Consider the following 288358-nt stretch of genomic DNA (forward strand, 5'->3'; position numbering starts at 1 on the left):
GGCATTTTGGTCTTTTCCTGTCAAAATTTGACAGGGAGGTATTTTGAAATACCTCATGTCAGTTTTTGGTTCGTTTTAGTCCTTTTGTTGATTTTATTTTAGGTTTCACTTTACGTTTTGACAGGTTACCAATTTTATTTCAATTTTATTTTTATTTTTATTTTTGCATTTTGGTCCTCAAAGAGGTCCAAAATTGCTTTTCAGTCCAGAACTCTTTTTTTTAAAATTGCATTTTAGTCCAAAATATTTGAAAATTCCATTTCAGTCCTTTTTTATTATTATTGCAGTTTAGTCCTTTTATTTTTCCTTTTTGCAGCAAGGTCCTTAAGTCCAAGACAGGTGTCATTTTCTCATTGGTTCAGAAGCACACATGGCAGCCTATAAAAGGCGCATTTACTGTACAAGTCAGAGGGAGATCCATTAATCACACACCAACTCATAAACACAAATCCAATTTTTCTCTCTCAGCAATTGAATCAAAAACAGAAAATTTCCCCAGAATTCCTCAAGAACACCAAGAACACAAAACCCTAACCGTTTCCAGAAACTCCAAAATTCATCAGAAATCAACGAATTTCACATCAATCCTCAGAGATTCGTGTGAATCTTCATCACTGGATTGAAGATTCTCCTGCAATTCTAAGTGCGAGCTCACATTGAAGCAAGCTCAAGCACTGATCACAGGGATTCTCTCACGCAGATCTAAGAAGCAAGAAGCAAGCTCAAGCACGTAATCACAGAGAGAGAAGTAGAGAAAGAATCGGAGAAGATGAATAAACAGAACCGGTAAACCGATTTATTTTCGGTCCAGAGAAAATCAAAGATTCGTCAAAGAACATTCAAGTTTTCCGAAGATTTTCCCTATCAAAAGTTTCAACCAAAACTCAGGTAAAACTCATCTTTCTCTTTAAAAAAATTATAATCACGGTTAAACCTGCTTGAAAACGAACAAACAGATCTAAAATTTCCAGAATCACAAAGATAAAATCATAACCGTAAATACCAAAACCTAGATCCATAAGGATCCAAGTTTTGAAAGCAAGAACAAGCACCAGAGAAGTGATAAACGACGAAACGATGTAGATCCTTAAAGATCTAAACGTTTTCTTTCAAAAAAGATCAAAAAATTAGTTTCAAAACCGCACGAAGATTTTCAGATCTACGTCGTTTCAAGCTGTGTTTGAGAAAATCTTTGCTGGATTCGTGTTTAGGGTTAAAGGACGAATCGTTTGATGTGAAAATCTTTGAATTCTGGAAAATTAGGTCGCCGGAAAGTGCATAGGCTCGCCGGAGAAGATGAAGTTTCCGGCGGACCTTCAAGGTCTCCGCCGTAGCTTCATCCTCACCGGCGGTGAGTTTAGAGAGAGGTGAGAGGTCTGAGAGAAGAGAGAAGTTTAGAGAGAGAAAGGGTTTGCAAAAAATAAAAAAACCGGTGCTAGTGCATTTATATAGGCAACTGAACCGGACCGGTTCAGGACCGGTCCAATCCCTTCAATCCTGAGCGTTGGATCTAGGGTTTCCCCCTTGGATCAATCCAACGCTCCCTGTGCATCCGGATCCTGTGGTTTTGGGCTTGGGCTTTATTCTTTGTTTTTTCTACGTTTTTGTTTTTTTTCTTGCTATTTGCACTGTTTTTTCTTGCTATCTGAACCTGTTGCTTGCTCACTTTTTTTTACAAAAAATTCCTAAAAATCCTAGTTGTTTCTTGATATATTTTTGGTATTTCTATGGTGTTTTGCATGTAAAAAAAAATGGTAAAATGGCATGAATTAATTCCCATGTGTTTTTACACTTTTGGTATTATTTTGGTTATGTTTTTTGTTCTTGACACTTTGATATGTGACATGAATAAATGATATCCAATCTTGTGATGAATATGCCTCTGGTCATGTGCTTTTTTTTGCTGTTTTTGGATATGATTTTGTAAATTTCTTGTTTTGCAAGCAACAAGTGTTTGTCTTAAGAAATAAAGTGTCAAATTCCTCTATGAATTTGGTGTGATACTTTGCTTGCATGTGTCTCTATTAATTTCATGTCATAGCTTGAAACAAAATCTCTTTCAAAATTGCCATGATGTGAGGATTATGAGTCACAAGCACATTTAGGTATCATATCAAAATTTTTTAGGTTTTTACCACTTTATTACTTTCTTTTTGCCATCCTTATGCAATTTCTTTTTGTTTATTTCCTACTATTTTGTGCTTTATGATTACTAACCATTTCATTTCATGTGCCATACATTTCATAGCATTTCACTATCTCCTCCACTTTCTTTAGCTTAGCATTTATTTTTGCAAATTTTAATTCATTCGGTGATGTAATTTGTTATCATTGGTTTGTAGCTTGGCAAAGAGGCCATAGAATGTATTTAGGCAATTTTTGTAATATGGACTATGGACACTATGGCGCACCGGCACGCACACACTCACCCTAGATGTATGGCTAGGATTGCATGGTTAGATGAATGCTTAGGTTTAAACACTTAGAGAAAATCCCACTTTTTCCAAAAAATATGCAAACAAATTCGCTTCAAATATTTTTCATAAAAAATGGAGTCAAAACTCCAACAATTTTTCACCTTTTATTTTCTTAATAAAATTCTCAACTAAATCTAATCATTTAGACCTTTTTGCAAAATCACTAAACAAACCCTCACTTTTTCATACTCTAATGCTCATGAAGCCTCTCAATCCCTTTCTTCAAAATCATTTTCAAAATTTAAAATCAAACGACCAAAACAAAAAACAACAAGTCTTTTTAGCAAGAACTACGCCGGTTTTGATCCCGTAAAACGGTACGTAGGCAAGGGACTTTAACCCCTCCAAGCCGAAATAAAATCAAATTCTACTTCTTCTCTTCCCCAATTCTTCACCCAAATAAAACTTCTTTTTTACAAGTAGGCAATAAAAATAAAAGCGTAGAAATAAGCTTAGGAGAACGGTTCTTATGGAGTACCATAATCGCTCCGGGTGCCTAATACCTTCCCGTAGCGAAAACGACCCCCGAACTTAGAATCTAAGGGTTTTTCTCAATTTTGCCCTTCCCAAGAAAAAATAGAGAATATCAAAGATTGAAAGGTTCAAGCCAAATTAATGACTTGACACCCGAAAATCGCGATAACACTTTGAAATTCTAAAAGATTCCATTCAAAAAAGTAAAAAAAACTTGAAAAAGTTCCTTTCCAAAACCGAAAATAGATCTTCAGATCTACGTTGATTCGAGCTTTGCATGCAAAATCTAGTGCCGGATTCATGTTTAGAACGAAAAAGGATGTTTAAAAGTGTAAAAAAAATTTGAATCGGAGCAAATTTTTTTTTCCGGCGGCGGCGCCGCCACCTTGAGGTGGCCGGCCACTGCGCCGGAAAACTTTTGCTCGCCGGAATTCTAGAGAGAAGTGAGAGCTTCTCTCACTAGGATGAGAGAAGAGAGAGAAGGAAGAGGAAGAAATGAAAAAAAACCGGTCCATAAGCCTTTTTATAAACAACTGAACCGGTCCGGTTTATTTCTGGTTCTTTCCCTTCATTCTGAACCTTTAGATCTAGGGTTTGGCTTTCTGGATCAATCTAAAGGTTCCTGTGCATCCAGATCCATTGGTTTTGGGCTTGGGTTTCTGTTTGTGGTTTTCTTTATTTTTTTTCCTTATTTCCTGCTATTTGCACCCTGTTGCTTGCTATCTGAACCCCACGCTTGCTCAAATTTTCTCATAAAAATTCCTAAAAATTTCTATGTGTTTCTTGATATGTTTCTGATACTTTTGTGATGTTTTTACATGTTAAAAAAAAATGATAAAAATATAGGTGTTATTTTCTTGATTAATTTGTTCTTTTTGGCTTAATTTTGTGAATTTCTTGCCATATTTTTCTTCATAAATTTTTGGCACATGTTATGAGCAATTAGTATGCAATTTTATGTTAAATGTGATGTTGATTTTATGATTGTGCTACTGTTTTGGTACGATTTGTGTGTTTCTTGCATTTCAAGCAACTTTTCTTCTCATTATGTCTTGGTTATTCTCATCATTTCTTTACCATTTCATTTCATATTCAATTGATTGCTTTTTCCTATCACTCATGTTACATTTTTCATCTTGTTTTGCTAACATTGTTGACTCATGTTTCACTCATCTCATAGCATCTCACCACATCATTCTCATTTCTATTAGATTAGGTTTTATTTCTTGCAATTTTTCCTTTTTTGTATTTCCAATGGTTATGTAATATTTTAGGCTAGTTTAAATTCATCTTTTAAATCCTTGCAAGACCATAGCATGTATTTAGGACTCGATGTAAAGGACTATGGACACTATAAGTGATGTACACCGACACAAGCACCGACACATGCACACATCCCATATGGATATTCTAGATGCATGATTAGGGAATGTATGTTTAGATGTATGCTTAGGTTTTACAACACTTAGACAAAAATCATTTTCCCAAAAAAATGTGAATAACCTCACTTGAAAACTTTTTATTTAAAATAGGAGTCAAAACTCCTCATTTTCCTTTTATTTTCTTAAGTAAAAATCTTAATGAATTTTAATCATACTTAGACCTTATTTTGCAAAATAACTAATTCCACCTCACATTTTCCAAATCTCATGCCCTTGAGGCCTCTCATCTCCATTCTTCAAAATTCCTCTTTTTCTTTTCAAACTTAAAATCAACCAACAAAAACAAAAACAATTTTCGAGAATGAACTACGTTTGGTTTTGATCCCTTAAAAGGGTACGTAGGCAATGAGTTAAAACTCCTCCAAGCCAAGTAAAATAAAATCTCAATCATCTTCTCTCCCCCATTCTTCACTCAAATAAAACTTCTTTTTTAATAAGTAGGCAATAAAAATAAAGCGTAGAAAAAAACTTAGGAGAAAGGTTCTTATGGAATACCATAATCGTTCCGGGTGCCTAACACCTTCCCGTAGCGAAAGCGACCCCCGAACTTAGACTCTAAGGGTTTTTCTCAATTTTGCCCTTCCCAAGAAAAAATAGAGAATATCAAAGATTGAAAGGTTCAAGCCTAATTAATGACTTGACACCCGAAAATCGCGATAACAATGTGGAGCTCAGGACATCAAATATTAGCAAAAGATTCCAGTAGTTCAACTAGAACTGAATTTGTTGATGCTACTCAGGCATTCAACAATGATAATATTGGTTCAAATCACAATGATGTGAAGGATGAGGAAGCAGAAAGCAGTGATAAGGAATATGATATTGTGTAGAAGGATATAAATTTTTTAAAAGACTCTTGGGCCAATTTAGAAGAGTTGGAGGCTAATGATGGTGATATAGGGGCAAATGTTCAGCTCGATATTGTAACAGCCCGATTTTTAGCTAGATTTATTTTAATTACTTTTATTATGTGTTTGTGTGTGATTATTCATCATTGGGTGTATTTTCATGGGTTTCCGTGTGGGAAGGGTATTTTAGTCATTTTGGACTTAGGGGTATTTTGTTCATTTTGTGAGAACGGGTAAAATTATATTTTTGGTGGGAATTACTTTTAGTGATTAGTGAGAATAGTTATTTCATTAAATTACTAGAGTAAATTGAGATTTTACCGTTTAGTGACCGTTAGTGATATTTTACCATTATTAGTTAAATATCGTTTGGAGTGTAGAAATATTTTTGGTTTGAATAGAAATGGGTTAAACCCACTAGAAACTAGGTTAAGCCCATTAAGGGTTATGACTAAGGAGTTGTCTTAGGAAAATATCCCTTCATTCATTTCTTAAGATATTTTCTAGAGAGAGGTAGAGAGAGAAAGTGGGAGAAGAGAAGAACAAGGGTTAGAGAGAAGAACTTGAAGAATTAAGGATTGGAGTGAACTTAGGAGCTAAATTGAAGCCTAAGTTGGGATTAATCTTCATCTAAGGTAAGGGGGTTAGTCTTTATCATAATCATTTAGTTAATTCTTTTTCTCTTGTTCTATGCATAATTGATTATGGGAATAAGTGATTATCATGAACCCAATCTTTGAAATTCGTGCTTATGTTGTAGAGGTTTGTTTTAATATGTTAATTTGATGTTAAATGAATTGTTGATGATGAAATTGCAAGTTCATGATGTATGAAAATGGGTAGTTTGTAAATTATGCTCAATTGGTGAATTATGCATGTTGTTGATGAATTGAGATATGTTTCATGATCAATAGATGTTGTTGTTGTTAAGTGATGTTATGGATGCTAATTCATGGCTTGGGTATGCATGATTCATAATTTTGTTGTTGAGAAATAAGTTGTTGTTGTTGGTTTGGTGAAAATGGATACTTATGTGTTTTGCTCAATTGTTGGATTGGGATATTGTGCGGTTGAATTGTGGTTGAATTCATGTCTAAATGAAGTGTTGTTGAAGTAGATATGTTGTTGTTGTTGAATGATATCATAAGTATTCCATTTTATGAAATAAGTTGTTTGTATTGGTGAAGTTATGCTAGATGATCATGTGAAGGACCAAAGTGAAATTTGATATACAAAGTTGTTGACTGAGTTGTCTATGTGGTTGGATGAGTTGAACTTGTTGGAATTTCTATTTTTATGTCGTAGTTGTGTTAGTCGAGTCGTTTGGGAAAAATTGGGGGTTTCGGGTGAAAATTCAGTTGTTAACCGTTTTGAAAAAATGAGTGTTGTGTAAGGCTTTGGAAAATGAATTTGGGAATGTTGAAACTTGAATTTTTCTGTACACTGATATAGGGCTAAGTGTCATGAACAAGTAGGTGAAAACGGCATCGAAAACGGATTAACGGTTTGATTTTTATGCGCGAAAACGTGAAAGTTGAATTCTGCATAGTCTGCTACTGTCAAAATCATGAAGCAATCTTACAAATCGTGAGGCGATTTTGACAGAAACAGCAAATTTTCTGCATAGCCTGATGTTGTCGAATCATGAAGTGATTTCGCAAATCATGAGGCGATTTTGACAGCAACATCAAATTTTTTCTGCTCAGTTTGATGCTGTCAAAATCATGAAGCGATCTTACGAATCATGAAGCGATTTTGGCAGTCTAGAAACCTTAAAAATGCAATTTTCTTCGATCCAATTGTTTCCAAACTTATTTCTAAGTATAGGGACTTTATCCTAATCATCTAGGGGTGTTTTTATGAAAGAATTAACCTTGTGAATAAGGGATCTAGTGAATCTTTGTGTCATATTGTCTTATGAATTGTTGTGACCATTCTTGTATGACTAAGTGAAGTTGTATGAATGAGTGATTATATTTTGGATATGATGTTTATCATGAGATATGTATGCTATCTTACTTAGAATGTAAGGAATGCTTGAATGGTGAAACTATATGTGATAGTTGATGTTGTATGGTTATATGTTGAATATGATATTTATCATGAGATGTTGTTTTCCCTATTACTTGGAATATGAGAATGCTTGAAATGGTGAAACTATATGTGATAGTTGATGTTGAATGACATTGTTGATTATTGATAATCATATTGATGTGTGATGGTGAATACTATGATTTAAATGTGTATGGACATGTTTTCTTGATAATGCAAATGATGTGGAGATGAACAATATAATTGGGTGTTGTCCTATATATTGTGGAGAAAATTGTGATTGTTGTCGCATTACGAGTCTTGTTACATGTCCATGCATCATAGTCGTGTAGTTGTAAAAGGGTTGAGCTCTTTTACTTCGGAGATTATGTAAGACGGGGGTGAACCCTTACATACGATGTTGAGTTGTTCCATCAGAGGTGACGACCTTTTGGAGATTTGGTACCACATGCATTTATGTGTCAATAAGTGCACATATCATGACATGAGTCTTATTTGATATTTGTGATTGGTGATTGTGAATGAATATTTGTGATTAATGATTATTCATGATACATGTAATTGGTGATTGTTCATGAAATGTGATTAATGATTATTCATGATAAATGTGATTGGTGTTTGTGAATGAATAATTGTGAATTGATAATTGTTCATATGATTGATTGATTATTGATGTGAGATATCGGGGTGTGATGTAAGTATTAATGTGTGATTATTAATGATCAAGTGCATTATGTTTAAATTGAAATATCCATGTTAACTGTTATTTGGATTATGATGATGTAATACTTACCCCTAGTGGATCTGTTATGGACCGTCTGCCTATCTGTATGTATGGGTAGACGTTGTGCAGGATTAGATGCTTGGTGAGTTTTGTGCTTGGTGGATATCGGGAGCTTTCTCCGATATCGGTGTTTAGATGTTTAGTCGGCTCTGATCAAGGCTTCGTTGTGTCGGTCTAGATTATCTTTTGTTTTGGATTATTTGTTATGATTGGAGATTTACCCGTTTGTTGGGATTTTTGAGATGCATCTATGTTGATGTAATTTATTGATTCTTGACATGTATATTTGGATTACTCTGGTTTATATTCCGCCGCGACTGTTGAGGTTTATATACATGTTTATTGGTTTTTGATTTTTGAATGTGGTGTAGCCTCTATTTCGTGAATAAATATATTATTCGCATGTTTAATTGCTTTAATAGAAATAAGAGTGTTACAGATATTATACCTATTAATGTTGTCCCTGAAGTTGCTGGTACAAGTAGATTGACAGGCAAGCTACCTATTTCCACTGTGGTGTCCAAACAAGCAGATGTTGCTAATCCAGTGGTTGATGATCAAGGCTTTCAAACAGTTACTAGTAAATCAACAAAGAAGATTAGAAAAAGATTGCCAATCAGAAGAGCTCAAAGCAGAAACCCTACATTACCATATCAAAGGTTGGTGCATCCAGACCTTTCAAATGAAGTGCCTATATTGGAATCTTAGAGGGTTGGCTAATTCTCCCACAAAATTAGCATTAAAAAAGTTACTTATTAAATTTAAACCTGAACTATGTTTTATAGCTGAACCTTGGATGTCTATATCCAACCTTTCCCCCTGATGGTTGCATAATCCTAGCCTTAAAGTTTGTGTAGTTAATAATAGAGGTCCTCTTCTTCCAAACATGTGGTGTCTGTGTTCCAACAACATTTTACCTACTATAGTTAGTATTGATGACCAACAAATCTCAATCCAAATTGATGTTAATGGCAAACCTTTTGGTATTACAACTGTTTATGCTTCTACCTGCTACATAAGTAGAAGAAGCCTTTGGTCAGCCATCTCACTTATTCATTCTCAACACAATATTCCCTGGAGTTGCATAGGTGACTTCAACACCATTTTAGGGTCCCATGAACATCAGGGCAAGAATGAACCTGCCAGATTGTCTATGACAGATTGGCATGAAAAATCAAAAGTGAAATGGCATTGTGAAGGGGATAGGAATACTTCATATTTTCATAGAGTGGCCAAGATCAGAAATGTTTCAAGTCACATAAATACCATGAAGAGTGGAGATATCACGATGAATGACCCTAAGTTAATTTCAGCACATGTTGTTATCCATTTTACAAATATGTTTACAAATAGTTCTAATATTATTCAAAATGGATTGATAGAAGAAGTTGTTCCAAACTAGATTACAAATAGAGTCAATAATATGTTGACTATGTTACCAACTCATGATGAGATTTCAAAAGTGGTTTTTAATTTAAACAAAAATAGTGCTCCAAGGCATGATGGTTTTGGAGCAATCTTTTTTCAAACTTACTGGGAAATAATCAAGCATGATATGTTTAAAGGTGTTATGCAGTTTTTTTTTACCTCTGGTTGGTTATTGCCCAATTTTAATGCTAATATAAATGCTCTTATTCCTAAAACTAACAATGCAGATACAGTGGAGCAGTTCAGACCAATAGCCATTGCAAATTTCAAATTTAAGGTGATTTCAAAGATACTTTTAGATAGACTTTCAGCTATTATGCTAGCTATTACATCAGTTCAACAAAGAGGATTCATAAAAGGGAGAAGTATTAAAGATTGCATTGTCTCACTTCTGAGGTGATCAATGTGCTACATAAGAAGACTTTGGGTGGAAACTTGGCACTTAAAGTAGACATGGAAAAGGTTTTTGATACAATTGATTGGAGTTTCTTGCTAAAGGTTTTGAAAACTTTTGGTTTCAATGAATTATTATGCAGTTGGATTAAAACCATTATGGAATCAGCTAAAATGTCAATTGCTATTAATGGGATACTTCATGGCTACTTCTCTTGTTCTAGGGGAGTCAGAGAAGGAGATCCACTCTCACCTCTTCTCTTTTTCCTTGTAGAAGAAGTTTTAAGTAGAATATCACAAAACTTGTCAGAGATGGTGAACTAAGGCTCATTCAGGTTTCTAGACATAACCCTACTTTCTCTCGCATATTGTATGCAGATGACATTATGGTTTTGTAAAAGTTCAGCTTCCAACATCAACAATCTCATTGATCTTTTCTTAAGATATGCTCAGGCATCTGGTCAACATGTGAACCCCCAAAAATCTTCTATTTTTTCTGGTTCTATTTCTCATCAAAGATTAATTCAAATTTCCAACTTGACTGGTTTCGGTATTGGTTCTTTGCCATTCACTTATCTAGTTGTGCCAATATTCAAAGGGAAGCTAAATCAACATATTTCCAACCTATTGCAGATAAGCTAAAACTCAAACTCTAAGCTTGGAAAGCATCTCTCTTATCTTTTGCAGGAAGAGTGCAATTAGTAAAGAGTGTGATTCATAGCATGATTTTACAGTGTATTTCGATATACTCTTGGCATGTTCAATTGATTAAAGATCTGGGAATGCTTAATCATTCCAATTGTTGAGGGCTTATGCCCTGTGAATGCTCGTTCATTCAAACGCGTTAAAATGGTACCACATGCATGTGTATTGTCGTATTTTTTGTTGAGTCGTAGCATTGTTGTCGTGTCATTGCATACGTCGTTGTTGTTGATTGAGTAGTAGTTGTTGTTGTTGGATGAAATTGCAAGATGTTGGTAATGTTGTTGATCTATGATATATATATATATATATATATATATATATATATATTGAAGTATTGTTGTTATTTAAATTGTTAAATTCAATTGATGAATTATATATCTATTATTGTTGTTTGTGAATCTCACCCCTTCTGCTTGGAAATGTTGCCCTTCGTATGGGTAACTTGCAGGTGATCTAGAGTAGTTGATTTCATTGCTGTTGTGAGTGGACTTTCCTCACATGTGTCGTAGGGCTCTGATACGTAACGGGATGGGGATTATATGTCGTTGTATTTTCATCATTCCTTATGTATCATTTTTGAACCTGTTGATGTTAATTTAATCTTTAAAGATAATTGTTGAGGTCATGTGCCAAAAATTTGTTGGAAGTTGTTTAATGTTGGGTTAATGGTGATTTACCTCCCTGTAATATAGCTCATTTTTGGTTTTCCCCCTGTAAAATATTTTTTTTGTTTGGAATACCCCCTTAATAGGTCATAAAAAAACGAAAAAATTCTTAAAAAAAAAAATAAAGTCGTGTTTTTATGACCTATTAGGGGGTTATTCCAAAAAACAAAAAATTTTACAGAGGGGTAAATAAAAAAAAAAATTTTACAGGGGAAAAACAAAAAATGACCTATATTACAGGGGGTAAAGCAACATTAACCCTTTAATATTTAAGATAATTTTCTGCTGCAATGTAATAGTTGTTATGTTGTTGAAGTTTAATAAATAGCATTCAATTCTATTTATGCACAATTGAAAGCAGTGTGACATTCCGTTAGTTGATTTAAACTCTGATTTTGTTTAATATTTACGTTGTTGGGTTAAAGGGGTGTTACACTTTTAGCTCGGTAATGCTTAATAATTTTATACCATAATAAATTCACAATAAAATAGGTAGACATACATATAATGAAATGTTTTTTTTTTTTTTTATAGGCAAACAGAGAGGTTAGGTATTAGGGAGAAGCTGAAACATCCCAACTAGGTTGGCACGCAACAGCAACTCCCATCCTTTACCACCTCTCTAATACGTAATATTATTAAAAAAAAGGGAAAAATTGTACAAAGGAGGGGGGACTAGGCCAATACCCTCAAAACAAAGTAGAAATAAAACAGAAAAAAAGACAGAAAAAGGCTACGGTAATCTATAGTTTGGCTGCCCATTTCTATCTCTAGTGAAATCAAATGACCATGAAACTGACATATCGTGGAACCAAGAAGTGTCTGGAAACTCATGCCCCAAAGAAGCCAAAGCGTCTGCACAACAATTTACATATCTCTAAATGCTATCCGGGAATCATTGTTGCCGATCCCACTAATGTTCCAAAAAATAATCTTCATTAAGAGGTTGGCAGAGGACCGTGTGAATGGGTTTTGGTTTGAAAATCTACCTTCTGCTTATTCAATTTTTTCTTTTGAGACTTGTAAAGCACGGAGGAAAAAGGACCTTCTATTGCAGCAGCCTTATCTAACCATGTTTTCATAAAATCCATTTATTTTCGTAAAGCCGGGTCTATATTTGCGTTAGGGTCTGCCGCTATAGAGGAGACATCTAAAGTCCGGACCGGTGTTAAAATTGGCTCATCATTAATAATTTCAGTACGAACAATTTCATCTGTAACATTATTAAGTTGCATACTGAAAGAATTTTGCGACAAAGTAGTGTTGTTTACCGTGGCTGCCTGAATAGGTACATCACTTGTCTTCTCCAAATTCTCTGCGTCATGAGTGCTCATGGATGTTTCTGCCACATGTTGTGCATATGAATTATCTACCTCTAGGGTCTCTTGTTGGACGTCCTCTGCCGTGAGTGTAATGTCTTGTTGAACGAGGACATGGAAGGGACAACCATGGCTGTATGATGTGGTGCTGGAGGTGGAGGCACATGTGCTGTCGGAATTGGTGGTGGAGACACCTCTGCTGTCGGTTCTGGAGGTGGAGGTACCTTTGCTGACATTGCTGGTGTCACATCTTGTTGAGGGCAAGCGAGTGCAAGAGAAGACCCTATGCTAGAAGGATTTTCAGTAGTAGGAATCCATGTTTGTTCCTTTGCTGTGCTGGTTTTTTCCCCTGTGCAACTGCTTATTTGTGAGCATTATTATCCTAATTGGCAGTGTGAACAAAAGTCAAGGAGCCACTCATAGGCCACCTCTACATTAAAAGAGTATCCTTCCCTTTCAACCGTAATTTCATAAAACATCTTGCGAGAAAAATCCGTATCGACTAAGATGCGAGCATAGTGTCCATAAAGTCTCTTGGACGTTGCATTATCATAATGAGCGGTGTGCCCACAACACTAGAAATTTCTCTTAACGTCCAATCCATCCACTACTCTTGTGGAAATTCCATCAAATGAATCCACACTTGAGCATGAGTATTCCTTTGCTTATTCATGTTAAAATCTTTGGTCCATTCGAATAATCTTAGAACCCCCGGCTTGAGATTTATGGTTCCTAAGGCCCACACCATGCGCAAGTCAGTATCACTAGCAAATGTGAATTAAAAATATTCCCTCCCTAGAGGTCTCATGCTCCATTCACCACACGTCTTCCACTGCTTTTGTAATTTGAGGTGAATATCCTTGGTTGTGTAGGGTTTGTCTCCCTTGCTTAGTGTAACGCCCACTTTCGTTTAATCGTTTATTAAATCGAGTTTAGGCAATTATATTATAATTATATAGTATATGCATGATTTTGATATGTTTTGATGAATTTTGATGATTTGATCGATGACGTGTTAAGTTATGAGTATTGAAGGATTTGATTATGATATGAGATTTATTTTATTGTTAAATAAAATAAAGATTTGAAAATAATATAAAGTATTTAGTTGAGGGCTGTTTTGATATTTTAGATAGTTTTGGGGGAGAAAGTGAGATAAGATAAGTTATTAGAAAAAGATATAAATAGGAGAAGACCAATATTTTAGAAACTCATTGTACGTGAAAACTTTTGGAAAAGGGAGAAAAAGCCAAGTCTAGAGGAACCAAGGTAGAGTGCTGCGATTTTCTTCATAACCAGGTAAGGGTGAGACTAATAATTCAATAATGTTAATTACTGTAATTCTGATGATTAGTTGACCAAGTTAGGATTGATTTAGAGAAGTTTTGGAATTAGGTCAAAGCCCTAAAAATTGATGATCAAACGGTAAAACTTGTTTAGATTGATGTAAGAACCGTCCTATAACCTTAGAACATGTTTAGGATGAATTCTAGAATCAAAATTAGGCTTTGAACCATGTTGTGTGAGGGATTTTTGAGAAAAACCCTAGTCTGCCCGTGCTTCTGTTCATCGCTCGCCACGGCGAGTGATGAACTTCATCGCTCGCCACGCGAGCCCCTTTCCTTCGCCTCGCGAGTTGTTTGGTTCAACTCGCCATGGCGAGCAACCTTCCTCGCCTCGCGAGCTTAGGCAGAGTGCATGTCATATTTCGTGTTTCGACCTTTTTAGTTGAATCTTGTATGCCTTTGAGTACCTGAACTTACCTAGTATTGATTAGGAATGAATGTAGGATCAGAGGGAACCCAGAACAAGCTTAGTTTGTGAGTTGAGTGGTGCTCGCCATGGCGAGTAAGTACTCTCGCCTCGCGAGTACAACCAGGATGAACTTGATTATGTGTTTCTGCGATCTGTGTCGCACTTTTTGGTCCAGAGTGAACCCCTAATTGGTAATGAAACCTTATGATAACGTTTAATGCAGTCTGTAAAGCTATTGAGTTAAGTTGATATTATTTGAGCATGATTAAGGTATTATGCAATATGTAAGATATAATTGAAATGATTATGATTCTAGTAAATTGTTGTTGATATATTGATATCTCCTTGCTGTTATGCGACTTGACTATGCTGCTGCTGTTATTTAACTGAGTATGCAATGTTTATATACGAATATAATGAAAATGATGACGTTTTGCATCAAGTTATTGAATGCACATGATTACGATGATTATGATGTTTTGTTCATATGTGTCCATGCATAGCATATCATTGAGCTTAGTCCTCACCACGAAAATTAGGAGCTTTGTCCTCCGCACGTTTTATAGGAGCTTTGTCCTCCGCACGATTAAAGTATATTAATACTTATGATGACGATTGGTACCACATGCATATAAGGAGTCTAGGAGCATTGTCACATTGTCATGATTAAGATGCCTTGTTGATAATGAATGGATATGTGATTATGTGATAAGTGTTATTTGATTATGTTATGTTGTTTATAATGATTGGATATATGATTACGTGATAACTGTTTAGCATTTATGCAAAGTTAATAATGGAATGATTGATGTTAATTATGATTCGCAATTACATTGATTAATGTTATTTTATTATGAAATCTCACCCCTTCTGCTTGAAAATGTTGCCCTTCGTATGGGTAACTTGCAGGTGATCGTGCTTAGTGTGCAGTTGCTTCGTGAGTTGGCCTTGCCTTCACTGTGTCGTCTAGGTCGCTCTGATACGTAACGGGATGGGGGTTTATGCCATAACATGCTTCATTCTTTTACGTGAACTGCTTATGTTTTGATAAACTCTTTTGAGATACTTATTGGGCCTGCGTGCCGAAAACGTTTATGATTTATGTTTATAATTTTCCGCTGCTATGTTAAAGATATTTGTGAAGGTTAAATCATTATTTAACTGTTTTGGATTACGTTTCTATGTGATATCCCGTTTATGGTTTTTACTCTGATAATTGTTTAAGAAATTTGTATATTGGGAAAACGGGGTGTTACAATTGGTATCAGAGCAGGTCGATCCGTCCGGTCAATTAGAGAGTCGTGTCGAGTCTTAGTAATATTTATATTACTATCTTATGCTGTTGTTGTGACTTTTGTAGAATATCCGAAATGGCTGGAAGGAATGATGCTGCGTTAGCTGCTGCTCTTCAAGCTGTTGCCCAAGCTGTGGGACAACAACCTAACGTGAATGCTGGTGCAAATGCTGAAGCTAGGATGTTGGAGACGTTCATGAAGAAGAACCCTCCGACTTTCAAAGGACGTTATGACCCTGATGGAGCCCAGACGTGGCTTAAGGAGATTGAGAGGATTTTCCGAGTTATGCAGTGCACTGAAGATCAGAAGGTGCGGTTTGGTACTCATCAGCTGGCCGATGAAGCTGATGACTGGTGGGTTGCTATTCTGCCTACCCTCGAGCAGGAAGGAGCTGTTGTGACTTGGGCTGTTTTCAGGAGAGAGTTCCTGAGAAGATACTTTCCGGAAGATGTTCGCGGGAAGAAAGAGATCGAATTCCTTGAGCTGAAGCAAGGAAATATGTCCGTGACAGAGTATGCTGCCAAGTTCGTGGAGCTGTCTAAGTTCTATCCGCACTATACTGCAGAGAATGCTGAGTTCTCGAGATGCATCAAGTTCGAGAACGGTTTGAGGCCCGACATCAAGAGGGCGATTGGATACCAGCAGCTGAGAGTTTTTCAGGATTTGGTTAACAGCTGCAGGATCTATGAGGAGGATACCAAGGCTCACTACAAGGTAGTGAATGAAAGGAAGGGCAAGGGACAGCAGAGTCGTCCTAAGCCGTACAGTGCCCCCGCTGACAAAGGGAAACAGAAGATGGTCGATGTTAGGCGGCCTAAGAAGAAGGATGCTGCAAAGATTGTGTGTTTCAATTGTGGTGAGAAAGGCCACAAGAGCAACGTCTGCCCTGAGGAAATCAAGAAGTGTGTCCGGTGTGGTAAGAAGGGTCATGTTGTAGCTGATTGCAACCGTACAGACATTGTTTGCTTTAATTGCAATGGAGAGGGTCACATTAGTTCACAGTGTACTCAGCCTAAGAGGGCGCCGACTACTGGTAGGGTCTTTGCTTTGACTGGGACTCAGACAGAGAATGAGGATCGTTTGATCAGAGGTACTTGCTATATTAATAATACTCCTTTAGTTGCTATTATTGATACTGGTGCTACGCATTGTTTTATTGCTTTCGATTGTGTTTCTGCTTTGGGTCTTGTTTTGTCTGATATGAATGGAGAGATGGTTGTCGAAACTCCAGCTAAGGGTTCGGTGACTACTTCTCTCGTATGTTTGAAATGTCCTTTGTCTATGTTTGGTCGTGATTTTGAAATGGATTTAGTTTGTCTACCTTTGAGTGGTATGGATGTGATTTTGGGTATGAACTGGTTAGAGTACAACCACGTTCTTATTAATTGTTTTAGCAAGTCAGTACATTTCTCTTCCGTCGAAGAGGAAAGTGGTGCAGAGTTTTTATCTACTAAGCAGCTGAAGCAACTGGAACGCGACGGTATCTTGATGTTTTCGTTAATGGCTACCTTATCTATTGAGAATCAAGCAGTGATTGACAGGTTACCGGTGGTGTGTGAATTTCCTGAAGTTTTTCCAGATGAGATTCCTGATGTGCCTCCAGAGAGAGAAGTTGAGTTTTCTATTGATCTTGTTCCTGGAACGAAGCCGGTCTCGATGGCACCTTATCGTATGTCTGCTTCTGAGTTATCTGAGTTGAAGAAACAGTTAGAAGACTTGCTTGAGAAGAAGTTTGTTAGACCAAGTGTTTCACCTTGGGGAGCGCCGGTTTTGCTAGTAAAGAAGAAAGATGGTAGAATGCGGTTGTGTATTGATTATCGGCAGTTGAACAAGGTAACTATCAAGAATAGGTATCCACTTCCGAGAATTGATGATTTGATGGATCAGCTAGTGGGTGCACGAGTTTTCAGCAAGATTGATTTGAGATCAGGCTATCACCAGATTAAAGTAAAAGACGAAGATATGCAGAAGACGGCTTTCAGAACGCGTTATGGTCACTATGAATATAAAGTTATGCCTTTCGGTGTGACCAATGCACCTGGAGTGTTTATGGAGTATATGAATCGCATCTTCCATGCATTTTTGGATCGGTTCGTAGTTGTGTTTATCGACGATATTTTGATCTACTCCAAGACTGAAGAAGAACATGCTGAGCATCTGAAGATTGTCTTACAAGTGTTGAAAGAGAAGAAGCTTTATGCTAAATTGTCTAAGTGTGAATTCTGGTTGAAAGAGGTGAGTTTCCTTGGCCATGTTATTTCCGGAGATGGTATTGCAGTGGATCCGTCTAAAGTTGAAGCGGTATCACAATGGGAGACTCCAAAGTCCGTTACTGAGATTAGAAGTTTCTTGGGTTTAGCTGGTTACTATAGAAGGTTTATTGAAGGGTTTTCTAAGTTAGCTCTTCCGCTAACGCAGTTGACTTGTAAAGGTAAAACTTTTGTGTGGGACGTTCATTGTGAGAAAAGTTTCGGTGAATTGAAGAAACGGTTGACGACTGCTCCAGTGTTAATTTTGCCGAAGTCGGATGAACCTTTTGTGGTTTATTGTGATGCGTCCAAGTTGGGTTTAGGAGGTGTACTTATGCAAGAAGGTAATGTGGTAGCTTATGCTTCAAGACAGTTGAGAGTTCATGAGAAGAATTATCCTACGCATGACCTCGAGTTGGCGGCTGTAGTCTTTGTATTGAAGATCTGGAGACATTATTTGTATGGTTCGAGGTTTGAGGTGTTTAGTGATCACAAGAGTTTGAAGTATTTGTTCGATCAGAAGGAATTGAATATGAGACAGCGAAGATGGCTCGAATTGTTGAAGGATTATGACTTTGGTTTGAATTATCATCCAGGTAAAGCTAATGTTGTTGCAGATGCCTTGAGTAGGAAGACATTGCATATGTCCGCCATGATGGTCAGAGAGTTCGAATTGCTTGAACAGTTCCGAGATATGAGTTTGGTTTGTGAATGGTCACCTCAGAGCGTGAAACTGGGTATGCTGAAGATTGATAGTGAATTTCTGAAAAGTATCAAGGAAGCACAGAAAGTTGATGTAAAGTTTGTGGACTTGTTGGTTGCTAGAGATCAGACTGAAGACAGTGATTTTAAAATCGATGATCAAGGTGTGTTGAGATTCCGAGGAAGAATTTGTATCCCAGACAATGAAGAGATTAAGAAGATGATTCTTGAAGAGAGTCATAGAAGTAGCTTGAGTATTCACCCGGGAGCTACGAAGATGTATCACGATTTAAAGAAGATTTTCTGGTGGTCTGGTTTGAAACGAGATGTGGCACAGTTTGTGTATTCCTGTTTAGTTTGTCAGAAGTCGAAAGTCGAGCATCAGAAACCCGCTGGGATGATGGTACCTTTAGACGTGCCAGAATGGAAATGGGATAGTATATCCATGGATTTTGTGACGAGTTTGCCAAATACTCCTAGAGGGAACGACGCAATTTGGGTTATTGTTGATAGATTGACGAAGTCGGCTCATTTTCTACCTATTAATATTAGCTTCCCTGTTGCCCAGTTGGCAGAGATTTACATCAAAGAGATTGTGAAGTTGCATGGTGTTCCTTCGAGCATTGTATCAGATAGAGATCCAAGATTTACTTCTAGATTTTGGAAAAGTTTGCAAGAGGCCTTGGGTTCGAAGTTGAGATTGAGTTCGGCGTATCATCCACAGACAGATGGTCAGTCGGAGAGAACAATTCAGTCGCTAGAGGATTTGTTGAGAATTTGTGTTCTTGAGCAGGGAGGAACTTGGGATAGTCATCTTCCGTTGATCGAGTTCACTTATATTAATAGTTATCATTCTAGTATTGGAATGGCACCGTTCGAGGCTTTGTATGGTCGGAGATGCAGAACTCCGTTGTGTTGGTTTGAATCAGGAGAAAGAGTGGTCTTAGGACCAGAGATTGTTCAGCAAACTACTGAGAAAGTTCAGATGATCCAAGAGAAAATGAAGGCGTCGCAGAGTCGACAAAAGAGTTATCATGATAAGCGTAGAAAAGATCTTGAGTTCCAAGAAGGAGACCACGTGTTTTTGAGAGTCACTCCTATGACTGGTGTAGGACGTGCTTTGAAGTCAAAGAAGTTGACCCCGAAGTTCATTGGTCCGTATCAGATATTGGAAAGAGTTGGAACGGTGGCTTACCGAGTGGGTTTACCGCCGCATCTTTCGAATTTGCACAACGTTTTCCATGTGTCGCAACTTCGAAAGTATGTTCCGGATCCATCTCATGTAATCCAAAGCGACGATGTGCAAATTAGAGACAACCTTACGGTAGAGACTTTGCCGTTGAGGATTGATGATCGTAAAGTGAAGACGTTGAGAGGCAAGGAGATACCTCTCGTGAGAGTTGTTTGGTCGGGAGCGACTGGTGAAAGCTTGACGTGGGAGCTTGAGAGTAAGATGCTGGAGTCTTATCCAGAGTTGTTTGCTTGAGGTAAATTTTCGAGGACGAAAATCCTTTAAGTGGGGGAGAGTTGTAACGCCCACTTTCGTTTAATCGTTTATTAAATCGAGTTTAGGCAATTATATTATAATTATATAGTATATGCATGATTTTGATATGTTTTGATGAATTTTGATGATTTGATCGATGACGTGTTAAGTTATGAGTATTGAAGGATTTGATTATGATATGAGATTTATTTTATTGTTAAATAAAATAAAGATTTGAAAATAATATAAAATATTTAGTTGAGGGCTGTTTTGATATTTTAGATAGTTTTGGGGGAGAAAGTGAGATAAGATAAGTTATTAGAAAAAGATATAAATAGGAGAAGACCAATATTTTAGAAACTCATTGTACGTGAAAACTTTTGGAAAAGGGAGAAAAAGCCAAGTCTAGAGGAACCAAGGTAGAGTGCTGCGATTTTCTTCATAACCAGGTAAGGGTGAGACTAATAATTCAATAATGTTAATTACTGTAATTCTGATGATTAGTTGACCAAGTTAGGATTGATTTAGAGAAGTTTTGGAATTAGGTCAAAGCCCTAAAAATTGATGATCAAACGGTAAAACTTGTTTAGATTGATGTAAGAACCGTCCTATAACCTTAGAACATGTTTAGGATGAATTCTGGAATCAAAATTAGGCTTTGAACCATGTTGTGTGAGGGATTTTTGAGAAAAACCCTAGTCTGCCCGTGCTTCTGTTCATCGCTCGCCACGGCGAGTGATGATCCTCGCCTCGCGAGTGATGAACTTCATCGCTCGCCACGCGAGCCCCTTTCCTTCGCCTCGCAAGTTGTTTGGTTCAACTCGCCATGGCGAGCAACCTTCCTCGCCTCGCGAGCTTAGGCAGAGTGCATGTCATATTTCGTGTTTCGACCTTTTTAGTTGAATCTTGTATGCCTTTGAGTACCTGAACTTACCTAGTATTGATTAGGAATGAATGTAGGATCAGAGGGAACCCAGAACAAGCTTAGTTTGTGAGTTGAGTGGTGCTCGCCATGGCGAGTAAGTACTCTCGCCTCGCGAGTACAACCAGGATGAACTTGATTATGTGTTTGTGCGATCTGTGTCGCACTTTTTGGTCCAGAGTGAACCCCTAATTGGTAATGAAACCTTATGATAACGTTTAATGCAGTCTGTAAAGCTATTGAGTTAAGTTGATATTATTTGAGCATGATTAAGGTATGATGCAATATGTAAGATATAATTGAAATGATTATGATTCTAGTAAATTGTTGTTGATATATTGATATCTCCTTGCTGTTATGCGACTTGACTATGCTGCTGCTGTTATTTAACTGAGTATGCAATGTTTATATATGAATATAATGAAAATGATGACGTTTTGCATCAAGTTATTGAATGCACATGATTACGATGATTATGATGTTTTGTTCATATGTGTCCATGCATAGCATATCATTGAGCTTAGTCCTCACCACGAAAATTAGGAGCTTTGTCCTCCGCACGTTTTATAGGAGCTTTGTCCTCCGCACGATTAAAGTATATTAATACTTATGATGACGATTGGTACCACATGCATATAAGGAGTCTAGGAGCATTGTCACATTGTCATGATTAAGATGCCTTGTTGATAATGAATGGATATGTGATTATGTGATAAGTGTTATTTGATTATGTTATGTTGTTTATAATGATTGGATATATGATTACGTGATAACTGTTTAGCATTTATGCAAAGTTAATAATGGAATGATTGATGTTAATTATGATTCGCAATTACATTGATTAATGTTATTTTATTATGAAATCTCACCCCTTCTGCTTGAAAATGTTGCCCTTCGTATGGGTAACTTGCAGGTGATCGTGCTTAGTGTGCAGTTGCTTCGTGAGTTGGCCTTGCCTTCACTGTGTCGTCTAGGTCGCTCTGATACGTAACGGGATGGGGTTTTATGCCATAACATGCTTCATTCTTTTACGTGAACTGCTTATGTTTTGATAAACTCTTTTGAGATACTTATTGGGCCTGCGTGCCGAAAACGTTTATGATTTATGTTTATAATTTTCCGCTGCTATGTTAAAGATATTTGTGAAGGTTAAATCATTATTTAACTGTTTTGGATTACGTTTCTATGTGATATCCCGTTTATGGTTTTTACTCTGATAATTGTTTAAGAAATTTGTATATTGGGAAAACGGGGTGTTACACTTAGTACCAATCGACCCCGTAGGTTATGCTTGCAAATCTCCAGGCCTTTTTCATAAATTTGCTGCGAAATTGTGATGCTCACAGACTCCCCTCGAATCAAAGGTTTAGACAAATTATCATTAGAGGAAGTCGTTGGTGCAGCTGTCAGTGCTTGCGCGAATGAGATACGTTGCACAGTTTTGGAAGGTGGAAGAGCCACCATTGCTGATGAAATTGGAGGAGCTGATGGTATAAATATAAACATAACTTAATTTATAAGCATTGCTTGTATAAATACTAGACCATATAAAAAATTAACTGTTAAGAAAAAATTGGTCAAACTAAAAATTATATTTTTACTAAATTCAACAAAATATTCTTTGGTCAATAAAAAATAGTTTTAAGTCAAAATATTTATGACAATTTATTTTTTTTGAACTCACATTTAAAAAAGTTAACTTTGGTCAAGATAATATCAACATTGTAATTATAGATATCCAATGAAACATGAAAGGATAAAGTTCAAATGTCATATATGATATTTGTAAAATGACCACTAAAACAACAATTAAAAATAATAATAATAATTTTCCATTTTATAATTTCTTAATCGAATAATTTTATTTAAAATCCTAATTTTTTTTAATGTTTTTATAAAAGAGTTTTTTAGGCTTAATACATTCCCCGGTCCCTTAACTTATTTTAATTTCTCAGTTTGGCCCTTAACTATTAAGTGTTTTTAATTTGGTCCCTTACGTCTTCTGCCGTTTACTCTTTTGGTCATCTCCGTTAGTTTTTAACCTTAAATATCTAAGGTGAAACAACATTAAAAGTAGTCCACTGTAGACCTAATTAATTTTATGAATTTTAACCATTTGATCTTTAAAAAAAAAAATAGGACCGTTAAATCATTCAAATTTATTGTATGTTACAGTGAACTATCAACACTTAATTTTGTTTCCTTTTCTTCATCTTCTTCCATCATCTCTTCATCATCTTCAACAATAACTTCATTAACCTTCATAAAAAACATCCAGAAATTCATCACCTTCAAATACAAATTCAATAAATCAATAATAAGTGTAAGGTAAAACGAAATGAAGAAATATTTTGTAGCAACACTTTTACTAAGCTTATTTGTTTAAGCTTTTCTTTGAAATCTCGAATAAGTAGTTTACTTTCAGCTTGGTAATGCTAAATAATTTTATACAATAATAAATTCACAATAAAATAGGTAGAAATTGAAACATACATGTCATGAAAAGTATAATAGGATCAAATACACATTATATTTGAAATTTTAATGCATAATCACTTATTACTAATAAATAATATAGTAATTTAGTACTTCATCAAATTAATTTGCGAATAAATTTTAGTTACAACATCAAAAATCTAACAAGTGCTCCTAAACAGAAGGATGATCTATCGAAAGTCATCAAGTACAAAAAGTTGTAATGTATTATTTATTATTGGTCAATTTAAAAATTGATTCGCATTGAAGTTATTTCCATCAAACTACACATGGTAATGAGTTGGTCGGTTAGTCCCTTGAATTTCACCATGGTTCTTCAAATGAAAAAATAAAATAAAGTTTCCACCTCTACTTGTTTGACTAGAAGTAAAGGGAAATAGATGGGTGTGATGTCATTTTTTTACCAACACAAGGATTACTTGAAGTAGTTAGCCGTATTCTAATTAGACACAAGACTTCCAAATTACATTAATCTCATAACACAAATCCTGACTAAATTGCCCTTCATTTACTCCATATCTCTGTAAAATATAATCCTCTCAGGAATATTTACAATATTATTTTTTTTAATAATCCAATAGTACTCCATACACAAGGTTATGAAACTTGCAATTTGTAAAAATAGGTCAATCAAATTAAAATCTAGCAGTATGGCAAGTAGGTGTAAAAGAGCGATATTCAACTTAAAAACAACATACTGAGTTTCAAATATCAATTAATGTTTCAATAGTATTCATTTTGTCTTTCTATTTTCATGTCTGTGTTTATATTTTGATGCACCCGTGCAATACCCGCAACTGAAAGAGACCAATGGACTTTTTCTACTCGTGAGATGGGGAGTAATTATCTATGAATTTAGCAAAGTCCTCATCAGACTTCTTCTCCATCTCATCCTCTTCCTCCCAATGCCTCTTCCTCATAGCAGCAAGGCTAATTTTGTGGACTTGGCTGAGTTTCTCCTTTTCTTCAACAAAGCTCTCCATTTCTTTGTCTTGGAGTTCCACAAATTTAAGCTTATTTAGTTGTTTTGTAAAATCTAGGATAATTTTTCAAGATGAAGCTGGGCAGAAAAAACTATTTTGGTATTTCGTTGATTTGATGATAAACTGTAGTATTATTGATGCAAGTATAAGTAAATGGAAGAAGAGGGGAATTTGAAGGCTATATAAGCTCTCAAATACAACATAATGATAATATAACATGGGAAATGTTTATAAGAATTATGATTTTGAGAGATGTATTTATAGGTTTAACTATGCCATGTTTTTTTATGATAACTTAACTCATAAGCATTGTTAAGATGCAATATTTTTTCAACATGACTTAATTTATAAGCATTGTTTGTATAAATACTACACCATATAAAAAATTAACAGTTAAGAAAAAATTGGTCAAACTAAAAATTATATTTTTACTAAATTCAACAAAGTATTCTTTGGTCAATAAAGAATAGTTTTTAGTCAAAATATTTATGACAATTTATTATTTTTGAACTCACATTTAAAAAAGTTAAGTTTGGTCAAGATAATATCAACATTGTAATTATAGATATCCGATTAAACATGAAAGGATAAAGTTCAAATGTCATATATGATATTTGTAAAATGACCACTAAAACAACAATTAAAAATAATAATAATAATTTTCCATTTCATAATTTATTAATCGAATAATTTTATTTAAAATCCTAATTTTTTTTAATGTTTTTATAAAAGAATTTTTTAGGCTTAATACATCCCCCGGTCCCTTAACTTATTTTAATTTCTCAGTTTGGTCCTTAACTATTAAGTGTTTTCAATTTGGTCCCTTACGTCTTCTGCCGTTTACTCTTTTGGTCATCTCCGTTAGTTTTTAACCTTAGATATCTAAGGTGAAACAACATTAAAAGTAGTCCACTGTAGACCTAATTAATTTTATGAATTTTAACCATTTGATCTTTTAAAAAAAAAATAGGACCGTTAAATCATTCAAATCTATTGTATGTTACAGTGAACTATCAACACTTAATTTTGTTTCCTTTTCTTCATCTTCTTCCATCATCTCTTCATCATCTTCAACAATAACTTCATTAATCTTCATAAAAAACATCCAGAAATTCATCACCTTCAAATACAAATTCAATAAATCAATAATAAGTGTAAGGTAAAACGAAATGAAGAAATATTTTGTAGCAACACTTTTACTAGGCTTATTTGTTTAAGCTTTTCTTTGAAATATCGAATAAATAGTTTACTTTCAGCTTGGTAATGCTAAATAATTTTATACAATAATAAATTCACAATAAAATAGGTAGAAATTGAGACATACATGTAATGAAAAGTATAAAAGGATCAAATACACATTATATTAGAAATTTTAATGCATAATCACTTATTACTAATAAATAATATATTAATTTAGTACTTCATCAGATTAATTTGGTAATAAATTTTAGTTACAACACCAAAAATCTAACAAGTGCTCCTAAACATAAGGATGATCTATCGAAAGTCATCAAGTACAAAAAGTTGTAATGTATTATTTATTATTGGTCAATTTAAAAATTGATTCGCATTGAAGTTATTTCCATCAAACTACACATGGTAATGAGTTGGTCGGTTAGTCCCTTGAATTTCACCATGGTTCTTCAAATGAAAAAAAATAAAGTTTCCACTTCTACTTGTTTGACTAGAAGTAAAGGGAAATAGATGGGTGTGATGTCATTTTTTTACCAACACAAGGATTACTTGAAGTAGTTAGCCGTATTCTAATTAGACACAAGACTTCCAAATTACATTAATCTCATAACACAAATCCTGACTAAATTGCCCTTCATTTACTCCATATCTCTGTAAAATATAATCCTCTCAGGAATATTTACAATATTATTTTTTTTAATAATCCAATAGTACTCCATACACAAGGTTATGAAACTTGCAATTTGTAAAAATAGGTCAATCAAATTAAAATCTAGCAGTATGGCAAGTAGGTGTAAAAGAGCGATATTCAACTTAAAAACAACATACTGAGTTACAAATATCAATTAATGTTTCAATAGTATTCATTTTGTCTTTCTATTTTCGTGTCTGTGTTTATATTTTGATGCACCCGTGCAATACCTGCAACTGAAAGAGACCAATGGACTTTTTCTACTCGTGAGATGGGGAGTAATTATCTATGAATTTAGCAAAGTCCTCATCAGACTTCTTCTCCATCTCATCCTCTTCCTCCCAATGCCTCTTCCTCATAGCAGCAAGGCTAATTTTGTGGACTTGGCTGAGTTTCTCCTTTTCTTCAACAAAGCTCTCCATTTCTTTGTCTTGGAGTTCCACAAATTTAAGCTTATTTAGTTGTTTTGTAAAATCTAGGATAATTTTTCAAGATGAAGTTGGGCAGAAAAAACTATTTTGGTATTTCGTTGATTTGATGATAAACTGTAGTATTATTGATGCAAGTATAAGTAAATGGAAGAAGAGGGGAATTTGAAGGCTATATAAGCTCTCAAATACAACATATTGATAATATAACATGGGAAATGTTTATAAGAATTATGATTTTGAGAGATGTATTTATAGGTTTAACTATGCCATGTTTTTTTAAGATAACTTAACTCATAAGCATTGTTAATATGCAATATTTTTTCAACATGACTTAATTTATAAGCATTGTTTGTATAAATACTACACCATATAAAAAATTAACTGTAACACCCCGACTTCCCAACAATTATATTAATAAATAAAATCAGAGTTAAATCAACAACGGAGTGTTACACCGCTTTTCAAAATTTCTTAAATAGGATATAAACTATTTAATAAAACATCCTTCATAAATAGTAATAATTTGCAGCGGAAAATATCTTTCAACGTTAAACAACTTCCAATAAATCCTTGGCACATGGCCTCAACAAAATATCTTTAATGATTAAAATCAATATCAACAGGTTCATAATGATACATAAGGAATGAAAACATGACAACGATATCCCATCCCGTTACGTATCAGAGCCCTAAGACACTTGAGCCACCACTTCTAATATTCTTCAATACCTGCAAGTTACCCATACGAAGGGCAACAATTCCAAGCAGAAGGGGTGAGATTCACAAACAATAATAATAGATATATATAAATCATCAACTTAATTAAATAACAGAATTAACAACATATACCCAATGACAGTATTCATACTTCTTCAATTTAAATAACACTTACTAATCCAATCAACAACAACGACACATCAGTATTTATCAACGACTACAACAACTCATTCAACAACACTCAACAACATCAACCACAACAACTCTCTCAACAACATCTACAACACCAACTCGCTCAACAACATCTACAACAACAACAACGTGGTACTAATTTCAACGGGTTGAATGACTAAGCATTCCGGGGCATAAGCCCCCAACAATTTGAATGACAAGGCATTCCAGGGCATGAGCCCTCAACAGTTGAATGACAAAGCATTCCAGGGCATAAGCCCTCAACAGTTGAATGACAAAGCATTCCAGGGCATAAGCCCTCAACAGTTGAATGACAAAGCATTCCAGGGCATAAGCCCTCAACAGATTCCTAATCATGAAGGACTCAACTTGTGTATATCAGCATACAACTCAACTACGACAACGACAACATAGGCAACGACAACGACCGTGCATAATAACTATGACTCACTCCCCAACTTGATCAACATCAACAACCTATGACTCCGTTACTTAGAACGACAACTCGCCACTTACAACTCGAACTAACACATTGTACATTCTAATTGAATGCAGTTAAGTATAAACCAACGATCATTAACAATCACAATCAATCAACAGCAACACAACAGTATACAACAGCGTGATATAACAATATCTTATACAATCCAACGATGTCTAGCATTTTCACATAATCCAAGTATTACTTATACAATTTTTATCACATTAATAACCTCAATTTACCCTATCCAGCTTCACAGTTCATCATTTAAATCCTATACATCTTTCATTGCTATCTCAAGGTTCAACTCACAGCCTCTCGTGCGACAAAGTCACATGAAATCCTAAACAACGCAGTCTGTCAAGCACTAGCTCGCGAGGCGAGAGCCTCTACTCGCCACGGCGAGTTAGGGTAAAACACTCTAGAATCCATTCTGACCCTATTCCGAGTTCAAATTCATTCTAAAACTTTGCCTAATCATTAAGGTACATGTTCAGGCCCTCACAAACACCTAAGGTTAAACTCACAGCTCAAAAACACAGAATCTTGCAAGCTCTCTGCCCACACTCGCCACGGCGAGTAAACTTGCTCGCTATGGCGAGCTGCGAAATGCAACTCGCGAGGCGAACAACTCCTGCTCGCGAGGCGAGCGATGATCTTCATCACTCGCTATGGCGAGGATCATCACTCGGGAGGCGAGCGATGAATAACAGTACGGCCAGGTTACAGTTTTTCTCAAAAATTCACCCAAACCCATTGTTCTAACCTTAAAACTGATTCTAAACATCAATATATGAAACATTTAAGGTCTGTTCATCATTTCTACATCAATTCACCCTAATTCCATCATTTAATCATCAATTCTCATCATAACCCTAATTCCCAATTCTCCAAATTTATTCATAACTTTTGTTAAAACATAATCAGAATCATATACACTAAAATTAATGTAAGTTAGCCTCACCCTTACCTTAGATAATCGAAATCGCAGCCCTTCTTGGTTCTCTTCCCTTTTCTTGACTTTTCTCCCTTTTCTCTGTTGTACGTAAAAACTGTTTCCCTCACTTCTATTTTCTAATTCTTTAATAAATATAATCTCCCAATATTCACTTTACTCCCCCTAAGTTTACTTAATTCTCGTATAACCCCCAAACTCCAATTAAATCCTATTTCTCACTTATTCTATTAAATAATAAAATAGTCATTTAATAAAATATACCACACCACAAAATCAACGTAAATCATTTAAAAATCATATAAAAGACTTTAAATCAACTAAAAATAATTAAATAAAAATGGGGCGTTACATTAACAGTTAAGAAAAAATTGGTCAAACTAAAAATTATATTTTTACTAAATTCAACAAAGTATTCTTTGGTCAATAAAGAATAGTTTTTAGTCAAAATATTTATGACAATTTATTTTTTTTGAACTCACATTTAAAAAAGTTAAGTTTGGTCAAGATAATATCAACATTGTAATTATAGATATCCGATTAAACATGAAAGGATAAAGTTCAAATGTCATATATGATATTTGTAAAATGACCACTAAAACAACAATTAAAAATAATAATAATAATTTTCCATTTCATAATTTCTTAATCGAATAATTTTATTTAAAATCCTAATTTTTTTTAATGTTTTTATAAAAGAATTTTTTAGGCTTAATACATCCCCCGGTCCCTTAACTTATTTTAATTTCTCAGTTTGGTCCTAAACTATTAAGTGTTTTCTGTAACACCCCGTTTTCCCAATATACAAATTTCATAAACAATTATCAGAGTAAAAACCATAAACGGGATATCACATAGAAACGTAATCCAAAAACAGTTAAATGATAATTTAACCTTCACAAATATCTTTAACATAGCAGCGGAAAATCATAATCAAAATTCGTAAAACGATTTGGCACGCAGGCCCAACAAGTATCTCAAAAGAGTTTATCAAAACATAAGCAGTTCACGTAAAAGAATGAAGCATGTTATAGCATATAACCCCATCCCGTTACGTATCAGAGCGACCTAGACGACACAGTGAGGCAAGGCCACTCACAGAAGCAACTGCACACTAAGCACGATCACCTGCAAGTTACCCATACGAAGGGCAACATTTTCAAGCAGAAGGGGTGAGATTTCATAATAAAATAACATTAATCAATGTAATTGCGAATCATAATTTAACATCATAATCATTCCATTATTAACTTTGCATAAATGCTAAACAGTTATCGCGTAATCATTATCCAATCATTATGAACAACATAACATAATCAATAAACACTTATCACGTAATCACATATTCAATCATTATCAACAAGGCATCTTAATCATGACAATGTGACAATGCTCCTAGACTCCTTATATGCATGTGGTACCAATCGTCATCATAAGTATTAATATACTTTAATCGTGCGGAGGACAAAGCTCCTATAAAACGTGCGGAGGACAAAGCTCCTAATTTTCGTGGTGAGGACTAAGCTCAATGATATGCTATGCATGGACTCTTAACAACAAAACACGTAATCAACGTAATCAACATGCATCCAATAATTTGGAGCTAAACTTTATCATATACTTATGCACTTAGTTAAACAACGGGAGCAGCATAAACAAGTCACATATCAAGATGATATTATTATATCAATAGCACATAAATTGCATTATTATCAAACCTTCATATCTTGCATGAATATACAATACATTAGTTCATATTCAATTAATATCATTATAACTTAAACAACTCTACAGGCTGCATTAAACGTCATCACTAGGTCTCATTACCAGTTAGGGGTTCACTCTTGATCAACAAGTGCGACACAGATCGCATAAACACATAAACAAGTTCATCCTGGTTGTACTCGCGAGGCGAGAGTACTTACTCGCCATGGCGAGCACCACTCAACTCACAAACTAAGCTTGTTCTGGGTTCCCTCTGATCCTACATTCATTCCTAATCAATACTAGGTATGTTCAGGTACTCAAAGGCATACAAGATTCAACTAAAAAGGTCGAAACACGAAATATGACATGCACTCTGCCTAAGCTCGCGAGGCGAGGAAAGGTTGCTCGCCATGGCGAGTTGCACCAAACAACTCGCGAGGCGAAGGAAAGGGGCTCGCGTGGCGAGCGATGAAGTTCATCACTCGCGAGGCGAGGATCATCCCTCGCCGTGGCGAGCGATGAACAGAAGCACGGGCAGACTAGGGTTTTTCTCAAAAATCCATCACACAACATGGTTCAAAGCCTAATTTTGATTGCAGAATTCATCCTAAACATATTCTAAGGTTAAAGGACGGTTTCTACATCAATCTACACAAGTTTTACCGTTTGATCATCAATTTTTAGGGTTCTGACCTAATTCCAAAACTTCTCTAAATCAATCCTAACTTTGTCAACTAATCATCAGAATTACAGTGATTAACATTATTGAATTATTAGTCTCACCCTTACCTGGTTATGAAGAAATCGCAGCTCTCTCTAGGCTCTTCTCCCTTCTAAGCTTTTTCTCCCTTTTCCAAAAGTTTTCACGTACAATGAGTTTCTAAAATATTAGGTCTTCTCCTATTTATACCTCTTTCTAATAACTTATCTTATCTCACTTTCTCCCCCAAAACTAACTAAAATATCAAAACAGCCCTCAACTAAATATTTTTCAAATCTTTATTTTATTTAACAATAAAATAAATTCTCTAATCTTATCAAATCCTCCAAAACTCATAACCTAACACGTCATCAATCAAATCACCAAAATCACCACAATTTATCAAAACATATCAAAATCATACATATATTATATAAATATAATATAATCACCTAAACTCGATTAAATAACGATTAAACGAAAGTGGGCGTTACAACTCTCCCCCACTTAAAAGATTTTCGTCCTCGAAAATTTACCTCAAACAAACAATTCTGGATAAGATTCCAGCATCTTACTCTCAAGCTCCCACGTCAAGCTTTCACCAGTCGCTCCCGACCAAACGACTCTCACGAGAGGTATCTCCTTGCCTCTCAACGTCTTCACTTTACGATCATCAATCCTCAACGGCAAAGTCACTACCGTAAGGTTGTCTCTAATTTGCACATCGTCGCTTTGGATTACATGAGATGGATCCGGAACATACTTTCGAAGTTGCGACACATGGAAAACGTTGTGCAAATTCGCAAGATGCGGTGGTAAACCCACTCGGTAAGCCACCGTTCCAACTCTTTCCAATATCTGATACGGACCAATGAACTTCGGGGTCAACTTCTTTGACTTCAAAGCACGACCTACACCAGTCATAGGGGTGACTCTCAAAAACACGTGGTCTCCTTCCTGAAATTCAAGATCTTTTCTACGCTTATCATGATAACTCTTTTGTCGACTCTGCGACGCCTTCATTTTCTCTTGGATCATCTGAACTTTCTCAGTAGTTTGCTGAACAATCTCTGGTCCTAAGACCACTCTTTCTCCTGATTCAAACCAACACAACGGAGTTCTGCATCTCCGACCATACAAAGCCTCGAACGGTGCCATTCCAATACTAGAATGATAACTATTATTATAAGTGAACTCGATCAACGGAAGATGACTATCCCAAGTTCCTCCTTGCTCAAGAACACAAATTCTCAACAAATCCTCTAGCGACTGAATTGTCCTCTCCGACTGACCATCTGTATGTGGATGATACGCCGAACTCAATCTCAACTTCGAACCCAAGGCCTCTTGCAAACTTTTCCAAAATCTAGAAGTAAATCTTGGATCTCTATCTGATACAATGCTCGAAGGAACACCATGCAGCTTCACAATCTCCTTGATATAAATCTCTGCCAACTGGGCAACAGGGAAACTAATATTAATCGGTAGAAAATGAGCTGACTTCGTCAACCTATCAACAATAACCCAAATTGCGTCGCTCCCTCTAGGAGTATTCGGCAAACTCGTCACAAAATCCATCGATATACTATCCCATTTCCATTCTGGCACGTCTAAAGGTACCATCATTCCAGCAGGTTTCTGATGCTCAACTTTCGACTTCTGACAAACTAAACAGGAATACACAAACTGTGCCACATCTCGTTTCAAACCAGACCACCAGAAAATCTTCTTTAAATCATGATACATCTTCGTAGCTCCCGGATGAATACTCAAGCTACTTCTATGACTCTCTTCAAGAATCATCTTCTTAATCTCTTCATTGTCTGGGATACAAATTCTTCCTCGGAATCTCAACACACCTTGATCATCGATTTTAAAATCACTGTCTTCAGTCTGATCTCTAGCAACCAACAAGTCCACAAACTTTACATCAACTTTCTGTGCTTCCTTGATACTTTTCAGAAATTCACTATCAATCTTCAGCATACCCAGTTTCACACTCTGAGGTGACCATTCGCAAACCAAACTCATATCTCTAAACTGTTCAAGCAATTCGAACTCTCTGACCATCATGGCGGACATATGCAATGTCTTCCTACTCAAGGCATCTGCAACAACATTAGCTTTACCTGGATGATAATTCAAGCCAAAGTCATAATCTTTCAACAATTCGAGCCATCTTCGCTGTCTCATATTCAATTCCTTCTGATCGAACAAATACTTCAAACTCTTGTGATCACTAAACACCTCAAATCTCGAACCATACAAGTAATGTCTCCATATTTTCAATACAAAGACTACGGCCGCCAACTCGAGATCATGCGTAGGATAATTCTTCTCATGAATTCTCAACTGTCTTGAAGCATAAGCTACCACTTTACCTTCTTGCATAAGTACACCTCCTAAACCCAACTTGGACGCATCACAATAAACCACAAAAGGTTCATCTGACTTCGGCAAAATTAACACTGGAGCAGTCGTCAAACGCTTCTTCAATTCACCGAAACTTTTCTCACAATGAACGTCCCACACAAAAGTTTTACCTTTACAAGTCAACTGCGTTAGCGGAAGAGCTAACTTAGAAAACCCTTCAATAAACCTTCTATAGTAACCAGCTAAACCCAAAAAGCTTCTAATTTCAGTAACGGACTTAGGAGTATCCCATTGCGATACAGCTTCGACTTTAGACGGATCCACAGCAATACCATCTCCGGAAATAACATGGCCTAGAAAACTCACTTCTTTCAACCAGAATTCACACTTAGACAATTTAGCATAAAGCTTCTTCTCTTTCAACACTTGCAAAACAATCTTCAGATGCTCAGCATGTTCTTCTTCAGTCTTGGAGTAAATCAAAATATCGTCGATAAACACAACCACGAACCGATCCAAAAATGCATGGAAGATGTGATTCATATACTCCATAAACACTCCAGGTGCATTGGTAACACCAAAAGGCATAACTTTATATTCATAGTGACCATATCGCGTTCTGAAAGCCGTCTTCTGCATATCTTCGTCTTTTACTTTAATCTGGTGATAGCCTGATCTCAAATCAATCTTGCTGAAAACTCGTGCACCCACTAGCTGATCCATCAAATCATCAATTCTCGGAAGTGGATACCTATTCTTGATAGTTACCTTGTTCAACTGTCGATAATCAATACACAACCGCATACTACCATCTTTCTTCTTTACTAGCAAAACCGGCGCTCCCCAAGGTGAAACACTTGGTCTAACAAACTTCTTCTCAAGCAAGTCTTCCAACTGTTTCTTCAACTCAGATAACTCAGAAGCAGACATACGATAAGGTGCCATCGAGACCGGCTTCGTTCCAGGAACAAGATCAATAGAAAACTCAACTTCTCTCTCTGGAGGCACATCAGGAATCTCATCTGGAAAAACTTCAGGAAATTCACACACCACCGGTAACCTGTCAATCACTGCTTGATTCTCAATAGACAAAGTAGCCATCAACGAAAACATCAAGATACCGTCGCGTTCCAGTTGCTTCAGCTGCTTAGTAGATAAAAACTCTGCACCACTTTCCTCTTCGACGGAAGAGAAATGTACTGACTTGCTAAAACAATTAATAAGAACGTGGTTGTACTCTAACCAGTTCATACCCAAAATCACATCCATACCACTCAAAGGTAGACAAACTAAATCCATTTCAAAATCACGACCAAACATAGACAAAGGACATTTCAAACATACGAGAGAAGTAGTCACCGAACCCTTAGCTGGAGTTTCGACAACCATCTCTCCATTCATATCAGACAAATCGAGACCCAAAGCAGAAACACAATTGAAAGCAATAAAACAATGCGTAGCACCAGTATCAATAATAGCAACTAAAGGAGTATTATTAATATAGCAAGTACCTCTGATCAAACGATCCTCATTCTCTGTCTGAGTCCCAGTCAAAGCAAAGACCCTACCAGTAGTCGGCGCCCTCTTAGGCTGAGTACACTGTGAACTAATGTGACCCTCTCCGTTGCAATTAAAGCAAACAATGTCAGTACGATTACAATCAGCTACAACATGACCTTTCTTGCCACACCGGACACACTTCTTGATTTCCTCAGGGCAGACGTTGCTTTTGTGGCCTCTCTCACCACAATTGAAACACACAATCTCTGCAGCATCCTTCTTCTTAGGCCGCCTAACATCGACCATCTTCTGTTTCCCTTTATCAGCAGGGGCACTGTACGGCTTAGGACGACTCTGCTGTCCCTTACCCTTTCTCTCATTCACTACCTTGTAGTGAGCCTTCGTATCCTCTTCGTAGATCCTGCAGCTATTAACCAAATCCTGAAAAACTCTCAGCTGTTGGTATCCAATCGCCCTCTTGATGTCGGGCCTCAGACCATTCTCGAACTTGATGCATCTCGAGAACTCAGCATTCTCAGCAGTATAGTGCGGGTAGAACTTAGACAGCTCCACGAACTTGGCAGCATACTCTGTCACGGACATATTTCCTTGCTTCAGCTCAAGGAATTCAATCTCTTTCTTCCCGCGAACATCTTCCGGAAAGTATCTTCTCAGGAACTCTCTCCTGAAAACAGCCCAAGTCACAACAGCTCCCTCCTGCCCAAGGGTAGGCAGAAGAGCAACCCACCAGTCATCAGCTTCCTCGGCTAGCTGATGAGTACCAAACCGCACCTTCTGATCTTCAGTGCACTGCATAACTCGGAAAATCCTCTCAATCTCCTTAAGCCACGTCTGGGCTCCATCAGGGTCATAACGTCCTTTGAAAGTCGGAGGGTTCTTCTTCATGAACGTCTCCAACATCCTAGCTTCAGCATTCGCACCAGCATTCACGTTAGGTTGTTGTCCCACAGCTTGGGCAACAGCTTGTAGAGCAGCAGCTAACGCAGCATCATTCCTTCCAGCCATTTCTGATATTCTACAAAAGTAGCAACAACAATATAAGATAGTAATATAAATATTACTAAGACTCGACACGACTCTCTAATTGACCGGACGGACCGACCTGCTCTGATACCAATTGTAACACCCCGTTTTCCCAATATACAAATTTCATAAACAATTATCAGAGTAAAAACCATAAACGGGATATCACATAGAAACGTAATCTAAAAACAGTTAAATGATAATTTAACCTTCACAAATATCTTTAACATAGCAGCGGAAAATCATAATCAAAATTCGTAAAACGATTTGGCAAGCAGGCCCAACAAGTATCTCAAAAGAGTTTATCAAAACATAAGCAGTTCACGTAAAAGAATGAAGCATGTTATAGCATATAACCCCATCCCGTTACGTATCAGAGCGACCTAGACGACACAGTGAGGCAAGGCCACTCACAGAAGCAACTGCACACTAAGCACGATCACCTGCAAGTTACCCATACGAAGGGCAACATTTTCAAACAGAAGGGGTGAGATTTCATAATAAAATAACATTAATCAATGTAATTGCGAATCATAATTTAACATCATAATCATTCCATTATTAACTTTGCATAAATGCTAAACAGTTATCGCGTAATCATTATCCAATCATTATGAACAACATAACATAATCAATAAACACTTATCACGTAATCACATATTCAATCATTATCAACAAGGCATCTTAATCATGACAATGTGACAATGCTCCTAGACTCCTTATATGCATGTGGTACCAATCGTCATCATAAGTATTAATATACTTTAATCGTGCGGAGGACAAAGCTCCTATAAAACGTGCGGAGGACAAAGCTCCTAATTTTCGTGGTGAGGACTAAGCTCAATGATATGCTATGCATGGACTCTTAACAACAAAACACGTAATCAACGTAATCAACATGCATCCAATAATTTGGAGCTAAACTTTATCATATACTTATGCACTTAGTTAAACAACGGGAGCAGCATAAACAAGTCACATATCAAGATGATATTATTATATCAATAGCACATAAATTGCATTATTATCAAACCTTCATATCTTGCATGAATATACAATACATTAGTTCATATTCAATTAATATCATTATAACTTAAACAACTCTACAGGCTGCATTAAACGTCATCACTAGGTCTCATTACCAGTTAGGGGTTCACTCTTGATCAACAAGTGCGACACAGATCGCATAAACACATAAACAAGTTCATCCTGGTTGTACTCGCGAGGCGAGAGTACTTACTCGCCATGGCGAGCACCACTCAACTCACAAACTAAGCTTGTTCTGGGTTCCCTCTGATCCTACATTCATTCCTAATCAATACTAGGTATGTTCAGGTACTCAAAGGCATACAAGATTCAACTAAAAAGGTCGAAACACGAAATATGACATGCACTCTGCCTAAGCTCGCGAGGCGAGGAAAGGTTGCTCGCCATGGCGAGTTGCACCAAACAACTCGCGAGGCGAAGGAAAGGGGCTCGCGTGGCGAGCGATGAAGTTCATCACTCGCGAGGCGAGGATCATCACTCGCCGTGGCGAGCGATGAACAGAAGCACGGGCAGACTAGGGTTTTTCTCAAAAATCCATCACACAACATGGTTCAAAGCCTAATTTTGATTGCAGAATTCATCCTAAACATATTCTAAGGTTAAAGGACGGTTTCTACATCAATCTAAACAAGTTTTACCGTTTGATCATCAATTTTTAGGGTTCTGACCTAATTCCAAAACTTCTCTAAATCAATCCTAACTTTGTCAACTAATCATCAGAATTACAGTGATTAACATTATTGAATTATTAGTCTCACCCTTACCTGGTTATGAAGAAATCGCAGCTCTCTCTAGGCTCTTCTCCCTTCTAAGCTTTTTCTCCCTTTTCCAAAAGTTTTCACGTACAATGAGTTTCTAAAATATTAGGTCTTCTCCTATTTATACCTCTTTCTAATAACTTATCTTATCTCACTTTCTCCCCCAAAACTATCTAAAATATCAAAACAGCCCTCAACTAAATATTTTTCAAATCTTTATTTTATTTAACAATAAAATAAATTCTCTAATCTTATCAAATCCTCCAAAACTCATAACCTAACACGTCATCAATCAAATCACCAAAATCACCACAATTTATCAAAACATATCAAAATCATACATATATTATATAAATATAATATAATCACCTAAACTCGATTAAATAACGATTAAACGAAAGTGGGCGTTACATTTTCCATTTGGTCCCTTACGTCTTCTGCCGTTTACTCTTTTGGTCATCTCCGTTAGTTTTTAACCTTAAATATCTAAGGTGAAACAACATTAAAAGTAGTCCACTGTAGAGCTAATTAATTTTATGAATTTTAACCATTTGATCTTTAAAAAAAAAAATAGGACCGTTAAATCATTCAAATCTATTGTATGTTACAGTGAACTATCAACATTTCATTTTGTTTCCTTTTCTTCATCTTCTTCCATCATCTCTTCATCATCTTCAACAATAACTTCATTAATCTTCATAAAAAACATCCAGAAATTCATCACCTTAAAATACAAATTCAATAAATCAATAATAAGTGTAAGGTAAAACGAAATGAAGAAATATTTTGTAGCAACACTTTTACTAGGTTTATTTGTTTAAGCTTTTCTTTGAAATATCGAATAAATAGTTTACTTTCAGCTTGGTAATGCTAAATAATTTTATACAATAATAAATTCACAATAAAATAGGTAGAAATTGAGACATACATGTAATGAAAAGTATAAAAGGATCAAATACACATTATATTAGAAATTTTAATGCATAATCACTTATTACTAATAAATAATATATTAATTTAGTACTTCAACAGATTAATTTGGTAATAAATTTTAGTTACAACACCAAAAATCTAACAAGTGCTCCTAAACATAAGGATGATCTATCGAAAGTCATCAAGTACAAAAAGTTGTAATGTATTATTTATTATTGGTCAATTTAAAAATTGATTCGCATTGAAGTTATTTCCATCAAACTACACATGGTAATGAGTTGGTCGGTTAGTCCCTTGAATTTCACCATGGTTCTTCAAATGAAAAAAATAAAGTTTCCACTTCTACTTGTTTGACTAGAAGTAAAGGGAAATAGATGGGTGTGATGTCATTTTTTTACCAACACAAGGATTACTTGAAGTAGTTAGCCGTATTCTAATTAGACACAAGACTTCCAAATTACATTAATCTCATAACATAAATCCTGACTAAATTGCCCTTCATTTACTCCATATCTCTGTAAAATATAATCCTCTCAGGAATATTTACAATATTATTTTTTTTAATAATCCAATAGTACTCCATACACAAGGTTATGAAACTTGCAATTTGTAAAAATAGGTCAATCAAATTAAAATCTAGCAGTATGGCAAGTAGGTGTAAAAGAGCGATATTCAACTTAAAAACAACATACTGAGTTACAAATATCAATTAATGTTTCAATAGTATTCATTTTGTCTTTCTATTTTCGTGTCTGTGTTTATATTTTGATGCACCCGTGCAATACCCGCAACTGAAAGAGACCAATGGACTTTTTCTACTCGTGAGATGGGGAGTAATTATCTATGAATTTAGCAAAGTCCTCATCAGACTTCTTCTCCATCTCATCCTCTTCCTCCCAATGCCTCTTCCTCATAGCAGCAAGGCTAATTTTGTGGACTTGGCTGAGTTTCTCCTTTTCTTCAACAAAGCTCTCCATTTCTTTGTCTTGGAGTTCCACAAATTTAAGCTTATTTAGTTGTTTTGTAAAATCTAGGATAATTTTTCAAGATGAAGCTGGGCAGAAAAAACTATTTTGGTATTTCATTGATTTGATGATAAACTGTAGTATTATTGATGCAAGTATAAGTAAATGGAAGAAGAGGGGAATTTGAAGGCTATATAAGCTCTCAAATACAACATAATGATCATATAACATGGGAAATGTTTATAAGAATTATGATTTTGAGAGATGTATTTATAGGTTTAACTATGCCATGTTTTTTTAAGATAACTTAACTCATAAGCATTGTTAATATGCAATATTTTTTCAACATGACTTAATTTATAAGCATTGTTTGTATAAATACTACACCATATAAAAAATTAACAGTTAAGAAAAAATTGGTCAAACTAAAAATTATATTTTTACTAAATTCAACAAAGTATTCTTTGGTCAATAAAGAATAGTTTTTAGTCAAAATATTTATGACAATTTATTTTTTTTGAACTCACATTTAAAAAGTTAAGTTTGGTCAAGATAATATCAACATTGTAATTATAGATATCCGATTAAACATGAAAGGATAAAGTTCAAATGTCATATATGATATTTGTAAAATGACCACTAAAACAACAATTAAAAATAATAATAATAATTTTCCATTTCATAATTTCTTAATCGAATAATTTTATTTAAAATCCTAATTTTTTTTAATGTTTTTATAAAAGAATTTTTTAGGCTTAATACATCCCCCGGTCCCTTAACTTATTTTAATTTCTCAGTTTGGTCCTTAACTATTAAGTGTTTTCAATTTGGTCCCTTACGTCTTCTGCCGTTTACTCTTTTGGTCATCTCCGTTAGTTTTTAACCTTAAATATCTAAGGTGAAACAACATTAAAAGTAGTCCACTGTAGACCTAATTAATTTTATGAATTTTAACCATTTGATCTTTTAAAAAAAAATAGGACCGTTAAATCATTCAAATCTATTGTATGTTACAGTGAACTATCAACACTTAATTTTGTTTCCTTTTCTTCATCTTCTTCCATCATCTCTTCATCATCTTCAACAATAACTTCATTAATCTTCATAAAAAACATCCAGAAATTCATCACCTTCAAATACAAATTCAATAAATCAATAATAAGTGTAAGGTAAAACGAAATGATGAAATATTTTGTAGCAACACTTTTACTAGGCTTATTTGTTTAATCTTTTCTTTGAAATATCGAATAAATAGTTTACTTTCAGCTTGGTAATGCTAAATAATTTTATACAATAATAAATTCACAATAAAATAGGTAGAAATTGAGACATACATGTAATGAAAAGTATAAAAGGATCAAATACACATTATATTAGAAATTTTAATGCATAATCACTTATTACTAATAAATAATATATTAATTTAGTACTTCATCAGATTAATTTGGTAATAAATTTTAGTTACAACACCAAAAATCTAACAAGTGCTCCTAAACATAAGGATGATCTATCGAAAGTCATCAAGTACAAAAAGTTGTAATGTATTATTTATTATTGGTCAATTTAAAAATTGATTCGCATTGAAGTTATTTCCATCAAACTACACATGGTAATGAGTTGGTCGGTTAGTCCCTTGAATTTCACCATGGTTCTTCAAATGAAGAAAAATAAAGTTTCCACTTCTACTTGTTTGACTAGAAGTAAAGGGAAATAGATGGGTGTGATGTCATTTTTTTACCAACAGAAGGATTACTTGAAGTAGTTAGCCGTATTCTAATTAGACACAAGACTTCCAAATTACATTAATCTCATAACACAAATCCTGACTAAATTGCCCTTCATTTACTCCATATCTCTGTAAAATATAATCCTCCTCAGGAATATTTACAATATTATTTTTTTTAATAATCCAATAGTACTCCATACACAAGGTTATGAAACTTGCAATTTGTAAAAATAGGTCAATCAAATTAAAATCTAGCAGTATGGCAAGTAGGTGTAAAAGAGCGATATTCAACTTAAAAACAACATACTGAGTTTCAAATATCAATTAATGTTTCAATAGTATTCATTTTGTCTTTCTATTTTCGTGTCTGTGTTTATATTTTGATGCACCCGTGCAATACCCGCAACTGAAAGAGACCAATGGACTTTTTCTACTCGTGAGATGGGGAGTAATTATCTATGAATTTAGCAAAGTCCTCATCAGACTTCTTCTCCATCTCATCCTCTTCCTCCCAATGCCTCTTCCTCATAGCAGCAAGGCTAATTTTGTGGACTTGGCTGAGTTTCTCCTTTTCTTCAACAAAGCTCTCCATTTCTTTGTCTTGGAGTTCCACAAATTTAAGCTTATTTAGTTGTTTTGTAAAATCTAGGATAATTTTTCAAGATGAAGCTGGGCAGAAAAAACTATTTTGGTATTTCGTTGATTTGATGATAAACTGTAGTATTATTGATGCAAGTATAAGTAAATGGAAGAAGAGGGGAATTTGAAGGCTATATAAGCTATCAAATACAACATAATGATAATGTAACATGGGAAATGTTTATAAGAATTATGATTTTGAGAGATGTATTTATAGGTTTAACTATGTCATGTTTTTTTAAGATAACTTAACTCATAAGCATTGTTAATATGCAATATTTTTTCAACATGACTTAATTTATAAGCATTGTTTGTATAAATACTACACCATATAAAAAATTAACAGTTAAGAAAAAATTGGTCAAACTAAAAATTATATTTTTACTAAATTCAACAAAGTATTCTTTGGTCAATAAAGAATAGTTTTTAGTCAAAATATTTATGACAATTTTTTTTTATTGAACTCACATTTAAAAAAGTTAAGTTTGGTCAAGATAATATCAACATTGTAATTATAGATATCCGATTAAACATGAAAGGATAAAGTTCAAATGTCATATTTGAAAATGACCACTAAAACAACAATTAAAAATAATAATAATTATTTTCCATTTCATAATTTCTTAATCGAATAATTTTATTTAAAATCCTAATTTTTTTAATGTTTTTATAAAAGAATTTTTTAGGCTTACTACATCCCCCGGTCCCTCAACTTATTTTAATTTCTCAGTTTGGTCCTTAACTATTAATTGTTTTCAATTTGGTCCCTTACGTCTTCTGCCGTTTACTCTTTTGGTCATCTCCGTTAGTTTTTAACCTTAAATATCTAAGGTGAAACAACATTAAAAGTAGTCCACCGTAGACCTAATTAATTTTATGAATTTTAACCATTTGATCTTTTAAAAAAAAAATAGGACCGTTAAATCATTCAAATCTATTGTATGTTACAGTGAACTATCAACACTTAATTTTGTTTCCTTTTCTTCATCTTCTTCCATCATCTCTTCATCATCTTCAACAATAACTTCATTAATCTTCATAAAAAACATCCAGAAATTCATCACCTTCAAATACAAATTCAATAAATCAATAATAAGTGTAAGGTAAAACGAAATGAAGAAATATTTTGTAGCAACACTTTTACTAGGCTTATTTGTTTAAGCTTTTCTTTGAAATATCGAATAAATAGTTTACTTTCAGCTTGGTAATGCTAAATAATTTTATACAATAATAAATTCACAATAAAATAGGTAGAAATTGAGACATACATGTAATGAAAAGTATAAAAGGATCAAATACACATTAGATTAGAAATTTTAATGCATAATCACTTATTACTAATAAATAATATATTAATTTAGTACTTTTTTTTTTGATAGGCCAAAAGGAAGGTTAGGCATCAAGGTATAGCTGTGGCATCCCAACTAGGTTGGCACCCCACAGTACGCCCATCCTCTACGGCCAACCTAATAAATAATATTAATAAAAAAGGGGGAAAATATGTACAAAAGAGGGGGGACTAGGCCAAAACCCTCAAGGCGAAATAAAATAAAATAAAGCAAAACAACCAGACAAGAGATGGCTACGGAAATCTATAGTTAGGCAGGCCATTTCTGTCTCTAGCAAATTGTTCCGAAAGAGAAGCCGGCATAGTCCGGAACCAAGTATTGGAGGTGACCGTATGACCCAAGGAAGCCAGAATGTCCGCACAACAATTACCCTCTCTAAAAATGTGGGAACAAATCACCATAAGTCCAAGCTGAATGCAGTTATGCCAACGGTTCCGGAAACGCAGCGGGATAAGAGAGTGATTGTGGAAGGCCTGTACCGCAGTGGCAGAATCGCACTCAAGCCACAATCTAAGCCAGTTGTTGGAAGCCGCATACTCCATAGCACACATCAGACCTGCAAGCTCAGCTTCAAAAGCATTTCCATGACCAATATTACAAGCAAAGCTACCCAAATAAGTACCATGGAAGTCCCTAAAAATTCCCCCACATGAAGAATGAAGATTAAGAACAGAACCATCAATGTTCGCCTTAACCCAAGTAATGGTTGGGGGTTTCCAAATCACAGGTATAATCTCTTTAATACGCCGGTAGGAAGGAGGTATCATAAAATTGTGTAACACAGCCCCATCCGTGACTAAACAATTACCTTTGGAATTAGCACCAGACAAAGCAATCAGGGACGAAATTTTGGCCATGGAAGCATGGATAGAAACATTGGCGGAGCTGAAACGGATCGCATTCCTAGCCAACCAAATTGTGTGAACCGTGTGAACGAGAGCAGCAGCAAACACATCAAGAATTTTGGAACTGCAAGGCCGCGATATACAAGCAAGAATTGACGAATAAGAAGCCAAGGATATAGTGCACCCTAATTTAACACCCAGCCAACGCCAAATAATTATTGCAAATTCACAATGGAGAAACAGATGGGAAGAAGTTTCTGCATGCCGAAAACAGAGAACACAAACAGACACTAAGGTGCAGCCACGGGACCGGAGATGCTCATCTGTCGGAAGCTTGGACAGCATTAAACGCCAAAAAACAAATGAGTGCGATGGGGGGATGCAAGAGCGCCAAATAACAGCCGCCCAATCAAGAGCAGCAAGAGGAGGACGCGGGAACAAGTGCGCCAGCTTAGACGTGAGAATACCATCAGAAGCGTGTTTCCAAATATGCTTATCCGACAAAGGGGAAACCGGTAAGGTAGTTTTCATAATAGCAACAGCCACATTCGGATAATTAATGAGAGGAGAAGGGATTTGCCATTTACCATTAATAATAACCGCATCAAGTGTCATGGTAAGAGAGGGAAACATACACGGTGGAGTATTCAACATCATGACAAGAGGTGTGCCCAGCCAATTATCTAACCAAAGATTAATACTCTTTCCATTGCCAACAATCCATACAGAATTTTCTTTTACCGTGGTTAGGAAATCCCTTACGCCAGGCCAAATGGAAGATTTAAAATAACTGTTGCGAGGCAGGCCATAAGCGAGGAAACGCTGCTGAAACATGCGGGCACATTCAGAGTCTTGAGTGAAGATGGTCCAGCTAAGGTGCAATAACAAGGAAGAATTTATAGAGCGGGTGGATTTGAGATCAAGACCACCGTTTTCCCATGGTAGACAAACCTGCTGCCAAGAAACCGTGCATATTTTTCGACTGTAAATATCTCCACTCCAAATAAAATTTTTGATCCAACGATCCAACGTCTTCAATAACCGAATAGGCCAACGGTAGATATGAAAAGAATACACCAGCATGCCGTGTACTATAGACTTGACCAATTGGACACGCCCCATGATTGACAACATAACACCCTTCCAAGTGGCCAGCTTAACCTTAATACGATCCACGATAGATTGAAAATGAATACGTTTAGGCTTACCTTGAAAGATGGGGCAGCCTAAGTATTGGAAAGGAATAGTACCCACCGCAAAACCAGAAAGATGCGCAAGCATATTCCGACGAGAACCTGTCATCGCGCCCGTATATAATTTGCTCTTGTCAAAGTTAACCAACTGTCCGGATGTGTCCGAATACTCATTAAAAATTCGAAGCAGACATCTAATATTTTTCTTGGAGCCAACACAACAAATAAAAACGTCATCGGCATATAAGATGTGCGTAGGAAGGGAGACTCCTCTACAATAGGACATAGGCTGTAAAGAATTGGAGATCCTCTCATTCTCAAGCGCGCGACTGAGAACCTCCTCCGCTAGACAAAAGAGAAGGGGGGAGAGAGGGTCACCTTGTCGAACTCCCCTGGTACAAGGGAAGTAGCCCACCGCGTTGCCATTCAACAGAATAGAGAGATGAGCTGAATGCAAAATGGCTAGAATCCAGTCACAGAATAAATCACAGAACCCAAACTGCTTCAAAACTGCTACTAAAAAATTCCAGTCAAGAGTATCAAAAGCCTTGCGAATATCAACCTTGATGGCAATATTCCCACCAAATTGTTTCTTGTCTAACCGGTTGACAACTTCAGAGGCTATAATGACACATTCTGAAATGTTACGGTCACGAACAAAGCCTCGCTGTTGAGGGGAAATTATTCTCATGCAAATAATAGCCAGTCTGTCAGCCAAAATCTTAGTAATAATTTTAAATTGAAAATTGGCCAATGCAATTGGGCGGAAATCCCCCATGGAAGCAGCCCCAGGGACTTTAGGAATCAGCACCAGAATGTTGGCATTAATATTTGGAATCAGCGCCCCTGTGTAAAAGAAATCTTGTACCGAACTCACTACATCGACCGCCACAATGTCCCAAAAATATTGATAGAAATGTCCCCCGAAGCCATCAGGACCAGGAGCTCCATCCGCGTTCATATCAAACACCGCATTTTTAATCTCATCAAAAACAGGCACCGTAGTCAAAGCACTATTTTCCCGCATCGAAACCAACGTCGGAATTACTCTAGCCACCAAATCAGTAGTAGCACATATATTAATACCTCCAAAAATATTTTGAAAATAATCCACCACATGTTCTTCCATTTGTCTAGGATCAGTAATCCGGACATTACCATTCTGAAGAAAAGTGATAGGTTTGGAGCACGATTTGATGCGAGCCAATCTGTGAAAATAAGCAGTGTTGCGGTCCCCATAAATAAAACTCTGTTGTCTAGCCTTTTCACGCCAGAATTGATCTTGATTGTTCATGGCTTTTGTCAAAGACAATTGTGCATGTAATTCTAACGTATGGAGATCAGAATCCAAACCAGCGACATCAATCAAATTCTGAATGCGCATCACCTCATCAGATGCCAACTTGACTTGACGTTGAACATCTCCAAAAATGGACTTGTTCCACACTCGGAAAGCGTCCTTAATTTTGCGGAGCTTAATTTGTAAACGATGCATGCCTGAGCCAATAATTGGTTGCTGCCAAATTTTCAAAACAAGCGGACGACACTCATCATGATTTACCCAAGTCTTGAAAAATTTGAAAGAAGCAGTGCTACGCACTCTTGAGAGATCAATGCGCACCAATAGAGGGTGATGATCGGATTGAGTCCTTAAGAGAGCTGTGCACGAGGTACCTCCCCAAAAATCTGTCCAGGCTTGGTTACAAATAACCCTGTCAAGCCGAAGAAAGACAGAGTCGGAATCTAACCTGCCATTGTTCCAAGTAAATTGTACCCCATTTGTATTCAGATGTAATAATAAATTGGCATTGGACCAAGCAAGAAAATCCGTACAAGAAATAGAGGGAGGGAGACGACGTCCCCTTTTCTCATGAGCACCCAAGACGGCATTAAAATCACCCACAAAAATCCACGGAGCGACGTAATTATTCTGGAGCATTGTTAGATCAGCCCAAAGTTGGCGGCGCAAAAGATAAGATGTGCTAGCATAAACTCCTGCAATATAAATAGTAGTCCCGTTGCAGACATGTTGAAGGACCAAACATTGCGAGGATGCAAAGACAACAGTAAAGGGGATCTCCGAACCCCACACCGCCCAAAGATTAGGAATGAGCGGCTCCCTTACGTTTACACAATAATTTGTCATCTGAATAGTGTTCCAAAACCGACTAGGAATAGAATCATAAGCTACCATAGGTTCAGCAATAAAAATCAAAGTAGGATTATTAGCATGGTACATATCGTTAAGAGCTACACGTGAGTCATTGTTACCAATACCCCGAATGTTCCAGAAAAGAACCTTCATTGAGATGTCGGGAGGGGACCCTGTGAACGGGTTTGATAACCAGTAGCCTTGTCGGCAGCCTTGTGAAGCCTGGCCAATTTCTTTTTCTGAGATTTAGTAACCACTGGTGAAAAAGGAACTTCCTCATTGACCGCTGCCTTGTCCAACCATGATTGCATAAAATCCATTTCTTGCCTCAATGTGGGATGCACCGTCGTGGCCGGATTAGCTGCTATTGTACTGACATCAAACTCTCGCACGGGAGATAAAACTGGCTCATGATACGTAAGGTCATTCCTAGCCACAATATCAAACGTATTGACAAGCGGAATGCTATAGGAAGTCTGATTACTATCTTGCTGAACTGTAACATCTGGATGAGGCTGCTGGCATGATACCTCTTCTTGCTGATCCGTGTCTGTTACCAATGGAATTGTAGCATCAATATCATGTTGCTCAAGTGCAAGCTCAACAGCCGGAATGGCAGTAATGTCCAGCGCGGGTTGAGCATCTGTCATAACTAACGGCAATATTTCCTGAGGTGTGCGCACGGCCGAAGGTTCCTGTTGTGATATCTGTTGTTGCTGTCCTCTAGAGGGCGTCGGCGGAACTGGCTCCTGCGGTTCAGCAAAGGCCAGAGAAGAGCCAATCCCAGTGGGATTTTCTTTTGTAGGGGCCCATGTTTTTTTGATAGAAGGAACCGGTTTTTTGCCCTGTGCAATATTCTCCTTATGGGCATTGCTTTCCTTACGGGGATATAGCCAGCGGCACGCGGAAACGTCATGTCCTATGTTCTGGCAGTGGGTACAAAAATCAGGCAGCCATTCATACGCCACCTCAACATTGAATGCATAACCTTCTCTCTCAACAGTGATCTCATGGAACATTTTTCTTGAGAAGTCCATATCAACAAGAATGCGGGCATAATGGCCGTAAAGACGTTTGGTAGTAGCGTTATCAATAATAAGTGGGGTGCCCACTGCACAAGCAATTTCACGTAGCGTCCTATCCATCCAATACTCCTGAGGAAGCTCTAAGAGTCGGATCCACACTTGAGCATGAGTATTACGTTGTGTGTGCATATTAAAATCTTTTTTCCATTCAAACAAGCGAAGAACACCCGGCTTCAAATTGATCGTTCCCATCGCCCATGCCAAGCGCAAATCTGCTTCAGTAGAGAAAAAGAATACATAGAATCCCCTTCCCAAGGACGTCATGGACCAAGCCCCATTAGTATTCCATTGATTCTGAAGTTTGGAATATATGTCTTTGGTGGTGTAGGGTTTATCGCCCTTATTTAGAACTAGGCGACCACGGAGATTACGTTTACAAAAGGCCATACCCTTCTCATAAACGGACTGAGATATGTGAACGCTTACGTTATCACCACGAATTAGCGGCTGCGGTAGGTTGTCGTTGCTAGCGGATGTTGTTGCGGAGGCAGATAGAGCTTGTGCGAAAGAGATTCTCTGTACCGGTTTGGGAGGAGGGAGGATTGTTAAGGCTGGAGAATCATGATTCACTGTGATCCTTCCAGGAGAGGCGCTCAGCTCAGCCTGCCAATCAAAGGCCATGGCAAGACTGCGATGCAAGTATGAATTTTAGTTACAACACCAAAAATCTAACAAGTGCTCCTAAACATAAGGATGATCTATCGAAAGTCATCAAGTACAAAAAGTTGTAATGTATTATTTATTATTGGTCAATTTAAAAATTGATTCGCATTGAAGTTATTTCCATCAAACTACACATGGTAATGAGTTGGTCGGTTAGTCCCTTGAATTTCACCATGGTTCTTCAAATGAAAAAAATAAAGTTTCCACTTCTACTTGTTTGACTAGAAGTAAAGGGAAATAGATGGGTGTGATGTCATTTTTTTACCAACACAAGGATTACTTGAAGTAGTTAGCCGTATTCTAATTAGACACAAGACTTCCAAATTACATTAATCTCATAACACAAATCCTGACTAAATTGCCCTTCATTTACTCCATATCTCTGTAAAATATAATCCTCTCAGGAATATTTACAATATTATTTTTTTTAATAATCCAATAGTACTCCATACACAAGGTTATGAAACTTGCAATTTGTAAAAATAGGTCAATCAAATTAAAATCTAGCAGTATGGCAAGTAGGTGTAAAAGAGCGATATTCAACTTAAAAACAACATACTGAGTTTCAAATATCAATTAATGTTTCAATAGTATTCATTTTGTCTTTCTATTTTCGTGTCTGTGTTTATATTTTGATGCACCCGTGCAATACCCGCAACTGAAAGAGACCAATGGACTTTTTCTACTCGTGAGATGGGGAGTAATTATCTATGAATTTAGCAAAGTCCTCATCAGACTTCTTCTCCATCTCATCCTCTTCCTCCCAATGCCTCTTCCTCATAGCAGCAAGGCTAATTTTGTGGACTTGGCTGAGTTTCTCCTTTTTCTTCAACAAAGCTCTCCATTTCTTTGTCTTGGAGTTCCACAAATTTAAGCTTATTTAGTTGTTTTGTAAAATCTAGGATAATTTTTCAAGATGAAGCTGGGCAGAAAAAACTATTTTGGTATTTCGTTGATTTGATGATAAACTGTAGTATTATTGATGCAAGTATAAGTAAATGGAAGAAGAGGGGAATTTGAAGGCTATATAAGCTCTCAAATACAACATAATGATAATATAACATGGGAAATGTTTATAAGAACTATGATTTTGAGAGATGTATTTATAGGTTTAACTATGCCATGTTTTTTTAAGATAACTTAACTCATAAGCATTGTTAATATGCAATATTTTTTCAACATGACTTAATTTATAAGCATTGTTTGTATAAATACTACACCATATAAAAAATTAACAGTTAAGAAAAAATTGGTCAAACTAAAAATTATATTTTTACTAAATTCAACAAAGTATTCTTTGGTCAATAAAGAATAGTTTTTAGTCAAAATATTTATGACAATTTATTTTTTTTGAACTCACATTTAAAAAAGTTAAGTTTGGTCAAGATAATATCAACATTGTAATTATAGATATCCGATTAAACATGAAAGGATAAGTTCAAATGTCATATATGATATTTGTAAAATGACCACTAAAACAACAATTAAAAATAATAATAATAAATTTCCATTTCATAATTTCTTAATCGAATAATTTTATTTAAAATCCTAATTTTTTTTAATGTTTTTATAAAAGAATTTTTTAGGCTTAATACATCCCCCGGTCCCTTAACTTATTTTAATTTCTTAGTTTGCTCCTTAACTATTAAGTGTTTTCAATTTGGTCCCTTACGTCTTCTGCCGTTTACTCTTTTGGTCTTCTCCGTTAGTTTTTAACCTTAAATATCTAAGGTGAAACAACATTAAAAGTAGTCCACCGTAGACCTAATTAATTTTATGAATTTTAACCATTTGATCTTTTAAAAAAAAATAGGACCGTTAAATCATTCAAATCTATTGTATGTTACAGTGAACTATCAACACTTAATTTTGTTTCCTTTTCTTCATCTTCTTCCATCATCTCTTCATCATCTTCAACAATAACTTCATTAATCTTCATAAAAAACATCCAGAAATTCATCACCTTCAAATACAAATTCAATAAATCAATAATAAGTGTAAGGTAAAACGAAATGAAGAAATATTTTGTAGCAACACTTTTACTAGGCTTATTTGTTTAAGCTTTTCTTTGAAATATCGAATAAATAGTTTACTTTCAGCTTGGTAATGCTAAATAATTTTATACAATAATAAATTCACAATAAAATAGGTAGAAATTGAGACATACATGTAATGAAAAGTATAAAAGGATCAAATACACATTATATTAGAAATTTTAATGCATAATCACTTATTACTAATAAATAATATATTAATTTAGTACTTCATCAGATTAATTTGGTAATAAATTTTAGTTACAACACCAAAAATCTAACAAGTGCTCCTAAACATAAGGATGATCTATCGAAAGTCATCAAGTACAAAAAGTTGTAATGTATTATTTATTATTGGTCAATTTAAAAATTTATTCGCATTGAAGTTATTTCCATCAAACTACACATGGTAATGAGTTGGTCGGTTAGTCCCTTGAATTTCACCATGGTTCTTCAAATGAAAAAAAATAAAGTTTCCACTTCTACTTGTTTGACTAGAAGTAAAGGGAAATAGATGGGTGTGATGTCATTTTTTTACCAACACAAGGATTACTTGAAGTAGTTAGCCGTATTCTAATTAGACACAAGACTTCCAAATTACATTAATCTCATAACACAAATCCTGACTAAATTGCCCTTCATTTACTCCATATCTCTGTAAAATATAATCCTCTCAGGAATATTTACAATATTATTTTTTTTAATAATCCAATAGTACTCCATACACAAGGTTATGAAACTTGCAATTTGTAAAAATAGGTCAATCAAATTAAAATCTAGCAGTATGGCAAGTAGGTGTAAAAGAGCGATATTCAACTTAAAAACAACATACTGAGTTTCAAATATCAATTAATGTTTCAATAGTATTCATTTTGTCTTTCTATTTTCGTGTCTGTGTTTATATTTTGATGCACCCGTGCAATACCCGCAACTGAAAGAGACCAATGGACTTTTTCTACTCGTGAGATGGGGAGTAATTATCTATGAATTTAGCAAAGTCCTCATCAGACTTCTTCTCCATCTCATCCTCTTCCTCCCAATGCCTCTTCCTCATAGCAGCAAGGCTAATTTTGTGGACTTGGCTGAGTTTCTCCTTTTTCTTCAACAAAGCTCTCCATTTCTTTGTCTTGGAGTTCCACAAATTTAAGCTTATTTAGTTGTTTTGTAAAATCTAGGATAATTTTTCAAGATGAAGCTGGGCAGAAAAAACTATTTTGGTATTTCGTTGATTTGATGATAAACTGTAGTATTATTGATGCAAGTATAAGTAAATGGAAGAAGAGGGGAATTTGAAGGCTATATAAGCTCTCAAATACAACATAATGATAATATAACATGGGAAATGTTTATAAGAACTATGATTTTGAGAGATGTATTTATAGGTTTAACTATGCCATGTTTTTTTAAGATAACTTAACTCATAAGCATTGTTAATATGCAATATTTTTTCAACATGACTTAATTTATAAGCATTGTTTGTATAAATACTACACCATATAAAAAATTAACAGTTAAGAAAAAATTGGTCAAACTAAAAATTATATTTTTACTAAATTCAACAAAGTATTCTTTGGTCAATAAAGAATAGTTTTTAGTCAAAATATTTATGACAATTTATTTTTTTTGAACTCACATTTAAAAAAGTTAAGTTTGGTCAAGATAATATCAACATTGTAATTATAGATATCCGATTAAACATGAAAGGATAAGTTCAAATGTCATATATGATATTTGTAAAATGACCACTAAAACAACAATTAAAAATAATAATAATAAATTTCCATTTCATAATTTCTTAATCGAATAATTTTATTTAAAATCCTAATTTTTTTTAATGTTTTTATAAAAGAATTTTTTAGGCTTAATACATCCCCCGGTCCCTTAACTTATTTTAATTTCTTAGTTTGCTCCTTAACTATTAAGTGTTTTCAATTTGGTCCCTTACGTCTTCTGCCGTTTACTCTTTTGGTCTTCTCCGTTAGTTTTTAACCTTAAATATCTAAGGTGAAACAACATTAAAAGTAGTCCACCGTAGACCTAATTAATTTTATGAATTTTAACCATTTGATCTTTTAAAAAAAAAATAGGACCGTTAAATCATTCAAATCTATTGTATGTTACAGTGAACTATCAACACTTAATTTTGTTTCCTTTTCTTCATCTTCTTCCATCATCTCTTCATCATCTTCAACAATAACTTCATTAATCTTCATAAAAAACATCCAGAAATTCATCACCTTCAAATACAAATTCAATAAATCAATAATAAGTGTAAGGTAAAACGAAATGAAGAAATATTTTGTAGCAACACTTTTACTAGGCTTATTTGTTTAAGCTTTTCTTTGAAATATCGAATAAATAGTTTACTTTCAGCTTGGTAATGCTAAATAATTTTATACAATAATAAATTCACAATAAAATAGGTAGAAATTGAGACATACATGTAATGAAAAGTATAAAAGGATCAAATACACATTATATTAGAAATTTTAATGCATAATCACTTATTACTAATAAATAATATATTAATTTAGTACTTCATCAGATTAATTTGGTAATAAATTTTAGTTACAACACCAAAAATCTAACAAGTGCTCCTAAACATAAGGATGATCTATCGAAAGTCATCAAGTACAAAAAGTTGTAATGTATTATTTATTATTGGTCAATTTAAAAATTTATTCGCATTGAAGTTATTTCCATCAAACTACACATGGTAATGAGTTGGTCGGTTAGTCCCTTGAATTTCACCATGGTTCTTCAAATGAAAAAAAATAAAGTTTCCACTTCTACTTGTTTGACTAGAAGTAAAGGGAAATAGATGGGTGTGATGTCATTTTTTTACCAACACAAGGATTACTTGAAGTAGTTAGCCGTATTCTAATTAGACACAAGACTTCCAAATTACATTAATCTCATAACACAAATCCTGACTAAATTGCCCTTCATTTACTCCATATCTCTGTAAAATATAATCCTCTCAGGAATATTTACAATATTATTTTTTTTAATAATCCAATAGTACTCCATACACAAGGTTATGAAACTTGCAATTTGTAAAAATATGTCAATCAAATTAAAATCTAGCAGTATGGCAAGTAGGTGTAAAAGAGCGATATTCAACTTAAAAACAACATACTGAGTTTCAAATATCAATTAATGTTTCAATAGTATTTATTTTGTCTTTCTATTTTCGTGTCTGTGTTTATATTTTAATGCACCCGTGCAATACCCGCAACTGAAAGAGATCAATGGACTTTTTCTACTCGTGAGATGGGGAGTAATTATCTATGAATTTACCAAAGTCCTCATCAGACTTCTTCTCCATCTCATCCTCTTCCTCCCAATGCCTCTTCCTCATAGCAGCAAGGCTAATTTTGTGGACTTGGCTGAGTTTCTCCTTTTCTTCAACAAAGCTCTCCATTTCTTTGTCTTGGAGTTCCACAAATTTAAGCTTATTTAGTTGTTTTGTAAAATCTAGGATAATTTTTCAAGATGAAGCTGGGCAGAAAAAACTATTTTGGTATTTCGTTGATTTGATGATAAACTGTAGTATTATTGATGCAAGTATAAGTAAATGGAAGAAGAGGGGAATTTGAAGGCTATATAAGCTCTCAAATACAACATAATGATAATATAACATGGGAAACGTTTATAAGAATTATGATTTTGAGAGATGTATTTATAGGTTTAACTATGCCATGTTTTTTTAAGATAACTTAACTCATAAGCATTGTTAATATGCAATATTTTTTCAACATGACTTAATTTATAAGCATTGTTTGTATAAATACTACACCATATAAAAAATTAACAGTTAAGAAAAAATTGGTCAAACTAAAAATTATATTTTTACTAAATTCAACAAAGTATTCTTTGGTCAATAAAGAATAGTTTTTAGTCAAAATATTTATGACAATTTATTTTTATTGAACTCACATTTAAAAAAGTTAAGTTTGGTCAAGATAATATCAACATTGTAATTATAGATATCCGATTAAACATGAAAGGATAAAGTTCAAATGTCATATATGATATTTGTAAAATGACCACTAAAACAACAATTAAAAATAATAATAATAATTTTCCATTTCATAATTTCTTAATCGAAGAATTTTATTTAAAATCCTAATTTTTTTTAATGTTTTTATAAAAGAATTTTTTAGGCTTAATACATCCCCCGGTCCCTTAACTTATTTTAATTTCTCAGTTTGGTCCTTAACTATTAAGTGTTTTCAATTTGGTCCCTTACGTCTTCTGCCGTTTACTCTTTTGGTCATCTCCGTTAGTTTTTAACCTTAAATATCTAAGGTGAAACAACATTAAAAGTAGTCCACTGTAGACCTAATTAATTTTATGAATTTTAACCATTTGATCTTTTAAAAAAAAAATAGGACCGTTAAATCATTCAAATCTATTGTATGTTACAGTGAACTATCAACACTTAATTTTGTTTCCTTTTCTTCATCTTCTTCCATCATCTCTTCATCATCTTCAACAATAACTTCATTAATCTTCATAAAAAACATCCAGAAATTCATCACCTTCAAATACAAATTCAATAAATCAATAATAAGTGTAAGGTAAAACGAAATGAAGAAATATTTTGTAGCAACACTTTTACTAGGCTTATTTGTTTAAGCTTTTCTTTGAAATATCGAATAAATAGTTTACTTTCAGCTTGGTAATGCTAAATAATTTTATACAATAATAAATTCACAATAAAATAGGTAGAAATTGAGACATACATGTAATGAAAAGTATAAAAGGATCAAATACACATTATATTAGAAATTTTAATGCATAATCACTTATTACTAATAAATAATATATTAATTTAGTACTTCATCAGATTAATTTGGTAATAAATTTTAGTTACAACACCAAAAATCTAACAAGTGCCCCTAAACATAAGGATGATCTATCGAAAGTCATCAAGTACAAAAAGTTGTAATGTATTATTTATTATTGGTCAATTTAAAAATTTATTCGCATTGAAGTTATTTCCATCAAACTACACATGGTAATGAGTTGGTCGGTTAGTCCCTTGAATTTCACCATGGTTCTTCAAATGAAAAAAAATAAAGTTTCCACTTCTACTTGTTTGACTAGAAGTAAAGGGAAATAGATGGGTGTGATGTCATTTTTTTACCAACACAAGGATTACTTGAAGTAGTTAGCCGTATTCTAATTAGACACAAGACTTCCAAATTACATTAATCTCATAACACAAATCCTGACTAAATTGCCCTTCATTTACTCCATATCTCTGTAAAATATAATCCTCTCAGGAATATTTACAATATTATTTTTTTTAATAATCCAATAGTACTCCATACACAAGGTTATGAAACTTGCAATTTGTAAAAATAGGTCAATCAAATTAAAATCTAGCAGTATGGCAAGTAGGTGTAAAAGAGCGATATTCAACTTAAAAACAACATACTGAGTTTCAAATATCAATTAATGTTTCAATAGAATTTATTTTGTCTTTCTATTTTCGTGTCTGTGTTTATATTTTGATGCACCCGTGCAATACCCGCAACTGAAAGAGACCAATGGACTTTTTCTACTCGTGAGATGGGGAGTAATTATCTATGAATTTACCAAAGTCCTCATCAGACTTCTTCTCCATCTCATCCTCTTCCTCCCAATGCCTCTTCCTCATAGCAGCAAGGCTAATTTTGTGGACTTGGCTGAGTTTCTCCTTTTCTTCAACAAAGCTCTCCATTTCTTTGTCTTGGAGTTCCACAAATTTAAGCTTATTTAGTTGTTTTGTAAAATCTAGGATAATTTTTCAAGATGAAGCTGGGCAAAAAAAACTATTTTGGTATTTCGTTGATTTGAGGATAAACTGTAGTATTATTGATGCAAGTATAAGTAAATGGAAGAAGAGGGGAATTTGAAGGCTATATAAGCTCTCAAATACAACATAATGATAATATAACATGGGAAACGTTTATAAGAATTATGATTTTGAGAGATGTATTTATAGGTTTAACTATGCCATGTTTTTTTAAGATAACTTAACTCATAAGCATTGTTAATATGCAATATTTTTTCAACATGACTTAATTTATAAGCATTGTTTGTATAAATACTACACCATATAAAAAATTAACAGTTAAGAAAAAATTGGTCAAACTAAAAATTATATTTTTACTAAATTCAACAAAGTATTCTTTGGTCAATAAAGAATAGTTTTTAGTCAAAATATTTATGACAATTTATTTTTTTTGAACTCACATTTAAAAAAGTTAAGTTTGGTCAAGATAATATCAACATTGTAATTATAGATATCCGATTAAACATGAAAGGATAAAGTTCAAATGTCATATATGATATTTGTAAAATGACCACTAAAACAACAATTAAAAATAATAATAATAATTTTCCATTTCATAATTTCTTAATCGAATAATTTTATTTAAAATCCTAATTTTTTTAAATGTTTTTATAAAAGAATTTTTTAGGCTTAATACATCCCCCAGTCCCTTAACTTATTTTAATTTCTCAGTTTGGTCCTTAACTATTAAGTGTTTTCAATTTGGTCCCTTACGTCTTCTGCCGTGGTCATCTCCGTTAGTTTTTAATCTTAAATATCTAAGGTGAAACAACATTAAAAGTAGTCCACTGTAGACCTAATTAATTTTATGAATTTTAACCATTTGATCTTTTAAAAAAAAAATAGGACCGTTAAATCATTCAAATCTATTGTATGTTACAGTGAACTATCAACACTTAATTTTGTTTCCTTTTCTTCATCTTCTTCCATCATCTCTTCATCATCTTCAACAATAACTTCATTAATCTTCATAAAAAACATCCAGAAATTCATCACTTTCAAATACAAATTCAATAAATCAATAATAAGTGTAAGGTATAACGAAATGAAGAAATATTTTGTAGCAACACTTTTACTAGGCTTATTTGTTTAAGCTTTTCTTTGAAATATCGAATAAATAGTTTACTTTCAGCTTGGTAATGCTAAATAATTTTATACAATAATAAATTCACAATAAAATAGGTAGAAATTGAGACATGCATGTAATGAAAAGTATAAAAGGATCAAATACACATTATATCAGAAATTTTAATGCATAATCACTTATTACTAATAAATAATATATTAATTTAGTACTTCACAGATTAATTTGGTAATAAATTTTAGTTACAACACCAAAAATCTAACAAGTGCTCCTAAACATAAGGATGATCTATCGAAAGTCATCAAGTACAAAAAGTTGTAATGTATTATTTATTATTGGTCAATTTAAAAATTGATTCGCATTGAAGTTATTTCCATCAAACTACACATGGTAATGAGTTGGTCGGTTAGTCCCTTGAATTTCACCATGGTTCTTCAAATGAAAAAAAATAAAGTTTCCACTTCTACTTGTTTGACTAGAAGTAAAGGGAAATAGATGGGTGTGATGTCATTTTTTTACCAACACAAGGATTACTTGAAGTAGTTAGCCGTATTCTAATTAGACACAAGACTTCCAAATTACATTAATCTCATAACACAAATCCTGACTAAATTGCCCTTCATTTACTCCATATCTCTGTAAAATATAATCCTCTCAGGAATATTTACAATATTATTTTTTTTAATAATCCAATAGTACTCCATACACAAGGTTATGAAACTTGCAATTTGTAAAAATAGGTCAATCAAATTAAAATCTAGCAGTATGGCAAGTAGGTGTAAAAGAGCGATATTCAACTTAAAAACAACATACTGATTTTCAAATATCAATTAATGTTTCAATAGTATTCATTTTGTCTTTCTATTTTCGTGTCTGTGTTTATATTTTGATGCACCCGCGCAATACCCGCAACTGAAAGAGACCAATGGACTTTTTCTACTCGTGAGATGGGGAGTAATTATCTATGAATTTAGCAAAGTCCTCATCAGACTTCTTCTCCATCTCATCCTCTTCCTCCCAATGCCTCTTCCTCATAGCAGCAAGGCTAATTTTGTGGACTTGGCTGAGTTTCTCCTTTTCTTCAACAAAGCTCTCCATTTCTTTGTCTTGGAGTTCCGCAAATTAGGGCAAAACAAATTAGGGTTACCTAATTATAGGTTTGTAAATTACTAGGGAGGTCTTGGTTTGATCCCCCTCCGCTTTCTGTTTCTCCATCTTTTAATATATTTTTCTTGTAGCATAGCACTTTGCTAGCTACTTTTTTTGGAAAAAAAAAAAAAAAAGAGTTCCACAAATTTAAGCTTATTTAGTTGTTTTGTAAAATCTAGGATAATTTTTCAAGATGAAGCTGGGCAGAAAAAACTATTTTGGTATTTCGTTGATTTGATGATAAACTATAGTATTATTGATGCAAGTATAAGTAAATGGAAGAAGAGGGGAATTTGAAGGCTATATAAGCTCTCAAATACAACATAATGATAATATAACATGGGAAATGTTTATAAGAATTATGATTTTGAGAGATGTATTTATAGGTTTAACTATGCCATGTTTTTTTAAGATAACTTAACTCATAAGCATTGTTAATATGCAATATTTTTTCAACATGACTTAATTTATAAGCATTGTTTGTATAAATACTACACCATATAAAAAATTAACAGTTAAGAAAAAATTGGTCAAACTAAAAATTATATTTTTACTAAATTCAACAAAGTATTCTTTGGTCAATAAAGAATAGTTTTTAGTCAAAATATTTATGACAATTTATTTTTTTTGAACTCACATTTAAAAAAGTTAAGTTTGGTCAAGATAATATCCACATTGTAATTATAGATATCCGATTAAACATGAAAGGATAAAGTTCAAATGTCATATATGATATTTGTAAAATGACCACTAAAACAACAATTAAAAATAATAATAATAATTTTCCATTTCATAATTTCTTAATCGAATAATTTTATTTAATGTTTTTATAAAAGAATTTTTTAGGCTTAATACATCCCCCGGTCCCTTAACTTATTTTAATTTCTCAGTTTGGTCCTTAACTATTAAGTGTTTTCAATTTGGTCCCTTACGTCTTCTGCCGTTTACTCTTTTGGTCATCTCCGTTAGTTTTTAACCTTAAATATCTAAGGTGAAACAACATTAAAAGTAGTCCACTGTAGACCTAATTAATTTTATGAATTTTAACCATTTGATCTTTTAAAAAAAAAATAGGACCGTTAAATCATTCAAATCTATTGTATGTTACTGATGAGATAAAACCGCAAGTGCACGGTCTTATCGAAGTAGTATAAAAGAGTATCGTTCCGACAGGGAGTAGTTAAATTTAATTAACCTTTAGGAATGATTAGAAGAGAGAAGAGAATTGTAAGTTAGGGGTTTTCAAGCGTTTGAAAGATAATAATAAAAAGGGCCTTGGGATCGTTGGTTTCCTCTAAATGACAAGTCCTCCTCAAACCAAAAGTATAAGCTTATAATGTTACGTTAGACCTAGTTTCTCAAGACAGTTTCTCTTATGTTCCTCTAGCAACCAAGCCTATTTCGCTGACTTGATCACTATTAGATTTTGGTTCCTCTAACAACCAAGCCTATTTCGCTGACTTGATTGTTATTAGTTCCCTTGAAGATCGAAACTATATGTCTCAAAGATTGCAAAGCCTATTTCGCTGACTTTGCAATCCTTGTCTGAATTCACTTGTTCGAATATCAAAGCTCCACTTTCGTTTTATGAATTGATATTTGGAATAATGGATAAACAATTATCAAACCCTCCACTTTCGTTTCCACAGTTTGATAATGGTTGATCCATGTTAAAGTGGCGAATTCAGATAAGAAATTAGGGTTACATGAGATTAAGGCTTAGAGCTTGGTTTGATTAGGATTATGTCATTTAGACTTATCCAACAATCCCAAGACAAGGAGAAGTCTACTCACTCATGTTCATCGTAGACATGGGGGAGAAGAGAGAGTATAAAAGTAAATAACAAGAAAATAAAGGAAAAGAAAAGAACTTTAATTAGAAAAGCAATTGTCACTTATTGAATTCCAGGTAAAGATAAATATTTGTGATGGATGGCTACTCTATTTATAGCATTTGTTCGACTTAAAATCTAAGCTATTACATTCGGGCTAAAAATAGAGTAGCTTAAAATCTAAGCAAAAGCAGCAAAAGTGACACTGGAGGGTGGCACGGCCGTGCCAAGCTTCTGGCATGGGGGAGACATATTTTTGTCTCTCAATCTTCATATTTTTGCATCCAATTGGCTCCAAGTCCCTTTCTTTTGCTCCATGACTCAATCCATCCAATATTCATTCCTGAAATAAGATAAAATGCAATTTAAAGTAAACTATCCTAAAAAGGAAATAATACTAACATAAAATAAAATAAAATCTAAATAAAACTAAACTAAAAAGCATATTAAATAGTCAATAAATGACTCATCAAACTCCTCCACACTTGAATCTTTGCTTGTCCTCAAGTAAAAGGCATAGACATGGCAGCAACAAAAGGATTAATATATGACACTTTAAATAAAAGCTTATGTCTCCCTCGAGGTTTCATTTCAATGTACACTAATCACAACTTCAAGCATTCCTTGTAAACTTATTCAACCCAACAACAAATTTCAAGTGAGTGTGTGTGTGTAGTCCAACCCTTTTCTTGCTCCTGTATGAGATGGATATTATGAGGAACAGGTTCTAACCTTAACACTAAAATGACCGAGAAAAATCTTTTCTTCATTTCATATAAGAGAAGTGGGAGAGTTAAGATAGACTTGATGAATTTATACATTTGGGGGCTTGTAGATGCCTAGGGGCTATCATTTCACATTGGAAGTCCGTGAGGGGGTATCCTTTCCTCCAAGTTTCTATGATCACCCTAAGTAGTGCTACAACTTGTTTACTTCACTTAGGAAGTTCCTCTTTTTAGAGGGTTTAATTCAAGCACAATTTATTTGAGAAGTCATCACCATATTTAGGAAGTTAGTGAGAGGGTAGCCTTTCCTCCACATGTGGTGATATCCTTCCGCCCCATTTCGGTTTACACATTTCATCACATTAGAATTATTCCCACATAAACTTATACTACTTTTACTCTGAAGATTTTTAAGGGTCCAGGTTACCATTAAAGTTAGAACGTGTTCCTTAAAATACCTATTCATACACTTACTCAAGGATTGCAACAAGGTGTTTTTCTCATTGGAGAATTAATTTCACAATAAAACTTGATGTGGGTATAGCAAGAATACTTATAACACAAGAAATCACTTTCATGTACAAGAAACGACCATTGAAGAGACAACAAAAAATTTATGTCATAATAAAACATTAAAAACAAGCTGCTTATTCATGCCTTTTACAATAAAACAAAATAAAAGAATAAAGTTCAAGGGAGTTTGGAAACACTACGTCTAAAGACACTTTATTAGGCTCCCCCCACACTTAGGAGAAGCATTGTCCTCAATGATTTAAAAAACGAAAGAAACAAGGAAAAAGTGAGAAAGGATGCGGAAAGCTCACAATTTGCCGAAAATTTTGAACCCCGGAGGCCTGTCAGGTTGGCACGGCCGTGCCAACTTTAGCACGGGCCGTGCCGTCATTCTGCTAATTTTGGTTAAGGTGGTGGTGCTATTCCTTGCATGGCCGTGCCAACTTAAGCACGGGCCGTGCCACCTTTCTGGTTCTTGTAACTTTGATTTTTCTTGCGTTTCCTAGTCAATCTCGGACAGTTACCTACAAAACAAAAAATATAACAGAAAACAAAGAAAACAATTAAATTAGTGGGTTGCCTCCCACGAAGCGCTCTTTTATTGTCACTAGCTTGACAAAAATAAGGATAAAAATCCTTAAGGTGGGTCACTCAGAGTGAAATCAGCCACTACTTCATTTACTTCTCCGGTATTATAGATTTTAAGCCTTTGCCCATTAACCGTGAAGGATCCTGTTTCTTCAGAAAATATTTCAATCGCCCCATAAGGGTAGACTGTGCGAACTTGAAAAGGGCCGGACCATCGTGACCTTAGTTTACCGGGGAAGAGCTTTAGCCTAGAATTAAAGAGTAGCACAAGGTCATCGCTTTTGAAGTGCTTCTTGACGATTTTCTTGTCATGCCAATTCTTAGTTCTTTCCTTATAAATGCGGGCATTCTCATAGGCATCTATCCTAAGTTCTTCTAGCTCGCTTAATTGAAGCTTTCTTTTTTCACCGGCTAAATTGGGGTCTGTTATCGCGATTTTCGGGTGTCAAGTCATTAATTAGGCTTGAACCTTTCAATCTTTGATATTCTCTATTTTTTCTTGGGAAGGGCAAAATTGAGAAAAAAAACCCTTAGATTCTAAGTTCGGGGGTCGCTTTCGCTACGGGAAGGTGTTAGGCACCCGGAACGATTATGGTATTCCATAAGAACCGTTCTCCTAAGTTTATTTCTACGCTTTATTTTTATTGCCTACTTATTTAAAGAAAAGAAGTTTTATTTGAGTGAAGAATGGGGGAAGAAAAGATGATTGAGATTTTATTTTACTTGGCTTGGAGGAGTTTTAACTCATTGCCTACGTACCCTTTTAAGGGATCAAAACCAATCGTAGTTCGTTCTCGAAAATTGTTTTTGTTTTTGTTGGTTGATTTTAAGTTTGAAAAAGGAATTTTGAAGAATGGAGATGAGAGGCCTCAAGGGCATGAGATTTGGAAAATGTGAGGTGGAAGTAGTTATTTTGTAAAATAAAGTCTAAGTATGATTAAAATTTATTGGGATTTTTTCTTAAGAAAACAAAAGGGAAATGAGGAGTTTTGACTCCTATTTTAGAAAAAAAGTTTTCAAATGAGGTTATTCATATTTTTGAAAAATGATTTTTTTTTCTAAGCGTTGTAAAACCTAAGCATACATCTAAGCGGTAATCATGCAACGTGTGTGCGTGTCGGTGCTTGTGTCGGTGTACATCCCTTATAATGTCCATAGTCCTTTACATTGTCCTAGATACATGCTATGGTCTTTGTGAAGAATTTTAAAAGGAACTAATCTATCTAAGATTATTACAAACCCAATTGATATAGAAATGAATAGAAAAAATGATGCCAAAACTATAGGATGAATGAAATGTGAGATGAGATGGTTAGTATCATAAAGCATAAAAATAGTAGAAAGGTAAACAAAATTGAATAGAATAGCAAGAGAGAAAAAAAAAAGTAATGAAATGAGATAAAGTGGTAAAAATACACCTAGAATTTAGGTATAACACTCATACATGCATATGACCTATAATTCCCTCATTATAGCCATTTTTTGAAAGGTTTGAATTTAAGCTACAATGTGAGGATCATAAGAGCACACACAAGCAAAGCATTATATCATATTCCTAGAGATATTTTCACACATTATTTCACATGCCAAAATATCACAATATGAAAAAATGCATCAAGAACATATATGGAATTTAATGAGCAAGAATTAAAAGAACAAAGTAAAGAAAATAAATGCAAAAATAAGCAAATAAATTCTAAAACTTAGAGGAAAAATCAAAATGATAGGGAAATATTTTTAGAATTTTTTTTAGAAGCATAAAACACCAAGAAAGTGTAAAAAAGGTATTTAAAACACAATTAAAAAGCAATTAAAAAAGAGGCTCAGCAGGATTTAATCTGGTCCGCTGGATGAATCCAGAGGTCCAGATCTAACTCCCAAGATCACATCACAGCCACTGGATCAAAGATCCAAGGGTCCAAAAAAAAAAAGCACAAAAGATATTGTAAAAATGCAGGAAGCACAGTGACCGTTAGATCAAAGATCTAACGGTTCAAACAGAAGATATACCATATTCCACACAAAAAATCACACACAGGATTCAAAATCAAACACACAGCAGCCATCAGATCTTGGAACAATCCAGATCTGATGGTTCACAGAGCGAGGGAACACAACAGAAGCATGCACGCGCGCGCGTGGGAACGGAGGGAGTATATAAAAAGGAGTTTCAACAAAAAAACACAAAATCCTCAAAAAAACCTCTCTCTTCTTTGGATTCTAGAGAGAGAGAGTCTGACCTCTCTCTAGAATCCGGTCGTCTTCTCCGGTCATGCTCAGCTTCTCCGGCGCGGTGGCCGGCCACCTCAAGGTGGCGGCGCCGCCGCCGGAAGATTTTCCTTGCTCCGATTCAAATTTTTTTTTTACATTTTCAAACATCCTTTTTTCTCCTATGCATGAATCTGAGCTTAGTTTTTTGAAAAAGAATTTCAACCGGAGTAGATCTGAGTTTGAAGTTGCTGTTTTGAATGAAGTTTTTCTTTGTTCTTTGTGCTTTTTTGGTTACGTGCTTCTAGAATCCTACAGATTTACACTTGATTCTCCTTTTTTATCTGTTCTTGCGGAAAAAAAAGGTGAAGTTTGAGTTTTACCTGTGGTTTTCTTGGTGATTCCGAACCGGATCTTCAAGGAAAGCTTGATTTTAATCTTGTTCCGTTGATTCTGGCTTGGTTTCTTGCTGTTCCGATCCTCTCTTCTTCTTCACAGGTTCGATATGTTGATTTTCGTCCCTCTTCTTCGTCTCCGGGAAAGCCTCTGCGATCGTGCTTGAGTTCGCCGCTTTCAGTGGTGGACTCGCACTTGAATTGCAGAGCAACGATTCAATGATGATGATTCCTTGACGAATCTCTGAGAATCAAAGCCATTTCAATGGATTCTAGCTCTGGAAATTTCTAGGGTTTTTTCTTTGTTCTTGAGACTTTTTCTGTTTAGATCTAACTGAATGGAGAGAGAAAGTTGAAATCTGTTTCTGCGATGTGGCAGTGATTGTGTATCTGATCTGGAAATTTCTGACACTGTGTTTATATTTATAGCTGACATGTGGAGCGGAGAACCAATGAAAAAAATGACATCTGTTTTGGGACCTTTCTGCAAAAAAAGAAAAAAAAAGGACTAATCTGCAATTATGAAAAAGGACTTAAAAATGCAATTTTAAAGACAAAAATGCAATTTTGGGACTCTTTTGGGGGACCGAAATGTAAATAAAAAAATAAAATGAATTAAAATCGGTAATTGGTAAAAAGGTAAAGTGAAACGAAAAATAAAATCAACAAACGGACTAAAACGAACAAATTACCGACATGAGGTATTTTAAAATACCTCCCTGCCGAAATTTTGACAGGAAAAGACCAAAATGCCCCTAGGGACTAAACTGACCCAAATTGACTCAGATGCGATTTTGAAATGATTTTTAACAAAGAATTAACGATGATTTGTACAGACAAGTTGAAGAGACTTAGAGACAAATACAGGGACAAAAATGGGTTCCACTGCAGGAAATGACCAAAATACCCTTTTGCATGATTTTTGCAGATGCTTTGAAATAAAAATGCAAGACAGACACTTTGGATAGTTTTATGCGAGAAAATCAAAGACAAAATTATGATTGAAAATACTCCGAGATGGAGACAGTAAGATATGCAGATGAAAAGAGAGTAAATGTTCGGAGTAGAATAACAGTGAATTAACAAATGTCAGTGTTAAAAAAAGAAATTTGAACGAGTATTTTTAGGTCCAAAATCAGAGTATAACAGCTGCCCCTATTTAAGTTTCTTTGTCTGGAGGGTCAAGAGACGGAGTCTTTGGCTTGACGGGACAAAGATACTTAAATATTAACATTTGCACTGTGTTTGGACGTAAAAATACGCTTGTACATTTTCAAATATCATGAATGCCATGCAACATTTGGATTATGAGTGCGAGACAAACGAAAGCTGGAATTAACAAAAGATGTCCTATCCATTGCGGGATTGGTAGACATTGACAAGATAACAGATAACAGGGTAGATAGAAGACTAGGAACAAATTGACGGGTACAAGCTGCTCTTGGATTGAGCTGGGCACTTGACCGGGGATAAAAGCAGACAAACAGGTGCGAGTTGTTCTTGGATTCGAACTGGTCACTAGACCGGGGACATAGAAAAGGTAGACAGGCACGAGTTGTTCTTGATTCGAACTGGTCACTCGACTGAAAGCAAGGAAAATAGACAGGTGCGGGTTGCTCTTGGATGCGAACTGGTTACTCCACCGGAGACAAAGACCAATAGACAGGCGCAAGCTGCTCTTGGATTGAGCTAGCCACTTGACCGAACAGAAACAGATAGACGGGTACAAGCTGTTCTTGGACTTGAACTAGCCACTTGACCAAAATCATAGACACGTAGACAGGTACGAGCTGTTCTTGGATTCGAACTGGTAACTCGACCGATATCATTGAAAAGTAAACGGGTACAAGTCGTTCTTGGATGCGAACTGGTAACTTGACCAAACAGAAACATATTGACAGGTACAAGCTGCTCTTGGATTGAGCTGGGCACTCGACCGATAACATAAGCAAATTGATAGGTACAAGCTGTTCTTGGACTTGAACTAGCCACTTGACCGAACAGAAACAAATTCACAGGGGATTAGTTTTTGACAAAGTATAGATTGAGATTGACTTGACGTCGATTTGATTTGAAAGGTAGAAATTGACCGATATTGTTGGCTCACAAGGTTTTGACAGAGAACCTGACATGAGTATCGAATTGAGACTGATGTTGACACTGGAAATGCGATATGCATGGATGATATAACAGTTTCATTAAATGCATGGGCACGTAATACGCATGATTATGCATGTATGAATGCTTGTAATGCATGACTGTCGGCAGTTTGTAGACACAGTTTCGTAGAGACAGACAAGACATTGGAGTATTGGGCACGTAGTGGCTCGTGCTATATTACACATTCTTGGAAATCCTCTTCGGAGATGACGTCGTTGGGAGACGTATCGGGACCAAGGCTGAGGGCCGGTAGCTATGCAACTTGCTGGGGATAGAATCTTGGGAGACTCTACTGGGAATAATGCCGGATGTATCGTGGACGTCGCATCTGTGGTCAATGCTTTTTGCATGTTATTTTCTCAATTTTCCATCATTCATTTTTTGCATCCCATTTTTGCCTGGATCGCCCTTTCGGGTTTTCGATCCACCGGGGAAATAAATTCTTTTCAATGCCCCATTTTTGCCTGAACTGCCCTTTCGGGTTGTCAATCCAGCGGGGTGCTCATTTTTGCCTAAGCCGCCCTTTCGGGTTTTCAACTTAGCGAGCCTATTCATTTTCATTCTGTTTTTTCATTCTTGCCATTGACCACAGACTATCCTGAAGGAGAACCTGTAACACCCCATTTTCCCAACATAAAAATTTCATTTAATAATCAAAGTTATTCACGTAAACGGAATGCTACACTTCTTTTCATAAAATCATAAACTGAATAAATAACTATTTATCCTTTAAAATTCAATAACAAAATCTTTAATACTTCGCAGCGGAATTTATTCAATAACTAAAACCAGTCTTTGGCACTAAGGCCTCTTTACAATTATGTCATAAAAATCCATTCTAAAAAGATAGTCATAATTCTTCAAAAACAATACGTAAGGAATAGAAAGCAATAACAAAGTTCCCATCCCGTTACGTATCAGAGCACCTAGAGACACTTGAGCCACCACTCCTACTAATCATTAATACCTGCAAGTTACTCATACGAAGAGCAACATTTTCAAGCAGAAGGGGTGAGATTTCACAAAACAATAATATCAAGCATATAATTCAATAATTATATTTAACAACATAAATAACTTCATCTATTAGTAATAATAATTCTTCATGTAATAATTCTTAATAGTTCAACCAACTTCTAATTATCATTTAACACATATTATCCAAATCGTAACAAACATAGATCATCACATCATAGTCATAGTTCATATATAGCATGACAACATCTTAATCCTAATTCATATACAACATAACAACATCATTAATTCATAATAATAATTATTCATCAAACATCTCATTATCAATTCATTAATAAAAGACAACTTATCAATTTAACATAAACATCATCAAGTACACTTAACAACTCATAGATATCATCATCACTAATAACTTTAAAACAACACAATATAATCATCTCTTATTAATAGTAATAATTATCTACATCATAACATAAACATCTTCTTATAATAATATAACCACAACGTAACATGATATTCACTTAATAATTATATATACATCATCTCGTCATAATATAATAATATAACAACAACATAGCATGATATTCATTTAATAATAATAATAATTATATATACATCATCTCGTCATAATATAATAATATAACAACAACATAGCAACGTAACAATATCATAATCAATATCTTAAACAACGTAGCAACATAACAGTATCATAATCAACATGTTAAACAACATAGCAACATAACAATATCATAATCAATATCTTAAACAACGTAGCAAGATAACAATATCATAATCAACATGTTAAACAACATAGCAATATTTTAGTCAACATCATATAATTCACATCGTATAATCTTCGTAGGTACTTCTTTAACAACACATGGGTAGAAGACAACTCGACAACTCATAGATGATAATTCATCGACAACTTAACAACTCATGGATGATAATTCATTAACAACGACTTTGACTCGACAAATGCGACAATGCAACTTAGACACTTATATGCATGTGGTACCAATCGTCATCATAAGTATTAATATACTTTAATCGTGCGGAGGACAAAGCTCCTAATCGTGCGGAGGACAAAGCTCCTAATCGTGGTGAGGACAAAGCTCAATGAATGCTAATGCATGGACTCTATCAACAAGACACCTTAATCAACTTATCACTTATACATCCAATAATTTGGAGTTCATCATCAACTTATTCATACTAATAATCGTGCGGAGGACAAAGCTCCTAATATAATTCAATAATATTTCGAGTAATGCATTTAATCATTAAATCACATTAAAAACAACTTAGCAGTTCATAACAGCAACAGAAACAGCACAAGCAATTCACAACATAACAATATTAATATGAAGTATCAACAACTTAAACATCATACATCTTTCACATAAGTCATATAAATATTTCACATAACCAACAACAGCAACATAGGCGACACGTAAACATCTCAAGATATAACAATATCAAATGATAATCAACAACAACTCATGCAACTTAGTTTAACAACAATTGCAGCATAATCAATTCATATCAAGCTTAATAACAATTCATTTCAAAATCTTGATCATTCAATAATATTTCAAGTAATGCATTTAATCATTAATTCACAGTATATAATATTCTCTCATTAATCATATCATCAAAGTAAATCATATTCATCACAACAACAAAATAGCATCAATCAATAATGATAATCATCATATATAACAATTACAAATGCACGTCATCAACATCTCAATCATTAAACATAATTCATGCAATATATATCTAATTATATAACATTATAAATATCATCAAATCATCTTAATCATTATCTAAGGTCTAAGGATAGTTTCTACATTTTTTTAACAAATTTCCACCGTTTATTCATTAATTCTACAATTTTAACCTACTTTTCAATTCCTCAAAAACTCATCCTACATCATGTTAAACCTAACCATTGATTCATATACTTAATAGAATTGCAAAGTTAGTCTCACCCTTACCTTTGGATTGATCGACGAAGGACTCTACTGCTTTCTCTTTTCTAAAAGGATATTAAACCGAAGAGAGATTATAGTCTTAAGAACACTTTTAATTCCGAAGGGACAGAAAGGAGTAGAAAAAGAAGAAAGACTCGTCAACACAAGTCAAAAGAGGGAGAAGAGAAGAAAAGCACAGGAAGTATCAACTGTGAATTTCGGTGTGTAGAATGCACTGTGTGAGTTCTCTATTTATAGAGATAATTTACAACTAATAAGTGAGAAATTTTGGAAACAAGTAATGCACCTATTAGATCTAGTAATTAAATATATCAATTGAGTACAAAAATATATTATATTAAGTACAAAAATATATTATTCAGTACAAAAATATATTAGATTGCCTACCAAAATCTCAATATTCTATTCTAATATATATATAAAATATTTATACAACAAATAACAATTATATCTCTATAACAAATATATTTCTATAACATATATATATTTCTATACCAAATAAGAAATATATTTCTACACCAGATAACATATATTTCTACACAAAATAACATATATCTCTACACAAATTAACATATATTTCTATAACAAATCATGTGTATTTCTACACCAAATAACATTTATTTCTATAACAAATCATGTGTATTTCTACAACAAATAACATTTATTTCTATAACAAATCACATTTATTTCTGCAACAAATCATATGTATTTCTATAACAAATAACATTTATATTTTTAAATCAAATAACATTTATATTTCTAAACCAAATAACATATATATATTTCTAAATCAAATAACATATATATTTCTAAATCAAATAACATTTATATTTTTAAATCAAATAACATTTATATTTCTAAACCAAATAACATATATGTTATACTAATAAATACCAACATATATCATAACAAAATATCACTCATCAAAATAAATCATATAAATTATACAAATCATATAAGTGTATTCTAAACTCATTAAAAATATTCAAATAATTAGAGAGGGCGTTACAGAACCTGCTTGTAACACATATTGAAATAGACATCAACATACTCTCGCTCATGCATGTTTCATTTGAATGTACCCTGTTGCTCAGGTTTGCTTTTCAAAATAGACAAAAAGTTTTCAATTTTCAAAATGTTTATTTCAAGCATTGTCATTATCAAAATAGAAAGAAAATGTTTTGTATATAGCTTTGAAAGTAGAAGAAAAATAGAGTTTCAAACAAAAGCACAAGCTCAAATTGATGTATAAGAGTGGTGGTCAGCCGAAGGCGTGACTCCACGGATTCACAAAGCTTGGAAAATGGTAATTTTATTGGTTGGTGGTACATTGAACACAGCAATCATTACATTTCCTAGAAACTTTGAATTCGCAAGCATAAGAGCTTTTGATGAAGATGGTCCTTAACAGCTGCAGATGCCCCAAGGGGGGCGGTGGTTGGCCAGATATAGTTACTTGCCTTTTGTTTCAATCTCATTTTTGCATGAACCGCCCTTCTGGGTTTTCAGCTCATCGAGACGCTCATTCTTGCCTGAGTTATGTACAATCTCAGCGAGCTTTATATATTTTTTTTTTGTCCCTTATTTTTGCCTGGACCGCCCTTTCGGGTTTTCGATCCATCGGGAAGCGCATTTTTGCCTAGGCCGCCCTTTCGGGTTTTCGACCTACCACGCTGTTCTTTTCATATTTCTAGGCAAAGTATTTCTTGACTATATCGGCATTCACTGGATTTGGAAGTTCTACACCATCCATGTGTGTAAGGATTAAAGCACCACCGGAGAAGGCCTTCTTGACAACATAAGGACCTTCATAGTTAGGCGTCCACTTGCCCCTTGGGTCGGGTTGCTGGCTTACCCTCCTTTTCAATACAAGTTCCCCTACCTTGAATTCTCGAGGATGGACTTTCTTGTCAAAAGCAGTCTTCATTCTTGCTTGATATGACTGTCCACGAGCCATGGCATCCATACGTTTTTCCTCAATCAAATTCAACTGATCATACCGGCTTTGGCACCATTCAGCCTCAGATAACTTTGCTTCCATGATCACACGGAGAGATGGGATCTCCACTTCCAAAGGAAGAACTGCTTCCATACCATATACAAGAGAGAAAGGGGTTGCCCCGGTTGAACTGCGCACGGTAGTACGATAGCCATGTAGAGCATAGGGTAACATCTCATGCCAGTCCTTGTAAGTGGTTACCATCTTCTGGACAATTCTCTTGATATTCTTGTTGGCGGCCTCAACTGCACCATTCATCTGAGGTCTATAGGGAGAAGAGTTATGATGCTCAATTTTGAATTCTTCACAAAGAGCTTGCACCACATTGTTGTTCAGGTTGGTACCATTGTCGGTAATAATCTTGCTGGGAACACCATATCGACATATGATGTTGTTCTTGATGAACTTAGCTACCACTTGCTTGGTCACATTGGTATAAGATGCTGCTTCAACCCACTTGGTGAAGTAGTCAATTGCCACTAAGATGAAACGATGACCATTTGAAGCCTTCGGTTCAATTCTTCCAATCATGTCGATGCCCCACATTGAGAACGGCCATGGGGATGAAATAACATTGAGAGCGTGCGGAGGCACATGAATCTTATCAGCATAGATTTGACATTTGTGGCACTTTCTGGCGTGCTGGTAGCAATCATGCTCCATGGCCATCCAGTAGTATCCTGCTCGCAACAACTTCCTTGACATAGTATGCCCTGTAGCATGGGTCCCGAAGGTACCGTCATGTACATCATGCATTAACTGCTCCGCTTCGTGTTCATCAACACATCTTAATAATACCATGTCATAGTTTCTCTTGTACAGAATATCTCCATCTAACAGGAATCTACTGGCCAATCTTCTCAGGGTCTTCTTATCTTGTTTGGAAGCACCCGGCGGATACTCACGGCTCAGCAAGAACTGTTTGATGTCGTAGTACCAGGGTTTATAGTCAACCACATTTTCACCAGCCTGATCGATCACATCCCCAATAGCAAACACATGTGAAGGTCTTTCAAGGCGTTGCACTTTGATTATTGGCACATCATTCCAATGGTTTACTCGAAACATGGAAGATAGAGTAGCAAGAGCATCAGCCATTTGGTTCTCATCACGAGGAATATGGTGCAGCTCAACCTTTGTAAAATATGTCAGCAAACGTCTCGCATAATCACGATAAGGAATCAACTTAGCATGGTGGGTCTCCCATTCACCCTTTATCTGATTGATGACGAGCGCAGAATCTCCATAGATGTCGAGGTGTTTGATTCTCATGTCAATTGCTTCCTCGATCCCAAAGATACATGCTTCATACTCAGCCATATTGTTGGTACATTCGAACAGAATCCGGGCGGTAAAAGGAATGTGATGCCCCTGTGGGGATACAATGACTGCCCCAATTCCTTTACCATAAGCATTGACAGCACCATCAAAGACTAAACCCCACTTGCTATTGGGATCTGGACCTTCATCAATCAACGGTTCTTCGCAGTCTTTTGATTTTAAATACATGATCTCTTCATCGGGGAAATCGAACTCAATTGGTTGGTAATCATCAAGAGGTTGGTAAGCAAGATGATCGGCAAGAATGCTACCTTTGATTGCCTTTTGAGTTTTGAACACAATATCATATTCAGACAAAAGCATCTGCCAGCGTGCTATCTTCCCAGTAACAGCAGCTTTCTCAAAGATATACTTTATCGGATCCATTCTGGATATCAACCAAGTTGTATGATTCAGCAAATAATGACGCAGGCGTTTAGCGGCCCAGGCCAGAGCACAACAAGTCTTCTCAAGCATTGTATACCGAGTTTCACAATCGGTGAACTTCTTGCTTAGATAGTAGATAGCATGTTCTTTCTTTCCAGTCTCATCCTGTTGACCAAGTACGCATCCCATGGATTCATCAAATACTGCCAAATACATAATCAAAGGCCTTCCTTCCACGGGTGGGACAAGGATAGGTGGTTCCAGCAGGTAATTCTTGATGCTATCAAAAGCTTCTTGGCATTCATCATTCCATACAACAGGCTGATTCTTTCTGAGTAGCTTGAAGATCGGCCCACAGGTTGCGGTCATATGAGATATGAATCGGGAGATGTAATTCAAACGTCCGAGGAAACCTCTGACTTGCTTCTCGGTCTGTGGAGCTGGCATTTCTCGGATGGCCCGGACTTTATCAGGATCGACTTCAATGCCCTTTTGGCTGACAATGAAGCCTAATAACTTCCCGGATCTGACGCTGAATGTACATTTGTTGGGATTCAACCGAAGCTTGTATTTTCTCAACCTTTCAAACATCTTTGTCAGATACTCAACATGTTGCTCCTCATCTATTGACTTCACAATCATATCATCCACATATACTTCGACTTCTTTGTGAATCATGTCATGAAACAGAGTAGTCATCCCTCTTTGGTAGGTAGCACCAACATTTATTAGGCCGAACGGCATCACTTTGTAGCAGAAAGTACCCCATGGAGTAATAAAAGACGTCTTTTCTCTATCTTCAGGAGACATTTTGATCTGATTGTAACCGGAGAAACCATCCATGAAGGAGAACACCTTAGACTGAGCAGTATTATCAACAAGCACATCAATATGAGGTAATGGAAAGTTGTCTTTTGGACTAGCTTTGTTCAGGTCTCTGAAGTCAACACACATTCGGACTTTACCATCCTTCTTTGGCACAGGTACAATATTGGCAACCCATTCAGGGTACTCAACTGTCATGAGGAAACCCGCATCAATCTGTTTTTGAACCTCGCTCTTAATCTTGAGAGCCATATCTGGATGAGTCCTTCTCAATTTCTGCCTGACGGGAGGACATTCAGGCTTGGTGGGGATCCGATGCTCCACAATCATAGGATCTAGACCTGGCATATCTTCATACGACCATGCAAAAATATCCGGATATTCCCGGAGAAGTTGGATGATCTTATTTTTAACCCCTTCCTCTAAAGCAGCACCGATCTTGATTTCCCGCTTGCTATCCTCGGTACCTATGTTGATAAGCTCAATCTCTTCCTGGTGAGGCTGAATGGCTTTCTTTTCTTGCTCAAGTAACCGAGTGATCTCATATGGTATGTCATCACCTTCCTCATCTTCGGCCTCATATACTGGGAATTCAAAATTCGGAGGGAATGCAGGGTTACTGTGCCCAACGGGTTCATTATAGTTCAATCTGCGTAAAATGGTTGGATGATTTTAGAAAGAGGGTTTTTATGCAGATTTTTGAAATTAATAAGAAAATACAGATGTTTTGGTTTTTTCTGGCATTACCATTATTTCCAAGAAAAAAAAGGTACTAAAAAAAAGCAGTCGTGAAAGAAACGACAATTTTTTTATTAATCAACGGCAATGCCGAAACAAACATGCCCTTACAGAAAATATCACTCTCGCTTTGGGCAGAGCGAGAGGATTGTTATTTTGAAAAAACAAGATACTTAAGCAACAAGGTATATTACTCAGAAACATGCATGATTGAGGGAATGTCAATGGCATCCCAATCTCTCGCAATGCCTCCTGGTATAACAAATACAGGCCTCGGGCCAAATCCAGTTGCTTCTTCTGTGATTGCGTTGACGAACCCAGCACTACAGAATGCCCCGGTGGAAACTCCTGAAGTTGGGGAGAAGCCAAGACCTTCCTTATGCTTGTTCTCACGAAGCTGTATTAACTTGCCCCAGCCGGCAGCTTGACCCTCTTGGACGGCTCTCTGTGCATCCTTCAAAGAGGCCATTGCAGTTCCATCCCTCTTGGGCTCTGTACCTTCGGCAGTTAATCCTTGAAAAGCGGTCCCCTCTGCAGACCCTGCTTCTATGCAAGAGAAAGATGATAGCTGGCTAACCAGGTATGCCTCCTCTCCATGAATGGTAACAAGCTTTCCACTTTTTGCAAATTTCAACTTTTGGTGCAAAGTAGAGGTCACTGCTCCCGCGTCGTGTATCCATGGTCTCCCCAAGAGATAGCTGTAAGAGGCATTAATGTCCTTGACCTGAAAGGTGATTAGAAAGGTTTCGGGACCGATAGTTATTGGCAAGTCTATCTCCCCGAGAACGCTCTTGCGGGTTCCATCAAAGGCTTTGACCAGAAAAGTGCTTCTCCTCAAAGGAGTTCCCCGGTAACTCAGCTGATCCAGCGTTGACTTGGGCATCACGTTCAAAGATGAGCCAGTGTCTACTAATACATTTGAGATCATGTCGGACTTGCAATTTACGGAGATATGCAAGGCTAGATTATGATGCTTTCCTGCTTCGGGTAATTCATCTTCACTGAACCACAGATTGCTGCAGGTGGTAATGTTTTTCACTATGCTACCAAAGTGATCCACAGTTACCTCATGATCCACATAAGCCTGCTCCAATACTTTCAAAAGGGTATCTCTGTGAGCAGTGGAACTCAGAAGTAGAGACAAAATGGATATCTTCGACGGAGTTTGCAGCAGCTGATCCACAATCTTATAATCACTTCTTTTGATCAACCTCAAAATCTCGTCCAGATTAGAATCCTCTATAGACCGGCCTGGTTGGCTCGCGTCTCTGTTAAGGGGAGAAACATCAGTCGGGGTTGGCTTGTCAATGGGTGGCACGGTAGGCGTAGCTGCCTTCTTTTGAAACAACGGTGGACGGACTCTTCCGCTTCTAAGGGCTGCTGAAGTTCCTTCGGCAGTATTGTTCACCACAGCCAAGGACACCAGAGGCACTTCTACTCCGTTTTCGATTATGGTAGCATTATATTTGTACGGGATAGCCCTATCTGAAGTATACGGTACCGGTCCGGGCAACCTTATCACCAGTGGCTCAGCATTCTCCTTCAAAGGCATACTCTTGACAGGCGGATCGTGAAAAACTGGCACAATCACGCAGACATCACTGACAGTCAAAAAATTATCATTCATCAAGCTTTGGATGTCATCTTGAACAGTATAGCAACCCAAAGGATTACGAAGGCATCCTAGGCACTTGGCATGATCATGGCTGAACAGAGAAGCTTTGCACAGCTTGATGTGTAGAGGCACCAGAGGAGTTGCGACGTTACGGACATCAAGTCTAGGAGTTTCCTCACATACTTCGATCATATTTACAGCGGCATGATTTGGAAGAGGATTGTCGAGGACGTGTGGGACATTATTCTCAAAAGTCAGCTTTCCTTGATCAATGAGCTTCTTCACGATATACTTCAAAGCATAGCACCCCTCGACATCATGACCCAGAGCGCCTTGATGAAAATCACATTTGAGATCGGACCTGAACCTTGGAGGCAACGGATCAGGTGGGGGCTTGCCCTGTCTGGTTGTACAATGCCCTCTATGGAGTAAAGTTGGAAGCAACTCAGCATATAACATCGGTATCGGAGGGAAAGTAGGTCTAGCTTGCTGGTTTTGTTGTTGTTGTTGAACTGGCAACTGTTGTTTCATCTGTTGAGCGATTGCATTAACGGGTACTTGAGGTTGACCCGGTGGCAGAGGGTACTGATGATAAAATGGCAGAAAGAAAGGATGCTGAGAATACGGCGCATATGGGTATGACGGAGGCATTTGGGCTGCATTGATAGGAGCAACAGTAGCCATGGATTGACCGGCTCCAGCTGACCATATCCCTACTTCCGTTTCTTTCTTCTTGTGGTGTCCATTACCATACCTCTATGATGCATTCACAGAGGATTCAGCTTTCTCGAACACAATGATTCCATCCCTGACGGCTTCTTCCAGACGGGTTCCCATGGTGACCATCTCCGAAAAGTTGTTCGGGGCAGCAATGATCATTCTCTCAACATAATCCTTCTTCAAGGTTTTTAAGAATGTCTGGGTCATTTCTTCTTCATCAAGAGCAGGAGTAATACGGGCAGCTGCTCCCCTCCATCTTTGTGCGTATTCACGGAAGCTTTCCTCCTTCTTCTGGGAGAGAGATCTAAGGAATTCCCTGTTCGGCTTCAATCGGGTGTTAAACCCGTAGTGGCTCTTGAAAGCAGCGGCTAACTCATCAAAGGTATGGATGTCATTTTTGCTCAAACTAGTATACCACTCTGCAGCATCTTCCATCAAACTATCCTGGAAGCAGTGGATCATAAGGGAATCATTGTCTTTGTAATTGCCCATCTTTCGGACGTATTTGATGATGTGGTTCTGGGGACAAGTCAGCCCGTTGTATCGGTCGAAATCTGAGATTTTGAACTTCTTAGGGACATCCACCTTTGACACCAAGCAGAGATCTTGAGTTTTGAAAGAGTCCGCATTCCCTCGATTGGCTTTAATCTCATGACGGAGTTCTTTAGCAAGTTCCTCCATCATCTCTTCCATGGTTTTGGTTACGGGGATGCTTCCGTGCTGTGTGTTGATGTTAACACCTTGAGGCAGGGTATGCACAAGAGGCTCGGTGACAGATGCCGTTGTTTGTGGCAAAGTAGCATTGATGGAGGCAGCATTTGTTGCAGGGATCAGAACATTGTTAGCAGTGCCCGAAGTGCCCGCTGCAGTACTGGGAGTGAAGAATGGTGGAAGCCCATACGGAAACCCAGCTGGCATAGCAAAGCGAGCGTCTGCAGATGCGGTTGGGAGCATGCTTGTAGTCACCGGTATAGCTGTGGCTATAGGGATAGCCGTGGCTGATTGTTCTTGAGCGGCTAGCAGAGCGGTCATGACATCATTGGCTTTAGCCAATTCTTCCCTTAGAGTGGCTAACTCGGTACGGAGCTGAGCATTCTCTTCTTCCATGGCTGCCGAATTCTTCTTTCTGTGGAGTCTTGTCCGGTGTATTCTGTCTGATTCGTAAACTTTCCGAGCACGAGCCACCTTTCAATCTCTGTGGCAGAAGAACCAGGAGGCAGTGAGCACTTGTAAACCTTTTGTGGCTTAATGAATGATGCACATGATGCATGATATGTACAAATGCAAATGCAAAAGTTGTTTTTTTTTTGGACATCGAAGGACTTTTAGACAAATTAGGAATTTTGTAAACATTATATGTCAGCTAGCAAAGTAGGAACCAGATTCTTGGAATGGAAGATCTCAATAGCATTCATTTCCACAAAGTTGTCGAGATTCGGGAAGAGAATGAGCCCATAGATAAGCAATGCAAGAATAGCCTCGAGTGCGTCCTGACAAGTAGCTTCGAGATTAGCTTGCTCAAGTAGATACTTTGAAGTGAACCCTCGGATGTGAGACTTAGTAGTAAGATGCTTGGAGACATCAGAAGTCTTGAGATAGAGATCCTTAGCAATAACCAGAGGAGTAAGAGAAGCCCCGGGACCGGTGAAAGGCGTCTTCTCGGCTATAGGTGAATCCAATAAGTGGGAATAAGCCTCAAGAGTAGGGACCAACTGGAAATCCGGGAAAGTGAAGCAGCGGAAACTCGGGTCATAGAATTGCACTAGAGTGTGCACGAGCTTCTCTTCGACATTAGTCCGGAGAATAGTAAGCAAACCACCATACCGGAGTCGGAAACCTGTTTGATTCTTCACCTTGAGTGCCAACTCTCTCAAACTAACCAAATCAACCTCCTTGAACTTGTAGGATTTAGTCTTCTTCATACCTGTAATGTTTACAAAGTTTTTAATTTGTCCAATCCTTCGATGAATGCATGAGAAAAAATTTATGCATGAATGCATGTATGCATGATTGTTTTTTCAATTACAGAGAAAACATGGAGGGTTGAGATTAAAGTCGAGGAGCCACGGGCGGACACGGTGCCCGGTAAACTAAAGTTTAGGATAATAGTAACCAAGGTTCTAATCAAGTTCCCAAACTGCAACCTCTCTTTCGTATATCATGGTAGCACGGGACAACGTCCGTTCCATGTTTATTCGCAAGAAGGTCTAGTTTGAGTGTAGTATCGCGTGACGACTAAAACTCGAGACAACACTCGGTTTAGCCACCGCACTACGTCCTAAAAAGGCCAGGGATGGGTTTGGTAACTACGGTCCATAGCATCGTCGAACAATTGAAAGCAAAGTGCCTAAGCATGACAACACACGCCGACAATATTACTTCCAAAATGCCTCAGCTATGTGAGATTGATCGCATAACCCAATACACGAGGCAACCCTCGGATTGAATTGTCGATTATATCTCTACCTAATCATAAGTTCACTCAGCCCGGGTATAGGACTTTTGATATTCTCACCCCGCACGTCAAATGAAAAATAAACAAGTATTCACATATGTAAGCAATAAAACAAAGTGTAAAATATAAACTAAGGAAAACTAGGCGTGACCCGCTAAAAGTGTCCCCAGTGAAGTCGCCATTTCTGTTATCGCGATTTTCGGGTGTCAAGTCATTAATTAGGCTTGAACCTTTCAATCTTTGATATTCTCTATTTTTTCTTGGGAAGGGCAAAATTGAGAAAAAAACCCTTAGATTCTAAGTTCGGGGGTCGCTTTCGCTACGGGAAGGTGTTAGGCACCCGGAACGATTATGGTATTCCATAAGAACCGTTCTCCTAAGTTTATTTCTACGCTTTATTTTTATTGCCTACTTATTTAAAGAAAAGAAGTTTTATTTGAGTGAAGAATGGGGGAAGAGAAGATGATTGAGATTTTATTTTACTTGGCTTGGAGGAGTTTTAACTCATTGCCTACGTACCCTTTTAAGGGATCAAAACCAATCGTAGTTCGTTCTCGAAAATTGTTTTTGTTTTTGTTGGTTGATTTTAAGTTTGAAAAAGGAATTTTGAAGAATGGAGATGAGAGGCCTCAAGGGCATGAGATTTGGAAAATGTGAGGTGGAAGTAGTTATTTTGTAAAATAAAGTCTAAGTATGATTAAAATTTATTGGGATTTTTTCTTAAGAAAACAAAAGGGAAATGAGGAGTTTTGACTCCTATTTTAGAAAAAAAGTTTTCAAATGAGGTTATTCATATTTTTGAAAAATGATTTTTTTTTCTAAGCGTTGTAAAACCTAAGCATACATCTAAGCGGTAATCATGCAACGTGTGTGCGTGTCGGTGCTTGTGTCGGTGTACATCCCTTATAATGTCCATAGTCCTTTACATTGTCCTAGATACATGCTATGGTCTTTGTGAAGAATTTTAAAAGGAACTAATCTATCTAAGATTATTACAAACCCAATTGATATAGAAATGAATAGAAAAAATGATGCCAAAACTATAGGATGAATGAAATGTGAGATGAGATGGTTAGTATCATAAAGCATAAAAATAGTAGAAAGGTAAACAAAATTGAATAGAATAGCAAGAGAGAAAAAAAAAAGTAATGAAATGAGATAAAGTGGTAAAAATACACCTAGAATTTAGGTATAACACTCATACATGCATATGACCTATAATTCCCTCATTATAGCCATTTTTTGAAAGGTTTGAATTTAAGCTACAATGTGAGGATCATAAGAGCACACACAAGCAAAGCATTATATCATATTCCTAGAGATATTTTCACACATTATTTCACATGCCAAAATATCACAATATGAAAAAATGCATCAAGAACATATATGGAATTTAATGAGCAAGAATTAAAAGAACAAAGTAAAGAAAATAAATGCAAAAATAAGCAAATAAATTCTAAAACTTAGAGGAAAAATCAAAATGATAGGGAAATATTTTTAGAATTTTTTTTAGAAGCATAAAACACCAAGAAAGTGTAAAAAAGGTATTTAAAACACAATTAAAAAGCAATTAAAAAAGAGGCTCAGCAGGATTTAATCTGGTCCGCTGCATGAATCCAGAGGTCCAGATCTAACTCCCAAGATCACATCACAGCCACTGGATCAAAGATCCAAGGGTCCAAAAAAAAAAGCACAAAAGATAGTGTAAAAATGCAGGAAGCACAGTGACCGTTAGATCAAAGATCTAACGGTTCAAACAGAAGATATACCATATTCCACACAAAAAATCACACACAGGATTCAAAATCAAACACACAGCAGCCATCAGATCTTGGAACAATCCAGATCTGATGGTTCACAGAGCAAGGGAACACCACAGAAGCATGCACGCGCGCGCGTGGGAACGGAGGGAGTATATAAAAAGGAGTTTCAACAAAAAAACACAAAATCCTCAAAAAAACCTCTCTCTTCTTTGGATTCTAGAGAGAGAGAGTCTGACCTCTCTCTAGAATCCGGTCGTCTTCTCCGGTCATGCTCAGCTTCTCCGGCGCGGTGGCCGGCCACCTCAAGGTGGCGGCGCCGCCGCCGGAAGATTTTCCTTGCTCCGATTCAAAATTTTTTTTTACATTTTCAAACATCCTTTTTTCTCCTATGCATGAATCTGAGCTTAGTTTTTTGAAAAAGAATTTCAACCGGAGTAGATCTGAGTTTGAAGTTGCGGTTTTGAATGAAGTTTTTCTTTGTTCTTTGTGCTTTTTTGGTTACGTGCTTCTAGAATCCTACAGACTTACACTTGATTCTCCTTTTTTATCTGTTCTTGCGGAAAAAAAAGGTGAAGTTTGAGTTTTACCTGTGGTTTTCTTGGTGATTCCGAACCGGATCTTCAAGGAAAGCTTGATTTTAATCTTGTTCCGTTGATTCTGGCTTGGTTTCTTGCTGTTCCGATCCTCTCTTCTTCTTCATAGGTTCGATATGTTGATTTTCGTCCCTCTTCTTCGTCTCCGGGAAAGCCTCTGCGATCGTGCTTGAGTTCGCCGCTTTCAGTGGTGGACTCGCACTTGAATTGCAGAGCAACGATTCAATGATGATGATTCCTTGACGAATCTCTGAGAATCAAAGCCATTTCAATGGATTCTAGCTCTGGAAATTTCTAGGGTTTTTTCTTTGTTCTTGAGACTTTTTCTGTTTAGATCTAACTGAATGGAGAGAGAAAGTTGAAATCTGTTTCTGTGATGTGGCAGTGATTGTGTATCTGATCTGGAAATTTCTGACACTGTGTTTATATTTATAGCTGACATGTGGAGCGGAGAACCAATGAAAAAAATGACATCTGTTTTGGGACCTTTCTGCAAAAAAAGAAAAAAAAAGGACTAATCTGCAATTATGAAAAAGGACTTAAAAATGCAATTTTAAAAAGTATTGGACAAAAATGCAATTTTGGGACTCTTTTGGGGGACCGAAATGTAAATAAAAAAATAAAATGAATTAAAATCGGTAATTGGTAAAAAGGTAAAGTGAAACGAAAAATAAAATCAACAAACGGACTAAAACGAACAAATTACCGACATGAGGTATTTTAAAATACCTCCCTGCCGAAATTTTGACAGGAAAAGACCAAAATGCCCCTAGGGACTAAACTGACCCAAATTGACTCAGATGCGATTTTGAAATGATTTTTAACAAAGAATTAACGATGATTTGTACAGACAAGTTGAAGAGACTTAGAGACAAATACAGGGACAAAAATGGGTTCCACTGCAGGAAATGACCAAAATACCCTTTTGCATGATTTTTGCAGATGCTTTGAAATAAAAATGCAAGACAGACACTTTGGATAGTTTTATGCGAGAAAATCAAAGACAAAATTATGATTGAAAATACTCCGAGATGGAGACAGTAAGATATGCAGATGAAAAGAGAGTAAATGTTCGGAGTAGAATAACAGCGAATTAACAAATGTCAGTGTTAAAAAAAGAAATTTGAACGAGTATTTTTAGGTCCAAAATCAGGGTATAACAGGGTCTAAGTTGAGGTTTCTAATTGTCCAATAGGCCTTATGCTCGAGCTCAACGGGAAGGTGACAAGATTTCCCATAGACAAGTTTAAAAGGAGTCATTCCAATGGGAGTTTTATAAGCCGTTCGATAGGCCCAAAGGGCATCGTCAAGCTTACTTGACCAATCTTTCCTAGAGGTTGAGACAGTTTTTTCAAGGATAGCTTTGATTTGTCTATTTGAGACCTCCACTTGTCCGCTAGTTTGGGGGTGATAGGGTGTCGCAATTTTGTGCCTCACTCCAAGTTTTTGTAAAAAAATTTCAAAATATCTTGAAATGAAGTGAGACCCTCCATCGCTTATCACAACCCTTGGCACTCCGAACCTAGGAAAGATGACTTTTTTAAACAGTTTTATAACAATTTGTGTATCATTAGTGGGGGAAGCAATGGCTTCAACCCATTTGGACACATAGTCAACTGCTACCAATATGTATTGATTCCCAAAAGAGGAGGGGAATGGTCCCATAAAGTCAATACCCCAAACATCAAAAATTTCGACTTCAAGGATGTTGTTCAAAGGCATTTCATTTCTTTTAGTAATACTGCCGGTGCGTTGACATTTGTCACATTTAGAAATAAAGGAATGCACATCTTTGAAGAGTGATGGCCACCAGAAACCAGAATGAAGAATTTTGAAAGAAGTCTTTTGTGTACTGGCGTGGCCACCATAAGAAGAGGAGTGGCAATGAGTTAGAATACTACTTACCTCGTTTTCAGGAATGCATCTCCTGAAAATCCCATCTGAGCCTCTTCTGAAGAGGTAGGGCTCATCCCAATATTAGTGCTTGAGATCATTAAAGAACTTCTTCTTTTGTTGGTAGCTGAACTCAGGCGGTAGCACTCCTGCTGCAAGAAAATTAACAAAATCTGCATACCAAGGTGCGTCAGTTTGTGCCAATAAGAAGAGTTGGTCATCCGGGAAGGAATCATCCAAGGGTAACTCATCCTCATTGGTCTCCCGAAGTCGGGACAAGTGGTCAGCGACAACATTTTCTATACCCTTTTTATCTTTTATTTCAAGGTCAAATTCTTGGAGGAGCAAAATCCATCGGATCAATCTCGGTTTGGCATCTTTTTTGTTTAGCAAGTATTTTTTGGCCGAGTGATCTGTGTAAACAATGATTTTTAATCCTACCAAGTATTGCCGAAATTTGTCAATGGCGTAGACAACTGCTAGCAGTTCTTTTTCTATTGTGGCATAATTTACCTGTGCCCCATCTAGGGTCTTACTGGCGTAGTATATGGCATGCATCTTTTTTTCCTTTCTCTGACCTAACACCGCCCCAACCGCATAGTCACTTGCGTCACACATTATTTCAAAGGGCAAACTCCAATCTGGTGGTTGTATGATTGGGGCAGTGATTAGTGCTTCTTTCAACCTGCAAAATGCCTGCAAACAAGCATTATCGAACACAAAGTCTGTGTCCTTAAGAAGGAGGCTTGTTAGTGGTTTAGTGATTGATGAAAAATCTTTAATGAAACGGCGGTAGAACCCTGCATGTCCTAGGAAACTTCTAATTTCTTTGACTGAGGTAGGAGGTAGCATTTTTTCAATAATTTCAATTTTTGCTTTATCTACCTCTATACCTCTGTCGGAGACCAAGTGTCCTAGGACAATTCCTTCTCTTACGATGAAGTGACATTTCTCCCAATTTAAGACTAGGTTCACCTGTTCACATCTTTCCAAAACTTTTTCAAGGTTAGTCAGACAATCATCAAAACTAGATCCATGCACAGAGAAATCATCCATAAAAACTTCCATTATTTTTTCAACAAAGTCAGAAAAAATAGACATCATGCATCTTTGAAAAGTAGCAGGGGCATTACAAAGACCAAAAGGCATCCTTCTATAGGCAAAGGTCCCAAAGGGGCATGTAAAAGTCGTCTTTTCTTGGTCATTAGGGTGAATGGGTATTTGGAAAAATCCGGAATAACCATCTAAGTAGCAAAAATGTGAATGCTTAGCTAACCTTTCTAACATTTGATCTATAAAAGGGAGAGGGAAGTGTGTTATCACGATTTTGGGGTATCAAGTCATTAATTAGGCTTGAACCTTTCAATCTTTGATATTCTCAATTTTTTCTTGGGAAGGGTAAAATTGAGAAAACCCTTAGAAACTCTAAGTTCGGGGGTCGTTTTCTTTACGGGAAGGTGTTAGGCACCCGTAACGACTATAGTATTCTATAGGAACCGCTTTCCTAGCTTTATGTCTACACTTTATTTTTATGCTTATTTATTGAAAAGAAAGTTTATTTAGTTAAGAATGGAGGGAGGAAATGTTTGAGATTTTATTTTATTGGACTTGGAGAGGTTTTGACCTCTTGCCTACATACCCTTTTAAGGGATCAAAATTCCATGTAGTTCTCTTCCAAAAGTATTTTTGGTGTGTTTCAATTGATTTTAGTTTTTGAAAATGGTTTTGAAGAAGAGAAAGAGGCCGTAAAGGCATGAGAGGAAAAGATAGTGAATTGTTGGTTCAATTATTAACAAAAAAATGTCTAAGTAGAAATTAAGATTCATTTGAATTTGATTAAGAAAATAAAGGAAAATACAATGAAGTTTTGACTCCAAGGATTATTAGGAAAGATTTGAGTTATGGAGTTATTTCCGGGAAAATGATATTTTTCTAAGTATTGCGTTTCCTAAACATACATCTAAGCAGTAAACATACAACGTGTGTGCGTGTCGGTGCTTGTGTCGGTGTACATCATTATAGAGAGTCCATTGTCCTTTACACTTTGCCCTAGTTTACATGCTATGGTCTTGCAAGAAACTAAAAGGAAATTAAACTACCTAGAATTATTACATGTCCACCTAACATAAAAAAATGAATAGGAATGAAATGATGAAATGCTATAAAATGGATGAGACATAGAACAAAAAATGGTTAGTACAATAAGGCATAAAAATATGGCGAAGAGAGCAAACAAAGGAATATATGGTAAACGGTAGAAAATGACGACAATAACCACAATACAAAGAGGAAAGTAATACTTGCAAGGCAAGAAATTAACAAATCATGTTGAAAACAGCAAAACACACACACAAACAGTGGCATTTATCATGAAATTGCACATTGAACGTTCATATCATAGATCAAGATATCACGAACGGAAAAAACGAGAAATTGCATGAAATTCAACTAAAGAAAAGAAAATAATCAAGAAAGCAATACATATATTTTTATCAATTTTATAACATGTAAAAAAAATCACAAAAAAGTCAAAAATGTATCAAGAAACACATAGAAATTTTTTAGGAATTTTTACGAGAAAATTAGAACGAACAGTGGTTCAAATAGCAAGAAAGCATGGTGTGAATAGCAAGAAAATAGCAAAAACGCAGCAAAACCAAAAGGAAAAAGCCCAAGCCCAAGCCTAAGAGGTCCGGACGCACAGGAACCACAGGATTGATCCAAGGGATCAAACCCTAGATCAAACGGCCAGGAATGAAGGGAGTTGGACCGGTCCGGTTCACTGGCCTATAAAAGGAGGGGAGCGCCGGTTTTTTCATTTGCTATTGTTCTTTCTCTCTCTAACTTCTCACTTCTCTCATCTCTCTCTAACTTCTCTCATCTCTCTCTAACTTCTCACTTCATAGGTCCGCCGGAATCTTCATCTTCTCCGGTGAGATCTCCAGTTTCCGGCGACCTCTAATCTCACCAGAATTTCAAAATTTTAACGTTTTCTTACTCGCCTTTAAACCTTAAACATGAATCTGATACTGATTTTCACAAACAAGGCTTGAAACAACGTAGATCTAGAATTTTCATACGGTTTTGAAAAATTATTTAGTTTTTTTAACTTTTTTTGAATGAAGCCGTTCAAACTCCTACAGATCTACATAGTTTCGTCTTTGTTGCTGTTCTTGAGAAAAAAGATGAAGTTTGAGTTTTACCTGAGTTTTTTATTGGAGATTTTGCGAGATTCTTCAAAAAAACTTGATTCTTGGCTCTGCTTTGTTGATTTTGCTTGGGAACCGAAAATAAATCGGTGTCTTCACCGGTTCACTTTCTTCACATTCTTCGCCGGTTTGAAACTCTTCTTCTTTTCTTCTCTGTGATCGGTGCTGGAGTTTCTCACCTCCGGTGAGGAATTCGCGCCTTGAATTGCAGAAACTTCAATTCAATGATGATGATTCATCCATGAATCTCTGAGAATTGATGCAATTTCTGATGAAATTTGGTTCTGGAAAGTTAGGGTTTGTGAATTGTTCTTGGTGGATTTTCTGTTTTGATCCTAATTGCCAAGAGAGAGAATCTTCTCACGTGTTTGTGAGTTGGCACTGATTGAATGGGTCTCTGTGGATTTCTCTGACACTGTGCACTATTTATAAGCTGCCACTTGTACTTGAGATCCAATGAAATGGTGACACCTGGACTGGTATGGCTCGGCCTTGGACTTGTTGTGACCTAGGGACCTTTCTGCAAAAAAGTAAAATTGAGGGCTAAACTGCAATTAATAATAATGGACTAAAATGCAATTTTAAAAAGTTTTGGACTAAAGTGCAATTCTGGAAACTTGTTTGAGGGACCAGAATGCAATTAAAAATAAAATTGAATTAAAATTGGTAAGTTGGAAAAAAAAGTAAAGTGAAACCTAAAATAAAATCAACAAAAGGACTAAAACGAACCAATTACAAAAATGAGGTATTTTAAAATACCTCTCTGTCGAAATTTTGATGGGAAAAGACCAAAATGCCCCTAGGGACTAAACTGACTCAAACTGACTCAGATGCAATTTTTGAAATGATTTTTTAACAAAGACTCAACAATGATTTGTAAAACAAGTTGAAAAGACTCAGAGACAAACACAGGGACTAAAATGGGTTCCACTGTAGGAAACGACCAAAATACCCTTCTTGTACGATTTTTGCAAATATTTGAATTAAAATGCAAGAAAAGCAATGCAATGATTCAGAAAGTTTTCAAATGACTTGTAGTGTAAGAAAGACACTTTGGATGATCTTATGCAAGAAAAACACAGGCAAAATCATGATTTGCAAATACCTTGAGGCAGAGACAGTAAAATATACAGATGAAAATAAAGTAAAGATTCAAAGTAAAACAATAGTAAATTGACAATTATTAGTGGTAGAAAAGAAATTTGAACGAGTATGTTTAGGTCCAAAATCAGGGTATAACAGCTGCCCCTATTTAAGTTTCTTTGTCCGGAGGGTCAAGAGACGGAGTCCTTGACTTGACGGGACGAAGATACTTAAATATTAACATTTGCACTGTGTTTGGACGTAAAAATACGCCTGTACACTTTCAAATATCATGAATGCCATGCAACATTTGGATTATGAATGCAAGACAAACGAGAATTGGATTTAACAAAGTATGTCGTATCCATTGCGGGATTGGTAGACATTGGCAGAATAGCAGACGACAGGGTAGACGGGTCACAAAAACAAATTGACAGGTACAAGCTGCTCTTGGATTGAGCTGGGCACTTGACCGGGAATAAAGGCAGACAGACAGGTGCGAGTCGTTCTTTGATGCGAACTGGTTACTCGACTGGGGACATGGAAAAGTAGACATGTACGAGTTGTCCTTGGATTCGAACTGGTCACTCGACCGAAAACAAAGGCAAATAGACAGGTGTGAGCTTGTTCTTGGATGCGAACTGGTTACTCCACCGAAGACATAAACAAACAGACAGGTGCAAGCTGCTCTTGGATTTGAACAAGCCACTTGACCGAACAGAAACAAATAGACAGGTACAAGCTATTCTTGGACTTGAACTAGCCACTTGACCAAACAGAAACAAATAGACAGGTACAAGCTGTTCTTGGACTTGAACTAGCCACTTGAACAAACAGAAACACATTCACTAGGGATTAGTTTTTTGACAAAATATAGATTGAAATTGACTTGATATTGACATGTCCTAGAGATGGGCCAATGGCACTGGCTCCCCAGGTCTTGATAGAGAATTTGACATAGGTATCGAATTGAGACTGAAATTGACATTGGAAATGCAATATGCATGGATGATATAACAGTTTTATCAAATGTATGGGCACGTAGTATGCATGATTATGCATGTATGAATGCTTGTAACGCATGACTGTTGGCAGTTTGTAGACACAGTTTCGCAGAGACAGACAAGACATTGGAGTATTGGGCACGTAGTGGCTCGCGCTACATCACACATTCTTGGAAATCCTCTTTGGAGATAACGTCGTTGGGAGACGTATCGGAACCATGGCTGAGGGCAGGTAGCTACGTGACTTGCTGGGGACAGAATCTCGGAAGACTCTGCTGGAGATAATGCCGTCATCGCTGGGCATTTCAGTGTTGGGTGTACTGTGGATGTTGCATCTGTGGTCAATGCTTTTTGCATGTCATTTTCTCAATTTTTTTTCATTTTTGTTGCATCCCATTTTTGCCTGGATCGCCCTTTCGGGTTTTCGATCCACCGGGGAAATAAATTCTTTTCATTGCCCCATTTTTGCCTGAATCGCCCTTTCGGGTTGTCAATCCAGCGGGGTGCTCATTTTTGCCTAAGTCGCCCTTTCGGGTTTTCAACTTAGCGAGCTTATTCATTTTCATGCATTTTCATTCTATTTTTTTCATTCTTGCCATTGACCACAGACTATCCTGGGGAAGAGCCTGCTTGTAACACATATTGAAATAGACATCGACATACGCTCACTCATACCGGCTTTGGCACCATTCAACCTCGGATAACTTTGCTTCCATGATCACACGGAGAGATGGGATCTCCACTTCCAAAGGAAGAACTGCTTCCATACCATATACAAGAGAGAAAGGGGTTGCCCCGGTTGAACTGCGCACTGTAGTACGGTAGCCATGTAGAGCATAGGGCAACATCTCATGCCAATCCTTGTAGGTAGTTACCATTTTCTGGACAATCTTCTTGATGTTCTTATTGGCTGCCTCTACTGCACCATTCATCTGAGGCCTATAAGGAGAAGAATTATGATGTTCGATCTAGAATTCTTTCCAAAGAGCTTGCACCACATTGTTGTTCAGGTTGGTACCATTGTCGGTAATGTTCTTGCTAGGAACACCATATCGACAGATGATGTTGTTCCTGATGAACTTGGCTACCACTTGCTTGGTTACATTGGTATAAGATGCCGCTTTGACCCATTTGGTGAAGTAGTCAATTGCCACTAAAATGAAACGATGACCATTTGATGCTTGCGGTTCAATTCTTCCAATCATGTCGATGCCCCACATGGAGAACGGCCATGGGGAGGAGATAACATTGAGGGCATGCGGAGGCACATGAATCTTATCAGCATAGATTTGACATTTATGGCACTTTCTGGTGTGTTGGTAGCAATCATGCTCCATGGTCATCCAGTAGTAACCTGCTCGTAACAACTTTCTTGACATAGTGTGCCCCGTAGCGTGGGTCCCGAAGGTACCATCATGTACATCATGCATTAACTGCTCTGCTTCGTGTTCATCAACACATCTTAACAATACCATGTCGTAGTTTCTCTTGTACAAAATGTCCCCATCTAATAAGAACCTACTAGCCAATCTTCTCAGAGTCTTCTTGTCTTTGTTGGAAGCACTCGGTGGATACTCACGGCTTAGCAAGAACTGCTTGATGTCGTAATACCAGGGTTTATTGTCAACCACATTTTCACCAGTCTGATCGATCACATCCCCAATAACGAACACATGCGAAGGTCTTTCAAGGCGTTGAACTTTGATTATTGGCACATCATTCCAATGGTTTACTCGAAACATAGAGGATAGAGTAGCAAGAGCATCAGCCATTTGGTTCTCATCCCGAGGGATATGGTGCAATTCGACATTTGGTTCTCATCTCGAGGTGTTTGATCCTCATGTCAATTGCTTCCTCGATCCCAAAGATACACGGTTCGTATTCTGCCATATTGTTTGTACATTCGAACAGAATCCGGGCGGTAAAAGGGATGTGATGCCCCTGCGGGGATACAATGACTGCCCCGATTCCTTTACCATAAGCATTGACAGCACCATCGAAGACTAATCCCCACTTGCTATTGGGATCTGGACCTTCGCCAATCAACGGTTCTTCGCAGTCTTTTGATTTCAAATACATGATCTCTTCATCAGGGAAATCGAACTTAATTGGTTGGTAACCATCAAGAGGTTGGTAGGCAAGATGATCGGCAAGAATGCTACCTTTGATAGCTTTTTGAGCCTTGAACACAATGTCATATTCAGACAAGAGCATTTGCCAGCGTGCAATCTTCCCAGTAACAGCAGGTTTCTCGAAGATATACTTTATCGTATCCATTCTGGATATCAACCAAGTTGTATGATTCACCAAATAATGACGCAGGCGTTTGGCGGCCCAGGCCAGAGCACAACAAGTCTTTTCAAGCATCGTATACCGAGTTTCACAGTCGGTGAACTTCTTGCTCAGATAGTAGATAGCATGTTCTTTCTTTCTAGTCTCATCTTGTTGACCAAGTACGCATCCCACGGATTCATCAAACACTGACAAATACATAATCAAAGGCCTTCCTTCCACGGGTGGGACAAGGATAGGTGGTTCCAGCAGGTAATTCTTGATGCTATCAAAAGCTCCTTGGCATTCATCGTGCCATACAATAGGCTGATTCTTCCTGAGTAGCTTGAAGATCGGCCCGCAGGTTGCGGTCATGTGAGATATGAATCGGGAGATGTAATTCAATCGCCCGAGGAAACCTCTGACTTGTTTCTCAGTCTGCGGGGCTGGAATTTCTCGGATGGCACGAACTTTATCAGGGTCGACTTCAATGCCCTTTTGACTGACAATGAAGCCTAGTAATTTTCCAGATCTGACGCCGAACGTACATTTGTTAGGGTTCAATCGAAGCTTGTACTTTCTCAACCTTTCGAACATTTTTGTCAAGTATTCGACATGTTGCTCCTCATCTTTTGACTTCACAATCATATCGTCCACATATATTTCGACTTCTTTGTGAATCATGTCATGAAACAGAGTAGTCATTCCTCTGTGGTAGGTAGCACCAGCATTTATTAGGCCGAACGGCATCACTTTGTAGCAGAAAGTACCCCATGGGGTGATAAAAGACGTCTTTTCTCTATCTTCAGGGGACATTTTGATCTGATTGTAACCGGAGAAACCATCCATGAAGGAGAACACCTTGGACTGAGCAGTATTGTCAACAAGCACATCAATATGGGGTAATGGGAAATTGTCTTTTGGACTGGCTTTGTTCAGGTCTCTGAAGTCAACACACATCCGGACTTTTCCATCCTTCTTTGGCACAGGTACAATATTGGCAACCCATTCAGGGTACTCGACTGTCATGAGAAAACCCGCATCAATCTGCTTTTGAACCTTACTCTTAATCTTGAGAGTCATGTCTGGATGAGTCCTTCTCAATTTCTGCCTGACGGGAGGACATTCAGGCTTTGTTGGGATTCGATGTTCCATAATCTTAGGATCTAGACCTGGCATATCTTCATACGACCATGCAAAAATATCCGGGTATTCTCGGAGGAGCTGGAAGATCTTCCTTTTAACCCCTTCCTCTAGAGCAGCACCTGTAACACCCCGCTACCCAAGAGTAATTAAATAACAATTATACATCAGAGTTAAGCACCAAACGGGCATGCTACATCGCAAATTCAAAATTAATTAAATAGAAAATAAAACTATTTAAACTCAACATCGTTCATAACTTCAAAAATCATGCAGCGGAAAGTTTGCATTTTAATTAACAACAACGGTTTAAGTCTCCAACAACATCCTGGCATTAAGCCTAAACATCCATAAGTCAACCAACAAGGGACACGTCAACAAGTTCCAAAATTTGATACATGGAAAGGAAAACAACAACAACGTAAATAATAATTCCCATCCCACGTATCAGAGCCCTAGACACGACATTGAGCGACCACCAACTACTCAGGATCACCTGCAAGTTACCCATAGGAAGGGCAACATTTTCAAGCAGAAGGGGTGAGATTCACAACAATAAATATAGATATTAAATCTTCAATTGAATCTAACACCCTATAACATCGAATACATCATCTTGCAAATATACATAATTAATTCACAAGCAACAACAACATCATCATAATCCACTTAACAAGTATGTATACAATGTACATATTCACCAACAACATCATCATCATCAAGTAACAACCACAATCAACAACTAAGACTCATGCAAATGACATGACAACACTGCTAAGACAACACCTTAGACTTCTCAATGGATGAAAATATGCATGTGGTACCAAACAGGACCGAAGCCCTCACCGCTTTTGAATGGTTAAAGCATTCATCAGGACCGAAGCCCTCACCGCTGTTGAGCAACTAGTACTCCAGGACATGAGTCCTCTCCGCTGTTTTATGCATATGCAATGGACCTACTTGTGTATATCTACATACAACTGACCATGCAATGCAAACTCCATGTGACACCACTTAACAACATGTATGATTCAATCAATAGCATACATTTCAGTCATCATCAGTAATCATCAATCCAGCAATCCAATCATCCAGAATAATGCACAATTAAGTATAACCATGCTCAAAAACAACAACACCAAGTACTACCATCCATGCAAGCAAAACAGCACTCTAAACTGCACAGCTCGCCTCGCGAGCAAATCTGCTCGCTATGGCGAGTTCACAAAATCACTAGCTCCCTATGGCGAGTTCAAGGCGAACTCGAGGCGAGTGAAAACTAGGTGCTCTCGGGAAAAATGACATTTTCTCACTCAAACTTCTATACTAAGCTCCCTAATCATCTTTTTAACCTAAAACTTGTTCCAGTCTTCATTAATATCATCTAGGTACCTTAAACCATCCCCAAAACATCTTATAACAACTTTTCAAAAATCAAGTTTTAATCTGGGCTACTCGCCATGGCGAGTTGGTCTGCTCGCGAGGCGAGTGTGGATGTTGTTCACTCGCGAGGCGAGACATGAATGCTCGCGAGGCGAGCGATGAACATCAGTACGGGCAGAAAACTGGTTTTTCCCAAAAATCCCATTTTTCTTCCAATCACTCTCCAAATCAGTTTACAGATACATAATTAAGTGTTCTATGCAACCAGAAACTAATTCTAACATCAAAATCATGCTTACAACTTCAAAATCCTCATTTTATCATAAAACCCCAAAATCCCAATTCCTCACCAAAACCTGTTAAACTCAAAATCAGAAATCAGTAACTACACTATTGAAGTAAACCTCACCCTTACCTTAGAATTGCAGAAAGAAATGCACAGCAAAAATCAACTCTTGGTTCTTCCTTGGTTCTCTCTTGCTTTCTCCCAAAACTGGTTCTACGTGAAACTGGTTTCTAACTTCTCTGTATTAACTTCCCACTTAAATGTAACTCCCTTCTATTTACACTAAACTCCCCATAATTTCTATTAACTCCTATTAATTCCCCAAACACCAAAATAATTATTATTTCATACTTATTCTAATTATTATTAAATAAACCATATAATAAAATAATACACCACGTAAATCACCCAAAAATCACACATATATATAAATATATATATATATATATATATATATACTCCACATAAATCACCAAACATCATATATAATTAAATATAACAACTAGGGCGTTACAGCACCGACCTTGATCTCTTGCTTGTTCTCCTCAGTACCTAGGTTGATAAGCTCAATCTCTTCCTGGTGAGGCTGAATGGCTTTCCTTTCTTGCTCGAGCAGTCGAGTGATCTCATATGGTATATCATCACCTTCCTCATCTTCGGCTTCATACACCAGGAATTCAAAATTCGGAGGAAACGTAGGGTTACTGTGCCCAACGGGTTTACTATGGCTCAATCTGAGTAAAATGGTTGGATGATTTTAGAAAGAGGTTTTTATGCAGATTTTTTGAAATTAATAAGAAAATACAGATGTTTTGGTTTTTTCTGGCATTACCATTATTTCCAAGGAAAAAAGCACTAAAAAATAAAAGCCGTGAAAGAAACGACGATTTTTTATTAATAACGGCGATGCCGAAACAAACATGCCCTTACAGAAAATATCACTTTCGCTTCGGGCAGAGCGAAAGGATTGTTATTTTGAAAAACAAAACACTTAAGCAACAAGACACATTACTCGAAAACATGCATGATTGAAGGAATGTCGATGGCATCCCAATCTCTCGGAATGCCTCCTGGTATAACAAACACAGGCCTAGGACCAAATCCAGTCGCCTCTTCAGTAATTGCATTGACAAACCCAGCACTATGGAAAGTTCCTGTGGAGACACCTGATGTTGGAGAAAACCCGAGACCTTCTTTGTGCTTATTCTCGCGGAGTTGTATTAACTTGCCCCAGCCGGCAGCCTATCCTTCTTGGACAGCCTTCTGAGCGTCTTTTAAAGAAGCCATAGCAGCCCCAGCCTTCTTAGGCTCCGTACCTTCAATAGTCAAACCTTGAAAGGCAGTTCCTTCAGCAGATCCAGCTTCAATGCAAGAGAAAGATGACAGCTGGCTAACCAAATATGTCTCTTCTCCATGGACTGTAACAAGCTTCCCATTCTTTACAAACTTCAATTTCTGGTGCAGGGTAGAGGTTACTGCGCCAGCATCATGTATCCATGGTCTTCCCAGGAGACAGCTATAAGAAGCATTGATGTCCATGACCTGGAATGTGATCAGAAAATTTTCAGGACCGATAGTCATTGGCAGATCTATCTCCCCAAGAACATTCTTACGGGATCCGTCAAAGGCTTTTACCAGAAAAGTACTTCTTCTCAGAGGAGTCTCTCGATAGCTTAACTGATCCAGAGTCGATTTAGGCATCACATTCAGGGATGAGCTAGTGTCCACCAGCACGTTTGATAGCATGTCAGACTTGCAATTCACAGAGATATGTAAAGCCAGATTGTGATATTTTCCTGCTTCAGGCATCTCATCCTCACTGAACCACAGGTTATTGCAAGCAGTAATGTTCCCTACTATGTCGCCGAATCGATCCACGGTGACCTCATGATCAACATAAGATTGTTCCAACACTTTTAACAGAGTATTCCTATGGGCTTCGGAACTTAGGAGTAGTGACAAGACGGATATGTTTGACGAGGTTTGCAGCAGCTGATCTACAATCTTGTAGTCACTTCTCTTGATTATCCTCAAGATCTCATCCAGATTGGAATCCTCTATAGATTGGCTTGGTCGGCTCACATCCTTAGTAACAGGAGAAACATCGGTCAGAGTTGCTTTGTCAATGGGTGGGGTGGTAGGTGTAGCTGCTTTCTTTTGGAACAACGGTGGACGGACCCTTCCGCTTCTCAGCGCTGCTGTAGTTCCTTCGGCAATGTTGCTCACCATGGCCAAGGATGCCAGAGGCACCTCTACTCCGTTCTCAATCATGGTAGCATTGTACTTGTAAGGGATAGCCTTTTCTGAAGTATAAGGTACTGGTTCGGGAAGCCTTATCACTAGAGGCTCAACATTCTCTTTCGAAGGCATGCTCTTAACGGGCGAATCATGAAAGACTGGCACAATCACACAGACATCGCTGACAGTCAAATAATTGTCGTTCATCAAACTCTGGATGTCATTTTGAACAACGTAGCAACCCAAAGGATTACGGAAGCATTCCGGGCAACTGGCATGATCATGGTCAAACAAAGAGGCTTGGCATAGCTTGATGTGTAGTGGCACCAGAGGAGTTGCAATGTTACGAACGTCAAGTCTGGGAGCTTCCTCATATACCTCAATCATGTTCACAACAGTGTGATTCGGAAGAGGATTGTCGAGGACATGAGGGACGTTATTCTCAAAGGTCAATTTTCCTTGGTCTATGAGCTTTTTTACAATGTACTTCAAAGCGTAGCATCCTTCAACATCATGACCCAGAGCACCTTGATGGAAATCACACTTGAGGTCAGAACAGAACCTGGGAGGCAACGGATCAGGTGGAGGCTCGCCTGTCTAGTTGTGCAGTGCCCTCTGAGAAGTAGAGTCGGGAGTAACTCGGCATATAGCATTGGTATCGGAGGAAAGGTAGGTCTAGCTTGTTGCTGCTGCTGTTGTTGAGCTGGTGGCTGTTGTTGCATTTGCTGAACGATGGCATTAACGGGCACCTGAGGTTGACCCGATGGTAGAGGATACTGATGATAGAATGGTGGAAAGAAAGGATGCTGAGAGTATTGCGCATATGGGTATGACGGAGGTAACTAGGCAGCATTAATAGGGGCAACAGTAGCCATGGATTGACCAGCTCCGACAGATACCATCCCTACTTCTGTTTCTTTCTTCTTATGATGACCGTTACCGTACCTCTTTGATGCATTTGCGGAGGATTCAACTTTCTCGAATACAATAATGCCTTCTCTGACAGCTTCTTCTAGGCGAGTCCCCATGGTGACCATCTCAAAGAAGTTATTTGGAGCAGCAATGATCATTCTTTCGACATAATCCTTTTTCAGAGTTTTCAGGAATGTCTGAGTCATCTCCTCTTCGTCAAGAGCGGGAGTGATGCGGGCAGCTGCCCCCCTCCATCTTTACGCATACTGGTGGAAGCTTTCATCTTTCTTTTGAGAGAGGGATCTGAGAAATTCCCTGTTTGGTTTCAACCTGGTATTAAACCCATAGTGGTTTTTGAAAGCAGCAGCCAATTCATCAAAAGTGCGAACGTCATCTTTGCTCAAGCTGGTGTACCATTTTGCAGCGTCTTCCATTAAGCTATCTTGGAAGTAGTGAATCATGAGCGAATCATTGTCTGAGTAATTACCCATCTTTCGGACATACTTGATAATGTGGTTCTGGGGCAAGTCAGCCCATTGTATCGGTCGAACTCTGGGACCTTGAACTTCTTGGGGATGTCCACCTTTGGTACCAAGCAAAGATCATGAGTCTTAACAGTATCACTACTTCCCCGGTTAGCTTTGATTTCACGACGGAGTTCTTTAGCAAGTTCCTCCATCCTTTCTTCCATGGTTCCAGTTATGGGAGTGCTCCCGCGGTGTGCACCGGCGTGGGTGCCCTGAGGTACAGTATTCATTATGGGCTCAGTGACAGTTGCCGTTGCTTGAGTCAAAGTAGTACCGATAGAGGCCAAGTTCGCCCCAGGAATCGGGCCACTGTTAGCAGTACCAGAAGTGCCTGCTGCAGTATTAGGAGTGAAAAACGGTGGAAGTCCATAAGGAAACCCAGTTGGCATAGTGAAGCGAGCATCAGTAGATGCAGTTGGGATCACACTTGTAGTTACAGGGATAACTGTGGCTGATTGTTCCTGGGCAGCCAACAGAGCAGTCATGGTGTCGTTGGCTTTAGCCAATTCTTCCCTCAGAGAAGCTAACTCGGTACGGAGCTGAGCATTTTCTTCTTCCACAGCTACCTTATTCTTCTTTCTGTATGATCTAGTCTGATGGATTCTGTCAGGTTCGTAGACTTTTCGAGCACGAGCCACCTTTCAAACTGTGGCAGAAGAACCAAGAGGCAATGAGCGCTTGGAAACCTTTTGTGACTTGATGAATGATGCATATGATGCATGATATGTACAAATGCAGATGCAAAAAAAAGAGAGAAAAAAAAAACTTTTTGTCATCGAAGGGTTTTTAGAAAAATTAGGAACTTTGTAAACAATCAAAACTTAAACGGAATTTTTATAAGGTGAATCCCTTTGAAGTACTAAGCCAAGGGAAGACTTTGAAATTTTAATAGAACAGACAAATGAAATCCTCAAGCATAGAAAGAGGTGGGATGGTCCTCGGACTCGGACTCTGAATCTGAACCGCAGTATCTAGCGTAGAAATCATGTCGTCCTCTAGCTCTCTTGGAGTCCCGCATAAGCAACTCATCTTTTTCTTCAAGTTCCCTCCGGACCTTAGCCAACTCCTTTTTCAACATCAGGTTTTCATGAGTTTTGTGCTCATCCTTACCATCCAAAGTCATGATTAGATTCTCAGCTTCATTGTATCGGGCTTTCCACATCTGCTTCTCACGACTCTCCATGGCTAGATGCTCCTGATACATCCCCTGAGTTGTGAGAGGTAGAGGTAAAGGTATAGATGGAGCAGATGCAGACACATATCTCATAGCAGGGTACGGCATACCAATCTCTTCAGCTCGATCTATTACCCACTGAGTATAGGCCTCATGAGCAATACCGGATCTCACACCCAAATGTTTCACATTCTTCCTACGAACTTTGGACCAAGCGTCTATGAAAGCCTCCCTTTGTCCGGTGGGGGCATTCGAATAATAGAAGAATTCTAGAGATGTAGCAAGATTAATGGGCTTTGCCTTCATTGGGAACCCAAACTGTCTCATAGCAAGTTCAGGATTGTAGTTGATTCCCCCACGGGTACCAAGAAGAGGTACATTGAGAAAATCCCCACAACTGGTAATGATTTCCTTAACCTGAGCGGCGGGAGTGAGCCAGACCACCTCATTAGGAGTGAGGGCCATAATCCGCTGTGAGTAAGACCAATTCTCCGAGTTGTCATGGAAAGAACTCGGAAGGTGAGAAATAAACCACCTATATAGGAGAGGTACGCAGCAAAGGATGTACCCACGACCTTTGAGAGTTCGGTCATGGATAGCATGGTATGTGTCAGCTAGCAAAGTAGGAACCGGATTCTTGGAATGGAAGATCTCGATAGCATTCATATCCACAAAGTTGTCGAGATTCGGAAAGAGAATGAGCCCATAGATAAGTAATGCAAGAATAGCCTCGAGTGTGTCTTGACAAGTGGTTTTGAGATTAGCCCGCTCAAGTAGATACTTTGAAGTGAACCCTCGGATGTGAGACTTGGTAGTAAGATGATTGGAGACATCGGAAGTCTTGAGATAGAGGTCTTTAGCAATACCCAAAGGAGTAAGAGAAGTCCCGGGACCGGTGAAAGGCGTCTTCTCAAGAGTAGGGACTAACTGGAAATCCGGGAAAGTGAAGCAACGGAAACTCAGGTCATAGAATTGCACTAGAGTGTGCACTAGCTTCTCTTCAACATTGGTCCGGAGAATAGTAAGCAAACCACCATATCGGAGTCGGAAACCTGTTTGATTCTTAACCTTGAGTGCCAATTCTCTCAAACTAACCAAATCAACCTCCTTGAACTTGTAGGATTTAGTCTTCTTCATACCTGTAATGTTTACAAAGTTATTAATTTTCATAATCCTTCGATGAATGCATGAAAAAAAATTATGCATGAATGCATGTATGCATGATTGTTTTTCAATTATGGGGAAAACAAGGTGGGTTGAGACTCAAAATTGTAGCGCCCACTTTCGTTTAATCGTTATTTAATCGAGTTTAGGTGATTATATTATATTTATATAATATATGTATGATTTTGATATGTTTTGATAAATTGTGGTGATTTTGGAGGATTTGATAAGATTAGAGAATTTATTTTATTGTTAAATAAAATAAAGATTTGAAAAATATTTAGTTGAGGGCTGTTTTGATATTTTAGATAGTTTTGGGGGAGAAAGTGAGATAAGATAAGTTATTAGAAAGAGGTATAAATAGGAGAAGACCTAATATTTTAGAAACTCATTGTACGTGAAAACTTTTGGAAAAGGGAGAAAAAGCTTAGAAGGGAGAAGAGCATAGAGAGAGCTGCGATTTCTTCATAACCAGGTAAGGGTGAGACTAATAACTCAGTATTGTTAATTGAATGTGATCCTGATGATTAGTTAACAAGAATTAGGAGTGAATTGGAGAAAACGAAAACTAGGTCAAAACCTTAGAATTGATGATCAAACGGTGAGAATTGGTTTAATTGATGTAGAAAGTGTCCCTAGACCTTAGATAATGTTTAGGACGAACTTTGGAATCAAAAACAAGCTTAGAACCATGTGAAACGTCGAGTTTTTGTGAATTTAGGAAGTCTGGCCGTAGCGACATTCATCGCTCGCCACGGCGAGCTATGAATCTCGCCTCGCGAGTGATGAACATTCATCGCTCGCCTCGCGAACCCTGTTTCCTCGCCTCGCGAGTTGTGCAATGCAGCTCGCCATCGCGAGCGACCTTACTCGCCATAGCGAGCTAAGGCAGAGTGCATGTTAGATTTTGTGTTTCGACCTTTTTAGTTGGACCTTGAATGCCTTAGTGTGCCTGAACATACCTAGTAATGATTAGGAATGAATGAAGGGCAAGATTAGATCCAGAACAACTTTAGTTTGGGAATTGTTTAGTACTCGCCATGGCGAGCAAGAACCCTCGCCTCGCGAGCACCTCCAGCCTTGAGTGTTGTGAGTGTTTGTGCGATTTGTGTCGCACGTTTTGATCAAGAGCGAACCCCCTTATGATAATAAGACCTAATGATGACGTTAAATGCAGTCTGTAAGCTGTTTAAGATATGTTGATATTGATTGAGTATGATTAAGGTATTGTATATTTATGTAAGATATGGAAGTTTAATTATGAAATAATTGATGTGCTATTGATATAATGATATCATCCTGTTATGTGACTCGATTATGCTGCTGCTGTTATTTAACTAAGTGCATTGTATGTATTTATATATGATGAAATGATGACGTTTAGCTCCAAATTGTTGGATGCATGTTGATATGTTGATTACGATGTTTTGTTCATAAGAGTCCATGCATAGCATCTCATTGAGCTTAGTCCTCACCACGTTTATTAGGAGCTTTGTCCTCCGCACGATTAAAGTATATTAATACTTATGATGACGATTGGTACCACATGCATATAAGGAGTCTAAGAGCATTGTCACATTGTCATGTCCATAATGCTATGTTGTTGATGACGGTTGAATAAGTGAATACGTGATATTGTTGAATATATGAATACGTGATACTTGTTATTTGAATATGCAAAGTTATCCAAGAATGATTATGATGTTAGTGTTAATTATGATTCGAATTAGCATTATTTTGTTATGAAATCTCACCCCTTCTGCTTGAAAATGTTGCCCTTCGTATGGGTAACTTCCAGGTGATCGTGCTTAGTGTGCAGTTGCTTCTGTGAGTGGCCTTGCCTCACTGTGTCGTCTAGGTCGCTCTGATACGTAACGGGATGGGGTTTATGTTTATGCATGCTTCATTCTCTTACGTGACTAATATGTTATTTTTATAATGTTATGGATTCTGATTATGAACTTTTGATGGGGCCTGCGTGCCAAAACGTTTTATGAATTATGATTATGATTTTCCGCTGCAATGTTTAAGATATTGGTTAAATTATTATTTAACTGTTTTGGATTATGTTTTATGTGATATCCCGTTGTTTATGATGCTTACTCTGATAAATGTTTTTAAGAATTTTTATGTTGGGAAAACGGGGTGTTACAATTGGTATCAGAGCAGGTCGGTCCGTCCGGTCAATTAGAGAGTCGTGTCGAGTCTTAGTAATATTTATATTACTATCTTATGTTGTTGTTGCTACTTTTGTAGAATATCAGAAATGGCTGGAAGGAATGATGCTGCGTTAGCTGCTGCTCTACAAGCTGTTGCCCAAGTTGTGGGACAACAACCTAACGTGAATGCTGGTGCGAATGCTGAAGCTAGGATGTTGGAGACGTTCATGAAGAAGAACCCTCCGACTTCAAAGGACGTTATGACCCTGATGGAGCCCAGACGTGGCTTAAGGAGATTGAGAGGATTTTCCGGGTTATGCAGTGCACGGAGGATCAGAAAGTGCGGTTTGGTACTCATCAGCTGGCCGAGGAAGCTGATGACTGGTGGGTTGCTATTCTGCCTACCCTCGAGCAGGAAGGAGCTGTGGTGACTTGGGCTGTTTTCAGGAGAGAGTTCCTGAGAAGATACTTTCCGGAAGATGTTCGCGGGAAGAAAGAGATCGAATTCCTTGAGCTGAAGCAAGGAAATATGTCTGTGACAGAGTATGCTGCCAAGTTCGTGGAGCTGTCTAAGTTCTATCCGCACTATACTGCTGAGAATGCTGAGTTCTCGAGATGCATCAAGTTCGAGAACGGTTTGAGGCCCGACATTAAGAGGGCGATTGGATACCAACAGCTGAGAGTTTTTCATGATTTGGTTAATAGCTGCAGGATCTACGAAGAGGACACGAAGGCTCACTACAAGGTAGTGAATGAGAGGAAGGGCAAGGGACAGCAGAGTCGTCCTAAGCCGTACAGTGCCCCCGCTGACAAAGGGAAACAGAAGATGGTCGATGTTAGGCGGCCTAAGAGGAAGGATGCTGCAGAGATTGTGTGCTTCAATTGTGGTGAGAAAGGCCACAAGAGCAACGCTTGTTCTGAGGAAATCAAGAAGTGTGTCCGGTGTGGTAAGAAGGGTCATGTGGTGGCTGATTGCAACCGTACAGACATTGTTTGCTTTAATTGCAACGGAGAGGGTCACATTAGTTCACAGTGTACTCAGCCTAAGAGGGCGCCGACTACTGGTAGGGTCTTTGCTTTGACTGGGACTCAGACAGAGAATGAGGATCGTTTGATCAGAGGTACTTGCTATATTAATAATACTCCTTTAGTTGCTATTATTGATACTGGTGCTACGCATTGTTTTATTGCTTTCGATTGTGTTTCTGCTTTGGGTCTTGATTTGTCTGATATGAATGGAGAGATGGTTGTCGAAACTCCAGCTAAGGGTTCGGTGACTACTTCTCTCGTATGTTTGAAATGTCCTTTGTCTATGTTTGGTCGTGATTTTGAAATGGATTTAGTTTGTCTACCTTTGAGTGGTATGGATGTGATTTTGGGTATGAACTGGTTAGAGTACAACCACGTTCTTATTAATTGTTTTAGCAAGTCAGTACATTTCTCTTCCGTCGAAGAGGAAAGTGGTGCAGAGTTTTTATCTACTAAGCAGCTGAAGCAACTGGAACGCGACGGTATCTTGATGTTTTCGTTGATGGCCACTTTGTCTTTTGAGAATCAAGCAGTGATTGACAGGTTACCGGTGGTGTGTGAATTTCCTGAAGTTTTTCCAGATGAGATTCCTGATGTGCCTCCAGAGAGAGAAGTTGAGTTTTCTATTGATCTTGTTCCTGGAACGAAGCCGGTCTCGATGGCACCTTATCGTATGTCTGCTTCCGAGTTATCTGAGTTGAAGAAACAGTTGGAAGACTTGCTTGAGAAGAAGTTTGTTAGACCAAGTGTTTCACCTTGGGGAGCGCCGGTTTTGTTAGTAAAGAAGAAAGATGGTAGTATGCGGTTGTGTATTGATTATCGGCAGTTGAACAAGGTAACTATCAAGAATAGGTATCCACTTCCGAGAATTGATGATTTGATGGATCAGCTAGTGGGTGCACGAGTTTTCAGCAAGATCGATTTGAGATCAGGTTATCACCAGATTAAAGTAAAGGATGAAGATATGCAGAAGACGGCTTTCAGAACGCGTTATGGTCACTATGAATATAAAGTTATGCCTTTTGGTGTTACCAATGCACCTGGAGTGTTTATGGAGTATATGAATCGCATCTTCCATGCATTTTTGGATCGGTTCGTAGTTGTGTTTATCGACGATATTTTGATTTACTCCAAGACTGAAGAAGAACATGCTGAGCATCTGAAGATTGTTTTGCAAGTGTTGAAAGAGAAGAAGCTTTATGCTAAATTGTCTAAGTGTGAATTCTGGTTGAAAGAAGTGAGTTTTCTAGGCCATGTTATTTCTGGTGATGGTATTGCAGTGAATCCGTCTAAAGTTGAAGCGGTATCACAGTGGGAGACTCCTAAGTCAGTTACTGAGATTAGAAGTTTCTTGGGTTTAGCTGGTTACTATAGAAGGTTTATTGAAGGATTTTCTAAGTTAGCTCTTCCGCTAACACAGTTGACTTGTAAAGGTAAAACTTTTGTGTGGGACGTCCATTGTGAGAAAAGTTTCGGTGAATTGAAGAAGCGTTTGACGACTGCTCCAGTGTTAATTTTGCCGAAGTCAGATGAACCTTTTGTGGTTTATTGTGATGCGTCCAAGTTGGGTTTAGGAGGTGTACTTATGCAAGAAGGTAAAGTGGTAGCTTATGCTTCAAGACAGTTGAGAGTTCATGAGAAGAATTATCCTACGCATGATCTCGAGTTGGCGGCCGTAGTCTTTGTATTGAAGATATGGAGACATTATTTGTATGGTTCGAGGTTTGAGGTGTTTAGTGATCACAAGAGTTTGAAGTATTTGTTCGATCAGAAGGAATTGAATATGAGACAGTGAAGATGGCTCGAGTTGTTGAAAGATTATGACTTTGGTTTGAATTATCATCCAGGTAAAGCTAATGTTGTTGCAGATGCCTTGAGTAGGAAGACATTGCATATGTCCGCCATGATGGCCAGAGAATTCGAGTTGCTTGAACAGTTTAGAGATATGAGTTTGGTTTGCGAATGGTCACCTCAGAGTGTGAAACTGGGTATGCTGAAGATTGATAGTGAATTTCTGAAAAGTATCAAGGAAGCACAGAAAGTTGATGTAAAGTTTGTGGACTTGTTGGTTGCTAGAGATCAGACTGAAGACAGTGATTTTAAAATCGATGATCAAGGTGTGTTGAGATTCCGAGGAAGAATTTGTATTCCAGACAATGAAGAGATTAAGAAGATGATTCTTGAAGAGAGTCATAGAAGTAGCTTGAGTATTCATCCGGGAGCTACGAAGATGTATCATGATCTAAAGAAGATTTTCTGGTGGTCTGGTTTGAAACGAGATGTGGCACAGTTTGTGTATTCCTGTTTAGTTTGACAGAAGTCGAAAGTTGAGCATCAGAAACCTGCTGGAATGATGGTACCTTTAGACGTGCCAGAATGGAAATGGGATAGTATATCCATGGATTTTGTGACGAGTTTGCCGAATACTCCTAGAGGGAGCGACGCAATTTGGGTTATTGTTGATAGGTTGACGAAGTCAGCTCATTTTCTACCGATTAATATTAGTTTCCCTGTTGCCCAGTTGGCAGAGATTTATATCAAGGAGATTGTGAAGTTGCATGGTGTTCCTTCGAGCATTGTGTCAGATAGAGATCCAAGATTTACTTCTAGATTTTGGAAAAGTTTGCAAGAGGCCTTGGGTTCGAAGTTGAGATTGAGTTCGGCGTATCATCCACAGACAGATGGTCAGTCGGAGAGGACAATTCAGTCGCTAGAGGATTTGTTGAGAATTTGTGTTCTTGAGCAAGGAGGAACTTGGGATAGTCATCTTCCGTTGATCGAGTTCACATATAATAATAGTTATCATTCTAGTATTGGAATGGCACCGTTCGAGGCTTTGTATGGTCGGAGATGCAGAACTCCGTTGTGTTGGTTTGAATCAGGAGAAAGAGTGGTCTTAGGACCAGAGATTGTTCAGCAAACTACTGAGAAAGTTCAGATGATCCAAGAGAAAATGAAGGCGTCGCAGAGTCGACAAAAGAGTTATCATGATAAGCGTAGAAAAGATCTTGAATTTCGAGAAGGAGACCACGTGTTTTTGAGAGTCACTCCTATGACTGGTGTAGGACGTGCTTTGAAGTCAAAGAAGTTGACCCCGAAGTTCATTGGTCCGTATCAGATATTGGAAAGAGTTGGAACGGTGGCTTACCGAGTGGGTTTACCGCCGCATCTTTCGAATTTGCACAACGTTTTCCATGTGTCGCAACTTCGAAAGTATGTTCCGGATCCATCTCATGTGATCCAAAGTGACGATGTGCAAGTTAGAGACAACCTTACGGTAGAGACTTTACCGGTGAGGATTGATGATCGTAAAGTGAAGACGTTGAGAGGCAAGGAGATACCTCTCGTGAGAGTCGTTTGGTCGGGAGCGACTGGTGAAAGCTTGACGTGGGAGCTTGAGAGTAAGATGCTGGAATCTTATCCAGAATTGTTTGCTTGAGGTAAATTTTCGAGGACGAAAATCTTTTAAGTGGGGGAGAATTGTAACGCCCACTTTCGTTTAATCGTTATTTAATATATGTATGATTTTGATATGTTTTGATAAATTGTGGTGATTTTGGAGGATTTGATAAGATTAGAGAATTTATTTTATTGTTAAATAAAATAAAGATTTGAAAAATATTTAGTTGAGGGCTGTTTTGATATTTTAGATAGTTTTGGGGGAGAAAGTGAGATAAGATAAGTTATTAGAAAGAGGTATAAATAGGAGAAGACCTAATATTTTAGAAACTCATTGTACGTGAAAACTTTTGGAAAAGGGAGAAAAAGCTTAGAAGGGAGAAGAGCATAGAGAGAGCTGCGATTTCTTCATAACCAGGTAAGGGTGAGACTAATAACTCAGTATTGTTAATTGAATGTGATCCTGATGATTAGTTAACAAGAATTAGGAGTGAATTGGAGAAAACGAAAACTAGGTCAAAACCTTAGAATTGATGATCAAACGGTGAGAATTGGTTTAATTCATGTAGAAAGTGTCCCTAGACCTTAGATAATGTTTAGGACGAACTTTGGAATCAAAAACAAGCTTAGAACCATGTGAAACGTCGAGTTTTTGTGAATTTAGGAAGTCTGGCCGTAGCGACATTCATCGCTCGCCACGGCGAGCTATGAATCTCGCCTCGCGAGTGATGAACATTCATCGCTCGCCTCGCGAACCCTGTTTCCTCGCCTCGCGAGTTGTGCAATGCAGCTCGCCATAGCGAGCGACCTTACTCGCCATAGCGAGCTAAGGCAGAGTGCATGTTAGATTTTGTGTTTCGACCTTTTTAGTTGGACCTTGAATGCCTTAGTGTGCCTGAACATACCTAGTAATGATTAGGAATGAATGAAGGGCAAGATTAGACCCAAAACAACTTTAGTTTGGGAATTGTTTAGTACTCGCCATGGCGAGCAAGAACCCTCGCCTCGCGAGCACCTCCAGCCTTGAGTGTTGTGAGTGTTTGTGCGATTTGTGTCGCACGTTTTGATCAAGAGCGAACCCCCTTATGATAATAAGACCTAATGATGACGTTAAATGCAGTCTGTAAGCTGTTTAAGATATGTTGATATTGATTGAGTATGATTAAGGTATTGTATATTTATGTAAGATATGGAAGTTTAATTATGAAATAATTGATGTGCTATTGATATAATGATATCATCCTGTTATGTGACTCGATTATGCTGCTGCTGTTATTTAACTAAGTGCATTGTATGTATTTATATATGATGAAATGATGACGTTTAGCTCCAAATTGTTGGATGCATGTTGATATGTTGATTACGATGTTTAGTTCATAAGAGTCCATGCATAGCATCTCATTGAGCTTAGTCCTCACCACGTTTATTAGGAGCTTTGTCCTCCGCACGATTATTAGGAGCTTTGTCCTCCGCACGATTAAAGTATATTAATACTTATGATGACGATTGGTACCACATGCATATAAGGAGTCTAAGAGCATTGTCACATTGTCATGTCCATAATGCTATGTTGTTGATGACGGTTGAATAAGTGAATACGTGATATTGTTGAATATATGAATACGTGATACTTGTTATTTGAATATGCAAAGTTATCCAAGAATGATTATGATGTTAGTGTTAATTATGATTCGAATTACTTTGATTAGCATTATTTTGTTATGAAATCTCACCCCTTCTGCTTGAAAATGTTGCCCTTCGTATGGGTAACTTGCAGGTGATCGTGCTTAGTGTGCAGTTGCTTCTGTGAGTGGCCTTGCCTCACTGTGTCGTCTAGGTCGCTCTGATACGTAACGGGATGGGGTTTATGTTTATGCATGCTTCATTCTCTTACGTGACTAATATGTTATTTTTATAATGTTATGGATTCTGATTATGAACTTTTGATGGGGCCTGCGTGCCAAAACGTTTTATGAATTATGATTATGATTTTCCGCTGCAATGTTTAAGATATTGGTTAAATTATTATTTAACTGTTTTGGATTATGTTTTATGTGATATCCCGTTGTTTATGATGCTTACTCTGATAAATGTTTTTAAGAATTTTTATGTTGGGAAAACGGGGTGTTACAAAAATCATGGGGCCACAGGTGGACACGGTGTCCGGTAAAACTAAGGCTTAGGATAGTAGTAACCAAGGTTCTAATGAAGTTCCCAAACTGCAACCTCTCTTACGTATATCATGGTAGCACGGGACAACGTCCGTTCCATGTTTATTCGCAAGAAGGTCTAGTTTGAGTGTAGTATCGCGTGACGACTAAAACTTGAGACAACACTCAATTTAGCCACCGCACTACGTCCTAAAAAGGCCAAGGATGGGTTTGGTAACTACGGTCCATAGCATCGTCGAACAATTGAAAGCAAAGTGCCTAAGCATGACAACACACGCCGACAACATTACTTCCAAAATGCCTCAGCTATGTGAGATTGATCGCATAACCCAATACACGAGGCAACCCTCGGATCGAATTGTCGATTATATCTCTACCTATTCATAAGTTCACTCAGCCCGGGTATAGGACTTTTGATATTCTCACCCCACACGTTACACGAAAATAAGCAAATATTCACATATGTAAGCAATAAAATAAAGCGTGAACATAAACTACGGAAAACTGGGTGTGACCCGCTTAAAACATCCCCAGTGAAGTCGCCATTTCTGTTATCACGATTTTGGGGTATCAAGTCATTCATTAGGCTTGAACCTTTCAATCTTTGATATTCTCTATTTTTTCTTGGGAAGGGTAAAATTGAGAAAACCCTTAGAAACTCTAAGTTCGGGGGTCGTTTTCGTTACGGGAAGGTGTTAGGCACCCGTAACGACGTTATTATTCTATAGGAACCGCTTTCCTAGCTTTATGTCTACGCTTTATTTTTATGCTTATTTATTGAAAAGAAAGTTTATTTAGTTTAAGAATGGAGGGAGGAAATGTTTGAGATTTTATTTTATTGGACTTGGAGAGATTTTGACCTCTTGCCTACATACCCTTTTAAGGGATCAAAATTCCATGTAGTTCTTCCAAAAGTATTTTTGGTGTGTTTCAATTGATTTTAGTTTTTGAAAATGGTTTTGAAGAAGAGAAAGAGGCCGTAAAGGCATGAGAGGAAAAGATAGTGAATTGTTGGTTCAATTATTAACAAAAAAATGTCTAAGTAGAAATTAAGATTCATTTGAATTTGATTAAGAAAATAAAGGAAAATACAATGGAGTTATGACTCCAAGGTTTATTAGGAAAGATTTGAGTTATGGAGTTATTTCCGGGAAAATGATATTTTTCTAAGTATTGCGTTTCCTAAACATACATCTAAGCGGTAAACATACAACGTGTGTGCGTGTCGGTGCTTGTGTCGTTGTACATCATTATAGAGAGTCCATTGTCCTGAACACTTTGCCCTAGTTTACATGCTATGGTCTTGCAAGAAACTAAAAGGAAATTAAACTACCTAGAATTATTACATGTCCACCTAACATAAAAAAATGAATAGGAATGAAATGATGAAATGCTATAAAATGGATGAGACATAGAACAAAAAATGGTTAGTAAAATAAGGCATGAAAATATGGCGAAGAGAGCAAACAAAGGAATATATGGTAAACGGTAAAAAATGACGACAACAACCACAATACAAAGAGGAAAGTAATACTTGCAAGGCAAGAAATTAACAAATCATGATGAAAACAGCAAAACACACACACAAACAGTGGCATTTATCATGAAATTGCACATTGAACGTTCATATCATAGATCAAGATATCACGAACGGAAAAAACGAGAAATTGCATGAAATTCAACTAAAGAAAAGAAAATAATCAAGAAAGCAATACATATATTTTTATCAATTTTATAACATGTAAAAAAAATCACAAAAAAGTCAAAAATGTATCAAGAAACACATAGAAATTTTTTAGGAAGTTTTACGAGAAAATTAGAACGAACAGTGGTTCAAATAGCAAGAAAGCATGGTGTGAATAGCAAGAAAATAGCAAAAACGCAGCAAAACCAAAAGGAAAAAGCCCAAGCCCAAGCCTAAGAGGTCCGGACGCACAGGAACCACAGGATTGATCCAAGGGATCAAACCCTAGATCAAACGGCCAGGAATGAAGGGAGTTGGACCAGTCTTGGACCGGTCCGGTTCACTGGCCTATAAAAGGAGGGGAGCGCCGGTTTTTTCATTTGCTATTGTTCTTTCTCTCTCTAACTTCTCACTTCTCTCATCTCTCTCTAACTTCCTCCGCCGGATTCATGGATGAACGGCCGGGGAAGATGAAGATCTGGCCGGAACCTTCATAGGTCCGCCGGAATCTTCATCTTCTCCGGTGAGATCTCCAGTTTCCGGCGACCTCTAATCTCACCAGAATTTCAAAATTTTTACGTTTTCTTACTCGCCTTTAAACCTTAAACATGAATCTGATACAGATTTTCACAAACAAGGCTTGAAACAACGTAGATCTAGAATTTTCATACGGTTTTGAAAAATTATTTAGTTTTTTTAACTTTTTTTGAATGAAACCGTTCAAACTCCTACAGATCTACATAGTTTCGTCTTTGTTGCTGTTCTTGAGAAAAAAGATGAAGTTTGAGTTTTACCTGAGTTTTTTATTGGAGATTTTGCGAGATTCTTCAGAAAAACTTGATTCTTGGCTCTGCTTTGTTGATTTTGCTTGGGAACCGAAAATAAATCGGTGTCTTCACTGGTTCACTTTATTCATCTTCTTCTCCGGTTTGAAACTCTTCTTCTTTTCTTCTCTGTGATCGGTGCTGGAGTTTCTCACCTCCGGTGAGGAATTCGCGCCTTGAATTGCAGAAACTTCAATTCAAGAGAGAGAATCTTCTCACGTGTTTGTGAGTTGGCACTGATTGAATGGTTCTCTGTGGATTTCTATGACACTGTGCACTATTTATAAGCTGCCACTTGTACTTGAGATCCAATGAAATGGTGACACCTGGACTGGTATGGCTCGGCCTTGGACTTGTTGTGACCTAGGGACTTTTCTGCAAAAAAGTAAAATTGAGGGCTAAACTGCAATTAATAATAATGGACTAAAATGCAATTTTAAAAAGTTTTGGACTAAAGTGCAATTCTGGAAACTTGTTTGAGGGACCAGAATGCAATTAAAAATAAAATTGAATTAAAATTGGTAAGTTGGAAAAAAAAGTAAAGTGAAACCTAAAATAAAATCAACAAAAGGACTAAAACGAACCAATTACAAAAATGAGGTATTTTAAAATACCTCTCTGTCGAAATTTTGATGGGAAAAGACCAAAATGCCCCTAGGGACTAAACTGACTCAAACTGACTCAGATGCAATTTTTGAAATGAGTTTTTAACATAGACTCAACAATGATTTGTAAAACAAGTTGAAAAGACTCAGAGACAAACACAGGGACTAAAATGGGTTCCATTGCAGGAAATGACCAAAATACCCTTCTTGTACGATTTTTGCAAATATTTGAATTAAAATGCAAGAAAAGCAATGCAATGATTCAGAAAGTTTTCAAATGACTTGTAGTGTAAGAAAGACACTTTGGATGATCTTATGCAAGAAAAACACAGGCAAAATCATGATTTGCAAATACCTTGAGGCAGAGACAGTAAAATATACAGATGAAAATAAAGTGAAGATTCAAAGTAAAACAATAGTAAATTGACAATTATCAGTGGTAGAAAAGAAATTTGAACGAGTATTTTTAGGTCCAAAATCAGGGTATAACAAAGTGATCTTTACGGGTTGCTTTATTAAGCTTCCTATAATCAATACACATTCTCCAACCGGTGACGGTCCTAGTGGCAATGGATTCATTTTTATCATTTTTAATAACTGTGAGACCACCCTTTTTAGGTACAACTTGCACGGGGCTTACCCATTTGGAATTAGAAATTGGATAAATAACACCTGCATCTAGGAGTTTTAAAACTTCTTTTTTTCACAACTTCTTTCATATTAGGATTTAGCCTTCTTTGATGCTCAATGGAGGGTTTATAGTCTTCTTCCAGAAGTATCCTATGCATGCATAATGAAGGATTTATTCCTTTAATGTCGTCAATGGTGTACCCTATAGCTTTAGGATACTTCTTGAGGACATAAAGTAACTTTTCAGTTTCTACTTCATCGAGGCTTGCATTTACAATAACAGGATAGGTAGAGTTAGGGCCCAAGAATTCATACCTTAGATTTGATGGGAGCGGTTTAAGCTCTACTTTCGGTGCCTCCTTGGGTGGAAGTGCTGGTTCTTCTTTTACTAACTCCTCCACACTTAGACCTTCCGTTGGAGGAGTTCTATTCAACAGCTCTTCATAAGCTTTTGCCTCCCCTTCCAGTTTTGTACCTGCATTGTTTACCAAGCATACTTCCAAACCATCATGTGTAGATGATGCTAAAGAGCACTCTTTCACGCAATGGTCGATTATATCTATCATGCAACAAGAGTCCTTAATGGAAGGACTTTTCATTAGTTTAGCAAGTTCAAATTCAACAGTCTCTTTACCGACATTAAAAGCAAGCTTACCCTTTTTTACATCAATGATGGCTCCTGCGGTGGCAAGAAAAGGTCTTCCTAAAAGAATTGGTACTTGGTTGTCTTCCTCCATCTCCATTACAACAAAATCAGCAGGGATATATACCTCTCCTACCTTAACGGGGACATCTTCTATGATTCCAGCTGGATACTTAACAGAACGGTCCGCTAGTTGTAGGGTCATCCTTGTCGATTTAAGTTCCCCTATTCCCAACCTCTCATAAAGGATAAAGGCATTAGGCTGACACTGGCTCCTAGATCACACGTAGCTTTCTTCACTACTTCTGACCCTATGACACAAGGTATGGAAAAACTTCCTGGGTCTTTAAGCTTTGGTGGCAATTTATTTTGGATGATGGCACTGCATTCTTCCGTAAGGTTAACCGTCTCACCTTCCTCAATTTTTCTCTTTTTAGAAAGGATTTCTTTCAAAAATTTTGCATAGGTAGGCATTTGGGTTAAGACTTCGGTGAAAGGCACATCAATGTATATTTTGTTCATCATCTCTATGAACTTTTTAAATTGCTCATCTAGCTTAGATTTGGCAAACCTTTGTGGGAAGGGAATTTTCGGCTTAAAGGGAGGTGGTGTGTTTTCCTCAACTCGTGGTTCCTCTCTTTCTGCCCTAGTTTCCCTAGATGGTGGTTTGCAGATCTCTTTCTCACTATTATTGGATTTGGTTCTCCTTACGGGGTCTTCGAGTGGCTTGCCACTCCTAAGTGTAACAGCGTTCATTTTGTTGGGGTGGTCAACCTTATGAACTACTTGGGAGAGCTGAGTTTCAGAGGTTTTGTTGTGAGAGGAGATGGAGTCTATCTTTGTTGTGAGAGTAGCAAGAGAGTTGCCCAACAGTCTAGTTTGGTCCTTAAGCTCTTGGAGCTGTTCGGATTGTTTAAGAAAATAGTTTTCCATTAAAAGCTCAATGTGAGATTTTTGAACAACTCTTTGGCCATTCTGAACAAAGTTTAACTGCTCAATACTACTTAGTTTGCAATCGATGCTAGAGTGACTAGATAGGCCACATGCTTCACATGGAGGTGAGAAGGTAGGTGTGATAACACAAGTACTCATGCGATCAAGTCTTTGAGATAATGCATTCACCCTGGTAGATAGATAGTCAAAGGAAGAGGTTTCGTCCATACCTGCCTCTTTTTTAGAGGGTGAAGGATTGATGATTGCTTTTTCTTCCGTCCATTGAAAAAGGTTTAGAGCCATGTCCTCAATTAAGGCATAAGCTGTTGTGAAATCCTTGTTCATTAGGGCACCACCTGCAGCTGCATCAACAGTCAATTTAGTGTTAGATGTTAGACCGTTATAAAAGGTGTGGATGATTAACCATTTCTCCAAACCGTGATGGGGACAACGTCTAAGTATTTCTTTAAAACGCTCCCACACATCGAAAAGAGATTCCCCGTTTTTTTGAGTAAATTGGTAAAGCTTTCCCCTAAGTTGGGCGGTCTTTGATGGGGGAAAGAAGCGGCAAAGGAATTCTCGTCTCAGTTGGTCCCATGAGGTGATGGAACCGGGCTTTAAAGAATTGAACCAATTGCTGGCCCTATCTTTTAGAGAAAAAGGGAAGAGATGTAGCCTAACGGCTTCTTGGCCGTTTTTGCAAGTTACACTAAGTCTCCAAAAGTTTGAGATATGTAAATTTGGATCTTCAAAGGGTGATCCAAAAAACTGGTTTTGTTGTACCAGAATTAGTAGCGCAGGTTTTATTTTGAAGTTGCTACCTTCAACCGTTGGGTAAACTATAATAGTGCATGGCTCATCCGAAGAAGGGATCGAATACTCCTTAAGAGTGCGTTCCTCAGCCATGTTATCTATTATTTTTATGCTACCCAAGAAGTTAAGTGTAGGAAAAGAAAGAAAGAAGAGGGGGAGAGAGAAGAGTTCTAATCACAAAGAAAGAGTTAATCAAATTAGTTTACTCCCCGGCAGCGGCGCCAAAAACTTGATGAGATAAAACCACAAGTGCACGGTCTTACCGAAGTAGTATAAAAGAGTATCGTTTCGACAGGGAGTAGTTAAATTTAATTGACCTTTAGGAATGATTAGAAGAGAGAAGAGAATTGTAAGTTGGGGTTTTCAAGCGTTTGAAAGATAATAATAAAAAGGGCCTTGGGATCGTTGGTTTCCTCAAAATGACAAGTCCTCCTCAAACCAAAACTATAAGCTTATAATGTTACGTTAGACCTAGTTTCTCAAGACAGTTTCTCTTATGTTCCTCTAGCAACCAAACCTATTTCGCTGACTTGATCACTATTAGATTTTGGTTCCTCTAACAACCAAGCCTATTTCGCTGACTTGATTGTTATTAGTTCCCTTGAAGATCGAAACTATATGTCTCAAAGATTGCAAAGCCTATTTCGCTGACTTTGCAATCCTTGTCTGAATTCACTTGTTCGAATATCAAAGCTCCACTTTCGTTTTATGAATTGATATTTGGAATAATAGATAAACAATTATCAAACCCTCCACTTTCGTTTCCACAGTTTGATAATGGTTGATCAATGTTAAAGTGGCGAATTCAGATAAGAAATTAGGGTTACATGAGATTAAGGCTTAGAGCTTGGTTTGATTAGGATTATGTCATTTAGACTTATCCAACAATCCCAAGACAAGGAGAAGTCTACTCACTCATGTTCATCGTAGACATGGGGGAGAAGAGAGAGAGAGCATAAAAGTAAATAACAAGAAAATAAAGGAAAAGAAAAGAACTTTAATTAGAAAAGCAATTGTCACTTATTGAATTCCAAGTAAAGATAAATATTTGTGATGGATGGCTACTCTATTTATAGCATTTGTTCGACTTAAAATCTAAGCTATTACATTCGGGCTAAAAATAGAGTAGCTTAAAATCTAAGCAAAAGCAGCAAAAGTGACACTGGAGGGTGGCACGGCCGTGCCAAGGTTAGCACGGGCCGTGCCAAGCTTCTGGCATGGGGGAGACATATTTTTGTCTCTCAATCTTCATATTTTTGCATCCAATCGGCTCCAAGTCCCTTTCTTTTGCTCCAAGACTCAATCCATCCAATATTCATTCCTGAAATAAGATAAAATGCAATTTAAAGTAAACTATCCTAAAAAGGAAATAATACTAACATAAAATAAAATAAATTCTAAATAAAACTAAACTAAAAAGCATATTAAAATAGTCAATAAATGACTCATCAGTTACAGTGAACTATCAACACTTAATTTTGTTTCCTTTTCTTTATCTTCTTCCATCATCTCTTCATCATCTTCAATAATAACTTCATTAATCTTCATAAAAAACATCCAGAAATTCATCACCTTCAAATACAAATTCAATAAATCAATAATAAGTGTAATGTATTATTTTTTAGTTACAACACCAAAAATCTAACAAGTGCTCCTAAGCAGAAGGATGATCTATCGAAAGTCATCAAGTACAAAAAGTTGTAATGTATTATTTATTATTGGTCAATTTAAAAATTGATTCGCATTGAAGTTATTTCCATCAAACTACACATGGTAATGAGTTGGTCGGTTAGTCCCTTGAATTTCACCATGGTTCTTCAAATGAAAAAAAATAAAGTTTCCACTTCTACTTGTTTGACTAGAAGTAAAGGGAAATAGATGGGTGGTGTGATGTCATTTTGTTACCAACACAAGGATTACTTGAAGTAGTTAGCCGTATTCTAATTAGACACAAGACTTTCAAATTACATTAATCTCATAACACAAATCGTGACTAAATTGCTCTTCATTTACTCCATATCTCTGTAAAATATAATCCTCTCAGGAATATTTACAATATATTTTTTTTAATAATCCAATAGTACTCCATACACAAGGTTATGAAACTTGCAATTTCTAAAAATAGGTCAATCAAATTAAAATCTAGCAGTATGGCAAGTAGGTGTAAAAGAGCGATATTCAACTTAAAAACAACATACTGAGTTTCAAATATCAATTAATGTTTCAATAGTATTCATTTTGTCTTTCTATTTTCGTGTCTGTGTTTATATTTTGATGCACCCGTGCAATACCCCCAACTGAAAGAGACCAATGGACTTTTTCTACTTGTGAGATGGGGCGTAATTTTCTATGAATTCAGCAAAGTCCTCATCAGACTTCTTCTCCATCTCATCCTCTTCCTCCCAATACCTCTTCCACATAGCAGCAAGGCTAATTTTGTGGACTTGGCTGAGTTTCTTCTTTTCTTCAACAAAGTTCTCCATTTCTTTGTCTTGGAGTTCCACAAATTTAAGCTTATTTAGTTGTTTTGTAAAATCTAAGATAATTTTTCAAGATGAAGCTGGGCAGAAAAAACTATTTTGGTATTTCGTTGATTTGATGATAAACTGTAGTATTATTGATGCAAGTATAAGTAAATGGAAGAAGAGGGAAATTTGAAGCCTATATAAGCTCTCAAATACAACATAATGATAATATAACATTTGAAATGTTTATAAGAATTATTATTTTGAGAGATGTATTTATAGGTTTAACAATGCCATGTTTTTTTAAGATAACTTAACTCATAAGCATTGTTAATATGCAATATTTTTTGAACATGACTTAATTTATAAGCATTGTTTGTATAAATACTACACCATATAAAAAATTAACAGTTAAGAAAAAATTGGTCAAACTAAAAATTATATTTTTACTAAATTCAACAAAGTATTCTTTGGTCAATAAAGAATAATTTTTAGTCAAAAAATTTATGACAATTTATTTTTTTTGAACTCACATTTAAAAAAGTTAACTTTGGTCAAGATAATATCAACATTGTAATTATAGATATCCGATTAAACATGAAATGATAAAGTTCAAATGTCATATATGATATTGTTAAAATGACCACTAAAACAACAATTAATAATAATAATAATAATTTTCTATTTCATAATTTCTTAATCGAATAATTTTATTTAAAATCCTATTTTTTTTAAATGTTTTTATAAAAGAATTTTTTAGGCTTAATACATCCCCCGGTCCCTTAACTTATTTTAATTTCTCAGTTTGGCCCTTAACTATTAAGTGTTTTCAATTTGGTCCCTTACTTCTTTTGCCGTTTACTATTTTGGTCATCTCCGTTAGTTTTTAACTTTAAATATCTAAGGTGAAACAACATTAAAAGTAGTCCACCGTAGACCTGATTAATTTTATGAATTTTAACCATTTGATCTTTAAAAAAAAAATAGGACCGTTAAATTATTCAAATCTATTTGATGTTACAATGAACTATCAACACTTAATTTTGTTTCCTTTTCTTCATCTTCTTCCATCATCTCTTCATCATCTTCAACAATAACTTCATTAACCTTCATAAAAAAAATCCAGAAATTCATTACCTTCAAATAAAAATTCAATAAATCAATAATAAGTGTAAGGTAAAACGAAATGAAGAATTATTTTGTAGCAACACATTTACTAGACTTTAAGATACCAGCTTCTGGCTACATCATATAATCTGAGGAACATGTTCTAATCTCTTCAGAATCTTAATCTTTGAAGTCTTAGAATTATAAGTTATCATTCCCTTTGGCTTTGAAGTAATCTTAGCCTTAGAGCTAGTAGCTTCAGGTTCTGACTGAACAACAATTTCACTCTTAGCACATTCAGGTACAAAGACGGTTTCAATCCTTCCTTGATGCATTCACAACAGGCTTTAAGACTGATTTTATTTGGTTTCCCTTATGAAAATCCAATCCCTTTACCATTGTTTCTGTAAATGCTATAAATCATAGCAGCAACTTTGCTTCTGTCAATACCAGACATAATATACTGGTCAAGAGCAATTTCTTCTTTACTTAAAGACTTTCCATTACACTTTTCTTGTAGCTTCTGACAAAGATGCTTGAGTTTTTCTTCATAAGTTCTACAAATGAAGTCAAACCCTTTAAGTCCTTCTTCAGAAGCTGTCAGATCCAATAGAGTTGATTCTTGTTGTTTCATCAAAGCAGCTTATTTTTATTTTAAATCTTTCAACTCATTGGTTCTGTATGCAAAATGTGTAAGAAGTTATTTAAGAGACTCAATCAGTTCGTCTCTGGGAAATTTAGAATATACCTCATTTTAATCTTTAGAATCTGAATCAGAATCTGCTTCTGAAGTCATAGTAGCTACTAACCCAACAACTACTTTAGCATCTTCTTCAGAATCTTCCTTTTCAGAGTAATGGATTTAGCCACTTCCCTTTTGATGGTAGAGCAATGGATTTACTCGTTTTGGAAGGTTCATTTTCATTAAGACTTATCTCATGAACTTTGAAAGAGATGACAAGATCTTCAACACTTAAAGGGTTTAAATCTTTAGCTTCCTCAATAGTAGTCACCTTTGGTCTCCATCTTGTAGGTAAGCTTCTAAGTATCTTACTCATATGATCAGAGGCTACATAGCTTTTCTTCAGTATTTGAAGTCCAGAAACTAGAGTCTGAAATCTTGAGTACATTTGCTCAATACTTTCATCATATTTCATTTTGAACAACTCATACTAATGAACAAGCATAAGAGCTTTTGCTTCTTTGACTTTCTTACTACCTTCATAGTTAGCACAGGGAGAAGCAAAAAATGATTTGGCAGTGGATTTGTCACTCATCTTCATATACTTTGCTTTAGGTATAGCTTTGACAAGTGCGCCTCTGATTGTGTGATGCTTCTTGTAGAATTTCTTCTGAGCAAGAGTATGTTTTCTCCTATCAATTGCAGCTCCTTCTTCATCAACGACCAAGTCACCAATACAATCTTCTAGTATGTCCCATAGTTCTTCATCTAAGACATGACTATAAAAGTTGGTCTTCCACCAGGAAAATTCTTCAGGATCTCCATGGAACTTTGGAACTTTTCCATAGTCAGATTTCTTGTTGCTACCATAATCATATGGAATAGCATTTCTCGTACTGGATTCAGGTTCCACACTGTCATACCCCAATTTTTGACCTAAGGTCCCACACCGACACATCGTCTGATCCTGATCAGTCTCGCGTTTCAGTGAAAATTTCGGCAGGGAAGTATTTTAAAATACCTCATTTTGTTTTCGAGTCGGGGCCCTCTTCTGTCAGTCTTCAATCATTTATTTCCATCTTTTATTTTTAAAAAAATAAATCCATTCGTCCTGCCCGAGACAAAAGTGAACTTGTGTAGGGCTTTTTGCTTTAAGCATTGTCATCATTAATAAAAAGGTTGTTTTGATCCCGACTTTGTTTTCACTTTGTGCTTCTTCTTGGAAAATGGTAATACAAAGAACCAAAAAAAAATTCTTTAATCATTTTCAAATGACTGCATAATCATAACTTTCATTTACTTGTCAAAATCAAACAATAAATCATGTATTAATAAACCCGTTGAACACATTAACCATGTACACTCTTCCAACTTTGAGTTCCTTGTATCCGAAGCTAAAGAAGAGGAAAATGAAGAGGCTCCCGATGAGATCTCTCACATGCTGGGGTATCATAGCCGTCAAAGGTACAAACAAAAATCATGAAGATAGTCTATAAGATAGCAATCGCTTACAAAGACTGGCTGAAGGTGCTACCATTCGCTCTGCTCGAATATCATGTTTCAATACACGTTTCAACAGGGGCAACCCCCCCTCCTTCCCTCAGTATACAACATGGAGGTCATGCTTCTCGTGGAGGTCGAAGTCTCGACAATAGGAGTTCTGCCGAAGTCCAAGCTTGATTGAACTTAAAATACATGACGACCTTGTACAACCATGTCAAAAGAGGTTGAAACAAACTTCCAACAAGAAGGTTCGTCCCCGTGAATTTCAAGAAGAAGACTCTATGGCTAAAAAGGTATTATCTTTCCAACCAGACTCCAGGAGCAAGTGGACGCCTAACTATGAAGGCTCATGTGCAATGACTTTTACAACTATGAATGGTGACAAACTTGCACTTCCTATGAATGCTGGTGCAGTCAAGAAATACTTTGTCAAAAAAAAAAAGGCTCGATGAGTCGCAAACCTGAAAAGGCGGCTTAAGAAAAATGAGCGTCTCGGTGGACTGAAAACCCAAAAGGGCGGTCCAGGCAAAAGTTAGAGACATGAACAAAATGATTATCCTGTTAGATTGAAAACCCGAAAGGGAAATCTGTGCAAAAGTTAAGGATCAAATGACAAAGTAACTGCATCCGGTCGGGCACAATCCACTTGGGGCATCCAGCTATCAAAAGACCTCCGATTCGAAGCATATGCAGACCAAAGACTCGGAACAGGGGCATTCAAGATTGTTAGGGAGAATAACAGTTATTGTGTTCAATGTACCCTTCCCGTTACATTTACCATTTTTCCAAAGTTTTCAAAATTCCATGGTGCCATGCCCTTGGCAGGTCACCACTCAATTCATCAAATTTGAGCTTGTGCCCATTTATTTGGAACTCTCATTTATTCTATTTGCAAAATTTCTTCTATTTTTTTATGGCAATACTTAAAGCAAAAATTTTCAACAAAATACTAAAACTTTTTTTACATCTTTTGAAAAGTGTGAACAACGAACACACTCTCTTTGAACTCGTGAGTAGGTGAAGTGTACATTAGTATCCGCCTCAAGAGCAGTTACATTCCGAACGAGAAACGTGGCTAAGCAGTATGGAGGAGACCTCTACTTTGAGCAAGATGTTGTCACAGTCCAAAAATATATATATAAAAAAAAAAAGAAATATACAAAAAAAAAATCAAAGCTCGCTAAGTTGAAAACCTAAAAAGGCGACTTAGGCAATAGAGAGCGTCCCGGTGGACTGAAAACCCGAATGGGCGGTCCAGGCAAAAATTAGGGGTAGAAAAAAGAATATATTCCCGATGGACTAAAAACCTGAAAGGGCGGTCCAAGCAAAAGTTAGGGATTTTAAAAAAAATAAAATAAAACAAAAAAGCATGACTGCTGAAGCATACCGATGGAAGGACACTCTGTGCCGGTTCACAAATGGCGACTTCTTCCATACCTTTTATCAACAATGGGCTTTACCCCCAAGAGGCATCAGTTGCTACCCTATGCCGGATCTTACACTGTCAACGGATTGATTTGTTCACAATATTATTGTAACGCCCTCTCTAAATTATTTGATTATTTTAAATGAGTTTAGAATATACTTATATGATTTGTGTGATTTATATGATTTATTTTGATAAGTGATATTTTGTTATGATATATGTTATATATTTATTAATATAATATATATGTTATTTGATTTAGAAATATATATATGTTATTTGATTTAGAAATATATGTATATGCTATTTGATTTAGAAATATAATATATGTTATTTGATTTAGGAATGTATATATGTTATTTGATTTAGAAATATATATATGTTATTTGATTTAGAAATATATGTATATGCTATTTGATTTAGAAATATAATATATGTTATTTGATTTAGGAATGTATATATGTTATTTGGTTCAGAAATATATATGATTCGTTATAGAAATATATACATGATTTGTTATAGAAATAAATGTTATTTATCATAGAAATATGTATGATTTGTGTTAGAAATATATGTCATTTGTTATAAAAATATATACATGATTTGTTGTAGAAATATATGTCATTTGCTATGGAAATATAAATGATTTGTTATGGAAATATATATATGTTATAGAGATATATTTGTTATTTATTATTGTTATAGAAATATTTTATGTATATATGTATATATTAGAATAGAATATTAATATTTGGATTTAAGAGAAAAATAAGTAGGTTAAAGATTTATATAAATAGGAGAGACCTAGTTTAAAAAAACATAACATACGTACGACTGCTTTTGGAGAAAAGGGAGAAAAGCCAAGAGAAGAGGGAGAAGACCTAGAGGAGGGCTGCGATTTTGTGTATTAAGGTAAGGGTGAGACTAACTTTGCAATTCTATTAAGTATGTGAATCAATGGTTAGGTTTAACATGATGTAGGATGAGTTTTTGAGGAATTGAAAAGTAGGTTAAAATTGTAGAATTAATGAATAAACGGTGGAAACTTGTTAAAAAGATGTAGAAACTGTCCTTAGACCTTAGATAATGATTAAGATGAATTAAGGAATCGAAATTAGGCTTAAAACCTTGAGGAAGGATTGAATTGGAGAAAACGAAAACTAGGTCAAAACCTTAGAATTGATGATCAAACGGTGAGAATTGGTTTAATTGATGTAGAAAGTGTTCCTAGACCTTAGATAATGTTTAGGACGAACTTTGGAATCAAGAACAAGCTTAGAACCATGTGAATCGTCGAGTTTTTGTGAAAATAGGAAGCCTGGCCGTAGCGACATTCATCGCTCGCCACGGCGAGCTATGAACCTCGCCTCGCGAGTGATGATCTTCATCGCTCGCCTCGCGAGCCCTTTCCTTTCCCCTCGCGAGCGTTTCTGGCATCGCTCGCCACGGCGAACAACCCTTCCTCGCCTCGCGAGCTCAGGCAGAGAGCATGTCATATTTTGTGTTTCGACCTTTTTAGTTGGACCTTGGATGCCTTAGAGCGCCTGAACATACCTAGTATTGATTAGGATTGAATGTAGGATCAGATTGAACCCAGAACAACACTAGTTTGGGAGATGAGTGGTACTCGCCATGGCGAGTAAGAACTGTCGCCTCGCGAGCACATCCAGGATTGAGTGCTTTTGAGGAATTTGAGACCTGAGTCGTTTGAATGGATTAGGAATGGAACTTTATAATGTGATTTATTGATTGATTGCATTACTTGAATTATTATTGAATGATTAGGAAGTTGTTGAAAATGAATTGATATTAAGTTGTTGATATGATCTGATTATGCTGCTATTGTTATTTAACTAAGTTGCATGAGTTGTTGTTGATTATCATTTGATATTGTTATATCCTGAGATGTTCATGTGTCGCCTATGTTGTTGTTGTTGATTATGTGAAATATTTATATGCCTTATGTGGAAGATGTTTGATGTTTAAGTTGTTGATGCTTCACATTAATATTGTTATGTTGTGAATTGAAATTGATATATTGATATCTCTCTGTTGTTGTGTGACTTGACTGTGCTACTGCTGTTATTTAACTAAGTGCATGATGTCTATATATATATATATTATGAAATGATGACGTTTAGCTCCAAATTATTGGATGCATGATGATATGTTGATTACGATGATTACGGTGTTTTGTTGTTAAGAGTCCATGCATAGCATTTCATTGAGCTTTGTCCTCACCACGATTAGGAGCTTTGTCCTCCGCACGTTTTAGGAGCTTTGTCCTCCGCACGATAAAAGTATATTAATACTTATGATGACGATTGGTACCACATGCATATAAGTGTCTAAGTTGCATTGTCGCATATGTCGAGTCAAGGTCGTTGTTGATGAATTATCATCCATGAGTTGTTAAGTTGTCGATAAATTATCATCCATGAGTTTGTCGAGTTGTGTTCTACCCATGTGTCGTTAAAGAAGTACCTACGAAGATTATACGATGTGAATTATATGATGTTGATATTGCTATGTTGTTTAAGATATTGATTATGATATTGTTATGTTGCTATGTTGTCTAACATGTTGATTATGATATTGATATATTGCTATGTTGTCTAACATGTTGATTATGATATTGTTATGTTGCTATGTTGTCTAGCATGTTGATTATGATATTGTTGATATTTCTATGTTGTTTAACATGTTGATTATGATATTGTTATGTTGCTACGTTGTTTAAGATATTGATTATGATATTGTTACGTTGCTATGTTGTGATTACTTGGTAATTGTTTATCAAAGATGCTATGATGTTTAAGATGATATTGTTTAAGATGTTTATGTTGAAGATTTATGATGTTGATTTTGGTGTTAGTATGTGTTGATTATATTTTCATAAGATGATGAATACGTTGTTGTTATATTAATACAAGAAGATGAATATGTTGTTGTTATATTATTATATTATGAAGAGATGATGTATATATAATTATTATTATTATTAAATGAATATCATGCTATGTTGTTGTTATATTATTATATTATGACGAGATGATGTATATATAATTATCATTATTATTAAGTGAATATCATGTTACGTTGTTGTTATATTATTATAAGAAGATGTTTATGTTATGATGAAGATAATTATTACTATTAATAAGAGATGATTATATTGTATTGTTTTAAAGTTATTAGTGATGATGATTACATGTTGATATCTATGAGTTGTTAAGTGTACTTGATGATGTTTATGTTAAATTGATAAGTTGTCTTTTATTAATGAATTGATAATGAGATGTTTGATGAATAATTATTATTATGAATTAATGATGTTGTTATGTTGTATATGAATTAGGATTAAGATGTTGTTATGCTATATATGAACTATGACTATGATGTGATGATCTATGTTTGTTACGATTTGGTTAATATGTGTTATATGATGATATTTATAATGTGATGAATATAAAGTAAATGATAATTAGAGGTTAGTTGGATTATTAAGAATTATACATTAAGAAGTATTATTGCTAATAGATGAAGTTATTTGTGTTGTTAAACATAATTATTGAATTATATGCTTGATATTATTGTTTTGTGAAATCTCACCCCTTCTGCTTGAAAATGTTGCTCTTCGTATGAGTAACTTGCAGGTATTAATGATTAGTAGGAGTGGTGGCTCAAGTGTCTTTAGGTGCTCTGATACGTAACGGGATGAGAATTTGTTATTGCTTTCTATTCCTTACGTATTGTTTCTGAAGAGTTATGACTATGTTTTTAGAATGGATTTTTATGACATAATTGTAAAGAGGCTTTAGTGCCAAAGACTGTTTTGATTATTGAATAATTACCGCTGCGAAGTATTAAAGACTTTTTAGTTATTGAATTTTAAAGGATAAATAGTTATTTATACAGTTTATGATTTTAAGAAAAGAATGTGACATTCCGTTTAGGTGAATTACTCTGATTAAATAAATGAAATTTTCACGTTGGGAAAACGGGGTGTTACAATTATCATCACCAAGGAAGTTTGCCGAGTGTTTGTACTGCGTTGTCAGTCCGCCTCCCATCTTACCTGTCTTGTCTCGTTTCATCGAGTTACCTGTCACATAAAGTCTATACAGTCAAGCAGTTGCACATTCGCATATTCACACATTCATACATTCACACATCCATACATTCACACATCCATACATTCATACAATCATGCATTCATCAATATTTTCACATATTCATATGTTTATGCGTACACAACATATGCATAACATCAATTCATACAATCATGCATTCATCAATATTTTCACATATTCATACGTTTATGCGTACACAGCATATGCATAATATCAATTCATACATAATTGCATCAATCACCCAGAGTCTCGTTTCGGCCGTGTCTCTTCGGTTCGGTCATAACTTACCATTGTGTCAAGCCGCACCAAGTCCACCAACGGACATTTGAGTTTACCCTTTTATCTCGTTTCAAACTATCAAAGTCCACCAACGGACCGCTTGAGGTTACCCTTTTATCTTGTATTTTTCATTTGTCTTCGTACGACTATCTTACGGATAGTAGACAATGTCTTTTGTGTCTTACCTTCATACGACTACCATACGGGTAGTAGGTAATCTATGTCATTTGTCTTCCTACGACTATCTTACGGATAGTAGACAATGTCTTTTTCATCTTACCTTCTTACGGCTACCATACGGGTAGTAGGTAATCTATGTCATTTGTCTTCCTACGACTATCTTACGGATAGTAGACAATGTCTTTTTTCGTCTTACCTTCATACGACTACCATACGGGTAGTAGGTAATCTATGTCATTTGTCTTCATACGACTATCTTACGGATAGTAGGCAATGTCTTTTGTGTCTTACCTTCATACGGCAACCATACAAGTAGTAAGGTAATACAACTCTTGTCTTCATACATCTATCATACAGATAGTAGGCAACCTTTTCCCCAGTGAAACTACATTCCCCCCTAGTGGAGTCGGATCCCTTTCTTTAACGAATTCGGGTATCCCGTTGTTGTTTCTCATCCCAGTCAAATCATCTTTGTCGTCTTGCATTCATAATTACATCATGAGTATTCATAGCATCTTAGGTCAAAATTGGTGCACTTTTGTATTTAAGTCTCTTCGGCCCATCGAATCGAAGATTTCATCTTCAAATCTCTGGACAAAGAAACTTAAATAGGGGCATCTGTCATACCCCAATTTTTGACCTAAGGTCCCACACCGACACATCGTCTGATTCTGATCAGTCTCGCGTTTCAGTGAAAATTTCGGCAGGGAAGTATTTTAAAATACCTCATTCTGTTTTCGAGTCGGACCCTCTTCTCTCAGTCTTCAATCATTTATTTCCATCTTTTATTTTTAAATTAATCCTAATTTTATTTTTTACTTTTTTATTTTAAAATCAATATTTCTTTTAATTCCATTTTAGATAAGTCCAAAAAGGTCCAAATCCAAAAATATGCATGTTTATCCTTTTTATTTATTTATTTTATTTTTATATTATGATAAGTCAAAAACAGAAAATCCAAAAAGAGATATACTGCAACTCAAGCACAAGTTACTCCAAATTCAGTTTCCTTCTCCCCAAGCCAAGGCATTCAGTTTCTTTTTAAAACCCTAATCCTAACACTATAAAGCCAAACCTGCAACACACAAAGGGAGGGGGGGGGGGGGGGGGGGGGGGGGGAGGCGGAAATTCACACATTTTTTTTATCAGTCAGAAACACAGTTTCAAGCCAACACGCTCCCAAACCAAGAAAACTAACACAACACACACATATTTCACTCATCCATATTTCCATATACATGTTTTTTTATTGCATCCCTGAACCTTTTCATATTATTATTATTATTCACGCTATGAATTTCAACACACACATATTCCACTTTTTTTTTTCTTTCGTACATTCATACTTCATATACATGATTTTTTTATTGCTTCCTTATTATCTATTTTCTCTTTTAATTTGTTTGCTTTTCCTATCTTTTTTCAATTCAAAATCCAACCGGTCCTTACCCATTTGTTTACCTTGTTTTTTTTTCCTTTTTTTTTTTTTTTCATTTGCTGTTTAGTTCATGGTGCTGATTTAATCATGAATCAAATTCATGTTATCTTTGATTTTTATCAATGATGCAGTAACCTTATCTTTACAACAAAATGTTAATTTTGTCATTACTTTATAAGATTATTGGAGACTTCAATGCTATTCTAGTTGCTCATGAAAAACTTGGAGGGAAGCTCCCTCTTAACAACATTTCCTGCAATGAATTCTTAACTTGGACCAGTATGCATTCTTTGATACACTTAGAGACATATGGAGCCAAATACACATGGACTAATAAAAGAGATGGAGGTGCCTTTATCGCACAAAGACTTGATAGGGCAATATGCAATGACAATTGGATAGATAATTGGAGTATCCTCACCTGCAATACTTTAGTTAAATGTTGCTCTGATCATTTTCCTTAGCTTCTTACTTTCCACAAGCATTCTCCCATCAATATCATTCCTAGATTTAAGTTCTTTAAATCTTGGACCACCTTTGACAGTTGTGAAGAGGTTATCTCTGCTCATTGGGCTGCAGAAGTTCAAGGTTCCCCTATGCATATTTTACACTATAAGCTTAAAAGCTTGAAGCCTAAAATTCAACTGTGGAACAAAAATGTGGTAGGCAACTTTCACCAAAGAGTTAATACTGCTCAGCAACATCTTAATGAAGCACAATTAGCTATTGATCAACTGGGATTTAGTATTGACAGATCTAAAGAGGAGCTGGCTTGTCTCACCAGTTACAGTCAAGAAATGAATCTTCTAAACAGTTATTGTCAGGACAAATATAAGCATGATAGGTTCCTTGCTGGTGATAGGAATACTGCTTTCTTTCACAGGTCATCCAGAATAAGAGATGCTCAAAGTTTTATCAGCTTGTTGAAAAATGGAGATGAGGTTCTTACTAGTCATGAGGACATTGAAGCTCATGTACTTAGCTATTTCACAAACATTTTCTCTGCTCCCTCTGAATATGTGGAAAATGATCTTCCTAATAGATACATTCCTCATAGTGTCACTCAGGAAGATAATAATATGCTGACTGCTACCCCTTTAGCTGAGGAAATCAAAACTGCAGTTTTTGATCTTAGTGGTGATGCTGCTCCAGGACCAGATGGGTACCTTGGACATTTTTATCAACATTTCTGGCATATCATTGGCAATGATATGGTTAACTCCACTCATCACTTCTTTACACATAACTACATTATGCCCAACCTCAATTTTAACATGCTTGTCCTCATTCCTAAAATTGTTGGTGCCAACAAATTAGATAACTTCAGGCCTATAGCCATTGCTAATTTCCAATTTAAAATCATCACCAAAATTCTTGCTGATAGATTAGGGGGTATTGCATCCATAATAATTTCCACTCATCAAAGAGGCTTCATTCCTGGGAGACACATATATGACTGCATCATAACTGCTTCAGAGGCTGTTAATTTACTGCACAAGAAAGCCTATGGAGGCAATATAGCTATGAAGATTGATATAAAGAAGGCTTTTGATACAGTTAATTGGAATTTTTTAATCCATGTCCTTCAATGTTTTGGTTTCAGCCAGCTTTTTTGTGATTGGATTATTGACATTCTCTACTCAGCTAAGATCTCTATCAACATCAATGGGAAAGCAGTGGGTTTTTTCAATTGTACAAGAGGGGTTAGACAGGGAGACCCCCTCTCCCCTCTTCTGTTTTGCCTTGCTGAGGAAGTCTTAAGCAGGGGCCTTGAAGCTTTGGTGTTAAAAGGCAGATTAACCCGAATCAATGCTACCAGAACTCTCTTCATGCCTAGTCATTGTTTGTATGCGGATGATGTTCTCATCTTTTGTAAAGGATCTCTATCTAATGTGAGAAATATTATGCTTCTGTTTGATCAATATGGTGAATATTCAGGTCAGATGGTGAATGCTCAGAAAAGTAAATTCTACACTAGTGCTATTACTTTATCTAGTATACATACTATAGCCTCCATTACAGGGTTCAGCCATGGTAACCTTCCTTTCACTTACTTAGGAATTCCTCTGTTTAAGGGAAAACCTAAGGCTATACATTTGAGACCTATAGTGGATAGAATCAAGCACAAGCTTAGTACTTGGAAAGGGAGGCTTTTGACTATAATGGGAAGAGTGCAACTTATCAATGCAGTAATCAGCAGCATGCTCACTTATTCTTTCCAAGTGTATAAATGGCCCCCTAGACTCATGCACGAAGTTGCTAGAAATATGAGGAATTTCATATGCAGTGGAAACATTGATCAGAGAAAGCTCAGCACTGTGGCTTGGTCCACACTCTGCAAACCTAGAGAGGAAGGAGGGTTGTCAGTTAGAGACCCTTATAAAATTAATCAAGCATCCATGCTCTTTCTTACTTGGAAGCTTCTAAACTCCAAAGAACAGTGGGCACACATCTGCAGAAATAGATTTCTTAAACATGGTCAACCAAAATCTCACTATATTGCTTCCTCCATCTGGCCTGGTATGAAATCCCATATACAAGTGGTCCTTGATCATTCTTCTTGGTCAGTAGGCAATGGTAAAACCATTCTTTTTTGGACAGACAAGTGGTTGGATAGTTCCATAGTGACACGATGGAGCATCCCTCCATCTGTCTCCTCTTCCCTTTGCATGCATGTGTCTGATTGTATCAATGAAGGAAGGTGGAGCATCCCTGCTTTCATTGTTCACAAAGATCCTGTTTTGGCTTCACAAATCTGCAAAATCATTCTACCTTCAGATGATATTGAGGATAAGCTTTGTTGGGTGGCCTCTTTGGATGGAGAACTTAACAGTAAAATTGCTTATAAGACTATAACTGGTTCTGGTCCACATGTGCTTTGGGCCAAGCTTCTTTGGAACTCTTAAATACCACCTTCTAGATTCTTCATTTCTTGGAGACTAATACACAAGAGGCTTCCCACTGATGATAATCTAAGGAAAAGGGGTTGCTTCATAGTTTCCATTTGTTGTTTCTGTATGCAAGCTGCAGAGTCCTCCCAACATATTTTTTTCATTTGCCCTGTCACTTTTATACTGTGGGAGTGGTTGGGAAAGGGTACAGGTCAGACTTTGGATTGCTCTAGCTGTTTGAATTTGTTGTTGGGCAGGGTTGGCACTGGAAGCAAACTTGTCCAACAAATATTGAATTTTGCTATATTACATACTCTCTGGGTTATTTGGATTGAGAGGAACAATAGATACTTCTGCAGCAAGAAACAACCCATGTCCAGTCTTTTCAACACCATTTTGGCAGAGGTCAAAGTTAGCTTTAGTCTCAGTTTGGTTACAGCAATTCATCTATGCAAGACTATAAAATTGCTAAACTTTTTTCCATTCCTTTCAAAGTTAGAAGAATCAACCACTCTCAAGAAATTATTTGGCGCCCCCCTTTTGGTGATACTGTGAAGCTCAATTGTGATGGTTCATCCATTGGTGATCACCCTTGTGGCTCTATAGGTGTGGTTCTCAGATCTGCCACTTCCACTTTTCTTGGAGCTATATCCAGCAACATTGGTCATGCAACCTCTTTAGAAGCTGAACTCTGCGCTTGTATGTCTGCTATAGAAAAGGCACAGGCTATGCACTTTATAAATATTTGCTTAGAAACTGACTCCATCAAGGTTGTTAATGCTTTTAATAAGGACATTGGAATCCCTTGGAAACTCAGAGCTAGATGGTTCAATTGTATGAAGTATTGTAGGAGTATTACTTGTTCATGTGTTCATATTCATAGAGAGGGCAACATGGTAGCAGATGCTCTAGCTAAGAATGGACAGGGTCTCTCATTGCATTCAACTCAGTGGTGGCCAGCTCCACCTCCTTTCATCACCTCTATTTTGCTTAGAGATAGTCTTGGGTTACCCTATAATAGAATAATGATGACATGATTTGTTTCTTCCCCTGTTGTTTTGGGGTGTTTTTTTGTTCTTTTTTTTCTGTTTTGCTTTTGGTTCCTATATTTGTAAAAGGTTCAGGCCTCACCTGATTTTATATTGCATTTCTAGTCTTATCAAAAATAAGATTATTGGTGAAAACTAAAGACCAGCCTTTTGCTTCGTGTTGGTATTTTAGAATAGCACTAAACTGAACAAGCTCTCTAATAGATTAGTGTTATCAGTGGCCTTATTATATGTGCATAAATGAATTTCTGGATACCGCTCTGCAGATCTAACTTCTCATGCTTTGAGCTGCCAGCAACCCATATATTGACTATAGAGTTTACTTGCTTTGATTCTCAACTCTAGTTATTCTCCATCGCTATATATGTAATTGGATTCCCATCGTATTGCTATGTCTATGACATATATATTTTGATTCCAATACATTATTTGTTGCTGTGTCACTTTGTTTCAATTCCAATTCCAATTACCAATTGCTTGCTGCTAGTTGCTGCTGCCCCTTTCGTTTTTATTAATTTTCCCTGTTGTGGTGTTTCGATGTGTTTCTGTTCTTTGCCGTGGCTGTTCTATTCCATTCCAATTGCAAGGTGGTGGCTGCTCTCCGAAGTTAAAAGAGATTTCATCATAAAGAGAATTGGTGGCCTCTGTGCATTTTATTTAATTTCTTGTTCATGCATTTTAGTTTTCTTTTCTCATGCATTTTTATTAGTTTACATTTGTGGTATTTATTCATGCATATTTATTTTGTCATTTATTTTACAGCAAGATTTTAGAATGTACATTTATGGTTAATGTAAATTTATCATGCATATTTATTTTTCGCAGACTTTAGAATGTATAATAGGTTTTTTTATGTAATAGTTTTAGGTGCATGTGTGCATGAGTGTGCCTTATTTTTATGCTCTATAGTTTAGGTTAAAGGTCTTTGTGGTGATCCAACGTCACCACAAAGTATCTAGCTTTACTTTTTGCTCCGTTAGTTTAATTTTAATCCAATATTCAAAAACCACAAAAACATGCAAATAACAAAAAATCACAAAAACATTTTCATAAACAAACCTTGATCCTAAATCAAGTGACCGCCCTTTATTTTATTTTATTTCCTTAATCAAACATTAATCAATTTAATTTTATCATGAGTCCATTTTCTTTAATATTAAAAAACACAAACAAATTCTCATTTGCCACTTTGGCTTTTCATTTTAAAACCTTTTTCAAAACTAATAAAAAACACAAAACAAATCAAACGGAATTTCTACCCCGAACTACGAGGTTTTGATCCCTCACGGGTACGTAGGCAGAGGACCATGTCCTTCCAAACAATAAAAAATGTAGATAAATTAGGTCTCCCTTTCTTTTTCTTTTAATCATCACATTAACTTCTTTTTCAAAAGCAAGCAAGTTATAGCACATTAAATTAAATAAAAACAAGAGGTTCCCGTAGAGTACTACGGACATAAAGGGTGCTAACACCTTCCCTTAATGTACCTAACCCCCGAACCCTAAATCTTTTCAATATGGGGTGGTTTGAACTTTTTTCCCCTTTTTTCTCAAAAATTAAATGTTCAATCGTGAAATAATTAGTGAGTCAAAAGCTAAACAAATAGCCTTGATCTTCGAAAAATGACGCGACACACACCACACATGTTTTTCTCAGATCTTTTTCTGTTACACTGTTAAGTGTTTTGACAACAGACCAAGGGTTTGATACCAATTGAGGTGAGAAAAACACAAGAAGGGGGGTAGAATTGTGTTGACTTATTTTTTTTCTTTATCTCCTAAGCTAAAGACACTAATCAGAAGCAGATAGAGTTCTACTTCTGAAGTGATGTTCAGAACTAGTTGCAGCGGATAAAACAGAGAGAGAGAGAGAGAGAGAGAGAGAGAAGAAAGACACAAAGCAATTATACAGGTTCCTTGATGGGATAAAACCGCAAGTGTACGGTTCTATCGAAGTAGTAAAATAAGAGTATCGTTCCGACAGGCAGTTGTTTAATTCATTTAACTTTTGGGGTTTTCAAATGGTTGAAAGATAATATAATAAAGAGAGCATTGGGATTATTGGTTCATCTAACTGACAAGTCCTTCGCAAACCAAACTATTAAACTTATAACCTTATGTTAGACCTAACTTCTAAAGACAGTTTCTCTTTTGTTCCTCTAGCAACCAAGCCTATTTCGCTGACTTGATTACTATTAGATTTTGGTTCCTCTAACAACCAAGCCTATTTCGCTGACTTGATTATTATTAGTTCCCTTGAAGATCGAAACTATATGTCTCGAAGATTGGAAAGACTATTTCGCTGCCTTTGCAACCCTTGTCTAAATTCACTTGTTCGAATATCAAAGCTCCACTTTCGTTTTAGGAATTGATATTTGAGATGATGGATTAACAATTATCAAACCCTCCACTTTCGTTTCCACACTTTGATAATGGTTAATTCATGTTAAAACGGTGAATTTAGATTAGAGATTAGGGTTACATAAGATTAAGGTTTAAAGCTTGGTTTGATTAGGATTATGTCATTTAGACTTATCCAACAATCCCAAGACAAGAAGAAGTATACTCACTCATGTTCATCATAGACATGATGAAGAAGGAGAAAAGCATAAAACTAAATAACAAGAACGCAAAAGAAAAGAAAAGAACTTTTATTAGAAAGACAATTGTCACTTATTGAATTCCCAGATTTATAGTTTACATTCGACTTCAAATCTAAGAAATTACATCACTAGAATGTTCCACAAGCAAAGGGCTTTTTGGTAAAACTAAAATAGAGTAGCTTAAAATCTAAGCAAAAGCAGCAAAAGTTGTCCTAGATGTGGCACGGCCGTGCCAAGCTTAGCACGGGCCGTGCCATGCTTCTTTTGCTCCAAAACCCCTTTCTTTTGCTACAAAGACTCAATCCATCAAATACTCATTCCTGAAATATAATAATATGCAATTGAAGTAAAATAGTTCAAAAATGAAATAATATTAAAATAAAATAAACTTAAATCTAATTAACACGAAACTAAATATTAAACTAAAACAGATAATTATTGACTCATCATTCCTTACACAAACCGGAAGTCAGTCCTGTCCCCCTTGCACTTCCAAGAAGAGTTCACTATGTAATATCTGATTACAATTGCTCACTGCTAAAAACTAGCAAGAGACTTCAAATGCTCAAGAAAAACTGCAAGAGACTTCCTATGCTCCTGAACACAATCAAGAGACTTCTAATGCTCAAGCACAACTGCAAGAGACTTCTAAATTCAAACAGAATTACAAGAAAAATGTTTGAGGTTGAACACTTGATATACAATCAGTGATGTTCACAATACAAATCAGATACAGACTCTTAAGACTCTAGAATTTCTAAGATATGAACTTTGATAAGAAATTCTAAGTGAACTTTTGAGTGCAGAACAATTTTAGCAGAGTTTTTGGCACATGTAATTCTTGGTATGTTCTGTATTTAGTCTTCACTCCTTTATATAGAGGTGTGAAAGACACGTTGTGAATTGCCAGCACATTAAAATAGAGTCATTTGTAGCTTTGATCAATCATCAATGATCTTTTGCCTGATATAGTAATTGTCCTATGAAGGATCAATTTTAAATGCATTCCCATTGTGAAGGAACATTGTTGCAGGCATAGCTGTTTTTCTTGTCTTGTAGCAGAGACAAAAATAGAGTAGTGGAGGTAGTGGTTGAACACTTCGTACAATTGTACTTTGTCAACGCTCTTTGAAGAATCAGCATCCAATGCCTTCAAATCCTTTCAAATTAGTCGTTGCTTCACTTTTCCATTCTTCTGCCATGCTTAGACGAGATTGAATCCATTGAACAACTTTTGAAGCTTTAAATTGCATCTCCAGATGAACTGCAGCTTCTGGTGATTTTCACCTTTGATGAACTTGCTTCTGATGAACTTGTTTCTGATGACGTCACCACTTCAGGAGCACTTTGTCTTCAGGAGCAGTTTTCTTCAGACGCTTTAAGCTTCCCTTTTTGTTGATTCCTTTGCTCTTTATTGTTCTTCCAAGACCTTTTTAAGATGTCAAACTTTTGTCTATAGTCCTGTACACTTGAACAAATATTAGCATATCCAATTGACAATTTTTAATACCTTGTTATCGTCAAAACTCTCAAGGGTTAATGTTAAACACATTTTGTTCCAACACTATTTACTTTTTACTATTGCATATGATTAATCGAATAATTGTTAGCTTATTTGCTAGTGTTGATCTAAGTTGTTTTTCATCAAAAATAATTTAATTCATTGAATTAGGTTTTAAATAATTTTCTTAGATCAATTGATTGCAACACATATTCAATTCTTCAATTTCATATGCATTGTGTTTTCAATTGATAGCATTGTAATTTTGTTCATATAGGTTTGGTTTGAAATTGTCTAAAAGTTTTGTATATTGTTCAAGGTTTATTAAAGTTTGATTGTATATAAGATTTGTATCATGAGTCTCTCAATTCTAGATAAAATCTTATTCTGCATAGATTTGTCTTTTTGTTATTTGTTGTGATTGTTCGCGCACGAATCGAATAGTCAATTTCGATAAACTCAATTCTTGTTAACTCCAGAAACACTTTTCAAAAAGCTATTCCCCTCTAGTTTACAAATCAATTAGCCATATAGACCCCTGTTGATACGATACTCTACTTATCACTTTATTATTTGGTAAACGATTTGGTACACTTGCCATATCCGACCATCATTAACCTAATTTTCTCATAAGAGTTATGCTTATATACCACATTCTAATTGGGCTAGGTTTCTAATTGTCATAATTAGCTCAACATCCTTACTAACTAATTCTCAAAAGCTACTACTCACTTAAACCGTTAAAAAATCGAATAATTATCATCTCTAAATAATTACCCAAACTCACTAGTAACTTAGTAAAAATAATCATTCTCACTAAAATACCAAAAATAAACTTCTTAATAAAATGACCAAATTACCCTTATTCGCCAAAAGACCAAAATACCCCGTAGTCTAAAAATGACTAAAATACCCTTCTAGGTCAAAATTTCGCTAATCATCATTCAAATACACGCAAACGCAAATAAGCACATATAAACACACAAAATAAATAATTAAAATAATTATAGCTAAAAACGGGTTGTTACAGTGACGACTTGGTACCACATGCATATAGACTCGTGTCTAGGGGCATAGCATACATATATAATTGATAAAACGTGTCTTGATTTACTATGTGCTTGGTGAATATATGCATTGGTGAAACTTGGTAACTTATGTACTTGATGAAATTTGGTGAATGTGTGAAGATGTGAAAACGTACTTGTTGCAATATTATGCTTGTATGTTTGATATATGAATTCGTACTTGTCGGAAGATGCAGAGTTGGTGATAGAGATAATTGTTTTGTTAGGTTTTACAGGAATTGGGGCTGATTGTAAAGAAAGAGAAGGGTTGCAAAAAGGAATTAGCATGTTTACTTTGAGAAATTGAATATTCTTATGGGTTTTGAATTTCTGTTTGATTTTGGGATAATGTGGTTATGGTTTTCGCGGCACAATTTATATAGCTCCTCTTTCAGATATATTTTTTTGTGTTAAACGTGTTTTTAGTCCCTATAAATATACCAACTTTTTGTTTTAGTCCTTTTAAAATTTTCCTTCAACTTTTAGTCCTTTAAAATTTTCCATCTTCACTTTTGGTCCCTCCTTTTAAGTAAACTCATATATAGAATTCATATTTTTGAATAAAATTTTGCGGAAAAATTCATAATATTATAAGAATCTCTCCCAACAAAATTTATAATTTTTTAACAAAACGTGAATTTAATATGAATTTTTATATATTTTATGGTTAAAAATTAATATTAAATTTATGTATTGTTAAAAAATTCTAAATTTTTTTGGAAAATATTTTTACAATATTCTAACATTTCTGCACAATTTAAAAAAAAAAATACTAAAATAGGGATTAAAAGTAGTGATTGAAAATTATATAGGGACTAAAAGTTGAAGGAAAATTTTCGAGGGACTAAAACGAAAAATTTGTATATTTATAGGGACCAAAAACATATTTAACCTTTTTTTGTGTAGATAGACGAAATGGCAAAGCCATTATAAACTCACACACACAAGTGAAGGTACCGGAGTTCGAACCCCAATCATGGCATCCGTCCTAACAATTTCGACATTTTACCAGTTGAGCTAGGACTTCTATACTTTCAGATATTTTTATTTCTCTCATTTTGGAACAAGGGATTTTTCTTCTTCTCTTGTTTGTAATAGTTGACCCAAACCTCATATTTGTAGACTATATATACCTTAATTAATCGTCGGGTTAACACGTGCCTCAAGACAAATGATAAGGTCTCAATAGAGCTTAATAACGGGAGTGGTTATGGTGCATAAACATTTTCTTATGCACCGTGCATAATTGCTTTTGGAACCCGAAGCCATTTTGTCATACACCCCCCCAAACCAAACGAAACCAAACTAAGCCCATTTTGTCATTTTTCTTTCTCTTTTCTTTCCATTTCATTTCTTCAAAAACCAAAATCACCACCGTTGCCATCACCATTCATCGCCATCACCACCGTTGCTTGTGTTCATCTCCACCACCGTCGTTGTGTTCATCGCCATCATCGTCGTTGTGTTCATCGCCATCACAGAGTTCATCACCATTCATTCATCACTGGAAACCACCTCGCCGGAAAACAACCTCGCCGAAAACCATCGTCGCTGTGTTCATCGCCATCACAGGCTGTTTTCGTTTCTGTTCTTGACGAGTTCACTCGTTCGCCACTCAGTCCTAATTGTCACTCCGAACGCCGTTCACATTGTAAGTCTTCAATCTTCATAATCACTTTTTCATAATCACTTTTTTTTGCTTACTAATTAGTTTTAAACGTTAATTTGATTTCAATTCACGATCATTCCAAGTGTAATAACTTCATTTTTCACCGTCGTTGTCTTCATCGCCATCACCGTCACCGAAATCATCATTCATCGCCATCACAGAGTTCATCACCATTAAACATCCCGGGAAGCATCATCATCACCATTCAAACGAAACAAACAACAAAATGAGGAAAACAAAACAGGTTTGAACTTATCATATATGATTTCTTCCTCAAATAGTTTTGAAAGTGTATCTTGTGCTTTCAATTAGTTAGTTAGAAATGGTTTTTAACCCTAATTGCATTTATGTAACCCTAATTGATAGTTTAATTTTGAATTGGGGAAATTAACTCAAATTGATAGTTTAATTTCGAATTGGGGGAAAATCAACTCAAATTGATAGTTTAATTTCGAATTGGAGAAAATCAACATAAATAGTTTAGAAATTGTATATGTTAGTTGGAAATGGTTTCTTTACAAATTGTTTCAAAATGGTTTCAAAACCATTTTGCTTGCGAAATGGTTTCTATTTTTAATTCCAGGGTTTCTCTGAATTTGAAAGTTTTCACTTGGTAAGTTTCCATACCAAGGCTCAATCCAATTAAGTCCGTAGCTTCTACCAATTTCGCCATATCCCCCATTTTTTTCTTTGAGATTGATATCATATCTCATTAGGATGTTTTTTAATTTGTATTATGAGAATTCTATGATGGAACTGTAATCTAATTAGCACATAAATTATGAATTTCTTGATACTTCTGATTCTGCACTGAAGCACCTACTGCGCATGCCTGATGAATTAGGTTTCCTGGGACATACCGACAATTCCTTGAATATCCTTGATGGTAGATGTGACTAAGTGCGTGTTTGGTATCACAGTGAGCCATCCTGATACCAATGCTTTGACAAACCATGATACCAAACATCCACTATGTTAGTTAGTCTCTTCAATACTCTGATATATGGTAGAATAGTTAGTTTTCTCAACCTTTTTGTGATATCTTCATTTTTGAAAAATGCGTGCACCATATAGCTGACTTCCAAAAGTAAGGTGAGGTCCATGTTTAGAGGGGGAAAAGGGTGGACAGAGAATGGTTAGATCAATGGATTAACAACTAGTGATTTTGTTCATGTCCTTCAACAACTGTTGATTATGTGTGTAATTATAATGTCCCAGGTTTCATGATGATATGTGTTTTGTTATTCACAAAGTGTTTTCAATTTGATGTTTCTATCTATGAATGAGTGAATTGGGGCCTTTGGCTAGGAAGATTAAGACTCTCGAAGTTCTACAATATCTTTGTTATTGGACAATTTATCTCTATTCATTTTCTAATAAAAACCAATTTGTGATAAGCTTCAAAGAAACTTGAAAGTATGGATCGAATGCAGAAACCTATTTCAAGTCTTGTTAGAACACTTGACAGTTTATCTCTCTATATACTATAAAGAGATAACAAGTCTTGTTAGAACACTTGGTTAATATAATAAAGAATGTATAATGAAATGCAGAAAAAATTAATCATGAAGTGAATCTAATCTTAGCAAGGAAAAGGAGTGAAATTTCAAGAAAGTGATTGTTAATTACTTTGTATATGGTAGCCTGTTGTTCCATAATTGAGGCTATTATGTAGATCATTGCAATATTGAAGTCAGTAAAAATATTGATTTTTCTATATGAAGAGCTTAATCTAGAATATCACTTGATCTGTTGATTAATTTTTATTTAGGAGAAGAGTGCTTTCTGGGGGGTCTAAGGAGTATCAGAAATGATTTTATGTTTAAAACATCTGTTTATGTGTTGATTCGGGTTAAAAGTATAAGTCTGATTTTCTGTGCTCTAATATGTATTCAAGTTCTTGGTGTGCTGCTGGTGACAATTGAAATTGGCTATTGTCTTTGCTAGCAGTCATGTTATAGGTAACACTTAATGTTTTTAATGGTGAGATGACAGTTAAAGCAAGGTTCAAAATAATACTACCAAGGGTCAAATATTGAGAATTGTTTTGGTTGTTGGGAAGTTAATGATTTTCATTTTGAATCTTGAAACCTGCACAAGGGAGTAAAGTACTTGACTACTTAAGCATCAAATACTTGGTAGAAAAAGAAACAAGACAAAATTACAATATTAAACTTGCATTAGATGTAAATGTAGCTTACGTATCTCTTAGATTTGTAATGTCATGTTTTTTCTGCCTGCTAGTTGGTTAGTGCATTGTTCTATTACAAAATGAACAACATCCCAATGTTTTTCTCTACAAATCTGAATGATGTCCGAGAAATATTCAAGCCTTCACAGAGAGATCCTCCAGAATATCCATGGAAAATTGATCTTCTCATTGATTTCACAAGAACCATGCTAGCAAGAGTTTTAGTTGAGTATAGCAACTAGGTACCCAGTTCTGTTAGAGACATTGCAGAACCATATTCTTTTAATTGATTTCAAAAATACACTAAAGTTTTATCCATTTACTAGACCTGTAAAGATGACCTGAGTTTAACTAGTAACAAACAATATATTCAGTAAGTGAGTTTATTAATACAGTTCCAACTTGTAATCTGCTTGGGAAATGGTTTCTGTACTTAGAAATTCATTTTGCTTTTGACACTAATTCAATGTTCTTAACACCAAAACCATTGTGCTGTGGAAATGGTTTTGGTGAGTTGTACTCCAAAACCATTAGATGTATTTAATGGTTTTCTTTGCTCATGCAGGTGAAAAAAACTAAAGAGCTAGAGCCATTGCCATCATTCAGTATTGGACTAACACAAATGGAACAGGAGGAAAGGAATGTCACTGATGGTGATAAAAATAAGAAGCAAAAAACAAAAGAGGCTAAGGGCAAAGAAAAAAAACAGCACATAAAGATGAGTAAAAAAAAGAAACAAGAAAATGAAGAACAATTGGAGGAGGAGCGGAAAGAAGAGGCTAAAAGTAAAGAAAAGAATGAAGGAAGTTCAGATGAGGAAAATGCAAAGCAAAGACTGAGGCATAAGATGAGAATACCTAATGTAACGCCCTAGTCGTTATTTTATTTATTTTGGAATTATTTAGAGTCTTTTATGTGATTTTAAATAATATTTGTGATTTATGTGGTGTGTATTATTTTATTATATAGTTTATTTTAATAATAATAATAATAAGTGGGAATTTGAATTAATTGGAGTTTGGGGATTATGTTATAATTGATAGATTTAAGGGGGAGTTAAGTGAAATTAAGGGGAGTTAAGAATAGGAGTTAGGAATAGAAAAGAGTAAGAACTGCTTTTACGTGAAACCAAGCTTTTGGGAGAAAAGGGAGAGAAGAGCAAGTAGAGCCAAGGAAACCGATTTACTGTGCATATTTTCTGCAAAACTAAGGTAAGGGTGAGGCTAACATTCAGTACTCATAGTGTATAAATTCTGAATTTGTGATTTAACATGTTGTTGTTCTTAGGTTGGATAATTGGGAATTAGGTTTTGAGAATTGTAATTAGTTGTTAATTAATTAGAAAATTCATAGAATTTGTGTACAGATGGTGTTCTGATTATAGGTTATTCATAGTCTAATGTTCCAATCAGTTTTGGGGTTGGGTTAATGAAAATTGGAATTTATGTTTGAAAAGTCGGTGTCCAACAATTTGCAAATAAGTGATTATGTGAGGTTCTGGAAATCGATTTTTGGGTGGTTGAAACTTGAATTTTTCTGTAGATTATGATAGAGCTAAGTGTCAGGAGCGTGTAGGCAAAAACGGCATCGAAAACGGGTTAACGGTTTGGAATTTACGCGCGAAAACGTGAAAATTAGAAAATCTGATGTTGTCTGTCGAGCAGAAATCGGGCTACGATTTGGACCAGGTTTTGGGGTGTTTCAGCACGAAAAAAATCGTACTACGATGAGGAAACATCGGGCTACGATTTTGCCTGACCAGGAACTTTTAAAATGCATTTTTCTTCACTCCAATTGCTTCCAAACTTCTTCCTAAGTGTAAGGACTTTATCCTAACCGTCTAGAGATGTTTTTAGGAAAGAAATAACCTTGTATAAAGGGTCTAATGAGTTATTGAGTTGGTTCTTGGGGTAAGAATGAAAGTTGTTTATAAAGGTATAGCCTTTCAGTGAATCTAAGCTAATTATTATAATTGATGTTGTTGGTTAATTCAAGCTACATATATTATGTGGAAAATGTATGATATAGAAAATATTGTTCTTTATATCATTCGAGTTGTTATTATTAACGTTGCTATGTTGCAAGTTGTTTATGTTGCTGTCTCTGTTGTTGTTCATTATTAATAATATTAAGTTGACCAAGTTGTGGAGTAAGTCATATTTATTTATGCACAGTTGTTGTTATCGTTGATGTTGTTGAGTTGTATGTAGATATACACAAGTGGAGTCGGTTGCATAATCATAAAAGCGGGAGGGCCCTGGCCCTGGAATGCCTTGTCGTTCAAAGCGGTGGAACACTTTGTTGTTCAAAGCGGTGATTAGCGGTGAGGACTTATGTCCTGAATGAATGCTTTAACCATTCAATTAGCGGTGAGGGTTTCAGCCCTGAATATGGTACCACATGCATGCGCATTGTTGAGGAGTCTTAGTGGAGTCGTTGAGTAGTTGCATGAGTCGATGTTGTTGGTTTTAATTACCATTTGTTGTTGATGTTGTTAATGATGATATATGTATATATTGATGAATTATTATTATGATAGGGTGTTAGATTCAATTGATGAATTTATTATCTATAATTATTGTTGTGAATCTCACCCCTTCTGCTTGAAAATGTTGCCCTTCCTATGGGTAACTTGCAAGTGATCCTGAGTAGTAGGTGGTGGTTCAAGTGTCTAGGGCTCTGATACGTACGGGATGGGATTTTAATGTGTACTTTCATTCCTATGTATCAAATTTTGGAACTTGATGTTGTAGCCCTTTTTGGTTGTTGAGGCTTTTATGCCAAGATTTATTATGGAGAACTAAACGGTTGTTGTTGATGCTTTTAATGCAAATATTCCGCTCCAAATTAATGATATTTCTAAAGGATGTTTAATTAAATAGTTTTTATATTCTATTTAAGAAATTTTGAAAATGTAGTGTGACATGCCCGTTTTGGGATATACTCTGATGTGTTTATTTATTATTTAATTGATTTTGGGTAACGGGGTGTTACACCTAAGGTATATGATCTTATGAATTCAGTAAATGGCAAACAAAGAAAGGAGGAGATCATTAACGTATTGAATGAAAGTGGCTTTGGGGGAATGGTTCATATCTACAGCTGGAACAGAGTCCACACTTTCTTTGTGGATTGGATAGTTAAAACCTTTGACAAAGAGAATATGTGGATAGCATTAAGCAAGACCGAGGTACTTCCATTGAAAGAGGAAGATGTACATCGGGTCTATGAGCTTCCAATGGCGGGGAAGCAGAATATGTTGGTGTTGACTTTTGTGAAGAATGTGAAGAAGAGGGAAAAGGAGATCCAATATATGATGAATATGGGTTGATGGATTAGTGGTTTGTGAGAGTCAATTTGATTTTTTGTGGGGGAAAAATGTCGGTATGAAGATTTTTTGGATAATTGTGGTTGAGTAAAATTGTATTGATAATAATGGGGAGGTAAATACTTATGGGTTAGTTTTTGACGCATTTTCTCCCACGTCTTGATCTTGCTTTTTCCTTCACGCTTGCGTCTCCTTTTAACATTTTCCCACCAAATTGAAGCATGTTTCTTCAGCTTGACAACAACGATCTTTACCTTTTGCTCCTCTGGAATCTCCTTGTACTCAAATACGCGTTCAACAGTTTGTAGCCAATCCACAAACTCATCAGGTTGTAGCTTCCCTTCAAAATCTGGAATGTCTACTTTGATATCATTCATCGAAGTTTTACGTCGGTGTGAGCGACTGCTTCTAGAAGATGAAGAGTCACTACTGGAGCCATCATCATCAAATCTTCTTTGGTGTGCTTTCAATAAGGTTTGTTGGACATTGACCGTCTCCTGTAGTAATTGAATTTGTCGCCTCATTTCTTCCATTTCAATTTCAAGAGAAGATATTTTGTTTTGTTTGTGGTGTTAGCTTCGCGAACAAATGGCCGCAAAGTGAAGTTTTGAGAAAGCAACTCCTTGCTCTCACTTGAAAACTCACTCTCCGTTGATTTCTTCGCTCAAACACAACTCTGAGGTAGTTTCGCGAACAAATAGCCGCAAAGTGAAGATTTAAGAAAGCAACTCCTTGCTCACTTGAAAACTCACTTTTCGTTGATTTTCCCGCGCAAACTCAACTCCGAGGTATCGTAACCAGGCTCTGATACCAAATCTGGCTCAGGGAAAAAAGGGAAAGTAGAGAAAATAGAGAAACACTCTAATATTCTCAAAGAAAAGTTATATTACTTGAATGATTCAATGCTTGATGATGCTTCAGTATCCAAAACACTAGATGGTGAGCCTTATTTATACTACTCTAGGAAGGCTCTCCATTACAAACTAGAAATATCTAGAAACAAAGAAAAGTCTAGAGATATGGATACTCTAGTACATAAGCCTAGAAGGATCTAGAAAAGTTAAGACTTCCCTAGTGCTTATTTAGTAGTATCTAGTAGCTTCCTTATTATTCCCTAGTATTCTAGAGTCTTCCATATTATTCTTTAGTCTTCTAGAGACTTCCATATTATTCTTCATCATTCTAGAGACTTCCATATTATTCTTCATCATTCTCCCCGGGTTGGAGAAGACTCGTCCTCGAGTCGAAAGTCTTCTTCATCGCCAAAGTATAGTGAAAGATCAGCAACATTGAAAGTAGCAGAGACTCCATAGTAATCCAAGGAAAAATCCATACTAACAACTTCCCAAGGTGGCTTAGGAATTGGACGGAACATAAATAACTTTGTTGTATCCTTCAATGGTTCCTTTGTGACTAGAAGTTCTAGTGACTTGAATTCCTCTTTTCCTTCAATGAATTCATTGAGTGGTAGACGTGCCAACTTGATTTTAATACCATATTTCACAAAAGTGTTGATGTTGGCATAACCATTATATAATGCACGACGATCATATTGCCATGGCCTCCCAAGATGAGTGTGGCAAGTATCCATTGGAATAACATCACACCATACATTTTCTTTATAATTCTTGTCAATGGAAAATGAGATAATGGAGTGTTGAGATACTTTTACCTCGTTATCCTTGTTGAGCCATTGCAGCTTGTATGGATCTTGGTGATTAATCATTCGGAACTTTAACTCTTCTTCTATATAGTTTGATGCAACGTTTTCACCACTTTTGTTATCGATGATGACATTAAAAACCATGTCTTTGTTTGTTGATGTTTGGAAACTTTTTTCACTCTCCAAATATTCACCATATTCAGCAAGAACATATTCTTCGTCATATATTGGTTCGTCATGCTCCTCTTTTTCCAATGCTTCATGAATGTCATCGGGACCATATTCATCATATATTGGATCTCCTTTTCCCTCTTCTTCAAACACTTCACAAATATCAGAACCAACATATCCTTCATCGTAGATTGGTTCTCCAAGCGTCTCATCTTCAAATGATTCATAAATGTCTTCTCTTTCTTCTTCAAAAATATTGTTTATTGTAACGCCCACTTTCGTTTAATCGTTATTTAATCGAGTTTAGGCAATTATATTATAATTATATAATATATACATGATTTTGATATGTTTTGATGATTTGTGGTGATTTTGATGATTTGATTGATGACGTGATAAGTTATGAGTTTTGGAGGATTTGATAAGATTAGAGAATTTATTTTATTGTTAAATAAAATAAAGATTTGAAAATAATATAAAATATTTAGTTGAGGGCTGTTTTGATATTTTAGATAGTTTTGGGGGTGAAAGTGAGATAAGATAAGTAATTTGGAAGAGATATAAATAGGAGAGGACCTAATATTTTAGAAACTCATTGTACGTGAAAACTTTTGGAAAAGGGAGAAAAGCTTAGAAGGGAGAAGAGCATAGAGAGGGCTGCGATTTCTTCATAACCAGGTAAGGGTGAGACTAATAATTCAATAATGTTAATTACTGTAATTCTGATGATTAGTTGACAAAGTTAGGATTGATTTAGAGAAGTTTTGGAATTAGGTCAAAACCCTAAAAATTGATGATCAAACGGTAAAACTTGTTAGATTAATGAAAGAACCGTCCTTTAACCTTAGAATATGTTTAGGATGAATTCTGGAATCGAAATTAGGCTTTGAACCATGTTGTGTGATGGATTTTTGAGAAAAACCCTAGTCTGCCCGTGCTTCTGTTCATCGCTCGCCACGGCGAGTGATGATCCTCGCCTCGCGAGTGATGAACTTCATCGCTCGCCACGCGAGCCCCTTTCCTTCGCCTCGCGAGTTGTTTGGTGCAACTCGCCATGGCGAGCAACCTTTCCTCGCCTCGCGAGCTTAGGCAGAGTGCATGTCATATTTCGTGTTTCGACCTTTTTAGTTGAATCTTGTATGCCTTTGAGTACCTGAACATACCTAGTATTGATTAGGAATGAATGTAGGATCAGAGGGAACCCAGAACAACCTTAGTTTGGGAGTTGAGTGGTACTCGCCATGGCGAGTAAGTACTCTCGCCTCGCGAGTACAACCAGGATGAACTTGTTTATGTGTTTATGCGATCTGTGTCGCACTTGTTGATCAAGAGTGAACCCCTAACTGGTAATGAGACCTAGTGATGTCGTTTAATGCAGACTGTAGAGTTGTTTAAGTTATATTAATATTAATTGAATATGAACTATTGTATTGTATATTCATGCAAGATAAGAAGATGTGATAATGATACAAATTATGTGCTTTGATATAATGATATCATCTTGTTATGTGACCTGTTTATGCTGCTTCCGTTATTTAACTAAGTGCATAATTATATGATGAAGTTTAGCTCCAAATTATTGGATGCATGTTGATAAGTGATTACGATGTTTTGTTCATATGTGTCCATGCATAGCATATCATTGAGCTTAGTCCTCACCACGAATATTAGGAGCTTTGTCCTCCGCACGTTTTATAGGAGCTTTGTCCTCCGCACGATTAAAGTATATTAATACTTATGATGACGATTGGTACCACATGCATATAAGGAGTCTAGGAGCATTGTCACATTATCATGATTAAGATGCCTTGTTGATGATGAATGAATATGTGATTACGTGATAAGTGTTCATTGATTATGTTATGTTGTTTATAATGATTGGATATATGATTACGTGATAACTGTTTAGCATTTATGCAAAGTTAATAATGGAATGATTATGATGTTAATTTATGATTCGCAATTACATTGATTAATGTTATTTTATTCTGAAATCTCACCCCTTCTGCTTGAAAATGTTGCCCTTCGTATGGGTAACTTGCAGGTGATCGTGCTTAGTGTGCAGTAGCTTCTGTGAGTGGCCTTGCCTCACTGTGTCGTCTAGGTCGCTCTGATACGTAACGGGATGGGGTTAATGCTATAACATGCTTCATTCTTTTACGTGAATTGCCATGATAATTTATGCTTTGATAAACTCTTTTGGATACTTGTTGGGCCTGCGTGCCAAAACGTTTATGATTTATGTTTATGATTTTCCGCTGCAAATGTTTAAGATATTGGTTAAATAATTATTTAGCTGTTGGATTACGTTATATGTGATATCCCGTTGCTTGATGCTTACTCTGATAAATGTTATGTTTTTAATGAAAATTTGTATATTGGGAAAACGGGGTGTTACAATTGGTATCAGAGCAGGTTGATCCGTCCGGTCAATTAGAGAGTCGTGTCGAGTCTTAGTAATATTTATGTTACTATCTTATGTTGTTGTTGCTACTTTTGTGGAATCTCGGAAATGGCTGGAAGAAACGATGCTGCGTTAGCTGCTGCTCTACAAGCTGTTGCCCAAGCTGTGGGACAACAACCTAACGTGAATGCCGGTGCGAATGCTGAAGCTAGGATGTTGGAGACGTTCATGAAGAAGAACCCTCCGACTTTCAAAGGACGTTATGACCCTGATGGAGCCCAGACGTGGCTTAAGGAGATCGAGAGGATTTTCCGGGTTATGCAGTGTACGGAGGATCAGAAAGTGCGGTTTGGTACTCATCAGCTGGCCGAGGAAGCTGATGACTGGTGGGTTGCTCTTCTGCCTACCCTTGGACAGGAGGGAGCTGTTGTGACTTGGGCTGTTTTCAGGAGGGAGTTCCTGAGAAGATACTTTCCGGAAGATGTTCGCGGGAAGAAAGAGATCGAATTCCTTGAGCTGAAGCAAGGAAATATGTCCGTGACAGAGTATGCTGCCAAGTTCGTGGAGCTGTCTAAGTTCTATCCGCACTATACCGCTGAGAATGCTGAGTTCTCGAGATGCATCAAGTTCGAGAATGGTCTGAGGCCCGACATCAAGCGAGCGATTGGATACCAACAGCTGAGAGTTTTTCAGGATTTGGTTAACAGCTGCAGGATCTATGAGGAGGATACCAAGGCTCACTACAAGGTAGTGAATGAAAGGAAGGGCAAGGGACAGCAGAGTCGTCCTAAGCCGTACAGTGCCCCCGCTGACAAAGGTAAACAGAAGGTGAGAAAGGCCACAAGAGCAACGCCTGTCCTGGGGAAATCAAGAAGTGCGTCCGGTGTGGTAAGAAGGGTCATGTGGTGGCTGATTGCAATCGTACAGACATTGCGTGCTTTAATTGCAATGGAGAGGGTCACATTAGTTCACAGTGTACTCAGCCTAAGAGGGCGCCGACTACTGGTAGGGTCTTTGCTTTGACTGGGACTCAGACAGAGAATGAGGATCGTTTGATCAGAGGTACTTGCTATATTAATAATACTCCTTTAGTTGCTATTATTGATACTGGTGCTACGCATTGTTTTATTGCTTTCGATTGTGTTTCTGCTTTGGGTCTTGATTTGTCTGATATGAATGGAGAGATGGTTGTCGAAACTCCGGCTAAGGGTTCGGGGACTACTTCTCTCGTATGTTTGAAATGTCATTTGTCTATGTTTGGTCGTGATTTTGAAATGGATTTAGTTTGTCTACCTTTGAGTGGTATGGATGTGATTCTGGGTATGAACTGGTTAGAGTACAACCACGTTCTTATTAATTGTTTTAGCAAGTCAGTGCATTTCTCTTCCGTCGAAGAGGAAAGTGGTGCGGAGTTTTTATCTACTAAGCAGCTGAAGCAACTGGAACGCGATGGTATCTTGATGTTTTCATTGATGGCTTCTTTATCTGTTGAGAATCAAGCAGTGATTGATAGGGTGCCGGTGGTGTGTGAATTTCCTGAAGTTTTTCCAGATGAGATTCCTGATGTGCCTCCAGAGAGAGAAGTTGAGTTTTCTATTGATCTTGTTCCTGGAACGAAGCCGGTCTCGATGGCACCTTATCGTATGTCTGCTTCCGAGTTATCTGAGTTGAAGAAACAGTTGGAAGACTTGCTTGAGAAGAAGTTTGTTAGACCAAGTGTTTCACCTTGGGGAGCGCCGGTTTTGCTAGTAAAGAAGAAAGATGGTAGTATGCGGTTGTGTATTGATTATCGACAGTTGAACAAGGTAACTATCAAGAATAGGTATCCACTTCCAAGAAATGATGATTTGATGGATCAGCTAGTGGGTGCACGAGTTTTCAGCAAGATTGATTTGAGATCAGGTTATCACCAGATTAAAGTAAAAGATGAAGATATGCAGAAGACAGCTTTCAGAACGCGTTATGGTCACTATGAATATAAAGTTATGCCTTTTGGTGTTACCAATGCACCTGGAGTGTTTATGGAGTATATGAATCGCATCTTCCATGCATTTTTGGATCGGTTTGTGGTTGTGTTTATCGACGATATTTTAATTTACTCCAAGACTGAAGAAGAACATGCTGAGCATCTGAAGATTGTCCTACAAGTGTTGAAAGAGAAGAAACTTTATGCTAAATTGTCTAAGTGTGAATTCTGGTTGAATGAGGTGAGTTTCCTTGGCCATGTTATTTCCGGAGATGGTATTGCTGTGGATCCGTCTAAAGTCGAAGCTGTATCGCAATGGGATACTCCTAAGTCCGTTACTGAAATTAGAAGTTTCTTGGGTTTAGCTGGTTACTATAGAAGGTTTATTGAAGGATTTTCTAAGTTAGCTCTTCCGCTAACGCAGTTGACTTGTAAAGGTAAAACTTTTGTGTGGGACGTCCATTGTGAGAAAAGTTTCGGTGAATTGAAGAAGCGTTTGACGACTGCTCCAGTGTTAATTTTGCCGAAGTCGGATGAACCTTTTGTGGTATATTGTGATGCGTCCAAGTTGGGTTTAGGAGGTGTGCTTATGCAAGAAGGTAAAGTGGTAGCTTATGCTTCAAGACAGTTGAGAGTTCATGAGAAGAATTATCCTACGCATGATCTCGAGTTGGCGGCCGTAGTCTTTATATTGAAGATATGGAGACATTACTTGTATGGTTCGAGATTTGAGGTGTTTAGTGATCACAAGAGTTTGAAGTATTTGTTCGATCAGAAGGAATTGAATATGAGACAGCGAAGATGGCTCGAATTGTTGAAAGATTATGACTTTGGCTTGAATTATCATCCAGGTAAAGCTAATGTTGTTGCAGATGCCTTGAGTAGGAAGACATTGCATATGTCCGCCATGATGGTCAGAGAGTTCGAATTGCTTGAACAGTTTAGAGATATGAGTTTGGTTTGCGAATGGTCACCTCAGAGTGTGAAACTGGGTATGCTGAAGATTGATAGTGAATTTCTGAAAAGTATCAAGGAAGCACAGAAAGTTGATGTAAAGTTTGTGGACTTGTTGATTGCTAGAGATCAGACTGAAGACAGTGATTTTAAAATCGATGATCAAGGTGTGTTGAGATTCCGAGGAAGAATTTGTATCCCAGACAATGAAGAGATTAAGAAGATGATTCTTGAAGAGAGTCATAGAAGTAGCTTGAGTATTCATCCGGGAGCTACGAAGATGTATCATGATTTAAAGAACATTTTCTGGTGGTCTGGTTTGAAACGAGATGTGGCACAGTTTGTGTATTCCTGTTTAGTTTGTCAGAAGTCGAAAGTCGAGCATCAGAAACCCGCTGGGATGATGGTACCTTTAGATGTGCCAGAATGGAAATGGGATAGTATATCGATGGATTTTGTGACGAGTTTGCCGAATACTCCGAGAGGGAGCGACGCAATTTAGGTTATTGTTGATAGGTTGACGAAGTCAGCTCATTTTCTACCTATTAATATTAGTTTCCCTGTTGCCCAGTTGGCAGAGATTTACATCAAAGAGATTGTGAAGCTGCATGGTGTTCCTTCGAGCATTGTATCAGATAGAGATCCAAGATTTACTTCTAGATTTTGGAAAAGTTTGCAAGAGGCTTTGGGTTCGAAGTTGAGATTGAGTTCGGCGTATCATCCACAGACAGATGGTCAGTCGGAGAGGACAATTCAGTCGCTAGAGGATTTGTTGAGAATTTGTGTTCTTGAGCAAGGAGGAACTTGGGACAGTTATCTTCCGTTGATCGAGTTCACTTATAATAATAGTTATCATTCTAGTATTGGAATGGCACCGTTCGAGGCTTTGTATGGTCGGAGATGCAGAACTCCGTTGTGTTGGTTTGAATCAGGAGAAAGAGTGGTCTTAGGACCAGAGATTGTTCAGCAAACTACTGAGAAAGTTCAGATGATCCAAGAGAAAATGAAGGCGTCGCAGAGTCGACAAAAGAGTTATCATGATAAGCGTAGAAAAGATCTTGAATTTCAGGAAGGAGACCACGTGTTTTTGAGAGTCACTCCTATGACTGGTGTAGGACGTGCTTTGAAGTCAAAGAAGTTGACCCCGAAGTTCATTGGTCCGTATCAGATATTGGAAAGAGTTGGAACGGTGTCTTACCGAGTGGGTTTACCACCGCATCTTGCGAATTTGCACAACGTTTTCCATGTGTCGCAACTTCGAAAGTATGTTCCGGATCCATCTAATGTAATTCAGAGTGACGATGTGCAAGTTAGAGACAACCTTACGGTAGAAACTTTACCGTTGAGGATTAATGATCGTAAAGTGAAGACGTTGAGAGGCAAGGAGATACCTCTCGTGAGAGTCGTTTGGTCAGGAGCGACTGGTGAAAGCTTGACGTGGGAGCTTGAGAGTAAGATGCTGGAGTCTTATCCAGAGTTGTTTACTTAAGGTAAATTTTCGAGGACGAAAATCTTTTAAGTGGGGGAGAGTTGTAACGCCCACTTTCGTTTAATCGTTATTTAATCGAGTTTAGGCAATTATATTATAATTATATAATATATACATGATTTTGATATGTTTTGATGATTTGTGGTGATTTTGATGATTTGATTGATGACGTGATAAGTTATGTGTTTTGGAGGATTTGATAAGATTAGAGAATTTATTTTATTGTTAAATAAAATAAAGATTTGAAAATAATATAAAATATTTAGTTGAGGGCTGTTTTGATATTTTAGATAGTTTTGGGGGTGAAAGTGAGATAAGATAAGTAATTTGGAAGAGATATAAATAGGAGAGGACCTAATATTTTAGAAACTCATTGTACGTGAAAACTTTTGGAAAAGGGAGAAAAGCTTAGAAGGGAGAAGAGCATAGAGAGGGCTGCGATTTCTTCATAACCAGGTAAGGGTGAGACTAATAATTCAATAATGTTAATTACTGTAATTCTGATGATTAGTTGACAAAGTTAGGATTGATTTAGAGAAGTTTTGGAATTAGGTCAAAACCCTAAAAATTGATGATCAAACGGTAAAACTTGTTAGATTAATGAAAGAACCGTCCTTTAACCTTAGAATATGTTTAGGATGAATTCTGGAATCGAAATTAGGCTTTGAACCATGTTGTGTGATGGATTTTTGAGAAAAACCCTAGTCTGCCCGTGCTTCTGTTCATCGCTCGCCACGGCGAGTGATGATCCTCGCCTCGCGAGTGATGAACTTCATCGCTCGCCACGCGAGCCCCTTTCCTTCGCCTCGTGAGTTGTTTGGTGCAACTCGCCATGGCGAGCAACCTTTCCTCGCCTCGCGAGCTTAGGCAGAGTGCATGTCATATTTCGTGTTTCGACCTTTTTAGTTGAATCTTGTATGCCTTTGAGTACCTGAACATACCTAGTATTGATTAGGAATGAATGTAGGATCAGAGGGAACCCAGAACAACCTTAGTTTGGGAGTTGAGTGGTACTCGCCATGGCGAGTAAGTACTCTCGCCTCGCGAGTACAACCAGGATGAACTTGTTTATGTGTTTATGCGATCTGTGTCGCACTTGTTGATCAAGAGTGAACCCCTAACTGGTAATGAGACCTAGTGATGTCGTTTAATGCAGACTGTAGAGTTGTTTAAGTTATATTAATATTAATTGAATATGAACTATTGTATTGTATATTCATGCAAGATAAGAAGATGTGATAATGATACAAATTATGTGCTTTGATATAATGATATCATCTTGTTATGTGACCTGTTTATGCTGCTTCCGTTATTTAACTAAGTGCATAATTATATGATGAAGTTTAGCTCCAAATTATTGGATGCATGTTGATAAGTGATTACGATGTTTTGTTCATATGTGTCCATGCATAGCATATCATTGAGCTTAGTCCTCACCACGAATATTAGGAGCTTTGTCCTCCGCACGTTTTATAGGAGCTTTGTCCTCCGCACGATTAAAGTATATTAATACTTATGATGACGATTGGTACCACATGCATATAAGGAGTCTAGGAGCATTGTCACATTGTCATGATTAAGATGCCTTGTTGATGATGAATGAATATGTGATTACGTGATAAGTGTTCATTGATTATGTTATGTTGTTTATAATGATTGGATATATGATTACGTGATAACTGTTTAGCATTTATGCAAAGTTAATAATGGAATGATTATGATGTTAATTTATGATTCGCAATTACATTGATTAATGTTATTTTATTATGAAATCTCACCCCTTCTGCTTGAAAATGTTGCCCTTCGTATGGGTAACTTGCAGGTGATCGTGCTTAGTGTGCAGTAGCTTCTGTGAGTGGCCTTGCCTCACTGTGTCGTCTAGGTCGCTCTGATACGTAACGGGATGGGGTTAATGCTATAACATGCTTCATTCTTTTACGTGAATTGCCATGATAATTTATGCTTTGATAAACTCTTTTGAGATACTTGTTGGGCCTGCGTGCCAAAACGTTTATGATTTATGTTTATGATTTTCCGCTGCAAATGTTTAAGATATTGGTTAAATTATTATTTAACTGTTTGATTACGTTATATGTGATATCCCGTTGCTTGATGCTTACTCTGATAAATGTTATGTTTTTAATGAAAATTTGTATATTGGGAAAACGGGGTGTTACATTTATCTCCCTATTAACGATGGTGACTGCTTTATAATTCACACAATCTATGGCTATGTGTCCGTACCCTGGACACATGACACATTTAGGTATATTGGTATTTATCTCTGTGATTTTTTTATGACGGGGTTTAAATGTGAGAATGGGTTGATGGATTAGTGGTTTGTGAGAGTCAATTTGATTTTTTGTGGGGGAAAAATGTCGGTATGAAGATTTTTTGGATAATTGTGGTTGAGTAAAATTGTATTGATAATAATGGGGAGGTAAATACTTATGGGTTAGTTTTTGACGCATTTTCTCCCACGTCTTGATCTTGCTTTTTCCTTCACGCTTGCGTCTCCTTTTAACATTTTCCCACCAAATTGAAGCATGTTTCTTCAGCTTGACAGCAACGATCTTTACCTTTTGCTCCTCTGGAATCTCCTTGTACTCAAATACGCGTTCAACAGTTTGTAGCCAATCCACAAACTCATCAGGTTGTAGCTTCCCTTCAAAATCTGGAATGTCTACTTTGATATCATTCATCGAAGTTTTACGTCGGTGTGAGCGACTGCTTCTAGAAGATGAAGAGTCACTACTGGAGCCATCATCATCAAATCTTCTTTGGTGTGCTTTCAATAAGGTTTGTTGGACACTGACAGTCTCCTGTAGTAATTGAATTTGTCGCCTCATTTCTTCCATTTCAATTTCAAGAGAAGATATTTTGTTTTGTTTGTGGTGTTAGCTTCGCGAACAAATGGCCGCAAAGTGAAGTTTTGAGAAAGCAACTCCTTGCTCTCACTTGAAAACTCACTCTCCGTTGATTTCTTCGCTCAAACACAACTCTGAGGTAGTTTCGCGAACAAATAGCCGCAAAGTGAAGATTTAAGAAAGCAACTCCTTGCTCACTTGAAAACTCACTTTTCGTTGATTTTCCCGCGCAAACTCAACTCCGAGGTATCGTAACCAGGCTCTGATACCAAATCTGGCTCAGGGAAAAAAGGGAAAGTAGAGAAAATAGAGAAACACTCTAATATTCTCAAAGAAAAGTTATATTACTTGAATGATTCAATGCTTGATGATGCTTCAGTATCCAAAACACTAGATGGTGAGCCTTATTTATACTACTCTAGGAAGGCTCTCCATTACAAACTAGAAATATCTAGAAACAAAGAAAAGTCTAGAGATATGGATACTCTAGTACATAATCCTAGAAGGATCTAGAAAAGTTAAGACTTCCCTAGTGCTTATTTAGTAGTATCTAGTAGCTTCCTTATTATTCCCTAGTATTCTAGAGTCTTCCATATTATTCTTTAGTCTTCTAGAGACTTCCATATTATTCTTCATCATTCTAGAGACTTCCATATTATTCTTCATCATTCTCCCCGGGTTGGAGAAGACTCGTCCTCGAGTCGAAAGTCTTCTTCATCGCCAAAGTATAGTGAAAGATCAGCAACATTGAAAGTAGCAGAGACTCCATAGTAATCCAAGGAAAAATCCATACTAACAACTTCCCAAGGTGGCTTAGGAATTGGACGGAACATAAATAACTTTGTTGTATCCTTCAATGGTTCCTTTGTGACTAGAAGTTCTAGTGACTTGAATTCCTCTTTTCCTTCAATGAATTCATTGAGTGGTAGACGTGCCAACTTGATTTTAATACCATATTTCACAAAAGTGTTGATGTTGGCATAACCATTATATAATGCACGACGATCATATTGCCATGGCCTCCCAAGATGAGTGTGGCAAGTATCCATTGGAATAACATCACACCATACATTTTCTTTATAATTCTTGTCAATGGAAAATGAGATAATGGAGTGTTGAGATACTTTTACCTCGTTATCCTTGTTGAGCCATTGCAGCTTGTATGAATCTTGGTGATTAATCATTCGGAACTTTAACTCTTCTTCTATATAGTTTGATGCAACGTTTTCACCACTTTTGTTATCGATGATGACATTAAAAACCATGTCTTTGTTTGTTGATGTTTGGAAACTTTTTTCACTCTCCAAATATTCACCATATTCAGCAAGAACATATTCTTCGTCATATATTGGTTCGTCATGCTCCTCTTTTTCCAATGCTTCATGAATGTCATCGGGACCATATTCATCATATATTGGATCTCCTTTTCCCTCTTCTTCAAACACTTCACAAATATCAGAACCAACATATCCTTCATCGTAGATTGGTTCTCCAAGCATCTCATCTTCAAATGATTCATAAATGTCTTCTCTTTCTTCTTCAAAAATATTGTTTATCTCCGTATTAACGATGGTGACTGCTTTATAATTCACACAATCTATGGCTATGTGTCCGTACCCTTGACACATGACACATTTAGGTATATTGGTATTTATCTCTGTGATTTTTTTATGACGGGGTTTAAATGTGAGAATGGGTTGATGGATTAGTGGTTTGTGAGAGTCAATTTGATTTTTTGTGGGGGAAAAATGTCGGTATGAAGATTTTTTGGATAATTGTGGTTGAGTAAAATTGTATTGATAATAATGGGGAGGTAAATACTTATGGGTTAGTTTTTGACGCATTTCCTCCCACGTCTTGATCTTGCTTTTTCCTTCACGCTTGCGTCTCCTTTTAACATTTTCCCACCAAATTGAAGCATGTTTCTTCAGCTTGACAGCAACGATCTTTACCTTTTGCTCCTCTGGAATCTCCTTGTACTCAAATACGCGTTCAACAGTTTGTAGCCAATCCACAAACTCATCAGGTTGTAGCTTCCCTTCAAAATCTGGAATGTCTACTTTGATATCATTCATCGAAGTTTTACGTCGGTGTGAGCGACTGCTTCTAGAAGATGAAGAGTCACTACTGGAGCCATCATCATCAAATCTTCTTTGGTGTGCTTTCAATAAGGTTTGTTGGACATTGACCGTCTCCTGTAGTAATTGAATTTGTCGCCTCATTTCTTCCATTTCAATTTCAAGAGAAGATCTTTTGTTTTGTTTGTGGTGTTAGCTTCGCGAACAAATGGCCGCAAAGTGAAGTTTTGAGAAAGCAACTCCTTGCTCTCACTTGAAAACTCACTCTCCGTTGATTTCTTCGCTCAAACACAACTCTGAGGTAGTTTCGCGAACAAATAGCCGCAAAGTGAAGATTTAAGAAAGCAACTCCTTGCTCACTTGAAAACTCACTTTTCGTTGATTTTCCCGCGCAAACTCAACTCCGAGGTATCGTAACCAAGCTCTGATGCCAAATCTGGCTCAGGGAAAAAAGGGAAAGTAGAGAAAATAGAGAAACACTCTAATATTCTCTAAGAAAAGTTATATTACTTGAATGATTCAATGCTTGATTATGCTTCAGTATCCAAAACACTAGATGGTGAGCCTTATTTATACTACTCTAGGAAGGCTCTCCATTACAAACTAGAAATATCTAGAAACAAAGAAAAGTCTAGAGATATGGATACTCTAGCACATAAGCCTAGAAGGATCTAGAAAAGTTAAGACTTCCGTAGTGCTTATTTAGTAGTATCTAGTAGCTTCCTTATTATTCCCTAGTATTCTAGAGTCTTCCATATTATTCTTTAGTCTTCTAGAGACTTCCATATTATTCTTCATCATTCTAGAGACTTCCATATTATTCTTCATCATTAACCTTGATCTCTGCTCTGTGGAAGCAATTAAGAGATTGAGGATAGAATTAGGGCTGAATGGAAATTATTCTGCTTTTGTGAGGGTGACTGATTTGGAGAGAATATTGAAGACACAAGAGAATCCAAAATCTTGGGTGAAGGGTGCAATATGTTTTATTATTCACAAAATTTTGTGCCCCACTAATAGTAGCTTCGTATCTCTCCCATATGCACACATATTAGAAGATCCAGCTGGGGTATCTTCTTATAACTGTTGCTCACATGTTCTTGGGTATATGAAAGAAGGCCTGCAAACTCCGGAAGTTGCAAATCCATTAGCGGACTTCCACTTCCTAATGGTGATCATTATATATATATATATATATATATATATATATATATATATATATATTTGTATTTTTAAAAAAACTAAGTGGTGGATTTTTAATTTATGTATGTGCATGTTTTTATTGTGCAGATTAATTACTTGGAGAAAATGGGGAAGAGAAGCCCATTCCTGACAGGAAAATATAAGCGGCCTTCACTTCGTGATTGGGATGTCAAGGCGGCAAACCAAGACCTTCAGAAGGTCCATGACCTTATGGGACTCGAGCATGGACTGACAGCCGGGGTAACCAGACTGTACAACACCGACGAAGGTCCGCATGTAATGTGTTTTGATGCAGATACCTGTCCACTCTCTAAGGTGAGAGAAAAATAATGATCTAACTACTATTCATGCAATATTATGGTTTTGAAATTTAAAGATTTTGAAATTAAATTTTCATAATAATGTTCTCCATCATCGTGATATCTAAAGTTTGGAATAAATTTGTAGCTTTTCTTTACAAATAGTTTTCATAATAAGTGTCCAGGAAATCATTTTTAGATTTTTTGTTTTCACATTTGTTTTTTGACAATCATCTTATGCACATATAATTTAAGGAATGAAAATTGCAATTATGCAAGACTCAGACTGGGAGCTAATTTATAAGGAAAATGGTCACAACATCAAGCATACTTCTTTGGAATTTTTCAAAATAATGTCTGATTACTATAGCACATAATTGATATTTTATGTATGCAAACAAAACATCCATCAGCATCATCATGTACGACAGATGAGATATATTGGCCATCATAGTTATTATGAATAATATTATGGTTTTGAAAATCCTAATAGTACATATACATAAAAAAATTGCAGGCAGAAATGCATCTTAATCATTGTAGGTCTTGTATACGGATCTACACTACAGCTGCGGAAACCTTGGAAAGAAGAATAGCTGAGGGAAATGTTGGAACTTCTGTGAAAAATGATGCAGTTCCAACAGAAACAAACACAACCAAGGAAAATCCGATTGAAGTGCAACATAAACCCGAGGAGAATAGAAGTTCTAGTGTAGATAATGGATAGGATCAGAATGAATCATCCATACCACAAACAAGCACTCGAGGGGGAGAAAGGTATTGCATCTAATTTTAGTCTCTTAATGACACTTCACATCAAAATTGTAAGACTCTGAACAATAATTTTGTAAATCATGTTCAATGACATTTCACATGAAAAACTGTATCTGTTGTTTCATATGTTTACTGATGGTTTCAGGTTGAATAATGACAAAGATGTAGCAGATGAGATGGATCACAAAATCATTGATGATAATGAGGAAAATGAAGAAGATGAACTTGATGCCAAAAGACTTGATGAATCAGTGAGGAAAGCATGCAATATAGATCTTTCTTTTACACAGGAAACAATCTTGAAGTATCTTGAGTTTTTTGATGATGGGGGAGAAGCTTCGAATGCAAAGTAAGTAATGGATATATATGATGTGTTTTAATGGTTTTTAATTTGTGATGTGTAAAACTATAAGAACGAACAAATGGTTTTCTATATGATGTGTTTGCCAATAGTGAATCAGTTAAGCCACAATGTAAAACAAGCAATGTGATGGAGGCAGAGAAACCAGAGAAGTTTCGAGAGTTTTTTGATGGGGGAGAAGCTTCGAATGCAGGGTAAGAAATGAATATATAAGAACTAACTAATGGTTTTTAATTTGTAATGTGTAAAACTATAAGAACTAACTAATAATTTTCTATATGTGACGTGTTTGCTAATAGTGAATCGGTTAAAACACAATGTGAAGCAAGCAATGTGAAGCAAGCAAACTTGATGGAAGAGGAGAACTCGAAGGAGCAGAAGCCTTTGGAACCTAACAAACACTTTGTTATAGAGTAAGAATCAAACAATGTGACAATTCTACATTACAACTGATTCATTAAATTTTGCACAATATTAATTCTACAAACTAACAATTATGTAATTTATTTGACAGGGCAATTCCGTTAAGGTCGGTGTTACCAGATGCAATAATCGACATGGATAATGTCCAAACTGTGCAGACAAAGAAAAGAAAGAAGCATGATATGCTTTATTCTGGTGGCACATACCCTGAGCGTAGGAGAGCTGTGAAGAAATCAAAATACCTTGCAAGCCCCTACGATGAAGCTGTTTATGAGTCAAATGCAAGTAAGCTGCAGAAGGACATATCAACATTTGCATGGAGCATTTCACATGATGAGTAAGGGAAAACCATTTTAAATATCTATTGGCAAATTATATGAATTAGTATGCTTTGTTAACATTCTAAAAACATTCTAACAATGGTTTTATTTGGTTACTAATTAAAACATTATATTGGTTTAATTGCTTGTTTTATTAGGTTAGTAATCTCAAATAATATTCTAATAGTACAAACAAATCCTAAATGTTTTATAATAATTTAGGGAGGAGCTTTTGTATTGCTCGGATAACAAGGCTCATGCTTTCAGTCTACAAAGGAGAGACTTGTGGTCATTTCAAAAAGATGAATGGGTGTCATGCTTTGTGATAAATGTCTGGGTCAATTGCTTGAACTGGAGTCAACCAAATGAAAAAATGACAGGACTGGTTACACCATTCATAAATTATGTATGCATTACATTCCATTAATGTTAAAAGTTTACATACTGTTTAGGTCTTTTTGGAATTGATTTTAGTCATTTTATATAAACAGGTTGACTTGCAAAGACCTGATGCCCTAAATATAACGAACCCAATTGCATGTAAAAGATTCATTGAAAGACTGAAAAAGTTCAAATACATGGATTGGAAGGCTATTGACCCTACATGTTTAGAATATGTATGACTCAGTTCTTTATAATTTTGGAGATTTCTACATATTGATTGTTTGACTTATATGGTGTTGATTATTCTACTGATGAAATAGATAATGACGCCAGCACTAATTGGAGATCCGGGTTTTCATTATGTATGCTTCGTTGTGAATCTCAAGAGCCAAAAATTTCAATTCCTGAACAGCTTGAAAGGAGAGACATTGAACATGAAGAATGGCGAAGCAACTGTGTACAAGAAGATGTTTGATGTGTGGCTGAAGGAGGTGGAAGCATTTGTGACAGAATTGTATAAGAAAAGAAAAATCACAATGCCTTTCCAGTTTAGCACATTCAAGTGGGAAACACCAAAGATGCCTAATCAATGTGATAAAGACAGTTGTGGAGTCTTTTACATGAAGTTTCTTGCTGAATGGGACGGTGGCAATACCGAAATGGAATCGTTCAAAGATTGGTCCAAAACGAGAAAGCATGGGAAGAATGGCAGGGTTGAAAAAACTATGGATTTGAGAATTGGAATTTGTTCAGCAATATTAAGCGACTCAAGCAATAGCAAAAGAAACTATGTGGAGAAGGCAGCAACTTCATACTATGAAGAATTGCTTCAAAAGCTAACACCGGATTAGTGTTAATGTTTTTTTTTATTGAGTTTGTATAAAGATGTTTATGAATTTCTAAATTTGTGTAAAGTTTATGATGAATTTTTGTATAAAGATGTTTATGGATTTTGATGAATTGAAACAAACTTAGGGGTATGAAATAAGAAACCATAAGTATGGTTTAATGGTTTTGATAGTGTTCTATGTGAAACCAAAATAATTGCCTAATGGTTTTAAATGATGAAATTATTATTGGTACATGGTTATGGTTATGTATGCGTTAAATTTAATCAAACAATTTATCTTTTAGAAAAACAAAACATAATCAGTTGGTTGTGTCTTTTTATATGTTTCATAGTATAATGTTCATTTTATCTTAATCAAACAAATACTGAAACCATAAGTATGGTTTAATGGTTTTGATAGTGTTGTATGTAAAACCAAGATAATTGTGTAATGGTTTAATGGTTTTATATAATGATTAAGATGTTATGCACTGAAATTATTACTGAAACCATACGTATAGTTTAATGGTTTTGATAGTTTTCAATGTGAAACCAAAATAATTTTCTAATGGTTTTGTAATAAAACAAATGTGATAAATATTTAAATCCTCATTAAGTAACCACTTAATAGTACACACTTATAACCAAATGTGAATTAATCATTATTTAAAACATTATTTTTAAATGGTTTTAAATAAGAAATATTACTGAAACCATAAGTATGGTTTAATGGTTTTGGTAGTGTTCTATGTGAAACCAAACTAATTGTCTAATGGTTTTGTAACAATAAAGAATGTTAAATGTATAATTTCCAATAGATCATATCAAAATGTTCCCGATAAAATCTATTACAAACTTATAACATAAAAACAATCAATCAGTGACCGTTTTTTTTTAAAGCTTCATCGTCTTTCGTTTGCTTTTTCCGATTTATAAGGAATTTCTGCCTTTCTCTAGCATTTTCATAATCACTTTTAAGTCGTTTCTTTGACTTAATTGGAAGAAAAATAATTGTCAAATGGTAAATAAAATAAAATAATAATGAAAATCATTATTTTTAAATGGTTTTAAATAAAAAATATTATTGAAACCATAAGTATGGTTTAATGGTTTTGATAGTGTTCTATGTGAAACCAAACTTATTGTCTAATGGTTTTGTAACAATAAAGAATGTGAAATGTATAATTTCCAATAGATCATATCAAAATATTCCCGATAAAATCTATTATAAACTTATAACATAAAAACAATCAATCAGTGACCGTTTTTTTTTTAAAGCTTCATCGTCTTTCTTTTGTTTCTTCCGATTTATAAGTCGCTTCTTTCTCTAGCATTTTCATAATCACTTTTAAGTCGCTTCTTTGACTTAATTGGAAGAAAAATAATTGTCAAATGGTAAATAAAATAAAATAATAATGAAAATCATTATTTTTAAATGGTTTTAAATAAAAAAATATTACTGAAACCATAAGTATGGTTTAATGGTTTTGATAGTGTTCTATGTGAAACCAAACTAATTGTCTAATGGGTTTGTAACAATAAAGAATGTGAAATGTATAATTTCCAATAGATCATATCAAAATATTCCCGATAAAATCAATTACAAACTTATAACATAAAAACAATCAATCAGTGACCGTTTTTTTTAAAGCTTCATCGTCTTTCTTTTGTTTCTTCCGATTTATAAGTCGCTTCTTTCTCTAGCATTTTCATAATCACTTTTAAGTCGCTTCTTTGACTTAATTGGAAGAAAAATAATTGTCAAATGGTAAATAAAATAAAATAATAATGAAAAACATTATTTTTAAATGGTTTTAAATAAAAAATATTACTGAAACCATAAGTATGGTTTAATGGTTTTGATAGTGTTCTATGTGAAACCAAACTAATTGTCTAATGGTTTTGTAACAACATATAATCATCAATACATAACAATAAAGAATGTGAAATGTATAATTTCCAATAAATCATATCAAAATATTCCCGACAAAATCTATTACAAACTTATAACATAAAAACAATCAATTAGTGACCGTTTTTTTTTAAAGCTTCATCATCTTTCTTTTGTTTCTTCCGATTTATAAGGAATTTCTGCCTTTCTCTAGCTTTTTCATAATCACTTTTAAGTCGCTTCTTTGACTTAATTGGATTTGGTCTTTCTTTGAACTTTGGTGCAGTGGACTTCACCCCAGCAGATGGTTCATCGACAGCAGCTACTTTTGAAGACTTGGATGGCGTAACGGAAGATGGGTCTGGACGAATACCTTTAGAAATAAGCAACTCCTCTGCCTTTTTCCCAGCTTCAAGAACACCGTTGAGAAAAATTTCAGATGCCTCCGGATCTGCACAAAAATGTGTAGAAAGCTGAACGGTAACAGCACAAATTTGTTGATAGCGTTGTGCTTGAGTGGTGTCTTCAGTGCCAACATTGATGGTAGATTTCAGCTTATCAATAGACGGACGCACATCTCTAGTCCAACGCTTTAAAACATATTGTCCAGGTATTGTCTTCAAAAAATGATATTGCACATAACCACCTAAGAACTCCAAGATCTTCAAAACATGTCGACATAGGAAGCCCCTGTTCTCAAACATACGACATGAACAACTAAAACTTTTGCTTCTAATTTCAACTGTGACAACTCTTTCATCAAGTCGATCATGATCTTCTAAACTTGGGAAAACGTTTTCTTGAAGTTCTGCATCCAAAACATCGACATTGGAAGGCCCGTCATTATCATTATCAACATCATCATAATCATCATCAACCTTTTCAATTGTGAAAACTTTGAAAAACTTGTTCAATGCAGACCCTTTTGTTGTGTCCTCCTCATAATAGTATTTGAAGGAAAGGTCATACTGCCTGTGAATAAATGCAAAGCAAGCTGGTGTGTACTTGTTTACAACGGACCGCATCAGCTGACTGTTAGGATAATTATTTTTTGTTCTAGTATTTGCAGCCTTGAAGTCCAACTCAGCATGATTATCCCTCATTATCTGAACCATAATGTTGAAATGACTAAAGAATCGAACAAGTGAATGGTCTGGCTGCATAAATCCACGAAGAAAAGCATTGAAAGACTCGCTTAACTGAGTCATTTTCAGACCAGCTGTAAAATGTAACTTCACCCAAGCTGAAGACCAATGCATACAATTTCCGTGAGTTTGGACAAGCCACCTAAAGTCTGAAGTAGGCCTTCCATTAAAACAATTTTTCATCATCTGATCCCAATTGTAGTCGAAATCTAATTCATCGTCTACATTTGAAACCAAATTAGTTAACTCATCAAAAAATGCACTGTTTGCATGAGAGCCGAGATTTTTCTTTGCATTCTCTGCCATGTGCCATGAGCAAAGCCCATGAAAAACACCTGGAAAAATATTTGGAATTGAACTCAACAACGCACTAGCCTGGTCTGTATATATCGTCTGTGGTTTCTTATTGGACATACACTTCAAGAATGTTGTAAACAACCAATCAAAAGTAGCTGCTATCTCATCATACAATAGCGCAGCACCAAATAAAACACTTTTACGATGATTGTCAAAACCAATAAAGGCAGCTGAAATGTAAATGAGCTAAATCAGGACAAAATACAACATATATATAAATTACACTAAATAATGAAAACAATCACTAATTTTTCCTGTTTTTCTCATAAAACCTTAACAAATCATTAGAAAGGCATGAATTTAAACAAAACTATTTGAACACCAATAGAAATAGCCAAATATAAATATTATATCAGATATTTACAACACAAAATTGTGCTGAAATATAAGTTTACAGTGACTATGACAGTAATCACATACTACATTACATTTCTATACTGTGATATTCATCATCATATATTTTTTATACTTTCATTAACATAACCAAAATGCAGCCAAAAATAGACATTGCAGAAGCTGTTAACAACCATGACAGCAACTGAAAACAAACAAAAATAGAGGAGTAGACAAATCAAGCTAAAGGTTTGATTCAAGAAGCAACACACAAAGCTGAGAAAGTAGTGAATGAGGCTCAATCTGGTGGGGCAAAATCAGCTGCAAATTATGTAGCTACAAGTTCAATAGGAATCTAAACAAATTGTGCTAACAAGTTCAGTAAAAATATGGTCAGGTCTCAACCACTATCCAACATTCCATGCAGTGGCAGAGATGGCAGTTCCAACAGCTGCACATTGGTCAGAAAAGTATAACCATGTTGTTAAGGACATTACTAGAAAGGGATACACAGTGTTTGGATATTTTCCTTTGATTCCTATTGATGAAATAGCCAAGGCATTTAAACAAGGGGAAGTTAATGTGACTGCAGATCATGAAACATCTTCTGGTGAAGATTTTTCTGATTGAGTACTAGTACTACTACTAGCTATTTTCTTCACATAATGTAATGTGGTTGAGAAAGATGTAGAGGGTGTGTAGGTATGAAAGACTATGTAGCTTAATATTAACAAAGTCTGTGGAACATAATATGATCATGCCAATTCTGAGTTAAAATATTGTTTTGATTATGTTTTGGCTGTATTGATTATACTTTGGGACAAATTGAGTTTTGGTCTAGGATGGACACCTGAACCTTTCATAACAGGAAAAAAGAAAAAACTAATTTGAATATTTTCACACTATACATCTTCAATTTGTTTTCCATGTTTTGGTTTCTTATCAGTTTACTTCCTATTATTTTTACTTCAGGCACACTTGAAATTATTTTAAACATGAGGCCCACTTGAAATTATAGTTTTGGTGTACAACTTTTCATATTAGTGGACAAAACCTATAACACCTACAGGACACGAAAAAGTACATGGGATCAAACATAACTAAACTGCAGCCAAAAATAGACATTGCAGAAGCTGTTAACAACCATGACAGCAGCTGAAAACAAACAAAAATAGAGGAGTAGATTCCGGGGACATTATCTGCAATCATCCCTCAGTAACATGTTCTTTGTGCACATTTGAATTTTAACACACACCTAGACCAAGCAAGGAAACAAGTAGTAGCGTTGGTTTGATAAAGACTTGGACACATATGACACACACACCTAGACACTAGGCAGTTCAAAATGTACTCCTACCTATACTATCCAAGCAAGAATAAAATACAACATAATGAAAGTAAACACTAATTTAAAACCTGAGAGAAGTACATAATACTAACCTAATGGCCGATATTGATTGTTTGTTCGGTAAGTTGTATCCAAACTGATGACATCACCAAATAGAGAATAATCTAGTTGCATAATTCCATCTGCCCAAAAAATGCTAGCTATGTTTTCTGCAGCATCAACTTGGATATCATAGTAAAAAGATGGTTTCGAGAGAGCTTCATTTCTAAAGAATTCTTGAATTATAGTTGCTTCACCAACCACCATCTCCTTTTGGCGAATTGTCATTAGATAGTTCTTTAAGTCCGAAAACCGAAAAGGAAGATTCTCCGTGCCTCCAACTCCTTGACCTATAACTTCATAAGACGTTCTCATCGACATTCCAGCTTTAGAATTTATCAAAGCGAGTTGTCCTTGAACTTCATTTACTTCTCGAAATGATCTTAGGTAACACAAATGCTCTGGTTTATGTAATGGATGACAGTGAGCCACATCCCATCTATATATCTTATAGACATTTAAAACTTCATCCAACTTCAAATATATTCGAGCTTTACAACCAACCCTTTCCTCAGGTTTTTCTTTCACTTTCACAAACTCAATAACCACCGGACTGTCTGATGTTGGCCTGTTGTTAGGATTAAGCAGACTTCCCTTCTTGAAACCTTGTTTGTTACAAACATAACGCACATAATGTACCTTATCTGATTTCTTATTTTGTGAATTGTTCTTCGACTTCAACATAGTCCTAACAGAGAATCCAGTGTTATATGCATAATTACCATAAAAATCTTCAATCTCTTTAATAGTTTTAAAGACTAAAGACTTCCATGATTCTTTATTGCTAGGGGAGTAACATTGAGAACTATCAGCATGAATCAGTGATGAAGTTTCAACACTCAATTGTCCACTCTCAGATGAAGTTGATATCAAATCCATTGAAAACAGCAACAAACACTGTTAAGAACAAAGAACCATTAGATATGATAAATTGAAGCTAAATTGTTCCTTTACATATCAAATTAGAAATTGATCCTTATCCAATTGCTACAACTGAAGCTAAATTTGAATCACTAAATTCATCCTAAATCAGAAATTTGAACAGAAACCTAAATCAGAATATTGAATGAAAACCTAAATCAGAAATATGAATTTAGTACCAAATCAAAACCTAAATCATATACATGATTACCTTTTCAAAATGCAGTATGAAATCACGTCGGAGTGCAAGCAAGGAGTGGTTCACGGCGCCGTGAAATGGTTCACGAAGGTTAAAGCCGGTGAAATGGTTCACGAAGTATGTGTCAATTCTAGGAGAATATATCAGTATGAAATCACATCGCCGGTGAAACCACGTCGGAGCGGCGAGCGGCGAGAAAGGGTGAGACGTCGGAGCGGCGAGATCAGAGCAGTGTAAGCTGAGAGTGTGTGAAAGTGCAATCAGATTTGGGGCGTAGGATTATTACAAGATCCGATGGTTGTGATTTCCTTATGCACGGTGCATAAGGAAATCCTTATACACCATAACTTTTGCAGTTAATAACTACTTTTATTTATCTGACACTTGTTTTTTTTTAAGATTTATTCCATTTTTAGATACTCTATGATTTTGTAACACGTTGAATAAATTGGTCCATTCGTTATTTCTGTTATAATAACATCTTATTGTTAGGACCATTTTGAATCGTTTTAAATAAAACAAAATTAAACTGAATCGTTTTAAATAAAACAAAATTAAACAAATGACATTTTTTTAGTCTAACACGCTTCAAAAAGGAATTAGCATGTCTTAAATAAGATTATCATTAGACCGATCCTAGATAAGACACCCTATGAACTAATTAAGGGACGGAAGTCAAACTTGTCAAATTTAAGAGTCTTTGGATGTAAATGTTTTGTTTTAAACAATGAAAAAGATAAACTTGGCAAGTTTAATGCAAATGGCGATGATGGTATTTTTTTAGGATACTCATCTAATAGCAAGGCATATAGAGTTTTTAATAAACGGACTCTCACTGTTGTAGAGTCCATTCATGTTGCTTTTGATGAGACACCTCCCGAAGAAGTTGGGAAAGGTACTTTTTGTTTTGATGTTACAGGAATAGATACCAAGGAGATTGTCAAGGATGGTGTCCAACAAGAAGCTCCTTCGAAAAATGAGGCAGCTAGGACAAGGAATTTGAGGGAGATATACAAGAGGAGGAAAAACAAGAAACCTCACCATCGTCTCCGCATGATTGGATCACCACGAGAGATCATCCCTTGGAAAACGTTCTTGGTGATATTAGAAACGATGTAAGTACAAGGTCTCAAGTAAGTAACTTTTGTGGTTTTACCTCTTTCGTTTCTCAAATTGAGCCTAAAACGATTAAGGAAGCAATAGTTGACGATATGAGATATGTTATACCCTGATTTTGGACCTAAAAATACACATTCAAATTTCTTTTCTAACACTGATATTTGTCAATTTACTGTTGTTTTACTCTGAACCTTTACTCTCTTTTCATCTGCATATTTTACTGTCTCTGTCTCAAAGTATGTTCAATCATGATTTTCTTGCATAAAACTATCCAAAGTGTTTTTCTTGCGTTACAAGTCATCTGAAAACTCTCTGAATCATTGCTTTGTTTTCTTGCATTTTATTTCAAAGCATTTGCAAAAAATCATACAAAAGGGTATTTTGGTCATTTCCTGCAGTGGAACCCATTTTAGTCCCTGTAACTGTCTCTGAGTCTTTTTAACTTGTCTGTACAAATCATTGTTGAATCTCTGTTTAAAATCATTTCAAAATTGCATTTGAGTCAGGTTAAGTCATTTTAGTCTCTAGGGGCATTTTGGTCTTTTCCTGTCAAAATTTCGACAGAGAGGTATTTTAAAATACCTCATTTTTGTATTTGGTTCATTTTAGTCCTTTTGTTGATTTTATTCTAGGTTTCTCTTTACGTTTTTTTTCCAAATTACCAATTTTAGTCCAATTTTATTTTTAATTGCATTTTAGTCCCTGAACAGTTTCTAAAATTGCATTTTAGTCCAATACTTTTTAAAATTGCATTTTTAGGTCCTTTTTGTAAATTACAGTCCAGTCCTTCAATTTTTTTTCTTTTTGCATGGAGGTCCCTAAGTCCAAAAACAGGTGTTCCTCTCCCATTGGTCCAGAATCACACATGGCAGCCTATAAAAGGTGCATTCACTGCACAAATCCACATAGATCCATTCATTTCACGCCACCTCAACAAACAGAATCACAATTTCTCTCTCCATTCAGTTAGATCAAAAACTCAGAAACTATCAAGAACATGAAGAACATTCATGAACCCTAGAATTCCAGAATCACAATTCATCAACAATTTCAACTAAATTCGTTCAGTTCTCAGCGATTCTTCAAAGAATCATCATCATTGAACCGGATTCTCTACAATTCAAGGCGCGAATTCTTCATTGGCAAACTCAAGCACCGATCACAGAGAATCAGTGAAGAGGAAGAGGTGAAGAAGAAGAAGGAATCAAACCAGCCAGAACCGATTTATTTTTGGATTTACGCAACAAATCATCAAATAGAATCAAGTTCAAGTGTTTCCGAAGATCTTCGCTCAAAATCTCCAATTGAAACCACAAGTAAACACATAAACTTCATCTTTCTTGCTTAAAAACAACAACGAGGACAAATCAATGTAGATCTATGGAGTTTTAAGAAGTTTCGTTCAAAACTGAAAAACCTAAAAAATTTCATTCGAAAACCGTGAAGAAATTTCTAGATCTACGTTGATCCGAGCCTTGCATGCAAAAAATAAGTTCAGATTCGCGTTTAAAACAAAAAAGGATATCTAAATATGTAAAAAATTTGAAAACGGAGAGGTTTCGCATCTCCGGTGCAGCGGCGCCGCCCTGTTGGGCCAGCAAACCACCACGCCGGAGCGGCGAAGCTCGCCGGAGAAGATGAAGTTCATTTTCTGTTTTTCCAGAAACCGGCGAGGGAGGAGAAGAGAGAAGTGAGAGCTTCTCTCACTAGATTAGTGTAGAGAGAGAAGGAAGAAAAGAAAATGAATTAAACCGGTCCCCAATGCCTTTTATAAACAACTGAACCGGACCGGTTCAATTCCGGTTCATTTCTCCTTCATTGTGGCCGTTAGATCTAGGGTTTTTCATCCTGGATCAATCCTGTGGCTCCTGTGTATCCAGGCCTTTAGATGTTGGGCTTGGGCCTTTTCCTGTGGGTTTCCTGCGTTTTTTGCTATTTCTTGCTATGTGCACCCTCTGTTCTTGCTATGTGAACCTCCTGCTTGTCTAAATTTTCTTGTAAAAAATTCCTAAAAATTTCCATGTGCTTCTTGATGCATTTTTAATATTTTTTGTGATATTTTTACATGTTAAAAAATGATAAAAAATATATATGCTGTTTTCTTGTTGACTTGTTCCTTTTTTTGTCTAAACTTGTGAATTTCTTGCTATGTTTTCTTTATAAAATTTTGACATATGATATGAATTATTGATATGTAATTTCATGATGAATATGTCTCTGATCATATGTGTGTTTTACTGTTTGTGTGATGTGAATTTTCATTTTCTTGTTTTGCAAGTAATGTGTGTTTTTGTCAAGAAATAAAGTGCAAAATATCTCTACAAATATGTCATAATTCTTGGCTTAAATGTGTCCTTGTTATTCTCACATTATGGTTTAAAATAAAACCCCTTTTAAAATTACTATGATGAGAGAATTATAGGTCATGTACATGTTTAGGTATTATGACAAGTTTTGGGCATATTTCACCACTTTATTACTCTATTTTTTTGCCATTCCATTCAATATTTCCTTACTTGTTTCCTATCATTTTATGCCTTATTTTACTAATCATTCTATTTCATGTTTCATTCACCTCATAAGCATTTCAATCATCTCATCTCAATTTCCTATAGTTTAGGTCTCTTGCCATTCAATTCCTATGCTAAAATTAGCATGTAAAGTTTAGGTAGTTTTAATTCCTCTTTTAATTTCTTGCAAGACCATAGAATGTAAACTAGGGCCAATGTAACGGACAATGGACTCTCTAATGATGTACACCGACACAAGCACCGACACGCACACACGTTGTATGTTGATTTACCGCTTTAGATGTATGCTTAGGAAACGCGATACTTAGAAAAAATATCAATTTTCCAAAATAAGTAAATTCCATCACTTGAAATTTTTTTTCAAATGAACCTTGGAGTCAAAACTCCATTGAATTTTCCCTTTATTTTCTTAAGAAAAACTCAAATGAACTCTAATTCCAACTTAGACATTTTTTAATAATAATTGAACCAACCATTCACCATTTTCTTCTCTCATGCCTTTACGGCCTCTTTCTCTTCTTCAAAACCATTTTCCAAAACTTAAAATCAATTGAAACACACAAAAACATTTTTGAAAGAGAACTACATGGAATTTTGATCCCTTAAAAGGGTATGTAGGCAAGAGGTCAAAACCTCTCCAAGTCCAATAAAATAAAAATCCAAACACTCCTCCCCCCCATTCTTAACATAAACAACTTCCTTTTTTAATAAATATCATTAAAAATAAAGCGTAGACATAAAATTAGGAAAACGGTTCCTATAGAGTACTATAGTCATTGCGGGTGCCTAACACCTTCCCGTAACGAAGACGACCCCCGAACTTAGAATTTCTAAGGGTTTTCTCAATTTTGCCCTTCCCAAGAAAAAATAGGGAATATCAAAGATTGAAAGGTTCAAGCATAATTAATGACTTGATACCCCAAAATCGTGATAACAGAAATGGCGACTTCACTGGGGATATTTTTTAAAACGGGTCACACCTAGTTTGCTGTAGTTTATGTTTACGCTTTGTCTTATTGCTTACATATGTGAATATTTGCTTATTTTCGTGTAACGTGTGGGGTGAGAATATCAAAAGTCCTATACCCGGGCTGAGTGAACTTATGAATAGGTAGAGATATAATCGACAATTCGATCCGAGGGTTGCCTCGTGTATTGGGTTATGCGATCAATCTCACATAGCTGAGGCATTTTGGAAGTAATATTGTCGGCGTATGTTGTCATGCTTAGGCACTTTGCTTTCAATTGTTCGACGATGCTATGGACCGTAGTTACCAAACCCATCCTTGGCCTTTTTAGGACGTAGTGCGGTGGCTAAATTGAGTGTTGTCTCAAGTTTTAGTCGTCACGCGATACTACACTCAGCTAGACCTTCTTGCGAATAATCATGGAACGGACGTTGTCCTGTGCCACCATGATATACGTAAGAGAAGTTGCAGTTTGGGAACTTCATTAGAACCTTGGTTACTATTATCCTAAGCCTTAGTTTTACCGGACACCATGTCCACCCGTGGCTCCTTGACCTTGAATCTCAACCCACCTTGTTTTCCCCATAATTGAAAAACAATCATGCATACATGCATTCATGCATAATTTTTTCCATGCATTCATCGGAGGACTGCACAAATTAAAAACTTTGTAAACATTACAGGTATGAAGAAGACTAAATCCTATAAGTTCAAGGAGGTTGATTTGGTTAGTTTGAGAGAATTGGCACTCAAGGTTAAGAATCAAACAGGTTTCCGACTCCGATATGGTGGTTTGCTTACTATTCTCCGGACCAATGTTGAAGAGAAGCTAGTGCACACTCTAGTGCAATTCTATGACCCGAGCTTCCGTTGCTTCACTTTTCCGGATTTCCAGTTAGTCCCTACTCTTGAGGCTTATTCCTACTTGTTAGATTCACCTATAGCGGAGAAGACTCCTTTCACCGGTCCCGGGACTTCTCTTACTCCTTTGGTTATTGCTAAAGACCTCTATCTCAAGACTTCCGAAGTCTCCAATCATCTTACTACCAAGTCTCACATCCGAGGTTTCACTTCAAAGTATTTACTTGAGCGGGCTAATCTCAAAACCACTTGTCAGGACACACTCGAGGCTATTCTTGCATTACTTATCTATGGGCTCATTCTCTTTCCGAATCTCGACAACTTTGTGGATATGAATGCTATTGAGATCTTCCATTCCAAGAATCCGGTTCCTACTTTGCTAGCTGACACATACCACGCTATCCATGATCGAACTCTCAAAGGTCGTAGGTATATCTTTTGCTGCGTACCTCTCCTATATAGGTGGTTTATTTCTCACCTTCCGAGTTCTTTCCATGACAACTCAGAGAATTGGTCTTACTCACAGCGGATTATGGCCCTCACTCCTAATGAGGTGGTCTGGCTCACTCCCGCCGCTCAGGTTAAGGAAATCATTTCCGGTTGTGGGGATTTTCTCAATGTACCTCTTCTTGGTACCTGTGGGGGAATCAACTACAATCCTGAACTTGCTATGAGACAGTTTGGGTTCCCAATGAAGGCAAAGCCCATTAATCTTGCTACATCTCCAGAATTCTTCTACTATTCGAATGCCCCCACCGGGCAAAGGGAGGCTTTCATAGACGCTTGGTCCAAAGTTCGTAGGAAGAATGTGAAACATTTGGGTATGAGATCCGGTATTGCTCATGAAGCCTATACTCAGTGGGTAATAGATCGAGCTGAAGAGATTGGTATGCCCTACCCTACTATGAGATATGTGTCTGCATCTGCTCCATTTATACCTTTGCCTCGACCTCTCACAACTCAGGGGATGTATCAGGAGCATCTAGGCATGGAGAGTCGTGAGAAGCAGATGTGGAAAGCCCGATACAATGAAGCTGAGAATCTAATCATGACTTTGGATGGTAAGGATGAGAAAAAAACTCATGAAAACCTGATGTTGAAGAAGGAGTTGGCTAAGGTCCGAAGGGAACTTGAAGAAAATGATGAGTTGCTCATGCGAGACTCCAAGAGAGCCAGAGGACGACGTGACTTCTATGCTAGATACTGCGGTTCAGATTCAGAGTTCGAGTCCGAGGATCATCCCACCACTTCCTATGCTTGAGAGTTTTATTTGCCTGTATTGTTAAAATTTCAAAGTCTTCCCTTGATTGTTTACAAAGTTCCGTTCCGTTTTGATTGTTTACAAAGTTCCTAATTTGTCTGGAAAACCCTTCGATGACAAAAAAAAAAAAGCTTTTTTGCATCTGCATTTGTACATACCATGCATCATATGCATCATTCATCAGTCACAAAAGGTTTCCAAGTGCTCACTGCCTCCTGGTTCTTCTGCCACAGTTTGAAAGGTGGCTCATGCTCGAAAAGTCTACGAACCTGACAGAATCCATCGGACTAGATCATACAGGAAGAAGAATTTGGTAGCTATGGAAGAAGAAAATGTTCAGCTCCGTACCGAGTTAGCTTCTCTGAGGGAAGAATTGGCTAAGGCCAATGATACCATGACTGCTCTGCTAGCTGCCCAGGAACAATCAGCCACCAGCTCAACAGCAACAGCAGCAACAAGCTAGACCTACCTTTCCTCCGATACCAATGCTATATGCCGAGTTACTCCCGACTCTACTTCTCAGAGGGCACTGCGCAACCAGACAGGGCAAGCCTCCACCTGATCCGTTGCCTTCCAGGTTCCGTTCTGACCTCAAGTGTGATTTCCATCAAGGTGCTCTGGGTCATGATGTTGAAGGATGCTACGCTTTGAAGTACATTGTGAAGAAGCTCATTGATCAGGGAAAGTTAACCTTCGAGAACAACGTCCCTCATGTCCTCGACAATCCTCTTCCGAATAACGCTGCTGTGAACATGATTGAGGTATATGAGGAAGCTCCCAGAGTCGACGTTCGTAACATTGCAACTCCTCTGGTGCCACTACACATCAAGCTATGCTAAGCCTCTTTGTTTGACCATGATCATGCCAGTTGCCCGGAATGCTTCCGTAATCCTTTGGGTTGCTATGTTGTTCAAAATGACATCCAGAGCTTGATGAACGACAATTATTTGACTGTCAGCGATGTCTGTGTGATTGTGCCAGTTTTTCATGATCCGCCCGTCAAGAGCATACCTTCGAAAGAGAATATTGAGCCTCTAGTGATAAGGCTGCCCGGACCAGTACCTTATACTTCGGAAAAGGCTATCCCTTACAAGTACAATGCTACCATGATTGAGAGCGGAGTAGAGGTGCCTCTGGCGTCCTTGGCCATGGTGAGCAACATCGCCGAAGGAACTACAGCAGCGCTGAGAAGCGGAAGGGTCCGTCCACCGTTGTTCCAAAAGAAAGCAGCTACACCTACCACCCCACCCATTGACAAAGCAACTCTGACCGATGTTTCTCCTGTTACTAAGGATGCGAGCCGACCAAGCCAATCTATAGAGGATTCCAATCTAGATGAAATTTTGAGGATAATCAAGAGAAGTGACTACAAGATTGTAGATCAGCTGCTGCAAACCCCGTCAAAGATATTCGTCCTGTCACTACTCCTAAGTTCCGAAGCTCATAGGAATACTCTCTTGAAAGTGTTGGAACAAGCTTATGTTGATCATGAGGTCACCGTGGATCGATTCGGCGACATAGTAGGGAACATTACTGCTTGCAATAACCTATGGTTCAGTGAGGATGAGATGCCTGAAGTAGGAAAATATCACAATCTGGCTTTACATATCTCTGTGAATTGCAAGTCTGACATGCTATCAAACGTGTTGGTGGACACTAGCTCATCCCTGAATGTGATGCCTAAATCGACTCTGGATCAGTTAAGCTATCGAGAAACTCCTCTGAGAAGAAGTACTTTTTTGGTAAAAGCCTTTGACGGATCCCGTAAGAATGTTCTTGGGGAGATAGATCTGCCAATGACTATCGGTCCTGAAACCTTTCTGATCACGTTCCAGGTCATGGACATCAATGCTTCTTATAGCTGTCTCCTGGGAAGACCATGGATACATGATGCTGGCGCAGTAACCTCTACCCTGCACCAGAAATTAAAGTTTGTAAAGAATGGGAAGCTTGTTACAGTCCATGGAGAAGAGACATATTTGGTTAGCCAACTGTCATCTTTCTCTTGCATTGAAGCTGGATCTGCTGAAGGAACTGCCTTTCAAGGTTTGACTATTGAAGGTACGGAGCCTAAGAAGACTGGGGCTGCTATGGCTTCTTTAAAAGACGCTCAGAAGGTTGTTCAAGAAGGACAGGCTGCCGGCTGGGGCAAGTTAATACAACTCCGCGAGAATATGCACAAAGAAGGTCTCGGATTTTCCCTAACATCAGGTGTCTCCACAGGAACTTTCCATAGTGCTGGGTTTGTCAATGCAATTACTGAAAAGGCGACTGGATTTGGTCCTAGGCCTATGTTTGTTATACCAAGAGGCATTGCGAGAGATTGGGATGCCATCGACATTCCTTCAATCATGCATGTTTCCGAGTAATGTGTCTTGTTGCTTAAGTGCTTTGTTTTTCAAAATAACAATCCTCTCGCTTTGCCCGAAGCGAAAGTGATATTTTCTGTAAGGGCATGTTTGTTTCGGCATCGCCGTTATTAATAAAAAATCGTCGTTTCTTTCACGGCTTTTATATTTTTAGTGCTTTTTTTTCTTGGAAATAATGGTAATGCCAGAAAAAACCAAAACATCTGTATTTTCTTATTAATTTAAAAAAAATCTGCATAAAAACCTCTTTCTAAAATCATCCAACCATTTTACGCAGATTGAGCCATAGTAAACCCGTTGGGCACAGTAACCCTACGTTTCCTCCGAATTTTGAATTCCCGGTGTATGAAGCCGAAGATGAGGAAGGTGATGATATACCATATGAGATCACTCGACTGCTCGAACAAGAAAGGAAAGCCATTCAACCTCACCAGGAAGAGATTGAACTTATCAACCTAGGTACCGAAGAGAACAAGCGAGAGATCAAGGTCGGTGCTGCTCTAGAGGAAGGGGTTAAAAGGAAGATCATCCAGCTCCTCCGAGAATACCCGGATATTTTTGCATGGTCGTATGAAGATATGCCAGGTCTAGATCCTAAGATTGTGGAGCATCGGATCCCAACAAAGCCTGAATGTCCTCCCGTCAGGCAGAAATTGAGAAGGACTCATCCAGATATGGCTCTCAAGATTAAGAGTGAGGTTCAAAAGCAGATTGATGCAGGTTTTCTCATGACAGTCGAGTATCCTGAATGGGTTGCCAATATTGTACCTGTGCCAAAGAAGGATGGAAAGGTCCGGATGTGTGTTGACTTCAGAGACCTGAACAAAGCCAGTCCAAAAGACAACTTCCCATTACCTCATATTGATGTGCTTGTTGACAATACTGCTCAGTCCAAGGTGTTCTCCTTCATGGATGGTTTTTCCGGTTACAATAAGATCAAAATGTCCCCTGAAGATAGAGAAAAGACGTCTTTTATCACCCCATGGAGAAATGCCAGCTCCACATACCGAGAAACAAGTCAGAGGTTTCCTCGGACGATTGAATTACATCTCCCGATTCATATCTCATATGACCGCAACCTGCGGGCCAATCTTCAAGCTACTCAGGAAGAATCAGCCTATTGTATGGAACGATGAATGCCAAGGAGCTTTAGATAGCATCAAGAATTACCTGCTGGAACCACCTATCCTTGTCCCACCCGTGGAAGGAAGGCCTTTGATTATGTATTTGGCAGTATTTGATGAATCCATGGGATGCGTACTTGGTCAACAAGATGAGACTGGAAAGAAAGAACATGCTATCTACTATCTGAGCAAGAAGTTCACCGACTGTGAAACTCGGTATACGATGCTTGAAAAGACTTGTTGTGCTTTGGCCTGGGCCGCCAAACGCCTGCATCATTATTTGGTGAATCATACAACTTGGTTGATATCCATAATGGATCCGATAAAGTATATCTTTGAGAAAGCTGCTGTTACTGGAAAGATTGCACGCTGGCAGATGCTCTTGTCTGAATATGATATTGTGTTCAAAACTCAAAAGGCAATCAAAGGTAGCATTCTTGCCGATCATCTTGCCTACCAACCTCTTAATGATTACCAGCCGACTAAGTTCGATTTCCCCGATGAAGAGATCATGTATTTGAAATCAAAAGATTGCGAAGAACCGTTGATTGGTGAAGGTCCAGATCCCAATAACAAGTGGGGATTAGTCTTTGATGGTGCTGTCAATGCTTATGGTAAAGGAATCGGGGCAGTCATTGTATCCCCGCAGGGGCATCATATTCCTTTTACCTCCCGGATTCTGTTCGAATGTACAAACAATATGGCTGAGTACGAAGCATGTATCTTTGGGATCGAGGAAGCAATTGACATGAGAATCAAACACCTCGACATCTATGGAGATTCTGCACTTGTCATCAACCAGATAAAGGGTGAATGGGAGACCCACCATGCCAAGTTGATTCCTTACCGTGATTACGCGAGATGTTTGCTGACATATTTTACAAAGGTCGAATTGCACCATATCCCTCGGGATGAGAACCAAATGGCTGATGCTCTCGCTACTTTATCCTCCATGTTTCGAGTAAACCATTGGAATGATGTGCCAATAATCAAAGTGCAACGCCTCGAAAGACCTTCGCATGTGTTCGCTATTGGGGATGTGATCGATCAGACTGGTGAAAATGTGGTTGACAATAAACCCTGGTATTACGATATCAAGCAGTTCTTGCTAAGCCGTGGGTATCCACCGGGTGGTTCCAACAAAGATAAGAAGACTCTGAGAAGATTGGCTAGTAGGTTCTTATTAGATGGGGACATTTTGTACAAGAGAAACTACGATATGGTATTGTTAAGATGTGTTGATGAACACGAAGCAGAGCAGTTAATGCATGATGTACATGACGGTACCTTCGGGACCCACGCTACGGGGCACACTATGTCAAGGAAGTTGTTACGAGCAGGTTACTACTGGATGACCATGGAGCATGATTGCTACCAGCACGCCAGAAAGTGCCACAAATGTCAAATCTATGCTGATAAGATCCATGTGCCTCCGCACGCTCTCAATGTTATTTCATCCCCATGGCCGTTCTCAATGTGGGGCATCGACATGATTGGAAGAATTGAACTGAAGGCTTCAAACGGTCATCGTTTCATCTTAGTGGCAATTGACTACTTCACCAAATGGGTTGAAACGGCATCTTATACCAATGTAACTAAGCAAGTGGTAGCCAAGTTCATCAGGAACAACATCATATGTCGATATGGTGTTCCCAACAAGATCATTACCGACAATGGTACTAACCTGAACAACAATGTGGTGCAAGCTCTTTGCGAAGAATTCAAAATTGAGCATCATAACTCTTCTCCTTATAGGCCTCAGATGAATGGTGCAGTTGAGGCCGCCAACAAGAATATCAAGAAGATTGTCCAGAAAATGGTAACTACCTACAAAGATTGGCATGAGATGTTGCCCTATGCTCTGCATGGCTACCGTACTACAGTGCGCAGTTCAACCGGGGCAACCCCTTTCTCTCTTGTATATGGTATGGAAGCAGTTCTCCCTTTGGAAGTGGAGATCCCATCTCTCCGTGTGATCATGGAAGCAAAGTTATCCGAGGCTGAATGGCGCCAAAGCCGGTATGATCAGTTGAATTTGGTTGAGGAAAAACGTATGGATGACATGGCTCGTGGACAGTCATATCAAGCAAGAATGAAGACTGCCTTTGACAAGAAAGTCCGTCCTCGAGAATTCAAGGAAGGTGAACTTGCATTGAAAAGGAGGATAAGCCAGCAACCCGACCCAAGGGGCAAGTGGACGCCTAACTATGAAGGTCCTTATGTTGTCAAGAAGGCTTTCTCCGGTGGTGCTTTAATTCTTACACACATGGATGGTGTAGAAATTCCAAATCCTGTGAATGCTGATATAGTCAAGAAATACTTTGCCTAGATATATGAAAAGAACAGCGTGGTAGGTCGAAAACCCGAAAGGGCGGCCTAGGCAAAAATGCGCTTCCCGGTGGATCGAAAATCCGAAAGGGCGGTCCAGGCAATGTAACACCCAGTTTTCCCAACATAAAAATTTCGCATAAATAATCAGAGTTTTTCAACATAAACGGAATGTCACATTCTTTTCTTAAAATCATAAACTGAATAAATAATTATTTATCCTTTAAAATTCAAATACAAGATCTTTAATACTTCGCAGCGGAATTTATTTCAATAACTAAAACAGTCTTTGGCACGAAGGCCTCTTCATAAATGTCTCATAAAAATCCAATCTAAAAACATAGCCATAAATCTTCAAAAACAATACGTAGGGAATAGAAAAGCAATAACAAAGTTCCCATCCCGTTACGTATCAGAGCACCTAAGACACACAAGAAGGAAAGCTCACACGACATCAACTATTCTTGGTTACCTGTTAGTTACCCATGGTGGGCAAACAGAAGGGGTGAGATTTCACAAATAATAATATTAAGCATATAATTCATCAATTACATTTCACAACATAAGCATCATCAATCATATTTAACAACTCATAGACAACATCATGTAATCATCATAATATTCATCATAGATAATAATATATCATAATTCACTTCTTCAATAGTTCATATAAAGAATCACAGCTTTAAACAATTTCATGATTTAACAACTTAACAACTCGACAACTTGATAACTTGACAACTTGACAACTTAACCTCTTGACTATGCAACTTAATCTTCTAATCATGCATGTGGTACCAATCTTTGAGCGTAAATAGGCTCCAGGGCATCAAGCCCTCAACTTTATTTGAGCGTAAAAAGGCTCTCAGGGCATCAAGCCCTCAACTTAATTGAGCAAAGGCTCCAAGGCATCAAGCCCCCAACAATGAAATGCTAATGCATGGACTCGACCTCTTAATATCTTAAATCAACAACCTCTTATATAATCCAATAATTTGGAACTTCATCATCTTAATCAACTTAGACCGACTCATGCAGCTTAGTTAAATAACAACAGCAACACAACAGTATACAAAAACAGCATGACATAATAATATCAAATGCAAGTCAACAACGTCTCAATTATTCACATATAATTCAAGTAATGCATATACAATTATATCACAATATAACAACATCAAATAATAATCAACATCTTAAAACATCATATATACATATAACACTTCATCAATCATGGACAATATCGTATTCACAAACATATACATACATATACTAATTCATCAATCATAATCAATTATTCACTGTGACCTACGTTCAGTAATTTGACCATAACTCAAATTCTATAAATCCTTTTGAAGTCAAACCAACGGCATTAGAAAGCTAACATTCATACCTACAACTTTCGTGTTTACACCTAAGACCAATTCTGTACCAATCAATACCAGTTTTCATTTCAAATTCGGACAAAGTTGTGCTGAAATTCATAAAAATTCACTGTGACCTACGTGCAGTAATTTGACCTTAACTCATAAACCAAAATTCATTTTCAAGTCAAACCGACGCCACTGGAAAGCTAACACAATTATCTACAACTTTCATGTTTACACCAAAGGCTAATTCAAAACAGAAACGTGTGAAAAAGACGCAAGAACATGAAACAAAGACATGCTGTCACAGAGCAACTCGGGAAAAACACACTTTTCACCCCAAAATCCCAATTTTAACTTCCCTATGCCCAAATTTGATGTCAAAGTTTGTCTAAACATTTATATACATCAAAAGAGACTCAAAACCACATAAAACTTGACCCAAAACATTATTTTAGAAAATCATCAAATAATCACTTTTAACCCTAATTCCCAAATTCTCAAAAACTAAAACCTACAACATGTTAAATCCAATTTTCAGAATCAATGACTTAAGATTATTGAATGTTAGTCCCACCCTTACCTTATAGATGAAAATCGCAGCACTCCTAGGTCTTCCCCCTCCTCTCGGCTTTTTCTCCCTTTTCTCCAAAATTGATCGTACGTTATGTTTTTTCTAAACTAGGTTTCTCCTATTTATAACCCTTTTTCTATTTTATCTTATTTCTCTTTCTCCCCCAAAACTCTCTAAAATCTCATAACAAACTCTCAACTCAATCTTATTTCTATTTTCAAATCTTAATCTATTAAATAACAACATAAGCCACTTAATAAATCACATAATCAAATAAATATATTTTAAACTCTTCTTAATGAATTTTAGACTCAATTAAATAATTAAATAAATCTAATAATTCAAAGAGGGCGTTACAGGCAAAATAAGGGACAAAAAAAAAAAAAACAAATATGAAAAGCTCGCTGAGATTGTACGCAACTCAGGCAAGAATGAGCGTCTCGATGAGTCGAAAACCCGGAAGGGTGGCAAATGCAAAAATGAGATTGAAACAAAAGGCAAGTAACTATATCTGGCCAACCCCCATCCCCTTGGGGCATCTGCAGCTGTTAATGACAATCTTCATCAGAAGCTTCTGTGCTTGCGAATTCAAAGTTTCTAGGAAATGTAGTGGTTACTGTGTTCAATGTACCACCAACCAATAAAATTACCATTTCCCAAGCTTTGTAAATCCGTGGAGTTACGCCTTCGGCTGACCACCACTCTTATACATTAATTTGAGCCTTTGCTTTTGTTTGAAACTCTACTTTCTTTCTACTTTCAAAGCTATGTACAAAAAAAAAAAAAACAAAAAAAAAAAACATTTTCTTTCTATCTTGATAATGACAATGCTTGAAACAAACATCTTGAAAATTGAAAAAGTTTTTTGTCTATTTTGAAAGCAAATCTGAGCAACAGGGTACATTCAAACGAAACATGCATGAGCGAGTGTATGTTGATGTCTATTTCAATATGTGTTACAAGCAGGCTCTTCCCCAGGATAGTCTGTGGTCAATGGCAAGAATGAAAAAAAAAACATAATGAAAATGCATGAAAATGAATAGGCTCGCTAAGTTGAAAACCCGAAAGGGCGACTTAGGCAAAAATGAGCACCCCGCTGGATTGACAACCCGAAAGGGCAGTTCAGGCAAAAATGGGGCAAGGAAAAGAATTTATTTCCCCGGTGGATCGAAAACCCGAAAGGGCGATCCAGGCAAAAATGGGATGCAACAAAAATGAAAAAATTGAGAAAATGACATGCAAAAAGCATTGACCACAGATGCAACATCCACAGTACACCCAGCACTGAAATGCCCGGCGATGACGGCATTATCCCCAGCAGAGTCTTCCGAGATTCTATCCCCAGCAGGTTGCATAGCTACCTGCCCTCAGCCATGGTTCCGATACGTCTCCCAACGACGTTATCTCCAAAAAGGATTTCCAGGAATGTGTAATATAGCACGAGCCACTACGTGCCCAATACTCCAATGGCTTGTCTGTCTCTGCGGAACTGTGTCTACAAACTGCCCACAGTCATGCATTACAAGCATTCATGCATGCATAATCATGCATACTACGTGCCCATACATTTAATAAAACTGTTATACCATCCATACATATTGCATTTCCAATATCAGCATCAGTCTCAATTCAATAATCATGTCAGGTTCTCTGTCAAAATCTTGTGAGCCAATGATATTGGTCAATTTCTACCTTTCAAATCAAACCGACGTCAAGTCAGTTTCAATCTATATTTTGTCAAAAAACTAATCCCCAGTGAATTTGTTTCTGTTCGGTCAAGTGGCTAGTTCAAGTCCAAGAACAGCTTGTACCTGTCTATTTGTTTCTGTTCGGTCAAGTGGCTAGTTCAAGTCCAAGAACAGCTTGTACCTGTCTATCTGTTTCTGTTCGGTCAAGTGGCTAGTTCAAATCCAAGAGCAGCTTGCACCTCTCTGTTTGTTTATGTCTCCGGTGGAGTAACCAGTTCGCATCCAAGAACAAGCTCGCACCTGTCTATTTGCCTTTGCTTTCGGTCGAGTGACCAGTTTGAATCCAAGAACAACTCGTACCTGTCTACTTTTCCATGTCCCCGGTCGAGTGACCAGTTCAAATCCAGGAACAACTCGCACCTGTCTGTCTGCCTTTATTCCCGGTCAAGTGCCCAGCTCAATCAAAGAGCAGCTTGTACCCGTCAATTTGCTTCTAGTTTCCTGTCTACCCTGTTATCTGTTATCTTGCCAATGTCTACCAGTCCCGCAATGGATACGACATCTTTTGTTAGTTCCAACTCTCGTTTGTCTTGCATTCATAATCCAAATGTTGCACGACATTCATGATATTTGAAAATGCGCAAGCGTATTTTTACGTCCAAAAAACAGTGCAAATGTTGATATTTAAGTGTCTTCGTCCCGTCAAGCCAAAGACTCCGTCTCTTGACCCTCCGGACAAAGACACTTAAATAGGGGCAGCTGTTATACCCTGATTTTGGACCTAAAAATACACATTCAAATTTCTTTTCTAACACTGATATTTGTCAATTTACTGTTGTTTTACTCTGAACCTTTACTCTCTTTTCATCTGCATATTTTACTGTCTCTGTCTCAAAGTATGTTCAATCATGATTTTCTTGCATAAAACTATCCAAAGTGTTTTTCTTGCGTTACAAGTCATCTGAAAACTCTCTGAATCATTGCTTTGTTTTCTTGCATTTTATTTCAAAGCATTTGCAAAAAATCATACAAAAGGGTATTTTGGTCATTTCCTGCAGTGGAACCCATTTTAGTCCCTGTAACTGTCTCTGAGTCTTTTTAACTTGTCTGTACAAATCATTGTTGAATCATTGTTGAATCTCTGTTTAAAATCACTTCAAAATTACATCTGAGTCAGGTTAAGTCATTTGAGTCCCTATGGGCATTTTGGTCTTTTCCTGTCAAAATTTCGACAGAGAGGTATTTTAAAATACCTCATTTTCGTATTTGGTTCATTTTAGTCCTTTTGTTGATTTTATTCTAGGTTTCTCTTTACGTTTTTTTTCCAAATTACCAATTTTAGTCCAATTTTATTTTTAATTGCATTTTAGTCCCTGAACAGTTTCTAAAATTGCATTTTAGTCCAATACTTTTTAAAATTGCATTTTTAGGTCCTTTTTGTAAATTACAGTCCAGTCCTTCAATTTTTTTTCTTTTTGCAGGGAGGTCCCTAAGTCCAAAAACAGGTGTTCCTCTCCCATTGGTCCAGAATCACACATGGCAGCCTATAAAAGGTGCATTCACTACACAAATCCACACAGATCCATTCATTTCACGCCACCTCAACAAACAGAATCACAATTTCTCTCTCCATTCAGTTAGATCAAAAACTCAGAAACTATCAAGAACATGAAGAACATTCATGAACCCTAGAATTCCAGAATCACAATTCATCAACAATTTCAACTAAATTCGTTCAGTTCTCAGCGATTCTTCAAAGAATCATCATCATTGAACCGGATTCTCTGCAATTCAAGGCGCGAATTCGCCATTGGCAAACTCAAGCACCGATCATAGAGAATTAGTGAAGAGGAAGAGGTGAAGAAGAAGAAGGAATCAAACCAGCCAGAACCGATTTATTTTTGGATTCACGCAACAAATCATCAAACAGAATCAAGTTCAAGTGTTTCCGAAGATCTTCGCTCAAAATCTCCAATTGAAACCACAGGTAAACACATAAACTTCATCTTTCTTGCTTAAAAACAACAACGAGGACAAATCAATGTAGATCTATGGAGTTTTAAGAAGTTTCGTTCAAAACTGGAAAACCTAAAAAATTTCATTCGAAAACCGTGAAGAAATTTCTAGATCTACGTTGATCCGAGCCTTGCATGCAAAAAATAAGTTCAGATTCGCGTTTAAAACAAAAAAGGATATCTAAATATGTAAAAGATTTGAAAACGGAGAGGTTTTGCTTACAAGGAGAAGTCTACTCACTCATGTTCATCGTAGACATGGGGGAGAAGAGAGAAAGCATAAAAGTAATGACAAGAAAATAAAGGAAAAGAAAAGAACTTTAATTAGAAAAGCAATTGTCACTTATTGAATTCCAAGTAAAGATGAATATTTGTGATGGATGGCTACTCTATTTATAGCATTCGATCGACTTAAAATCTAAGCTATTACATTTGGGCTAAAAATAGAGTAGCTTAAAATCTAAGCAAAAGCAGCAAAAGTGACTCTGGAGGGTGGCACGGCCGTGCCAAGCTTCTGACTTGTGGGAGACATATTTTTGTCTCTCAATCTTCATATTTTTGCATCCAATCAGCTCCAAGTCCCTTTCTTTTGCTCCAAGATTCAATCCATCGAATATTCTTTCCTGAAATATAATAAAATGCAATTTAAAGTAAACTATCCTAAAAAGGAAATAATACTAATATAAAATCAAATAAAATCTAAATAAAACTAAACTAAAAAGCATATTAAAATAGTCAATAAATGACTCATCAATCTTCTGGTAACCAATCGCTCTCTTGATCTCAGCAGTCTCTGCAGTATAATGCGGATAAAACTTTGCCAACTCCACAAACTTGGCAGCATACTCTGTCACTAACATGTTTCCTTGCTTCAGCTCAAGGAACTCAATCTCCTTCTTCCCGCGAACATCTTCCGGAAAGTATCTGTTTTGGAACTCCCTCCTAAACACAGCCCAAGTCACAACAACACCATCTTGCTCTAAAGTAGGCAGAAGACTAATCCACCAATCATCGGCTTCCTCAGCTAGCATGTGCGTACCAAAACGCACCTTCTGAACCTCTGAACATTGCATCACGCGGAACACTCTCTCAATCTCTTTGAGCCACGTCTGAGCTCCATCAGGGTCATATCTTCCCTTAAAAGTAGGAGGATGATTCCTCAGAAAGGTCTCTAGCATCCTCGCTTCAGCACTTGCACCAGCATTTACAGCAGGCTGATGTCCCACAGCTTGAGCTACAGCTTCTAGTGCAGTAGTAATCGCAGCATCGTTTCTTCCAGCCATCTCTTAGTCTCTACAACAAGCAACATCAAAATAAGATAGTAATACAAATATTACTAAAACTCGACACGACTCATCTAATTGGCCAGACAGACCGACCTGCTCTGATACCAATTGTAACACCCCGTTTTCCCAACTTAAAAATTTCAAACATATTATCAGAGTAAAACATCACATAAACGGGATATCACATTTCTTAAAATCATAAATGAGATAATTAACTAATTATCCTCGTCAACATAAATCATCAACTTATTAGCAGCGGAATTAAATTCAACATCATGGATAAGTATTGGCACGCAGGCCTCATAAATACATCTCAAAAGAATTCAGTCAAACATCTTAATCATAAATATCATAGTCAATACGTAAAGAAATGGAAAATAGCCACAAAAGATCGCATCTCGTTACGTATCAGAGCAACCTAAGGACTCAGTGAGGAAAGGCCACTCACGACAGCAATACCAGCTACTTAAACTTGATCACCTGCAAGTTACTCATATGAAGAGCAACATTTCCAAGCAGAAGGGGTGAGATTTCACAAAACAATAATATTAAGCATATAATAATTCAACAATTATATTTAACAACATAAAATCATCATAATATTCATCATAGATAATAATATATCATAAATCACTTCGTTAACAATTCATATAAAGAATCACAACTTCAACAACTTGGCAATTTATCATCTTTGACTCGACAAATGCGACTATGCAACTTAGAACTCTTATATGCCTGTGGTACGAATCCAGGGCATGAAGCCCCCATCGCTATTTGAGTATGAATATACTTCCAGGGCATCAAGCCCCCATCGCTATTGTGCTAAAGCTCCAACGTGTTGAGCAAAGGTTCCAGGGCATCAAGCCCCCAACAATGAAATGCTAATGCATGGACTCGACCTCTTAAACATCTTAAATCGACAACCTCTTATATAATCCAATAATTTGGAACATCATCATCTTCATCAACTTAGACCGACTCATGTAGCTTAGTTAAAAAACAACAGCAACACAGGTAGTATACAAAAACAGCATGACATAATAATATCCAATGCAATTCAACAACATCTCAAATATACAATCATAATTCAAGTAATGCGTATAACATTATATCACATCATAATCAACATCAACACATCTTAAACAGCTTCACAGATTATAATTTACATCATCATTAAGTCTCAATACTACCCCAAGGTTCAGCTCTTAGCAACTTGTGCGACATAGATCGCAAAATCCTAACAAGGCACTCTGTTTCTGGGTCACTCGCGAGGCGAGAGCCTCTGCTCGCCGTGGCGAGTTCAGGTCAGAATTCCAAAAGTTCATTCTAAAATCTTTTCAGGTTCAATCTCATTCTACATTCTTTCCTAATCATTATTAGACATGTTCAGGCACTCAAAAGCATCTAAGGATCAACTCAAAAGTCAAAATCACGAAATCTTGCAAGCTCTCTGGTAAAGCTCGCTAGGCGAGTTCATCTGCTGGCTATGGCTAGCTGTGACGTGCAACTCGCGAGGCGGGGAAAGGTTGCTCGCGTGGCGAGCGATGAAGTTCATCACTCGCGAGGCGAGGATCATAGCTCGGGCGGCGAGCGATGAATGTTGCTACGGGCAGAAGTACAATTTTTCATAAAAATCTCTAATTCTCATGGTTTTAAGCCTAACATTGATTCCAAAATTCTTCATACACATTATCTAAGGTCCAAGAACAGTTTCTACATCAATCTAATAAGTTTCCACCGTTTAATCATTAATTCTACAATTTTAACCTACTTTTCAATTCCTCAAAAACTCATCCTACATCATGTTAAACCTAACCATTGAATCACAAACTTAATAGAATTGCAAAGTTAGTCTCACCCTTACCTTAGAATGTGAAAATCGCAGCTTTTGGTCTCTCTCCCTTCTCTTGGCTTTTTCTCCCTTTTTCCAAAATTGATAGTACGTTATGTTTTTTCTAAACTAGGTTTTCCTATTTATATATCCTCCAACTATCTTATGTTATTTCTCTTTCTCCCCCAAAACTCTCTAAAATCTCAAAACAACCCCTAAACTCAATATTTATTTTATTTTCAAATCTTATTTTATTAAACAATAAAATAAGTCACAACTCCTCATAAATCACATAAAAATCATCTCAATCATATAAACCCCTTAAATCACACATATATCATATAAATATAATATAAACTCATCTTAATAAATTCTAGACTCGATTAAATAATTAAATAATTCAAAGAGGGCGTTACATTGAGTGAGTTGTTGTCGTTGTTGTTGAGTGAGTAATTGTGGTTGTTGTTGATTGAGTTGTTGTCGTCACTGTTGGTTGAAATAGTAAGTGTTATTAAAGTTGAAGAAGTATGAACATTATTATTGAATATATGTTGCTAATTATGTTATTTAAAATAGTCAATAAATGACTCATCAAACTTCCCCACACTTGAATCTTTGCTTGTCCTCAAGCAAAAAGGCATAGACATGGCAGCAACAAAAGGACTAATATATGACACTTTAAATAAAAGCTTATGTCTCCCTCGAGGTTTCATTTCAATGTACACTAATCACAACTTCAAGCATTCCTTGTAAACTTATTCAACCCGACAACAAATTTCAAGTGAGTGTGTGTGTGTAGTCCAACCCTTTTCTTGCTCCTGTATAAGATAGATATTATGAGGAACAGGTTCTAACCTTAACACTAAAATTACCGAGAAAAATCTTTTCTTCATTTCATATAAGAGAAGTGGGAGAGTTAAGATAGACTTGATGAATTTATACATTTGGGGGCTTGTAGATGCCTAGGGGCTATCATTTCACATTGGAAGTCCGTGAGGGGGTATTCTTTCCTCCAAGTTTCTATGATCACCCTAAGTAGTGCTACAACTTGTTTACTTCACTTAGGAAGTTCCTCTTTTTAGAGGGTTTAATTCGAGCACAATTTATTTGAGAAGTCATCACCACATTTAGGAAGTTAGTGAGAGGGTATCCTTTCCTCCACGTGTGGTGATATCCTTCCGCCCCATTTCGGTTTACACATTTCATCACATTAGAATTATTCCCACATAAACTTATACTACTTTTACTCTGAAGATTTTTAAGGGTCCAGGTTACCATTAAAGTTAGAACGTGTTCCTTAAAATACCTATTCATACAGTACTCAAGTATTGCAACTAGGTGTTTTTCTCATTGGAGAATTAGTTTCACAATAAAACTTGATGTGCGTATAGCAAGAATACTTATAACACAAGAAATCACTTTCATGTACAAGAAACGACCATTGAAGAGACAACAAAAAATTATGTCATAATAAAACAATAAAAACAAGCTGCTTATTCATGCCTTTTACAATAAAACACAACAAAAAAATAAAGTTCAAGGGAGTTTGGAAACACTACGACTAAAGACACTTTATTAGGCTCCCCCCACACTTAGGAGAAGCATTGTCCTCAATGATTTTAAAAAAAAAACGAAAGAAACAAGGAAAAAGTGAGAAAGGATGCGGAAAGCTCACAATTTGCCAAAAACTTTGAACCCCGGAGGCCTGTCAGGTTGGCACGGCCGTGCCAACCTTAGCACGGGCCGTGCCATCATTCTGCCAATTTTGGTTAAGGTGGTGTTGTGATTCCTGGCACGGCCGTGCCAACTTAAGCACGGGCCGTGCCAACTTAAGCACGGGCCGTGCCACCTTTCTGGTTCTTGTAACTTTGATTTTTCTTGCGTTTCCTAGTCAATCTCGGACAGTTACCTACAAAACAAAAAATATAACAGAAAACAAAGAAAGCAATTAAATTAGTGGGTTGCCTCCCACGAAGCGCTCTTTTATTGTCACTAGCTTGACAAAAATAAGGATAAAAATCCTTAAGGTGGGTCACTCAGAGTGAAATCAGCCACTACTTCATTTACTTCTCCGGTATTATAGATTTTAAGCCTTTGCCCATTAACCATGAAGGATCCTTTTTCTTCAGAAAATATTTCAATCGCCCCATAAGGGTAGACTGTGCGAACTTGAAAAGGACCGGACCATCGTGACCTTAGTTTACCAGGGAAGAGCTTTAGCCTAGAATTAAAGAGTAGCACAAGGTCACCGCTTTTGAAGTGCTTCTTGACGATTTTCTTGTCATGCCAATTCTTAGTTCTTTCTTTATAAATGCGGGCATTCTCATAGGCATCTATCCTAAGTTCTTCTAGCTCGCTTAATTGAAGCTTTCTTTTTTCACCGGCTAAATTGGGGTCTAAGTTGAGGTTTCTAATTGCCCAATAGGCCTTATGCTTGAGCTCAACGGGAAGGTAACAAGATTTCCCATAGACAAGTTTAAAAGGAGTCATTCCAATGGGAGTTTTATAAGCCGTTCGATAGGCCCAAAGGGCATCGTCAAGCTTACTTGACCAATCTTTCCTAGAGGTTGAAACAGTTTTTTCAATGATAGCTTTGATTTGTCTATTTGAGACCTCCACTTGTCCGCTAGTTTGGGGGTGATAGGGTGTCGCAATTTTGTGCCTCACTCTAAGTTTTTGCAAAAGTTTTTCAAAATGTCTTGAAATGAAGTGAGACCCTCCATCGCTTATCACAACCCTTGGCACTCCGAACCTAGGAAAGATGCCTTTTTTAAACAGTTTTATAACAATTTGTGTATCATTAGTGGGGGGAGCAATGGCTTCAACCCATTTGGACACATAGTCAACTGCTACCAATATGTATTGATTCCCAAAAGAGGAGGAATGGTCCCATAAAGTCAATACCCCAAACATCAAAAATTTCGACTTCAAGGATGTTGTTCAAAGGCATTTCATTTCTTTTAGTAATACTACCGGTGCGTTGACATTTGTCACATTTAGAAATAAAGGAATGCACATCTTTGAAGAGTGATGGCCACCAGAAACCAGAATGTAGAATTTTGAAAGAAGTCTTTTGTGTACTGGCGTGGCCACCATAAGAAGAGGAGTGGCAATGAGTTAGAATACTACTTACCTCGTTTTCAGGAATGCATCTCCTGAAAATCCCATCTGAGCCTCTTCTGTAGAGGTAGGGCTCATCCCAATAGTAGTGCTTGAGATCATTGAAGAACTTCTTATTTTGTTGGTAGCTGAACTCAGGCGGTAGCACTCCTGCTGTAAGAAAATTAACAAAATCTTCATACCAAGGTGCGTCAGTTTGTGCCAATAAGAAGAGTTGGTCATCCGGGAAGGAATCATCCAAGGGTAACTCATCCTCATTGGTCTCCCGAAGTCGGGACAAGTGGTTAGCGACAACATTTTCTACACCCTTTTTATCTTTTATTTCAAGGTCAAATTCTTGGAGGAGCAAAATCCATCGGATCAATCTCGGTTTGGCATCTTTTTTGTTTAGCAAGTATTTTATGGCTAAGTGATCTGTGTAAACAATGATTTTTGATCCCACCAAGTATTGCCGAAATTTGTCAATGGCGTAGACAACTGCTAGCAGTTCTTTTTCTGTTGTGGCATAATTTACCTGTGCCCCATCTAGGGTCTTATTGGCGTAGTATATGGCATGCATCTTTTTTTCCTTTCTCTGACCTAACACCGCCCCAACCGCATAGTCACTTGCGTCACACATTATTTCAAATGGCAAACTCCAATCTGGTGGTTGTATGATTGGGGCAGTGATTAGTGCTTCTTTCAACCTGCAAAATGCCTGCAAACAAGCATTATCGAACACAAAGTCTGCGTCCTTAAGAAGGAGGCTTGTTAGTGGTTTAGTGATTGATGAAAAATCTTTAATGAAACGGCGGTAGAACCCTGCATGTCCTAGGAAACTTCTAATTTCTTTGACTGAGGTAGGAGGTAGCATTTTTTCAATAATTTCGATTTTTGCTTTATCTACCTCTATACCTCTGTCAGAGACCAAGTGTCCTAGGACAATTCCTTCTCTTACCATGAAGTGACATTTCTCCCAATTTAAGACTAGGTTCACCTGTTCACATCTTTCCAAAACTTTTTCAAGGTTAGTCAGACAATCATTAAAACTAGATCCATGCACAGAGAAATCATCCATAAAAACTTCCATTATTTTTTCAACAAAGTCAGAAAAAATAGACATCATGCATCTTTGAAAAGTAGCAGGGGCATTACAAAGACCAAAAGACATCCTTCTATAGGCAAAGGTCCCAAAGGGGCATGTAAAAGTCGTCTTTTCTTGGTCATTAGGGTGAATGGGTATTTGGAAAAATCCGGAATAACCATGTAAGTAGCAAAAATGTGAATGCTTAGCTAACCTTTCTAACATTTGATCTATAAAAGGGAGAGGGAAGTGGTCTTTACGGGTTGCTTTATTAAGCTTCCTATAATCAATACACATTCTCCAACCGGTGACGGTCCTAGTGGCAATGGATTCATTTTTATCATTTTTAATAACTGTGAGACCACCCTTTTTAGGTACAACTTGCACCGGGCTAACCCATTTGGAATCAGAAATTGGATAAATAACACCTGCATCTAGGAGTTTTAAAACTTCTTTTTTCACAACTTCTTTCATATTAGGATTTAGCCTTCTTTGATGCTCAATGGAGGGTTTATAGTCTTCTTCAAGAAGTATCCTATGCATGCATAATGAAGGATTTATTCCTTTAATGTCGTCAATGGTGTACCCTATAGCTTTAGGATACTTCTTGAGGACATAAAGTAACTTTTCAGTTTCTACTTCATCGAGGCTTGCATTTACAATAACAGGATAGGTAGAGTTAGGGCCCAAGAATTCATACCTTAGATTTGATGGGAGCGGTTTAAGTTCTACTTTCGGTGCCTCCTTGGGTAGAAGTGCTGGTTCTTCTTTTACTAACTCCTCCACACTTAGACCTTCCATTGGATGAGTTCTATTCAACAGCTCTTCATAAGCTTTTGCCTCCCCTTCCAGTTTTGTACCTACATTGTTTACCAAGCATACTTCCAAACCATCATGTGTAGATGATGCTAAAGAGCACTCTTTCACGCAATGGTCGATTATATCTATCATGCAACAAGAGTCCTTAATGGAAGGACTTTTCATTAGTTTGGCAAGTTCAAATTCAATAGTCTCTTTACCGACATTAAAAGCAAGCTTACCCTTTTTTACATCAATGATGGCTCCTGCGGTAGCAAGAAAAGGTCTTCCTAAAAGAATTGGTACTTGGTTGTCTTCGTCCATCTCCATTACAACAAAATCAGCGGGGATGTATACCTCTCCTACCTTAACGGGGACATCTTCTATGATTCCAGCTGGATACTTAACAGAACGGTCCGCTAGTTGTAGGGTCATCCTTGTTGATTTAAGTTCCCCTATTCCCAACCTCTCGTAAAGGGATAAAGGCATTAGGCTGACACTGGCTCCTAGATCACACATAGCTTTCTTCACTACTTCTGACCCTATGACACAAGGTATGGAAAAACTGCCTGGGTCTTTAAGCTTTGGTGGCAATTTATTTTGGATGATGGCACTGCATTCTTCCGTAAGGTTAACCGTCTCACCTTCCTCAATTTTTCACTTTTTAGAAAGGATTTCTTTCAAAAATTTAGCATAGGTAGGCATTTGGGTTAAGACTTCGGTGAAAGGCACATCAATGTATATTTTGTTCATCATCTCTATGAACTTTTTAAATTGCTCATCTAGCTTAGATTTGGCAAACCTTTGTGGGAAAGGAATTTTCGGCTTAAAGGGAGGTGGTTTGTTTTCCTCAACTCGTGGTTCTTCTCTTTCTGCCCTAGTTTCCCTAGATGGTGGTTCGCAGATCTCTTTCTCACTGTCATTGGATTTGGCTCTCCTTACGGGGTCTTCGAGTGGCTTGCCACTCCTAAGTGTAACAGCATTCATTTTGTTGGGGTGGTCAACCTTATGAACTACTTGGGATCTGAGTTTCAGAGGTTTTGTTGTGAGAGGAGATGGAGTCTATCTTTGTTGTGAGAGTAGCAAGAGAGTTGTTCAAAAGTCTAGTTTGGTCCTTAAGCTCTTGGAGCTGTTCGGATTGTTTAAGAAAATAGTTTTCCATTAAAAGTTCAATGTGAGATTTTTGAACAACTCTTTGGCCATTCTGAACAAAGTTTAACTGCTCAATACTACTTGGTTTGCAATCGATGCTAGAGTGACTAGATAGGCCACATGCTTCACATGGAGGTGAGAAGGTAGGTGTGATAACACAAGTACTCATGCGATCAAGTCTTTGAGATAATGCATTCACCCTGGTAGATAGATAGTCAAAGGAAGAGGTTTCGTCCATACCTGCCTCTTTTTTAGAGGGTGAAGGATTGATGATTGCTTTTTCTTCCGTCCATTGAAAAAGGTTTAGAGCCATGTCCTCAATTAAGGCATAAGCTGTTGTGAAATCATTGTTCATTAGGGCACCACCTGCAGCTGCATCAACTGTTAATTTAGTGTTAGATGTTAGACCGTTATAAAAGGTGTGGATGATTAACCATTTCTCCAAACCGTGGTGGGGACAACGTCTAAGTATTTCTTTAAAACGCTCCCACACATCGAAAAGAGATTCCCCGTTTTTTTGAGTAAATTGGTAAAGCTTTCCCCTAAGTTGGGCGGTCTTTGATGGGGGAAAGAAGCGGCAAAGGAATTCTCGTCTCAGTTGGTCCCATGAGGTGATGGAACCGGGCTTTAAAGAATTGAACCAATTGCTGGCCCTATCTTTTAGAGAAAAAGGAAAGAGATGTAGCCTAACGGCTTCTTGGTCGTTTTTGCAAGTTACACTAAGTCTCCAAAAGTTTGAGATATGTAGATTTGGATCTTCAGAGGGTGATCCAGAAAACTGGTTTTGTTGTACCAGAATTAGTAGCGCAGGTTTTATTTTGAAGTTTCTACCTTCAACAGTTGGGTAAACTATAATAGTGCATGGCTCATCCGAAGAAGGGATCGAATACTCCTTAAGAGTGCGTTCCTCAGCCATGTTATCTATTATTTTTATGCTACCCAAGAAGTCAAGTGTAGGAAAAGAAAGAAAGAAGAGTTCTAATCACAAAGAAAGAGTTAATCAAATTAGTTTACTCCCCGGCAGCGGCGCCAAAAACTTGATGAGATAAAACCGCAAGCGCACGGTCTTACCGAAGTAGTATAAAAGAGTATCGTTCCGACAGGGAGTAGTTCAATTCAATTAACTTTTTAGAGATGATTAGAAGAGAGAAGAGAATTGTAAGTTGGGGGTTTTCAAGCGTTTGAAAGATAATAATAATAAAAAGAGCCTTGGGATCGTTGGTTTCCTCTAAATGACAAGTCCTTCTCAAACCAAAACTATAAGCTTATAATGTTATGTTAGACCTAATTTCTCAAGACAGTTTCTCTTATGTTCCTCTAGCAACCAAGCCTATTTCGCTGACTTGATTACTATTAGATTTTGGTTCCTCTAACAACCAAGCCTATTTCGCTGACTTGATTGTTATTAGTTCCCTTGAAGATCGAAACTATATGTCTCAAAGATTGCAAGGCCTATTTCGCTGACTTTGCAATCCCTGTCTGAATTCACTTGTTCGAATATCAAAGCTCCACTTTCGTTTTATGAATTGATATTTGGAATAATGGATAAACAATTATGAAACCCTCCACTTTTGTTTCCACAGTTTGATAATGGTTGATCCATGTTAAGACGGTGAATTCAGATAAGAAATTAAGGTTACATAAGATTAAGGCTTAGAGCTTGGTTTGATTAGGATTATGTCATTTAGACTTATCCAACAATCCCAAGACAAGGAGAAGTCTACTCACTCATGTTCATCGTAGACATGGGGGAGAAGAGAGAAAGCATAAAAGTAATGACAAGAAAATAAAGGAAAAGAAAAGAACTTTAATTAGAAAAGCAATTGTCACTTATTGAATTCCAAGTAAAGATGAATATTTGTGATGGATGGCTACTCTATTTATAGCATTCGATCGACTTAAAATCTAAGCTATTACATTTGGGCTAAAAATAGAGTAGCTTAAAATCTAAGCAAAAGCAGCAAAAGTGACTCTGGAGGGTGGCACGGCCGTGCCAAGCTTCTGACTTGTGGGAGACATATTTTTGTCTCTCAATCTTCATATTTTTGCATCCAATCAGCTCCAAGTCCCTTTCTTTTGCTCCAAGATTCAATCCATCGAATATTCTTTCCTGAAATATAATAAAATGCAATTTAAAGTAAACTATCCTAAAAAGGAAATAATACTAATATAAAATCAAATAAAATCTAAATAAAACTAAACTAAAAAGCATATTAAAATAGTCAATAAATGACTCATCAATCTTCTGGTAACCAATCGCTCTCTTGATCTCAGCAGTCTCTGCAGTATAATGCGGATAAAACTTTGCCAACTCCACAAACTTGGCAGCATACTCTGTCACTAACATGTTTCCTTGCTTCAGCTCAAGGAACTCAATCTCCTTCTTCCCGCGAACATCTTCCGGAAAGTATCTGTTTTGGAACTCCCTCCTAAACACAGCCCAAGTCACAACAACACCATCTTGCTCTAAAGTAGGCAGAAGACTAATCCACCAATCATCGGCTTCCTCAGCTAGCATGTGCGTACCAAAACGCACCTTCTGAACCTCTGAACATTGCATCACGCGGAACACTCTCTCAATCTCTTTGAGCCACGTCTGAGCTCCATCAGGGTCATATCTTCCCTTAAAAGTAGGAGGATGATTCCTCAGAAAGGTCTCTAGCATCCTCGCTTCAGCACTTGCACCAGCATTTACAGCAGGCTGATGTCCCACAGCTTGAGCTACAGCTTCTAGTGCAGTAGTAATCGCAGCATCGTTTCTTCCAGCCATCTCTTAGTCTCTACAACAAGCAACATCAAAATAAGATAGTAATACAAATATTACTAAAACTCGACACGACTCATCTAATTGGCCAGACAGACCGACCTGCTCTGATACCAATTGTAACACCCCGTTTTCCCAACTTAAAAATTTCAAACATATTATCAGAGTAAAACATCACATAAACGGGATATCACATTTCTTAAAATCATAAATGAGATAATTAACTAATTATCCTCGTCAACATAAATCATCAACTTATTAGCAGCGGAATTAAATTCAACATCATGGATAAGTATTGGCACGCAGGCCTCATAAATACATCTCAAAAGAATTCAGTCAAACATCTTAATCATAAATATCATAGTCAATACGTAAAGAAATGGAAAATAGCCACAAAAGATCGCATCTCGTTACGTATCAGAGCAACCTAAGGACTCAGTGAGGAAAGGCCACTCACGACAGCAATACCAGCTACTTAAACTTGATCACCTGCAAGTTACTCATATGAAGAGCAACATTTCCAAGCAGAAGGGGTGAGATTTCACAAAACAATAATATTAAGCATATAATAATTCAACAATTATATTTAACAACATAAAATCATCATAATATTCATCATAGATAATAATATATCATAAATCACTTCGTTAACAATTCATATAAAGAATCACAACTTCAACAACTTGGCAATTTATCATCTTTGACTCGACAAATGCGACTATGCAACTTAGAACTCTTATATGCCTGTGGTACGAATCCAGGGCATGAAGCCCCCATCGCTATTTGAGTATGAATATACTTCCAGGGCATCAAGCCCCCATCGCTATTGAGCTAAAGCTCCAACGTGTTGAGCAAAGGTTCCAGGGCATCAAGCCCCCAACAATGAAATGCTAATGCATGGACTCGACCTCTTAAACATCTTAAATCGACAACCTCTTATATAATCCAATAATTTGGAACATCATCATCTTCATCAACTTAGACCGACTCATGTAGCTTAGTTAAAAAACAACAGCAACACAGGTAGTATACAAAAACAGCATGACATAATAATATCCAATGCAATTCAACAACATCTCAAATATACAATCATAATTCAAGTAATGCGTATAACATTATATCACATCATAATCAACATCAACACATCTTAAACAGCTTCACAGATTATAATTTACATCATCATTAAGTCTCAATACTACCCCAAGGTTCAGCTCTTAGCAACTTGTGCGACATAGATCGCAAAATCCTAACAAGGCACTCTGTTTCTGGGTCACTCGCGAGGCGAGAGCCTCTGCTCGCCGTGGCGAGTTCAGGTCAGAATTCCAAAAGTTCATTCTAAAATCTTTTCAGGTTCAATCTCATTCTACATTCTTTCCTAATCATTATTAGACATGTTCAGGCACTCAAAAGCATCTAAGGATCAACTCAAAAGTCAAAATCACGAAATCTTGCAAGCTCTCTGGTAAAGCTCGCTAGGCGAGTTCATCTGCTGGCTATGGCTAGCTGTGACGTGCAACTCGCGAGGCGGGGAAAGGTTGCTCGCGTGGCGAGCGATGAAGTTCATCACTCGCGAGGCGAGGATCATAGCTCGGGCGGCGAGCGATGAATGTTGCTACGGGCAGAAGTACAATTTTTCATAAAAATCTCTAATTCTCATGGTTTTAAGCCTAACATTGATTCCAAAATTCTTCATACACATTATCTAAGGTCCAAGAACAGTTTCTACATCAATCTAATAAGTTTCCACCGTTTAATCATTAATTCTACAATTTTAACCTACTTTTCAATTCCTCAAAAACTCATCCTACATCATGTTAAACCTAACCATTGAATCACAAACTTAATAGAATTGCAAAGTTAGTCTCACCCTTACCTTAGAATGTGAAAATCGCAGCTTTTGGTCTCTCTCCCTTCTCTTGGCTTTTTCTCCCTTTTTCCAAAATTGATAGTACGTTATGTTTTTTCTAAACTAGGTTTTCCTATTTATATATCCTCCAACTATCTTATGTTATTTCTCTTTCTCCCCCAAAACTCTCTAAAATCTCAAAACAACCCCTAAACTCAATATTTATTTTATTTTCAAATCTTATTTTATTAAACAATAAAATAAGTCACAACTCCTCATAAATCACATAAAAATCATCTCAATCATATAAACCCCTTAAATCACACATATATCATATAAATATAATATAAACTCATCTTAATAAATTCTAGACTCGATTAAATAATTAAATAATTCAAAGAGGGCGTTACATTGAGTGAGTTGTTGTCGTTGTTGTTGAGTGAGTTGTTGTCGTTGTTGTTGAGTGAGTAATTGTGGTTGTTGTTGATTGAGTTGTTGTCGTCACTGTTGGTTGAAATAGTAAGTGTTATTAAAGTTGAAGAAGTATGAACATTATTATTGAATATATGTTGCTAATTATGTTATTTAAAATAGTCAATAAATGACTCATCAAACTTCCCCACACTTGAATCTTTGCTTGTCCTCAAGCAAAAAGGCATAGACATGGCAGCAACAAAAGGACTAATATATGACACTTTAAATAAAAGCTTATGTCTCCCTCGAGGTTTCATTTCAATGTACACTAATCACAACTTCAAGCATTCCTTGTAAACTTATTCAACCCGACAACAAATTTCAAGTGAGTGTGTGTGTGTAGTCCAACCCTTTTCTTGCTCCTGTATAAGATAGATATTATGAGGAACAGGTTCTAACCTTAACACTAAAATTACCGAGAAAAATCTTTTCTTCATTTCATATAAGAGAAGTGGGAGAGTTAAGATAGACTTGATGAATTTATACATTTGGGGGCTTGTAGATGCCTAGGGGCTATCATTTCACATTGGAAGTCCGTGAGGGGGTATTCTTTCCTCCAAGTTTCTATGATCACCCTAAGTAGTGCTACAACTTGTTTACTTCACTTAGGAAGTTCCTCTTTTTAGAGGGTTTAATTCGAGCACAATTTATTTGAGAAGTCATCACCACATTTAGGAAGTTAGTGAGAGGGTATCCTTTCCTCCACGTGTGGTGATATCCTTCCGCCCCATTTCGGTTTACACATTTCATCACATTAGAATTATTCCCACATAAACTTATACTACTTTTACTCTGAAGATTTTTAAGGGTCCAGGTTACCATTAAAGTTAGAACGTGTTCCTTAAAATACCTATTCATACAGTACTCAAGGATTGCAACTAGGTGTTTTTCTCATTGGAGAATTAGTTTCACAATAAAACTTGATGTGCGTATAGCAAGAATACTTATAACACAAGAAATCACTTTCATGTACAAGAAACGACCATTGAAGAGACAACAAAAAATTATGTCATAATAAAACAATAAAAACAAGCTGCTTATTCATGCCTTTTACAATAAAACACAACAAAAAAATAAAGTTCAAGGGAGTTTGGAAACACTACGACTAAAGACACTTTATTAGGCTCCCCCCACACTTAGGAGAAGCATTGTCCTCAATGATTTTAAAAAAAAAACGAAAGAAACAAGGAAAAAGTGAGAAAGGATGCGGAAAGCTCACAATTTGCCAAAAACTTTGAACCCCGGAGGCCTGTCAGGTTGGCACGGCCGTGCCAACCTTAGCACGGGCCGTGCCATCATTCTGCCAATTTTGGTTAAGGTGGTGTTGTGATTCCTGGCACGGCCGTGCCAACTTAAGCACGGGCCGTGCCACCTTTCTGGTTCTTGTAACTTTGATTTTTCTTGCGTTTCCTAGTCAATCTCGGACAGTTACCTACAAAACAAAAAATATAACAGAAAACAAAGAAAGCAATTAAATTAGTGGGTTGCCTCCCACGAAGCGCTCTTTTATTGTCACTAGCTTGACAAAAATAAGGATAAAAATCCTTAAGGTGGGTCACTCAGAGTGAAATCAGCCACTACTTCATTTACTTCTCCGGTATTATAGATTTTAAGCCTTTGCCCATTAACCATGAAGGATCCTTTTTCTTCAGAAAATATTTCAATCGCCCCATAAGGGTAGACTGTGCGAACTTGAAAAGGACCGGACCATCGTGACCTTAGTTTACCAGGGAAGAGCTTTAGCCTAGAATTAAAGAGTAGCACAAGGTCACCGCTTTTGAAGTGCTTCTTGACGATTTTCTTGTCATGCCAATTCTTAGTTCTTTCTTTATAAATGCGGGCATTCTCATAGGCATCTATCCTAAGTTCTTCTAGCTCGCTTAATTGAAGCTTTCTTTTTTCACCGGCTAAATTGGGGTCTAAGTTGAGGTTTCTAATTGCCCAATAGGCCTTATGCTTGAGCTCAACGGGAAGGTAACAAGATTTCCCATAGACAAGTTTAAAAGGAGTCATTCCAATGGGAGTTTTATAAGCCGTTCGATAGGCCCAAAGGGCATCGTCAAGCTTACTTGACCAATCTTTCCTAGAGGTTGAAACAGTTTTTTCAATGATAGCTTTGATTTGTCTATTTGAGACCTCCACTTGTCCGCTAGTTTGGGGGTGATAGGGTGTCGCAATTTTGTGCCTCACTCTAAGTTTTTGCAAAAGTTTTTCAAAATGTCTTGAAATGAAGTGAGACCCTCCATCGCTTATCACAACCCTTGGCACTCCGAACCTAGGAAAGATGCCTTTTTTAAACAGTTTTATAACAATTTGTGTATCATTAGTGGGGGGAGCAATGGCTTCAACCCATTTGGACACATAGTCAACTGCTACCAATATGTATTGATTCCCAAAAAAGGAGGAATGGTCCCATAAAGTCAATACCCCAAACATCAAAAATTTCGACTTCAAGGATGTTGTTCAAAGGCATTTCATTTCTTTTAGTAATACTACCGGTGCGTTGACATTTGTCACATTTAGAAATAAAGGAATGCACATCTTTGAAGAGTGATGGCCACCAGAAACCAGAATGTAGAATTTTGAAAGAAGTCTTTTGTGTACTGGCGTGGCCACCATAAGAAGAGGAGTGGCAATGAGTTAGAATACTACTTACCTCGTTTTCAGGAATGCATCTCCTGAAAATCCCATCTGAGCCTCTTCTGTAGAGGTAGGGCTCATCCCAATAGTAGTGCTTGAGATCATTGAAGAACTTCTTATTTTGTTGGTAGCTGAACTCAGGCGGTAGCACTCCTGCTGTAAGAAAATTAACAAAATCTTCATACCAAGGTGCGTCAGTTTGTGCCAATAAGAAGAGTTGGTCATCCGGGAAGGAATCATCCAAGGGTAACTCATCCTCATTGGTCTCCCGAAGTCGGGACAAGTGGTTAGCGACAACATTTTCTACACCCTTTTTATCTTTTATTTCAAGGTCAAATTCTTGGAGGAGCAAAATCCATCGGATCAATCTCGGTTTGGCATCTTTTTTGTTTAGCAAGTATTTTATGGCTAAGTGATCTGTGTAAACAATGATTTTTGATCCCACCAAGTATTGCCGAAATTTGTCAATGGCGTAGACAACTGCTAGCAGTTCTTTTTCTGTTGTGGCATAATTTACCTGTGCCCCATCTAGGGTCTTATTGGCGTAGTATATGGCATGCATCTTTTTTTCCTTTCTCTGACCTAACACCGCCCCAACCGCATAGTCACTTGCGTCACACATTATTTCAAATGGCAAACTCCAATCTGGTGGTTGTATGATTGGGGCAGTGATTAGTGCTTCTTTCAACCTGCAAAATGCCTGCAAACAAGCATTATCGAACACAAAGTCTGCGTCCTTAAGAAGGAGGCTTGTTAGTGGTTTAGTGATTGATGAAAAATCTTTAATGAAACGGCGGTAGAACCCTGCATGTCCTAGGAAACTTCTAATTTCTTTGACTGAGGTAGGAGGTAGCATTTTTTCAATAATTTCGATTTTTGCTTTATCTACCTCTATACCTCTGTCAGAGACCAAGTGTCCTAGGACAATTCCTTCTCTTACCATGAAGTGACATTTCTCCCAATTTAAGACTAGGTTCACCTGTTCACATCTTTCCAAAACTTTTTCAAGGTTAGTCAGACAATCATTAAAACTAGATCCATGCACAGAGAAATCATCCATAAAAACTTCCATTATTTTTTCAACAAAGTCAGAAAAAATAGACATCATGCATCTTTGAAAAGTAGCAGGGGCATTACAAAGACCAAAAGACATCCTTCTATAGGCAAAGGTCCCAAAGGGGCATGTAAAAGTCGTCTTTTCTTGGTCATTAGGGTGAATGGGTATTTGGAAAAATCCGGAATAACCATGTAAGTAGCAAAAATGTGAATGCTTAGCTAACCTTTCTAACATTTGATCTATAAAAGGGAGAGGGAAGTGGTCTTTACGGGTTGCTTTATTAAGCTTCCTATAATCAATACACATTCTCCAACCGGTGACGGTCCTAGTGGCAATGGATTCATTTTTATCATTTTTAATAACTGTGAGACCACCCTTTTTAGGTACAACTTGCACCGGGCTAACCCATTTGGAATCAGAAATTGGATAAATAACACCTGCATCTAGGAGTTTTAAAACTTCTTTTTTCACAACTTCTTTCATATTAGGATTTAGCCTTCTTTGATGCTCAATGGAGGGTTTATAGTCTTCTTCAAGAAGTATCCTATGCATGCATAATGAAGGATTTATTCCTTTAATGTCGTCAATGGTGTACCCTATAGCTTTAGGATACTTCTTGAGGACATAAAGTAACTTTTCAGTTTCTACTTCATCGAGGCTTGCATTTACAATAACAGGATAGGTAGAGTTAGGGCCCAAGAATTCATACCTTAGATTTGATGGGAGCGGTTTAAGTTCTACTTTCGGTGCCTCCTTGGGTAGAAGTGCTGGTTCTTCTTTTACTAACTCCTCCACACTTAGACCTTCCATTGGATGAGTTCTATTCAACAGCTCTTCATAAGCTTTTGCCTCCCCTTCCAGTTTTGTACCTACATTGTTTACCAAGCATACTTCCAAACCATCATGTGTAGATGATGCTAAAGAGCACTCTTTCACGCAATGGTCGATTATATCTATCATGCAACAAGAGTCCTTAATGGAAGGACTTTTCATTAGTTTGGCAAGTTCAAATTCAATAGTCTCTTTACCGACATTAAAAGCAAGCTTACCCTTTTTTACATCAATGATGGCTCCTGCGGTAGCAAGAAAAGGTCTTCCTAAAAGAATTGGTACTTGGTTGTCTTCGTCCATCTCCATTACAACAAAATCAGCGGGGATGTATACCTCTCCTACCTTAACGGGGACATCTTCTATGATTCCAGCTGGATACTTAACAGAACGGTCCGCTAGTTGTAGGGTCATCCTTGTTGATTTAAGTTCCCCTATTCCCAACCTCTCGTAAAGGGATAAAGGCATTAGGCTGACACTGGCTCCTAGATCACACATAGCTTTCTTCACTACTTCTGACCCTATGACACAAGGTATGGAAAAACTGCCTGGGTCTTTAAGCTTTGGTGGCAATTTATTTTGGATGATGGCACTGCATTCTTCCGTAAGGTTAACCGTCTCACCTTCCTCAATTTTTCACTTTTTAGAAAGGATTTCTTTCAAAAATTTAGCATAGGTAGGCATTTGGGTTAAGACTTCGGTGAAAGGCACATCAATGTATATTTTGTTCATCATCTCTATGAACTTTTTAAATTGCTCATCTAGCTTAGATTTGGCAAACCTTTGTGGGAAAGGAATTTTCGGCTTAAAGGGAGGTGGTTTGTTTTCCTCAACTCGTGGTTCTTCTCTTTCTGCCCTAGTTTCCCTAGATGGTGGTTCGCAGATCTCTTTCTCACTGTCATTGGATTTGGCTCTCCTTACGGGGTCTTCGAGTGGCTTGCCACTCCTAAGTGTAACAGCATTCATTTTGTTGGGGTGGTCAACCTTATGAACTACTTGGGATCTGAGTTTCAGAGGTTTTGTTGTGAGAGGAGATGGAGTCTATCTTTGTTGTGAGAGTAGCAAGAGAGTTGTTCAAAAGTCTAGTTTGGTCCTTAAGCTCTTGGAGCTGTTCGGATTGTTTAAGAAAATAGTTTTCCATTAAAAGTTCAATGTGAGATTTTTGAACAACTCTTTGGCCATTCTGAACAAAGTTTAACTGCTCAATACTACTTGGTTTGCAATCGATGCTAGAGTGACTAGATAGGCCACATGCTTCACATGGAGGTGAGAAGGTAGGTGTGATAACACAAGTACTCATGCGATCAAGTCTTTGAGATAATGCATTCACCCTGGTAGATAGATAGTCAAAGGAAGAGGTTTCGTCCATACCTGCCTCTTTTTTAGAGGGTGAAGGATTGATGATTGCTTTTTCTTCCGTCCATTGAAAAAGGTTTAGAGCCATGTCCTCAATTAAGGCATAAGCTGTTGTGAAATCATTGTTCATTAGGGCACCACCTGCAGCTGCATCAACTGTTAATTTAGTGTTAGATGTTAGACCGTTATAAAAGGTGTGGATGATTAACCATTTCTCCAAACCGTGGTGGGGACAACGTCTAAGTATTTCTTTAAAACGCTCCCACACATCGAAAAGAGATTCCCCGTTTTTTTGAGTAAATTGGTAAAGCTTTCCCCTAAGTTGGGCGGTCTTTGATGGGGGAAAGAAGCGGCAAAGGAATTCTCGTCTCAGTTGGTCCCATGAGGTGATGGAACCGGGCTTTAAAGAATTGAACCAATTGCTGGCCCTATCTTTTAGAGAAAAAGGAAAGAGATGTAGCCTAACGGCTTCTTGGTCGTTTTTGCAAGTTACACTAAGTCTCCAAAAGTTTGAGATATGTAGATTTGGATCTTCAGAGGGTGATCCAGAAAACTGGTTTTGTTGTACCAGAATTAGTAGCGCAGGTTTTATTTTGAAGTTGCTACCTTCAACAGTTGGGTAAACTATAATAGTGCATGGCTCATCCGAAGAAGGGATCGAATACTCCTTAAGAGTGCGTTCCTCAGCCATGTTATCTATTATTTTTATGCTACCCAAGAAGTCAAGTGTAGGAAAAGAAAGAAAGAAGAGTTCTAATCACAAAGAAAGAGTTAATCAAATTAGTTTACTCCCCGGCAGCGGCGCCAAAAACTTGATGAGATAAAACCGCAAGCGCACGGTCTTACCGAAGTAGTATAAAAGAGTATCGTTCCGACAGGGAGTAGTTCAATTCAATTAACTTTTTAGAGATGATTAGAAGAGAGAAGAGAATTGTAAGTTGGGGGTTTTCAAGCGTTTGAAAGATAATAATAATAAAAAGAGCCTTGGGATCGTTGGTTTCCTCTAAATGACAAGTCCTTCTCAAACCAAAACTATAAGCTTATAATGTTATGTTAGACCTAATTTCTCAAGACAGTTTCTCTTATGTTCCTCTAGCAACCAAGCCTATTTCGCTGACTTGATTACTATTAGATTTTGGTTCCTCTAACAACCAAGCCTATTTCGCTGACTTGATTGTTATTAGTTCCCTTGAAGATCGAAACTATATGTCTCAAAGATTGCAAGGCCTATTTCGCTGACTTTGCAATCCCTGTCTGAATTCACTTGTTCGAATATCAAAGCTCCACTTTCGTTTTATGAATTGATATTTGGAATAATGGATAAACAATTATCAAACCCTCCACTTTTGTTTCCACAGTTTGATAATGGTTGATCCATGTTAAGACGGTGAATTCAGATAAGAAATTAAGGTTACATAAGATTAAGGCTTAGAGCTTGGTTTGATTAGGATTATGTCATTTAGACTTATCCAACAATCCCAAGACAAGGAGAAGTCTACTCACTCATGTCCATCGTAGACATGGGGGAGAAGAGAGAAAGCATAAAAGTAATGACAAGAAAATAAAGGAAAAGAAAAGAACTTTAATTAGAAAAGCAATTGTCACTTATTGAATTCCAAGTAAAGATGAATATTTGTGATGGATGGCTACTCTATTTATAGCATTCGATCGACTTAAAATCTAAGCTATTACATTTGGGCTAAAAATAGAGTAGCTTAAAATCTAAGCAAAAGCAGCAAAAGTGACTCTGGAGGGTGGCACGGCCGTGCCAAGCTTCTGACTTGTGGGAGACATATTTTTGTCTCTCAATCTTCATATTTTTGCATCCAATCAGCTCCAAGTCCCTTTCTTTTGCTCCAAGATTCAATCCATCGAATATTCTTTCCTGAAATATAATAAAATGCAATTTAAAGTAAACTATCCTAAAAAGGAAATAATACTAATATAAAATCAAATAAAATCTAAATAAAACTAAACTAAAAAGCATATTAAAATAGTCAATAAATGACTCATCAATCTTCTGGTAACCAATCGCTCTCTTGATCTCAGCAGTCTCTGCAGTATAATGCGGATAAAACTTTGCCAACTCCACAAACTTGGCAGCATACTCTGTCACTAACATGTTTCCTTGCTTCAGCTCAAGGAACTCAATCTCCTTCTTCCCGCGAACATCTTCCGGAAAGTATCTGTTTTGGAACTCCCTCCTAAACACAGCCCAAGTCACAACAACACCATCTTGCTCTAAAGTAGGCAGAAGACTAATCCACCAATCATCGGCTTCCTCAGCTAGCATGTGCGTACCAAAACGCACCTTCTGAACCTCTGAACATTGCATCACGCGGAACACTCTCTCAATCTCTTTGAGCCACGTCTGAGCTCCATCAGGGTCATATCTTCCCTTAAAAGTAGGAGGATGATTCCTCAGAAAGGTCTCTAGCATCCTCGCTTCAGCACTTGCACCAGCATTTACAGCAGGCTGATGTCCCACAGCTTGAGCTACAGCTTCTAGTGCAGTAGTAATCGCAGCATCGTTTCTTCCAGCCATCTCTTAGTCTCTACAACAAGCAACATCAAAATAAGATAGTAATACAAATATTACTAAAACTCGACACGACTCATCTAATTGGCCAGACAGACCGACCTGCTCTGATACCAATTGTAACACCCCGTTTTCCCAACTTAAAAATTTCAAACATATTATCAGAGTAAAACATCACATAAACGGGATATCACATTTCTTAAAATCATAAATGAGATAATTAACTAATTATCCTCGTCAACATAAATCATCAACTTATTAGCAGCGGAATTAAATTCAACATCATGGATAAGTATTGGCACGCAGGCCTCATAAATACATCTCAAAAGAATTCAGTCAAACATCTTAATCATAAATATCATAGTCAATACGTAAAGAAATGGAAAATAGCCACAAAAGATCGCATCTCGTTACGTATCAGAGCAACCTAAGGACTCAGTGAGGAAAGGCCACTCACGACAGCAATACCAGCTACTTAAACTTGATCACCTGCAAGTTACTCATATGAAGAGCAACATTTCCAAGCAGAAGGGGTGAGATTTCACAAAACAATAATATTAAGCATATAATAATTCAACAATTATATTTAACAACATAAAATCATCATAATATTCATCATAGATAATAATATATCATAAATCACTTCGTTAACAATTCATATAAAGAATCACAACTTCAACAACTTGGCAATTTATCATCTTTGACTCGACAAATGCGACTATGCAACTTAGAACTCTTATATGCCTGTGGTACGAATCCAGGGCATGAAGCCCCCATCGCTATTTGAGTATGAATATACTTCCAGGGCATCAAGCCCCCATCGCTATTGAGCTAAAGCTCTAACGTGTTGAGCAAAGGCTCCAGGGCATCAAGCCCCCAACAATGAAATGCTAATGCATGGACTCGACCTCTTAAACATCTTAAATCGACAACCTCTTATATAATCCAATAATTTGGAACATCATCATCTTCATCAACTTAGACCGACTCATGTAGCTTAGTTAAAAAACAACAGCAACACAGGTAGTATACAAAAACAGCATGACATAATAATATCCAATGCAATTCAACAACATCTCAAATATACAATCATAATTCAAGTAATGCGTATAACATTATATCACATCATAATCAACATCAACACATCTTAAACAGCTTCACAGATTATAATTTACATCATCATTAAGTCTCAATACTACCCCAAGGTTCAGCTCTTAGCAACTTGTGTAACGCCCTCTCTAATTATTTGATTATTTTAAATGAGTTTAGAATATACTTATATGATTTGTGTGATTTATATGATTTATTTTGATGAGTGATATTTTGCTATGTTATATGTTGATATTTATTAGTATAATATAAATGTTATTTGATTTAGAAATATGTATATGTTTTAGAAAAATATATGTTAATTGGTTTAGAAAATATATGTTATTTGTTGTAGAAATAAATATGGTTTGTTAAAGGAATATATATGCATTGTTGTAGAAAATATATGTTATTATATTATAGAAATATATATGCTATTTGGTTTAGAAATATAATATATGTTATTTGATTTAGAAATGTATATATGTTATTTGGTTCAGAAATATATATGATTCGTTATAGAAATATATACATGATTTGTTATAGAAATAAATGTTATTTATCATAGAAATATGTATGATTTGTTGTAGAAATATATGTCATTTGTTATAAAAATATATACATGATTTGTTGTAGAAATATATGTCATTTGCTATGGAAATATAAATGATTTGTTATGGAAATATATATATGTTATAGAGATATATTTGTTATTTATTATTGTTATAGAAATATTTTATATATATGTATATATTAGAATAGAATATTAATATTTGGATTTAAGAGAAAAATAAGTAGGTTAAAGATTTATATAAATAGGAGAGACCTAGTTTAGAAAAACATAACGTACGTACGACTGCTTTTGGAGAAAAGGGAGAAAAGCCAAGAGAAGAGGGAGAGACCTAGAGGGGCTGCGATTTCCTGATTATAAGGTAAGGGTGAGACTAACTTTGCAATTCTATTAAGTATGTGAATCAATGGTTAAGTTTAACATGAATTAGGATGAGTTTAAGAAGAATCGGAAATTAGGTCAAATTGATAGAATTGATGATTAAACGATGGAAACTTGTTAAAAAGATGTAGAAACTGTCCTTAGACCTTAGATAATGATTTAGATGAATTCTGGAATTGAAATTAGGCTTAGAACCTTGTTAGATGATGATTTTCGTGTAGAAAGTGCATCATGTCCGAGCCTAGATTCATCGCTCGCCACGGCGAGCTATGATTGTCGCCTCGCGAGTGATGACCTTCATCGCTCGCCACGCAAGCCCTTTCCTTTCGCCTCGCGAGTTGTTTGGTGCAACTCGCCATGGCGAGCAACCTTACTCGCCATAGCGAGCTAAGGCAGAGAGCATGTTAGATTTTTTGTTTCGGCCTTTTGAGTTGAACCTGAGATGCCTTTGAGTACCTTTAGGTGCCTACTATTGATTAGAGAATGATTTAGAACGAGATTGAACCTAGAACAACCTTAGTTGGAAAGTTGGCTTGTACTCGCCACGGCGAGCAGATGCTCTCGCCTTGCGAGCACTTCCAGAATTGAGTGTTTTAGTGCATTGTGAGACTTGAGTTGCTTGGATTGGTTAGAAATGAACTTTAGGTACATAGTGTGACCTATTAAAGATAATGATTGTGAATTGTGAAGCTATATTGAAATGCTAAGTGTTTATAATGTGATTTATTGATTGATTGCATTACTTGAATTATTATTGAATGATCAGGAAGTTGTTGAAAATGAATTGGTATTAAGCTGTTGATATAATCTGATTATGCTGCTATTGTTATTTAACTAAGTTACATGAGTTGTTGTTGATTATCATTTGATATTGTTATATCCTGAGATGTTTATGTGTCGCCTATGTTGCTGATGTTGGTTATGTGAAATATTTATATGCCTTATGTGGAAGATGTTTGATGTTTAAGTTGTTGATGCTTCACATTAATATTGTTATGATTGTGAATTGCAATTGATATATTGATATCTCTCTGTTGTTTTGTGACTTGACTGTGCTACTGTTGTTATTTAACTAAGTGCATGATGTTTATATATATGATGAAATGATGACGTTTAACTCCAAATTATTGGATGCATGATGATATGTTGATTACGATGATTACAGTGTTTTGTTGTTAAGAGTCCATGCATAGCATTTCATTGAGCTTTGTCCTCACCACGATTAGGAGCTTTGTCCTCCGCACGTTTTAGGAGCTTTGTCCTCCGCACGATAAAAGTATATTAATACTTATGATGACGATTGGTACCACATGCATATAAGTGTCTAAGTTGCATTGTCGCATTTGTCGAGTCAAGGTCGTTGTTGATGAATTATCATCCATGAGTTGTTAAGTTGTCGATGAATTATCATCTATGAGTTGTCGAGTCTTCTTCTACCTATGTGTTGTTAAAGAAGTACCTACGAAGATTATACGATGTTTATGATGTGAATTATATGATATTGTTATGTTGCTATGTTGTTTAACAGATTGATTATGATATTGTTATATTGCTATGTTGTTTAACAGATTGATTATGATATTGTTATGTTGCTACGTTGTTTAAGATATTGATTATGATATTGTTATGTTGCTATGTTGTTTAACATGTTGATTATGATACTGTTATGTTGCTATGTTGTTTAAGATAATGATTATGATATTGTTAAGTTGTTATGATGTTGTGTATAATTGTTACTATTAAGTGATGAATATGTTGTTCTATATATGATTAATATTATTAAGTGAATATTATGTTATGTTATTGATGATGATCGAATGTTGTGATTACTTGGTAATTGTTTATCAAAGATGCTATGATGTTTAAGATGATATTGTTTAAGATGTTTATGTTGAAGATTTATGATGTTGATTTTGGTGTTAGTATGTGTTGATTATATTTTCATAAGATGATGAATACGTTGTTGTTATATTAATACAAGAAGATGAATATGTTGTTGTTATATTATTATATTATGAAGAGATGATGTATATATAATTATTATTATTATTAAGTGAATATCATGCTATGTTGTTGTTATATTATTATATTATGACGAGATGATGTATATATAATTATTATTATTATTATTAAGTGAATATCATGTTACGTTGTTGTTATATTATTATAAGAAGATGTTTATGTTATGATGTAGATAATTATTACTATTAATAAGAGATGATTATATTGTGTTGTTTTAAAGTTATTAGTGATGATGATTACATGATGATATCTATGAGTTGTTAAGTGTACTTGATGATGTTTATGTTAAATTGATAAGTTGTCTTTTATTAATGAATTGATAATGAGATGTTTGATGAATAATTATTATTATGAATTAATGATGTTGTTATGTTGTATATGAATTAGGATTAAGATGTTGTTATGCTATATATGAACTATGACTATGATGTGATGATCTATGTTTGTTACGATTTGGTTAATATGTGTTAAATGATAATTAGAAGTTGGTTGAGTTATTAAGAATTATTACATGAAGAATTATTATTACTAATAGATGAAGTTATTTGTGTTGTTAAATATAATTATTGAATTATATGCTTGATATTATTGTTTTGTGAAATCTCACCCCTTCTGCTTGAAAATGTTGCTCTTCGTATGAGTAACTTGCAGGTATTAATGATTAGTAGGAGTGGTGGCGCAAGTGTCTTTAGGTGCTCTGATACGTAACGGGATGGGAATTTGTTATTGCTTTCTATTCCTTACGTATTGTTTTAAGAAGAATTATGACTTTGGTTTTAGATTGGATTATATGAGAAATTTATGAAGAGGCCTTCGTGCCAAAGACTGTTTAGTTATTGAATAAATTCCGCTACGAAGTATTAAAGATTTTGTTATTGAATTTTAAAGGATAAATAGTTATTTATTCAGTTTATGATTTTAAGAAAAGTAGTGTGACATTCCGTTTTTGTGAATTACTCTGATTAAATGAATGAAATTTTCACGTTGGGAAAACGGGGTGTTACAACTTGTGCGACATAGATCGCAAAATCCTAACAAGGCACTCTGTTTCTGGGTCACTCGCGAGGCGAGAGCCTCTGCTCGCCGTGGCGAGTTCAGGTCAGAATTCCAAAAGTTCATTCTAAAATCTTTTCAGGTTTAATCTCATTCTACATTCTTTCCTAATCATTATTAGACATGTTCAGGCACTCAAAAGCATCTAAGGATCAACTCAAAAGTCAAAATCACGAAATCTTGCAAGCTCTCTGGTAAAGCTCGCTAGGCGAGTTCATCTGCTGGCTATGGCTAGCTGTGACGTGCAACTCGCGAGGCGGGGAAAGGTTGCTCGCGTGGCTAGCGATGAAGTTCATCACTCGCGAGGCGAGGATCATAGCTCGGGCGGTGAGCGATGAATGTTGCTACGGGCAGAAGTACAATTTTTCATAAAAATCTCTAATTCTCATGGTTTTAAGCCTAACATTGATTCCAAAATTCTTCATACACATTATCTAAGGTCCAAGAACAGTTTCTACATCAATCTAACAAGTTTCCACCGTTTAATCATTAATTCTACAATTTTAACCTATTTTTCAATTCCTCAAAAACTCATCCTACATCATGTTAAACCTAACCATTGAATCACAAACTTAATAGAATTGCAAAGTTAGTCTCACCCTTACCTTAGAATGTGAAAATCGCAGCTTTTGGTCTCTCTCCCTTCTCTTGGCTTTTTCTCCCTTTTTCCAAAATTGACAGTACGTTATGTTTTTTCTAAACTAGGTTTCCCTATTTATATCTCCTCCAACTATCTTATGTTATTTCTCTTTCTCCCCCAAAACTCTCTAAAATCTCAAAACAACCCCTAAACTCAATATTTATTTTATTTTCAAATCTTATTTTATTAAACAATAAAATAAGTCACAACTCCTCATAAATCACATAAAAATCATCTCAATCATATAAACCTCTTAAATCACACATATATCATATAAATATAATATAAACTCATCTTAATAAATTCTAGACTCGATTAAATAATTAAATAATTCAAAGAGGGCGTTACATTGAGTGAGTTGTTGTCGTTGTTGTTGAGTGAGTTGTTGTCGTTGTTGTTGAGTGAGTAATTGTGGTTGTTGTTGATTGAGTTGTTGTCGTCACTGTTGGTTGAAATAGTAAGTGTTATTAAAGTTGAAGAAGTATGAACATTATTATTGAATATATGTTGCTAATTATGTTATTTAATTAAGTTGTTAAATACAATTGATGATTTATATATCTATTATTATTGTTTGTGAATCTCACCCCTTCTGCTTGGAAACGTTGCCCTTCGTATGGGTAACTTGTAGGTGATCAAGAATAGTAGCTGTTAGTTGCTGTTGTGAGTGAATTTTCATCACATGAGTCTTAGGTGCTCTGATACGTAACGGGATGGGGATAATTTGTCGTTGTATTCATCATTCCTTATGTTTCATTATGAACCTGTTGGTGTTCAACTAAATCTTTAAGATATTTATGTTGAGTCCATGTGCCAGATTTATTGGAAGTCGTTTAATGTTGAAAATATTCCGCTGCGATGAATTATTATGTTTTACCGAAAACTATTATTTAATAAATAGTATTTTATTCTATTTAGGGATTTTTGAAAAGCAGTGCGACATTCCGTTTATGTGAATTACTCTGATTATTTTTATGAAATTTTATGTTAGGAAAACGGGGTGTTACAATTAGCATTTGCGTCTTGTCTTGATTTCAAATTGTTTCAAATAAATGTCAAGTCCGCATTTTTAAATGGTTTACTAAATGAAGAGGTATACATTTCCCAACCACCCGGATTTGAGGATGTTGAATATCCGATAAGTCAATAATTAGTGTTTTTAATATAATATTTGAGTCTGTTTTATTTAGATTTGATTTCGTTTTATTTAATATTATTTCCTTTTTAGAACTATTTTACTTCAATTGCAAGTTATTTAATTTCAAGAACGAATAATTGAAAGATTGAGTCTTAGAGCAAAAGAAAGAGGATTAGGAGCTTATTCGGGTTGAAAATACGAAGATTGAAGACAAAAATACGATTCCCCCAAGTCAAAAGCTTGGCACGGCCCGTGCCAGCAGCCACACGGCCGTGCCAACTCCAAGGATGCTCTTTTGCTGCTTCTGCTTCAAAGACAAGCTACCTACTAGTTTATTTCTGACCTAAAAGCTAATGGTTTCTTGTGGAACATTCTAGTGATGTATTGCTTAGGGCTTAAGTCGATATAGACTATAAATAGAGTAGCTAGTTATCATAACAATTCATCTTTTGTTCTTTGAATTCAATAATGACAATTGTTTTCTCTTAATAAAAGTTTTTCTTTTTATTATTTTATTATATGTTCTTCTTCTTCTTCTTCTCTTCTATGTCTACGATGAACATGAGTGAGTAGACTCTTCTTAAGTTCTTATATTGGGATTGTTGGGTAAGTCTAAATGACATAACCCTAATAAAATCAAGCCTTGAACCCTAATTTTATATAATTTTACTTTCTAATCTAATTTCACCGTTATTATAATGAATTAACAAACATCAAACTCATGAAGCGAAAGTGGAGGGTTAGTATTTGTTAATTCATCATCTAAAATATCAATTCATAAAGCGAAAGTGGAGTTTTTGTAACACCCCGTTTTCCCAACATAAAAATTTCATAAACATTTATCAGAGTAAACAGCATAAACAAACGGGATATCACATTTAACATATTCCAAGACAGTTAAATAACAATTTAACCAAATATCTTAAACATTGCAGCGGAAATTATTTCATAATCCATAAAACGCTTTGGCACGCAGGCCCCATCAAAGTATTTCAAAAGTTAAACAATCTTATAAAAATAACATAAACGTTTCACGTAATAGAATGAAGCATGCATATCAAAACCCCATCCCGTTACGTATCAGAGCGACCTAGACGACACAGTGAGGCAAGGCCACTCACAACAGTAAACTGCACACTAAGCACGATCACCTGTAAGTTACCCATACGAAGGGCAACATTTTCAAGCAGAAGGGGTGAGATTTCATAACAAAATAATGTTAATCAATGTAATTCGAATCATAAATTAACATTAACATCATAATCAATTTTAAACAACTTTGCATATTTGATAAACAATTATCACATATTCACATATTCAATCATCATCAACAATATAGCATCATAGACACGACAATGCGACAATGCTCTTAGACTCCTTATATGCATGTGGTACCAATCGTCATCATAAGTATTAATATACTTTAAACGTGCGGAGGCCAAAGCTCCTAATAAATCGTGCGGAGGACAAAGCTCCTAATAATTGTGGTGAGGACTAAGCTCAATGAATGCTAATGCATGGACTCTTATCAACAAATCACCGTATTCATCATATCAATATGCATCCAATAATTTGGAGCTAAACGTCATCTTATTCATCATATATAGACATTTATGCACTTAGTTAAATAACAACAGCAGCATAGTCAAGTCACACAACAACAGGATGATATCATTATATCAATTACAATTCAATGGCATCATAATATTTAATTCATATCTTACATAATGCATAGTACATTAATCATGCTCAATTAATATCGACATATCTTAAACGGCTTTACAAATTGCATTAAACATCGTCACTAGGTCTCATTACCGATTAGGGATTCACTCTTGATCAAAACGTGCGACACAGATCGCACAAACACTCAAGACACTCCAATCTGGAAGTGCTCGCGAGGCGAGAGTTCCTACTCGCCATGGCGAGTACCAGTCAATTTCCAAACTAATGGTGTTCTAGGTTCAATCTTGTCCTACATTCGTTCCTAATCATTACTAGGTATGTTCAGGCACACAATCGCACTCAAGGTCCAACTAAAAAGTCGAAATTGCAGAATCCTACATGCTCTCTGCCTTAGCTCGCTATGGCGAGTAAGGTTGCTTGTCGTGGCGAGCTGCATTGCACAACTCGCGAGGCGAGGGAAAAGGGTTCACGAGGCGAGCGATGAATGTTCATCACTCGCGAGGCGAAACTCATAACTCGCAGTGGCGAGCGATGAATTTCGCTACGGCTAGACCTGCTATTTCCACAAAAATTCGACGATTCTCATGGTTCTAAGCCTAATACTGATTCCAAAGTTCGTCCTAAACATTATCTAAGGTCTAGGAACACTTTCTACATCAATTTAATCAATTCCTACCGTTTGATCATCAATTCTAGGGATTTGACCTAGTTTTCGTTTTCTCCAATTCAATCCTAATTCTTGCTAACTAATCATCTGAATTATCATCAATTACCATTACTGAGTTATTAGTCTCACCCTTACCTGGTTATGAAGAAATCGCAGCTCTCTCTTTGATCTCCTCCCTTCTAAGCTTTTTCTCCCTTTTCCAAAAGTTTTCACGTACAATAGTTTTTCTAACAATTAGGTCTTCCCTATTTATATCTCTTCCTAATTACTTATCTTATCTCACTTTCTCCCCCAAAACTATCTAAAATATCAAAACAGCCCCCAACTAAATATTTTTCATATTTCTATTTTCTTATCAAATCTTATTTTATTTAACAATAAAATAAGTCTCATAATCTTATCAAAACACATCAAATTATCCAAATCAACTTAAATCATCAAAACATATCAAAATCACGCATATATTATATAAATATAATATAATCGCCTAAACTCAATTAATTAAACAATTAAACGAAAGTGGGCGTTACAGTTTTGATATTGGAACAAGTGAAATTAGACAAGGGTTGCGAAACATGAGAATAGTCTAGCAAACCTTGAGACATATAAAGTTTCGTTCTTCAACGATTCTAATAGCAATCAACCATGAGAATAGGCGTGATTGCTAAAGGAACACACTCACTGAAACTGAAAGGAGATGTGATAGGCGAGAAACATGTCTTGAGAAAGTAAATCCAATATAAAATTATGGTTTAGGGTTTCTCTGTGAAGGACTTGTTATTTAGATGAACCAATAAATCTCAAGGCGCTTTTTATTAATTGTTTTAAATCTCTAAAAATCCAAACTTTGCAACTGAACTTTTCTCTAATCACCAATAAAAGTTGATTCAATTGAACAACTCTCTGTCGGAACGATACTCTCTTTTATTACTACTACGATAATCCGTGCACTTGCGGATTTACTCATTAAATTTTTGGCACCGCTGCCGGGGAGTTTTGCAAATTTGATTAACTTTTTAATAGTGGTTAGAAAAAAAATATATGATATATATAAAATAAAAATAAACATAAAAAAATATAGTATTTCTTTTTCCTTTTCAATTTCACCTTGAGCTATAAATTAAAAAATAAAAAAAATACAACTCTCTCTGTCTCTCTCTCAATATAAATAAAAAAATAATAAAATATTCTTTCTCTTTTTCTTCTTCTTCTTTTTTTTTTTTTTTTTTTTTCTTTCTTTCTATTTCTTTCTTTTTACGGTTAACTTCTTGGAAACACAAAATAATACCGATATGGTTGAGGAACACACTCTTAAAGAGTATGCAACCCCTTTTACGGAAGAGCCACATGCTATTATTGTGTACGGGTAATAATTTTGAAATAAAGCCTGCACCTATTTACTTAGTGCAGCAAAATCAGTTTTCTGGATCACCCACTGAGGATCCAAATTTGCATGTTTCAACTTTTTTTAGACTTAGTGTGACCTATAAAAACCAAGAGACCGCAAGGATGCACCTTTTTCCTTAAAAGATAGAGCTAGTGTTTGGTTCAATTCATTAGAAGCTGGTTCCATCACTTCATGGGATCAAATGAGGCGAGCATTCCTCGCCAGGTTCTTTCCCCCTTCTAAAACTGCCAAACTAAGGGCAAGACTCTACCAATTCACTCAAAAAGATGGGAAATCCCTTTATGGTGCGTGGGAGTGTTTCAAGGAAATGCCTGGACTCTGTCCCCACCATGGTCTAGAGAAGTGGCTTGTAATCCACACTTTTTATAATGGCTTATCATATACCACAAAAATGCCTGTCGTTTTATGTTTTATGACCTCATGAGACACTCGGTTTGTTGAGTCGAAATTTTATATTTTGGTGATGTATGATGATTATATGTGACATGACTACCTTGGTGGTTTATTTTGTTGATGTTGAGATATTATGGTATTATTCCGCTGCGATGTTTTGAAAAATTTATTATGCATGTTTTGAACTTATGAAAAAAGTAACATCTAAATTCTTTATATGATTGTATCATTTGCGTGTGTTATTGCTTTTAAAGTTTAGTGTGTTACGGTACATACTAATGAATCTTCTTACTTTATCATGTAAATAGAAATATTGTTTTTTTTTTTCTTAAAAAAAAAAAATATATTGGTTTCTTTATGACCATACTCATGACATAAATTTTTTTTAATGGTCATGACATAATTATATACTCTTTGCTCCGACCAAACAATAGTTTAACACAGAAAAGGCTTCATTCAACAAACACAAAAACAAACCACTATTTCACTCTTTCATTATCACAAATCAAAAAACCACACAAACTAAAACCAAGGTTTGCAAAGAAAATTAATCAAAAGGAAAAATGTTGAGTTATCTTCAACTACACTCCATTCAAAGAATCATCTTGAGACTCTTTTATCTTCTAATTTTCATATCTTCCTTTCCTACTACCCATAGCTACCCTTCAAGAACTCACATCACAATCTATGCAAGTTGCACAGAAGAAAAATACCAACCAAACACCCCCTATGAATCCAACCTCAACAGCTTGTTATCTTCAGTTGCAACATCATCATCTGAAGTTACTTTCAATAGTTATGGAATTGGAAATGGAACCTCAACACAACCCGAAGGAGCAGTATACGGTTTATACCAATGCAGAGGTGATTTACATCCAATTGACTGTTCAAAGTGTGTTGGAAGAGCAGTTAATCAAATAAGCTTGGTGTGTCCTTATTCCCTTGGTGCTTCTTTGCAACTTGAAGGTTGTTTTGTAAGATATGAACATAGTGGTGATTTTCTTGGTAAATTGGATACAAGTATTAGGTATAAGAAATGTAGTAAACATATGAGTAGTGATGTTGAGTTCTTTCGGCGTAGAGACGATGTTCTTGAAGATTTGCAAACGGCGAATGGATTTAGGGTTAGTAGTTCAGGATTAGTTCAAGGGTTTGCACAATGTTTGGGTGATATAAGTGTATCAGATTGTTCAACTTGTTTGGTTGATGCAGTTGGAAAGCTGAAGAGCTTATGTGGATCAGCTGCAGCTGCTGATGTGTTTTTGGGACAATGTTATGCTCGGTATTGGGCTTCTGGTTATTATGAAGAATCAGGTACATTTCATTCTAACTCTTCTGGAAAAATATCTTTTTTCCATACATATTTGGGCAAAGTTAGAGGCATTCATTTTCACATCCCTTTGGTAAAATATTCTACCTCTAATGTCTTTTCTACTTTAAAGCTCTGTAGCACCGATACTTTAGATTGAAAGCGTGTCTAGTGTACACGTACGAACACTAACATGACGCCGTTACATATAATTATACTCAATTATTATCGACGTCAATGTGTCAGTGTCGTGTCATATCCCCGTGTATGAAATTCTAAATTAATTAATTAATTTACTATTATTAAAATACACTTGATAATAAGCATGCATAAAGCAATGGTCAATATGTATGGAAAAGGAAGAAAGAATAGCAGGGGAAATGGAAATTATTTTGAATAATTTAATTCCATTACTTACAATTATAAACTATTAGTCACCCCTTTGTAGAAAAGTGATTACAGAAATGAAGGTAAAAAGGAAACGAAATGCAATGGTCAATATTATTGTAACTTGTAAAAGCCAAAGCATTCAGCACATTTGCTTTTACACTTTATTTGGGAAAATGCACCTTTGTGCCATTGGTCTTTATTCTTTTTCATAAAACCCTTTGTTAGCATCACATTCTATATTCTTCACCTTCAACTATAGCTAACTGATTTAAGATAAAGCAATGAATGGTATTAAAAAGAAGAAGGCATGGCATCTAACTTCCATCTTTTGATCCTCAACAATAAAAAGTTATATTCTTCCCTAATTTCCTTCCAAAGTTCTAAATTTCAGTAATAACATCAATTTCCTTTCACTTTAGGATTCATATTCTTTTCTTCGAAAATATATACTGCAGTGAAGATAGTAAATAAATAACTAAATATAGCCCATTATGTATTTCCTCTCTTAGTTGATGATATCATTGATTCCTATATTAGATAGCAATAGGAGTTTTGGATTGACTCGATAAGAGCATTCACTATCGTATTTAAGTTATGAGACCCTGCTCATAATATATCAGTTTTTTGGATTGGACTCTTCTCGTGAGTTTAAATTCTTACGATTGATATCATGTCTTTGTTGAGAATTGAATCACAGATAGAGCTACTTATAAGTTGGGTAGGTACTCTGCTTAGTAGTAATAGGGTAATTGAAGCCGCCAAAGAAAAATATGACTACCACTACATCATTACCTCTAGACTGAAAACCGTCGTGGATTGTCGAATCTTAAAGGGTGACATTATTTGAACTTTATTATTGACTAGATAAAAATGTTTATCCTTTCTATTTTTTAAAACCACACCCTCCGAATTTACCGTTGGAACACTGAAAATACGGATTTACTTTTTGAGTTTTGATGGATAATTTAAGTTAAAATGGTGTTTTTCTCCGTCGAAGTAAACTCGGATGAGAGTATTAGTTATCATTTTCCTTTTAAAAGTCATATGCATGCCAAAGGGTTCCCTTCTCACTTTTTAAGCAAGTTTTGTGGATCAGTTTTTGTGTTGTGCCTATTGTTCTCATTGCTTTCAATCAACTTGGTGTTTTGTGCAGATTCTCACAATAATGACCAAGTGGGGAAATCAGTTGCAATTATTGTGGGTGTGTTTGGGGTCTAGCAGTTCTAGTTGTCCTTCTCTCAATTTGCAAAAAAGCAGCGGGTAAACATTTTACTAAAAAAATTGTGATCCTTGTAATGAAAATACTCCCTCCGATCCTATATATATAAAAAAAAAATTAAATACATTTAATAGTTGATGTATCTGATCTTTATTATAAACGAGATATATTAATTACTCAATCTACCTAAAAAAATTGTTTTTTATATAGAAAAAAAATTGTTTTTTATATATAGAATTGAAGGGAGTATATATCATTGATAAAATGATATGGTAATCATGATTAATATTTCTTTATTGAATGCAGGATAAGAAGATGCAGGTACTATAGGAAAGGGTAATCATCAAGAAAGTTCCACAAATGTTTATTAAAATTTAGTGAAAACCTGCTTTTGCTTTTTGATGAATTTAATATTTTGCTTTCTTGACAAAAGAAAGTGGGACTTATCCTTTTGTTTAGAAATTAGAAATACATCAACTTAGAAAGGGCTGCATATTGTCTTGCCTTGGTGATGTCCAACCAAAACCCATCATTAATTAATTTAAACATTTTAAATGCATTTTCATATTATATTCTTATGTGCACTTCTTTCTAAACTTCTTTACTTTTCGTTTCGTTGATTTTTTTGGATCATGCTAACTTTTGCTTTAAGGACACAGGTTAAAAACCTAAAATGAAATTATAGACTCTCAACATTTCTACAATTTTTTTTTAATTTATCATTATTCAATTTTCAACACTCTTAATGGATCCCTCTTTTTAATATTTATTTTGATGCACCAATTTTAAATTCTATTTTAAGGCTAGGATGGTTGCCCTACCTCAGATATGGTCCAACAAATACACATTTAAAATAAAAAATTATAAAAATTATTAAACTATTCATGTAAGAACTCAGAGTTCACAACACTTAAGATGAGCAATAAACCAATTTTTAAACAAGAAACACAGACAAACATAAAGGACTCATGACTAACAAGTGACCCACAACGCCTAGTTGGACAAATATGTTCAAGACGGAAAATGGAAGGCTAAAAAATAAAAGAGTATATGAAAATGAGTAACTCGATGGTAGAAATAATTGGATAAAGATCCTCTCCATTTATAATTTTTTTCATTTGTTCCATTTAGAGAGATAAAGATACATAAAAGTAAAAAATAATCAATGATGGTAAAACTTACTTGGTGGTAGGAGTAACCACCCATTTCTTTATGTCTATCTCTTTCTAAATTGCATCTTCCATTTATTTTTATAAATGGATAGGATCTTGACTCAGAAATAATATACTGAATTCTAGCAAAAATATAAAATATATTGCACAACCAACATTCACTCAGATCCATTTTACCCTTCCTAGAGGACGGTGACCGATAAGTTGAAAATACTAAATGGGCTCAATAATATAGTTGAGCTTCCTAGTTGAAAATACTAAAGAGAAATGACATTTGAACATTCATTTGATGACAACTTTTATGACAATTTTTTCTCTCATACTCACATCATTTTTACTTTATCTCTCTATTGTTTTGGTTTCCGTACAAATACTTACTTTTTCTTTGTAAATTATGGTTGTCACATAAGTTGTCAACCAAATTAGTTGTTCAAATAACACTCCTCTTGGCCAATAATGCGGAGGGTAACATCTTCGCATGGAGGACTTCTACTTGTACATAGAGTGTCATATAAGAACCTATATTCAATTACCCACACTAAAAAAACTCACATTCCTTACCAAAAACACTTTGAATTTTTAGTGTTATTGGGCATGGTTTGTTGTTGATTAAGGGTTGAATTGGTTTCATATTGTGTTGATTTTCACTTCAAGTGTTATTTCAAGTTTTAGGTTTCATCTTAAATTATAGGTTTTTTTTGTCTTAAAGAGGTAATTATGCATCTCTCTATCCTTAATTTAGAAGAACACTTTTCTTTCAATGGTAGAGGTAGTACTAGTAGTTGACTTTAACTTTTATTTGATGTCAAGAACTCAATTCCATAAGAAACGGTTTGGGACTATATCAACAGGCTTAAAACTCGAGTTGTAAATACCCTACTTTTCAGTTTATTTTAATTGGTAGATAGAAATAATGCACTTGGACCAGAGCATTATCAAAGTACTTCTAAGCAGCTCGAAAACTCTCCTCAAATGTGAAGAGCATAATCACTTTGAACTTCGTCTCGTCTTCCTCTAAGGCCTTGAGAGTTGAGACAAGCCTTTACCTTTGAGAGAGCCTTCTTATTTCATGTAAGAGTCTTCTCAGTCTCCTCAAGAGTTCCTCATGACCATTAACAAACTACTGAATCTCGATCAAGGACTTAATCTAATCTACCACGATGGCCTCTAGTTGAGATTTTTCTCTTCAAATATTTGTTCTGGTCATCCAATGCTTTTGCCAAATTCTTTGGTTGTTGGGTTTTGATTATGTGTTGGCGTCATTTTGTTCGAACAAGAAGTTCTAGCAAGCTGTTGTACCAAATGTCCTAGACATGTTAGTACGATATCTTAGATTAAGGTGAAGTACTTTGTTTCACATTCTTGGAAGATTGTATTTTCGCGTGAGATCATAAAATATTTGATTCATGTAACTTATGCTCCAATAGGCGTGTGTTTATAGAAGCTTGTACATGTTGGTTTTTCTATGCCGTTTTTTAAGTAAATGTCCTAAACATATTTCGTAATATAATATTTTGTTCCTAAAAGATTGTGACTGAATATATGTTTTGGTTGAAGCCTACATAGTTTTACTTATGTGTTTTTTATGATGTTCTTTAGTTTACCTTTTGATGATCGTCTTGTTCTTCATTTTTCTAGCATATAGCATGTTAAGGCACCCAACATATGTCCCATTGTTCTAGGATTTACTTGTGTCATGTGTATTGCTAGCTTAATTGAAAATTAGTCATATCTCATCTTTTCACTAGCTCAATCGATTCAACATAACTCCAAAATTAGTCATATCTCACCTCATAACTCCAAAATTATTGAAAATTAGTCATATCCCACCTCATAACTCCAAAATTATTGAATCATTTGTATCTATTCTTTCTAGGTCTCAAAAACTCATTGTTCATAAATTCTTCAAGATTAAACACTTTTTCTTAGAATCAATTTGTACATTGAGTCACATTGATTTGCTAGGGTGCTAGTAAAAATTGTAAGTTGGTTCTTTAAAGTAAATTGGTTGGGCTTAATCAAGGTTACAAAGTGAAGTGAATAATCTCATTCCACCTCCAAAGGACTTGGAGGTCTTTCTAATTGTTCTTGCAATCGAATGGGATTCGTTTACCGGACGTAGAATCGAAAACTTGAGTGAAGAGTTCGAAGGGGTGCACGGGTAATCAAGGATTAGAAGATTCAAGAAGCACCAAGTTCAAAGGTTATTTGAAGTTTGGGGGGAGTGCTTACATAGGGGTTGAAGAACTAGGATAGTTCCAAGGAACTCTTGTAATCACATTTTTATTCAACATTGTTACTATTAGTGGATGACCTTGGTGGAGGCGTTTTACACCAAGAAGAGTTGATGTAGCCCGAAGCGAGGATGAAAGGGGAATATCTATAAAAATATCGGTGTCGTTCTCTTTTCCTTATCCTCTTTAATTTTCGTCAATTGTATATGGTAATTGATAAATTGTTATTGTAGAAATTTGATAATTGATCTAAGTAATTTTTGATAAAAATTGATCTAATTCCTTGAGTTAAGTTTTTACTATTGCTTTTGGATCAATTAGTTTCAATTCCTATACAATTCATCAATTGCATATACATTGTATTTTTGATTGATAGCTTGTTATATTTCCTTTTAGGTTTGAATTTGAAATTGTCTAGTTTTGCATATTGTCAAGAATTATTAATAGTTGATTGTAATAAGATTTACATCGTGAACTTCTCAATTCTATTATAAATCTCATTGACACATAGTCTTTAACTTTTTGTAATTGTTGTGATTGTTCAAGCTGGTTTCCAATTACTCAAAACATTTCAAATAGTTTTTGATAAAACTCCGTAAAACTTTTAAAACCGCTATTTGTAACGCCCAAATTCTATTAAAGCAATTAAACATGCGAATAATTCATATATTCAAGAAAATCAAAGAAAATCAAAATCAAATCAACGGTCAACATGCATGTATATAAACCTCATCAGTCGCATCGGATACAAAGTTCTCATACTTCAAGCATACATGTCATGTGATCTCAAAATACATAAGCATAAAAATCCTCCAAGTCCGACACATGGACAAAATCTCAACATATAAAAGAAATAATCCAACAAGATCTAGAGCTAACAACAAAACCCTAGATCAGACCCAACTCTACTCTAAGACCCGATAGTTGAGAAAGCTTCTACTATCCACCAACCTCAAGAAAACACCAAGCTACTATTCCTGCACAACGTCTACTCACCCATAAAGGCAAGTAGGCGGTTAAAACCACTGGGGTGAGTATTACATCAACATAATCAATAACACAGATAAGCAGGAATAGCATAATCCAATATCATGTACGAATCAAAATATATATATATATATATATATATATATATATATATATTTCATACATACATTATCACCGCAATTCATGTCTCACCAACATATATTCAATGAACACATCATCATCAATAATCATCATTCACAATTCCACTACTTCCATGAGTTCATCAATTCACATAATTAATCATAACATGGCACAACAATCCAACAAATACAAACATCACCATCAATCACTTACAACCACAAGTACATCAAGTAATTTGCACAACTAGGACTCATGTCACCTCAGGATATGATCCTAGACACAACACCTATATGCATGCGGTACCGTTCATCACCAATATTTTAGGTCGTCGCCCATCATCACCAATTGGATATATAAACATATCAGTCATCACCAAATATGTATGCATGAACATATGACTCAATATTAATGCATATGTCCACACAACAACTCACTATATCATCACCAATATATATTTGCATTTATGCAATCACACCAATAATTCATCACAACTTGCATAATCAATACCATATCACAATAAACAATGTATATGGACTCACCAACATCATCTCATCATTACAATAATTCTCATATACCAAGTAAGAGAACATACAACACCTCATGTTAATATCATATCCAACATATCAATACTCATCCATACATCTCCATTTCTTAAGAAAAATCACATTCCGGAAAAAATAGACATTCTAGGTAATTTTCCAAATTAAGTCCCAATTTCACAAACCAATTTTCAAATGCTCTAAAACCTTCAATTGAACTTATAATGAACAGACTTTGAAGTTTGGAAACTATCCATAAGGTTTGGGTTGACTTAGAAACAATTGTGCGGAATTTTCGTAAAGTTTTATTAAAACCTCCTAAGAATATTTTCTTCATAACTCAAAAACAAAACATTATTTTCAAGTCAAACCAAGGCCAATGGAATTCCAACTCAATTGTCTAAAACTTTCATGTTAAAATCAAAAGCCAAAACAAAACGGAAACGAGTGAAAACGACGCAAAACACGAAAACAGGGGATGCTGAAACTGGGCAATTTCGCCTGGCGGGAAGATTGCTCGCCATGGCGAGCTAAGGCAGTAGCTACTCGCCACCAGCTCGCCTGGCGAGTATGCACAGTTCAAAAAAATTTAGTTTTAGGGGAGAAATCCATTTTCACCCCAAAATCCCAATTTTTGATTTCCCATTACCCAAATTCAATCCCAAAGTGCATCCAAACATTTCTTAACATGAAAAGACACTCCATTCCATAAAACCACTTGAATCAAACGTCATTTTAAACCAAAATCATCATTTGACCCATTATTACAAAACAATCAACAACATCTTATTTCTCATCAACAATCGTGATATATGAACACCCAAGCCATAACTCATAATCAACAACATATCTCAGCAACAACAACATCAATTGAAATTTGATTCACACCTCAATTCAACAACAACATGTCATAAGTCATCAATTAAGCATAATTTCACAACTACCCATTTTCATACATTATGAACATGTTATTTCATCTCGAACAATTCATTTATCATTCAATTATCATACTCAAACTTATCACCAAAACAAGAGCACGAAATTTAAAGATTGGGTTCATATAAATTCTCACTCAATTAAGCAATTTTTCATACAAACCAAGAAAATTGCAAACAAAACAATTATGATTATGATGAAGACTAACCCCCTTACCTTAGATAATGATTAATCCAAACTTAGGCTTCAGTTTAACTCCTAAATCCTCCAATCTTCAAGTTTCTCCCTTTCTCTAACCCTTGTTCTTCCTTTCTCCCACTTACTCTCTCTACCTCTCTCTAACTTTGTGAAATGAAATGAATGAATGAATTTCTCTCCAAGTTTTAGGTTTGGATATGCTCCAACTCAATTGGGCTCAACCTAGGTTCTAGTGGGCTCAACCCATTTCTATTCAAACCAAAAATATTTCTACACTCCAACTGATATTTTAACTAATAACAGTAAAATGTCACTAAACGGTAAAATCTCAATTTTATCTAGTAACTTAATGAAATAACTATTCTCGCTAAACACTAAAAATAAATCCCACCAAAAATTATAATTTTACACGTTCTCACCAAATGACCAAAATACCCTTAAGTCTAAAATGACTAAAATACCATTCTAACACGGAAATCCATGAAAATGCATCCAATGATGATTAATCACACACAAACACATAATAAAAGTAATCAAAAATAAATCTAGAGAAAAATCGGGCTGTTACAACTCTCCCCCCCTAAAAAGAATTTTCGCCCTCGAAAATTACCTGAAGGAAACAACTCCGGATACGAAACCCTCATCCTACTCTCCGGTTCCCAAGTGGCACTCTCACTAGTTGGTCCAACCCAAATTACTTTGACCAAAACAATCTCTTTGCCACGCAAACGCTTCAACTCACGATCCTCAATCCTAACCGGCCAAGTCTTAACGGTCAAATTATCTCTTACTTCCAACTCATCCACTTGAATCACATGAGACGCATCATGTACATACTTCCTCAACTGAGACACATGAAACACATTATGAAGATTCGATAAAGACGGTGGTAACGCAATCCGATACGCTACAACCCGAACCTTCTCAATAACATCAAACGGTCCAACAAAATGAGGAGTCAACTTCCTACACTTCAAAGCACGACCAACACCGGTCACAGGGTTCACCCTCAAAAATGTAACAGCCCGATTTTTAGCTAGTTTTATTTTAATTACTTTTATTATGTGATTGTGTGTGATTAATTGTTATTGTGTGTATTTTATTGTCATCGGATGCATTAAATGGATTACCGTATTAGAAGGGTATTTTGGTCATTTGGCGGGTAAGGGTAAAATGGTAATTTTGGTGAGAATCATTTTATTAATTAGTGAGAACCCTTATTTTACTAAGTTACTAGTGTAGTAATTAGTTTTTACAGTTAGTGACCGTTGGCTAGATGTTACCGTTGTTAGTAATTATCGTTGAGTGTATAGAAACTTTTTGAATTGTGTTAGAATGGGTTAGGCCCATTAGAATTTGAGTTGAGCCCATTAAGGGGGATAACACTAGGGTTGTCATAGAATTGTTATTCACTTCACAAAACATTTTTCATAGAGAGAGGGAGAGGTAGAGAGAGAAGAGGTGAAGAGAAGAGCAAGAGGGTTGAAGGGAAGCTTTAGGAATCAAGTGGGTGATCTAGGAGCTGAATTGAAGCAAGGGTTAGAGATAATCATCTTTAAAGGTAAGGGGGTTAGTGATTATCATAATCATGTGTAATTTTTGCATAATCTCATGTTGTATGAAAATGAGTTGATGAACAATTCATGCTAAATTCGTGCTATTGCTGTGATGTTATGTTTGTATGCATGAATTGATGTTAGTTGTATGATTGTTGGTGAAATTACATGTTCATATATGCAAAAATGATAAGTTATGAATATTGTGCTCAATTGGTGAATTTCTCCTAAGTTGTTGTTAATTTGAGATGTGATTCATGTTCAATTGATGTTATGAATGCTATTTGATATTATGATTGATGAATAATTGTTTGGGTTTACATATTCATGGATTGATGATGAGAATTTGAATTGTGTTGGTGTTTTGGTGAAAATGAAGAGTTAGCTCAAATGTCAAGTGTTTTCAAGTTTGATTGTGTCTTTGTGAGTCTTTTTAGTCATATTGACCTATAAACATGTTCTGGAAACACATTTGGGCATTGAGGGATCAAAATTTGGGTTTTGGGGTGAAAAATGGTTCAAACCCATGAAAAATTATGCAGAAATGATGACTGTTCGCTTAAGCGAACCAGAAGCGAGATGTAAGCGAACAGCTACTGTAAACATGAAAGTTGAGTATGCATGAAAGTTGTAGATAATTTTGTTAGCTTTCTAATGGCCTTGGTTTGACGTCCAAATGATTTTTAGAACTTGAGATATGATTAAATTACTACACATGGGTCATGTGGATTTTTGTGAAAACTTATCATAACTTTTTCTTTGAGCTGTGGAACTTTTCCAAACTTGATATTGTGTTTAATGAAGTACTTAGAGTGAATAATTGAGTATGCATTTATGTATTTGGAAATGTGAAAGGGTTGATGGTTTGAGATATAATTTTGAGTGGAAAGGGTTCCAAACCCATAACTTTTTCTGCAAACCTGTGAAGGTTCGCTTAGAGGTTCGCTTAAGCGACCTAGTAAGCGAACATTCATAGTATTTTCTGGGTTCAGTTCGCTTAAGCGAACTGTGAGCGAGCAAGTAAGCGAACAAAGTGAGTTGCTACTGTAACTTGTTCGCTTAAGCGAACCAGGTGGTCGCTTAAACGAACAGCTCCAGTCTCAGCCACTTCGATCTTTTGTTCCGGGTCTTTGGGGGCCAATCCGAGTTTTCTTAAATGATGTCTTAAACATGTTTAACCACTGTTAATCCTCCAAAACCTACTGGAACAATGATTGCTTGCATATACTTGTAATTTTTGAAATGAGTCTTAACTTGTGAAATTTTGAGAATTCCAAACTTTGTCGAAAACAAATTTTGTAATCTAATAAGGCTTGCAAGTGAACCTACAGCTCATATAGACTTAGGTGATGCTTGCAAGGGTGGTCAATATCTTAATCAAAGTAAAAATGATATTTCGGGTGGGAAGTGAAAGGTTGTGAAAATGGGATTTTTCTTTGAACTTAAGTTGTGCTTGGGTTAATGTTGATGATCCGAAGACGACTTAATTTCATGTATACATTGTCGATTAAGATTGGTTAATTGTTTTAACTTGTCTATGATTGTTTCGTTTCAAGTTGGTACGGTGAAATGTTCATATGGTTAAGTGAAATTGTGTGAATGATAATGTTGAATGACATTGTTGATTATTGATAATCATGTTTATGTACGATGAATTGTAGATGTTGAATATAATATTTATCATGAGATGTTGTTTTCCCTCTTACTTGGAATATGAGAATGCCCGAATTGGTGAACTATATGTGATAGTTGATGTTGAATAACATTGTGGATTATTGATGATCATGTTGGAGTGTGATGGTGAATACTATGATTTAATTGTGTGTGGGCATGTTTTCTTGATAATGCAATGTTGCGGAGATAATCAATTTAATTGGGTGTTGTCCTATATATTGAGTTGACATTGACAATTGTTGTCGCATTATCGAGTCATTATACATGTCTATGCATCATAGTCGTTGTTGCAGTAAAAGGGATGACTCTTTTACTTCGAGATTATTGTAAGGCAGGTGTGAGCCCTTACAATCGATGTGCAAGTGGCATCGAAAGGTGACGACCTTGTTGAGATTTGGTACCACATGCATTTATGTGTCAATAAGTGCATATCATAACATGAGTCCTATGTGAAATATGTGATTGGTGATGAATTGAGATGAATGATTATGGATGATGTTTGTGATTGATGATTGTGAATGAATATTTGTGAATTGATATTTGTTCCTGATACATATGATTGGTGATTGTTCATGATGTATATAATTGATGATTGTGTATGAATAACTGTGAATTGATATTTGTTTATGACACATGTGATAGATGATTATTAATGTGAGATATTGGGGTTTTGATGTAAGTATTGTTATGTGAATATTTTTATCGATCAAATGCATGATGTAATTGAAATGTTCGTGATAACTGTTATTTGGATTATGATAATGTAATACTTACCCCCAGTGGATCTGTTTTGGACCGCCTGCCTATCTGTATGGATGGGTAGACGTTGTGCAGGTTTAGTTGCTTGGTGAGTTCTTGTGCTTGGTGGATATCGTGAGCCTTCTCCGATATCAGTGTTTAGATGTTTAGTTGGCTCTGATCTAGGCTTGTTGCGTCGGTCTAGATTAGGTTGTTTATATTTTCCTTTGGATTATTGTTTTGGTGATGACTACCCGTATGTTTGGGTTTTGAGATTTATCTTTGGGATATGATTTATTTGCTCATGGCATGTATATATTTGATCACTCTGATTTATATTCCGCTGTAACTGTTGAGGTTTACATACATGTCTATCGGTTTTTGAATTTTGAATAAGACGTAATCTCTATTTCTTGAATAAATGTATTATTCGCATGTTTAATTGCTTTAATAGAAATAGGAGTGTTATAAAAAACACATGATCACCAACTTGAAACTCAATATCCTTTCTCCTCTTATCATGATAACTCTTCTGTCTACTCTAAGACACCTTCATCTTCTCCTAAATCATCTTAACCTTTTCCGTAGTTTCTTGCACAACTTCCGGTCCAAACAAAGCACTTTCACCGGATTCAAACCAACACAACGGTGTCCTACACCTCCGACCATACAAAGCCTCAAACGGTGACATACCGATACTAGCATGAAAACTGTTGTTGTAAGTAAACTCAATCAACGGTAAACATTTGTCCCAACTAACACCTTGCTCCAACACACAAGCTCTCAACAAATCTTCCAAACTCTGAATAGTCCTCTCCGTCTGTCCATCGATCTGATGATGGTAAGCATAACTCAATCTCAACTTAGTTCCCAAAGCAGCTTGCAAACTCTCCCAAAACTTAGAAGTAAACCTCGGATCCCGATCCGACACAATACTAGAAGGAATACCATGCAATCTAACAATCTGCTCAATGTAGATCTCAGCCAACCTCGCTACAGACATACCAGTCTTAATAGGAACAAAATGCGCTGACTTCGTCAACCGATCAACAATCACCCAAATCGAATCAAAACTCTTACTAGTCTTCGGTAACGCTCAAACAAAGTCCATAGAGATACTATCCCACTTCCACTCTGGCACAAACAACGGTTGCATCAAACCCGACGGTCTCTGATGTTCAATCTTCGATTTCTGACAAACCAAACAAGCATAATCAAACTCAGCAATTTCCTTCTTCATTCCAGGCCACCAAAACAACCTCTTCAAATCTTGATACATCTTAGTCGATCCTTAATGAATACTCAAACTACTTCTATGACCTTCGTCCAAAATTTGCCTCTTAAGCTCAAGAACATCTGGCACACAAACTCGATCACGAAACATCAAAACATTATTCTCATCCAACCTAAAGTCTCCACCTTTACCTTGATTAACCAACGCCACTCGATCCACAAGTTCCAAATCTTCCTTCTGACCATTTTTGATCTCTTCCAATATATTACTTGTCAGCTTCAACATTCCCAATCTCACACCATCCGGTGTCAACTCACTAACCAAACTCAAATCTCGAAACTACTCAATCAATTCCAACTCTTTAACCATCAAAGCAGACATATGCAAAGTTTTTCTACTCAAAGCATCCGCAACAACATTAGCCTTCACGGGATGATAGCTCAACTGAAAATCAAAATCCTTAAGATATTCCAACCATCTTCTTTGCCTCATATTCAACTCCTTCTGATCAAACAAGTACTTCAAACTCATGTGGTCATTGAACACCTCAAACTTAGAACCATACAAATAGTGCCTCCAAATCTTCAATGCGTACACAACGGCGGCCAATTCCAAATCATGAGTCGGATAATTCTTCTCATGCACTTTCAACTGCCTTGAAGCATAAGCCACAACCTGACGATTCTGCATAAGCACACAACGAACGATTCCTTCGGATTCGGCAAAATCAACACTGGAGCTGAAGTTAACCTCTTCTTCAACTCTTGGAAACTCTTCTCACACTTGTCATCCCAAACATAAGCTTGTCCTTTCCGAGTCAAATGCGTCAATGGCAACGCCAACTTAGAGAATCCCTCAATAAACCTCCGATAATAACCGGTCAAACCAAGAAAGCTTATAATCTCAAAAACAGACTTAGGAGAATCCCATTGCAACACTGCATCAACCTTAGAAAGATCCACAGAAATACCACCCTTAGAAATCACGTGACCAAGGAAACTCACTTCCTTCAACCAAAATTCACACTTAGACAACTTTGCACATAACTGGTTCTCTTTCAAGACTTGCAACACAATCCTCAAATGCTCAGCATGCTCTTCCTCAGACTTCGAATACACCAAAATATCATCTATAAACACCACCATAAAACGATCCAGATAAGGATGAAATAATCTATTCATATACTCCATGAAGACACCTGGCGCATTGGATACTCCAAATGGCATCACGGAATACTCATAGTGTCCATACCTCGTTCGGAACGCGGTTTTGGATATATCTTTCGCCTTCCTCTAATCTGATGATATCCTAATCTCAAATCAATCTTACTAAACACCTCTGCACCAACCAGCTAATCCATCAAATCATCAATCCTTGGAAGTGGATACCGATTCTTAATCGTCACGTTGTTTAACTGCCGATAATCCACACACAACCTTATACTTCCATCTTTCTTCTTAACCAACAACACTGGAGCACCCCACGGCGAAACACTCGGCCTAATAAACTGTTTCTCAAGCAACTCTTCTAACTGTTTCTTCAATTCACCCAACTCTGATGCAGACATCCGATACGGCGCAATTGAAATAGGACTCGTGCCTGGTACCAAATCAATTGCAAACTCAACTTCCCTCTCCGGCGGTAACTCGGTAATATCATCTGGAAAAACTTCAGGAAACTCTTTCACAACCGGCAATTCACCAACTCCTTTCTCACTTCTTTCCTTCAAGGATGCAAACATCATGAACACACAAGCTTCACCATCTAGAGACTTCTTCACTTGCTCCGCGGTCAAAAATCTCTTATCTAACTCTTCTACCGGCTTAGAAAATGTTACACTCTTAGTCAAACAATTAATGCTAACCCCAAAAGCTAACAACCAATCCATACCAAAAATCACATCCATATGCTTCAACGGAAGACAAACAAGATCCAACTCAAAATCAACATTACCAAAATTAACAAGACATTTAGCACACATAAAAGAAGTAGTCACCGAACCGCTAGCCGGGGTGTCAATAACCATTTCCCGCAACAAAGGAGTTACAACCAATTTCAAACGTTCAACACAACTAACCGAGATAAAAGAATGAGTAGCACCAATATCAATAATTGCAATCAAAGGAGTACTATTGATAAAACACATACCTCAGATAAGATTATCCGGCTGCTCCACCTCCTCCGCATTCAAAGCAAACACCTTTCCCGCCGCCTTCTCCGGCTTGGTACACTTGGTACTAATATGACCTTTCTCTCCACAATTATAGCAAGTGATCTCCTTCTTGCAATCAGCCGACTTGTGACCCGCTTGTCCACACCTAAAACATTTCTCACCCTTCTTGCAATCATTAGCATAATGACCCAAAGTCCCACACTTGAAGCATCTGACATCCTCCAAACTTGCCTTAGAGCCTCCACCAGATTCTCTCTTCTTCCCCTTATCCTTGTTATACGGCTTTCCAAATCCTTGACTCTTTCCTCTCTTATCCTTCTGTGCCTTATAATAATCAGACCTCACCTTCCCAGCATCATCAAACATACGACACTTATGCACCAAAGTATCAAAGTCTCGGATCTCTTGGACACACATGTACTGATAGATATCCGGCCTAAGCCCACTCTCAAACTTCACACACTTCGAAACCATAGCATCCTCAACATTGATGTAGGGACAAAACCTAGACAGCTCCTCAAACTTCGCCGCATACTCGGCTACAGACATGCTTCCTTGTTTCAGATTCAGAAACTCAACCTCCTTCTTGGTCCTCAAGTCTTCAGGGAAATACTTCCTCAAGAATTCAACCTTGAACTTAGCCCAGGTCACCACATCACCTCCCAACTCAAGCCTTCCTTTGGCGTTAGTCCACCAGTGCTCTGCTTCCTCAGTCAACATATGAGTCGCTAGCCTGACCTTCTGGTCATCTCCCGTAACCATAGCTCGGAAAATCCGCTCCATACACTGCACCCAAGTCTGTGCCCCCTCTGGATCGAACCTCCCTTTGAAAGTCGGTGGATTGTTCCTCAAGAACCTATCGAGCCTCCTCTCTTCGGCCTCACCTTCATTCCTACGGTTAGCCACCACATTCTCATTCGACTGGGCCAAAACTTGCGCCATAGTTGTTAAGTCTTGCGCAATTGCCGCATCATCATGACCACCTGCCATCTCAGCACTACACAACCATCTCACCGATAAGAAAACAACACAACAAAGCAAATGTCGAAGGTACTAAGCTACCATTTGCACACAACAGGGAAAAACAACAAGCATTAGTCTAGACAAGACTGACCATGGCTCTGATACCAACTTGTAACGCCCTAAATTCTATTAAAGCAATTAAACATGGGAATAATTCATATATTCAAGAATTAGACGCTACTTTCACCAAATCAAAGAAAATCAAAATCAAATCAACGGTCAACATGCATGTATATAAACCTCATCAGTCGCAGCGGATACAAAGTTCTCATACTTCAAGCATACATGTCATGTGATCTCAAAATACATAAGCATAAAAATCCTCCAAGTCCAACACATGGACAAAATCTCAACATATAAAAGAAATAATCCAACAAGATCTAGAGCTAATAACAAAACCCTAGATCAGAGCCAACTCTACTTTAAGACCCGATAGTGGAGAAAGCTCCCACTATCCACCAACCTCAGGAAAACACCAAGCTACTATTCCTGTACAACATCTACTCACCCATACAGGCAAGTAGGCGGTTAAAACCACTGGGGGTGAGTATTACATCAACATAATCAATAACACAGATAAGCAGGAATAGCATAATCCAATGTCATGTACGAATCAAAATAGATATATATTCCATACATACATTATCACCGCAATTCATGTCTCACCAACATATATTCAATGAACATATCATCAATAATCATCATTCATAATTCCACTACTTCCATAAGTTCATCAATTCACATAATTAATCATAACATGGCACAACAATCCAACAAATACAAACATCACCATCAATCACTTACAACCACAAGTACATCAAGTAATTTGCACAACTAGGAATCATGTCACCTCATGATATGATCCTAGACACAACACATATATGCATGCGGTACCGTTCATCACCAATATTTTAGGTCGTCGCCCATCATCACCAATTGGATATATAAACATATCAGTCATCACCAAATATGTATGCATGAACATATGACTCAATATTAATGCATATGTCTACACAACAACTCACTATATCATCACCAATATATATTTGCATTTATGCAATCACATCAATAATTCATCACCACTTGCATAATCAATACCATATCACAATAAACAATGTATATGGACTCACCAACATCATCTCATCATTACAATAATTCTCATATACCAAGTAAGAGAACATACAACACCTCATGTTAATATCATATGCAACATATCAATATTCATCCATACATCACCATTTCTTAAGAAAAATCACATTCCGGAAAAAATAGACATTCTAGGTAATTTTCCAAATTAAGTCCCAATTTCACAAACCAATTTTCAAATGCTCTAAAACCTTCAATTGAACTTATAATGAACAGACTTTGAAGTTTGGAAACTATCCATAAGGTTTGGGTTGACTTAGAAACAATTGTGCGGAGTTTTCGTAAAGTCTTATTAAAACCTCCTTAGAATATTTTCTTCATAACTCAGAAACAAAACATTATTTTCAAGTCAAACCAAGGCCAATGGAATTCCAGCTCAATTGTCTAAAACTTTCATGTTAAAATCAAAAGCCAAAACAAAACGGAAACGAGTGAAAACGACGCAAAACGCGAAAACAGGGGATGCTGGAACTGGGCAATTTCACCTGGCAGGAATATTGCTCGCCATGGCGAGCTAAGGCAGTCGCTACTCGCCACCAGCTCGCCTGGCGAGTATGCACAGTTCAGAAAAATTTAGTTTTACGGGAAAAATCCATTTTCAGCCCAAAATCCCAATTTTTGATTTCCCATCACCCAAATTCAATCCCAAAGTGCGTCCAAACATTTCTTACCATGAAAAGACACTCAATTCCATAAAATCACTTGAATCAAACAACATTTTAAACCAAAATCATCATTTGACCCATTATTGCAAAACAATCAACAACATCTTATTTCATATCAACAATCATGATATATGAACACCCAAGCCATAAATCATAATCAACAACATATCTCAACAACAACAACATCAATTGCAACTTGATTCACACCTCAATTCAACAACAACATGTCATAAGTCATCAATTAAGCATAATTTCACAACTACCCATTTTCATACATTATGAACATGTTATTTCATCTCCAACAATTCATTTATCATTCAATTAACACACTCAAACTTATCACCAAAACAAGAGCACGAAATTTAAAGATTGGGTTCATATAAATTTTCACTCAATTAAGCACTTTTTCATACAAACCAAGAAAATTGCAAACAAAACAATTATGATTTTGATGAAGACTAACCCCCTTACCTTAGATAATGATTAATCCAAACTTAGGCTTTAGTTTAGCTCCTAAATCCTTCAATCTTCAAGTTTCTCCCTTTCTCTAACCCTTGTTCTTCCTTTCTCCCACTTTCTCTCTCTACCTCTCTCTAACTTTGTGAAATGAAATGAATGAATGAATTTCTCTCCAAGTTTTAGGTTTGGATATGCTCCAACTCAATTGGTCTCAAAGGTTCTAGTGGGCTTAACCCATTTCTATTCAAACCAAAAATATTTCTACACTCCAAACGATATTTTAACTAATAACGGTAAAATGTCACTAAACGGTAAAATCTCAATTTTATCTAGTAACTTAATGAAATAACTATTCTCACTAAACACTAAAAATAATTCCCACCAAAAATTATAATTTTACCCGTTCTCACCAAATGACCAAAATACCCTTAAGTCTTAAATGACTAAAATACCCTTCTAACACGGAAATCCATGAAAATGCACCCAATGATGATTAATCACACACAAACACATAAAACACATAATAAAAGTAATCAAAAATAAATCTAGAGAAAAATCGGGTTGTTACACTATTCACCCCCTCTAGCGCGCAACCGTATTGGCCGTATAGACCAACAAGTGGTATCAAAGCTTGATCTTTTCTTCAACGGCTAACTACCGGAAGAGTTGATACATATGGCCAATAAGGAGTCCAATGGGGCGTACAATAAAGTATTCCCTCCGTTTATAAATATAAGCAAATTTTACTTTTTAGGTTCATTCAATTAATGATGTATGTGGTCCATATTATAAACCACATACATCATTAATTGAATGAACCTAAAAAGTAAAATTTGCTTATATTTTGAAATGGAGGGAGTACATATTTTCAACGGAGAAAAGTACGACTATTGGAAAGAATGCATGAGCGTTCATATCTAATCGGTTGACATGGAAGTTTGAGACGCCGTTGTCAATGGGTGGTTTCAACGGCAAATTGCCGCCCAAGGCGAAGACGGCGTTGTCCTAGACAAACCTAAAGCCGATTGGAGTGACGATGACAAAAAGAAGGTTAAACTTGATTTCATAGTTTTAAAAACTGGACCGGTCATCGACTCGGCAAGAGCGTCGAGTTACTGAGTCAATGGTCGAACCACTGGGTCACTGGTTGAACCACATGACTAACTCGGTTTGAACCGAATAACTCGATTGTATGACTCGGTCATATAATTTTCTTGTATAAGTATTAAACCGAATTGAATCAGATGTTTCGTTCTCAAAATAAATTACATACTTAAAAACAATATCATACTCAATTTAATTTTTATTTAATAAGCCATACAATATCAACCTCTCAATAAAAAAAGAAGTCATAAAATATCAAGATTAAACAAATTATCATAAAAAAAAAAATTAATGGTATTCTTAATAAAACAGTTTTTCTTCGTATTTGTAAAAAAAAAAAAAAAAAAAAACATAATTGTTAATAGTTGTAAAAGGAAAAAAAAAAAAAAAAAAAAAAACATTGCTTTGTTATTTTTGTTGATACGGGAGTATATTGAGCAATTATATCCATGCAACATTAAAAATGGGGCTGTGTTTGATAAGCCCATCAGACCACAAACCCAAACCCTAAATATCCGCTAATAGGTTCAACATTAGCATAAGAAAGTATGCTTCTTCCCAAACCCACCAGCTGCCTCACATAACAACAATGTTGTTAATTTTTTTTTTTCTTTGAGTTCTCTGCTTCTTCTTTGCAACTTAATTGAATCATATTTCCATTCCATTTACAGTTTATAATCGAACAATATTACTTTCTTCCCTTCTAATTCTTGTTTTCTGTTTTTTTTTTTTTTTTAAATCTGAGTGTTGAACTAGTTCGGTTTTGTAAACCGGCCGATTCACCGGTTTCCGCCCAGACACGCAGGTTTACACCGGTTCGATTGCATGGCCGATCCAATAAATAGATCAAACCGGACAACCCACCAGTTCATGGTCCTACCGGTTCAATCGGTCGGTCCGAGCCGGTTTTCAAAACTATGCTTGATTTAAGGGTACGGAACATTCTGACTTCCTCTCTTGGAGTGAATGAGTATCATTTCGTCTCTCATTGTAAGACCGCTAAGACTATGTGTGATGCGTTGGAAACTCTTCATGAAGGAACAGACGGTGTTAAACAATAAAAAATTAATACCTTTGTACAACAATATGAGTTTTTTGGCATGGAGGATGGTGAATCCATCTCCTCCATGCAAATGAGATTCACTCATATTGTAAACAAATTGCAAAACCTTGGTAAGGCAATTTCAAACCAAGATTGCACTAATAAAATTTTGAAATGTATTGCAGTCCAAAATTACCGCTATCAAGGAATCGTAAAATCTCAATGCTCTCAGTATGATCACACTCTTTAGTAATCTAAAGGAACATGAGCATGAGATCATCCACGTCAAATCTAGTGAGGAGGAAGGCAGGTGGAAAGACAAGAAACCGCTTGTGTTAAAAGCCTCTTCGTCCAAGGCAAGTTCATCTATCATTGGTGAGTGGGACTCCGGCGGAGAATCACCTAATGAAGAAGACATGGTTCTTTTTGTGAAACGGTTCAATAGCTACATCAAAAAGCATGGTTTAAGACGTAGTGACAAAAACTCCTCAAGCCCTAGAAAATCACAAACAAAAGGAGAAACTAGCAAAGATGAAAATGGCCTAAGTTGCTTTGGATGCGGCAAGGTTGGTCATCTAAGGAACGAATGTCCCGATTTGATCAAGTCAAAAGGAAAAGCAAGTTCATATGATAAGTCAGGAGGAAGGAGAGCTTACATAGCACGGAAAGATGATGAAATCTCCTCTACAAAAAATGACTCTCAAAGTGATGAAATTGTTCACCTATGTTTCATGGAACAAAGAAAGAACTCAATTGAGGTTAGTTACCCGCATTCCAAGTTTAATCCATTCTATGGTAAGTTACAAAACGTTCTGGTGGAAATACATGGAGATGCTATGAAAGCTTTTAAAACAATCGGAACCCAAAAGAGAACAATTCTCAAATTAGAGGCCGAAATTGCAAAAATTAAAAAAGATTTTGAATTTTTCGGCCTCTAATTTTTCGAAAGATATCTTCTTGCTTGAATTACTTTTGACTTTAATAAGGTAGTGGGGGTCTGTTTTTGTGGGATGTAGCCTTTGGTCCACTGCTTTTATAAGTGTGTTTTGTAATACTGTTCTGTGCTTTAGTGTTGCAATAAAATTTTGGCCATTCAAATCCTATAACAACCTTAGTGGACACACACATCACCCTTCTCAGTCGCACCAATTTTTGTTGGTTGGAATAATAGCCAATTAAATTGATTAACAAACAAACAATTGATTTTTTATTTGAAAAGGAAAACTCTTTTAGGTATCACTCTTAACTCTTTTTTTGACAAGACAAACAAAACTTCATTCATTATTGTGATGGATACATTATTAATTTATACAACCATATATATCACACTTTGTTAAAGACTATATGTGAAACCTCATTTAGAGATAAAAAAAAAAAAAAAAAGAATAAACAGAAGAAACGAATTATAATCTACATGACCCAAGTCCATTATGGTTTCTTTGCAGCTCTAGCAGCAGCTTTGTACCTAGCAGCAAACCTATGAAACAAGGCAAGTCCATTACTAGTAACCTCAGCAACATTTTGTGCCTTAACCTTAATAGTAGCAGTCCTCTTACTCATCCTATGACCAGGAAACGATTGAACACAATAGCTAGCATCCGTTAAAGCAGTACTCACCCATGTCTCAACATTACTTATGTGCCACAACATTTTATCATCAATAATTGTACCTTTGTTCAACCTACGAAGCTCTTTAATTGCTTGGCTAAGTTGATCAACACTATCACTGATTTGTTTCTCACAATCTTGCATAGTTAAGTAAGCAAGACCGGTGGGTTCGCTACCGTTGTTGAGTTCTTCGAGTTCCTTTACTACTTTTAACAAGTAACCCCTCGTTTGAAGTGCTTTTGTTAGGCTGATGGAAAGGGCTATGTGGGCTAAGTGGTCAGGTCGGTCTATGGTTGAATATTTGGCGAACGTGGCTAAGGATCGGATGCATAGATCGGGGTACCGTGTTCCTTGGCATGAGGACGCTATGTACTCCATTGTTTTGGTTCGGTTTTCGGTATGTTTGGACACGTGTCGAGCTAAAGATGGCTCGACTCGTGCAAGACATGAAAAGATAGAGAGCCAAATTGCTATGATTGTTAGGTTTAGGGATGCCATTTTTTCTTGAGTGGTGTGTGAAGTGCAAGATGGTGAAGAGCTGATTTTTGTTGAATAAAATGATATGGGGATTGGTTCTTATATATATAGAGAGAGATGCTTTAAAATATTAGCGTATGAATATCTTTATCTTGTTCAATTTTTTATTTTCCAATGTTAATTTACGTGCTCTATACGTGCGGCTATAGGTTGCAAATAAAGTACTAAAATTAACACTAGGAAAAATTTTAAGATGGTCGGTCAGAGGAATATTAGCACGAGCATTAACGTTAATTATGGGCAAATTATTGTTAATCTCCTTTTCTTATATTAAGGTATCACAAAGTTCTATAATTTCCTTTCCTTGTCTTTGAGGTATCAGAAAGTTATAAATGAATAAATGAAAAAAAATTGAATACCTTAAAAATGTATATATCTAATATTGAGTGATAATTTTTCATAATAATCTATATAAATGATATTTTTATTTTTTAATATGACAATATATATCTAATATCTAATGATTTTTTTTTTGAAACATCTAATATCTAATGATTGAATGCCTTAAATATATTACCACAGCTAAATTATATTTATTAATTCTGTAATTATCGATAATCATCTTCAAATTTTCAATTACCGATAAGAAACTTTTTTTTAGATGCCGATAATCAACCTTTTTTTCTGAACAAACAAAAATGGATTATATTAACACTGCTAAAGCAGCCCTCTCAGCACAAGATGTATCGAAAAGACTACTTAAAACGATACAAGCAGTTTAAAAAATTACAACAAGTTGTCAATCAATGCCTAAACACGACAATGGATTCGACAACCACATCAGATCACCAAACATAAAAACATAAATATATGTATGAATTGTAACAAAAAAAAAAAAAAACCTATATGTATGAATATTTCAATTCGTATTATTTAGTATACCTTGGTTTTAAGAAGACCGTCTAATTCAATCAAAAAATTAAAAAATAGACGATCTAATTATGTTTTTGTTTTCAATTATTGAGTATACCTATCATTCAAAAAAAAATTATTGAGTATACATATGACTTATATGAGTTTACAAAATAGTGGCACGTGCAGTGCTTAATATGCAGCTCTTCACCTTTAAAAGCATATAGGTTTTGACCAATTTTTTATTTTCCAATGGCGGTTTTGACCAAATATTATAGTGTCATTCTAAGCGTAGTAAGGAATAAAAGGAATTATTGCATGCCTAAGAGGGAGACACATAATGAAGTAGTATGAATGAGACCAATTTAATAAAGAGATTATTGGTGATCTTGTTGGATGATTCATGGTGCAACATGGAACTTATCCGGCGTTACTAACGGGCCTTTGTCCACCGGAAAAGTAGAAAGTTAACATCAAACACATGCAGGAATAAATATGAAATAACTTGTTGGCAAATCATGATAACTCCAAAATCAAACTTCAATAATGTGACATAGAAGGTTCATCATGGTCGCAGGTGATACAGTTAGACAAATGTGGTATACAAGTAACGGTGTATTATAAAGGGTTCTATATAAATATAGTTCTTTTATTTTAGTATTGGACTATAGTAAACCAATTTCTATATCAATGAACATAAACAATTAACCCATTTGCGGTTGGCCTAATGGTTGGCTTGAGATCTTAAAGTTTGCTCCTCCAAAAGTCTCAGGTTCATTTTCCTCTGGTGCCAATTTTGGTGGGCTAAGTCCATACGGAGCTTGCTCTAGCTTTAAACGAGGCCTCCGCAAGTGGGCGGTGGGATTGGTCCTCTTGAATTAGTCGATTCTAGGATCAAATACCGAGTTTTCAACAACAAAAAAAAATATGACCATAAACAATTGTTTTTCTCACATACCCAATTGCTCTCCTACACTAGTAAAAAACCATTATACCTTAATCTATAATTAACTTCCGTTGACTTTGCAACTAAGAGTCAGCGGCAATTAACGGTCGTTAGGCGTATAATAGTCTTTTACTATCGTGGGAGAGCAATTGGATAGGTGAGAAAAACAATTTTCACGAACATTTTATCAAGTCCATATCTTGATATTAGGCCCATCTTCCTTTTTATTAGGTACACACCGGTAATTGCTTTATATGCCTCTCGTATTGCTCAAAAGATCATCTGTTTAATAGGACATAACTCCTGATTACACAAAATTTAGTAAATAGTTACGATTTGGTTGTTTTTGGATTAGTTTGTAAGTCTCCATCGGTTTATTTTAGAGGTTAAAAAATCTTAAGAATCTATAGACAATCACCACACACATCTTAACAACAAGGGAGAAACAACCTAGTTAGTGACCTACCCAATTACTCTCCTAGAGGGTATTCATGTATTCATCTCTCGTCTCTTTCCACTCGCATACTCTTCAATAACATCCAATCACGTAAGATAGAAAAATGGATTGAAACATATGATAGAAAAATGTGAAATTGAGAGAAACATAGTAGTTTTTAAAACTATGAAAATTCAGTTTATATAGTTAATGTAAGATGGTTTACATAAGCTACGTAAACTAACTTTATGTATGTGTGTATAAATCTGTTCATGCGCACTCTACATAATACACACGTAAACTTAATTTACATTAACCTTACACAGTGAGTAATTGTATATACGTAAATTGAGTTTACACTAACCTTTCATAGTTAATATAAACTGAGTTTACATAAGTTACGTAAACTGAGTTTACGTCTGTGTGTGTAAACCTGTTCACGCATACGATACATGTAACAACCCATTTTTAGCTAGAATTATTTTAATTATTTATTATATGTGTTTATGTGTGTTTATATGCAATTATTTGTCTGTGTGTTTTGATTTGGGATTAGTGGATTTTTGACCAAGAAGGGTATTTTATTCATTTTAGACTAAGGGGTATTTTGATCATTTGGCGAGTAAGGGAAAATTAGTCATTTCATTAAGGAGTTTATTTTTGGTAATTTAGTAAGAATAGTTACTTTTACTAAGTTACTAGTTAGTTGGGGTAATTATTTAGAGATGTTAATATTCAATGTTTTATCGGATTAATGAGTAGTAACTTCTTAGAAAGTTGATGGAAGAGTTTTGAGGCTCAATTAGAGTGAGAATTAACATAGCCCATTTTGGTGGTATAAATAGATAACTCTTTTGAGAAAACTAAGTTAAGTCATTCACTCATTTCATTTTATAAACTTAGAGAGGTAGAGAGAAAGAAAATCACAAACTTGGAGAATAGGAAAGAAGAGGAAGCTAGGATTTTGGGAGCTAGAGGGGAGATTGAAGCTTAAGTTAGTGAATTCAAAGACCTAGGCCCAGTCTGGTTAAACAACTTATATAGATGCTTATAGCACTAGGGTTTATAAAATTAGAGCTTACATCATAAGCTCTTATACTCGATAAGCTTTTTATGTTTTGATATATACAATAAAAAGTACTTACATAAATTGAAGTGTTTGGATGTGACATTACATAAGCAATTATAGAATTTTTAAATATTTTTAATTTAACATAAGAATCAAACCACGATTATCTAGATTTTTTAACGGTGATGTAGAAAAAAATATTATAATATATTAATTATATATATATATAATCAATAATTGTCCATTAAAAAATATTATCAATATTCGTATAAGATAAAAATAACATTAGAGGTGTAAATAAATAGTCTAAGCATCACTATACACAAGTATAATAATATAATATAAATTTATTTCAAAAAAAAATTATGATAATATAAATATAAAAGTAAGAAGTAATCAAATGTATGTAAAAGTTTAATAGTCTTGCGCCATTGTTGAAAAATCTTTATAAATAATAGTTAAAAACAAAAATAAAATAAAATAAACCTACATATTTCTAGGCATCCGATCTCTAATGGTATTTCTTACTCGCTTCATTTATTTAATGCTCCTTTGATTTGGCTCTTCCCAAGTGATATCTTAAGTTATACTATCTTGTGCTTCAACGCATCCTCTAACACAACATGTTCATCAAACATACGAAATTATGCATCATATTTGTCGTTCCTTCTTATGAAGTTGTGCAATGTCATACAATCAACAATGATTTGATTTGTAGTATCCAATGAAAAAGGAGGCATGTTTCCTAAAAAATTTCACTTAGCTTTGCAACATCCAAACGATCGGTCAATTGTGCTTCGAAGACTAGAGTGCATATAATTAAACACTTCATTTCTTCCTCTAGCTCTAGGCCCCAATCTGAAATGAGGAAGATGATACCTAATGGTTTTGTAGGGACCAATGTAGCCCATAAAGATAGGATAACCAACATCGACAAGGTAATATTTGCTTGTAAAGACAATATAAAAAATATGATGCATAACCCTCCCATCTTGTAAGCACAAATGTGAAGCACATATTGAAATCACAAACATCCATGACAGTAGTTGATGTAAACCCTCTTCTGCAAGTGTTAGGAATTTGATATTCACTGGGTACAATTATTTTCACGTGTGTCCCATCTGTAGCACTAATACAATCCTTAAAATGGGGATAGTATCAGTCATCATTCTTAATTTGATGAAGAACATCTTTAAATGTAGGATCAACAGGCGATATGATATCTCTAGAAAGGGCAATTATTGCTTTTAGGACACTATGGAATTGTCTAGAAATGGTTTCTCCATAATGTTGAAGTCTCTCTTGTGTGTTACGAACTGAAGCTGGTTGATCGATCATGTTCATGAACGATCATGCCCTTTGTTTTTTTGATCCATAATTTCGTTCCAAAACATTGCACAACTTTAGGAAGACTAGTTTTATCATTCTCAACTGCTCAAAACAACGATTATAATTTCCATGAAGAATCTCTTGAATTCAATCATGTCCTGACAATGCAGAAGTTCTGCATGGATTCTTCACTACACGCTTTAAAAATTAATCTGTATCTTGCATTGTCATCAACAACAATACTTTTCTTTTCCTGTTACATTGAGACAAATGATTGTTATCACATGAACTATCGCCATCTGACCCAGAGGTATTATCATTAGAACTGGAAGTAGACATCCTGTGAAATTATTTAATATGGAAATCATATTATTTACTATCATAAGAATAAAAAAACTTTAATATTGTCAAATAACATTAATAAAATAAATGAACAAAAAAATTACTAAATTGATAGGTGATCTTGAAGAAAAAAACTATTGGAATTAAAACTAGAAGAATAAACAAATTAAAACAAAATACAACTAAATCAATTAATGACGAGACAAGTCAGCTAAGGTGTGGATTTTAATCCAATCAAGGCGAAGGATTGGGTCATCCAATGCAAGAAATATTTCTCTATTTTCCTTAGATTTCATCAGTCCAATACCAAGTATATGAGTCTCACTCCCAAACTCTAAACCTGACAAATGTTTAAGCATGTCCAAGCAATCAGCAATCGTAGGAATATTAGCATTTGTATTTATGGTAATGGCATTGTCACTACCAAGGCTGTCTCAACAATTTCGTAGGCCCGATTTTAATTTTTGAAAGATGTAAAAATTATTAAATTTTGGGACCCAAAAAAAAAAGATAAGGCACTAAAAAGAAAAATTATGAAAAAACACATTCAAGTGAGACTTGAATTCATGACCAAAAATACATTATAAAGCAGTTGTGCCACTAAAGCAGGGTGATCCTTTCGAAAATATGTCACTTTTAATGTATATAACATTTATTTTATTTCCTTACAAATTAAAAAAAATAAAAATAAATTGGGCCCCAAAAAATTGGAGGCCCGATGGCATAGCCCAGCCTCGACGGGCTATGGGCCGACCCTGGTCACTACTAAGACTTTCAATTACACGATCAAATTGATCACACATACGAGAACCAACACCTCTTTTATTATTCTTTCCATCTCTTTTCCTTTTTTGCCTTTGAATAGAAGGACTTGTCTTTAGACCTTGTGCATCTAACTCTTCAACATCTATCTCTTCATATGATGATGTGTCAATCCCTTCATCCACTTCAATTTGTTTTCCTTGTTCTAGATAACACATTAAAAGTCCTTTGTTCTAGATAACACATTAAAAATAGTTTGTTTCCCTTAATCATACTTTCGCAACTGAGATACATGAAACACATCATGAAGATTCGACAATGACGGCGGTAACGCAATCGAATATGCTACAGCTCCAACCTTCTCAACAATCTCAAACAGTCCAACAAAACGCGGCGTCAACTTCTAACACTTCAAAGCACGTACAACAACAGTTACAGGAATCACATGCATATAGAGTCGTGTCTAGGCGCATTGCATAACTTGACAGATGTCATACTTGCTTATGTGCATTGGTGAATCATGTGAATGATTTGAATATGTGGTTGATGATCTACGTGCATCGGTGAACTTGGTGAGTTTAACTGATGATGTTTCTTTGGGTGAAAATAACGAAGTGTGAATTATATGTGATTTGATGATCTCTTTGGTGACAATGATTTCCTTGCTTATATTTTTGAAATGATGAATTGTATTTGTTAGTCTAAATAGAAATAAGGTGAGTAATTCTTATGTTGATAGATGTTATAAATGATGAGGTTTGATGATTTAAAGTATAAATCTACTTGATGTGTTATGATAGAGGTACGATAACATGGATGTGTGTGTGTGTGAGATGGTAGTATTCTAGGAATGTTGAGTATGTATATGTGTTATGCATGAAATTCTTGAATGCTTGTGTTTGATTATGCTTTAATTGTGAATTGTGAACTAACCCCAAGTGGTCGTTTGGTTGACCTCCGCCTTCTGTAATAGCCCGATTTTTAATATTAGTTTATTAATATTATTATTAGATAATATTAGTATTACTGTTATTAGTAGTATTGGTTATTAGGTAGTATTAATTTAAAAATTCGTATTTATTGAAATAATAGGCAAGGAGAATGTAGATGGGTTGGTTAGTATGTTAAAGAGTGAGAGAAAATAATGTTTAGGAAGAAAATAGAGCTTTTAGAGAGAATAAGAAAGTAGAGTGTGAACGGAGGTGGATTAGTAAAATTGGATAGAAAAGAGATGTAGTTAGTGCGCTGAGTTAGTGAGCTGTGAAAAGAGTATACCAACCAGAAACGATCATTTCCTTGAGGCCATATGATTTGGGTGAATATTTGACATCCAAGCATAGTTAATGGATTTTGGATATCCACAGATTCATATAAGGGAAGTGTTAAGAGTTGTCCTGAGTAGCCATGGAAAGGTCTATCACTCATCTTTTGCGCTTTTGTTTCCAAAGGGAGCTTAATGATCTAATCAGCCGGAGATGTGAATCGCAAGGTGGTGTAGTTACAGAAAGAATAGTAACAACATCTAGAGGTACAAATAGTAATTTGGAAAGATTAGACAAACCTAGAGAACATATAGTAATCTAAATAATCTAAAAAGATTGGGACTTGTTGATTTAACTGTGCAGCTATTTACTTAGTATTTTTATTTGGGACTTGTTGATTAAGGTCCTAAGAATTTACCATTCGTTGCTACTTGGTATAGGTCTTTGACGGCTTTGGATTGAAATTTGGAAAATCAATTTATATATAAAAAATAAAATAAAATCGATGTAAACCGGTGATCGATTGAGACAAGATTTTATTTTAATGCATAAAGAAATGATGCATATGATTTGGGTTGAATTTGGTTCCTTCTTTTTATAGGTTGGTCAACGTAAATTTGTGAGTGGGTTGGTTAAATAAAGTTTGTTGTATGGAGAATGGTTTAGTTTCTTGAATCTTGTTACTCTCTCTGTTAAGTATGGGGGTAGTCCCTTAGGTGATTCTCTCAACTGGTATTCATTAGTGAGTAAATGTCAACCTTCTTTTGTGCCTAGTAAAGGGAATGATTAATAGTCGAGTCTATGTTTCGTCAATTTGGATTTTGGAAATACATATATTTTGGTATAAATTGGAATTAAGCTCATATGAATTTGAACTTTCCTATATATTTTAGATTTGGCTCAACTAGAAATTGATCATGTCATGAAGTTAGTTAGTACTAATATATAATGCAAGAATTTAGGTGGACAGTATATAGTGTTAATGGTGCTTTATCATTTTCAGGTTTACCTTCTGTAAAATATTTTTTTGGTTTATCTCCTATAAATTTTTTTTTTTTTAGAATACCCCATAATAGGCCATACAAATATCAAAATTTTTGAAGAAAAAAAAAATTCGTTTTTGTATGACTTATTAAAGGGGTATTATGAAAAAATATATATATATATATACATATATATATATATATATATATATATATATATATATATGTCGCGTCATTTTTCGGAGATCAAGGCTATTTGATTAGCTTTTGACTCACTAATTATTTCACGACTGAACATTTAATTTTTATTAAGAAAAGGGGAAAAAAGTTCAAACTACCCCTATTTGAAAAGATTTAGGGTTCGGGGGTTAGTTACATAAAGGGAAGGTGTTAGCACCCTTTATGTCCGTAGTACTCTACGAGAACCTCTGGTTTTTATTTAATTAATGTGCTATAACTTGCTTGCTTATTTTGAAAAGAAGAATTAAAGTGAAAAATAAATACCTAAATATCTACATTTTTTATTGATTTGGAAGGACATGGTCCTCTGCTACGTACCCGTGAGGGATCAAAACCTCGTAGTTCGGGGTAAAAATTGACGTTTGATTTGTTTTTGTGTTTTTTATTAGTTTTTGAAAAAGGTTTTAAAAGGAAAAGTCAAATGGCAAAATAAATTTGTATGTGTTTTTTAATTTAAATGAAAATAAACTCAAGGTAGAATTAAATTGATTGATGTTTGATTAAGAAAAGAAAATAAAAATGCGGTCACTTGATTTGGATCAAGGTTTATTATGAAAAATGTTTTTGTAATTTTGTACTATTTGCATGTTTTTGTTGTTTTTAAATAATGACTTAAATTAAAACTAACGGAGTAAGGAAGTAAAATGTAGGTACCTTATGTTGGTGTTGGACCACCATAAGGACCTTTGACCTAAACTACAAAGCAGATAAGAGGCTTACACACACGCACGCACGCACACATGCACCTACGACTATTACATAAAAGCCTATGATACATTCTAAAATCTGCGGAAAATAAATGACAAGATTTACATTAAACTTAAATACACATTCTAAAATCTGTGCAATAAAGTAAACGACGGAAAATAAACATGCATGAAGAAGAAATTAAGAAAAAAGATGCAAAGGGTCACCGGTTCTCTTTATGATGGAATCTTTAAACTTTGGAGAGCAGTCACGGCAACGGGGCAACGAAAAGTGGTTCAACGAATTCATCACCTAGAACAAACTAAATACATGGCAGAAACAATAATCATCATATATATATATATAGAAGAAGAATAATGGAACAGCAACATGAAAGAATTGGAAATTGAATAAGACGTAGTAATATATTCACAGCACTTGAATGAATTGATGCGACGCAGTAAAACAATCAGCAAATTCAATGAAATAAAACTAAATAGCCACGCAACAACAATTCACGAGGACTCACGCACCAGTTGCCATAGTATTATTCAGAATTGGAATTTAAAGCAAGATGACGCAGCAATATATGAAATAAAGAAAAGGAAATAACATTGCAATGAAAACTAACGGGAGTTGGAATTGATCAAAAAAAAATGTAAAAAAGTTCTCAAGGTTGTGTGCTAGCGTGAATTCCAAAGAAATACTAACGCAAATTGAAATCGAAAATTAATAGAAAAAAAATAAAATAAGGGTTCATGAATTTATGATATAATACGGGAGCAAACGGTTTGGAACAACAATGAATCGTGAAAGCAACGATATGTCAAAGTATTGCAGGCACAAAATATTGTACGGTGGCTAGGTTTTGGTTTTCAAGTTTTTTTTGGAATATTTGTGTGTGTGAAAAATTGTGTTGTTTGGTAAGATTGTCTGTCCCCATTGTGTGTTCTGTAGGTTTCAATTTATAGTGAAGGGATTAGGGATTAGGGTTTGTTGAAATTGAGCAAAAATTGGCTTGGATTGGAGTGAATTGAAGTGTGGTTGTTTCTTCTTTCCTGAAAAATTGACGCGCCTATCTGTTAGCTCATAAACTGGATTTGGACTGGAATTGTTGCACAAGCGTGTGATAGCTGTAGTCTTGGATTGGGACACCTTTTTTTGGATTTTATAATAAAAGGAAATAATGAAACTAATAATAAATAAATAATAAAAAAAAGTTGACTATGCAGATTTGGACAATTGAGCTTATCTTAAAAAGAGGTAATTAAAATAAAAGGAAATAAAATTAAGATTAATTAAAAGATAGAAATAGAGATTAAAAAAAATATAAATAAAGAGAGAAAAGGGCCCGACTCGGAACTAAAATGAGGCATTTTAAAATACCTTTTTGCCGAAATTTTCACTGAAAAATCAGAGAGTGATCAGGGTTAAACGACGCGTGTCAGTGGGACCTTAGGTAAAAAATTGGGGTATGACAGATGTCCCTATTTAAGTTTCTTCGTCCAGAGATTTGAAGATGAAATCTTTGATTCGATGGGCCGAAGAGACTTAAATACAAAAAGTGCACCAATTTTGACCTAAGATGTTATGAATGCTCATGATGTGATTATGAATGCAGGACGACAAAGATTACTTGACTGGAATGAGAACTGACAACGGGATATCCAAATTCGTTGAAGAAAAGGGATCCGACTCTGCTAGGGGAATGTAGTTTCACTGGGGAAAATGATTGTCCACCGTCGTCTTGGTTTGGAACGACAATTTAATGGAGAAAAGATTTTTTTAGTGACACCTTTCGACTTGATAAAAAGGTCTGCGAGAGTCCACTCGGCTTGGTAAACATTTGCGAGAATCCACTTGGCTTGATAAAAGGTTTGCCGGAATCCACCGAGCTTTTGCGAGAATCCACTCGGCTTTTGATGAAAGGTTTGCCGGAATCCACCGGGCTTTTGCGAGACTTGAAACAAGATAAAAAGTAAACGCAAGTGTCCGTTGGTGGACTTGGTGACTTGAGACAAAATAAAAAGCTAAACTCAAGCGTCCGTTGGTGGACTCAGCACTTGAAACAGGATAAAAAGTAAACTCAAGCGTCCGTTGGTGGACTTGGTGACTTGAAACAAGATAAAAAGTAAACTCAAGCGTCCGTTGGTGGACTTGGTACTTGAAACACGATAAAAAGCTAAACTCAAGCGTCCATTGGTGGACTCAGCACTTGAAACAGGATAAAAAGATAAATGCAAGCGTCCGTTGGTGGACTCAGCACTTGAAACAGTATAAAAAGTAAACTCAAGCGTCCGTTGGTGGACTTGCCGCTTGAAATAAGGTAAAAAGGAGATGCAAGTTGTCCGTTGGTTGGGACTTGCCACTTGAAACAAGATAAAAAGCTAAACTCAAGCGTCCGTTGGTGGACTTAGCACTTGAAACAGGATAAAAAGTAAACTCAATCGTCCGTTGGTGGACTTGCCGCTTGAAATGAGGTAAAAGGGAGATGCAAGTTGTCCGTTGGTTGGGAATTGCCACTTGAAATGTTTGATTGGTGACATCTCTGGAACAACTATGTTGGGGATGACACTTTTGATAAAGAAAACGAAACAAGATGCTCATTTGTTAGAATTTGCCACTTGACATAACGATGATACGAGGGCTGAACTGGAAAAACACTGCCAAATAAAACTTTGGATTACTGATGTAATTATGTGTGAATTGATGTTGTGCATATGTTGTGTACGCATGAACGTATGAATATGTGAAAATATTGATGCATGCATGATTGTATGAATGCATGGATGTGTGAATGTATGACTGTATGATTGTATGGACATGTGACTCGATGAACCGAGACAAGACTGGTAAGATGGGAGGCGGACTGACACCGCAGTACAAACACTCGGCAAACTTTCTTGGAAATGATACTATTGTGAACAAATCAATCCATTGATAGTGTAAGATCCGGCACAGGGTAGCAACTGATGCCTATTGGGGGTAAAGCCCATTGTTGATAAAAGTTTGGAAGAAGTCGCCATTTGTAAACCGGCACAGAGTGTCATTCCATTGGTATGCTTCAGCAGTCATGTTCTTTTGTTTTATTTTTTTTGAAAATCCCTAACTTTTGTCTGGACCGCCCTTTCGGGTTTTCAGTCCACCGGGAATATATTCTTTTTTCTGCCCCTAATTTTTGCCTGGACCGCCCTTTCGGGTTTTCAGTCCACCGGGACGCTCTTTATTGCCTAAGTCACCTTTTCAGGTTTTCAACTTAGCGAGCTTTGATTTTCTTTTGTATTTTTTTTTGTATTTTTCGACTGTGACAGCATCTTGCTCGAAGTAGAGATCCTCTCCATACTGCTTAGCCATGTTTCTCTTTCAGAATGTAAGTGCTCTCGAGACGGAAGTAGATGTACACTTCACCTACTCACGAGTTCAAAGAGAGTGTGTTTGTTGTTCATATTTTTTTTTTAAAATATGTAAAACAAGTTTTGTATTTTATTTTTTATTTTGAAAATTTTTGCTTTAAGTAATGCCATCAAAAATAGAAGAAACTATGCAAATAGAATAAATGAGAGTTCCAAATAAATGGGCACAGGCTCAAATTTGATGAATTGAGTGGTGACCTGCCAAGGGCATGGATCCACGGAATTTTGGAAAAATGGTAAATGTAATGGGAAGGGTACATTGAACACAAATAACCGTTATTCTCCCTAACAACTTTGAATGCCCCTGTTCCGAGTCTTTGATCTGCAAATGCTTCGGATCGGAGGTCTTTTGATAGCTGGATTCCCCAGGTGGATTGTGCCTGACCGGATGCAGTTACTTTGTCTTTTGATCCTTAACTTTTGCATAGATCGCCCTTTCGGGTTTTCAATCTATCAGGATAATCATTTTTGTTCATGTCTCTAATTTTTGCCTGGACCGCCCTTTCGGGTTTTCAGTCCAGCGAGACGCTCATTTTTGCCTAAGCCGCCCTTTCAGGTTTTCAACTTAGCGAGCTTTGATGTTTGACAGAGTATTTCTTGACTGCACCGACATGAGTTTGTCACCATTTGTAGTCACGAGAGTCATCGCACATTGGGCCTTCATAGTTAGGCGTCCACTTGCCCCTAGAGTGATTGGAAAGATAATATCTTTTTAGCACAAAGTCTCTTCCTTGAATTTCACGGGGACGAACCTTCTTGTTGGAAGTTTGTTTCAACCTCTTTTGACAAGGTTGTACAAGGTCGTCATGCATTTTAAGTTTAATAAAGCTTGGACTTCGGTAGAACTCCTACTGTCGGGACTTCGACCTCCACGAGAAGCACGACCTCCATGTCATATACAGCGGGATGTTGGGGGTTGCCCCTGTTGAAATGTGCTCTGAAGCATGATATCCGAGAAAAGCGAATGATAGCATCTCGAGCCAGTCTTTGTAAGCGATTGCCATCTTCTGGACTATCTTCATGATTTTTGTTTGTAGCTTTGACAGCTATGATGCCCCGGTATGTGAGAGATCTCATCGGGTGCCTCTTCACTTTCCTCTTCTGCTTCGGATACAAGAAACTCAAAGTTGGAAGAGAGTACATGGTTAATGTGTTCAACGGGTTTATTAATGCATGATTTGATTATTGATTTCCATTAGTAAGTACAAGTTATGATTATGCAGATATTTGAGAATGATTAAAGAAGATTTTTTTTGGTTTTTTTTGTATTACCATTTTCCAAGAAGAAGCACAAAATGAAAACAAAGTCGGGGTCAAAACGACCTTTTTATTAATGATGACAATTCTTAAAGCAAAAAGCCCTACACCAGTTCACTTTCATCTCGGGCGGGACGAAAGGATGTTTTTTTTTTAAAAGCGAAAAGCAACAAACAAACATTATTTGAACAAAAAGTAGCGGAAGGAACGTCAACAACGACCCAATTACGGCTAACCATTCCATTTTGCGCGTCTGAATTCAATCTTTGAAAAGCAACCTGTTAGCTTCAATCAGCTTCTGGACTTCAATCTTCAAAGAGAAACAGTGCTCGATGTCATGGCCGGGAGCTCCTTGATGGAAGGCACAGGAGAGGTCAGCTTGATACCATACTGGCAACTCGTTAGGCACCGGAGGAGGCTTTCTAGTCTTGACAAGGTTCTTCTCGAGCAAGATGGGAAGTAGCTCCGCATATGTCATTGGGATTGGGTCAAACTGCATCCTTGGAGCCTGTTGTTAAGGCTGCTGTTGATGTTGGCGTTCGGGCCCTTGTTGGGACTGCAGCTGATTTTTGCGAAGCTACCAGTGAAGCTACCAAAGTACTCAGTCTCTTTAACTTGGCCGGAGTATTGTTACCTCTTCACGAATGCTCGTGGATCTCTTGTTCAAACTGATATGTTATTTCATTTTGTTTGCACGAGTGTTGTAGCTGCGAGTTGGCTTTGGACGATGATAGTCGGGACACTTTTGTGATGGATTGACCCTTTGGAAAGAAACAACGACTTGTGAGACTCAAGATTGAAACTATGAATGCAAAATGATGCATGATGTTTATGCAAAAATAGACAATTTTTATTTTATCGAAGGACTTGTCAAAGTAATTATAAACTTGATAAGGAACATTGTTTTATTTGAAAATGGTGAAGATGTTGCAATTGGTTCCCTTTTCAAAAGTAAGAATGGAAACAGGAGAAAGTTCTTAACGAAAGCTAAAGCTTTAGTTAAGATTTTTGAAGTTGTATATCTTGGTGTTCCTTCTTACAAGGTCCATATCTTTGATGTTTACAAGAACTCCTCTAAGTCCTTCGATATTAGTGAAAAAAGTTTTTATGAATGAATGCATGTATGCATGGTGAGGTTAATTCCACAATGTTGGAGCTTAAGGGTAGAAACGCCATTTGGTAAGGACTATGGTTTCATTTGTACCTGTATTTCGGGTTCTACCAAGTTCCCAAAGTCTTTAACCACTTTCAAATATTTATCAGGTGACGGGACTACTCCCATTCCAATAATATTAGTAGGAAAGTCTCGTTTGGGTGTAGTATCGCGTATCAACTAATTCAAGACTACTCTTGATTAGCCATCGCACTACGTCCTAAAAGGCCAAGATGGGTTAATGGTAACTAAAGGTCCTCAACTTCGACGGTCACTTGAAAATACAATGCCAACACGACTACTCATGCCAACATACATTACTTCCAAGATCCCTCCATTGAGTGGGGTTATACCACATGAACCAAAACACGAGACTTGACTCTCGGAAAGGCACTTTGGTTATACCACCATCCTATCTTATGTTTCCCTCAAGCCCGGATGTAGGACTTATCTCACCACTCACGTTTAGAAAGAGAGGAAGAAGAAGGGAGCACATATATACACGTATTTCCATCCTTTATTTTTTGTTTTTTTTTTTAACAAGTTATAGCGCAAAGAATTAAATAAAGCCAAGTTAGGCTCAACCCTCTTAGGGGTTCCCCAGTGAAGTCGCCATTTCTGTCGCGTCATTTTTCGGAGATCAAGGCTATTTGATTAGCTTTTGACTCACTAATTATTTCACGACTGAACATTTAATTTTTATTAAGAAAAGGGGAAAAAAGTTCAAACTACCCCTATTTGAAAAGATTTAGGGTTCGGGGGTTAGTTACATAAAGGGAAGGTGTTAGCACCCTTTATGTCCGTAGTACTCTACGAGAACCTCTGGTTTTTATTTAATTAATGTGCTATAACTTGCTTGCTTATTTTGAAAAGAAGAATTAAAGTGAAAAATAAATACCTAAATATCTACATTTTTTATTGATTTGGAAGGACATGGTCCTCTGCCTACGTACCCGTGAGGGATCAAAACCTCGTAGTTCGGGGTAAAAATTGACGTTTGATTTGTTTTTGTGTTTTTTATTAGTTTTTGAAAAAGGTTTTAAAAGGAAAAGTCAAATGGCAAAATAAATTTGTATGTGTTTTTTAATTTAAATGAAAATAAACTCAAGGTAGAATTAAATTGATTGATGTTTGATTAAGAAAAGAAAATAAAAATGCGGTCTCTTGATTTGGATCAAGGTTTATTATGAAAAATGTTTTTGTAGTTTTGTACTATTTGCATGTTTTTGTTGTTTTTAAATAATGACTTAAATTAAAACTAACGGAGTAAGGAAGTAAAATGTAGGTACCTTATGTTGGTGTTGGACCACCACAAGGACCTTTGACCTAAACTACAAAGCAGATAAGAGGCTTACACACACGCACGCACGCACACATGCACCTACGACTATTACATAAAAGCCTATGATACATTCTAAAATCTGTGGAAAATAAATGACAAGATTTACATTAAACCTAAATACACATTCTAAAATCTGTGCAATAAAGTAAACGACGGAAAATAAACATGCATGAAGAAGAAATTAAGAAAAAAGATGCAAAGGGCCACCGGTTCTCTTTATGATGGAATCTTTAAACTTTGGAGAGCAGTCACGGCAACGGGGCAACGAAAAGTGGTTCAACGAATTCATCACCTAGAACAAACTAAATACATGGCAGAAACAATAATCATCATATATATATATATAGAAGAAGAATAATGGAACAGCAACATGAAAGAATTGGAAATTGAATAAGACGTAGTAATATATTCACAGCACTTGAATGAATTGATGCGACGCAGTAAAACAATCAGCAAATTCAATGAAATAAAACTAAATAGCCACGCAACAACAATTCACGAGGACTCACGCACCAGTTGCCATAGTATTATTCAGAATTGGAATTTAAAGCAAGATGACGCAGCAATATATGAAATAAAGAAAAGGAAATAACATTGCAATGAAAACTAACGGGAATTGGAATTGATCAAAAAAAAATGTAAAAAAGTTCTCAAGGTTGTGTGCTAGCGTGAATTCCAAAGAAATACTAACGCAAATTGAAATCGAAAATTAATAGAAAAAAAATAAAATAAGGGTTCATGAATTTATGATATAATACGGGAGCAAACGGTTTGGAACAACAATGAATAGTGAAAGCAACGATATGTCAAAGTATTGCAGGCACAAAATATTGTACGGTGGCTAGGTTTTGGTTTTCAAGTTTTTTTGGAATATTTGTGTGTGTGAAAAATTGTGTTGTTTGGTAAGATTGTCTGTCCCCATTGTGTGTTCTGTAGGTTTCAATTTATAGTGAAGGGATTAGGGATTAGGGTTTGTTGAAATTGAGCAAAAATTGGCTTGGATTGGAGTGAATTGAAGTGTGGTTGTTTCTTCTTTCCTGAAAAATTGACGCGCCTATCTGTTAGCTCATAAACTGGATTTGGACTGGAATTGTTGCACAAGCGTGTGATAGCTGTAGTCTTGGATTGGGACACCTTTTTTTGGATTTTATAATAAAAGGAAATAATGAAACTAATAATAAATAAATAATAAAAAAAAGTTGACTATGCAGATTTGAACAATTGGGCTTATCTTAAAAAGAGGTAATTAAAATAAAAGGAAATAAAATTAAGATTAATTAAAAGATAGAAATAGAGATTAAAAAAAAATATAAATAAAGAGAGAAAAGGGCCCGACTCGGAACTAAAATGAGGCATTTTAAAATACCTTTTTGCCAAAATTTTCACTGAAAAATCAGAGAGTGATCAGGGTTAAACGACGCGTGTCTGTGGGACCTTAGGTAAAAAATTGGGGTATGACAATATATATATATATATATATATATATATATATTAGTTACAAGAGATAGAACTGAGGGAACTTATGTAGAAATAAATATTTAATATTTTATTGAGAATTTGAATATGGGTTAATAGTAGTGGGATAATAGTAGTTATAGGAGTGGAATACGGTTCCTATTGGAAATCCATCTCGATATTCAACATTTTTTTTAATTTATGAATTATTTAACAAAGTGTAATTGATGAATTATTTGATGAAGTATAATTTGTGAATTATTTGATGATGTAAAATTTGATATGTTAATTAACGATGTATAACTGAAGTGTTTTTTAATGATGTGCATTCGACGATGATGCAATTTAAAGATGTGTTATATAAAGATGTGTTATTTAAAGATGTGTGATTTAAAGATGTGCTATTAGATTTGTTGATATGAAATGTGTTATACAAAGATGTGCTATATAAAGATGTGTGATCTAAAGATGTGTAATTATCGAGTCACATAAAGATGTGCATTGTTGAGTCATTAATTGATGTTCATGCATTCATGGTCGGTCCGATCTAAAGATATGATTTAAAGATGGGGGATAAATCAGTAACATAACTCTGATATTCAAAACCGGTACTGTAACAGCCCGATTTTTAGCTAGATTTATTTTAATTACTTTATTTATGTGTTTATGTGTTGGTATGTGATTATTCATAATTGGGTGCATTTTCATGGGTTTCCGTGTTAGAAGGGTATTTTAGTCATTTTAGACTTAGTGGTATTTAGGTCATTTTGTGAGAATGGGTAAAATTATAATTTTGGTGGGAATTACTTTTAGTGTTTAGTGAGAATAGTTATTTCATTAAGTTACTAGAGTAAATTGAGATTTTACCGTTTAGTGACCGTTAGTGACATTTTACCGTTATTAGTTAAATATCGTTTGAAGTGTAGAAATACTTTTTGGTTTGAATAGAAATGGGTTAAGCCCACTAGAAACTAGGTTAGGCCCATTAAGGGTTATACCTAATGAGTGTCTTAGGAAAACATCACTTCATTCATTTCACAAGATATTTTCTAGAGAGGTAGAGAGAGAAAATGGGAGAAGAGAAGAACAAGGGTTAGAGAGAAGAGGGAGAGCTTGAAGAATCAAGATTGGAGTGAGCTTAGGAGCTAAAGTGAAGCCTAAGTTGGGATTAATCTTTATCTAAGGTAAGGGGGTTAGTCTTTATCATAATCATCTTCATTTTGCAAATTTTCAAAAGTTGTACGAATTTTGCTTATGGAAAATTGTTGCTAAATTCGTGCTCCATTTGTGATGTTATGTTTGTATGCATGAATCGATGATAATTGTAAGATTGTTGGTGAAATTACATGTTCAATTATGTAAAAATGATAAGTTGTGAAAATTGTGCTCAATTGGTGAATTTTGTTAAGTTGTTGTTAATTTGAGATTTGATTCTTGTTCAATTGATGTTATGGATGTTAATTGATGTTGTGATTGATGAATAATTGCTTGGGTATGCATATTCATGAATTGATGATGAGAATTTGAATTGTGTTGGTGTTTTGGTGAAAATGATGAGTTAGCCTAAATGTCAAGTGTTTTCAAATTCAATTGTGTCTTTGTGAGTCTTTTTAGTCATATTGACCTATAAACGTGTTCTGGAAACACATTTGGGGAATGAGGGATGAAATTTGGGAATTTTGAGTGAAAAGGGGTCCAAACCCATAACTTTTTCTACAAACCTGTGAAGGTTTGCTTAAGCGACCTGGTAAGCGAACATTCATAGTTTTTATGGGTTCAGTTCGCCTAAGCGAACTGTGAGCGAGCTAGTAAGCCAAGATTTCTGGTTGCTACTAGAACTCGTTCGCTTAAGCGAACTCGTGAGCGACCAGTCAGCGACCAGAAAGCGAACAAAGTGAGTTGCTACTGTAACATGTTCGCTTAAGCGAACCAGGTGGTCACTTAAGCGAACATGTCCAGTTTCAGTCACTTTGATCTTTTGTTCCGGGTCTTTGCGGGCCTATTCGAGTTTTCTTAAATGATTCTTTAAACATGTTTAACTATTATTGATCCCCTAAAACCTATTGGAACAATGATTGCTTGACTAAACTTGAATTTCTTCAAATCAGTCTTAACTTGGGAAATTTTGGGAATTTAACTTTGTCAAAAAATAACTTTTGTAAACTAATGAAGCTTGCAAGTTGAACCTACAGTTCATATAGGCTTAGGTAATACTTGCAAGAGTGGTCAAACATCTTAATCATGTAGAAAGTGATATTTCGGGTGGGAAAGTGAACGGTTGTGAAAATGGAATTTTCATATGAACTTAAGTTGTGTTCGGGTTAACGTTGATGATCCGGAGGCGACTTAATTTCATGAGTACTTTGTCGATTAAGATCGTTTGAAAGTTTTCAACTTGTCTATGTCGGTTGTTGTAAGAAATGTGGTGGCTATGTTTATATAACTAAGTGAAGTTGTATGAATGAATGATTATGTGAGATATGATGTCTATCATGAGATGTGTATGAATTGTTGAATAGATGAAACTATATGTGATAGTTGATGAGTGGAAGACCTTATTGATTGTTGATAATCATGTTGTTGTGTGGTGATGAATACTATGATTTTAATTGTGTATGGGCATGTTTTCTTGATAATGCAAATGATGTGGAGATGAACGATATAATTGGGTGTTGTCCTATATATTGTGGAGAAAATTGTGATTGTTGTCGTATTATCGAGTCTTGTTACATGTCCATGCATCATAGTCGTGTTGTTGTAAAAGGGTTGAACTCTTTTACTTTGGAGATTATGTAAGGCTGGGGTGAACCCTTATATACGATGTTGACTTGTCCATCAGAGGTGATGACCTTTTGGAGATTTGGTACGACATGCATTTATGTGTCAACAAGTACATATCATGACATGAGTCTTATTTGATATATGTGATTGTCTATGAAATGTGATTGGTGATTGTGAATGAATATCTGTGAATTAATAATTGTTCATATGATTGATGAATGTTGATGTGAGATATCGGGATGTAATGTAAGTATTTATGTGTCAATAAGTGCATATCATGACATGAGTCTTATTTGATATATGTGATTGTCTATGAAATCTGATTGGTGATTGTGAATGAATATCTGTGAATTAATAATTGTTCATATGATTGATGAATGTTGATGTGAGATATCGGGATGTGATGTAAGTATTTATGTGTGATTATTATTGATCAAATGCATGTTGTTAATTGATTATTCATGTTAAATGCTATTTGGATTATGATAATGTAATACTTACCCCTAGTGGTTTTAACAGCCTACTTGCCTGTATGGGTGAGTAGACGTTGTGCAGGAGTAGTGCTTGGTGAGTTTGTGCTTGGTGATATCGGGAGCTTTCTCCGGTATCGGTGTTGAGTCGGCTCTGATCTAGGCTTGTTGTGTCAGTCTAGATTAGGTTATTTTTTGGATTTTTGTTTGTTGGAGATTACCCGTTTGTTTGGGATTGTTGAGATGCATCTATGTGATGTGATTTATTGATTCTTGACATGTATATATTTGGATTACTCTGGTTTATATTCCGCTGCAACTGTTGAGGTTTATATACATCTTATCGGTTTTTGAATTTTGCATGTGGCGTAACCTCTATTTCTTGAATAAATGTATTATTCGCATGTTTAATTGCTTTAATAGAAATAGGAGTGTTACAGGTACCACATGCATATAGAGTCGAGTTAGAGACATTGCATACATAACTGTAGGTCTATTTGAAGATGTGTAATTAAAAGATGTGATATTTTAAGATGTGTAACTATTTAAGGATGTGTCATTCAATGACGTGCTTCTATATTATTATGTGTGAATGATTTGTATTTTATTAATGTCTACTTGATATTCTTAAATGTTGTTGATGCTTATATGTTATTATAAGACGTTGATTGATGCCTATTTGATTTTTATTAAATGAAATTTTATATTTAAATGTGAATATTATCTGTATGTGATGCATACATGTCTAAATGTAACTGTTGTGTTCTTTTATCTGAATCTGTACATGTGTTTATGCATCTCTTCTGTTGAATATATTCTCACCCTCTAGTGGCGGGTTGGGCGCCTACACTCTTGTGGTGTAGATTTGCAGGAAGAAGAAGTTTAGTAGCAGTGAGTCTCTAAGGATGGCTTTGGAGCCTACTCGTTTACTTATCGCTTTTGGAAGTATTTATCGAGTCGATGCTCTGATCTGTGACACTAAGGATTGGGGATTAGATTAGATTTTAGAATTCTTTTGAATTCAGTTTTGATGTTGATACAAATGATGTGAAAGTTACTTTGATGTTTTGACAAATTTATTCTGCTCTTACGTTTTTAATTTAAATGAAGTATTTTTGAATTGAAGAAGATGGAGTAAATAGTCAATTTTCCCCCTGAAATTGTAAGTTTCATCAATTACCCCCTTGAAATTAACAAAACTTCAATTACCCCCCTTAAATTTCACAACGTTAGTCAATTTACCCCCTCCGTCAAATTTTTCTGTTAGTGAACATGACATTTTGTAAATACCCCCTGAAGTTTTGCACTTATGTGCAAAATGCCCCCCAAACTTAAAAATTTATATTATTTTTTTCTTAAAAACAAACAATTAATAGTTAAATATTAAAACTAACTATTAATTTTGGAATTTGGGAAAACCACATGCATATATACATCAAAATAGGCTCCAAAATGGGGAAAAATATGTATTTTTTAAAGTGACAATAATGTGATGATTTCTGGATTAATATTAGGGGTTGTGTAGTTTAAATGGTTTAAGCAAATTATTGAAGGAGTTGGAGGAGTTAAAAGACTAAGATCGATGGTGAAGGAGAAAATATAAATTTAAATCTGATTATTAATTTATTTATAAACCTCTAAAAATAATAATTTGTCTATTAGAAATAATCATTATTGTCACTTTAAAAATACACATTTTTTCCTATTTTGATGTATATATGTATGTAGTTTTTCCAAACTCCAAAATTAATAGTTAGCTTTAATATTTAACTATTAATTGTTTGTTTTTAAGAAAAAAATAATATAAATTTTTAAGTTTGGGGGGCATTTTGCACATAAGCGCAAAACTTCAGGGGATATTTGCAAACGTCATGTTCACTAACAGAAAAATTTGACGGAGGGGGTAAATTGACTAACGTTGTGAAATTTCAGGGGGGTAATTGAAGTTTTGTTAATTTCAGGGGGTTAATTGATGAAACTTACAATTTCAGGGGGGAAATTGACTATTTACTCGAAGAAGATGTTGGACACCCTTGCATGTTTAATTAATTATTGTATTTTTATTAGTAAATAATATGTGGGGTTTAGCGTGTTACACCTTCCTTATCCGTATGGATGGGTAGACAGTGTGCAAGAATAGTCTGTTTTGCTTTGGTGAATTGCTTGACGATAGTGTGTCGGCTCTGATTAGGATGGCTTTCTGGCTGGAGTCTTAAAATTATTTGTTGTTTTATGGCTCAGATGTTGAGATGAGATTTTATATTTGGTGATGTAGTATGATTTTGAGACATGGCTACTTACAGATGTTTTAATAAATGTAGTTGTGATGATGTTTTTATTCCGCTGCGAAGTTTGAGAAAATTTGTTATTTATGCATGTTTGGTGATTTATTGACGAATTAACATCTAGACTTTTGATATGTTCGTATCATTAGGGTGGTACACAAAGACCAGAGTCTGAAACCTTGAGTACATATTCTCAATGTCTTCATCTTCCTTCACTCTAAACAATTCATACTGTTGAATCAGCATAGTAGCTTTAGCCTCTTTGACTTTCTTGTTACCTTCATAGTTAGAGCACACAGAAGAAAATATTGCTTTTGTAGTAGATTTATCACTCATCTTCAAGTACTCTTTGTGAGGTAGAGCAGCAACAAGAATGCCTCTGAACTTGTGATGTTTCTTGTACATCTTCTTCTGAGCAGCAATGTGTTTCTTCCTATCAACGACAACACCTTCTTCATCTAACCCTAAATCTCTAACACCATCTTCAAGGACATCCCATATTTATTCATCTAAGCCCATGATATGACTATACATTTTGGTTTTCCACCAAGAGAATGTATCAAGATATCCATTGAACATTGGAGGCTTGCTTGAACCAGATAACTTATCATCAGTACCATAATCATATGATAAAGCAACACTAGAAACAACATAACCACTTCCACCAGTTGACATGCTTTTCTCAACTCTTTTCTATTACACTATTAAGTGTTAAAACAAGAAAATCAGAGCTCTGGTACCAACTGAAGGTGAGAAAGACACAAGTAGGGAGGTTGAATTGTGTTGACTTTTTCTTCTTTTTAAACTAAGTTCAAGGTTCAAAGTCTGATAGAGTTCAAATTCAGGAGCAATGTTCAGAGTCTAATGCAGCGGATAAAGTAAAGATAGAGAGAGAAGATAAAGACACAGAGCAATTATCTTGGTTCCTTGCACAATCCGGAAGTAGTTCAGTCCCTTTGCACTTCCAATGAGATTTCACTGTAATCCAATCTGATTACAAATGCTCAAGCACAAAAGCAAGAGACTTCAAATACTCAAGTACACAAGCATGAAATTTCCAATGCTCAAGTACAAACAAGAGACTTCTAAACAAACAAATTAGAAAGAATAAGTTTGGTTTGAACACTTGATATACAATCAGCAGTGTTCGCAATACGAAACAAATTGACCTCTTAAGACTCTAGAATTTCAAAGATATGAAAGTTTATAATAAATTATAAGTGTTTGATGCAAAACAAATTCAGCAGACTTTTTGACACAGTTTAAATGTTGTAGAGTCTCTACAAATCTTCAAGTCTTCATTCCTTTATATAGAGGTATGAAAGAGACATTGTAGAGTTACCAGCACATCAAAGAGTCGTTACTGAAGCTTAATCAATCACCAATGATCTGTTGCTTGATTTAGTTAATGTTCTAGGAAGGAATAATTTCAATAATATTCCTTGTATGGAGAAGTAACCAGCAGATACACAACTATAATAGTACTATGAGTAAACAATAGTGGAGTAATGGAGTAGTGGTTGTACAATTTTACTATTATCCTTTCTCTTAGCTCCTTCTGTGGATAAGCATCCAATGCCTTCAAATTCCTCTGAAATAGTCATTGCTCCAGACTTTTATTCCTTCTGCAAACTTGTGTCTTCGAATAATAAATATAACAAACTCCAGATTCTTCACTTCAGACTCTGACGAACTTCAGATTCTGGGTGACTTCAGACTTTGGGTTCAGACTCTGATTGTCTTCAGACTCAGACTTGCGACATAGCTTCCCTTGAAAATTATTTTGCTCTCATTTATTCTTCCTGAACCAATACCATGTTTAAAGACTTATAAATTTTAGTTTTTGGTCTTGCACACTTGAACAAATATTAGCATATCCAATTGAACTTTTAATACATTGTTATTATCAAAACTTAAGGTAACAATGTAAAACACATTTTGTTCCAACACGGCACACTACATTTTCAGCAAAGCATTAAGAACAAATTTAAATAAAAGATTATATTAATTGCATAAATCATATACAACAATCCAGATTAAGCGTACTACATATAATCATAGATATTTACATATAGTCCCAGCATAAAAGAAAGTTTAGTTACACATAGAATGCTTAACTAATAAAATAATGTTGATAGATTCATCAAGAAGCGTTGTATCCAAGCTTCCTGGCCCTCCAATGGTGTCTCATGCTTTCTACCCTCTGTTCTCTCTCTATTTGGATTAGTTTACAAGGATGCAGTTTTAAGGAAATGAGATACACCTCGGTTTATAGAAAATTTAAGGATGTAGTTTACAAGGATGAAGTTTTATGGAAAATTTAGTTCTCTTCAGTTTTTTTTTTTTTTAACCGCCTTAGTTCACTAGGCAAGTCAAAACTCTCATAGTGAATCACCTTTAGCATTTCCTTCTAGAAAATTTGGGCAATATGATATAGTGCTCATGTATTTAGAAATGTGTGCTAAATTATAAAACAATTGCTTGCACAAAGGTAAGAACATGCATTCAATGCAGCAATCAGATATGAGAGGCAGCCTTCATTTTGACCTAACTATAGAGGTATTGGCCATCTTATTTAGCAATGCAAAACAATTACAGAAGTCAAAATTTTTGAAAATCAAGTGATGAAAAAAAAACAACAAATTATGGTTAATCAAGAGGATCACCTGGTCAGCAAGATTACTTTGTATTACACTGTTTTGCAGAAACACAATCTCATTAATCTAGGACAGAACCATATCCTTCATCACAAGGGGCTTGACACAAACCTTGTAACAGAGATGATATTTCCTAATAGTTTGGGAACTGAGGTGGACTCTAGGTTGGAAGGCCAAATTGCTAAAGTCAGAGAAATAGGGATGAGATTCCTATTATTCTTTGCCAGATACTCAAGCTTGTTGGAAAGCATAGTCATCTTCTCAGTAGGATCTTTATCAGAATCTCCATCAGGTGACTCTTCTTCAGATTTAATAACTTTAAGAGTTTTAGATGACTTCACTTTAGATGGAAGAGCAATAGATTTTGTCTTCTTAGTAGGCTCATGTTTATTTAGACTTATCTCATGAACCTTGAGAGAGTTGACAAGATCTTCAACACTTAAAATGTTTAAATCTTTAGCTTCCTCAATAGTTGTATCTTTAGGTCTCCATCTAGCAAGTAAGCTTCTCAGTATCTTACTCACATGATCAGAAGCTACATAGCTCTTCTTCAGTATTTGAAGTTCAAAAACTAGAGTCTGAAATCTTGAGTACATTTGCTCAATAGTTTCATCATCTTTCATTTTGAACAACTCATACTTATGAACAAGCATAAGAGCCTTTGACTCTCTAATTTTCTTACTACCTTCATAGTTTACACAGAGAGAAGCAAACATTGCCTTTGCAGTAGATTTGTCACTCATTATCATATACTCTGCACGAGGTATAGCAAGAACAAGTGATCCTTTGATCTTGTGATGCTTCTTGTAGATTTTCTTCCGAGCAGGAGTATTTTTCTTTCTACCAACAGCAGCTCCTTCTTCATAAAGGACCAAATCACCAACACCTTCTTCAAGAATGTCCCAAAGTTCTTCATCTAAACCAATGACATAACTGTAGAAGTTGGTTTTCCACCAAGAGAAATCTTCAAGATCTCCATTAAACTTTGGAATTTTACTAGAGTCAGCTTTCTTGTCCCCATAATCATATGGAACAGCATTGTTGTTCTGACCGGTAGAGGAATCTTCACCAGACATGTTTTTTCAGATCTTTTTGCTAAGACAACAGACTAAGGCTCTGATACCAATTGAAGGTGAGAAAAACACAAGAAGCGGGGAGAGGTTGAATTGTGTTAGCTTTTTCTTCGTTTTCTCCTACTGAAGTCACTATTTAGAAGCTAAATGCAGCGGATAAAAATAGAGAGGGAGAGAGAGAGAGAGAGAGAGAAAGAGAGAGAGAAGAAAGACACAAAACAATTATACAATCAGTGGTGTTCACAATACAAATCAGATACAGACTCTTCTTAAACTAGCCAGAGACTTCAAACTACTAAAGCACAACTGCAAGAGATTTCCTATGCTTAAGAACTAAATCAAGAGACTTCCTATGCTCAAGCACAACTGCAAGATACTTCTATTCAAATAGAATTACAAAGAAATTTGTTTGAGGTTGAACACTTGATATACAATCAGTAGTGTTCACAATAAAAATCAGATACAGACTCTTAAGACTCTAGAGTTTCTAAGATATGAAAGTTGTTAAGAAATTCTAAGTGAACTTTGATGTGAAACAATTTCAGTAGAGTTTTGGCACTTGTAAAATTGTCTTAAGAGGTGTGAAAGAGACGTTGTTGATTGCCAACACATCAAAAAAGATTCGTTTGAAGCTTAATCAAATCACTAATGATCTATTGCCTGATTTGGTTATTGTCCTTTGAAGGAACAATTTCAAATCCATTCCTTGTATGGAGGAATACCAGCGTAGTCACAACTGTTGTTCTTGTACTATTGCAGACACAAAACAGAGTAGTGGAGGTAGTGGTTGTACACTTGTACTAATGTCCTTTTCCAACGTTTAACAAAGAATAAGCATCCAATGCCTTCAAATTCCTCTTATTTAGCCGTTTCTGTAACACCTCGTTTTCCCAACATAAAAATTTCTAACCATTTATCAGAGTAAACATCATAAACAACAGGATATCACATTTAACATAATCCAAAACAGTTAAATAACAATTTAACCAAATAACAATTTAACCAAATAACTTAAACATTGCAACGGAAATTATTTTATAATCCATAAAACGCTTTGGCACGCAGGCCCCATCAATATAATCTCAAAGAGTTAGTTCAATATCACAAATAGCGTATTATTCACGTAATAGAACGAAGCATGCATAACATATAGCCCCATCCCATTACGTATCAGAGCGACCTAGACGACACAGTGAAGGCAAGGCCGCTCACGACGGCAACTGCACACTAAACACGATCACCTGCAAGTTACCCATACGAAGGGCAACATTTTCAAGCAAAAGGGGTGAGATTACATAACAAAATAATATTAATCAAAGTAATTTGAATCATAATTAACATCATATCAATCTTAAACAACTTTGCATATTTGATAAACAATTATCACGTAATCACATATTCAATCATCATCAACAACATAGCATCTTAGACACGACAATGCGACAATGCTCTTAGACTCCTTATATGCATGTGGTACCAATCGTCATCATAAGTATTAATATACTTTAAACGTGCGGAGGACAAAGCTCCTAATAATCGTGCGGAGGACAAAGCTCTTATCATGGTGAGGACTAAGCTCAATGAATGCTAATGCATGGACTCTATCAACAAAACATCGTAATCATCATATCAATATGCATCCAATAATTTGGAGCTAAACGTCATCTTATTCATCATATATAGACATTATGCACTTAGTTAAATAACAGCAGCAACATAGTCAAGTCACAATAACGGATGATATCAATATATCAATTGCAATTCATTAGCATCATAATTATTCATTCATATCTTACATAATGCATAATACATTAACTCATACTCAATTAATAACAACATATCTTAAACGGCCTTACAGATTGCATTAAACGTCATCATTAGGTTTCATTACCAATTAGGGGTTCACTCTTGATCAAAACGTGCGACACAGATCGCACAAACACTCAAAGCACTCCAATCTTGAAGTGCTCGCGAGGCGAGAGTATCTACTCGCCATGGCGAGTACAAGCCAACTTCCCAACTAATGTTGTTCTTGGTTCAATCTTGTCCTACATTCATTCCTAATCATTACTAGGTATGTTCAGGCACTCAAAGGCACTCAAGGTCCAACTAAAAAGTCGAAATTGCAAAATCTTACATGCTCTCTGCCCTAGCTCGCTATGGCGAGTAAGGTTGCTCACTATGGCGAGCTGCATTGTGCAACTCGCGAGGCGAGGGAAAAGGGTTCGCGAGGCGAGCGATGAATGTTCATCACTCGCGAGGCGAGACTCATAGCTCGCTGCGGCGACCGATGAATGTCGCTACGTCCATACCTGCTATTTTCACAAAAACTCAGCGATTCACATGGTTGTAAGCCTAACATTGATTCCAAAGTTCGTCCTAAACATTATCTAAGTTCTAGGAGCACTTTCTACATCAATTTAACCAATTCCCACCGTTTGATCATCAATTCTAGGGATTTGACCTAGTTTTCGTTTTCTCCAATTCAATCCTAAAGCTTGCTAACTAATCATCAGAATTACAATCAATTAACATTACTGAGTTATTAGTCTCACCCTTACCTGGTTATGAAGAAATCGCAGCTCTCTCTTTGATCTTCTCGCTTCTAAGCTTTTTCTCCCTTTTCCAAAATTTTTCACGTACAATAGTTTTTCTAACAATTAGGTCTTCCCTATTTATATCTCTTCCTAATATCTTATCTTATCTCACTTTCTCCCCCAAAACTCTCTAAAATCTCAAAACAACCCTTAACTAAATATTTTATATATATTTTTCAAATCTTTATTTTATTTAACAATAAAATAAGTCTCATATCCTTATTAAAACCTTCAACTCATAACTTATCACATTATTAATCAAATCATCTAAATCATCGCAAATCATCAAAACATACCAAAATCATGCATATATTATATAAATATAATATAATCGCCTAAACCCAATTAATTAAACAATTAAACGAAAGTGGGCGTTACAACTCTCCCCCACTTAAAAGATTTTCGTCCTCGAAAATTTACCTCAAGCAAACAATTCTGGATAAGACTCCAACATCTTACTCTCAAGCTCCCACGTCAAGCTTTCACCAGTCGCTCCCGACCAAACGACTCTCACGAGAGGTATCTCTTTGCCTCTCAACGTCTTCACTTTACGATCATCAATCCTCACCGGTAAAGTCTCTACCGTAAGGTTGTCTCTAACTTGCACATCGTCACTCTGGATCACATGAGATGGATCCGGAACATACTTCCGAAGTTGCGACACATGGAAAACGTCGTGCAAATTCGAAAGATGCGGTGGTAAACCCACTCGATAAGCCACTGTTCCAACTCTTTCTCATATCTGATACGGACCAATAAACTTCGGGGTCAACTTCGTTGACTTCAATGCACGTCCTACACCAGTCATAGGAGTGACTCTCAAAAACACGTGGTCTCCTTCATGAAACTCAAGATCCTTTCTGCGCTTATCATGATAACTCTTTTGTCGACTCTGCGACGCTTTCATTTTCTCTTGAATCATCTTAACTTTCTGAGTAGTCTGCTAAACAATCTCTGGTCCTAAGACCACTCTTTCACCTGACTCAAACCAACACAACGGAGTTCTGCATCTCCGACCATACAAAGCCTCAAAAGGTGCCATTCCAATACTAGAATGATAACTATTATTGTATGTGAACTCGATCAACGAAATATGACTATCCCAAGTTCCTCCTTGCTCAAGCACACAAACTCTCAACAAATCCTCTAGCGACTGAATTGTCCTCTCCGACTGACCATCTGTCTATGGATGATAAGCCAAACTCAATCTCAACTTCGAACCCAAAGCCTCTTGCAAACTTTTCCAAAATCTAGAAGTAAATCTTGGATCTCTCTCCGATACAATGCTCGAAGGAATACCATGCAACTTCACAATCTCCTTAATGTAAATCTCCGCCAACTGGGCAACAGGGAAACTAATATTGATCGGTAGAAAATGAGCCGACTTCGTCAATCTATCAACAATAACCCAAATTGCGTCGTTCCTTCTAGGAGTATTCAGCAAACTTGTCACAAAATCCATCGATATACTATCCCATTTCCATTCTGGCACATCTAAAGGTACCATCATAACGGCAGGTTTCTGATCCTCGACTTTCGACTTCTGACAAACTAAACAGGAATACATAAACTGTGCCACATCTCGTTTCAAACCAGGCCACAAGAAAATCTTCTTTAAATCATGATACATCTTCGTAGCTCCCGGATGAATACTCAAGCTACTCCTGTGACTCTCTTCAAGAATCATCTTCTTAATCTCTTCATTGTCTGGAATACAAATTCTTCCTCGGAATCTCAACACACCTTGATCATCGATTTCAAAATCACTGTCTTCAGTCTGATCTCTAGCAACCAACAAGTCCACAAACTTTACATCAACTTTCTGTGCTTCCTTGATACTTTTCAGAAATTCACTATCAATCTTTCCTAGTTTCACACTCTGAGGTGACCATTCGCAAACCAAACTCATATCTCTGAACTGTTCAAGTAACTCGAACTGTCTAACCATCATAGCAGACATATGCAATGTCTTCCTACTCAAGGCATCTACAACAACATTAGCTTTACCTGGATGATAATTCAAACCAAAGTCATAATCCTTCAACAATTCAAGCCACCTCCTCTGCCTCATATTCAATTCCTTCTGGTCGAACAAATACTTCAAACTCTTGTGATCACTAAACACCTCAAATCTCGAACCATACAAGTAATGTCTCCATATCTTCAAAACAAAGACCACGACCGCCAACTCTAGATCATGCGTCGGGTAATTCTTCTCATGAATTCTCAACTGTCTTGAAGCATAAGCCACCACTTTACCTTCTTGCATAAGTACACCTCCTAAACCCAACTTGGATGCATCACAATATACTACAAAAGGCTCATCAGACTTAGGCAAAATCAAAACTGGAGCAGTCGTCAAACGCTTCTTCAATTCACTGAAACTGTTCTCACAATGAACATCCCACACAAAAGCTTTACCTTTACAAGTCAACTGGGTTAGCGGAAGAGCTAACTTGGAAAACCTTTCAATAAATCTTCTGTAGTAACCAGCTAAACCCAAGAAGCTTCTAATCTCTGTAACGGACTTAGGAGTCTACCATTGCGATATCGCTTCAACTTTAGACGGATCCCATGCAATACCATCACCAGAAATAACATGGCCAAGAAAACTCACTTCTTTCAACCAGAATTCACACTTAGACAATTTGGCATAAAGTTTCTTCTCTTTCAACACTTGCAAGAGAATCTTCAGATGCTCAGCATGTTCTTCTTCAGTCTTAAAGTAAATCAAAATATCATCGATGAACACAACTACGAACCGATCCAAAAATGCATGGAAGATGCGATTCATATACTCCATAAACACTCCAGGTGCATTGGTAACACCAAAAGGCATAACTTTATATTCATAGTGACCATAACGTGTTCTGAAAGCTGTCTTCTGCATATCTTCATCTTTTACTTTAATCTGGTGATAACCTGACCTCAAATCAATCTTGCTGAAAACACGTGCACCCACTAACTGATCCATCAAATCATCAATTCTCGGAAGTGGATACCTATTCTTGATAGTTACCTTGTTCAACTGTCGATAATCAATACATAACCTCATACTACCATCTTTCTTCTTTACTAGTAAAACCGGTGCTCCCAGAGGTGAAACACTTGGTCTAACAAATTTCTTCTCAAGCAAATCTTCCAACTGTTTCTTCAACTCAGATAATTCGGAAGCAGGCATACGATAAGGTGCCATCGACACCGGCTTCGTTCCAGGAACAAGATCAATAGAAAACTCAACTTCCCTCTCTGGAGGCACATCAGGAATTTCATCTGGAAAAACTTCAGGAAAATCGCATACCACTTGTAGCTTATCAATCACTGCTTGATTCTCAATAGATAAAGAAGCCATTAAAGAAAACATCAAAATACCATCACGTTCCATTTGCTTCAGCTGCTTAGTAGATAAGAACTCTGCACCACTTTCCTCTTCGGCGGAAGAGAAATACACTGACTTGCTAAAACAATTAATATGAACATGGTTGTACTCCAACCAAGTCATACCTAGAATCACATCCATACCGCTCAAAGGTAGACAAACTAAATCCATTTCAAAATCACGACCAAACATAGACAAAGGACAACGCAAACATACGAGAGAAGTAGTCACTGAACCCTTAGCTGGAGTTTCAACGACCATCTCTCCATTCATATCAGACAAATCAAGACCCAAAGCAGAAACACAATCGAAAGCAATAAAGCAATGAGTAGCACCAGTATCAATAATAGCAACTAAAGGAGTATTATTAATATAGCAAGTACCTCTGATCAAACGATCCTCATCCTCTGTCTGAGTACCAGTCAAAGCAAAAACCCTACCAGTAGTCGGCGCCCTCTTAGGCTGAGTACACTGTGAACTAATATGTCCCTCTTCATTGCAGTTAAAACACACAATGTCCTTACGCTTGCAATCAGCTACAATATGACCCTTCTTGCCACACCGGACACATTTCTTGATCTCTTCAGGACAGACATTGCTTTTGTGGCCTTTCACACCACAATTGAAACACATAATCTCGGTAGAATCCTTCTTCTTAGGCCGCCTATCATCGACCATCCTCTGTTTCCCTTTATCAGCAGGGGCATTGTACGGCTTAGGACGACTCTGTTGTCCCTTGCCCTTCCTCTCGTTCACAATCTTATAGTGAGCCTTAGTATCCTCCTTATAGATCCTGCAGCTATTGACCAAATCTGGAAAAACTCTAATCTGTTGGTATCCAATCGCTCTCTTAATGTCGGGCCTCAAACCGTTCTCGAACTTGATGCACTTCGCCAACTCAACAAACTTGGCAGCATACTCAGTCACGGACATATTTCCTTGCTTCAACTCAAGGAACTCGATCTCTTTCTTCCCGCGAACATCTTCTGGAAAGTATCTTCTCATGAACTCTCTCCTGAACACAGCCCAAGTAACAACAGCTCCTTCATGCTCAAGGTTAGGTAACAGACTAACCCACCAATCATCAGCTTCCTCTGCCAGTTGATGCGTACCAAACCGCACTTTCTGATCTTTAGTGCACTGCATAACACGGAAAATCCTCTCAATCTCTTTAAGCCACGTCTGGGCTCCATCAGGGTCATATCTTCCTTTGAAAGTTGGAGGGTTCTTCCTCATGAAAGTCTCCAACATGCTCGTCTCAACATTAACACCAGCATTCGCGTTAGGTTGTTGTCCCACAGCTTGTAGAGCAGCAGCTAACGCAGCATCGTTCCTTCCAGCCATTTCTGATATTCTACAAAAGTAGCAACAGCAACATAAGATAGTAATATAAATATTACTAAGACTCGACACGACTCTTCTAATTGACCGGACGAACCGACCTGCTCTGATACCAATTGTAACACCCCGTTTTCCCAACATAAAAATATCTAATCATTTATCAGAGTAAACATCATAAACAACGGGATATCACATTTAACATAATCCAAAACAGTTAAATAAAAATTTAACCAAATAACTTAAACATTGCAGCGGAAATTATATTATAATCCATAAAACACTTTGGCACGCAGGCCCCATCAATATAATCTCAAAGAGTTAGTACAATATCACAAATAGCGTATTATTCACATAATAGAACGAAGCATGCATAACATATAGCCCCATCCCGTTACGTATCAGAGCGACCTAGACGACACAGTGAAGGCAAGGCCACTCACAACGGCAACTGCACACTAAGCACGATCACCTGCAAGTTACCCATACGAAGGGCAACATTTTCAAGCAAAAGGGGTGAGATTTCATAACTAAATAATATTAATCAAAGTAATTTGAATCATAATTAACATCATATCAATCTTAAACAACTTTGCATATTTGATAAACAATTATCACGTAATCACATATTCAATCATCATCAACAACATAGCATCTTAGACACGACAATGCGACAATGCTCTTAGACTCCTTATATGCATGTGGTACCAATCGTCATCATAAGTATTAATATACTTTAAACGTGCGGAGGACAAAGCTCCTAATAATCGTGCGGAGGACAAAGCTCTTATCATGGTGAGGACTAAGCTCAATGAATGCTAATGCATGGACTCTATCAACAAAACATCGTAATCATCATATCAATATGCATCCAATAATTTGGAGCTAAACGTCATCTTATTCATCATATATAGACATTATGCACTTAGTTAAATAACAGCAGCAGCATAGTCAAGTCACAATAATGGATGATATCAATATATCAATTGCAATTCATTAGCATCATAATTATTCATTCATATCTTACATAATGCATAATACATTAACTCTTACTCAATCAATAACAACATATCTTAAACGGCCTTACAGATTGCATTAAACGTCATCATTAGGATTCATTACCAATTAGGGGTTCACTCTTGATCAAAACGTGCGACACAGATCGCACAAACACTCAAAGCACTCCAATCTTGAAGTGCTCGCGAGGCGAAAGTATCTACTCGCCATGGCGAGTACAAGCCAACTTCCAAACTAATGTTGTTCTAGGTTCAATCTTGTCCTACATTCATTCCTAATCATTACTAGGTATGTTCAGGCACTCAAAGGCACTCAAGGTCCAACTAAAAAGTCGAAATTGCAAAATCTTACATGCTCTCTGCCCTAGCTCGCTATGGCGAGTAAGGTTGCTCGCTGTGGCGAGCTGCATTGTGCAACTCGCGAGGCGAGGGAAAAGGGTTCGTGAGGCGACCAATGAATGTTCATCACTCGCGAGGCGAGAATCATAGCTCGCTGTGGCGAGCGATGAATGTCGCTACGGCCATACATGCTATTTTCACAAAAACTCAGCGATTCACATGGTTCTAAGCCTAACATTGATTCCAAAGTTCGTCCTAAACATTATCTAAGGTCTTGGGCTTTGTAATTCCAGCTTTATAATCCCCTTCTACTGGACTTCTGAGGACGAAAGCAATTACATTCTCAGTGAGGCACACAGGGACCCCCATGATGCTTGACCTAATCTGAGTTTGAGAAAATGGTTCCAAGCCCATTTCCTTTCTTGATTTTCCTTTAAGTTCTGGGTGGAGAAGAACTTTTTCATCTTCTTCAATCTTAGCAGCTTCTCTGTCGTAGATGCTGGCTCTGACCCAGAAATGTCGTACCAGGGTTTGATAGGTTGGACCATTCAGAAAGATGAAATAGCTTCCCAAGCCTTGAGCTTCGTAGAATTTTCTAATATCACAGTTGTGAGCGGCCAAGGAGATGAAATCCACTGGACTTTCTGATTGAATTTTCAGTTCCTATTCCTCCAAGGACATGGTTCTACCTTTGATTTCATAGGCAGGAGCCTCTTGTTGTTGCATGTTTGAAGATGATCCAGGTGCAGAACTAGATGAGGCCATTTGATTGATTGTAGAAGAAAAGGGTTTCTAGGGTTTGAGAGTTTCTTAGCAGAGAAGGTTAAGATGAAATGAAAGTGTGAGTTGTGAAGTGAGTTGTGTGTATTTGTTTAAGTGTTTTTATCAAAACGTTTGCAATTCAAGGAGACAAACAAACATAGCATTAATGACAAATTGAGGGCGCGTGTTCGTAAGTTTAAAAGCATATAAAACATCATTGCCCTTTTTGTTATACTCCAATACAAATAGACCACGTTAGAAACTTTTCAGAAAACTAACCTTTGGGTAATGGGACAGCTGTTACAAAAAGTAACTGCCAACGATCCCACTAGCCTTGCTATTCAAAAGCAAAGAATACCGCTTCTGAAGTTTTAGTGCTGACGTCATCTTCAAAAGCACATTTTCCTCAGAACCTCAGTTAAGAGCTTCTGATGGACCAGATGCTTCTGAATGGACTTCAGAACCAAACTTCTTATTCAAAGACAAGCAAATTTTTAATCAGACACAAAGTGCATGTTCAAATTTTTCTTTATAAAATCAAATCTTTCAATAGATAAAGGCTTTGTAAATATATCAGCCCATTGATGCTCGGTATCAATGAATTGTATATCTAAAATTCCTTTTTGAACATAGTCTCTGATAAAATGATGTTTGATCTCAATATGCTTGACTCTAGAATGTAGAATTGGATTCTTTGACAAACAAATAGCAGCAGTATTATCACAAAAGATGGGAATACTGTTGGCATTAATCTGATAATCTTCCAACTGATGTTTCATCCAAAGTAGTTGTGTACAACAACTTGCAGCTGAAATGTATTCTGCTTCTGCTGTAGACATAGCAATAGTTGCTTGTCTTTTGCTTGCCCAGGATATCAGATTCTCTCCCAGGAATTGACAATTTCCACTGGTTGATTTTCTTTCAATCCTATCACCAGCATAATCAGCATCACAGAATCCAATCAACTTGTAATCTAGGGATTTCCTATATAGGAGTCCAAGATTAGTTGTTCCTTTCAGATATCTGAAGATTCTTTTAACTGCAGTTAAATGAGATTCTCTAGGATCTGATTGAAATCTTGCACACAAGCATACACTGAATAAAATATCAGGTCTAGATGCAGTGAGGTATAACAGTGAACCAATCATACCTCTGTATAGCTTCTGGTCTACTATAGTTCCAGTATCTTCTTTGCTTAAGGTGCAGGTTGGATGAATTGGAGTGTTCATTGTAACAGCCCGATTTTTAGCTAGATTTTTTTTAATTACTTTTATTGTGTGATTGAATGTGATTAATTGTGCTTGTGTGTATTTAATTGTCATTGGGTGCATTTAAATGGATTACCGTATTAGGAGGGTATTTTGGTCATTTGACGGGTAAGGGTAAAATGGTAATTTTGGTGAGAATTATTTTAATAATTGGTGAGAACCCTTATTTTACTAGTGTAGTGATTAGTTTTTACCGTTAGTGACCGTTGGTTATAATTTACCGTTGTTAGTAATTACCGTTGAGTGTATAGAAACTTTTTAGAATTGTGGTTTGAATAGAAACGGGTTAAGCCCACTAAAACTAAGTTAAGCCCACTAGGGGGAAATAACATTAGGGTTGTGAGAGCAAATTCATTCATTCCTTTTCATTTCACTAAGTTAGAGAGAGGTAGAGAGAGAAGTGAGAGGTGAAGGAAGAACAAGGTTAGAGGAAGGGGGAAACTTGAAGATTGAAGCAATTAGGAGCTAAAGTGAAGCCTAAGTTAAGATTAAACATCATCTAAGGTAAGGGGGTTAGTTATTATCATAATCATGTACAATTTTTACATTTTCTCATGTTGTATGAAAATGGGTTGATGAACAATTGATGTTAAATTCGTGCTCTTGCTGTGATGCTATTTTCTTGTGCATGAATTGAGGATTATGGTATGTTTGTGGATGAAATTACATGTTTCAAAGTATGTATAAATGTTAAGTTATGAAATTATACTCAATTAGTGAATGTTAATATGTTGTTGTTGAAATGAGATGTGATTCATGTTCCATTGATGTTGTTGCTATTAACTAATGTTGTTGTGGGTGAATTACGACTTGGGTATACATAATTATCGATTGATGATGAAAAATGAGATGTTGTTGTTGTTTTGAGAAAATGGGTCAAATGGTGATTTTGTTTAAAATGATGTTTGATTCAAGTTTGTATATGGATTTGAGTATCTTTTCATGTCTAAAAACATTTGGGTAAACCTTTGGAATCAATTTGGGCATTGGAAAGTCAAAAATTGGGATTTTGGGGTGAAAATGGATTTTTCACGAAAACAGAATTTTCTGCAAACTGTCATCCTCGCGAGGCGACCTGGAGGCGAGTTGGTGGCGAGTAGCCACTGGAATTTCTCGCCATGGCGAGTAACCTTACTCGCGAGGCGAGCATCCCAGTGACAGCTTTTCCTGTTTCGCGTTCTTGCGTCTTTTTCACCTATTTCTGTTTTGAATTGGACTTTGGTGTAAACATGAAAGTTGTAGATAATTTTGTTAGATTTCTAATGGCTTTGGTTTGACGTCCAAATGATTTTTAGAACTTGAGATATGATTAAATTACTACACATGGGTCATGTGGATTTTTGTGAAAACTTATCATAACTTTTTCTTTGAGCCCTGGAACTTTTCCAAACTTGATATTGGGTTTAATGAAGTACTTAGAGTGAATAATTGAGTATGCATTTTATGTATTGGGAAGGTGAATGTGTTGATGGTTTAAGAAATATTTCGGGCGGAGTTGAATCGGTGAAAACGGGTTTTGAGCTAAATGTCGTTTTGTCTTGGTTTTTCTCATACGAACTTGAGCTACCCTTTGAACTAATTTCTAATAGTTTGTAAGTGGTTTAAGTCCTTGACTACATGATTGATTAAGATTGAATTGTAGGATTTCAAACTTAAATAAGTTGCCTAGCTTTAAAAATTGTCAATGTTGGCTGTTTGCCACATGTTTTGGATTTTTGTTGGAAATGTTTCTTAAGCAAATTGTCTTGTGAGTTATTGAGATTATTCTTGTATGACTAAGTGAAGTTGTATGAATGAATGATTGTATTGAATATGATGTTTATCATGAGATGTGTATGCTATCTTACTTAGAATGTAAGGAATGCTTGAATGGTGAAACTATATGTGATAGTTGATGTTGAATGGTTATATGTTGGATATGATATTTGTCATGAGATGTTGTATGTTCTCTTACTTGGTATATGAGAATTGTTTGGAATGGTGAAGCTATATGATATAGTTGATGTTGAATGACATTGTTGATTATTGATAATCATGTTGATGTGTGATGGTGAATACTATGATTTATTTTTGTGGGCATGTTTTCTTGATAATGCAATGTTGTGGAGATAATCAATATAATTGGGTGTCGTCCTATATATTGAGTTGAGATTGTGATTTGTTGTCGCATTATCGAGTTCTTACACATGTCCATGCATCATAGTCGTTGTTGCTGTAAAAGGGATGACTCTTTTACTTCGAGATTATTGTAAGGCAGAGGTGAGCCTTACATGCGATGTTGACTTGTCCATCGGAGGTGACGACCTTGTTGAGATTTGGTACCACATGCATTTATGTGTCCATAAGTGCATATCATAGCATGAGTCATATGTGAATTATGTGATTGGTGATGAATTGAGATGAATGAATGTTGCTAATGATTGTCTATGACTGATGTTGTGAATGAATATTTATGATTGGATAATTATTCATGTGATTGATATATGTGGATATGAACTAGCAAGTTGTGATATAAGTATTTATGCATGACTATTATTATTCAAGTACATGATATTATTGAATTTGATTATTATCTGGATTATGATAATGTAATGCTTACCCCCAGTGGTTTTAACCGCCTACTTGCCTGTATGGGTGAGTAGACGTTGTGCAGGAGTAGTCTCGGTGAGTCTTTGCTTGGGATATCGGGAGCTTCCTCCGATATCGGTGTCGTGTCGGCTCTGATCTAGGCTTGTCGTGTCGGTCTAGATTAGGTTGTTTATATTTTCGTTTGGATTATTATTTTGTTGATGACTACCCGTATGTTTGGGTTTTTAGATTTATCTTTGGGATATGATTTATTTGCTCATGACATGTATATATTTGATCACTCTGATTTATATTCCACTGTAACTGTTGAGGTTTACATACATGTCTATCGGTTTTTGAATTTTGAATAAGACGTAATCTCTATTTCTTGAATAAATGTATTATTCGCATGTTTAATTGCTTTAATAGAAATAGGAGCGTTACAAGTTGGTATCAGAGCCGTGGTCAGTCTTGTCTGGACTAATGCTTGTTGTTTTTCCCTGTTGCGTGCGAATGGTAGTTTAGTACCTTCGACACTTGCTTGTTGTGCTGTTTTCTTAGCGGTTAGTGGTTTGTGTTAGTCTAGCAAGGGATGTATCTTTGGTTGCAGAGGCTCTTTTAGTTGTGTTTTGTGTTAAGGTTCATGTTGATTTTGAGTTGGATCTTGTTTGTCTTCCGTTGAAGCATATGGATGTGATTTTTGGATGGATTGGTTGTTAGCTTTTGGGGTTAGCATTAATTGTTTGACTAAGAGTGTAACTTTTTCTAAGCCGGTAGAAGAGTTAGATAGGAAGTTCTTGACCGCAGAGCAAGTGAAGAGATCTTTAGATGGTGAAGCTTGTGTGTTCATGATGTTTGCATCCTTGAAGGTTAATGGTAAGAAAGGAGTTAGTGATTTACCGGTAGTGCAAGAGTTTCCTGAGGTTTTTCCAGAGGATATTACCGAGTTACCGCCGGAGAGGGAGGTTGAGTTTGCAATTGATTTGGTACCAGGCACGAGTCCTATTTCGATTGCGCCGTATCGGATGTCTGCATCAGAGTTGGGTGAATTGAAGAATCAGTTGGAGGAGTTGCTTGAGAAGCAGTTTATTAGACCAAGTGTTTCACCGTGGGGTGCTCCAGTGTTGTTGGTTAAGAAGAAGGATGGAAGCATGAGGTTGTGTGTGGATTATCGGCAGTTGAACAAGGTGACGATTAAGAATCGGTATCCACTTCCAAGGATTGATGATTTGATGGATCAGCTAGTTGGTGCAGAGGTGTTTAGTAAGATTGATTTGAGATCAGGATATCATCAGATTAGAGTAAAGGCGGAAGATATATCCAAAA

General features: G+C 36.3%; 4 protein-coding genes, 4 non-coding genes and 1 pseudogene across 10 annotated transcripts; 6 read left to right on the forward strand and 3 right to left on the reverse strand.

Annotated features, from left to right (window-relative positions):
• Positions 1-63633: 63633 nt before the first annotated feature.
• LOC120577002 (uncharacterized) lies at positions 63634-211866 on the reverse strand (annotated as a pseudogene).
• On the forward strand, positions 116532-116638 carry LOC120577248 (small nucleolar RNA R71). The gene has a single exon (XR_005643322.1). It is a non-coding gene; the product is annotated as a small nucleolar RNA R71 (small nucleolar RNA).
• On the forward strand, positions 140549-150358 carry LOC120577148 (UPF0329 protein ECU05_1680/ECU11_0050). Its single transcript, XM_039828206.1, has 4 exons — positions 140549-140886; positions 141066-141148; positions 143661-143957; positions 150302-150358. The coding sequence occupies exons 2-4, from the start codon at positions 141131-141133 to the stop codon at positions 150323-150325; spliced, it is 339 nt and encodes a 112-aa protein (XP_039684140.1). The 5' UTR covers positions 140549-140886; positions 141066-141130; the 3' UTR covers positions 150326-150358.
• On the forward strand, positions 161033-164647 carry LOC112417502 (uncharacterized). Its single transcript, XM_039828205.1, has 10 exons — positions 161033-161186; positions 161306-161533; positions 162061-162294; positions 162437-162640; positions 162745-162846; positions 162952-163065; positions 163167-163412; positions 163618-163801; positions 163887-164012; positions 164100-164647. Exons 4-10 carry the CDS (start codon positions 162468-162470, stop codon positions 164628-164630), a joined length of 1476 nt encoding a protein of 491 aa, XP_039684139.1. The 5' UTR covers positions 161033-161186; positions 161306-161533; positions 162061-162294; positions 162437-162467; the 3' UTR covers positions 164631-164647.
• Positions 198800-198906, forward strand: LOC112416826 (small nucleolar RNA R71). Its single transcript, XR_003007341.2, has one exon. It is a non-coding gene; the product is annotated as a small nucleolar RNA R71 (small nucleolar RNA).
• On the forward strand, positions 209540-209646 carry LOC120577256 (small nucleolar RNA R71). Its single transcript, XR_005643330.1, has one exon. It is a non-coding gene; the product is annotated as a small nucleolar RNA R71 (small nucleolar RNA).
• Positions 211867-222744: 10878 nt separating the features above from the next.
• On the reverse strand, positions 222745-222851 carry LOC120577249 (small nucleolar RNA R71). Its single transcript, XR_005643323.1, has one exon. It is a non-coding gene; the product is annotated as a small nucleolar RNA R71 (small nucleolar RNA).
• A 442-nt stretch (positions 222852-223293) lies between these two features.
• LOC120576808 (plasmodesmata-located protein 8) lies at positions 223294-226402 on the forward strand. Of its 3 annotated transcripts, none has more exons than XM_039827307.1 (3): positions 223294-224222; positions 225749-225867; positions 226133-226402. In XM_039827307.1, the coding sequence occupies exons 1-2, from the start codon at positions 223472-223474 to the stop codon at positions 225823-225825; spliced, it is 828 nt and encodes a 275-aa protein (XP_039683241.1). In that variant the 5' UTR covers positions 223294-223471; the 3' UTR covers positions 225826-225867; positions 226133-226402. The 3 variants fall into 3 exon arrangements, with proteins under 3 accessions (XP_039683241.1, XP_039683242.1, XP_039683243.1); XM_039827308.1 differs by having other exon boundaries at positions 225761-225867; XM_039827309.1 differs by lacking the exon at positions 225749-225867.
• Positions 226403-246075: 19673 nt separating this feature from the next.
• Positions 246076-246995, reverse strand: LOC120576835 (pectinesterase inhibitor 9). Its single transcript, XM_039827382.1, has one exon. It carries the CDS (start codon positions 246930-246932, stop codon positions 246255-246257), a length of 678 nt encoding a protein of 225 aa, XP_039683316.1. The 5' UTR covers positions 246933-246995; the 3' UTR covers positions 246076-246254.
• Positions 246996-288358: the final 41363 nt, after the last annotated feature.

The sequence above is a fragment of the Medicago truncatula genome, chromosome 7 (assembly GCF_003473485.1).
Source record: "Medicago truncatula cultivar Jemalong A17 chromosome 7, MtrunA17r5.0-ANR, whole genome shotgun sequence".
In the NCBI taxonomy this organism is placed as follows: domain Eukaryota; kingdom Viridiplantae; phylum Streptophyta; class Magnoliopsida; order Fabales; family Fabaceae; genus Medicago; species Medicago truncatula.

Bases quoted from the DNA above. Each gene is read 5' to 3' on its own strand.
- LOC120577148 (XM_039828206.1), top strand. The intron at 143,958-150,301 runs GTAACGCCCTAG...GGTAACTTGCAG, and splicing joins ATAAGATGAGAATACCTAAT to GTGATCGTGCTTAGTGTGCA.
- LOC112417502 (XM_039828205.1), top strand. From the start codon at position 162,468: ATGGATCACAAAATCATTGATGATAATGAGGAAAATGAAGAAGATGAA. The intron at 163,066-163,166 runs GTAAGAATCAAA...TTTATTTGACAG, and splicing joins AACAAACACTTTGTTATAGA to GGCAATTCCGTTAAGGTCGG. The intron at 163,802-163,886 runs GTATGCATTACA...TTATATAAACAG, and splicing joins TTACACCATTCATAAATTAT to GTTGACTTGCAAAGACCTGA.
- LOC120576808 (XM_039827307.1), top strand. From the start codon at position 223,472: ATGTTGAGTTATCTTCAACTACACTCCATTCAAAGAATCATCTTGAGA. The intron at 224,223-225,748 runs GTACATTTCATT...CAATCAACTTGG, and splicing joins TGGTTATTATGAAGAATCAG to TGTTTTGTGCAGATTCTCAC.
- LOC120576835 (XM_039827382.1), bottom strand. From the start codon at position 246,932: ATGGCATCCCTAAACCTAACAATCATAGCAATTTGGCTCTCTATCTTT.